At 38.6% G+C, this 243,793-nt stretch overlaps 3 protein-coding genes, 1 long non-coding RNA gene and 1 other non-coding gene across 6 annotated transcripts, besides 9 other annotated features; 3 read left to right on the top strand and 2 right to left on the bottom strand.

Moving 5' to 3' along the window:
• Positions 1-2,200: 2,200 nt before the first annotated feature.
• On the top strand, positions 2,201-7,540 carry LOC124905050 (uncharacterized). The gene is made up of 3 exons (XM_047441063.1): positions 2,201-2,276; positions 6,226-6,752; positions 7,112-7,540. The coding sequence occupies exons 1-3, from the start codon at positions 2,201-2,203 to the stop codon at positions 7,538-7,540; spliced, it is 1,032 nt and encodes a 343-aa protein (XP_047297019.1).
• Positions 7,108-56,274, top strand: ADAMTS5 (ADAM metallopeptidase with thrombospondin type 1 motif 5). Of its 2 annotated transcripts, NM_007038.5 has the most exons (8): positions 7,108-8,908; positions 19,325-19,457; positions 30,649-30,816; positions 39,447-39,730; positions 41,152-41,335; positions 42,017-42,192; positions 44,135-44,310; positions 49,576-56,274. In NM_007038.5, the coding sequence occupies exons 1-8, from the start codon at positions 7,805-7,807 to the stop codon at positions 50,141-50,143; spliced, it is 2,793 nt and encodes a 930-aa protein (NP_008969.2). In that variant the 5' UTR covers positions 7,108-7,804; the 3' UTR covers positions 50,144-56,274. The 2 variants fall into 2 exon arrangements, with proteins under 2 accessions (NP_008969.2, XP_047296636.1); XM_047440680.1 differs by lacking the exon at positions 30,649-30,816.
• Positions 18,762-20,188: an enhancer, noted in NCBI's record as "VISTA enhancer hs1684". NCBI's record gives its function as "enhancer in: somite[5/6] | midbrain (mesencephalon)[3/6] | dorsal root ganglion[5/6] | trigeminal V (ganglion, cranial)[3/6]" and the evidence as "EXISTENCE:transgenic organism evidence [ECO:0001131][PMID:17130149]".
• Positions 20,153-20,235, bottom strand: MIR4759 (microRNA 4759). Its single transcript, NR_039916.1, has one exon. It is a non-coding gene; the product is annotated as a microRNA 4759 (primary transcript).
• Positions 31,543-31,712: an enhancer, noted in NCBI's record as "experimental_61884 CRE fragment used in MPRA reporter constructs". NCBI's record gives its function as "activates a minimal promoter by MPRAs in K562 erythroleukemia cells, with activity observed for the introgressed 21:28314888 or rs186196009 variant allele {active_cell/tissue: K562}" and the evidence as "EXISTENCE:reporter gene assay evidence [ECO:0000049][PMID:34662402]".
• Position 31,627: a transcriptional cis regulatory region, noted in NCBI's record as "Neanderthal adaptively introgressed variant 21:28314888 (GRCh37/hg19 assembly coordinates) or rs186196009 in the experimental_61884 CRE". NCBI's record gives its function as "modulates activity of the experimental_61884 enhancer by MPRAs in K562 erythroleukemia cells {active_cell/tissue: K562}" and the evidence as "EXISTENCE:reporter gene assay evidence [ECO:0000049][PMID:34662402]".
• Positions 63,735-64,283: an enhancer, noted in NCBI's record as "NANOG hESC enhancer chr21:28282232-28282780 (GRCh37/hg19 assembly coordinates)". NCBI's record gives its function as "activates a minimal SCP1, AML or CMV promoter by ChIP-STARR-seq in naive H9 embryonic stem cells {active_cell/tissue: H9 hESC(naive)}" and the evidence as "EXISTENCE:reporter gene assay evidence [ECO:0000049][PMID:30033119]".
• LOC105372760 (uncharacterized) lies at positions 63,796-119,302 on the bottom strand. Its single transcript, XR_937632.3, has 3 exons — positions 118,980-119,302; positions 84,752-84,929; positions 63,796-64,330 (listed from the first exon to the last, which is right to left on the bottom strand). It is a non-coding gene; the product is annotated as an uncharacterized LOC105372760 (long non-coding RNA).
• Positions 121,288-121,855: an enhancer, noted in NCBI's record as "NANOG hESC enhancer chr21:28224660-28225227 (GRCh37/hg19 assembly coordinates)". NCBI's record gives its function as "activates a minimal SCP1, AML or CMV promoter by ChIP-STARR-seq in naive H9 embryonic stem cells {active_cell/tissue: H9 hESC(naive)}" and the evidence as "EXISTENCE:reporter gene assay evidence [ECO:0000049][PMID:30033119]".
• Positions 127,403-128,002: an enhancer, noted in NCBI's record as "H3K27ac hESC enhancer chr21:28218513-28219112 (GRCh37/hg19 assembly coordinates)". NCBI's record gives its function as "activates a minimal SCP1, AML or CMV promoter by ChIP-STARR-seq in naive and primed H9 embryonic stem cells {active_cell/tissue: H9 hESC(naive and primed)}" and the evidence as "EXISTENCE:reporter gene assay evidence [ECO:0000049][PMID:30033119]".
• Positions 128,003-128,603: an enhancer, noted in NCBI's record as "H3K27ac hESC enhancer chr21:28217912-28218512 (GRCh37/hg19 assembly coordinates)". NCBI's record gives its function as "activates a minimal SCP1, AML or CMV promoter by ChIP-STARR-seq in primed H9 embryonic stem cells {active_cell/tissue: H9 hESC(primed)}" and the evidence as "EXISTENCE:reporter gene assay evidence [ECO:0000049][PMID:30033119]".
• On the top strand, positions 128,787-138,441 carry ADAMTS1 (ADAM metallopeptidase with thrombospondin type 1 motif 1). The gene is made up of 9 exons (NM_006988.5): positions 128,787-129,971; positions 131,511-131,857; positions 132,206-132,338; positions 133,031-133,198; positions 133,634-133,920; positions 134,135-134,321; positions 134,434-134,609; positions 135,582-135,757; positions 135,918-138,441. The coding sequence occupies exons 1-9, from the start codon at positions 129,242-129,244 to the stop codon at positions 136,615-136,617; spliced, it is 2,904 nt and encodes a 967-aa protein (NP_008919.3). The 5' UTR covers positions 128,787-129,241; the 3' UTR covers positions 136,618-138,441.
• Positions 131,041-132,240: an enhancer, noted in NCBI's record as "MED14-independent group 3 enhancer chr21:28214275-28215474 (GRCh37/hg19 assembly coordinates)". NCBI's record gives its function as "activates an origin of replication core promoter dependent on BRD2, BRD4, P300/CBP and CDK7 cofactors, and independent of MED14, by STARR-seq in HCT116 cells {active_cell/tissue: HCT116}" and the evidence as "EXISTENCE:reporter gene assay evidence [ECO:0000049][PMID:35650434]".
• Positions 154,809-155,430: an enhancer, noted in NCBI's record as "NANOG hESC enhancer chr21:28191085-28191706 (GRCh37/hg19 assembly coordinates)". NCBI's record gives its function as "activates a minimal SCP1, AML or CMV promoter by ChIP-STARR-seq in primed H9 embryonic stem cells {active_cell/tissue: H9 hESC(primed)}" and the evidence as "EXISTENCE:reporter gene assay evidence [ECO:0000049][PMID:30033119]".

Here is a 243,793-nt window from a genome sequence, read left to right as displayed (position 1 = left end):
TCTCTTTCTGCATCAGCCTTGGAGGCAGTTGAGGGGAAAGACTACAGGATAGAGCAAGCTTGAGCTCCTACTGCATGGATCACTACTGTGCTGGCCATCAACCCACAGGGGACAGTGACAGGAGCAAAGAATACACTTTATGTGAAACCACTGAGAATTTAAAGGTATTTGTTACAGCAGTTCAACTTTCCTTCTTAATACATGATCCTTAGATTGTCTGATCCCAGAGGAAAAGTGCTTTCAGCTAATGGTTTGAGCAAATGTCCAGTGGGCAGAGTTCTTCCCAGAACCATCAGCTCTGGCCAGATGTATGGGGCACTCTGACTTGTCAGGCTCGGTATCCAGTATCCAGATCTGAAGGAAAGCCATCAGCTTTATTCAAACATGTGGATTGACTTTCCTTGGAAAGGTGTGTTTTTATTACCAGAGACAAGGATGGTAAAGAAGAGCAACAGGAAAATATCAGTAACCACCCACATACATAATTTTAAAAATAGTTAACATATGTGTTTTGCATATTTTACATGTGTCCATGTATGCCTCCAATTTGCTAGTTACTGAATTAGAAACTGGAGATACCGTGGTGAGGAAGACAAGCATGGTCCCTGGTTTCATAGAACATACATTCTATGGTGAAGACAGAAAGAAAAAGAGAAAGAAAAGAAAAGAATGTGGAAAGAAGAAAGAGACGTTAGCCAAAAATAATTCTGAGACATTATTATCCTTAGCATGCAAAAAGTTTACTCATGTAGGAGGGACCCAACCATCAGACTACTGCCAACAATCAAAAGCAAAAATGAAACTTATGATAGAAAAGAGGGGAAAAAAATCTCATAATCTCAAGACACTGTTTTGCATTTTCTGGAAGGTAAACTGGTTGGCTGGAAGCTAGCAGAGACTCTAATCAGGTTACTTTGCTCTTTAATGCTCTGAAAACCAGCAATTTGTTAAAGTTATTTATGGATTCTCCGGAACGTCTCTGGAATTTAGCTATACAACATATGTAAGAGGCTTTCTCTGTGTCATACTGGCTAGTTTCCCTATGTTAATACCTCTACCTTTCTTAGATTCAATCTGCACCATTTTCCTCATCTGAATTTCCTAAAGAAAGGAAGACACCTACTAAGCTAATAGATGAATGAAATAATTGCCTATTTGATTAAGGCTTATCAGAAATAAGTGTGAGTTTGAGGTGCAAAAAAACAAGCCAGGGATTATATAGTTAATTATAAATTTAGTAATTTATAGCCAGCTGTCGATAATGAACTCTATAATGTCAAAAATCAGAATAACTTTTTCAGTTGCAATTCAAAAGTCACCTGAAACATTTGGAACCAAAATGACATGGGCCATGGAGGGTCTGATAAACTTTCTGGGCAGATCTGGTGGGGATTTATCTGAGAAGATGATTTTGAACAAGGGCTCGAGTCTCACAAATGAGGGCACCACAACTGAATCCTTTCCTCTCCACCCCTATTCTGAAAAGATTCTGATGCTCCACCTCCTTGAAGGATGGGGGAGTCTTGTTTTGTCACTAACATAAACCGGACAGGGTATAGATGGATTGGAAGAGGGTCCTGAAATGAGAAAAAGAGAGGAGCAAAAGTGGTAGTCTGGCTCTTGGAAAGAACCACACTAGAAGCTATGGGCAAGAGTTAGTTCCCTGAATTGTAAATCAGTCAAAGCCCACTTCCTCTTCTCCTGCTGCCTCAAGCTCACATGCTCATATTTTCAAAGGTCAGAGGTGGCAATCTTTTTGGGATCCTGGGGCATTTGGGACCCTGGGGCATAGTGGTGAAGGAGAAGTTTCCGACAGGTCCAGGTTGGGCCAGCTGGAAGGAGAAAAGGGGGAGAGTTGATGGTGAGTTCCTGGAAGAGGGTTCCTTCCTGGGACTTAGAATCAAATCATCATTCAGCCAGTAAGTGACAGTGCATTGTCACTTCCTCTTTCCAGCTTGATTTAAAAGAGTAAGAAGCAGAGACGTAGGAAGAGCAACACCTCCTAAGTCAAATAAAGTGAGAAAAACCTGTAATGTATTTACTTGAACCCAGGTCTAGGAGTGTAACACAGATAACTGCTCTTCCACCTGTTAGTCCCTGACTAGGAAAGGTGTGTATGAGAGAGGTATGTAATAGTGTATGGAGAGTCTGAAAAAAGAAACTGTATGTTTTCTTCCACTGACCACATAAGCAACTTGCAATGACCCCAACATCATGGGTAGGAGATAATTACATTGATCAAGAAGCTACAGTTTCCATTTCCCTACTTGCCAGGGGTGAGACTGTAACCAACTGATATTTATCAGCTTTATGTGAACTTACTTCCAGTTCTTACCTTATTTACCAGAAGAATGTATTTAACATGGAGAGACCAAATAGTTTTGAGGAAGACTATAATATTTTAGAGCTTGAGAAAGGTGATGTTAAGATACAATCTTAACTGTAAAAATATATATACATAATTATAGAACCGAGAAACAACTCCTACTACAATTACAGCTACTACTCATTAAGTAATTTGAAAACTTTGCTTGAAATTTGCCATTATGAAGGAAGGGAAAGAAAACCTCAAATGTTTCAAATTACTTTCTGCTGGAAATTCCTGATTTTCCATGTGTTTCTAGTAAGGTTTGATTTTTGATGATTTTTGGAAAATAAGGAAAAATAGAACTCAAGTAACTCATAAAAGCAAGTAATATGTGCATAATTGTGTGAGAAAAGCTAAAACAACATTTCACAGCTGGTCAGCATAAAAAATGACTTGTCGGTTTTACTTTACAGATAACACCTGTATGTCTTAAATAATACATATGTACATTATTCATTTGAAGACTTCTATATAGTATAAAATTACTGTGTATAAAAAATGAAAATCTGGCTTTCTAGAAATATATTTTCTATAATATTAAGTAAAACAGATTCTAAAGCATATGTTATCCATCACAATAGATAGATTGTTTTGTAATATGTCCTAATCAGATAGCAGAGAAGATGGTTTCGAGTTTTATCAGGCATTCAGTAAGGTTTCCCGAGGGGCAAAATAAAAGAATCTCTACAATGCAGGTCTCTAGAAAGTTTTCTTCGTAAAGGCAGAGGATGGTTGGTTTAATCCCCTCTTCTATTATCTGAGCTCTAATTAGGATTTCTATCAAGCCATCAGTGCAGCCTAGAGGGAAACATGAGTTCAAGTGAGTACGTGTGTGGCACATGCATGCTGACATGTGCTGTGTGTACTAATGCATATGAGATTGGGTACACATGCATTAGTGCATCAGGGTCCATGTTCTGCCATTGTAAATATCAGAGGGGATGGACGGGGGGAAAAAGAGCTGGGGAAGGAGGGAAGAAGGACTATTTAAGTGTAGTTTCACCCTCTAAAAATGAAGAGTTCATATCAAAGCTAGAATCACTCCCAAAGTGTGACCTTTGGTTTTGAAGCAAAGCCCTCTAAAAACGAGAATTTGCAAAGCGAGTGTCACAAAAGGGAAAAGCTCACCCAGTGTCTTTAAGGCATTCATTCATGGTCCCACGCAGTAGTGGAGCTTAGTAGTGGAGATCTTACCCATAGAATCCACACACCCTGCTACCACCAAGGGTGCCGATACTAAAAGGGTTTCCAATTCAGCAGGCCTAGGGTAGGGATCTTGATGTGGGAAAGAAAAACGCAGAGTTGAAAGACTGTAATTCTTCTACATGGGAGGTAAGGAGCAGGTGTTTGGCCGGAAGGGAATATTTTACTGTCAGATATTTCCTCACTCTTACCATTAAAATCATAGTTTGGGGTGGGGGGTAGGAAATGACACTTTAGCAAATGGAAATTTGAGAAAATGCTACTTAAAAGAGTATACAAATTATGGAGTGGAGCTATATTGGAAATACAGGGCTCAGAGCACCTGCAGGAGTAATTCTCTTGCTTTCTCCCCCTCTATATTTGTATTTTCCAGTTTGTATTCTGTGCATCTATTATACAAACGGCTCCATCTCTAAACTGTGAGTTTCCTCCAGACATTACTCATGACTTGTTCATCTTCTCATGCCTCCAGAGAGCCTCATAAAGCACTTTGCAGTAGGACCTTGATAGATATTTGTTAAACTGGATACATTGTAAGAAGTGTTGTAGAATGAGCCCAAATTAGGAGCTGGGAGATTTAGGTTTCAGGACATTCGGCCACTAGTGGACTTTTTTATCCACAGGCAAGCCATTTTGGCCTCTGGGTCTCAGCTTTTCACAGTTAGATGGAGAAAGTTGCCCTACCTGATCTCCAAGATAAATTATAACATTCTGGAGTAGTAAGTCCTTCTTCCTTTTAGGAAATGTAAAATCATCTATCATGGTATTTGTGATCATATACTCTATAAATTCAGTGGAAATTTCTCATTAAATGTGCACAAATAAAACTGTTACTTTGAATGAGTAGCAGTTATTCTGCTTAAACATGATTGCTAATATATTTTTCCTTTCTACTGTAAAAATAAAAAGTTCAGCTACTTTTATCCAGTGCAAATTACTTCCTTAGAGTGACAGATAGTAATTTTTTCCACAACGTAGCAGCTCATCCTAATCCACTAGTGTAATGTTTTAAAAATACTACCAAATGAAGTTTCCAAAGTGTCCAAGTTACTTTCTAAAAAAAAAATTATATCGAAGTAGAAATTTTCTGAGATGTAAGAATTTATTCATTGTATTCATAAGATTTAGTATTTATTTCCTTGTGAATATATACCTCTAGTAAATATTCTGTGCTTGATATTCATGTTTGGAACTTTATCTGTGTCTATCCTGTTCTCCCCATGTATTTTTAAATATTTGAATAAACTGAGTACAAATGTCACTATATAATTAAACTTAAAGGCATAATATTCAGATTCAGGATTCAGCACGGTGTTTGTGAAAGAGGAGAAAAGCTTCATTAAGAAGAAAATTCAAGCCGTCACTGTGTCTCATCAGGTGGGAGAATCCCTGGAGGTTATGAGTTCAAGACCATCAAAGAAAAGAGAATCTGTTGGAATTTCCTGAAATCCTAAATAACAAAATCTATCTGTGAATGAAAATAATTGTAATTAACAAATTTTAACCACTGTCACCTAAAATGCCTATTAAAATGATTCTTTGGCATGAACAATGACAAAATTGTTAAATTTATTGAATCAAGGTTGTATTAGAAATGGTGTTTAGTGCCAAATATTGGACTCCTTTTCACTGTAACTGGTTAAAAAGATAAAAGTTTGCTATTTGTAGGTGCAAAGCAAGGACCACAAAAGAGAACGGCTAATGCAAGGCTCAAAGGCCTTGGTGGGATAGAGAAAATGGCTGGAACCTCCTATTCTGACCCATCCAGCTGTTAGCATTGGCCTGGGTCAACTGGCCACTGAGAGGCTGAGGCATTGTGGAATTATAAAGCAATGGCCTTCAGCAATAGTAACTTCCTCCCTGGTCCTGATGTATTTCAGAATCTATCAGGGGCTGTTGGGTGTCCCTAAGGCCCCAGTGATTTCTTTATTTATAAGTTAAAACAAGATGATACATCTGCCCCTCACAAGACTCCAGAGGGTGTTCCCAGGCACACGGCAATGGGTATTGTTGCCGGGCAATTCTGAAATTCCTTCCAGAGGATTATTGCCACTCTAAGAACCTCCATCAAGCTCTGGACCCTCATGGTTCCCTCCCAGAGAAAGCGATCAGCTTGGGGCCCCATTAAGGCACCCGCCCTGCTATCCCCAGCGTAGCCAAAGTTAAACGTAGAAAAAGATGGAAATGTACAAATTACACCACATTCATTTTTCACTGGTGCATTAGTTAATTAGCCTGAAGAATAATTTGGGCATGGAGGGAGCTCTTACCCCTACAGTAGAAGGTAGACCTTCTAACCATAAGTCGTCGGGTTTTCCTTCTCCCTTCTTAGAATGATAATTAGAGGAAACAAAGAGGTCAGAGGAAACGAGTAGCAGTGATAATGTCACCCGCGTACTAATAAGCACCAATCTTCCTTCCGCCAAAAGTATTCTTTTTCTTCTAAAAGGAATTTCTGAGAATGAAGGTAGGTCAAGGCCTATGGCGATAAGTGGTTGCTTTAGAAGAGACAAAAACAGATATAGGAATTTATTATTAAAGTATCATTTAAGCAAAAAATAAAAGTATGAGCGCAAAATTTTAAAATCTTTCAGGGAAAAAAAATGAGCGGAATTCCCTCTAAGAGTTAACTCTTTCTCGCTCTGCCTTTTTAGAGCAAAGGAAGTTCCAGTGGGCTGGGAGTAAGGGACAGATTGTGGACCCTGACGAAAGGCGTGCTGGAGAAAGCTGGGAGCCCGCCGTTCGCACACAAAGCTGCGGAGTTCCCAAGCGGCGGGCGTTCTCGCCCCGGGGTACCGCAGCGCGCCAGGAAGCGCCCTGGGCTCTCTGGCTGTCCAGCCGCTCTGCTGGTGGCCGGGAGAAGTTAGTCACCCGGAGCCCGAATCCGGCGAGCGTCAAAGCATCAAGAGGCTGGAGAATGGGGAGGGAGGAAACCGGGTGCCGGGACGGAGGGGAGGAAGCGAAGGGAACGCGGTGGTTAGGGGACGCACGGGAAGCTGAAAAGCTCTGGCTGGTGGATGGAGTTGCACGGTCTGCGAGGCCAGAGCGCACGGGTGTGCAAAGGGGAAAAACTTGCGGCAGGAACTTCCCACCGAGGGCGAGAAAAGCAGGCAAGAAGGAGGCAGGGAGAGACTTGAAACGTCTCAATAACTTTAACCAAAACACCCGTTCAGGAGATGAGGTAAGCCAAGGTTAGCCAACCCCAATTGGTTGTGAAATATCAGACAGACCCGGAGCCGCTGTGGCTTTAAAAGTGGCCAAGGAAATCTGTTTTTCTTGCCCCATTACTTTTTATTTTCCCCTCTCCCCTCCTACCACCTCGCCGGGTCCCAGTCCCTTCCTCCTACTTCGTCTCCCTTTCCTCGATCACCCTCCTCTTTTGCCCTCCCCCATCTGATTAGGCGCGGACTGGGAAGGGTGGGAGTGGTGGGGGAAGCTCTCCCTTTAAGAGGCAGCGTGCAGTGACGAACTGTTGAAATTGCCATTGCAGGATGGCATGCCGCTATAAATTCATTGTTCCACCTCCTCGCATCTTCACAGCGCTCGCGCTGCTCTCGGCGCTCGCAGCTGCCGACTGGGGATGACGGCGGGCAGGAGGAGACCGCAGCCGAAGGGACACAGACACGCCGCTTCACCAGCTCGCCTCAGGCTGCCCCCCTGCATTTTTGTTTTAATTTTTACGGCTTTTTCCCCTCTCTTTCTTCCCTTCCTCCTGGTCCCAGCAGAGCCAAGGAAACCCACAAAATAAGAAAGGAAGTGGGCCCCGGAGCTTGGAACCTCCACAGCCGGCTTGTCCAGCGCAGCGCGGGGGCGGGAGGCTGCGCGCACCAGTTGCCAGCCCGGTGCGCGGTACCTTTCCTTACTTTTCTTGAAACAGCGATCGTGCCTGCATTTGGTGGTTTTTTGGTTTTTGTTTTTTTCCTTTTCCCGTATTTGCTGAATCTCCACTATCCGACTTTTTTTTTTTAATCTTTTCTTTCCCCCCCCCCCCACCCCACCTCTTTCTGGAGCACGAATCCAAACATTTTCCCAAGCAACAAAGAAAAGTTCGCACGCTGGCACCGCAGCCCGGACAGGCTGGCGCTGCTGCCGGGCCCCCCTCCCTCCGACACTTGACTCAATCCTGCAAGCAAGTGTGTGTGTGTCCCCATCCCCCGCCCCGTTAACTTCATAGCAAATAACAAATACCCATAAAGTCCCAGTCGCGCAGCCCCTCCCCGCGGGCAGCGCACTATGCTGCTCGGGTGGGCGTCCCTGCTGCTGTGCGCGTTCCGCCTGCCCCTGGCCGCGGTCGGCCCCGCCGCGACACCTGCCCAGGATAAAGCCGGGCAGCCTCCGACTGCTGCAGCAGCCGCCCAGCCCCGCCGGCGGCAGGGGGAGGAGGTGCAGGAGCGAGCCGAGCCTCCCGGCCACCCGCACCCCCTGGCGCAGCGGCGCAGGAGCAAGGGGCTGGTGCAGAACATCGACCAACTCTACTCCGGCGGCGGCAAGGTGGGCTACCTCGTCTACGCGGGCGGCCGGAGGTTCCTCTTGGACCTGGAGCGAGATGGTTCGGTGGGCATTGCTGGCTTCGTGCCCGCAGGAGGCGGGACGAGTGCGCCCTGGCGCCACCGGAGCCACTGCTTCTATCGGGGCACAGTGGACGGTAGTCCCCGCTCTCTGGCTGTCTTTGACCTCTGTGGGGGTCTCGACGGCTTCTTCGCGGTCAAGCACGCGCGCTACACCCTAAAGCCACTGCTGCGCGGACCCTGGGCGGAGGAAGAAAAGGGGCGCGTGTACGGGGATGGGTCCGCACGGATCCTGCACGTCTACACCCGCGAGGGCTTCAGCTTCGAGGCCCTGCCGCCGCGCGCCAGCTGCGAAACCCCCGCGTCCACACCGGAGGCCCACGAGCATGCTCCGGCGCACAGCAACCCGAGCGGACGCGCAGCACTGGCCTCGCAGCTCTTGGACCAGTCCGCTCTCTCGCCCGCTGGGGGCTCAGGACCGCAGACGTGGTGGCGGCGGCGGCGCCGCTCCATCTCCCGGGCCCGCCAGGTGGAGCTGCTTCTGGTGGCTGACGCGTCCATGGCGCGGTTGTATGGCCGGGGCCTGCAGCATTACCTGCTGACCCTGGCCTCCATCGCCAATAGGCTGTACAGCCATGCTAGCATCGAGAACCACATCCGCCTGGCCGTGGTGAAGGTGGTGGTGCTAGGCGACAAGGACAAGAGCCTGGAAGTGAGCAAGAACGCTGCCACCACACTCAAGAACTTTTGCAAGTGGCAGCACCAACACAACCAGCTGGGAGATGACCATGAGGAGCACTACGATGCAGCTATCCTGTTTACTCGGGAGGTAGGTCCAGCCGGGATGCGGGGGTCCCAGCGCTGATATCAGGAGGTAGGTAGAAGGGAATCTTGCTGGTGGCTTTGCTTCTCCCTCAAACCTCCTGCAGCTGTGGATGTGTTTAACTGCTTCTTGCAGGAAATCCAACCAGCCTTCAACTCTGCTCCTGTATTCACGTTAGCCCCGCAGAAATTTTTGCCTTAAATGCCAAGACTTGCTTAGGTGATGATGAAGACCCAGTAGTGCTGCATGTCATCTAGTCTGAGGTGTTGTGGCATAGGAACGTAAACATAAGAAGGCACAAGGATGCTTGGGGAAATGATACAGTTAAATGGGGAAAAGGAAGGAAAACAAAGTTGCCTTTGGGATCATGGGTCTTCTTCTTTCCAGTGAAAATAAAATATAACCTTGTCCCACCTAATGGAAAGGGCTGGATGGTTCACTCACGGTACTCACTGTTATCCGATGACCTTCTTTTGTAAGTGTCCACACCTTTTTACTAGAATCCCTTCTGTTACACAGAGGATGAGAAAACTTTCTCAAGGACTCTTTTTCCAGGTTGGATTCCTAATGGAGTTCTTACATGTCCACCTTGGAATCTCAGTTCCTGGGAAGGAAGGAATGTGGGCGGGCCAGCAGGGTACAGAGACCCAATCAGATGAGAGGACAAACTTGTGAGGTTCCTTAACAACTCCTTTGCTTAGTCGACCAGTGCGTCGCAAGCACTGCCCAGGCCAACTCCGCCGCCTAGGGAGGGTCACATCCCGTTTGCGTGTTTGGGTTTTGGATGAATATGTTTCCGAAGCCCCAGTGCAGAAGATCTGGGCGAAGAGTCAAGACAGAAGGAAGAAATGTTTTCCCAGCATTTCCCCCTTTTAAGAAAGATGGTTATGGGGAAGCAAAGAAATGGATCTTTAAGGCTCAGAGGCTCAGGGAGGAACGCAGTATCTATTTACACAGTATTTGACCACTACGTTAGTGTGACATTTACACAAAAAGTCTGGGTTGGTTTGGGGCCTGGCTTGCGCATAGTTCTAAGCCTCAGTTGTCACAACTCGACTCTGATTGGCAGTTTTAAGTTGTGCCTCTTAAATGCCTGGTAAGAATTGACTTCTAAAGCTCATTCTTTAAGTATTTGAGACCCATCCAGAATAGATTAAGGATTACAAACTTTGAAGTATTATGTAAAATCATGGTATGAAATGAAGCAAACAGAACAAGGATAGGAAATTAAATGATGGATTGCAGACTTTAGAATCACACAGCTTCGCTACCTAATTCTTCTATTTTTACTAAGGCACCCCTGGTATGAAGGAAAAGTGTTGATAAATTTGGAGTAGAGAAACACTTGTGGTTCATAGGGTGGACATTAATGTAAACCACATGTAAACAAAGATGCTGGAGGGCGGCAGTTTAGGGAGAGCCAAGCAGCGCGCAGTGCTGTGCACAATGGAAAACATTTTTTTCCTCATTAAGTGATTTTCTGGAAGCCATCCTTTAATTCCTCTGCACAACATTAGTCTTTGAAGCGGTAGAACATTCATTTGTAGCCTTCTCTGCAAAATGAAGTTCTGTAAAACTATCCATTTCTTGTTAGGTTTCCAAGCTCTTTTTTTTTTTTTTTTTTTTTTTTTTTTTTTTTTTTTTTTTTTTTTGGTAAGCAACTTTCCGTGTCTGGGGTTCCTTGCTCTGCTACATCACAAGAGGATGCCAAGAAGGAGGCTTTGGAGAGTTTATGGAAGGAGGTTCTCTAAAGGAAGAGGAAGAAATACTTTTGTAAGCATACTGCGCCAAGGAGTGGGTCATTTTAGTAGTTCACTTTCATTTTTAAACACAAATCCACATTTCATAATTTTAAAATAAATAAAAATTAATAGAAGGTCTGTTACTTCCTACCTCCTGCCCCATAACATTCCTAATTGTTTCCCAGAAAACAGGAAACTACTCAGTGATTCTCAATGATTTGTCGATTACTTTTTCCGAATTTGTTTTTTGTTTGGATAGTTAACTGTCCCTATTTTTCCAAAGTCTGAAACTTAACAGCATATTTTAAATAGATACAAAGCAAGGGACAAATAAATTAATGGTCCATCTTAATTTTTGTCAGTATTATAAGGACATGCATTTTTCAAACTAGTCTACACATGGAAAATATTTCACATGGGCCCTCTCTGGTCTCCTTGCCAAGCAGAAGCATACTTTTAGGAAAACAAATTTCATTTGTGGTTGGCCCTGTAGTATACACATCTAACTTCACAAGAAGCAAATATTTGAAATGCATGTGTATTTTCAATAGATGCGCCCAATTTAAAAGAGTGTTACTAATTAGGGGGTTGAAAAAAATTTCAAGGCATTTATGCAGCATTCATTTGAGAGTATTTCACAATGCAAAGTGAACTTTGCCTAATACTTCAGAGCATGAAAAAAAAAAAGAAGTCTGGAGGAGAGATGATCTGAGGTCTTCCATCTCATGAAAATCAGATTATCTTAAGGCCCAAAGAAAAGCTTTCAGAGCTATTTCCTTTTCAATGAGAAATACCCAGAGTTGGCACCAAGATTCTACTTTTACAACTCTGTTTTGAATGTAAGAAGTGCGTTGCTTAGCAGCCAGACGCCAAGCTATGAAATCCATGTTTTGATGGGCTCTGAGTCCTGCTCAAATTTAGGTCCAGATGTCTTCTCCTAAATTGCTTGTTTTTTAGGCATGAAGCGAATGTACGAGGATATGTTTTCTACCTCTGTTTACTAGCTGAGGCCACCTTGAAAGTTGCATCTGGAAGTCAGCAGAATAGAGCTAGTAACTCATTTATCAAACGATCACACTTCACTGTCAGGACTGTACCCAGCACTCCAGTACTATTCTAATTAGAGAGAGTTAGCACCAGTCAATTTCCTGGCATAAAAGCTGTTTTCATTCTGAAATGGCACTAATGCTGGAATTCACACCACTTCTGCCATCAAACAGTAGAAATCCAATCTCCCCAGGATTTAGCTTTGCTTTCCAGAATCCTTTCCTTGTTCTGGACGTCCTCTTTTATTTCAAGATAATTTCTTCAAAGACAAACTCTTACAGTCGTTTTTTTTTAGACCATTTGCTCTTTAGAAACAAAAGCCTACCTGCTTGATAACAAAATAGGAAATTGTTTAATATCCCTCCACCCCTTCATGAAAGCAGCAAAAACCTTACTCTTTCATAGATTGAAACACTGAATTAAAATCGAACCAACTAAGAGATTGTGCAATATAAAAAGATAATTCCCTTTCATTAACTATCAATATGCCAGTTGATAGATCACTGTCTCAGCTAAAACTCTGTACATTCTGCCTTAGATTGCTGGGACCGGGTCTCCCCACACGGCATTTCTCCTTTACCACGTGGCTCCTGGCTTGATTCTGACAACAGGGGGCAGTAGAGGAAGACCAGAAGTTTGGAAGAGGGAGAGGGATGGGCTTTTTCTTATTGGCTTGCTGCCTGGACTAATTCAGTCACATATTTGAGCTGAAATCTCATTTAAAGTCAAAAGTGAACCCTTGTCAAGGAATCAGAGCCTATAGGTCAATCCTAATCAATAAAAGGATAAATAACTCAGAAGTGGGGAGACTGGTAGCAGACTAAGCAGCTCTAATTAACATTTTTACAATAAACTGTGAGGGATATTATGAAAAATCTAAAATCTGTGCAGTATCTGCCTACATGCACCTCCTATGTGTGAGACTCATGTAGGCAGTTTAAGGCAGCGAGGTAGAAATACCTGCTCCCTGCCCACTAGGCGTATCCCCAGCAGAGTGGAAACAGATACACGTGGAAATCACACTACTGTTAGGAAAACTCTGATAAATCCCATACTGAGATATAAACAAAGTCTGTGAAAGGAAAAGGAAGGTAACAGTTAATTCTGCCTATGGACCTTTCTGTAGGTCTCATTGCAAATGTAGAATTGAATTGGTCCTCAAAGGATGGATAGATTGGATTTAGATTCAGCCAGCTGCTATTGAGCATTTCTTATGTACTATCCATGGCCACAAACTATTTTACAATTAATCATTTCAACAATCTGTAACCATTGTGTAATTATCTTGACAGAATTCATGTGAAGAGAAACAAAGATAAACTTCTTAGACTAACAGCTAACAAATGGCAGACAGAGAAGACAGTCCTGTCTAGTGCTCTCTAAACTAAAAGCATTATCACTAATTTATTCAAACCTTTAATATGCTCCTCGTAGGCAAGGAGGGATTCAGAGATTTAAAAAGTAGCCCCTTTCTTAAGAATCTATTCCTGGAAACAGACAGGGAAATGGTCATTGCTGCACAGCATGATGGCTCTTACAGTAGATGTATTTGTAAGGTATTATGGAAGTGCATTAGAAGATTGCTCACTCCATCTGAGTTCAATTTTGAAGAAAGAGTGGGAGTTAGCCAGATACGTAAGGAGGAGATAGGCATTGCAGACATCAGCAAACCATCATGTTCAATGGGAAATGGTAATAGATTAGTTTGGAGAAGATAATAACAACCCAACTATGGAAAAACAAAACTATACACTATGTCTGCTAGTCTGCTCAGGCCACCGTAACAGAATATTGTACAATGGGTGGATTTAACCACCGAAGTATGTCTTCTCACAGTTCTGGAGTCCAGAAAGTCCAAGACCAAGGCTCCAGCCAATTTGATTTCTAGTGAGGGCTCTCTTCCTGTCCTATAAATGGCCACCCTCTCACTGTGTACTCACAAAGCCTTCCCACTGCCTGCAAGTAGAAACAGAGTGAACACTCTTGGGTATCACTTCTTCTAAGGACACTAACCCTATCTGATTAGAGTCCTGTCCTCATGACCTCATTTAACCTCATTTACCTCCTTGTAGGCCCTATCTCCAAATAGATGAGTTTGGAGAGGACACAATTCAGTCTACTCCACCATGCTGACAAGTTTTAATTGTAAATTAAGTGCAATGGCAATCATTGAAAAGAACATTAGTAGGAAGACAGCAATGATCAGAGGTGTGTTCTGAAATGAACCTTCTGGTCTAAGTAGTGGACTGGATCCTGGGTGAGCAGGCTGTTTCAGAAATCTTCAAGAGGAGGCTCAAGGTGGTCTAAACTAAAGCAGTGGCATTAGGAATTGAGAGGCATAGATTGGGTCAAGAAATGTTAGGAAGAGGTGGATGTGAGTAAAAATTCTTTGTAGCAGAAGGAATGTCTTGGGCTGAGCTTCAGAGGCCAAAATATTCATGAGATATGCACAAAATAGTGGACAGAATGGAGCAGGAAGGTACAGTGGAGGCAGACAGAAAGACTGAGGCTGTAGTGTGCCAGGTTTTGAATGCCAGGCTAAGGCTGACATGAAGGACTGGAGGAATCTAATAAGATCTGTGCTCTAAGAAGGTGACTGACTTGAGCATATAGATAAGGAAGTTACAGGAGGAAAAGGGACCAGTTAGAAGTCTCGGGTTATAATTCAGGCAGGAAATAATAGTAGAAAAAAATGAGAAATAGAGGACAACTACAGTGACTTACAGTGGCTAATTAGATGTGACAGGTGAGAGAAGGAGGCGAGTTAATGATGTCACCAGTTTTCTTATCCAGTGCTTCCATTTTCTTGTTTTCTGGAATATCTTTCACAGTGTATTTCATATATTTAGTATACCTCTAAATTATCTAGTTTTTCCAACACAGCATAGAGAGAAAACCAGGATATTCTTTATTTGCTGCAAGAAAGAAATTTGCTTAATCAAGTGTAGATTATGAATACAAAAGATAAGATTAATGTCAAGAATAACGTATGTGATGACTTAACAAAACCATGGTGAAGTAAGTTCAGGATTCTGAGTGTTTAGATACAGGTTTGAATTTCAGCTTCAGTATGGACAAACTTGAGATTTGGAGCATTTAATGCCCCTGAGCTTTAATTTCTTTATAAATTGGAATGCTTTTAGTTAATATCAGGACATGTGTAGCTGGAACAAACCCTAGAGATGACCTGGACCAAACTCCTGATGTTAATGATGAGGGAACTTTGTCTCAAAGCATGTAAATGATTTACACAGTGCTTCTCACTAACAGCATTGAATTAAAAAGCAATCTACCTTCCATTCACTCTCTAACCAGCTTCCATTTCTCTTTACCAGAATGACTCCGTCAAGCATCTACTCCCCTGCTCCCTGTCTCCAACTTGCTCCATCTCTTCTTCCCCTTCTTACCTCACATTTGTCAGAGAAAGCTTCCTGACTTGGAACTCTGGGCCCAGACTCTCTTTCCAGCTTCCCTGCTAGCCCTCTGCTCAACAGATCCTGTGTTCCAGCCAAAACAAACTTCTTGTCATTCCCAAAAGACTCTGCCTTTTCCCATTCCATTATGTTTCCACTAGTCCTTCCTTGCCAGAGTATCCTTCCTCCCAGGCTATCAGATCCACTCACTTCCGTGGAGACACCTTTATGGATTCCCTCAAGGAGAATTCATCAATGCCTCTTCTGTTCTCCCTGAACAATCTGTTCATAATGGAAGTCACAGTTTGCTTTGTTCTTGACATATCTGTTTTGCTCCTTAGAGCCTGATGTTCCCTAAAGCTCAGGATCAGATCTTATTTCATCTATTTACCACAGTGTCAGCACTTCCACAGTGTCTGGCAGATTGTAGGCACACAATAATTGTTTTAGGAATAAACACGTCTGGATCTCTGGGACCCTAATCCATCTGGGCTCTGTGTGTTTGGTATCCCTTAGGTGTATCAAGAGACAAGGATAGAGATTGTATAAAATGGGTCATCGTAAAGGTTGGCATAACAGTTCCAATTAATGTAGTCTCTGCTGAAATCTAAAATTAAAACCCCTATTATTGGGGACTGCTGGATAGGTAGCCAGAAAGGCAAAGGACTCCTCAAGAATCAAGAATCAGATCCACAGAACAAATATGCATGCGTTTGTGTGTGTGTGTGTATGTGCTCTTCCCTTGAGCTCCATGCTTGCCCTTACCAAGGGGTAAGATCTATAGAAACAGAAGTTGCTATTATTTAACTCTGATATAAGGTGTTCTTCCTTAATTTCAGCTGCTGTGGCTGCAGCTGTGATGGTATCTACCTGTGTCAGCATTTGTGTTGCCTCTGGCTCCCTCCCTCAGCGTATTTGCACTGCATGTGAAAACAATCTCTCAGTCAAGACAAGAAATCCTATGATTCCTGTGATTTGTCCACCTTAGGACATTTGGGTCTGACTGGTTCATTTTCACCACCCAGTACTGCCCACTGGGATTTTCAAAGTTCACACTATCTTCTGAGCATCTGCTTCTCAAGGCAGCATCCTTTACTGGCTCCCTGTCCCCCATCCCATCCCCAAGAAGTGCCCAGTAGATCTTGGGTATTATTACGGCTTCAAAATTCTGTGATAAATCACAAGCTTGGCCATATTTATAGTCTCCTAAAAGGTCATACCTGGTGAATGGTCACAGTGTCAATGACCTTCCTATCGAATCTCTGCTGGTGGTGCAGACCACCATGAATACACTTCTGAGTTAGATACAATGTCTCAGTCTTGTATCCTGGCCAACACCATACCACAAAACCACTAGATAAATCTCTGCAACCTTTGCAACCTTCATATTTTACTAAATCTTCCACTGCATTACTGTCCACACAGTAGTGATAAGATATTGATCTTGCATAAAACAAGCCTTATTTGATATGACAAAGATAATCACTTACCTTCAGATCTACACTGAACAAGCAGATAAGCTTTTGTCAGAACTTTTAATTCGTTTACCTCTTACATGGTATTGTATGTGATTCACATCTCTCCAGTATCTCCTGCTTCCAGGTCTAGATTATATCTATCTATCTATCTATCTATCTATCTATCATCTATCCATCTATCTATAGACACACACACATATCCGTGTATCACATATATGTGTGTGTATACATACACATATATAATAGCAAATGTGTATATATGTATACACATATACACATATACTATTGCCCCAATAATATCTTTACTCCTGCTCAGAATTTAAGAATTTAAGAAAGTATTCTATAAACTTCAAATAAGGTTTACACCTATAAATGTTGTTAGAAATCATCAACAGAAAGTAGACATGAATGCGAGATGCTGTATTCTTAACAATTTGACGCACATTAGTTTTAATTCATTGAAATGAACATTGTTCACAAAGAAATTCAGATGTTCATTATAAGCCTTGAGGCTGAAACTGTAACTGTTTGCCAAGATTTGAAATTGTGTGAGTGAAATGGAAAGGTTGCCAGTTTACATAATTATAGCTACAGAAATATATAGTGTGGCTGAGTAGTCAAGGAGTTTAATCAGTGTGGTTAAAAAAATAACAAGTGCTTCTGTTCATAATTTTGTCACATTTCCGTGGCAAAAGGCCAAATGCATTTAATCCAATTCAAGGATGACAAGGAGGGTTGATGGCCTCTAATGAGCAATTGATTAGCAGTAAACAGAGAGATATTAAGAATCTAGTTTAATCTCTATCGAGAAGAGGAGGGTCATTTCCCTTTGCTGTGGCTCTTCATCTTAGCTTATTTATAGAGTAAGAAGGGAAAATGTAATTCTTGGATTTTATTATTTAAAGATAAATACCCCAAATTGTGATATAAACATAAATCTTGTTTTAAAAAAAATGTGTGCAGATATAACCTAGAGTGTCTAGCAGCTCCCTTAAGGCATGACCTAGGTTTTTGGTCCTAGAGATAGTGAAATGATTGTGGGGGAGGGGCTTAAAAATGTATTGTGCTACATTATTATCTCAAAGACTGATTATTATGCAAAAGTGTGTTCCAATTTCAATTTGAAAAACTACTGATTTGTACTCAACAGCTGTAATTTGGCATCCCATGGGATGACATGGGAGGATATACAGGAAACTTTGGAAGGCTGTTGGTTTTGTGACATGATTAACCAAGGCTACTTGGCTGAGATTTCCAGTGTCTAAAGCTACAGTAACTTGGTGGCCACACTGTAACTTATCTCAGCTGGGAACTCATAATAAACAGAACACAATAAGGACCTGAGAATGAAGTTAAGAGAAGAGAATACAGCTGAGTTTCTAAATACTCTTCACCTTGGTAGGATTTTTATGCAGCAAAATAGCAAAGGGTTAGAAGAGTATGTTGCCATTGAGTATGTAGCACTGGTTATGTAGTCACACTGCCTTGTACTGGTTGTCTGGAGCCTGCTGAGGTCCTGCTGGCATACAGCATATTAAAGATGTGGGAGCACTATAATGTATCTGACTGTAGGTCACAACTCAATGAAACAAATGTTTGCTGAGTTCCTACTATATAAGCTGGAGAATATGGAAGTTGGGCATACAAAAATGATTGTTGTATAATAGAAACATTTATTATTTTAACCAATAAACAGTTGTCTTTACAATAATTAGTATATTTTTAAAACTTTTCCTTTTAGAGTTCCTAACTTATGGCTTACTAGAAACACGATCTTGCTCTTTGGGAATATAAATGAGCACATTGTTAGTAAATTTTCATGGAAAATTGTGGTCAAGCACAAGAAATGCTAATGTCCATTAATACTCAAATAGCATTTAAAGGGAAAGTTTATCATTATGAATCTGTCATGTCAAAAAGTTGCGGCTTATATTTTCTCTTTATGTTTCATATCTCAAGAGGCTTGTTGAGGTCCCTTTCATCTAAATTGATCATTTTTCACCATTATTGGGGTGGAATCATGTTCCTATTTGAGAATCTCTTAAAAGATTACATGACATCTATGAAAAACTATGACTTTTTACCAGAAAAATGCATATATTCATGTATACACAATTAATATATGACATATATTTTCTGCAGATTGGTCAGGTTGAGAAATGCTACATTAAATGTTATGAGTAAGAAGGTACAGATTTCAGAAGACACAACCTATGAAATTACAGCTCATTTGGGGAGTAAAAGATGACCTTTCCTCAAATTATGAATTAAAATTTAGTTTTCTATCCAAATTTCTAATAAATTTATACTCTGCTGCAGACGTCTGGCTGCAGTTTGCCCCTGTAATAGAAAACAAATTATAAGGCCAGATTTTGATAAATTTAGCATGAATTTCCATCAGAATTTTAGGACTTTCCTAAGCATGACCATATGGGAAGGTGATCAGAGACGTATCTGCATTACGGCTTTGTTAAAGCTGCGGGTGCTATTGTAATAGACAAGTTACAATCCTAAGACATCTTTTTAAATGTAATTGAGTTCCATTATCCTTCTGTGTTTCTGGGCCCCAGAGCAGTTCAGAAGAGTCTCTGCCTTGAGTTTGCCTTTGGAACGTTTCCAGAGAGGAACAGGTGATACCATAAACATATCCCTGTTGCCATTTGGGGTAAGCAAGTGGCTCTATGTGGCGGCTCCTTCTGGATGTAAATTGATTTTAATGATTTCTTTCTTTCTCCTGGGCAGGATTTATGTGGGCATCATTCATGTGACACCCTGGGAATGGCAGACGTTGGGACCATATGTTCTCCAGAGCGCAGCTGTGCTGTGATTGAAGACGATGGCCTCCACGCAGCCTTCACTGTGGCTCACGAAATCGGTATGCAGCGCCTTTTCTTTTCCCTCACCAAATCAAACACTTGTAACAGCTGCAACAGGAACCAAAATACTTAGCAATTAATTCCAGATTTCTCCTGGTTCAGATGTACCACTGGGAATTAAATTTGTTTATATCTGCACTTTTAAGGTTAACTAATACGAGCGACAGGGAAGGCAAAGTCAGCAACACGGTGGATGTTTTCTTCTGACAGTGTCATTTAAAAGTTCAAGAGAAATTTGCTACTGCTACTGCCTTCTTACTATCTTTTTAAGCATCCGTAAATGACCCCTGGATGAAATTTGTCACAGGCAACTTTGGTATGCAGAGATGTCCTTCTTAGAAGTTACTGGAGACAGTACTGGCTCATCCAGGGCTAATCAGTTTGCACAGAAATTTAACATGTTTTATTTCATTGTCAGTGATAATTGTAGGCTCCTGTCAAAGGTCATCAATGGCTTATGGTAAATATTTCTGTCTTGTTCTTAATAGCAAGGAAAGGAAGCCAAGCCTGACACTCAACAGGGTTTGCTTTAAAATGTCACTTACCTAATTTGTTTGTTGTAAGAAACACATCTAAATCCTACATCTATAAATAGAGGACTGAGTTGATTGCTAAAAAATATTTCCAAAATAAAGAATATGTGCTTCCTAATTATTGACCTAGATTACTAGGTGTATGAGAAATTGGCTTAGTACATTTAGGACTAGATGTTGGAATTAGACACAATTTTTTGTGTCTAACTTTTTTCTGTCTAATTCCAACATCTAGTCCTAAATGAGCCCAATTTTTGCTAAATTACTTTATACCTATGTCACACTGGTCTAATTATTTAAACTCTCTGAGCTCCAGTTTTCATATCTGAAACATAGGGATAATAGTGCCTATTTCAGGGAATTATTTTGGGGAATATATTGGGTAGAGTTTAGATAGTAGATGTTATTTATATCCACATGTACTTATGTTTTGCTTTTTAGCTAAATAGTTCATTTGCTTTTGAAATGTATGTATCAACTCAGCATCACATTTTTGGGAGCAAAGCATGGTTTGATAATTATGGTACCTTTTGCCATCTATAGCAAAAAAGATTTTGATTTAAACAGATTTTGATTTTTAAGGTTAAAATTATAACTTTTAAATGGGAATTAAAACTACTTTTTTACATTCCTAATAGGCAGAGAATATTTTCACAAAGCATCCATTTCTAACTGCTATGTTTTCTTTGGGGAGTTAAATAACTTCTAATCCAAGGTACAGTGTAATTGCATAATTCACAATATTGCCGCAGTAAAACAGAATTCAGTAGTTAAATGTCAGTTCTTAAGTATGGCATTAATGTTCCTGACACGTTTCTTACCTCCTAAGCAGAAAAACACAAATATAAAACCTAAACGTAAATAATTATCCAATAGCATCACTGAGAATAATTCAGTGTTTTATTGATTAGGCGTCTTTGGCTTCAGTAGTCAAAGATCTGAGTGGAGTCCCAGCTCTGTCTCTGGGTTCTCTGTTTTATCTCAGACAAGTGATTTAGATACTTTGAGTCTCCATTTCTTCCCTATAAAGTGGGCTAATGAGGAGGCATGGCTGTCTTCTCAGCTGCACTAGAAGAACTGGTCAGCCTGAAAGCGTCTTTATAACACATGCCATTTAGGCTCCAGGGTAGGGATCATGTCTCTCATTTATGCCTATTAATCCTTACTGATAAAAACACAGCCTAATACAGAACCTTAATCAATATTTATTACGTATCTATGTATGTGCTTGACTGCGTAAGCGGGAGAAAGAAACATGAGACTTGCTCAAGGCAACATTCCGATCTGCACCGGAAACTAAGAGGAATTAGTCCAAATACTCAGGAGGATGTAATTAAATAGAGGAGACTTTTAAAGTACACTGGTAATTAATCACCATCATTCAGAGTGAGAGGAGTCCCATAAGAAAGGTTCTAAGTCCCTGGAAAGGCAGAAGCTGATTCGTCACAGGTCAAGCGGAGAAATTATGGGGAATAAGCAGCAGAGCTGAATGTTGGCGTCATCCATCCACAGGATTATGGGCTCCAAATCTTGATCTTCAAAAGGAAAGATTCCACATTCCTTAAAGGAAGGGCAGTTTCTTTCCTTTCTAGTGATTGGTTTTCACACATTGACTGCATCTGGGAGATTTCCCTGTAAGACAAACACTGTGGCAATAAGTGCAGCTTCTTCAGGGATGCTTTGACCTCAAGTTAACTAGGGAGGATTGAAGAGCCCTGCAGGGTCACCTTTCCCAGCTCTCCTGAATTCCTAAGGCAATCTTGGGTTACAAGGCTGATGCAGCAGTCTGAGAGGCAGGAAGCCAGATGCTGATAAGCACAAACGTTATATTAAAACTAAATATATACATGTGTGTGTACACACACAGTAAGAACTTTTCTCAATAGTACAAGAATATTAGACATAGTTATACAAGGAAACAACGTAGGAGAAAGGTGGGCTTCTGTATGAAAACTAAAACCTAAATCTTTGATATATGATTATGCCCTTCTGTGCACTTAAATTTTTGGTTGGATCATCTTTGTTTATTTCTTTAGAAGTCCCTGTAATTCATTGCCCAATCAAACACTCTCTATTTAACTTCCCTTTTGTATTACATATGAACTAATCTGAGCTATTTAAGGTCTGGAAGTGGGGGAATATGGATTCAATTCTGCTTTCATAAAAGAATCTGGTTCTCATTCAGTTTATTTTCTAATCTCTTTATTATTCTTTAATTTCACTTTTTGCCTAAATATTATGAACATGTGTTATAAAAAATAAGCCTTCAACGTTTAGGAAAGATAGCCTGACAAAAGATTTCCTGATCATCTGTGTATTATTACAGAGTCTTGCCCCTCCAGCCAGTGTGATCTTGGATAATGCAGCTTGCTGGTTTGTTTCCCGTGCTGTATTTTTTGGATTGCTGTGTGAAGCTCTCAGTCTGAGCTAACCATGCTCTCGATTCTAATTCTCAATTCCTGCAATCTTCTCTCTTCCTAATTTTTTTTTTTTTTTTTTTTTTTTTTTTTTTTTTTTTTTTTTTTGAGATGGAGGGTCACTCTTGTTGCCCAGGCTGGAGTGCAATGGCGCAGGCTCAGCTCACTGCAACCTCTGCCTCCCAGGTTCAAGAGATTCTCCTGCCTCAGCCCCCCAAGCAGCTGGGATTACAGGCACCAACCACCACACCTGGCTGATTTTTGTATTTTTAGTAGAGATGGGGTTTCACCATCCCCCTTCCTTTTTACTAGACATTTGTGACTTTCTAGATTTGGAAGATGTGTATATGGTCAAAGTATGGCGATGAAAATGACGTTTTGAATGCTCAGTTTTCCAGTGTTTTAAATTTACTCTAGCCTCATTCCAAAATGTGTAATTTCCTTTATGCAAACAGTGTGAATGTGTTACTGTGCTCAAAACACAAGCTAGGAGAGATTCCCAGGCTGTTCCCATAATTTTTCTACTTTATTTCTTCTATAAGCAGTAAAAGGATATATTTGAGCAAGAATAACTCTTCCATTAACCTACTTACAGGTTCTCGTGGAAACGCACAACTGTTTCCTCTTTCTCTTCACAGTGGTTTAAAATAGAAAGTCATATCTATTTTGTGCATGAATAAACTGAATCAAAATTTTCTTTTTAGTTCATTAACAGCCTGGGCAACATAGGGAGACCCTGTCTCTACAAAAAATTAAAAAGAAAAAATAGCTGGGCATGGTGGTGCATGCCTGTAGTCCCAGCTACTCAGAAGGCTGAGGTGGGAGGACTGCTTGAGCCCAGGAGACAGAGGATAAAATGAGCTATGATTACACCACTGCACTCCAGCCTGGGTGACAGAGTGAGCCCCCCACCTAAAAAAAAATCTTACCTTGATAATTAACTCATAAGGTAAATAGAGGCAGAGCTGTAGTCTCTATCTGACACCATTTCTACCCACGGCATTAAATTATTTGAAGTCAAAATGACACAGGTTAAAAATGAACAATTATGAAAACTTACTCTTTTCATATACCATTTGAAACTAGAACACTTCTTTTTTTCTGCTAATTCTTTCAAAAAAGCTGCTAGATTTTGAAGGTAACTAATCAACTGATGCCAATACAGACTTCTGGAAGATGGATATTGATTGACATTGATTCTGGATAGGCAGTCAAAAAGTGCTTTCCTTCTTGTGTTATATGCATGTAAATGTTGGCTAAATTGTTAAGACATTTCAGAAAGTCACTTCAAACTATCAAAAACACAGTCCCCATCCATGTTCCTCGAGTGGAGGCAGGAATGTGTTTACAGCCACTTTACAATCCAAATGTGAACTGCAGAAAGTTTTCAAGTTAGTGTAAGTTTACATTTTGAGTTTATATTTTAACTTGTCAAACTTTTATTATTGACTTGTAATAATAAAGATTTCACCTGCTGCACATATGGTCCTTAAAAACAATAATTTTATTGATGTTGGGCCAGCTTCTAATACACTAGGAGGAACAATCTGATTTTATTTAGACAAATGAAATCCATAATTTGCAAACATGCCGAAGCTTTGCTTTATAGTGGTTAATTATAAAATGCACTAAGTGAATCTCTCTACTGTGAAAGACTCCAGTGTGCTTCCTAAGCTAAACTCAGGCAACTTAACAAGTCAAGACCAAATATTCAGCTGAGACTTAGGAAGTGGTTGAGACACAACAGCAAAGCCGCCTGTGTTTTGGTGTGGTTAAAAGGTGTTCCCTGGTTGTGCTGATCTGTGTGTGACTCTGCTTCTGTAGATGATTAGATTAAACACGGCCATATTTTGAAAAGCTGCAGAGGTTCTTGAAACACCACAGACCAAATCCAAATACACAGAATCAGATGTCCAGGCTTGTTGTAAGATGTAAAGTTCGAAGGAAACTAGGATTAAACTTGATATTTTCCCGCAAACCCATTGCTTTAATCAACAAGCAGTTTGGAGGAAAGCCACACTATGTCTTTCTTGGCCCCCAAATAAAATGTGGGAATAAGTTTTTGCTATATGTTGAGGAATATTGAGAGATTTTGTGTCTATTGTCAGTTTTTAAAAACTTAATCCCAATTCATGTTTCTCTAGGGAGAAACCTATAGATTATCTAGCACATGTGTGGAAACCAGCAAATTGAAGGTGGCATAAAAAGTAACTCTAACACACACTTGCTGAGTGATTTTTTTTCTTTTATGTTTAGGAAGTTTCCTCTTCCCTCCCACATAAAGAGTGTCTAGTAATATCAAAGCTTGTTGGCTGGTGTGGTGGCTCATGCTTGTAATCCCAACAGTTTGAGACAAGCCCTGGCATCATAGTGAGACCCTGTCTCTACAAAAAGTAAAAAAATAAATAAATAAGTAATAAATAAATAAATTAGCCAAGGGTGGTGGTGTGCACCTGTAGTCCCAGCTAGTCAGAAGGTATGAGGATCATTTGAACCCAAGAGATGGAGGCTTCAGTGGGCTTTGATAGCATGACTGCACACCAGCCTGGGTGATACAGCAAGACTCTCTCTCTCTCTCTCTCTCTCTCCATATATATATATATGTGTGATATATATATATGGATATATGTGTGATATATATATATATATATCACTGATTACTAGAATACTCATAAGTAAAAGTATATAACAATCCCAGAATATCAATGAGGACAATAAAGTTAGCTAACAATCACTGGTCCTTTGATATATGTCAAGCACATATTCTAATCACTTTGCATGTTTTATATCATTTAATTCTTACAAAATGCCATGAGGTAAGTACCATTAGTGGGTCACCCAAGAGAGAGAATGAAGCTAACACACAGGGTACTTTCTAAACCCGTCTAAGGTCAACAACTAATATACTGCTAAAGTGAGATTAAAACCCAATCCATCTGGCTCCAGAGCTCAAGATGTTTATATGCTTCTAGAATGTTTTTTTAGACAGTTTTTACTTTAAAGGCTATAATTCTGAAATGGATTCAAAAGGATATTGACACAGCTAGTTATAAGGTGAAAAAGTTAGAGTTTCTTCCTTCCAAATTACATAATTGATACCACATTTACCATTCATGTTTAATGCTTTCAAATGGGAGTTATAAGAGTTTTATCACATCTATGTAAAGATTCGTGTTTGAATAAGCATGCATGATCCAATGACTGGAGCTCATGGTTCCCTTCTTCAAGGATTCTAGATTCTGATTCCATGTGAGCAGTTGACTCACTTTTCAACCCCTGGCAAGACCGTGCACCTCCATAATCCCAGCTGGAAAATTAGGTAAAATAAAAACATGACCTCATTAAGAAACAGATGCTTCATCTGAGCAGTGCTTTCCCGAGTAAACACATTACAGAGCTTCTTGTGACATTTTTTTAGGATGTGGTACTGTGTCCCCTTGACCATTGGTCAGTTTGGGATCAGGAGACAAGAGCTTGAAATTCTGTTTAATTTGCAGACCAAAGTTTAGAAAAACAACCAATTTCCTTCCTGAGGTTAATGTTATAAGTCAGCCCTGGTTGTACAGTAATGCCTGGGTTGAATAAGAAGCTGAACCAACAGTTTCCTTTAAAGTGATGTGTCTTCATCTGGCTACACATTATCACAGATTTTCTAACACCAGATTCTCTTGTGAATTTAATGAAGCAAGGTGTTCTTAAAATCTGTATTGGGAATATCAAAGATAACATTTATTTTATAAAATGTCACCCCTTTGCCAATTGAAAAAGAGAATTTTCATACCAGAAAAGTTATCAGGTGACGATTTGTTTGCTATTTCTGAGCTAACAATGTAACTCAAACTCTCAGTCCTATAGACTTTACTCTGACATAATTTATCATTACATTTAATTTCTTAGATTAATTCAAATAAACTCCTTTCTGATGTTACTTGCTGACAGACACTCAGCATGACTGTTGTATGATTTAACATCAATTAAGAATAGGTCAACATCATCTAACACAATTTACACCTTAGCTTTTACTAATTATTTCAAACAGCGAAATACAGTTCTGATCGGGCGCAGTGGTTCACACCTGTAATCCCAGCACTTTGGGAGGCCAAGACAGGTGGATCAACTGAGGTCAGGAGTTCGAGACCACCCCGGCCAACATGGTGAAACCCTGTCTCTACTGAAAATACAAAAAACTAGCCAGGAATGGTGGTGTGCGCCTGTACTGCCAGTTACTCAGAAGGCTGAGGCAGGAGAATCACTTGAACCCGGGAGGTGGAGATTGCAGTGAGCAGAGATCTTGCCTTTGCACTCCAGCCTGGACGACAAGAGAGAAACTCCATCTCAAAAAAAAAAAGAAAAAGAAAAAGAAAAAAAGAAAATAAATATAGTTCTGAGGTAGGCACCGCTTGGAAAATACTCGTGGATTAGACAGTTGCATTATTCTCTGAATTTCACTCTGGCTTCTATCTCCCCTCCCCAGTTAAAACCCTATTTAGCATATAAATACAGAGGTCATTAACAAGTGCATCTATTACACAAGTGTGTTTGGTCCTTAGTTGCCTCAGGGTTTTAGGTGAAAAGCTTCCAATTACATCATCAAGAATTAAAGATAGCTGAGAAAGAGTATTGTAAACAAAATTGCTCAAGCAAACTGCTTTTCGATCTTTTGCATGTCTGCTGATTATAAATGGTCCTAAACACAAACACTAATTCTTCCCTAAAGCAAGACTTCACTACCTCTGCTTTAAATCCTGACAGCAGATAGTTACCTCGAAACCCACCTCTGCCTTTTCTCTCACTAGGAGTTTCACGTCCTATTTTAGTGAGGGAGCTTCCTCAGATCTCTGTCAAAATGGCTTTCAGTCCTCCCCACCCTTCTCTTGCAACACTCTGACTCTCCAAAAAAGAACTCTTTCTCTTTTTCCAAGGGTAAGGATTGCCATTCTATGTGGATTTCTCGATTCCATCCCCCTGCCTCCTCTAAAACCTCACCCTCAACTAACTCTGTTGCTCTGTATTGCTCTAAAAACTCATCATGTAATACAATTTGATGTAAACAACAAATTACTTTTGGCATTGTACACATTTTCTCCACACTCTTTTATATTCTTCATGTGCTGTTTTACTCTCTGAGACAGGGATATCTAATCCTATCTGCTGCTAATGCTCCTGGGGTCTGCTTGTCCAAGAAATGCTTAATCTCCAAACCACACCATTCATTTTAAACATCTCTGTGAATGATTTATGAACAAACTCTCCCTGAAAAGGCAGATGTCTTCAAAGCTATTAGCTTTTCCAATTCCCCTTCACAATCCCTACTTAAAAGACAGTTGTCAGCTGTGACACTGTATTTTAAATTCCCCGGATTCTGGATTTTCTCTGGTAGTTAGCTTTTGGTATCATAGCGTGCCGTCTTTACCGTGAGCACTCCTTTAAAATTGCTTATACTTTTGTATACTTTTGCTATTTCAAGGCCGATTTCAACTAAGAGTAAATGTCTTAGCATAATTGACTGGGGGCTCGAATTACAAAATACCACTCCTTTTGCTGTTTGCAGCCTTTAGAATGTGTGTCACGTCTTTCCTGAAGAGCATCCAAACATCCCTCACATTGATCTTCCCTTTCATATCCTGTCCAGCTCCTGAAGGGAAGTCACGCGGTTCTCTCGCCATGCCCTGGTTCCAGCTACTCTGGAACTGGCTGCCTGTTACTTTGGGTGCTTAAGTGTTCTTCACATTGCCCAGGACTCTCGCTGCCCTTGAGAGAGCATGCCTCTCCCAGAGAGCTGACAGGCTTTCTTCATGGAGCACAGAGTGTTCATTCGCCCTCAAAAGAGTCGATCTCTTTCAGTTGACTCTAAGCAGTCTGTTTCTGCCTGACTTTTGGAGATCTTACAAAAGTCACATCCCCTTGCTGAGGTGAAGCAAAGATTTGTTCATGCTTGAAAGGCAGTCTTTCGCAGTGCAATTTCCTCTATGCATCTTCAGTGGCAATTAAGTTTCAGTGGAAAATGAGCAAATTTGGGGAGCATAGAAGTCATAATGTTATATTAACTAGTATTCCAAAAGATTCATAAATGATGCTGAAATATTTCAAAATTAAATTGACTTGCTTACATAATTGAAACCTTTAAAATTACATGCTTCACCTCTCTGAAAGAGAGAATGAAGGTACTTTCTCAGGTCCCTCAAAGTGAATTTCGTGTCTGCCATGTGTCCTATATTTTAAATCAGAATTCTAAAATCTACCCTCCAAATGAAGTGAAAATCTCTTGATACAATAATAAAAAGGCATATGGAAAGTGCTATGTATTTATATAGATTTGGAGGAAAAGGCCATTACTTCATTAAATAAATATAAATATCCTATGAAGTAGAATGTATACATCACATTTTTTAAGTAAAAACCTGGATTCAAATAAATATTATGTTGCAGAGGTCACTTGGGGACACTTTTCTTCTATGCCAGAGGAAAAAACTCAAGAGTGAAATTTCCACCATATCCCTCAGTGTTAACTGATAAATCTTCTATCTTGGAAAATTTCGGGAAGTGTAGAGTGCGATATCAGCAAGTATTTCATGTACTAAGTAACTTTAAGTCATTTCTAATAGTACATGAATGAAAGATTGTTTTTTTTTTTTTTCTGTGAGCTGTGAGTTTCTTGAAAAACTCAACAAACCACTCAAAAATTAGATGAGCCCCTGCTAATTTCCTTTGCAAGTTATTTGGGACATACTTTATATATAGACTATAATGCACACTTATGCTACTGACCAAACAAAATGTTAAGTGGTGGTGGGAGAACTTCCCAGAGAAAACTTGTAAGCCTAGTAAATGCTGTCGAAGTAAATATCTGTATAAATAACATAAAAATGTGGAGGCTTGGAAGGTCACCGAGCCCTAGCCACTTATTTTCAGCCATAACAGCAGTCAGTTGCTCAGTGGACAATTTTGTTATGAGGTGTTGGTGATTTAACAAGTTGGCCCAAAGTAGTCGGAATATAAAGTGAAAGATTTCATCTCTGTTGGGTTTTATTGGTGCACACTGGACTCTTTTGCTAGAATGGCCAAAGTTTTCTGCGTTTGGCATTCAAGATCCCAAGGAGAATGTAGTCATCAGTTTGCTACAGTGTTTCCTAAATTTGTTTTAGTGGTTTGTGTATGATTCTAGAAAGCTTTGTTAAAAACACCACTAGGATGATTTGCTGTCTACTTTTTAGAGTTTGTAATTGCTCAAACTACTGTCCTAGATGTTTTAAATAGCATTGTAAATTTGTTGTGGAATATCATTTTATCTTTAGACTGCATGAAAATTGATCTTATGTAATAAAAAGCAATTTACTTGGATTATAAGAATGCAATTATGGGCTCTGTGAAATAATATCTAGCTTGACTGGAACTTCAGAGAACATTGTTGGTTGAGAGGCTTAAGCACAAATATCACCTGGCTGAGTGGTTTTGAACACTCACAACTATCACTTGGGAAACCAAGCTGTCCTTTCTTCAAGCTCTCAAACTCCATATTATTGGTATTTTGACATTTTAAAATGTAAATGGGTATGTTTTCAAAATGAGCTATATGTTTGTGACAATAGTAAACATTCATAACTCACTAAATCACCAAAAGAAATGAACGGATGAAGCAAGCTTAGTTTTGCAAGAAACCGGAAACTTCCTCATTTCACTTCTCTTTCTTTGTCTCCCCTAGTCCTCCCTTTTATTAGCCACCTATTTACTTGACTAAGAAAATAAGTCACTGACATTCAAAAACCATCTACTAAGTGTTTGCAACTTGCACAGCACTAAGTTCAATACAGAGGTTTCAACAGTATATGGGAGCAAATGCACTTTGATCTCATGGGGCTTGATCAGAGAAGGCAGAAAATTAGACAATCAAAATGATACGTGGTGAGGGCTATGACATAATCCCACAATTGTCTCGCAAACTCTAGATTCTAAATAAGGCTTTGTTTCCACATGACATTAAGCATATGTGATCCAGATGAATTATGGGAACATCTACTCTTTAGTTTTTCAGTTTCCATCGAAATGTTCACCAAAAGCAACTGCTACACTAACTCCATGCAACTTTTATTTCCCTGGAGGTCCAGTCTCTGGGTGAGAAAGCAGTTAAAGTGAACTCATCTACAATTAGGGGAAAAAAATCAAGCCCTAGCATAATTGTCATGGAAAGATAGAAATACACAATCACGGATTATTTGTACTTCCTCTGTTGTCTCCCTTAGGACATTTACTTGGCCTCTCCCATGACGATTCCAAATTCTGTGAAGAGACCTTTGGTTCCACAGAAGATAAGCGCTTAATGTCTTCCATCCTTACCAGCATTGATGCATCTAAGCCCTGGTCCAAATGCACTTCAGCCACCATCACAGAATTCCTGGATGATGGCCATGGTATGTATCATTTAGGAGAACACAGACTGAGAAACAAAATTTGGGATTCTTAGGAGTTTGACTTCATTATATCCTCATAATATTCATCTTGCCCTCTAAGACAATAGTTGTGTGGATAGTGTCAGAAGAAAGACCAAGAAAATTGATCATATGTGGGTATGTACTGCCAACGTCCTTGGTGGCATTTTAGCTATGGTATTTTGGCTTTTGAATTGAAAAATTTCAAAGGAGAAGCAGTGTGGAAGACCACACAGAATGCCTAGCTAGTGCCCTGAAAGTCTGGCTTTTATTCCTTCTTTTACCACTAGCTTCCTGTGAGAACTTTGGCAGACATCTTGGTTTCCCTGCTATTAATATGACTCTCAGAATTATTTGTTACATGCCTATTATAGGGGTGCAGTTAAGGTGTAGGTGACAATTCTACTGGATTCTCTTTATGGCAACATAAGCCCAGAAGAGGAAGCTTTCTAGATTTGCACTGACTAGAAGAATTTGGTTTTATTCTGATAGGAGATTCTCCTGAAAGTAGAGTAAAAACTGCATAACAGAAATAGAAAAGCAATCTGAATGATGGGAAAACACTTTAAGAACTTCAAAAGAAAATCTTTGGCTTTATCCTTCAAATATAGTTCAAGAGCACAACATACTTTATTAAATTCTGTAAGACTAGGATCAGTGCTGTAAATTACATTGAAATACTGAGGAAGTTACAATTTTTAGAAATAATAAATTCTGACCCCTAAGTAATCTTTGAAACAAGCTGTTGCAAATTTCCAAGCATTCTTCAGTACTTTAAAGTAATAAAAACACAGGAGGATAGATGCATTAGCACTCTAAAGAATCATCAGACATTATGTAGCTGAAATTTCCTATGTTACAGAAATGGACATATTCTCATTTATTTTATGTTCTCTTAAAATTTATGTTTCTAAAACTAGTAGTTAAATTGAATGTGACAGAAATTATTGATCATAATAATTTTCTATAAAATTACCTCATGATATACGGTTCAAAGTTGAATAATCTATGGCAACCGTCTTTTTCCCAGTTCCACAAAGTTTATGACTCAATGTCCCATAATTTTTTAGTATGTTGACTGTTTGGAACTGTGGCTACATAATACCAGAACAATGGACAAATTCAAATTATTTCAGACTTAAAGAAATTCAGCTGCACAGTTCTCTGATACCATGGAGTCAAAATATGTTCATTAACCCATTCTTGCTCCATTCGTGGTGAACAGGTAAGGCTTTAGCTGCCTGTTACTATATATTTGCTTGTCTCATTTTGAAAAGCAATCTGAGTCCAGCTTGGTTTAAAATATATCTCAATACAAAAAAAAAGTTCCTTTTTAGTTGAAAAAATATGTCAATAATTTAAAGACTTGGAAACAACAATAAGAATTAACGTATGAAGCTTTTTCCTTAGACCAGTAATACAATGGTAATTTTATGTTTAGCTCAGTTTACATTGTGGATTAAATGCAGATAAAGTCCTAAAATGAATGTTACCTTACTATCATCCTATCTACATTGATCAGGTCAGTATCTCATAAAGTCCTTCTTGGGTGGAATCTTAAGTCTCCACGCATAATATTGCTTTTCTGTTTTACTTCTTTTCAGGTTTTCTGAAAATAAAATAACATTAATATTTTATTTCAAAATCACATGTTACACATTCCAAGAAGTTGAGCTAAACCTTGAATCACTAAATGAATGGATTTAGTTGCTAAGGCAGCAAATACTTATGGCTAAAATGAGACCAAATTTTTTTCCCTGTGCAAATATTAGGTCAGCTAATTACAATGCTGTGGAGAATTTTGTTCCTAATTTTGGAATGATTCATTTATTTCATGTTTATGGAATTTGTGATCTTAATTTCTATGCAGTAAATATGCTTTCAGCATTGTCTTCATTTTTAACATTAATTCTATATTTAAAAGAGTCTATGCTCTGATTTTTTAAAGATTTTATAACAAATTTACATATTTTTATATCTGTTTCTGTTCCAAAGGGCTCATGATAGAGAACAACTAAGAACATAATTTTAATAGAAATAGATCTTGTTCATTTGCACTAATAAAAAAGTATCTAAATTTCTCATGTATATATATTAAATAAATTCAATTATCAAAATTCCTTGAGCAGAAAATGCTTATAGTTTACTTATTTGATTTTTTTCATCCAATCTAGACTTTCTCACTTTTGAATATCTTGGTTTGGTTAGGCAGCCTTTTGTTTCAATAAAAATAATCCTATTTTATCAGTAGCTTATAACATGAATAAAGTGATTTCAGAATAACAAAAACCAAAGAAAAGCAGTGTGGCACAATGACAAAGCTCAGTTATGTCTGTCTTACTTTGTTTCAAAAGAGCATACTCAGATTCAGAATTGAAACAGTGGTACTCCCTGTAGTGCTATTATTTAAAGATGAATTGAAATAACTTAATAACTTTTAAATTGTAACCAAAAAGCTCACTTAAGTCAATGTAAGTGAAAGTGTGGCCATAGAAACTACCAAACCCACTTTAGAGATGATTGAGGTGCTAACATTTCAACTACAGAGCATGGGAGAGAACTAAGAAGACAGTCACAGTCCAAGATGATAGAATAACAAAGATGCATCTTTGTTAGAAGACTAAACGATGTCACAAAACTATATTATAAAACCTTTTAACTTTACTCATAGAAAGCTACACAGGCTTCCACTCAGAGCCCATTTATTAGTATTTTACAGTTCTACCATTTTTCTGTTCTAATTTTCTAGGCCACTCAATTTTTTTAAGCAATAAAATAGTCATGATGGATGAGGGTGGGGAGACTTTAGACAGGTAATCTGAGAACAAGAAATGATATTATTTAACAATAAGAGAAAGGCTATAAATAGCCTGAAAACATGAAAGGCACAGTGGTCTGGTACCATTTTCTAAAGGTCAAAAGCCCTATCTCACCAACATGGTCCCTCAAGTTAGTGCTATATTTCAGCATGATACAATAATTGACACACAGAAAAAAATGACTTTCAGTTATCTAGGAAAGTTAAACTGTGACCAGTATAAAGGCAGAAAAGCAATTTGCTATTTTTAAGCAGGTAATCTGACAACACATATACAATTTTTCAATGGTACCTAAAGAGTACATTATAAATGGGAATTCCATTTATGTCTAATATCTTACCCCACCCCCTCTCACCTTCAGCAATACTGGAGAAATGAGGTCGGAGAGTAAAGTTAAATTCAAAGCATTTGATTTATTTTTAAAATTATTAGCCATAAGTAGCTGGACATTTGTAGCACTCGTCCACTGCCAAATGTAAATTCATTAGTACTGAGTGTTTCCTGATTTAGTTCCAACAAGAAATATGCAGCAATTAGGTTATGGTTGAAAAACCAGCGTGCTCACTCTAAAGTCACTGTGTCTGCAGATTTGTGATTCAGAAAAGGAGAAGCCATGTCTCATGGGACCCCCCTCCTCCCAACCTTGGCCAAGATACTTGTAGACATTCTGCAGTGTTTATACAAGCTAGCTCTAGGCAAGCTGGCTAGGAGTATGATCCTCAAAAATAAAGGTAAGCACTGGCAAAGAAATTGTGCAGTGAAAGCAGGTTATTGAATTTCCTTTCTCAAATGTTTACTAACCTTGAGTCCAGAAAAGATAGCTGTGTCTGCTGTATCCCTGAGTCCACAGTGCCAGATGATGAGAAAGGCCATGACTTATGTAGATACAGCTCAAGAACACTCACAACACAGGTTGCTAAGGAAAATCTATGGATGGTTTTGAAAATTCGTCATGTAGTGTAAAGAGCTAAGTTTACAGCCACTTACTGAACACAGAACTTTGCACATAAAATGATATTGGAAAACCAGTTCTCTGAATCTTTTGTTAAGTATATAGACTAAAGCTAGCCAGGAGAGCTTAACATCAGTTTTTAAGGTGGCATTAATAAAATTCAAAGCCAACACTATGGTTGTATCTTGATTTTCATACTAAATATGCTCTTTAATAGAGTGTGAAAATAAGACATATAGTTTAAGGCCACGGTGACTTATATTTTTAAAAACTTTCCTTTATCCTCTATCACAGGGAATCTTTAATTTAATTTCCTTGCCATTACATCTGCTCAACAATATACCTAATGCATCTAACAGCTTCATACCCAGACCCCTTGAATTGCTTTTTGACAACAATTGTCTGGTTTTTTGAAGTGCTCTTGTTCATTCTTATATCACTGGGCCCAGAATGAGTGATCAAAGAGCAGGCAAATGCACCCATTTTTCTTTTAACATTAGACATTCAAGTAAAGACCTAAAAGCTGAGGGGCAAGGGCAGTGAGATGAAGAGTGGAAGCAAAGGGAGATTGTAAGCAGTGGTGTTAGGCTTCTTCGGATGAGTTTGATTAGGAACATTAATTGATTTCTCCTGCATCATGAATATTTGGGTCATGCTTAATTTCATACCTGCATATTGAAAAGGAAGAGAAGATGGAAATAATGTTAGTGCTAGAAATAGGGAAGAAAAATTTGAAAACAATAAAGAACAACAACTTTGAGACCGGGCATGGTGGCTCACTCCCTGTAATCCCAGCACTTTGGGAGGCCAAGGTGGGCGGATCACCTGAGGTCAGGAGTTTGAAACCAGCCTGGCCAACACGGCGAAACATAGTCTCTACTAAAAATACAAAAATCAGTTGGGCATGTTGGCGCATGCCTGTAATCCCAGCTACTCAGGAGGCTGAGGCAGGAAAATCACTTGAATCTGGGAGATGGAGGTTGCAGTGAGCCGAGATTGCACCACTGCACTCCAGCCTGGACAACAGAGCTAGACTCCATCTGAAAACAAAACAAAACAAAAAAACAACTTTGGTTAATCATTAATATGAGAGACAAATAGTGCTATAAGTCAGACATATGAAACTAGAGATTTTTCTGTTCCATTTCCTGGAGGCGTGGCATTCCTTCCAACACCTTTAGTGGAATTCTGCCAACACATTTTCTTACTGGTTCGCCTCAAATCACAACATTTTACTTTTTATTTTTTTGCCTTATTTTAAGCATTTAGTTTAACATGAATGGTAAAAACATGTATGCAATATGCACACATTCCTATTGACTTTCTTTCTTTTCTTTTTTTTTTTGAGACGGAGTTTCGCTCTTTGTTGCCCAGGCTGGAGTGCAATGGTGCGATCTTGGCTCACTGCAAACTCCACCTCCCAGGTTCAAGCGATTCTCCTGCCTCAGCCTCCCTCCCGAGTAGCTGGGACTACAGGCGCCCGCCACCACACCCAGCTAATTTTTGTATTTTTAGTACAGACAGGGTTTCACCATGTTGGCCAGGCTGGTCGCGAACTCTTGACCTCAGGTGATCCACCCGCCTCAGCCTCCCAAAGTGCTGGGATTACAGGCATGAGCCACCGCACCTGGCCTGACTTTATTTTATAGTCTATCCATTTATAAATATACAATGTTAAAACAAAAGGAAGAAGGAGGGAAGGGTCAAAGTGTTCCCAGGAAGATCCAGATCAAATTTCAGACTACGATGAATTAGAAAATATGTGAAGTAGATGTGAAGAAGTGGTTGAGAATAAAATTAAAACAGATTAAGAAAAAAATCAGCACTAGGTTGGATGCCTCTAGAGCTCACTAGAAATGATACTGAAAGGTTGATCAGTTTCCCCTTTTACTCCTTCCCCAAACTGTATACATTTCTTAAACATATAAAATGTATATCCAATCTGTTATTACTTAGATTTTAAACATTTTATACTGTGAGTTTCAGACTTAGGCTCTGTATTGATTTTTGTTACTGTTTCTTGGCACCATTCTGCCATTTGGTAGAGATGCTTGTACCTATTTTGTTGCAAAAGGACATAATTCAATGTAAAAATTAAATTATATATGCTTTGGCATAAACAGAAATTGATGCAGCTACAAATCCTAGTACTGAGAACATTGGCATAACACATTAATTGCAATTCTGAAATAAATTATTTTATTTTAAGCAAGAGAAGATCATCTCCACATGTATGACCTCTAAGGGAAAATTATAGAGCTGATATATCTTATTTTGAATAGAAAGCTAATGTGTTATTTATTTTTAAAACTTACAGTTCTAAGTTAAGCTTTTTAAAGAGATGCCACATCTTGAAGTCTCCTTGTTGGAAGCCGATTTCAAATTGCATTACACGTTTCTTTTTCACTTGTCATCTACTAGTGAGGTAGAACAGGTGTCAGTGACTGTGTATGCATAGTCAGGTGGTGAGTTATTTTGACTCCAGAAAAATGAGATAGATCCATGCCATGTGCATGCACACATGGTAAAGACTTCCTAGCTAATATTTAGTTACCCAGTCTTATGGTCTGTGCTTTTTAGTAAAATTTTTTTTAAAAACTTTCTTAAAACAGCACTTTTGAAGAACTGGAAAACATTATTGCAGACTCAGAGATTTGTTGACAGTCTTCTAACATCAGCAATCTGCCAAGCATCCCCTAGTTTACACAGTACTTCTTTTTTGATTCTGCAATGAAGATAATGTTTTTCGTGGAGTTCTGAAGCCCTAATCGCACTCTGTCTTATAAACAAAGCTTAGTGAGCTTTTACTATCATTCTTTCCTATCGGCTTGATGTTCGTGTTTTTCTTTTAACTTGGTGTTTTTCTCCCAAAGTTCTCTTTGGCTGGATTCTTATTTTTAATGCTTTTTCTGGCTTGCCTTAAGAAGCTTTACCTCTTCAAACGTTCTGGCTCAGAAGTTAAATAGGAACTTTGCTCTTTATTCATTTTTATATAATGCCCCCAACACAGATTGACAAATTCTAAGGTATTCACTTTGAAGAAATTTGAATGTAGTCCTTAAAAATTTACAGTATACTTAAAATATGCTGAATATTCTATTTCTCAGTGGCACATAAGGATTTGAATATGACTTTTTTGTTGAATAAAAAGAATAACTGTAGTACATCTAAAAGGCTGTTAAATATACTGGGATACAACTACCATTGCTTTGTATTTTTCTGGTCACCCTTAAGATCTTTGTTAGCTAATTTCACATTTACAGTATCACAGTGAGAAGAGAAGCATTATGCAGATCTTGAAAATAAATTAGGGAGAGGTTAGCTAACTTAGCCAGGAGCACTCAACCATTTAGTATTTCACCAGAGTAAGACTTCAGACTGGGTGTTTCTTCCATTAAGCTCAATATCTACCACTTAAAGGATCCTTACACATGGCTGCCCTTCAGCAATACAATCAGGCAGCTACTCACATGCTAACAGAAGCCATATGGCATCAGAAGAAAAGGGCAGGCTCTGAGCATGAAACCATAACAGCTGTGTGACCTTGGGTAACTGGTCTGCCTCCTATGGGCCTCAGTTTCCTTATCTGTAGGATAAATAAAATATGCACTAGAATCTGCCTGATGGGGTTGTGGTGAGGATTAAATGAGCTCATATATGTAAAGAATGGAGAATAGTGTGTGTAACAAATATTTGTTATTTTATTGCTATTATAATAATTGTGTAAATCCTAAAATAAAGTAAACAGAAAAATACAGAAACAGATGGGCAATATGCATGCATATGTGGGTGACAAAAGAAAATTAATGATGTTAACTCACCGGACAGGGATTCTTAGGGAAGCTTTTGCGGGGAGGGGAAGGAGAGGAAGAGGAAGCAAATTTAAGGTTTTGGATTCTCATCGTCCATGTTCCAGCTTTTGTGGATTCCCCATCTCACCCCTCTGCCTGTACACCCTCATATATGATGCAATGAGATGCCTACCTTGTTTCGGCAGATAGATCCAAATACTCAACAAACACCAATTCCATTAAATAGACATAAAGCAAAGAGTATAAAGACTAACTTAATCCTAAATTATCAAAGACTATTTTTTCTTTTTTCACTGCTCCTTTGTTCTGTGAATCTTGAAAACTTTTTATTAAAATTATATCAGTCTGAGAGAAATACTTTATCTCTGTGACTTTATTGGAAGGCCTTCAAAGGTAGATCTGGGTCATTTTTCTGTATTTCAGATACCTAGTGTGTTTTCTAGAACATTGTAGGTGCTGAACAAATGCTTGTCGAGTGACTGTAAGAATGAATGAGGAGCCAGCTTGGCTATTATTTATGGAATTAGTGGAAAGGAGACATGTGATAGGCACATGGGGAAGGGGTGAGTTAGAAATGGGTAATGGGTTATACAGATAGAGTGCCAAGGACAAACTCTGTTTCTCAAAGTGGTAGAGTAAATGCTTCATTATCATTATTATTATTATTATTAAAATTCACCATCTGATTTTCTCTAGGTCCATCCCAATTTTGTTTAGTGCCTTAGCACAAGGGCTATTTTCACAACTAATCATTACAGAATCATTTTATTCCATCACACCCCTGCCAACCTCACCTCTGTTGTTACAGACACTCCGGAGCGCATCACTCCTGAGAACCCTGGAGGGTCTGGTGCGTCCAAGGGGGCTCCCAGCCTTGTCCCCATGGAGTCCCTCTCCAGAGCATTACACTACAGATTCATGGGTGCCTCGTGCTCCAACACCAGCCGGGGCATTTCATTTTTAGATCCATGATTTTAGCGGTTTGAAACCTAAACACAGAGCCGTGGTCAATCTCAGTTATTCTTGTAGGTAACTGTTTGCTGGACCTACCACGAAAGCAGATCCTGGGCCCCGAAGAACTCCCAGGACAGACCTACGATGCCACCCAGCAGTGCAACCTGACATTCGGGCCTGAGTACTCCGTGTGTCCCGGCATGGATGTCTGTGCTCGCCTGTGGTGTGCTGTGGTACGCCAGGGCCAGATGGTCTGTCTGACCAAGAAGCTGCCTGCGGTGGAAGGGACGCCTTGTGGAAAGGGGAGAATCTGCCTGCAGGGCAAATGTGTGGACAAAACCAAGAAAAAATATTATTCAGTAAGTGATTTTCTCATCAGTCAATGCCTGGAGGCCCAAGAAGTGAAGTGCATTCTTGTGATGGGTATGGGCACTGTTCTCAGAAGGCTTTATTTTCTAATTTAAAAACTTTTCATTTTGAGGTTTATTTAGAGCTTCTTCTTTTACCCGCAGTAGCCATTCTCAGTGATCCGAGATTTACTGGGGAAAATGCAGATACTGGGAATTTATTTGCAGTTTACATCTTTTAACAAATACTTATGTAACTCAGATTCTGTCTAATTGAGACCTCAGGTAGGACCCTATTAATTGCTTTTGGGAAGTTTACTTTCAAGCTTCTCTTGCTAAAGTTATCAGAATATAAGTATTTAAATTCAGTAAGGAGGTAATAGCAGAGCCGATACATGTGGTGCTTGTACATATTTGGTGAGCTCCAAATGGTCACTTTTTTCCCCTTGACAATAAGTTAATCTAAATTTAGGAGCTAAAGTAACTTACGACTGCTCCGGGGAAACACGTCTGCCACTATATACACAGTCCAGCTTCAGGTCAGCAACTGCCCTATTAATTTTCGAGGCCTAAGTAAAATAAGTGCTCGCTCTCAACCCACAAGATTTGCAAAGTCCCTAGAAGAGAATTATCCTGTGCCCATTGCCTGTATCTTTCCAGGGCATCACCCAACCATTCATCATCAGATAACCTGACACAGTCAGCCAGAGGCAATTCACAGATTCCCTCAGCAAAGCAGCTGATCATATTCTTCCTTTCAGAATCTCTAAGCTCCCTCCAGGAATGTTTCCAGAGAAACAGACTTAGGTTGCCATAAAAGGGCTCTTCCTTCCCTAAGGGGTGTGTCTGCATGTATGGCGTGAGTGCATTTCAGTATCTGTCACATCTAATTAGGAATTAAGCCAAGTTGGGTCCGGTACATTTATGAACGTCATGGAGTCGGTCACAGACAGGATGTGGGATGTCAACAAAGGGACTGCAGAGTTTTACTGCTGAAGAGATGCAAACACAATTAAATAATGCCCAGTGCCATGCAGATCCTTCAGCATTATACGTTTCAATAAAGATCCAACATCAGAGTGGACAAAAAGTTACCATGGTTCAGTGATATTAACAGAGATGGACCATATTAGAAGACATAATTTACAATGGTCCGTAGAAACCAAAAGGTGATAATCTTTGTGGTGTGCTCAGTACTTAGGATGATGCTTTCAGATCTTCTAGTGCTGGAGTTGGGAGGGTGGAAAAGATGAATTGCTTAGCACTGGAAATGTGTTGCATTTCCAAAGCATGATCATGTTAAATTCAGTGAAAATATAACTGTATCTGTGACAAAGTTTCCACTTTGTCATTAAATGCAGGTGATTTCCAAATGCACACTTTCAATGTTTTTCTCTCATTGGAGTTAAAATATATTCTATTCTCTATTTCAGACGTCAAGCCATGGCAACTGGGGATCTTGGGGATCCTGGGGCCAGTGTTCTCGCTCATGTGGAGGAGGAGTGCAGTTTGCCTATCGTCACTGTAATAACCCTGCTCCCAGAAACAACGGACGCTACTGCACAGGGAAGAGGGCCATCTACCGCTCCTGCAGTCTCATGCCCTGCCCACCCAATGGTACGCTGCTCCCAAGTGTCAGCAACCATCATATGCTACATGTCATTTGTATTCTAGCAATAATGAATAAGGGAAGCTGGGGAAATAATATTAATCTTATACTGCACAGTTCCACCAATATGCAGATCAATAACAAACACCTATGTGTTTGTTTTTTTTTGAGATGGAGTCTCACACTGTTGTCCAGGCTGGAGTGCAATGGCACAATCTTGGCTCACTGCAATCTCCACCTCCTGGGTTCACATGATTCTCCTGCCTCAGCTTCCTGAGTAGCCGGGATTACAGGTGCACACCACCACACTTGGCTATTTTTTCTTTATTTTTTATTTTTAGTAGAGACGGGGTTTCACTATGTTGGCCAGACTGGTCTCACACTCCTGACCTTGTGATCCACCCTCCTCGGCCCCCTAAAGTGCTGGGATTACAGGCATGAGGCACCACGCCCAGCCACATATGTGATTTTTAAGTTTTATTATAAGCAATATTCAGAGAATTGGAATAAATAATCACCATTTTGAACTCTATGTATAGATAAAATCCATCAGCATTGGTGAGTAAAGAGACTGTGGGATAAAAAAAACACGTTTGCATCTTCCCCTTAAAATTAACTATTTAAACCCACAAGAATATATCTAAGTTTCAGAACTGATAAGGTAATACTGAAACATGTTTGTTTTCTAGGTAAATCATTTCGTCATGAACAGTGTGAGGCCAAAAATGGCTATCAGTCTGATGCAAAAGGAGTCAAAACTTTTGTGGAATGGGTTCCCAAATATGCAGGTGTCCTGCCAGCGGATGTGTGCAAGCTGACCTGCAGAGCCAAGGGCACTGGCTACTATGTGGTATTTTCTCCAAAGGTAACTACACACCAACTGTCCAGAAGCAGTAGGCGTACTGGTGGAAATTATTTGGTAGAATGAAGCCTGCGGACGCCAGACGTAAACAGTTATTAGTTTGGGGTCAGTTAGATTTTGGAAGGTTTTTATTTTCATCTCTATAACTTCTATATTTTCAAACTTTACACAATGAATAAAAATTATTTTATAAACAGAACAAGTAAATGTTTTAAAAGCTATATTTAAAAGGTGTAACTCACTGTAAAAGGTGTAACTCACTGTCAAGGAAGGCAAAGTGTGACCTTAACTTTAAAGTAACCATGAAAACAACTAGTATTTCCTAAGCAGCATTGTAAAGGAGACCATAAAGCAAGAAAACTTTTTCTATTTTTCTATGATTTACTTAAGAATTCCTTTGATGAGCCGTGGAGATGGGTTTCAAGATCATATACCTCTGACTCAGGCTTTTGAATAAGTCAAGAACCCTTAATATGAATCAATGTCCCTCTAGTTATATATGTTATAATCCTTGTGTATGTGTATAATATTTGTGTATGGAACATGCCTTATTTTTCACAAGTGAGCATTTTCTAAATCTATAGCAGAGTTTTATTCTTATGGTCAGTGTTATACAGCAATTTACAAATTTGTAAACAGTTGCTACATTTAAAATCACCTATGGCTGGGCGCAGTGGCTCACACCCGTAATCCCAGCACTTTGGGAAGCTGAGGCGGGCAGATCACAAGGTCAGGAGATCAAGACCATCCTGACCAACATGGTGAAACCCTGTCTCTACTAAAAATACAAAAATTAGCTGGGCGTGGTGGCACACACCTGTAATCCCAGCTACTCGGGAGGCTGAGGCAGGAGAATCATTTGAACTCGGGAGGCAGAGATTGCAGTGAGCCGAGATCACGCCACTGCACTCCAGTCTGGTGACAGAGCGAGACTCTGTCTCAAAAAAAAAATTACCTCTGAAACTTGGCCTTCAGATATTTATAATATGTTATTGAAAAACAAGCTAATGTCAATTTATGAAATTTTTTAAAGCTCATGTTTTTATTAGAAAATAATGCATTTTCATTCAAAAATATTACACAGAAGTAAAAACATAAAAATCACCTGAAAATACCACCATCTACAGAGCTATTAACCTGATAAAGTATATTCTACTTCAACTCACACACACACGCATTCACAACATACTCATACACATGCATAAAAAGAGTTTTCTATATACATAAATATAAAATTTACAGGCTTATTTATATATATGAGTGTATATATATTACATATACTCACATGCACAAGCCACAATCTATATACACACTGTTTTATAACTAGCTTTTAAACTATACACTAATCCGTTTATTCAAAATATATTCAGTCTCTTCCAGTAAGTCCGTTCATCTAACTTCCCCAGACTCCTTTTTCTGCACTAATTTGGTTGTGTCGATTTCAGTGTCTGACAGTTCAACACACAATAGGGAATGCTCTCCAACCATGACACAGTTTTGAATGTCAAGTTTAGATTTTCAAATTTGTCATTATAATAACAACTATGCAACAAAGAAGGATCTTTGCATTCTCAAGCCTGCTCATATTCAGTTCTGCACACAAATGATAGTCTGAAACACTAAGTGAAAAGATTACTTCTAGTGAGAATGTATTATGCATACAAAAACGAAGATGAGTACCTTGTGTCTCTTAACACATTCAGAGGTAAGGTTAAGAGAGAAAATGTGTAACCTAGGCTTATCCAAAATCTGCTTTCTGGCAATATGACAAGGATTTTTCAGTTAGCTACTTCTGGAAACTATGTTTTTTTGGCTTTTTTTTTTTTCAATGGACTGTCCATACCAATCAAACTCAAAAAATCACAAATGAGAACTTACTAGTTGACCAAAGGAGCAAATACTGATGCAAACATTTCCCACTCCTAATGCATTTGCCATGATTCAGGTGACCGATGGCACTGAATGTAGGCTGTACAGTAATTCCGTCTGCGTCCGGGGGAAGTGTGTGAGAACTGGCTGTGACGGCATCATTGGCTCAAAGCTGCAGTATGACAAGTGCGGAGTATGTGGAGGAGACAACTCCAGCTGTACAAAGATTGTTGGAACCTTTAATAAGAAAAGGTAATATGATAGAACCTTTGTCTTTATGTGAATTGAACAAAGCTTTAGACTCTTGCAGAATTGATAAAGGAGGATTCATATTACATCATAAGCTATCTGTATGAGGAGGTCTAACGTGGCTCTAGAAACACATTTTAAATATGAGAAGGAAGAGACAGGAGATGAATAAAACTCTGGTTGCTCAGGGAAAACTCATGCTGCCTCTGGAAGCAGATAAACTGCAGTAGCCATGGGAATCAATAGCTTGTAGAGTCAGAAAACTGAAAAGAAAAAGTGGGGGACATTCCACTTTAGTGATATCTTGCAGATCTAGTGTTATTCCTAAAACATAATTTAGGGAAGGTTGGTTGGTTTTGATCTTAACTATATTTTTAAAAACAAATTATCCTTACACTGTGTTTTCCTTAAGAAAATATTTCCCCTTGCAAAATGTAAGTTCATTGCAATGGTGTGGGCAACAGTGAAGTATCCTGGTTTATATCTACTCTCTAAAGAAATATATACAGCAGTGTCTCTCTCCTGCTTCCTCTTATGGTCCTAGATTTTTGCTTTAAATATTCAAGTTTATGAAGTACCAATTTCCGGCATAAAATATGCTATCAGGTAGGATGACTGAGTTGACTAGAGTCTGGTAAAATACAGGCTTGCTTTTCTTCCCAAACCACTCTTAGGCTGAGTGTTATTAGTCAAATGTATCTGTATTCTTGATGTACGTGCTGTGTTGTCTGTAACTTGAGAGTAATATGCAAACGAAATTAACAATAGGATTTATTAAAATAATTAAACATGTTAATGTAAAAAACTATAAATTTTCTCTGATGTGATTTGAAAATATATGGCTGAAAAATTTATTCTGAGTTAAAATATGCGTTACTAATTCTATTTGCTAATGAAATAATTATTCACCTAATTGTGTTAGACCATCTATGTCAAAAACCCTGCATGCCCAATTATATCCTGCATTTTTATATGTTTCAAAGGTATAAAACACCTTGGAGATGATCAGTCCAACCTTCTGTTTTAAAAATGAGTTGGACTCTGAAAATATAGGAGTTAGCCAATTATCCATGGCTGATGAATGCCAGAGAAGAGCAGACACCATAACTGAAATCCTAGAATACACAGGTCACTTTGAAAAAAAAAAGAAGAAAGAGAGATAGAAGAAAGAGAGAAAGAAAGAAAGAGAGAGAGAGAAAGAAAGAAAAAGAAAGAAAGAAAGAGAAAGAAAGACAAAGGAAAGAGAAAGAAAGAGGAAGGAAGGAAGGAAGGAAAGAAAAAGGAAAGGAGGGAGAGAGGGAATTCAGGAATCAAATTAGAAACAAAACTACTTTTAAAAAGTAATACCTTATACACTTTATGGTACATATTCTCTTCTATATAAAGTTATAAACCAGTTTTAAAATTGCTAAATTTAGCATTTTAAGTATTTTTGTGCTGACAACTAATATCTGCACATTTTTTCACATGAAAAAGAAGAAATTCATTATAGCAACAAGTGGTATGCAATGTAACCACCTGAAAATTGGTTTGACCAAGATTCTACTATGGTACAAATGACATGTTTGAGTAGTTCAAATTAATTACCTAGGGAGGCCATAGTAATTTATATGATTTATGAAAAAGAACATTGATCTCATACTGCAATATTTGTAATCAAGCTTTGGCTCAATGATTCCTTAGACATGTGATCTTTGAATTGTCACCTAATTTCTTTACCAGGAGATTTCTCAAAAGTAAAGTGGAAATACTGGTAATTATTATCATATGGTTAATAAAACTGTTGTGAAGGTGAAATGAGGTAATACATATTAAAATATTTCATCAATTTTAAGCCCATTCACAATATGACCCTAATCTTAACTCGCTCCTCCCTCAGTTTTCCTCATCTCAGTAAATGGCAACTCAGTCTTTCTACTATTGAGGCCAAAACTTTGGAGGCATGGTTCACGTCTCATTTTCTCTCACACCCCACATCCATCCATCAGCAGATCCTGTCAGTTCTATTTCCACCACATCTCCAGAATCTGGGTGCCCCTCACCACCGTGACCGCTCCCACCGCAATCCAAGTGTTCATCAGATCTTGCCTGGACTAACACTGCAGTCTTCTCGCTGACCTCTGGATCCTTTGCTCCTCAATCTCATCTTACCAAGCAAGGGAAGCCATGGCTATTACCTAAACCAGATCATTGCATTCCTTTGATCAGTAGCCTCCAATGGCTTCCATCTTACTTAGACTCAATACCCAAGACTGTTTTGTAATCTCTAAGGTGCTAAAAGATCTGGCCCCTTCCCTCCTCTATGTCTTTTCTACACTGTCCCTTTCTCATGCTCTGCTCTGACCAGAATGCACTTTCTCGCACTTCAAAAACATGACACCAGGTATGAGAATGCTGTTTCCTCTGCCTGGAACACTTTCTGCTATTAATGAGCAGTACACTTTCCAGAATCTCTTTAGGTCTCTGTCAAATATCACCTCCCCAGATGGTGGCTACCGTAAATGTACAAGAGGACATCTCCTCCACTCCCACCACTACTGTGCAACTTCTTACCTTACTCCGTTTCTTCACAGCTCTTATCAATTGATATCACCACATATTTTGTTTGCTGGGAGCGGACTAAAACATCCCTTCCCTGAGAGCATGCTTGAATATAAATGAATATATTTTTTCATGACAGACATTGTCCTTGGCACTGTGCAGATAGCCCTGAACAAAACAAGATTCCTTTGCCCTGCCAGCCATACTTTGTAAGAGTTGTATGAAAATTGCATTCACTTATGGTAGTCGGGAAAGCTGGTTAGTGTCTGGAGTTTAAATGATACCAAGCAGGATGTAAAGAAAAGGAATCAGGAATATCAAGAGAATCATCTCTTACTAAGGCACTAAAAAATCAGGGCACTAATACTCAGGTTTACTAGTGCTTGTGAAACTCAGTTTGAAGACCTGCAGCAATACTGACCATCATACTAATTCTCATCAAGATGAGATAAGCTCTAAGGAACAAGGGTAAACACCCAAAAAAGCTTCCCTTACCCTTTATTCTTTATTTTACTTACTCCTTACTGGGCATCATTTAAACTCTGCACATAACCAGAATTTAATTTCATTTAACTGCTATAACATATGGCTGGCAGGGGTCAGGATTTTATGCCTGGGGATATAGTGAAAAAGAGCGCTAATTGGGAGTCAAGAGCCTGGCTTTTTTTTTTTTTTTTTTTAAGACAGGGTCTCACTCTGTTGCCCAGGCTGGAATAACACCATCTTGGCTCACTGCAACCTCTGCCTCCCAGGTTCAAGCGATTCTCCTGCCTCAGCCTCCAGCATAGCTGGGATTAGAGGCACGGGCCAGCATGCCCAGCTACTTTTTGTATTTTTAGTACAGACAGGGTTTCCCTATGTTTGCCAGGCTGGTCAGGAACTCCTGTCCTCAGGTGATCCCCTTGCCTCAGTCTCCCAAAGTGCTGGGATTACAGGTGTGAGCCACGGCATCCAGCCAAGCCTGGCTTTTAAGCCTAACACTGCCACTAATCAGCTCTAAAGTGAACTTGTTCAAATACTGTCATATATCCCCATTTCATACTCTTTTTGTGTAAGATGTTATATTTATCTCCAACTACCTTCTGTTTAGACAGGATCTCATTCTGTTACTCGGGCTGGAGTGCAGTGGTGCACTCACTGCAGCCAAGACCTGGGCTAAAGCGATCCTCCCACTTCAGCCTTGCCAGTAGCTAGGACCATAGGCATGCGCCACCATCCCTGGCTAACTCTTTTACTTTTTGTAGAGACAAGGCCTCCCCTGTATTTCCCAGGCTGCTCTTAAACTCCTGACCTCGAGGAATTCTCCAACATCCCTTTTGACTTTCTTTGAAGCCACTATAGTTTCATGGATTATTTATTAATATTAGGTACTACAAAACACATCTGTAACAAAATCTGATCTGTAATGTATTACAAAAATAAAAATAATGAATCGAGTTAGACAGAATAAGGAACGCCCTGAGCATTGCATCATCTCTCTTCAACACTGTAGGAAGCTTTACCACCTGTGTGGCTGTCACTGTAGAACAGATTGCCCTGCAGACAGGGGACTTCCTTGGCGATAAGCTTCCTTTCCAATTCAGAGGAAACTCTGGAGTAAGGGAAACACACTTGGATTTTTAGCATGTGAATGAGAACTGGAAATGAGACAGTTCAGCTCCACACGTCAGTCAAACTGCTCAAGCCAATAGTATTCCTGTTTAAATAACTAGGAAAGTGAAGGGACCCTATTATGAAATTACTTAAAAAGGCAAAAATGTGGACAAAAGTTGACTCGTCATTTCACCCTTGGTGCTTAATTAGCATTTCCATCCTAGCATTCCTCACAGGTTTATGGGTATTAAAGATATTTGTGTCTTTCCCCATTTTTTTGTCCAGATGATGGCTCTTTGAAGACTTATATGTCACTCACCATAAAGCCTTTCTCAATCTATCGTATCTTATGGGCACTAAGAATTCAGAAAAATTCTCTAAGTCATTTAAAAAAATTCCCCTTTTATGATGGTATTAGTAATATCATTACCCAATTTCAGAATTGCATGCTTCATTTATGGCCTGTCCCACCAAATCCAGAATTCTAGTAGAAAGGAATGCAGAGACTCTACTCACCTCTAGTCCAAAAACTAATTAATTCTGTGTTCCCAAGTTAGTCTGCACATTGGAACAATGTGAGAAGTTTCAAAAGTGCTCTTGACTGTGCCCGACCCTGGAAGATGGGGATTTAATTGGTCTGAGGTGTGGGTAGGCTCTGAAAGATTTAAAAGATCCCCACGTGATTCTAATGTGGAAGCAATCTGAGAAATATTAAAGAATTATGTGAGATTAAGTGAAGGCATATTTTTGTCAGTTTGTGTTTAAACAGATCCCATTTTGTGCCAGAAAGAATGGAAAGTAGATTTGTAAAGATGATAGGATCTGATAAGGATGAAAATGGTTGTATAAATCTTGAAAGTTAGTATAAATGTTTTAAATGAAGGCAGGTTGCTAGCATCATCCTAATTTTGAACACCTCAATTAAAGTGTATACAATACTGTAGTATAATTGCAATTTTCTCATAAAAAATAATTTTTAAACCCAATTTTAAACTAATCCATTAAAACTGTGTGTTAAGAGAAGACTTTTTAGAGAACTTCTGTTTGTGTATTTATTTGTTAAGTGTTTACTCATTTTTTTCTCCCTTTTTTTAACCACCTTCCCCCACTTCCTGTGAACATTCCTACTTCCAGTAAGGGTTACACTGACGTGGTGAGGATTCCTGAAGGGGCAACCCACATAAAAGTTCGACAGTTCAAAGCCAAAGACCAGACTAGATTCACTGCCTATTTAGCCCTGAAAAAGAAAAACGGTGAGTACCTTATCAATGGAAAGTACATGATCTCCACTTCAGAGACTATCATTGACATCAATGGAACAGTCATGAACTATAGCGGTTGGAGCCACAGGGATGACTTCCTGCATGGCATGGGCTACTCTGCCACGAAGGAAATTCTAATAGTGCAGATTCTTGCAACAGACCCCACTAAACCATTAGATGTCCGTTATAGCTTTTTTGTTCCCAAGAAGTCCACTCCAAAAGTAAACTCTGTCACTAGTCATGGCAGCAATAAAGTGGGATCACACACTTCGCAGCCGCAGTGGGTCACGGGCCCATGGCTCGCCTGCTCTAGGACCTGTGACACAGGTTGGCACACCAGAACGGTGCAGTGCCAGGATGGAAACCGGAAGTTAGCAAAAGGATGTCCTCTCTCCCAAAGGCCTTCTGCGTTTAAGCAATGCTTGTTGAAGAAATGTTAGCCTGTGGTTATGATCTTATGCACAAAGATAACTGGAGGATTCAGCACTGATGCAGTCGTGGTGAACAGGAGGTCTACCTAACGCACAGAAAGTCATGCTTCAGTGACATTGTCAACAGGAGTCCAATTATGGGCAGAATCTGCTCTCTGTGACCAAAAGAGGATGTGCACTGCTTCACGTGACAGTGGTGACCTTGCAATATAGAAAAACTTGGGAGTTATTGAACATCCCCTGGGCTTACAAGAAACACTGATGAATGTAAAATCAGGGGACATTTGAAGATGGCAGAACTGTCTCCCCCTTGTCACCTACCTCTGATAGAATGTCTTTAATGGTATCATAATCATTTTCACCCATAATACACAGTAGCTTCTTCTTACTGTTTGTAAATACATTCTCCCTTGGTATGTCACTTTATATCCCCTGGTTCTATTAAAATATCCATATATATTTCTATAAAAAAAGTGTTTGACCAAAGTAGGTCTGCAGCTATTTCAACTTCCTTCCGTTTCCAGAAAGAGCTGTGGATATTTTACTGGAAATTAAGAACTTGCTGCTGTTTTAATAAGATGTAGTATATTTTCTGACTACAGGAGATAAAATTTCAGTCAAAAAACCATTTTGACAGCAAGTATCTTCTGAGAAATTTTGAAAAGTAAATAGATCTCAGTGTATCTAGTCACTTAAATACATACACGGGTTCATTTACTTAAACCTTTGACTGCCTGTATTTTTTTCAGGTAGCTAGCCAAATTAATGCATAATTTCAGATGTAGAAGTAGGGTTTGCGTGTGTGTGTGTGATCATACTCAAGAGTCTAAAAACTAGTTTCCTTGTGTTGGAAATTTAAAAGGAAAAAAATCGTATTTCACTGTGTTTTCAATTTATATTTTCACAACTACTTTCTCTCTCCAGAGCTTTCATCTGATATCTCACAATGTATGATATACGTACAAAACACACAGCAAGTTTTCTATCATGTCCAACACATTCAACACTGGTATACCTCCTACCAGCAAGCCTTTAAAATGCATTTGTGTTTGCTTATTTGTTTTGTTCAAGGGTTCAGTAAGACCTACAATGTTTTGTATTTCTTGACTTATTTTATTAGAAACATTAAAGATCACTTGGTAGTTAGCCACATTGAGAAGTGGTTATCATTGTTAATGTGGTTAATGCCAAAAAGTGGTTAATATTAATAAGACTGTTTCCACACCATAGGCAATAATTTCTTAATTTAAAAAATCTAAGTATATTCCTATTGTACTAAATATTTTTCCCAACTGGAAAGCACTTGATTGTACCCGTAAGTGTTTGAGTGATGACATGTGATGATTTTCAGAAAGTTGTTGTTTTTGTTTCCATAGCCTGTTTAAGTAGGTTGTAAGTTTGAATAGTTAGACATGGAAATTATTTTATAAGCACACACCTAAAGATATCTTTTTAGATGATAAAATGTACACCCCCCCATCACCAACCTCACAACTTAGAAAATCTAAGTTGTTTGATTTCTTTGGGATTTCTTTTGTTGTGAAACACTGCAAAGCCAATTTTTCTTTATAAAAATTCATAGTAATCCTGCCAAATGTGCCTATTGTTAAAGATTTGCATGTGAAGATCTTAGGGAACCACTGTTTGAGTTCTACAAGCTCATGAGAGTTTATTTTTATTATAAGATGTTTTTAATATAAAAGAATTATGTAACTGATCACTATATTACATCATTTCAGTGGGCCAGGAAAATAGATGTCTTGCTGTTTTCAGTATTTTCTTAAGAAATTGCTTTTAAAACAAATAATTGTTTTACAAAACCAATAATTATCCTTTGAATTTTCATAGACTGACTTTGCTTTTGACGTAGAAATTTTTTTTCTCAATAAATTATCACTTTGAGAAATGAGGCCTGTACAAGGCTGATAACCTATATGTGATGGAGATCACCCAATGCCAAGGGCAGAAAGCAAACCTAGTTAAATAGGTGAGAAAAAAAATAATAATCCCAGTGCCATTTGTCTGTGCAAAGAGAATTAGGAGAGAGGTTAATGTTACTTTTTTCCATTTTGGAAATAATTTTAATCAAGTAACTCAAATGTGACAAAATTTATTTTTATTTTTTGTGGTTATATTCCCAACAACATTAAAAAATACTCGAGGCATAAATGTAGTTGTCTCCTACTCTGCTTCTCTTACTATACTCATACATTTTTAATATGGTTTATCAATGATTCATGTTTCCCTCAAATAGTGATGGTTTACACCTGTCATGGAAACAATCCTAGAGAGCTCAGAGCAATTAAACCACTATTCCATGCTTTTAAGTAGTTTTCTCCACCTTTTTCTTATGAGTCTCACTAGATTGACTGAGGAATGTATGTCTAAATTCCTGGAGAAGATGATATGGATTGGAAACTGAAATTCAGAGAAATGGAGTGTTCAATAGATACCACGAATTGTGAACAAAGGGAAAATTCTATACAACTCAATCTAAGTCAGTCCACTTTGACTTCGTACTGTCTTTCACCTTTCCATTGTTGCATCTTGAATTTTTTAAAATGTCTAGAATTCAGGATGCTAGGGGCTACTTCTTTAAAAAAAAAAAAAAAAAAGAATTCGTCTGAAAATGCTCAGGTTTGTAAGAATCTAATCTCACTTACATAACTAAGCACTCCATAATAAGTTTTATTAAGTACAAAGGGAGCCAGAAAAAATGACATTTATTTCTTCTAGATCAGAAAAATTTAAATTAAGCCCTGCCTTGCTGTTTAGAAATATGTGGGCATTGTTATAATTTATTCAATAAATTTATGTTCCTTTGCCTTCCTGTGGAAACAGTTTTATCCCACTAAACTAGGAATTAGGGGATAAATCACAAACAAAAAAAAAGTTGCAGCACTGAAAAAAAGTAATTTATTGTTTTTGCAACTGGTATGTGAATTTGTGTGATAAAATTATTTATTCTTATTTAACAAAAATATGTTCAAATTTTTCTATATTTAAAATGTTTTGCTGTTGTCCTACTTTTTAATTTATGCTTCATGTTTGTGTATAAAGTACACTTTTACACTTTGTGAGTTTACATAATATACAGCACTGGTTGCTTTTGTATTTTTTTACAGAAAGCTTTCTGTGTGAAGCAGGTGTATATGTATATATTCCTCATGTATTCTTATTCTGATACTATCATTTTTCTTTCCAAGGAAATTTTAATCTGTCATGACCAATAGTGTTCATTACTTGTGCCTATGATAATAGGTTTTTTACATCACATTAACACTATTTTTTCCAAGTCACAAATAAGAAAAACACTTATTCAATGAAACAAGGTGCAAGTTTTAAATTTGGGTACACAAATAGCCTAGAAGCTTCCTACAGACGCTAAGACACAGCCAATAATCAGATCCTTTCACTTCATCGAGAAACTTGGACAAGTCGATATTGATGTATTAGATGAAAGTTGTCTACACACAACTTCTGAGGGATACAAACGATAATAAAACCAAATGTTGTCTGTTTCTCCTTTAGAAACACCTCCTAAAATTAATATCATTTAGTCTCTAGTGTCTGTAGGATTCTACAGATGAGCACAAATAGATTGGGTTTGTATAACAAATGCTAATAGTCATAACTGTTTCTACAAATATGGGGTGTCCATTAAGAGAATGTGATGTTTTCCTACTGCTGTTGAATCCCATGGGGTGATTATAGGACTTGAAATAGGCAGAGTCACCTCTGATGACATCAGCTTGCCTCTGTGATTTCACAGTCTGATCCTGGCAACAAGACAAAGCACCCTTGGACACACAGCCAATCTCTGGTTGTGATATTTCCCCATTGATTCCTTCCTTGTTAACAAGGTCATTTTAATGGTTCAGGTGAGGACAGCAGCCAGATTCAAAGTCCAGAATTTGTGCTGTTACATAGAGTTCACACTGTCAAATAACATTGAATTTAATAATGATCAAATTTTTCTAGTAGTCTTTGGCAGAGTGTATAATCTCATTGGCATGATTGGTGAATATTACTAATCTCTTTATAATGAAAGATGCTTTACAAATACCTTATATTTGCTAACATTTCAAAACTACTAAATAAATGAAATAGCCATGTGTACAGAAATGGTCATTTAAAGCTTTAATAGAACCAAATTCAAGACAATGTATCATTTAGACACACAGAAAAGGAACTTGTATGTTTTCCCTATTATTTTTCTCATTTGCCAACAATCTATAGTTTTAGGTTATCAAACAGATAGATCAACTTAACTGGCTAGTACATTGAAAAATCTTCCTAAGAATCCTTTGTTAGCATAATCTATAGAGATAATTTCTCAAATTATATCATCATGATGCATATAAACTCTATAATGTATAATTGTGTTTCATTTATTTAATGTATGAGAACATATTGAAATACAAAACCATGCATTAGCCAAAAAATTGGAATACAGGTAGTGTTCAGATCAGCAAAACATTCAGTCTGGTAAATGCCTGCCTGGGGCTATGATATCATTCTCAATGCAGGTTTTATGGAAAAACTAAAAGAATATGTTGTTAGATGATGTTGGTTTTGAAAAAAAAAAGACATTAACATACACATTAGTTAGCCCAGTTAATTGCATTCTACTAATATAGTTGCACATTAGCAATAATTTTGCTGTCTCTGGTCTTTATTTTGTGGCTTCAACTAACTGGACCATGTGGACTGTAAAGGTCAAATGGAAAAAACGAGCAGTGGCCCCTCATCCTGTAAGGTACTGCTACATCAGAGTGACCTAAAAGTCTAACACTGTGAGGAAAACTGTGATTTGTAGGAAAAAAAAAAAAAACAAATAAAAAACAGGGCATGCTTTTTAATTTTTTTCCACTTTCCTTTGGCACACCCAATGAACAATTCTAATTTTTATTGAGGTGCTAACATCTTTCGTGACCGACTGTCAAATGTGGTATTTTTGAGTTACTATTTTTCTACATGATTTTACAGTTTGCAAGAAAGACCTCTAAGCTTTGTGTCACGGTAGGGCACAACTTGATACTCAAAATTTGAAAAATAAGCACATCCAATGATTGTTTTGACCAACAGTGGTCAGTGACGTAAACTGCATGTGCATCTGAGGACATTTAAGGGGTCATTAAAATTTGAGGAGCATCAGGCCGGAGTAGCAGACTTTTAGATGAGTCATATTTCAGCATTCACTAAGTCCTCAGCATTCCATTCAAACTGTCGTGTATATTTGGCCTGATTTTTTTTCAAGCTTTGCAATAATTTATGTTATTGGTAAACACTTGGTGACTATATCTCAGCCTTTTCTTTAACAACTCACAATATATTAGAAACACGTCTACCTATACTGAGAGTATATTTACAATAGAAGAACATACTGTATGTGACTTTGTAAAGCTAGACTTTTGATTAAGAAATATATAATCTCTGGATGCTATTTTTGCATTATACACTCAGGCACAACGTAAACCTTGATGGCTCATCTTGCTACAATTACGAGTTGAAAAACACTACTTACGTATTTGTATGACCTATTAGTCAGAGGAAATCATACATATGCTTTGTAAATAGACTTTGCAGATAACTAAATAGACTGAAGAAATATGTTGCATTTGATAGAAGCAATTGCATAAATATTTGGTTTCTATATTAGAGTCTGTGAGTAAAGTCAAGTAATAAACCTAAGTAGGTATAACAGATTTTTAAACCTTGAAACTTGCTTTGATGGTAGAGAAAATCATTGAAGATTTACATACTGTATATAAGATGTAAAATGTACGCTGCTTATTACCCTCAATTTTCCAGAAGCAATGGTATATAATGCAGTTGAAAAACCAAAAATCTTGGAAAACTAAGACGGGTCTTGTTTAAAATGTCTCTCAGCTTTGGCAACCTTCAAATCTTAATCAACTATTTAAAGCATTACTGTGTCTTGTAGCCTGCATTCCACAACAGCTCTGTTATTCAGGTAAAAGACTTGAACTGAGCCGTTTGGGACCTATACTGTAATATTTTCATTGAGGAACAATATCCTATTTTGTAAAGCATTTCCCTATGTGTGACTTTAAACTGTAAAATTAAACACTGCTTTTGTGGGTTCAGTGGGCATAATAAATATAAATTGTAAACTAGGTTAAAGTATGTACTGCATATAATATGTTTTAGAGTTGGAAACTATTGTTCATTTATTTTTAATTTTCTCTTAACAGTGGTAGCACCAAGGTGGGTCTCAGGGAAGCCCTAGGCTCTTTATAATCTCTATCATTGCTCACCCTCTTTGGCATAGACAATTAATACTTTATCTTAGTTAAAGTTCTATGAAACTATTGCTTCAAGTTTTTACCAGACTACCAACCCTTGAAGATTGCATACTATTAAAATTCTGGTGTTAAATTAGAAACAGCAAGCAACATAATCTACTGCTTCATTTTTAATTTTTATGTCTAAACTTAGTCCAGATACAAAGTTAAAGAGTTGAGATAATAATGCAAGCATAGAAATTAAAAAAAAAAAAACAACCTGAAATTGACTAGCAAAAGTCTATTTTATAACATTTATAACATTAAGCTTCCTAGGAGCATTAATTCTTTTTAAACCTGGAATCATTACTTTTTAGCGTACATTTCAAATGCTGAATTTCCCTATCAAACAGTATTGTAGAATGGCGGTACTTTAAATTTTCTCCTTAGGAGGATGTATGCTTTTAAAGAAATGATTTAAAACATCTATATTTTTAAAAAGATGGTATAATATATACATACACACTAGCTATCAAAATATAGCTAAGATTTGTTCAACATCTCATTGAGTTAGGCCCTGTGGTAATCACCCCACAAACTTTCTACCACAAATTTCTCTCCATGCCCTTTGGCTCTTGTGATACTGGTATTAAGATTCCATGTTACAGATAACAGTCACAATATGATAGCCATTAATTATTAGCTATTAGGTTGGTGCAAAAGTGAATCTGAGCGAGAGATTGCAGGGTGGTTGAAGGATTGACTGGGAGATTAGAGAAATGGAGGGAAGTGTTTACGCCTAATGTGTAGGCCCCCTGAGTAAAAGCAAGAACATTCCTAAAATTCCAATGAAAATGTTAAGGAAACTATGAAGAATTAGGCAAGCAGTAAGGATAGAGCCAGGAGCTGAAGGTAGCACAGAAGATTGTTGTTTAAGGAAAGAGGAGAGATAATTTGATGTAGAAAACTAAGAAATTGCTGGTAAGAGTTTTTCAAAAAAGAGTTTGGTATTTTACCTTACAAACTCCTTCACAGCTGGAAATGAGTTGGGTCAGACAAGGTCAAAGGCATAAAAGTGGTAATGGGGATAGCTTTTGGATTAGGAGTAGAATGAACAAAGGGGATGCTTAGAAATGGAACTCTAGATGTTTGTGAAGTCCAAATCATCTCTATTTCTCAGATTCTGTTGGGTCTTTTCTGATATATTATTGAGTGTTTTATCTGTTCAATTAAATTCTGTTAAATTAAATTCCCACAAAATAAATGATTATATGTCATTATGTAGATACAGGTGAGGGAGTATAGTAGAATAGCCCTGCTTTTTCTAGTTCCTATCCATGTCTGTCACATAAGGAGACACGATGCCAGAATGATTAACCATCTGGGGCAGTACCTAGCCCAAGACCTCACTCCAATGTACATTCATAAGATTTTCTGTAATATAGATTTCTCCTTCTACTTCTAGCTACCTCCAATGCTTTGTCTCCCTACTAAGCCTCCTTTGGGATTTGCTTTCAATTGGAATTATGGGCTTTTTATTGTTGTTATTTACTATAAGAAGCATCTAAATCTTGGAAAGCATGGGAAAATATTTCTTAATCACTTATAAGTAGACTGCTTCCAAAAATAGTGGCTGAGCCAGTTTTAGATTTTAAAAAGAGTATTTTATCTACAAAACTTTGAGAAGCATTAACCTCTTCATCTTCCAAATATGTCTGCTACCTACTAGACATTGTAAAGATTCCACCTAGATTGTTTCTTTACTGTCAAGCTCCTTTACCATCCCTCTGTTCAAAGATGTTGCTTTGAACACTCAAAGGAAGTGCCTGACTATGACCAGCTATAAGAGTGTCAGACAGAATATTAGTATATGAGAACAAGCAATAGATGTCTCTTTTTTTAAGATTATGTTAAGACCAGCCAGTTCATAGCTCCTACACTGCTACCACTTGAGTAGAATCCTTTAATCTTTTCTATCCTGAACAACAGCAAATGCCTCTTTATGGGACTTCTTGCTGCCTTCAGCAGCTAGACTAATAATGAAAAGCTTTAAGTGAGATCATTTAAATCCTCTGCCAAATATTCTCCAACACCTTACTAACTCACTGAAAGTAGGAAACAATCTTCTTTCCACAGGCTTCAAGGCCGCACAGGATCTGATACCACCGACCTGTCTGATTTTCCCTCCTTTTCTTACCCCTTGGTTCACTCCCCAGCTACTTTGCCTCTCTGCTACTCTTTACGGCATCAAGTTTAAACCTTTTCCAGAATCTTTTGCCTAAAACGCTCTTCTCCAGATATACACTGGCTTCCTGGCTTCCTTCAAGTCTGTACTTAAATGTTATCCCTCAGAGAGTCCATTCCTGACCACCCTAAATTAAATAGACACATTTCTCCTTCATTTTTGTTCATGTCACTTGTAAATTCCTGAAATTTCACCATATCCTCGTTTGTATAAGTCTGTTATCCCTATCATATAACCAGATGTAGAAATGTACATACTTTGAGACCATACTCTTTATTTTGTATCATTGCTGTATTACCAGCTCCTAAGAAGGTACCTGGCATTCAATAAGTACTTGTTGAATAAATGACTGAATCAATAAATTGATGGCAACCCAGTCAAATAATAATTATTAAAGGGTTCAGGAAATGGTTGATGATGTCTCTGCAAAATGGCAAAATGTGGGTATATAAATATTTTTAACAAGTAATGCTGTTTAAAAAAAAAATTTTAGAAAAAAATCAAGCCAAGTTTAGGCCCAAGAAGTAGAGGAGCCATGGTAGATGGGTAGTAGCAAGAACCTGGTTACTTGATTCAAAGACAGATCTTCAGTTCCTGGTATGACACCAAAGTGGAAGACAGGATTCTAAAGATGTGCCCCCATAGTTCCTGTCTCTTGGTCATTCAATCAAACACAAATTGAGGTACTGCTGTGAAAATACTGTGGATATGGAATTAATGTTTATAACCAACAAACCTTAAAATAGGAAGATTAGTCTGGATTAATTTGAGAGCCCAGTTTAATCACATGAACTCTTAAAAGCAGAAGAGAAAGGCAGAAGGGGAAGTTAGAGGAACTCCAAGCATGAGAAGGAGTCCATGCTCCACTGCTGGCTAGGAAGATGAAGAAAGGGATCAAAAGGATTCAGGCAGTGTCTAGAAAGCTGAGAATGACACCTGGCCAATGGGACAGCCAGCAGGGAAATGAGAACCTCAGTTCTACAACTTCAAAACAAATGAATTCTAGCTAAAACATGAAGGAGTTTGTTGGAATCGGATTCATCCTTAGATCTTCTAGAAAGGAATGCAGCACTGCTGATACCTTGGTTCCAGCCTTGTAAACCCAGAGCAGAGGCCCAGCTGAGCTCTGCTGAGCTTAGATATCTATGAACTGTGATATTATAAATAGGTTTGGTAAAGATGCTGAATGATTGGCATTTGTTATGGTAGTAATAGAAAATGAATGTACACACGAAAACAAGGAATAATCTCAATCTAGAGTGGATTATTAGAAAGGCTACCATGTTAGGCCTATAAGCAGAATGAACAAGATTACAATCCAGTTATTGGGGTTGATGCAGGATTTTTTTCTGCTCCTTAGCTCAGCTAGGTACGGGTTCTTGTCTCATGACCAGGAAGAATTAGGCACACAGACACCAGAGAGTGAGTGGAGTAGAATGTATTAAATGAAAGGAAAGCTCTCAGCAAAGAGAAAGAAGGGCGGGGGGTGCTTCCCCTACCTAAAAGCAGGAAAGTCCCCCAATATGAGTGAGCCTGGAGCTTTTATGGACTCAAAATGGGGAGTGCATGCTGATTGGTTTGTGAGTATGCAAAAAAGTTTGAAGCAAAAACACCACTCAAAGGTGGGCACGACAGTGTAGAAAAACAATTAGGAAAGGGTAGGTATATGTAAAATAGGCTAAGGGTGGTGATCAGTCAGAGGAAAGCATGCCAAGCGGGAAGACAAGTTCTTAATCCGGTGTGAAAATTTAAATTGTAGCTTGGCTTTCAGGCTTTAAACTGTCTTTGGATGGGACCTGCCCCATCAGCCTAGGCATTTGGTAGCCTCCTGTCACTATCACGGTTACAGGACAAGGTGGAAACAAGAAAAACTCAAACTCAGAGTTACCAGATCAGGCACAAAATCTTGGAACAAGACCATCGCTAATCTAATTTTGCTATCAAGTCACTTGAGCTGTTAACAAGGGCTGCATATATACACACTGACTCCAGGACAGGATTGGTTAAAAATGTGATGTAGAGTAGCAATCTGTAGTCACAGTGATAAAAACAAGCAAACACAAGGCAGAAAACAGGGGCAGGAAATTGATGGATATGGAGATTTATTGCCTGGAAAAATGTTTTCCAAATGCAGCTAAAAATTCTTTGTTGGCAATCAATACATGTGTAACGGTTTTAATCAAATGGGTCAAAGATTTGACAAACGTGTTTTGGTTATATATTGCTGTTATTACTTAATTTCCCAAAATGGAGTGGTTTAAAGCAACACTTTATTGAATATTATGATTTTGTGAGTCAGGGCTCTCAGCTGGGTGATACTTCTGCTCCACACACCAACTGGACTTAACTGGAAGGTCCAAGACAGGTTTAATCACATGCCTCATGTCTTGGATGGGACAGCTAGATAATCAGTCTCAGCTGGGTTCCCCTCCCTCTCCAGGTATTCGCAAGGCCTTTCTGTGTGGCCTCTTCAACAGGGTATTCACTCTTCTTACAAAGTGGCTAAGGGTTCTAAGAATAGGTTTTTCCAGAAAACCAAGTAGAATCTCTAAGATGTTTTATGCTCAAGCCTTGGAAGTGCCAGAATATTCCTTTGTAACACAACTAATTAAAAATTTCACAACGCGTGAATCAACAACACTCAAAGATACTACCTTGATTCTTCGAGAAATGGAAAAATTATAAAATATGCCACTTTATACTTTGGTTACCAACCTTTTAAAGTAAATTTTTCATTGTTAACATGTCTTTCCTACATGCAGAAAAAATGAGGCTCTTATTTCAGAAACAATATTTAGAATTACAAAGGCATAATAGTTATCAGTGAGGAGGAGATTACTACCCTTTGTATCCATTCAAGTATAAAATACTACACTTGCTCTTAGCCAAAAGGCTGAGAAGCGATCAAGTATAAGATAAGCAAACTGCAGATAAGAAGTCTCAGTATTGTAATTAACTTAGTGCTCTGACTGGGGAAGCTTCCTTGGTGAGGGTGGGGAGGATGAATTGATTCTTTTGCTTGTTTGTTTGTTTGTCTCCCAATCTAAATGCCTTACCCTGAAAAAAAAATTTCAACATTTCTGAAAGGTGTTGTTACTCTGTGAACCAGAGGTATTCAGATATAAGGTAGACAGGAAGTAAGGGGACCATTCTGTGAATCAGGATGTAAGCAGGCCCCAAATATATTTTCCAGTAGGAAAGAAAGTTTTTATCTGTTCTACATGTAAAGTTGGACAAGACATCTTCATTTTACAAAATTGATTAAGCCAGATGTGTACAAGAGTATAATGAATTGTTCAGGCATCTGCTGAGTCTTTTGTGAGCAACTGAAACCCCTCTAATGAGGAAAATGAAGACTTGGGAAATGTGATACTTAGAAAATGTAGCTAGCCTTAGTTTGGATCTATTTAATGAAGCTACAATTAAGTTCCAGCTCCATTCAAGTGATACAGCTCACTCCTAAGTCCTGCGTGTTCCTCTGCCATTGCTCCTATGGGGCTGATCAGAGATTATGGATCAATTATATAAATTCATCAACACAGACTTTAAAAGGCACCTACCGCTAAAAATGGGTCAGGAAACTACAGAAAGGACAGATTGTATGTTGCACCCTCCTCATACTGAAAGAATGAAACTATTTTAATATTGATTGAGTGTTTCTGGAGCACATTATTGTTATTTTTCCAATCCATTAGAATCAGACTCCTAAGCCATTTCCAAAATTTTTGCATTGACTGCTCCCCATTATGTGAGCTCAGTGACAGAATTAGACATAAAATCCGGAATTGTCGTTGTAGATTTTTTTTTTTTTTTTTTTACTTTGGGGTCATAGGAGGACACAGAAATCTCTCTAAAATAGGCCCCAGCTGGCTGTCACATTTTCTTGAAAATAAATGTTCTCTCGAAGTCCTTTAACTTTGATCTTTCATTTATCCTCTTCCAAAAAATCTGTATTGTATAGGAACTTAACATCTGATGCAGGGAACCAAATGCTTCTTTAAGAAACTTATTAAAGCTGTAGTTTACTTAATAAATGAGCATGCACACAAAATATTATGTACAAATTTGAGATAATTTATATACCTCCAGAAGCTAAATAAGAAAATCCAATGTAACATAAACAAAAACAAATGTGCTGTAAATGGAAATTTTCTAAGAAGTAATTTCTCACAAGTGAAAATTTTGCTCCTAAAATTAGAACATATTTAGTATTCATTGATCCTTTAAACAATTCTTGAGCACATATGTAATATGACCCAGAATAATACAGGGATGTGATCACAAATAAGACTCGGTTTCAATATTCAACAAGCAAAAGCCAACGGGGTGCATATATAGGAAATTACATTGCAGTGGAATTGCTTCTATGATACAGGTAGATACAGTATCAATCATGTAATACAATACCCAGAGAAGCAACAAGCTCTTAAAGTGCATTAATACAGTTATAAATGGTGATGCTCTTCCTAGTCTGCATTGATAAGGTATGTTGCAGATTCTGACACTGCTAACTTCCATTCCACCTGCTTTTTTTGCTCCATAATAACATCTGCTCAGCTAGAGACTAGGTCTTTGAGCAGTTGAACAAATATCAACAATTAACCATCCCTGGAATTTTTGTTATGTAAGAACTTTTTTTGTTAAAGGATTAAATCACTGCAGGATATTCTGAATTTTGGAGACAAAAGCATTTCTAACTGATTCAGTTTCTCATGGGAATTAGGATTCTCAACCTTGGGAATCTTAATAATAATATAAACAGATTGAAGCTCTGCTTAGAGAAAGGTTAGAAAGATGGAGGATCTAAAACTATGTCCTATTTTGTATAACAAAATAAAGTTTGGAAAATGGACTTCAGAACAAAACAGCATGTGCTTTCAAATAGTTGAAAGGCTATCATGGAAAAGAAAAGTTATAATTATTTTACATAAGCCGAAGGGTACAATGAAAACCAATGAGTTGGTCAAAGTAAGAACCAGTGTAGAAAAAAGTTTCTACCATTCTCACATTTCATTTTTTCTTCCAAACACAGTTGCTTCAGAAGGGTCATAACTGTAGAGGTTTACTTTTACCACTCCCTTTCACCCATGAAAAGTTTTCCAAAAGGTCAATGTATGCTTTGTGTTTATACACATCACTTTAAGTTAGTTTTACGAATATTTGTCCTATTATTTTTTCACTATGTAGACTACTTATACTTCATGCATTCAGTATATAATGCTGACCAATTACAAATTTCTAGTTTTAATTTTCCCTTAGTACAGTGGTTCTAAATCCGGAAAAATTTTCTCCCTGTGGGATATTAGTGATGTTTGGAGATGTTGTGGATTGCCACAGTGGTGGGAGGGATGCTATTGACATCTAGTGGAAAGAATCCAAAGAAGCTTTTGAAATGCACAGAACAGCCCCCATCCCCCGACACAAAGAATGTTTCTCTCCAGAATGTCAGTAGTCCTGAGATTGAGGAACCCGCTTGAATAGACTACTCCTGTCCTATTGTGCCTGTGTCATAAACATGCTCAAGGGAATACTTCTTACCTTCTAATTAGATGTGATCAGTATGTCTGTTACTCTTTTCTCCTTGCTGCTATAGAAGTTGGAGCAGCAGAAGCTGGGAACCAGAGCTTCATTCTTGGAACATTGGCACATGCTGTGTGTTTCCTGAGACCCAAATAACCTCAGGTAGGTTATGAGCTGTGGGCACTGTTGGGACAATTGATGGATTATGCAGGTGAACATGGCATAGACTGATGACAGGCAATTACTGTAAATCACCGTTAGTTCTACTTCCAGCCATATGCAACTGATTGCAAGAAATCTATGGAAAACGGCCCTGGCCCATGCATTTTAGAAAATTAGTGTTGTACCTAAAGCCAGTTTTGCACATTTTCTGAATGAGTTAAATGGAATGTTTTCCATATAGCCAAATGAAAAGAGTTGAGAAGAATGAAAGTTTTGTTTCCTCAATGGCATTTTTAAATAATATCTTATTTTAGGTGCAAATAGCGTGTATTTTTAAATAATAAACTCTGTAAATGACCATGTTCTAGTTTTTAGGGAATTCTAGGAAGTACAAAAACATGATACTACAACAGACAATCCTAATTCAGTTTCCAATGTGCATTTCTTAGCATAGATATTGGTTTTTTGTTTAATAATCTTTTTGTTTAAAAATTCTTAAACTTTTGCTTGAGAGTAAGAGTTATTTAAAAGCTTGTACATGAAGATTTATGCCAAAATATACATTCTTAAACTTGGCTATTTAACATTAGGGCCATTAAACTTGGCCCTAATGTTATTCTAATTGACGAAAGAAACAAAAATTTGGGGAGCAAGGGGAGTATTTTTCTTTCTGTTTTTCCAAACACAATTTCCTAATTTAGAAAAGAAGTCACCAGTAACACAATAGCCAGAAATTTGGTCAATACCAAAAAGGAACCACAATAAACAATATCTTAGAGGTCAAGAAATGAGAGACAAATAGAGAGAAAGGAGGAGGAGGAGGAAGAATAAGAAGAGGAAGAGGAGAAGGGAGGGAGGAAGAGGAAGAGTGGAAGAGAAGGGGGAAGGAGAGAAAGAAAGAGAAGGCTACAAGCACTATGGCTAAGATCAGGTAAGATCAGGGTAGAAAGCACTATGAAGTTCTACTTACATTTTCATGAGGTTGTTATTCATTTTTAGATATATACAGTGTACTTGCCACTGGATTCCATCATGTCAAACCAGGATTCCTGAAGTTCTTGTTTATTTCTGCTGTCTAAACCCATTACCTTCCACCTCCTAAAGGACTCAACACCACAGCTTTCAAGTCAAGGCCAAAGACACTAACTACATCTCCAGAATCAAGTGTACGATTTGAAAAATGATTGCACTTTGATGTGCTTGCTTTTCTCTCATGGAAATGATTCTCAATCATAATTGTCAATCTTGACTCAATTCAAAGCCTGATATACACAGAGACTAGTATGTTAAAGTACTCAAGCCACCAAAATGAAAGGTAGTCACTAAAAACAAATTATATTGGTTTTGATTCACTGTGCATATGATATAGATGAAGCAGTGAATAATTCCTTTTCTCAGTTCAAAGCTAAACTTTGGAGGCAGCGTGTTTTCCTGGATGTTTAACTAAATCTTCTCAGCTAACATTACTAGGTCAAAGCAACAAAATTCCAAAACACTATTGTATTTAGAAATACAGTGGATTCTCACTTGTGAGGATTCCACACTTTAAAGAATATTTGCAGCTCAGTGTTTGACCCCATAGTGCATGCCTTCCTCTGGAATCTAGCAGATGACAGGTACTTATCTAAATTCCAACCAACTTTTCTAGCCACATGTGCAACTGCTATACCTGATCAAACACACTGATGATTCTGACACAAAGGCCAGATTTCCTCTAAATGCTCATGTCTCTGGGTCTTTGCCATATAATTCTTCAGCCAGGTTGTCTTTCAATCATCTTTCCTAACAAAGCTCTATGCAGTTAAAAGGTCTAATTTGTCAAGCAGATGGCCCAATTCTGCTGCTACTATTCTACTACACACATACACACACACATACGCACAAACACACTCATTTCCAGTAAAAACCAATTACTATGGCTTCTAAATGTCGATATTATGGGTATCTATATTATTATACTTTTCTATTTTTGCCTTGACTTTAAATAAATTGCAGAAGTCTGTTTCTTCCTTACCCTGACAACGTCACTACCCCACATAACATTATAAGTCTTGAGAGGGCAAAGTCATGTTTTAAACATCCTTATATTTGTAATCACTACAAGTTTGTTGTATGAATGATTACATGAATATGGATTTTAATATTAGCTAGAACAAACATTGTAGATATTAATTTATAATACAAAACATTTAATTTAAAAATGCAATCTGTCTCTATTTAGAACTGTTGATGATTTATCCATCGTGGATTGTTGTGCAGTAATTTAAATTTTTAAAACTGTAACACTAAAGTATAATTTTTCTTGATAACAAAGTCTACCAAACCTCCGCCCTGCTCAAATTTGGTGCTGGAAGCAAGTCTTTCACTTATCTTATCATAGACCCAGTATAAGAATATTTATTACACCTAACGTAGCTGATGAAAAGTTAGTAGAACATGCTTTTTAACTTGTCGTCAATGCTAATGAAATTCTGTTACTGAAGAAAAATAATGTAATGCATAGATTAGAGAATTAAGGAAGCTTAAAAATCGTATCATCCACTCCCTTCCTTTTAAAGATAAAGCAAGCACCTAAGGGCCAGGAGTTTAGGAGAAAGTAGTCTAGGAACATACCTTTTCTTCTTTTTTTGTCGGTAATGTGAGGCCTTCATCAGGTTAGAGGTCTGTGGCCATGAACAGAGCCCAATAAGCTTTCCTATGCATTGGCACCAGTTCAAGATCTTGGCTTTGTTGGTACTGTTCTCTATCATTCTGTAGTCAATGTATCTTAGATGACAATATATTTTAAAATTTAAAAAGCACAAAGAAGTAATCTTAGATCCTTGGTAATTCTGGCTTATTCCATTTGCCAATTGGGTCTCATATTTTGGCATGGACATGTATTTCCTTGAAGGATTTTATAATAAAAACATTAAAGTAACAGCATGTTCAAGAAAGTCAGAAAGAAGCAATGATCTATTGTCTTATGGAAGGCTTCTCTTCTACCAGATAAGGAAACTAATACTAAGTGAGAGAAGATGTTTGCTGACAGATGTTCTTGCCCTAAGTCAGTGGCTTCTGAAACTTGGCTGCATTAAAGTCACCTGTGGCACTTTTTAAAAATACCTGTGGAGCAACAGGAACGCTCATTCATTGCTGGTAAGAATGAAAAATAATACAGGCACTTTGGAAGACATTTTGACAGATTCCTACAAAACTAAATATACTATTACCATTTAATCCAGCAATTGTACTTTTTGATATTTACCCAGAAAGACTGAAACTTCTGTCCACACAAAGATGTTTATAGCAGCTTTATTCATAATTGCTAAAACCTGGAAACAACGAAGATGTCCTTCAGCAGGTGAATGAATAAATAAGCTGTGGTACATCCAGACATTGGGATATTATCAAGTGCTAAAATAAATGAGCTATGAGCTATAAAACCATGAAAAGGCATAGCAAAAACTGAAATGCATGATACTAAGTGAAAGAAGCCAATATGGAAAGCCTGCATACTTTGTGATTCCAAATGTTTGACATTCTGTAAAGGGCAAAACTATGGAGACAGTAAAAAGATTACTAGTTGCCAGGGTTTGGGCATAGGGAGGGATAAATATGCAGAGCAAAGGAGATTTTCAGGGCAGTGTATTAGTCTGTTGTCATGCTGCTCATAAAAACATACCTGAGACTCGGCAATTTACAAAAAAAAAACAGGTTTAATTGGACTCACAGTTCCACATGGCTGGGGAGACCTCACAATCATGGTGGTAGGCAAGGAGGGGCAAGTCACATCTTACGTGGATGGCGGGAGGCAAAGAGAGCATGTGCAGGGCAACTCCCATTTTTAAAACCATCAAATCTTGTGAGACCCATTCACCATCACAAGAACAGCAATGGTAAGACCCACCCTCAGAATTCCATCATCTCCTACCGGGTCCCTCGCACAACACATGGGAATTATGGGAGCTACAAGATGAAATTTGGGTGGGGACAGAGAACCAAACCATATTAGGCAGTGAAACTGCTCTGTATGATACTATAATGGTGGATACATGTCATTATACATTTGTCCAAACTCATAGAATGTACAACACCAAGAGTGAGCCCTAACGCATGGACTTAGGGTGATAATAATGTGTCAATGTAGGTTCATCAATTGTAACAAATGTACCATTCTGGTGGGAGATGCTGGGAACAAGGGAGGCTGTGCATATGTGGGAGAAGGGTGTATATGGGAAGTCTCTCTACCTTCCTTTCAATTTTGCTATGAAGCTGTAAATGCTCTAAAAAACAAATCTATTAAAAACAAACAAACAAACAAAAAACAACATCCAGGCCTCACTCCAGACCAACTAAATCAGAAGCTCTGGGTTGAGGCACAGGCATTTTGTTTTGTTTTTTTTTCTTTTTCTCCTCAGGAGATTTCCAAAGTGAAGCAGTGAAACAAATTATTTCTGTACATCTTTATGACAATGTTCTCATTCCTTGTTCTAGAATTTTTTTCATAGACTATATGCTTTGGTTTGGTGTTTAGTTGCTCATCTTTGAGAGGAAAAAAATTGTCAATCCAGACGATGATTTTTGCAATAAAGAGAGGAGCTAGCCTCCATCAAGTTTCACTTCATTTAGGGGAGTTTTCTAGTCTTGATCTAAAAGCCAAAAGGAGGTGCATCACCTTGCCTGGCTAATTTTTTGTGTTTTTGGTGGAGAGAGGATTTCAACATATTGCCCAGGCTGGTCTCAAACCGCTGAGCTCAGGCCATCCATCAACCTCGGCCTCCCAAAGAGCTGGGATTACAGGCGTGAGCCACCTCGCTCCACCCCCAGGCCCCAGCTTGGTGGCTTCTTTCTTGTCCAAGCTCAGAGATTGGAACCTAGAATGTGGAACCCAAGAATATGCTTTTCAAATCTGTCACACCAGAGATGAAATTAGAGAAAATTCTGCCCTTGTTCGCCTCTTGTATTTAATTTATAGTGCTGCTGCCACTATCTGTGTATTATTATGGGAATTTTAAAAGGAAGTTCAGACGAGGTATACTATTAAGCATGCCTAGTATTCTAACTCAGAAATCATATATATATACTTTTTTTTTTTTTTTTTTGAGACAGAGTCTCATTCTGTCACCCAGGCTGGAGTGCAGTGGTGCAACCTCGGCTCACTGCAACCTCTGCCTCCCAGGTTCAAACGATTCTCCTGCCTCAGCCTCCTGAGTAGCTGGGATTACATCTGCCTGCCACCATGCCTGACTAATTTTTGTATTTTTAGTAGAGACGGGGTTTAACCATGTTGGTCAGGTTGGTCTCAAACTCCTGACCTCAGGTAATCCACCTGCCTCAGCCTCCCAAAGTGCTGGGATTGCAGGCATGAGCCACCATGCTCGGCCTCCTATATACTTTTATAACCAGAAAAAAAAAATAATAAAACTAAAAATTCTGGTGTTTGCCCTATGTTCTGGAACATTAGATACAGTTTATGAGTTTCATCTGGATGCAGGCTAGTGGCTCACATCTATCTAGTATCCCCACTCCCAGTCTCTTATGCCTAAGGCCAGATCTCCCATCTTGAAGCCTCTGTTGAATCCTCTCTTGAATCCTGAATCCTCTTGAAGCTTAAGTTTTGTTCAATCAATAAATGTGAATCAAAATTATCAATCTATAAATCTTAGCAAGTTTTTAAACACATCTGAGCTTTAGTTTCCCCATCTGCATGATAGGGGATATAGCATAACTATATAATATGTAGCACAGAGGAATAGCTCCATAAATATTTGGTCTCTTTTTTTCAGTGATTCTTTCTTTCTTATCCACTCTTTTTCATGGAACTCTACTTAAAGCTGTTAAAGGCTACCAGGTGCCAATTATTAAAATAAACCTCTGAATCCTGACATGATAGGGTGTGGGCAAGCCTAACTTTCCTGCTTTACCTTCCACTTTGCCTATGTCCTGCACCCTGAGGTTACTCTCAACCACCTGACATGACTTGGCTGTCCCCCACATCCTTGCATTCTAGGGGCCCATCCCCTCTGTATGAGTACTCTACCCCATCCTTTTGTTACTGAAATTGTGTCCTTTCCCTAAGGGCAAATTTAATTGTCGCTTCCTCCAGGAAGCTAAGAGGGCCTCACTTCAAAGAACTTCTTCCAAATTTAGAGACTCAAATTCATACCTTGCCTTGTTAAGTCAAAAGTCAAATAAACCAAGAACATGCCAAGAACTTATTTAAGTTCACGGTGAAGTCAACAAATGAAAGAAGAAAATAAATATACCTGAAAAAGAAACATTCTAAAATATGTTTTTAATAAAAAACCTAATGCTTCATTTATATTTTTTCTTCTAATTTTAAAAAGATAAGCTAAATGCAATTTGTTTCATTTTAGCTTAACCTTTTTTCACTATAAAAGGGCAAGTGTTTATACTAATCCTCTGTGTAGATGAAATACTTAGATTGTTAAGGGGTCTGGTATACATCCTGTTTGCAAACTAAAATTTCTTTTTGAATGAAGAATAAATTGTGCATGTGCAGACCCAAAACAAAAACCTCATTTTGGGGCTTTGCTATTAGTTCCAATCTTTATAATCTGCATCTCTAAAATGTTCCACTTCACAAAGTACAAAGCTGTTTTCATAGTTCTCTCGTAACTTGTTTTCCTAAAGCACTCCAATCAGTTTTATGCCAGTGAATGTCTGTTGTGTTTATTATATTTTGCATTTTCTCCACCCGGGCCCCCACCCTCAAATCCCACATTGTGAGCAAGTCTTTTGAGTATCCAAGTTTGTTAGCAAATTTTCCAGCAAATAGAATTTTTTTGGAATTTTTTCCACCTTTGGTTGATGGGCTTACCCTGAAATAAACCAGTCATGTTTGTGCTAAACTTCTAATGGAACTTCACTTCCACTCACATTTAATGAATGAATGACGAACTGAATATACCAACAAAATCAAGTCATGAATAAAAATAGAGGGAGACAGAGAGTCACTGAGTAAAACAGAAAGAATGTGAGAAGAAAACTTTGGGAGAGAGAATAAATGTTTATTCCTGTGGCTCCTATAACAAAAACTTAGCAAATATATTTTCCCTAGGCTAAATATGAACATCTGAGAGAATCAACTAAATAAGTTAAACCTTTATTTTATTTCCGTTAGATCTCAATAATTATTGGTCCCCTCTACTGGCATCAAAATGTTGATAAGCCTATTACTAATGTAAGCGTTAAAAGTCACAAAGTGAATGTGAGATCACTTTGTGATTTGGAAGTTGGAATTTAAATACTAACTAGACCTATCTAGCTGAGTCAAGAAGCAAACAATGACAAAGCCTTACCCAAAACATCAAAGCAAATGGGATCTAGACTTTCTTGCTTCTGAGAAGCCCTTCGGCCTCACTTATAGTCACTGCTTTAGTTTTTGGCCCCACAGTATATCCTTTCATTTTAATTTTCTGAATTTCTGTGTATTTTTTTAATTGTTTGTATTTTTAAAAAAATTCTTGTGGGCACACAGTAGGTGTATATATTTATGGGGTACATGAGATGTCTTGATACAAGCATGCAATGTGAAATAAGCACATCATGGAGAATGGGGTATCCATCCCCTCAAGCGTTTATCCTTTGAGTTCCAAACAATCCAATTACATTATTTATTTAAAAATATACAATTAAATTATTATTGGCTATAGTCACCCTATTATGCTATCAAAGAGTAGGTCTTATTCATCTTTTCTCCCTTTTTTTTTGTACGCATGATCCATCCCCACCTCCCCCTCAACCCCCTAGTACCCTTCCCAGCCTCTGGTAACCATTCCTTTATTCTCTATGTCCTTTTCCAAAAGTACTAAAGTGCTAGCTTTGAACTAAGATGAATAACTGACTAGCAATAGGAAAATGAGGGGGAAAACATCAACCAAACAGAAAAAATGTGTTTAAAGCATAAACACCTTGAAAACTGGTCATATCTTCATCCACTAAATCAGTTTCACATCATAGCTTAGCCTATAACCATTTATTGTTCACTTCACTAAATTTAGTCTCAAGAATCTTAGGAGACTTGAGAAGATGATCACAGTGTATGCCCCGACCTCAGATAATGCTAACAAAATGTTATCAGTCACTCAAGATACACACTTTTAAAACCTCAAATCCCCAGAAAAATGATAATCCTTTCTTATACCTAAGATAGTAGTGTTATTTTTATAAATGCATTCAAATACGGCATCATACTTTGTCTGACTAACTCAACATAGATGCTGATTCAATGTTTGCTCTATCGGATAAAACTATATTAAAATCACGTGAGAAATTTTCATGTATACCATGGACCTAGGAAATAGAAGCCAAAATAAGTGTTGGTTGGAGACAGTGCTTGGTTTGTATGCAGCCAAATCATAGCTAAGTGTCAGGCTTGTTGGAAGAGTTGACACGCAAGACAGCTGGAGTCAGTTTATTTACCTGTAGGATAAAACGCTTACACAAAGAGATGGCCAGAAGCTGATGATGCCAAATCTAATTTAAAAATGAAAACACTTACATAAAGAGATGACCAGAAGCTGATGATGCCAAAAGTAATTTAAAAATGTGTGGTCACCTGCCCCATTGCATTTTTATGGGACGAGATCAATAATTCATAACCAGAAGTCAAATTACTTGCCAACGCTGTCAACAGCACCTGTTCATCTATTGGTTCAAAAAGACCAAGTTCACATTGATGTCCTCACAACACTTCACATTTCCATGTGACACTTCTCTATGCCTTACCATAGCGAGCATGGTACCATGCCCAACCTCTCCTGTCCCTGCCCTTCCCACCGCAAACACTAAAACTAATACCTCTCTGAGCTTCAGAGACTCAGTGAGCACACAGTACTGCTAGTCTTCAGTAGGAAACTTGGGATTGTTCCACCCACAAATCCCTGTGCTGCCTTTGTGATATGTGGTCTGATTTAGAGCAGGAGCAGACACAACTTAAGGAATGAGAGATCAGACAAAGGGACCAAAATGAGATTGTGACCAAAGTTAAAGCATTGACTCTATCTATGTGACTGTGAATGAAAATGGATCCCTTTAAAGTCCTGTTTCAGGACTGAACATTACTTAAAGCTTCCAAAGAGAAGTGTTGAAATTCATCTTTATACATTATCAGCCAGGGAATACTTGATTGTCTCTTTTGTGTTCATTTACTTGTATGGCAAAATAATTCAAGAAAAAAGAGCAAAGGAGTTTAGATTAAATACTGGGTTTTTTTTTGGCTGATGGTCGATTTTTATCCTGTCTTTTTGTATATTTGCTTTTGAATTTGATCCAAGAGTATGATTCTAGTATGTAAAATAAGAAAAAGAAATGAGAACACCAACTACTACAAATATATTCTAAAGAATATAAATTTTTCTCTGAAACTATAAATGAAAAATTAAAACAAAACACCTTTGACTGATTTGAGGAATACAAAAGACTTTGCTATTCTGATTTGGGGGATTTATTTGGTAAAAGGTTTTATTTTTTGATGTCACTATCAAAAATTGAAGCCATATTATTATTTTGACAGTCAGAGGTATCTAGGCATTCCCAAAATAAAATGCTAGATTGCTAATTTCACTTAAGACCAGCATATTTGATGACCATTTGGATTTTGAAAGTATATTACCAATTATTATTTTGACACAGTTTTAAATTTCAAGATAGAGGTTTAAAAGTTAAGAAAGAACAGCTATTTCAGCTTATGACACAATCACAGAAATTGAACTTGCTTTCCCACTAAAAACAACTAGAAAACTGACAAAATATGTAAAACAGCTATTTTCAGGCATTGGACAGCTGGAAGTACAGGACTGCATTGCTTTAAAAAAGGGAAACAAAAGAGGTGAACTATATAATCACTGCACTTTCTTCCTGGAAACACCTTTCTTAATTTCAGAGCAGATAAGGGGAGCCCAAACCAAGCATGACAGTCTCACCTAGTTGATGGAACAGCAATTAGAGTTCAGAAAGGCTGAAGCAGCTGAACTTGCAAGAAAGAGTAAATAGCTCTAGAAATCTGCATGGATCCCCTTGATAGCTTGGTTGAACACTAAGCAATATATGCATGAGGTAAAACTAAGTAATGAATAGGGTAAAACTCCATGAGCCTGTACAAAAATGAAAAGCTACTGCGCAGCTGTAAGCTGAATGATTCCCGAAGATCATACAGGAATGGGAGACAACTTCACACTGATCAAGCCAAAAGGGGATACTTTGTTGAATGTCTGAGGCATTTAAAAGAAAATGCAGAGGGTACTTCATAGTAGGGCTACTATATGCCACCCTTAAAAAGATGAGAGATAAAGTTCAAAATAATGCACAAATGATTAAATTTTCTGCCAAAATATACTTCAACACTCTTTACATGAAGACAGCAAGATCCACACACTTATCACCATAATTTCACAATGTCCAATATCATATAAAAACTACTGAACATGAAGCAGGAATTTATGACTCATAATCATGAGAAACGTGATAGAACCAAACAAATTAGAGATGATGGAAGTAGCAGACAAGTACATTAAAACATTATACATAGTCTTAAGGATTTAAAAGAAAACAAGGTACTAGAGCAGTGGAAGACTTGGGAAAACAAATGTACTTCATAGAGTTGACAAGCATAATATCTGGGAGAAAAAATTAAATGGATGGACTTTGTAGTAGATAACAGACCATATAATAAAAGACCAATGAACTTGAAGACATAGCAACGAAAGTATGCAAACAAAAATACTGAAAGGAAAAAATCTTGAAAAATAAATACAGTCTCACTTACCTGTGGGACAACTGGACTTCCAGAAAAAGAGGAGGAAAGGTCAGATTAAAGCAATAATAGTCAAATTTTCTCCAACTTTGATGAAAACTATTGATATGGTTAGACTTTCTGTCCCCACCCAAATTTCATCTTGAATTGTAATCCCCATAATCCCCATGTGTCAAGTGAGAGACCACATGGAGGTAATTGAATCATGGGGGTAGTTTCCCCCATGCTGTTCTTGTGACAGTGAGTTCTCACGAGGTCTGATGGTTTTATAAGGGATTCTTCCCCCTTCAATTCAGCGCTTCTTTCTCCAGCCATCTTGTGAAGAAAGTGCCTGCCTCCCCTTAGCCTTCCACCATGATTGTAAGTTTCCTTGGGCCTGCTCAGGCCCGACTGTGAGTCAATTAAACCTCTTTCCTTTGTAAATTACCCGGTCTCATGTATTTCCTTTTAGCAATGTGAAAATGGACTAATACAACTATAAATCTGCAGTTCTGAGAAACTCAACAAAGAGGATAAAGACAAAGAAAACCACAGAAGCCATATTTTAATCATATTATTGAATACTAGTAAAAAAAAGAAGCATTGGGTAGGCAGAATGTCTTTCACTGCTGAATTCTATTAAACATTGAAGAAAGAAAACAATAGTTTTACATGAACTCGTTAATTAGAATTAGAGGGGGGAATAATTTCCAATTCATTTTATGAGACTGGCTTTGCTGAAATACCAAAAGCAGAAAGACAGATTACAAGAAAACTACCATCTGGTCCTGGACTCTTTTTGGTTAGTAAGCTATTGATTATTGCCACAATTTCAGATCCTGTTATTGGTCTATTCAGAGATTCAACTTCTTCCTGGTTTAGTCTTGGGAGAGTGTATGTGTCGAGGAATTCATCCATTTCTTCTAGATTTTCTAGTTTATTTGCATAGCGGTGTTTGTAGTAATCTCTGATGGTAGTTTGTATTTCTGTGGGATCGGTGGTGATATCCCCTTTATCATTTTTTATTGCGTCTAGTTGATTCTTCTCTCTTTTTTTCTTTATTAGTCTTGCTAGCGGTCTATCAATTTTGTTGATCCTTTCAAAAAACCAGCTCCTGGATTCATTAATTTTTTGAAGGGTTTTTTGTGTCTCTATTTCCTTCAGTTCTGCTCTGATTTTAGTTATTTCTTGCCTTCTGCTAGTTTTTGAATGAGTTTGCTCTTGCTTTTCTAGTTCTTTTAATTGTGATGTTAGGGTGTCAATTTTGGATCTTTCCTGCTTTCTCTTGTGGGCATTTAGTGCTATAAATTTCCCTCTACACACTACTTTGAATGTGTCCCAGAGATTCTGGTATGTTGTGTCTTTGTTCTCGTTGGTTCCAAAGAATATCTTTATTTCTGCCTTCATTTCATTATGTACCCAGCAGTCATTCAGGAGCAGGTTGTTCAGTTTCCATGTAGTAGAGTGGTTTTGAGTGAGTTTCTTAATCCTGAGTTCTAGTTTGATTGCACTGTGGTCTGAGAGATAGTTTGTTATAATTTCTGTTCTTTTACATTTGCTGAGGAGAGCTTTACTTCCAACTATGTGGTCAATTTTGGAATAGGAGTCGTGTGGTGCGGAAAAAAATGTATATTCTGTTGATTTGGGGTGGAGAGATCTGCAGATGTCTATTAGGTCCGCTTCGTGCAGAGATGAGTTCAATTCCTGGGTATCCTTGTTAACTTTCTGTCTCATTGATCTGTATAATGTTGGCAGTGGGGTGTTAAAGTCTCCCTAGGCATTACCATTCAGGACATAGGCATGGGCAAAGACTTCATGTCTAAAACACCAAAAGCAATGGCAACAAAAGCCAAAATGGACAAATGGGATCTAATTAAACTAAAGAGCTTCTGCACAGCAAAAGAAACTACCATCAGAGTGAACAGGCAACCCATAAAATGGGAGAAAATTTTCACAACCTACTCATCTGACAAAGGGCTAATATCCAGAATCTACAATGAACTCAAACAAATTTACAAGAAAAAAACAACCCCATCAAAAAGTGGGCGAAGGACATGAACAGACACTTCTCAAAAGAAGACATTTATGCAACCAAAAAACACATGAAAAAATGCTCACCATCACTGGCCATCAGAGAAATGCAAATCAAAGCCACAATGAGATACCATCTCACACCAGTTAGAATGGCAATCATTAAAAAGTCAGGAAACAACAGGTGCTGGAGAGTATGTGGACAAATAGGAACACTTTTACACTGTTGGTGGGGCTGTAAACTAGTTCAACCATTGTGGAAGTCAGTGTGGCGATTCCTCAGGGATCTAGAACCAGAAATACCATTTGACCCAGCCATCCCATTACTGGGTATATACCCAAAGGACTATAAATCATGCTGCTATAAAGACACATGCACACGTATGTTTATTGCGGCATTATTCACAATAGCAAAGACTTGGAACCAACCCAAATGTCCAACAATGATAGACTGGATTAAGAAAATGTGGCACATATACACCATGGAATACTATGCAGCCATAAAAAATGATGAGTTCACGTCCTTTGTAGGGACATGGATGAAATTGGAAATCATCATTCTCAGTAAACTATTGCAGGAACAAAAAACCAAACACCGCATGTTCTCACTCGTAGGTGGGAATTGAACAATGAGAATACATGGACACAGGAAGGGGAATATCACACTCTGGGGACTGTGGTGGGGTGGGGGGAATGGGGAGGGATAGCATTGGGAGATATACCTAATGCTAGATGATGAGTTAGTGGGTGCAGTGCACCAGCATGGCACATGTAACTAACCTGCACATTGTGCACATGTACCCTAAAACTTAAAGTATAAATAATAATAAAAAAAAAAGAAAACTACCAATATACCTTATAAACATAAACACAAAAGTCTTTACCAAAGATTAGCAAGTAAAATCCAGCAAAACAAAAATTTAGTGCCACATGACCAATTTGGGCTTATCACAATATTTCAAGTTTGGTTAATAGTTGAATAGCAAATCAAGGTAATTTGTGATATTAACAGAGGAGAGAAAGAAATAATATGCTATCTCACTAAATGGAGAAAAAACTATTTGACAACATTCAATAACTAATCATGATAAATGCTCCTAGCAAATTGGGAATAAAACAAAACTTTCTTTACTGGAAGACAGTATGATAATAAGCATAAAAAAAATTAAAGAAGCTACAAAATATCTACTCAGAATATGCTATAAATTTAAAATAATGTAAGAATATAGGATAGAAGATCAATATTTTAAAAATTAATTATAATTCTATATATTAGCAACTAATAATGGCATATTGAAATGTTTAAAAATAATTTCAATAGCATAAAATATTTAGCTATGGATATAAATAATGCATGACTTCTATTGTAAAAATTACAAAACATTGCTGAGAGGAATTATGAAAAATTAAATGAAGAGATATATTATGTTCATTAGAACACAATATTAAAAAGTCAATTTTCCCAAGTTGATGTATTGATCATTCTAATCATAATTTCAGCAGAGCTTTTTCCTTCTAACTAATAAGCTGATTCAAATATTTATTTTGAAATTCAAATGATTAGAATAGGCAAGAAAAATTTTTTTAAAGAAAAAAGTTGGAGGTAGTGTACTAATGCAATTTAAGACTCACCACAAAGCTGTAGTGATCACAAAGGTGATAATGTCAATTGTATCAACATATCACTCAATGGAACAGAATAGAAACTTTAGAAGTATATACACATATATATGGTCGTTTTCTTTTATTTTTGTATTTTAATTTTATTCTTAACTGACATATAATAATTGTATGTATTTGCGGGGCACAGTGTTATGTTTCAATAAATGTGCTACAGAAATACAATGGGAAAAGGATCGTTTTTTCAAAAATAGTAGTGAAGCAAATGGATATCTATGTGGAAAAAAACTTCAATATTTCATACTATTAAATATACAGAAAATTTTCTCAGACTGGATCATAAACCTAAATGTTAAAGCTAAAGCTATTCAGCTTCTAAAAGAGAACTATAAAAAAAAAAAACTTTGAGAACTCAATGAAGGCAAGGATATACTAGGATATAAACAAACTGTTGTGTCCCTACACAATGGAATACTACTCAGAAATAGAAAATAATGAATTTGCATGATACATGCAACAGTTTGGCTGAATCTCAAAAACGTTATCCTGAGTTTCAAAGAGGACACGCTGCACTGGTGTCTTATGTGGGACACAAGGCAGCATGGCCTTGGCTTGTCTAATCACAAAAATCCACCAATCTTCAAATTTGGAGCTTGTGAGATAGAACAAACACAGTCCATAGGGAATTCTTTCTAATGTCAGCTGCAGCTACACTCATTATCCAGGGCACCAGTAGCTGAGATGCCTATCTATGGTGGCATCCAGGAATCAGAGCTAGAAGTAGAGATTGTATAAGCTGAGATACTCAGTTGCATCATGGCAGTAGCAGTGTCCTCTTTGGAGAGAATCTGTGCCATTATCGTGGTCTTGCAATTCTGGCTCTTGCCAGCCCTCTTTGTTCCTGACAATTCCCTGAGATATCCTGGCAATTCTTTGAATGACCCAACATCCATTCAATATTCTTTTCTTCTTGAGATGATCCCTTTTAGTGTTGTTTGCTAGTATTAACTCTTATTAATACAAATTGTCTTAAATACCATGTAAAGAGGGATGATTTGAAAATTTATTTTTCTGCTTTTGACCCAATCTGCAGATATATGAACTCTCCTTAAAATCGCCCTCAGATACAAACTAAATATCTGTGAAACAGAATTCTTGATCTCCTTCTTCCCCATGAACTGGCAATTGACTAACCAAAGCACAGTGTTTTCTTTCTGCAGTACATCAATTAGCAGCCACTAAACAACCCCATCCTTCTTATAATTACTATCAAATTACAAAAGTATTAAATTTCATAGCTGCTGTGTGGTCCAGTGCATCCCTTTTCACTTGTATTCCATCCCAACTCACCACAGGTAAAAATATCAACAATTTAATGCTACAGCAGGCCAGAGGATATCATCCCTTCACTCACCACAAACAACAGCTTCTCTGTTGCCATCTGGGCATTGAGTGATTTAATTCTAAGTCTCATCCTAAAAGTTGGCTTCCTAGAACCAATTTCAGTACCTAAAATTACTGATATAGGGTTGGATTCCCCAGAAGCATCATACTGAAATGAGGATTTAGGGGTAAAGTGGCTTATTTGAAGTATTCCCAGGACAGAAGTAAAGGAGGAAGGAGTTGGGACCAGAAGAGGAAGGAGACCAAGGAAGGCTGTGATAGCAAGCATAGCCCAGCAGAATGTATCTTAGGCTCAATAATCCAGAGGCAGTTTGCATTCCATGTTGTTCTCAGCTTAGAGGTGTCCTGATTAGGGGATGGAGTATTTCTATTCCTTAATGTATCAGTTATTAGCCAAGGGCTGTTCCCAGGGAGAAATAAATGCCCAGCTACTTCTCCTCTCTGAGCTTACAGGAAAGGCAGGTTCTAGCATCCTGGAAAAGAAACACACATGTTTACTTTGTGTTTCCCCCACTAGACTGTGGGTCACATAAGGTCAGAAGCCATGTCTTCCTATGGAGCTGTATCCAGCACCTACAATAGCCTTTGCATCCAGCTTTGCACCATTCTGGGTTCCAACAATCAAGGTGTGGAATTGAGAGGATATTACTTAGAAAGCAGAATTCTGAGAAAAGACATGGGAAGTAATTTAGATCAAGATCAACAAGAGCATGTGAGATGAGACAAGAAGTTTAAGGTCAAGAATATCAGAAATCCGGAGGAAGCAATGTACTAGCTGGACTAAAGCAGATATAATTAAGACATCCTGGAGGTATTATTGAATCAAAACTATGAACAAAAATATTTTTTAATGACATGCTATGACTGTTGCATGGGTTAGCCTTGAGAATTAAAGGGGGCTAAGGGAAAAAGAAATAACAGAGCATTATAATAGTGACCTCGACTATCTGATAATAGTGAATTTGTTCTCAGAAAAAGCAAGATATTCTCAGAGTAATTAGATGATTGGATGGAAGAATCAGAGTCATTTCTTCTGAAACCAGCTATTAAATCAATTAATGAAAACAATTATATACCATCACTCTAGAGGTGAAAAAAGGAAGACAGATTATGTATCTAAGTAAATTAGACACCTTTGAGTCTCCAACAAGTAAAAGGCAGAACTGGCCTAATAGAAATATAATACAAGCCACATATGTAATTTTAAATTTTGTGGTGGTCACATTAACAAAAATGTGTAAAGAACAGGTAAAATTATTAATAGTAATGCACATTATTTAACTCAATATATTCAAAATACAACTATTTTAACATATGATCAATATAAAAATATGAATGATATATGTTATATTCAATTTTTTAATTGAATAAAGTAAAATTTTTTAAAAATTAAAAATTCAGTTCCTCAGTCTCACTAGTTACATTCATTTCAAGTGCTCAATAGTCACATGTGGCTAATGGCTACTATATTGGACAAAGTCATGCTAAAACCAAAGAATAATGATGATGTGAGACTTTCTGAGAAACATTCTGAATTTAAAGCATAATGTGCTCATGGTCTAATGCTTACAGTTAATGAAATTCTTACCCTCCTTTCAGAAGGTCAAGTTTTTGAAAAATTTGCTTGTTGAAAGCTTCTTAATGGCAGATCATCAATGAGGCTACTGCAGAAGCCAAAACAATCATCACTTACTGAAGAACATTCTGAGTTAAGCTGCTTCTATTTAGAATGTTTGACCTCCCTGGAATGTTCCATGACTTCAATCTGACCTTGCCACCCAGTTTCCAGATGTGCTGCCATATATGAATGAAGTTCTCACTGTGGCATGAATTGATGATGAATCCATGAGAAGAATTTAGAGAGTCCTGAATAGTTTTGAGATATATATGTATATATAGATAGATAGATATAGATATCCGAGTGAAAAATCCACTGTAAACCTCTCAGACCCCAAGTAGTATCACTGGTATTTTCCTCCCCAAATCAGGACATGGCAACACAGGAACTGTAAATGCTAAAAAGAAGGTATGATTTTAAAACTTTCTCATGGTTACTTATTACAATTCCTTTTTCTGCTCCCTCTCCTTTCCCTAGAATAAAAATCATACAAGGTCATTGTATTAGTCAGGGTTCTCTAGAGGGACAGAACTAATAGAATATATGTATACATGAAAGGGTGTTTATTAAAGAGAAATGACTCACACGATCACAAGGTAAAGTCCCATGATAGGCTGTCTGCAAGTTGGGGACCAAGGAAGCCAGTGGTGAATCAGTCCGAGTCCCAAAAACTCAAAAGTAGGGAAACCAACAGTGCAGCCTTCAGTCTATGGTCAAAGGCTGGAGAGCCCCTAGCAAACCACTGGTATAACTCCAAGAGTCCAAAAGCTGAAGAACTTGGAGTCCCTGGTTCGAATGCAGGAAGCATCCAGCTTGAGAGAAAGATGAAGGCTGAAGACTCAGCAAGTCTTGTCTTCCATCTTCTCTTGCCTGCTTTATTCAGCCACACTGGCAGCTGATTAGATGGTGCCCACCCAAATTGAGGGTGGATCTGCCTCACCAAGTCCACTGACTCAAATGTTTATCTCCTTTGGCAACACCCTCACAGACACACCCAGGAATAATACTTTGCACTTCAATCCAATCAAGTTGACAGTCAATATTAACCATCACAGTCATCGTATTGGAAACTGGAATAAAGCTGGAAATGACGTTTTGTAGTTGGGAATTTATTCATCTGTTATAAAATCCAAGGACACCTACTTTCCATGAAAATTTATCAGAAAATATAACTAGGAATGCAGTGCAATTTTATGTCCATTTCTCAGGGAATACCATTTCTTAATTTGGTAGGTAACTCAAAATGGCTTCAGGGCCAGTAAGTTTCATTTCAAACATCTCCTGAAATAATCTAAAAAACACTCAAAGAGCCACACAATATTATTGCCAATAGTAGTCTGATTAATTCAGTTCAAACAATTTCTCCAAGTTATCACATACCCTCCATCACCTTGAACAAATGACAGGCTAGAAGGAAGGTAGAGATGACTAAGGAAATGCTAAAACAAATCTTTCTAAAAATTGAATTACTAAGCATTCATCACTAACATGCCATTCCATATTCCATATCAGCAGTTAGTCTTGATGGCAGTTATGGGGCAGCATCTCAACACTCACCTCCATTGTAAACAAGGATCAGTCTTGGGTTCTGTTGGGTTCTACCTACCTAATCATCTCAACTCTACTACAAAAAGTGACAATGCTTGGCAAAGGAGTTAAAACAAAAGTGGTTTAAGCCTGCTATAACTGTATTCCATGTGAAATGGGTTGGGGTAGCAACATTATGATACTCACCTGAGATTTTCCTCTCAGGATAGCTTGATAATATTATGACTATTCACTCAATTTATTACAACTGTCATCTTTATTTTTAAAAAATACAAAAATTAGCCAGGTCTGGTGGCACACACCTGCAGTCTCAGCTACTTGGGAGGCAGAGGCTACTTGGGAGGATGACCTGAGCCTGGGGCCCTCAGGGCTGCTGTGACACACGATCGCACCACTGCACTGTAGCCTGAGCAGCAGAGTGAGAGTCTGTCACACACATACACACACACAAGATACATACATAAAATACAGTAAATAAATATTTCCACTTACACATATATACATGCACTTATATGTATACATAGATATGTAAGCACACACACACGCACTCACACTCTTATAACTCTCTTCAGAACCATCAAATGAAAGAGTAACTAATAAAATAAAATTTCCAGGTTTTTCTTTATCAACTAGTATATATAGATATAGCTCTGCAAAGACCACTGTTTTTTTTGCATTTTTTGCAATTTATGAATGGCAACTGATTCCATAGGTGAGAGCTAGGATGCAAGCCCAGGCAGTTTGGCTCACATCTTTGGCTACATCCCTGGCCACAATAATAACATAGAAACTCATTTTTGGAAAGAATTAAAGAAGTGGTCTTGCCTAACTCAAAAGCCAATATTTAATGTGTTCAATATTCCTGACAGCGTATCAATTCTTCTAGCAGTAAGGACAGAAAAACATTTTTGAAGCAAAAGGAATGTGTCAGATCTTTTTTCTGTGTGACAAATTCAAATAGTTTAGTTACTCCTTAAGCAGCTATGCTATCTGATTTCCAATTTTAGTTCCAATTTGAGGAATTACCCCTTCCCATAATAAATGTAAGTAAAAGCACTATAATCATTATTTTATTTTCTAGGGTATCTGTCTAGCTTGGGAAAAGAAAAACTGAGAAGTTCTAAGGTAAGCTGTAAACATCAATCGTATAGGTTTATAAAGTCATCCTATAACATGTCTAATACTTGTAATAACAGAATCAGATTGTGCACAGAAAATACTCATTCGGTTTTCAAAAAGTACTTTTCACCCGTTTTGTCTAATGTCTCATCTCTATCTTATCCTACACAGAAATGTGGACTTTCTCAAGGTTGAGCTCTTCTTCGAAAACACACACACAGAGAGAGAGAGAGATTGTTATCTAGGAAAAAAATAGAAATGAAAGAAAATAGAAATATCACCAAAATTGTGGTTTCAAATAGAGACCAACTTAAACCCTTCCATAGTTTTTACAATCAATCATAAAAGCAGTTCTTTTACTTACTTTCTCAAAAAGGGTTGGAATAGGGAGACTTCCCAGGAATCTAAGCAAACTTCAAGCAGGATTATAGTCCTGTTTCCCACATTTGCACAAACTTCCTTCACGATGATTTGACTTTGCAGCATCAGGATTGTCTGGCAGAGCAAACAAAGCCAGAGTTGGCACAGGTATCTCCCTAGCTCTGGAATGAGATTAGAGATGAAAGAAATATCAACATCCACCAAAGCCAGTGAAAGCAAATCTAAACTTTCTCCTACCACCAAACAAACAACCACAGCCACATCTTAAAAACTACAATCGGATGGCTGATTTGGCCCCACGGTCCTGAAGTGGCTTCTTGTATATCTTAGTCCTGTAATTAGTGGCGAGTGTTCCCTCCGGATGTTCAAGAGTTAGATTTGGTTTGAATTTTGCTCAGAAGCTTATCCAAATAATGCTGGATTTTTCTTCCGTGTGTGTTCCTCCTTTTACTCATATATTTTCTTCCCCTCATCCCACCTATTCAATTTTTTCCTTCAGAACTAAATAATATTTATTTCCAAGTATAAAGTTTTTGATTGTATCTCATTAGTTCAGAGCCTATGTCCTACTCTTTAAAAACATATTCATTTTACTTCCTAGAAGCTACAGAATAGAATTTTTTGTCGAAAATGTAGCTTAGTTGAAAGAGTTCCAAGTTTTTTAGCCAGAAAATAAATCGCATGCCCATACTTCATAAGGCTTCAATTTTGTTTTTAAGAATCTTTCTAAACAGAAAATAATAAAAGCTAAAATCAGCTGGAAGTAGACATTTGTAATTATTTGGCTGGCTAGCATCCTTTTTCTCTTCCTAAGTACACCATGATTTCTAAATATTTGAGGAATTACCTCCTTCCCTTCTGTCAGGACTATAATTATGGGCCCAAACCTCTTGTAGGCTAGGCAGTGAAAATGTTCCTCAAGATAGGCAATAATTCAGAGCTCTCTGGAATTTGATTCTTGAGCAGAGGGACAAAGAGATTGAAAGTTGTGGTTTCTCCTTTTCCACAGTGGCTTCCTGACTGGATCCTTCATGTTACAGGAGACTTTCTGTGGTTCTTGATCAGTTTGCTGCATGTACTTTTCTGCTTGCCTATTTCCAAGCCTACTTCTCCAGACTATATATCAAGTCTGAGAATCCTCAATAACTCACCACAGTTTTCTTTGGTTCATGTTAGTCAGGGTCAGTTTCTTTTGCACACAACCAAAGAATACTAGTGAATTAAGAGTTAAGACCTGTCACTCATTCTTAAATAGATAACGACCTGGGCCAGGTTCATTGAATTATAGTTAGTTCAATGAACGTAACTCTAAAGTTCTCAGTGCTAGAAAAATAATACGAGAAAAGGAAGACAGTACTTATGCTTAGGGCATTTACCACACAGTTAAGATTAATCCACACACAACAATTACAGTTCCCAGGTGTAAAAAGAACTCAGAAGGAATGCATTCAGTATCCAAGCAATGAGTTCTCTTGTCACCCACCTGGTTTCCCAAGTCTAAACCTGAAATTCATTTTTTAATTACCTCTTGTTCTCACCCCATACATCTAATTAGTCACAACTCATTCACTGAGAAAATATTTATTAGCAAGCCATGTTCATTGTGCTTATTCTATATCTCTTGTTTCTCTCCATCCCCAAAGCTACTACTTTAATTTAGCCCCTCGTGGTGCATTTCTCATCTGAAGGACTGCAGCAATTTCCTAAATGGCCTCTCTGCTTCTGTCTTTGTTCCTTACAATTCATTCTCCTCTAAGAAGATAGAATTATCCTTCTAAAATGCAAATCTGATCATGTTGCTTTCTTCCTGAGGCTTGCCAACAGTTTAGGAAGGGCTCCAAATGTCTTAGTGTGGTATTCACGGCCCTTCAATGCACGTAAAAACTCTTCTGGAACAAAGTGAGCTGTAACTAAACAAACAATTGAAGAAGCAAGGTCTATCATGATTTGGCACTTGCTTATCTCTCCGGCTTCATCTCTCACCACTCTGTGCTACAAGCATATTGAGCTACTTACAGCTCTCTCATCTGGCCTGAGCACTGGCTGCTTCTCTGGCTGGAATGCCCTTCCTGCTCACTGCCCTCATTTCACCTGACAAGCTCTGAATTTCCCACCTCCAGGCCTAAGAAATCTGCTTCCTCTTTGTATTGCTGTGCTAGTCCCTCTGTGCCTACCTCTAACACAATATTTATCACTCTATACTCTAATTTTCTCTTCCTTTGTTTGCCTTTCTTTCTAGAAGGCAGGTGCTGTTCTTTGATTTTGGAAACTGTGCTTGCTTCATCTTTGTATTCTCCACACTTAGTAGGACACCTAGCACATGAAATCATCCAATACATGTTTATTGACTAACTGAACACATATAAAATATGTTCAGAAGCAACGTATACAGTATCTTTTCTATAGACCCAAATAATAGAAAAGATCAGAGAACACATTTTAAGGCATTCTCCTTGTAAGCACGAGAAACATCTTAATACCTAGAGAGTTTCAGGACTCTCTAAAAATGCCAACTCTAGATCATAAAAAATGTATTACAATAGAGGAAACAAACTTTACAGATTCATGTAAAGCTTCTGTTGACTCGAGTGAGCGGTAAACTCTCATGGACATTTCAAAAAAAACTATAGATGTTCATAAAGCTCTTCATGTTGTGGGATAACACTGACTATATTGATGCATGATCCAGCCTGAGATAATTGGTTTTATAACATGTAAGAATGAGCTAAGATTGTCCATTGCAGCCCAAGAAGAAATATGCAACCTTTTTTTGACGATCTTCCCTGAATAAATAAATTCAGACAAAAATAATAGAAAGTTGTACAAGAAACCAGAGAATGAGTGGACTATTGCTGCAGATATTCTCCTAGGATGGAGTCAAATGGAATAAAAGCTGTAAAAACATAAACATGGTTTCATAGGCACTTTGTATTAGTCCGTTTTCACACTGCTATAAAGATACTACTCCAGACTGGGTAATTTATAAATAAAGGAGATTTAATTGACTCAGAGTTCTGCATGGCTAGGGAGGTCTCAGGAAACTTCCAATCATGGTGGAGGGTGAAGGGGAAGCAAGCACCTTCTTCACGTGGCAGCAGGAGACAGAAGAGCAAGCAGGGGAAATGCCAGAAGCTTATAAAACCATCATATCTCACGAGAACTCTGTCACTATCATGAGAACAACATGGGGGAAAGTGCCCCCATGATCCAATCGCCTCTCCCAGATTCCTACCTTAATACCTGGGGATTACAGTTCAAGATGAGATTTGGGTGGGGACACAAAGCTTAACCATATCACATTAGTAACAACAAAAAAGGCACCATGTATATGGTAATGAGCTCAACATGCTGTTTACAAAAGATACTTGATGCAGTTCTTCAAGAACTTGTCTTCCTTTTTCTACCATGAACAAGTCACACTCATCAGCACTTTGCACATCTTTGTACAGATAGATAATTCTCTCTATATATATGATTATAATCTAAAGGCAAATTATCATCACCTAGCATTAATCCCAAATATGTAACTCCTGTTCTTACTTCTAATTGTTTTATTTCCTTACATACAACTGTCCAGAGAGCTTGCCTTTATTGTAAACAAAATGTATTCAATCGTAAATCAGTTATCTTCACTCTAATTAGTTCTCTTTCACCTTCTATTTCTGTAGAGGCATGGCCATTCTTCATTAACTCCTTTTTTTTTTTAGTGTTTTTTGTTTCCTATCTCTTCCTCTCACTCATGATTTATAACTGAATGCTCCAATAAATCTATTATTATAGTTACAAATTATCCAGCACATGCCAACCTTTCTCTGATACTAACTAATTAGGTGAAATATCATCTTGTCTAGGTATTGTGAGCAACACCGCCAACATCATCTTCCTGAGCTTTTGCCTACTGCTTCCATCTGGCCCCTTTTGCTCCTCATCTTCCTTAAAAACATCATGTGAACTCTCAAGCTGTTTCCTCACTCTGGATTCTCCACATCCATGAAAGTTCATCCTATATAACTCTATGACTTAAACACCTTGTCCTCTTCAAGCCAGCTTTACTGTACCATACGCATTTCTCTTCCCACTCCTTTGCTAGAGTTCCCAGCTCAATATGTCTTCATGGCTTTCTCAACTTATCCTATAATCTTAACTGTCTTCTAAAAGCTTGTTCCAGTCTCATGTTTGTGAGGATTTGCACAATTTCTCCTAATAGTGCCTCCAGTGAAACACACACTTGTTGCATACAAAAGCTCTGTGTAACTACACTAGTCAAGATAGGTTAATTTGTGCTGTACTAACAAAAAATCCAGGAATTTCAATGACCTCACAGAAGTTTTTTTCTTACACTAAATGTCCCATATGAGCCATCAGGTAGCTCTACTGTGCCGTCACTCAGGTATTCAGTAAACAAAGGCTCTCATATTTGGTGCTACATTATGCTCAGTTGCAATGGCAAGGGAAGAGAAAAACTAGAGAAATGTGCAAGGAATTTTTATTGCCTCTAATCAGAAGACAAAATTCCTTTCAGCTCACATAGTCTCACCTTGCAAGTGGGCCATAAAATGTATAGGAGTGAACAGAATACTTAACACTACTATTGCCATCACTGTAAATTTGTATTAATTATCTCAGCTAAGCTTATGTAGAAAGTGAAGTTCTTAAGTCTAGAACTGCCGTTTTACACATTGGAGCATTACTACCTGTAGAGAAAAATTGAGGACAGTACCTGCCTGTCCTAGCAGACCCACTTATGTCACCTGCTGTCAGACCAGATGGAAAGCAGCATGAATAGGAGCATGATCTTAGAATGTGAAGGCCAAGAGCCCAGGCATACTAGGAGATTCCCTCCTTAGCACAGATAAAAGCCTGCCGCTCATGGATGTGAGCTAAGCTGACCAATAAAGATGGTCTAGAATGCACCTGATGTGATAAAGCCAAATAGTCTTGAATGTCCAGAAGAGCTTTGAAAGGTGGAAGCTAGCAACTGTCTTATTCTCTTCGTCTCTTTAGGCTACTATAACAAAAATACCTAAGTCTGAGTAGCATATAAACAACATAAATTTATTTCTCACAGTTATGGAGCTGGGAAGTCCAAGATCGAGGCACCGGGAGATTCAGTATCTGGTGAGGACTCTGTTCTGCATAGACAGACATCTTTTCATTGTAACCTCACATGGTGAAAGGGGCTAGCTAGCTCTCTGGGGTCTCTTTTATAAGGGTGCTAATCCCATTCGTGAAGGTGGAGCCCTCATGACCTAATCACATCCCCAAGGCCTCACCATCTAATGCTTTCATGTTGGAAATCAGATTTCAATGTATGAATTTAGGGGAGTAGGAAAACAAACAAACCGTTCAGACCATAGCACTGGTTTTGCTGTTTCACTGCTTCAAGTGCCTTTTCATTCTCCTAGAGAGAATTCTAAAATAACAGGCATTGTGCAAGATAAACTTCCCTTGTGCTCCAGCACTGTGTCATCAGGGAATACTCAAGGCTGTTTCATAATGGACAAGAACCCCTTCATTAGAAAGACCATGCGTGCATGGGTAGGAAGTACTTCTTTATTCCTTGTGTTTTCCTCTCTGTGGAAAATATTCCTTCATACTCCCAGCTTCCCTTGCTTTCTCACTCATTTCCAAATAGTTTATATAACTGGGAGGGGCTTATCTCACAGGTGATGTTAGAAGGAAGACCTGGGCAAGTGGAACCCACATCTTCCTTCGCTGTTTCTCTTAAGAAACAGCTGCTCCCATGTTCTACTTTACTTCTCTGTGGGTGACTTCTGTTTTCATAGGTAGAGCCTGCCCAGTCAAGCACTGCTGTGACAAGGTGAATAAGGCTATATAAATCAGGCCTTCGGTGCAGAAGTCCACATGCTCCCAGATACAAAACACATTCTCTAATTTCAATTTTGACTGTAATAAGGGTGATTATATTTTATTCTCTGTACGTGAACTAATTTATTACGTTTCTTAATTGAAGCTGAATGGGTAAATGGAGCACAATTTGTTGCATCTCCCAAATAACCTCAGAAAGGTAGCATATTGTTTTATTTACTGAAATATATTCACTGTTAACCTTTATAGTAGCATTCTTTTTTTACTGTTACTATAAAACAACTACTACTTTAGACCTGATATTCAGTGATATTAATACATTATTAGAATGTGTAGCTACTGATAAACTTTTCATAGAAAATTCTGTAAAATTCTATCAGTTTGAAGTAAAATATGTCAATATGAATGCATTATATTCTTTTTTTTTTTTTTGACAGATTCTCACTCTGTCACCCAGGCTGGAGTGGCATGATCCCAGCTCACTGCAACCTCTGCCTCCCAAGGGCTCAAGCCATCCTCTGGCCTCAGCTGCTGGAGTAGCTGGGAACATGGGAACATAGGCACAAGCCACCGGACCCAGATAGTTTTTGTTTTTGTTTTTGTTTTGAGATGGAGTCTTGCTCTGTTGCCCAGCCTGGAGTGCAGTGGAGCAATCTTGGCTCACTGCAACCTCCACCTCCCAGGTTCAAGTGATTCTCCTGCCTCAGTCTCCCAAGTAGCTGGGATTACAGGCATGTGCCACCACACGCAGCAGTTTTTGTATTTTTTTGTAGATACAGGTTTCGTCATGTTGCCCAGGCTGATCTCCAGCTCTTGAGCTCAAATGATCCACCCACGTCAGCCTCCCAAAGTGCTGGGATTGCAGGCAAAAAAAAAAAAAAAAAATTGGTTTGAACATAACATTCTCTACTAGCATTAGAAAATGCTAAGGCATTAGAAAAGTAGTTTAATTTTTTCTGGTTGTGTCAATCAATGATATAGGTCCTCTAAGCAGCCATAGGAGCCTACTGATTTTTAAGTGTTTTAAAAGGGAAAGAGTAGGTATAATTCAAAGTCAATATGAATGTAAGTGCTGGGATTTATAGTGGGGGAGGGGATATAATGGATATGGTTGGCAGGAGTTGAATCCCATGATTCAAAAAACTCTAATAAGGAAACTTCACAGCTTCTATTCAAATCAAACTTAGGTCTCATAATTCTAATTCCATCAAATTACATTTACCCATTCTGAAAAAAAAATAGCTCTAATAAATGTCCTCTGCTTTGCTTACTTACCATCTTGATAAAGCGGCTTGAATTCTAGGTGAGGTACAGAATGTGCTCTCAAAATCCCACAACAAAATAGCAAAATTACCCACTTACACTAACGTCTCGTGTTTTCAAAACCACAGTTTTGAATTTGACCAACAATAAGGATCTCTCTGCTTTAGGTTAGAAATGGAAAATATTATTGACTGTCACCCAGGATCTGCCATTGACAGGTCATTCATTAAACAGTCTATTTTCTGTAACCCTGAGGCACACAGTAGTGTGAAGTTGGATTCAGATAAGGGCATCTGTTCATTCAAAACTTATGGTACAAGCATGACTCCAAAGAAAATCAGATTAGCCCGCATATGCCAATGTCTCTGATGATTACACACAAAAAAAGATCACTAGTTTGGTAGGCTGAAAGATATTAAATTAAATATACATAGCTGCAAGACAAATGAATTTCAAATGCTTTAAGTTGGATTGAAAATAGCAGCTTTTCTTCAAAATATCGACAGCTTAATATTTACAAGTTACTAAGAAGCAATTTAAGTATTTAAACCTAAAAGAAGACTAAAGCTTCTCTACCATTTCTTTTATCTCACCAAATTCTACTTACTTGGAGGTCACATATCTGCTTTTTAGTGCCACCTTTTGGGTGGTCTTGTTATTACATAACATTAAAATTGAAACGCTGGAAATTCAGTGTGTGTTTTAATTGAACTTTAGCATATTAAGTTTATGCTCTTAGTTGTCCACATTAACTGCACAGTTTATTTAGATAGAGACACTTTTCACTTGTCTTCTGTAATAAAGCAGAAGCTGTGAAGTTTCCTTGAGTTTTTTGAATCGTGGGATTCAACCCCCACCAATCTCATCCATTATATTCTCCAACCTCAATATAAACCCCAGCACTTACATTCATGTAAAGTTTGACTTTGAATTATACCTACTGTTTCCCTTTTAAAAAACTTAATGCTCCCACGGTTGCTTAGAGGATCTATGTCATTGATTGACACAACCAGAAAAGATTGAATTGCTTTTCTAATGCCGCATGATTTGCAAGCAGTGGAGCTCAAGCCAAACCTAGGTCTCATCAATCTAACTCCATCAATTACATTTACACATTCTGAAAAAATATATATATTAGCTCTAACAAATGTCCTCTGCTTTGCTTACTCGTATCTCGAAAAAGTGGCTTGAAATTCAGGTGAAGTATAAAATCTGCTCTCAAAATTCTACAGCAAAATAATAAAATTACTTACACTAACATCTGGGGTTTTTAAAACTATAGTTCTGAATTTGACCAACAACAAGGATCTTTGTGCTTTAGGTTAGAAATGGAAAATATTATTGACTGTCACCCAGGATCTACCATTGACAGGTCATTCATTGAAGAGCCTATTTGGCATATTATCCACCCATTCACCTAGATTCTCAAAGTCCCATTCCCATAATTAAGTAGATCATTGAACAATAGGAAATCTAAAAAATATTAATACAGTATCCATAAGAAATATTTTATAAATTTATAATATAATATTCAGCTCTTGGGTCAGTAAAAACATCATCTCTTTAAACACAATTTTAGAGCTATTTTTGGTAAAACCATAGTAGTTTTTCATTGATTTTTAATGTACCTTATGAGAGCACCTCTTTTACATGCAAAAAAAAAAAAGTTAAGTGAATTGGTATCATTTAAATTTTGTAACTAAAAAATGTCTTTGCTTCCAGGCAAATCAAACTTCATGCCCAATTATGATAATTAAATAATCTCAGGTATTTGGTCATGTTTACTCTTTTTACTCTTTGCTGGTGACCTCTGTTCTGTTTTTGTTTTCATTCCAAATTGCTCTGCCTTTTGTTATGTTTGCTTTTCCAAATTATCTTAAATCTTGTTGGATGTGGCACAAGTGTCAAAATGAAAGGGGTTAATTCAAGGATTCCAGGAAAGAGGTGGTTGCTGCAGCTAGCATCAGACAAGAGTGGGGTGGAAGAGCCTTCCAAGATTTCACGGGTCATAGCTAAGGCCAATGGAGAGGTAAAGCAAAAGACAATGAGAGCGAATGCAAGATAAACAGAGAAAATAATGTATTGAACATGTTGAGATAGCCGGCAAGAAGACTTGTAATCAGACAGAGCCATGGCTAAAGATTCTCAAGAGAAAGCTTATGAAGCCCACTGGGTCTGATTGAAGAGCTGGGTTAGCAGGAGTTTACCATGTAGAAGTCAGGTTGTCTTACTGAAGCAAAACCACTCTGGTCATGTACTTAAGAATTTATGACAGTGAATTACAGATAGTAATCCACCAAAGGCAAGGATACTTTTTGAGAAATGGTACCTATGCTTCCTTCTGAACCCACGCACTGACTTCACCCCATGGTTCACCAGTGGTTCAGTGCTTCCCTCCTGAACCCACCCATTTTGAGAAATTCTGCTTCAGTGTGAGAAAGGAGTAACTGGAGAAAAGAAGCTGTACAAATCTAGAATTCATCAATGATATAAATGAATACATTCCACACAATACTACAACATGTTCACTGAGTTTATTTAAGCTTTAAGATTATTTACTGGCTGGGCGTGGTGGCTGACACCTGTAATCCCAGCCCTTTGGGAGGCCGAGGCGGGCAGATAGCCTGAGGTCGGAAGTTTGAGACCAGCCTGGCCAACACGGTGAAACCCCATCTCTACTAAAGATACAAAAAAAAAATTAGCTGGGTGTGGTGGCACATGCCTGTAATCCCAGCTACTCGGGAGGCTGAGACAGGAGATTCGCTTTAACCTGGGAGGCAAAAGTTGCTGTGAGCCAAGATCTCACCATTGTACTCCAGCCTGGGTGACAGGGCAAGACTCCGTCTCAAAAAAAAAAAAAAAAAAAAAAAGATTATTTACTGTCTGCCACATGGTATGATGAAACACAAATTTGTTTTAAAGGTTGTATCCTCTGAAAGTATACTGTGCCCACTTTAGTGTGTGTACATTGACAATAATTTAAAGCCAATCAATGTTGTGCGATTGCTCTCCATATAGTGGAAGCCAGTTCTGTTTGGGAATCAACATAAATGTCCACAAACAGGAAAAACTGTACTTCTCAGAGTCATTATTAGCTTTAAACATCAGCTATTAATTGAAAAATAAACGCATATGTAAAGCGTGCAAATCTTATTGCCTTCTCTATTTTGTTAGTATATCGAGAAACCATCACTTCCAATAATGGGGAAAACATGCAGCATCCATAATAAAGTACTATTTGTTTGTTGTCCACAAAATGCAGCAAATTAGTTAATTTGTTGTTTATACCTAAATAGAATCCTCCAGAATCACTTAAATACCCACATGGATTTGTCTTCATAGCATATTTAAGAAGTACAATATATTTGGTTTTTCTTCTTTCACAAACTGGGAAATGCAGCCTCAGAAATGAGTTGAGGCTTTCCCCCAAGTTCATTGGTCTGACTTCCACATTAGACTTCACACTAAAATTGTGTACTACTTTTGTCTTGTACATATTTATATTTTAAACTCCTGAAGAATGTCAATAGTTATCTGTACTGCTCATTTGGCTCCTAACAGAAAATGTATGCAATAGAAGGTCTATTTGGTACTTAAGGACTTTTATACCAAATATATAACTGAATTCATCCAAAAGAAATATTGTTCATAAAAGATAGAATTATATTTTCTACAAGCAATTATATATTCTATACTGCACAAACAAAAGACATTTAAGTTATATAACTTCTAATTACAAAATGACAATTAATGTCACCCAATTTCCAGGAAATACAGTTTCAAAGCATTAGTTCAAAACAAAAATGTGTGTTATTACCTTATATAAGTTTACGTGATAGAAAAATTCTAAATAAAGGCCACCATTAATTTTAATCTATAATTTTAAATAATTGGCCTAGAAACTACATTTTTAGATTCTTATGCAAGTTATTCTCTTAAGTAAAAAATGTCAAAAGATTTAAGAAACACATTAATTAAATGAAATAAAATGTTTACTTAAAAATAACATACAGTATTTTTAAATAAACTTTTTATTTTGAATCGCTTTAGTTGCAAAGAACATAGAGGCTCCATGTACTCTTCAGTCTGATTTCCCTAATGTAACCCTCTTACACAACCATGGCTTAATTGTCAAAACTAAAAGATTAACATCAATACATTGATAAATTAAACTGCAGACTTTACTCTGGTTTCACCAGTTTTTCCTCTAATTCTTTTTCTGTTTCAGAAGTTAATACAGGATACCACATTGCATTTAGTTAGATCAATTTTTTCTGAAAACATGTTTACATTTATTTTGGATAAATAAGTATAATTAATATAATAAATATTACTTATTATTAAAATATGTGACGTAAGAATAAATCTAATACATTTATTTGCCAAGAGGTTGTATGAAACTTAGAGAAAACTTTGAATTGTATCAATGGTTTTGTAACTTCTAGTATAATTATTCTTTTCATCTTGCTCTCATGGTGCATTTGTTTACATTTAGTGTATTGTGTAAGCATTAAATTATATGAAAATATTGAAATAATAAATTCCACACATAATCGGAGAAAGTAAAATTTATATTTTCATATATTCATTATAGTATTATTTATACTGTTTATAGAAGTATTTCTATGACTAAAAACTATCTGGGTTAGATAAATGGACTATTTGCATAGATAGAGATGCTACTCTCAAATACCTAAAAACTAAAGACAGGGGACAGATAATTTTAACCACTCAAGGCTTGGGTATTTTTCTGAGGAATTGTGGAATAGAAATCTATCTTATTAAAGCCTTTTTGGAAATTGCATTTAGAGCCAATATATTTTGGATTTGCTCACTGATATCATAGAGTGCACAGCATGAAGGAATTAAGAGGCCATCCACTCATTATGTTTAGGAGTAGTCAATTCCACAGCATTACATCAAGGTTTGCCAGCCAAAACGTGAAGAAAACTCAGAGCAGACCAAAGAAATAATGCAAATAGGGTTAAATGATTAGAGAACACGAGCATTAAGATATAAAATCATTTACCCTAGCGAAAGAAAGCTAAAATCAATCTTCAATTTTAAGCTTGGCTACTATCCAGAGGATGCAATCACTAGATCTACTGAACCCCAAACAGATGGAAGCAATTGTAACAATACAAAGATATATGTGAGATAAAGGAAGTGAAAGTCTTTCTGACTGGGGAAGCCATTAAGCCGTTGAAAGTTCCACAGTGTTTTTGTTTTTAGCAAAGAAGAAAAATAGCATTCTGAATTGCATGTCGTCGATTTTCTTTAGATTATCACCATGTATGTTTGCATCCTTTAACAATATGTCTACTTTGGGGTATTTGTAGACGTCACACAAATAGAATGATACTGCAAGTATTCTGCAGTATACTTTTGCTTGCCAAAAATTATGTTTAACACAAGTAATTTATAGTTATAACTACTTTACTTTCTGGTACCACAAGATATTTCAAGCACGTCCTATATTTTCCTTGTCCAAGCAACCTCTTTACCAAGGAGCGTGGTTTCTTTCTTTGGAGAATGTTACTTGAAAATCAAAATCTGGGCTTCAAGTGTTCTTATTGCTACTGGGTTGTCATTGCTTTTAAACCCTTTCAGCAGACAGAGTGTGAAGAAATGTGTATGTATACTACCTCATACATATGTACATACACATTATATATTTATTTCTGTGCGCGCGCGCGCGCACGCGCGCACACACACACACACACACACACACACACACACACACCTTTATACAGATATTTCCAACTCCAGTCTAGCAGCACGGAGTTCATTCTAACCTTCCTCCTTTACTTATTTGAAACTTTTATTCTCAAACAATAAGAAAGAAACCTGGCTTTTATTTTCTACATATATCTACTTGTGTTTTCAACCATGGTGTCCACATAAATTAGTTTCAGAATAACTAACCCATATCTCTATAAGAAACAAAGCTACTAACTGCAATGCAGTATTTATGTGATGCTCTTTTTGAATTTAGCTTTAACTTACCCATTCTTTGTGGTATACAGTTTTATTGGTTTTGAAAAATGAATGGAGTCATGGGCCTACCACTATAGTTGTGATTTGAAAAGTTTCATCAGCCCCCAAATTCCTTTATGATGACATTTTGCTGTCAACATCTCCCCTCACCCCAACACCTAGCAACTAGACTTCTTTTTCATCCCGCACTGGTTAATTTTATGTGTGAACGTGACTGGGTTGAGGGATGCCCAGACATTTCCGTGATGAAACATTATTTCTGGGTGTGTTAGTGAGGGTGTTTGTAGAGGAGATTGTCATTTGAATCAGTGGACCCAGTAAAGAAGATCCACCCTTACCCATGTGGGCCGGCATCCATCCAATCAGCTGAGGGCTTAGATAGAACAAAAATGGAGAAGAAAAGCGAATTTTCTCTCTCTCTCTTTTAGAGGTGGAACATTCAGTTCTCACCAGTGGAACCCCCCTCCCTGTTCTCAACTCCCCTGGTTCTTGGGTCTTTGGATTCTGGCTGAATTACACCACTGGCTTTCTAGTCTCCAGCTCACAGATAGAATACTAAGGTAGTTTTCAGCCTCCAAACTCGCATGAGCCAGTTCCTGTAAGAAATCTCTTATATATCTCTATACGTATGTTATTGCTTCTGTTTCTTGGTAGAACCCTGACAAATACACATCCTATAATTTTGCTTTTTATATAATACTTTATGAATGGAATCAAGCAATATATGACATTTTGAATTTGGTTTCCTCTGCTTAGCAAAATGTATTTAAGATTCATCTATGTTGTTGTGTAAATTAATAGTTATTTCCTTTATTTGCTAAATAAGTTTCACTGTATCACTACACTACAGTTTCTTTATCCATTCACTGATGAAAGAACATTAGAATCATTTCCAGTTTTGGATAATTATGCATAAAGCTGCTGTAAATATTCATGGGGTGGGTTTCTATGTTAATATAGCTTTTCATTTATATTGTGTAAATACTGAGGTGTAGGATTACTAGGTCCTATGGTAAGTACATGTTTAATTTTATGAAACAGTTTAGAAATAGATTCATAGGCCAATATTTCTTTAAATTATGATAACTATGATGCAGTTTAATGGGGGAAAGAATGGTCCTCTCTATATGATGCTGTGGCCAATTAAAGAACACATGTTCTCACTCATAAGTGGGAGGTGAACAATGAGAACACATGGACACAGGGAGGGAAGCATCATACACCGGGGCCTGTTGTGGGGTGGGGGGCTAGGGGAGGGATAGCATTACGAGAAATACCTAATGTGGACGACAGGTTGATGGGTGCAGCAAACCACCATGGCACATGTATACCTATGTAACAAACCTGCACGTTCTGCACATGTACCCCAGTACTTAAAGCATAATAATAAAAAAAAGATGGCCATAAATTTGTTCACATTTTTTTCCATTGAGATGTGGTCAGTTTCCCTTCCCTTGAATCTGAGCTGTTTTGTAACTGTTTTCACCAACATAGCATGGTAGAATTGGTTATAATGCTATTTCTGGACCTTGTCATAAGTGGGCTGGTAGCTTCCACCTTGGTCTCTTGAAACCATGAGCTGCTATGTAAAAAGTTCAACTACTCTGGGTCACTGTTCTGTGAAAATCCCAAGCCACATTGAGAAGCCCTAGTGGATGAGACACCATGTGGAGATTAAGAAATAGAGAGGGGCCAAGAAGCCCGGGCACCAGACATAACAGGGAAGAAGCCATTGTGGAAGTAGATCCTTCAAAGCCAGGCATCCTAGCAGATAATATAGAGCAGAGATGAACCACCTTGCTGAGCCTTTCCATAATTCCTGACCCAAAGAATCATGGAAAAAAATAAAATGAGTGTTTTACCCATTTTATTTTATTTACTCACTTTATTTATTTTAAACTTCTAAGTTTTGGGATAGTTTTGTTTGTTTTTGCTTGGTTGGTTTTTGGCAGAAATTGATCACTAGAACAGTACTGAAACAATTATGTATCTATATAAAAATAAAATAAAATTTGATCTCTACTTCACTTCCCATGCCCAAATATTAATTTGAAATGGATTATTGCTCTACATGTAAGAAGTAAAATTATAAACATCTAAATAAAAAAGGGAAAGAATCTTTGTAACTTGGAATTAGGCAAAAATCCTAAAACAAAGTTCAGAAAATACTAAGCCTGAAAGGAAAAGTTGATAAATTATACTGCACTAGAACTTAAAACTTCTGTTTTTTTGGAAGATATCATGTAGCATTTCAAAAAGTTTGCATAGATTAGGACAAGACATTCACAATACACATATTTGCTTAAGGTTTTAGTATATGTTGATATAGTTTAGATATTTGTCCCCTCCCAAATCTCAAGTTGAACTGTAATCTCCAGTGTTGGAGGTGGGGCCTGATGGGAGGTGTTTGGGTCATAGGGGTGGAGATCCCTCATGAATGGCTTGGGCCATACCTTTGATAATGAGTGAGCTCTCACTCTGAGTTCACACAAGATCTGGTCATTTAAGAGCGTGTAGCACCTCCTCCCACTCTCCCTAATTTTTTCTCACTCCTGCTTTTGCCATGGGACATGCAAGCTCCTGCTTCACCTTCTGCCCTGAGTAAAAGCTTCCTGAGGTCTCCCCAGAAGCAAATGCCGGTGGCATACTTCCTGTAGAACTGTGAGCCCAATCGAGGCAGAGCTTGCAGTGAGCCGAGATTGCACCACTGCACTCCAGACTGGGCGACAGAGCGAGACTCCATCTCAAAAAAAAAAAAAATAAAAGGACTGTGAGCCCAATCAAGCCACTTTTCTTATAAATTACCCAGTCTCAGGTATTTCTTTATAGCAACTCAAGAATAGCCTAATACGTATACCCTTTCCAGTGTCTATTTTCAACCTATCTATATTTTATCCTTCTTAAAAAGTTATGTCCCATGTAGGAGTATACACAAGTGGTTCTTTATTATTATTATTGTTATTTTGATCTAACAATCTTTAATCTTTGTCTTCGGAATATTTAGTACAGTTGCCTTTGATGTATCTACTCATAGTGATTAGCTTTGTTTTCTATTTGTGCCATCTTTTTATTTCTTTTTCTTAACTTACTATTTTTAGGTATCTTTTCCTACAATTGCCAAGTTTTTCTCCTCAAATTATTAATGCATTTATTTGCATTTATTGATTTTTCTTTTTTCTTTTTAAATAAAGACTGAGTCTTGCTATCTTGCCCCAGGCTGGTCTCATACTTCTGGCCTCAAGCGATCTTCCCACCTTGGCCTCCCCAAATGCTGGGATCAAAGGCATGAGCCACTGCACCTGGCCTGATTTTATGTTGAATCTCTGTTGCACTTCTGAGTTAAACCACCTGGTCAAAAAGTATTTATATTCTTTATTGTACATGGCTCAGTTATGTTTGCTCTAATATTTGACTAAACATTTTTCCATCAATGCCACAAATGAAATGACCTGATATCTCTTCTCCTTCTTCATTCATTTTTTGGGGGACTTTTGCTAACAAACTTACGCTATTTTCATATAAAGAGCTAATTTTTTCTTTCTTTTTATACACTCTGGAATCATTATATAGACAATGAAGTTGTTGCTTGACCCCCTGACAAAAACTTCTGTCTAAGATAATATTCTTTCTTCCTGAAATATGGGCGGCAAGCCACCCAGATGCCGAGGCAAGAGACCGAAGGCACAAGCTGTTCCAGTATAATAAAGAAAATACATACAATAAGAATAGTTATACTAGAAATAGATTATAGATATGATTATATATGAATATTATTAATCATTAGTTAGTAGCATTACTCTTTATTCCAATTTTATAATAATCTTTGTTCTACAATTATAACCTAGGAAAAACCAGACCATACAGAGATAGGAGCTGAAGGGACACGGTGAGAAGTGACCAGAAGACAGGAGTGTGAGCCCTCTGTCTCGCCCGGACAGGGCCACTAGAGGACTTCCCACCAGTGTCTGGGAAGTCACCCGTAAGTATATTTAGCAGACCTTGGTCTAGTGGTAGCACCAGTGCCTGGGAAGGCACCTGTTACTTAGCAGATCGGGAAAGGGAGTCTCCCTTTCCCCAGGGGAGTCAGAGAAGGCTCTGCTCCACCACCTCTTGTGGAAGGCCTGACATCAGTCAGGCCCGCCCGCCCACAGCCATCCAGAGGCCTAAACGTTTCCCTGTGATGCTGTGCTTCAGCGGTCATGCTCCTGGTCCACTTTCATGCTCCGACATGTACACCTGGCTCCAACTTCTAGATAGCAGTAGCAGAATTAGTCAAAGTATTAAAGTCTTTGATCTCTCCAAGAAATACATAGAAGAAATAATGACATAAGCTGTCCCCTGTCTCTCTCTGCCTCGGCTACCAAATAGGGAAGTGTCCCCTGTCCAATGGACACGTGACTCGTGCGATCTCACCTCTCATTGGAGATGACTCACACTCCTTACCCTGCCTTCTTGCCTTGTATGCAATAAATAACAGCGCAGCCAGGCATTCGGAGCCACTACCGGTCTCCACGCCTTGGTGGTAGTGGTCCCCTGGTCCCAACTGTCTTTTCTTCTATCTCTTTGTCTTGTGTGTTTATTTCTATGATCTCTCCTCTCCGCACATGAAGAGAAAAACCCACAGGCCCTGTAGGGCTGGACCCTACACTGAAATACATATTTTAGGTTTTCCTTAGTCTATTGTGGACAAACTCTGTTAGGTTTTATCTGAAAATGTCATTATTTTGCCCTAATTCTTGTGATTTTTCTAGTATACAATTCTGCACTGACAGTTACTTTCTCTCAGGATATTAAATATATCATTCCACTTTCCTCAAGCTTTCACTGATGCTGTGGAGAAATCATTTCTCAGAATAATTATCATCTGACTGAACATAGCTGTCTATACTTCTGGCTGAGGTTGTAACCCTTTTCCCATTTGCCCTGAGAATACTCACTGATGTAGCATTTCAAAAAGTTTGCATAGATAAAAGCTGCAGTGCTTGCAGCTGCAGCATTTACCCTGAGATAAATTTGCCACAAAATATTTTGCTTTTATTATTGTTTTCGCATTGCTCTTGTATATCAACTTCAGAAACAGAAAACGTCATTCTATTTACAGCATTCTGTTTTTAGTAGTGGCATTTCCATTTGCAAAATATGGCAATTCTCCATTGCTAAATATATCAAATCCTAGAAAATCTAGCATTCCTACATGTGATGTTAACGTTGTTCTTGAACAGTTGCTGATCAAAGATTCATTTGATGAATCTGATTTTTCCGAAATAGATAATTCTCATGATTCAGACAATTCTGATGTTAGTTCTGGTTAGAAATAACTCTGAGAACAGCTTATATATTTTATTTTCATGTTGAAAATCAATCAGATTTGCTTCAGCCTCAAAGAGCATATTTATGTGAAATTGTTTTGGCAGTGAGCTGCACTTTTTTTTCTAAACCGGAAAAGGGTTAAGTCTTCGTTTTATCTTTGTTCACCTAAATTTTTACCGTTATGATAAATTTACTGTTTACATATTAATTCCTCGTTTTTAACCTGACTCTATCTTTCATTTTACTTAACATGTCTTCTCTATCTTTCATCCCATGGACTTTCTTACATTCTTTGAAATTTCTCCATATCTCTTTCCAGTTCACTAATTTGCTCTTCATCTTTGTCTAATCTGCTAATAAACCCATCATATTCGGATTTTGTATTCAGTCAATTTTTACAGACTCTCTCGTAACTTATTTTCAAATCATTGTTTTATATGTTGTGTCTGATAATTCCAACATTTAACATCTTTTTTCAGATTTGATTCTATGATTTGTTTTTTTTTCTGGTGGCTCTCACTCATCAAGGCTTGCTTATTTTGCTTTGCTTTGTTTCACTTTTGTTTTTACTGTGAGCTCATATTTCTATGGATATTATTTGAGCCTCAAGCTGTGGTAGTTTTCATGGGAGAGGGCTTTTGTCTGGACCTGCAAGGTCCCAGGAACACTAGTAACCAGGACCACATTACACTGAGCGTATGCTGAGAACTGAGACCACCCAGGAAGTATGAATTCTGTCTATAAAACTGAAATCAGATGGCTTATGGTTACAGAGTCTCAAAGAAAATTTTTCTTTTTCCTCTATACAGCATCAGAGTCTAAGATGGACTATTTTTCTTGTCCTCTCCTGAGAGTTAAATATATGGGATGTAGAGAAGTGATTGCCTGTGAATATCCATCTTGTATGGAGTTGATCCCGTGTTCCCCACTTATGGACAGTCCTTAAAAACAAACTTTCTCCCTACAGAAAATTTCCTCAAGGAGAATTTACATCTAAGTTTTGTTTTCCTCTGTTGATTCTTTGCCCTCTAAAAATTCCTTACTTTCTTGTGTGTTTACAAGATGCACTCATAAAGAGTTTGTTGTTATATTTTCTCTGTCTCTTTTAGCTCTTTTCCATAGGAGGAATCTTAAGGCAATCTAGTCCAAAATACCGCCTGAAATGGAAAGAAAAGTCTACTAATTTTTGAATCCTGTATTGTACATTTAAATAAAGACCTCCAGTTAGCCAAGTCTTGTATTAAAGTTTCTTACCTAAAACAATTATATGGCTTAACAATTGTTACTTAAAACTAAGAAACGCAAAGGACAACATTAAGAAATCTGCTTCCTAATAATTCCTTCACCGTAAAATTTACTTAAGGAAGTATGCTTTCCTCAGAATTCCATCATAGACAAACATTATTTCCATATTGATCTTAATAGTTTTCACTTCAATTAATTTGAAATAAATATTTGTTGGTTGAGTGCCTGAGAATTTTTTTTTTAGTTACAGGTGGTGATAAGATACAACTACTGTCCTTGAGAAGTTTACACTCCTGTGTGAAAACTGTATCAGTAACCAAACAATTACAGAAATTTTATACGTATAAAAGGTAATAAAATAACTATATATATAGCAATAAAAATAGAAGAAAGGAAGATGTTCCTACCTCAGCCTGTTTGTTTCTCAGGAGAAAACTGACACCATGTGGGATTTCGTCAACATGATGTCACCAGAAGAGCAGAGTACTAAAAATAATAAATGTTTTTCAGGTTCACAAGAGTGTAAAGGATGTTTCAAGATCGATCTAGGAAGGGAATATAGACTAGGTAAAAGTACAGAGATATAAAGCAGCATTGTGTGTGCAGAAAACAACAGAGTTAGGTACCATGAGAATTCACAGGGCAAGAAGGGCTTCTGAGAGTTGACCCTAGACAGGTTGTCCCAGGGCACAACAGGAGTTTGAATTTTATCTTCTAAATGACTAGGAAGCTTTGTTTGAAGCGCCAAAGGGGCAAACAAACTCATACAACAAAAATGTCATTTTTGAAATTTGTGGAAGATGGACTACATGAAACATGCCGTATGTTTCTTTATTCTTTATTGTATCCCTTTCTTTTGACTTAGCATTTTCTGTAGTATTTTCTATGTATTTCTATAAAATATAATTATCATTTTAATAGAAATACACCATTTTACCAGTATAACAAGAAAATTGGTTTGTTTGACATATATATACACACAATATATATATTATGCAGACATTCATTCACATATACATATCTGCATGTCTTTCATGCATTTTTACATAGTTTAAAAAGGCATATAAAACATAATGCTCTGTAAACATTTTAATAAGTTAAAAGTATATCATAAAAATTTACCAGGACTTTAAAGTTTCTTCTCAGGGCATTTTTATGCAACATAGCACTAAATCATATACCTGTATTCTAATGTATCTGAAATTGCTTATATTTTAACATTCTTTGATTCTTTGATATTATAAAAAGCTGGTGGGGTATGAAGTCTGACACCTGTGGTCCCAGCAACTCAGGAGGCTAAGGTAGAAGTATTGTTTGAGCCCAGAAGGTTGAGGCTGCAGTGAGCCATGTTCACACCACTGCACTCCAGTCTGGGTGACAGAGCAAGACCCTGTCACTCACACACACACACACACACACACGCACACACACACGCAAAAGCACATAGTGATGGTTAATTTTATCTATGAACTTGATTGGGTCACAGGGTGCCCAGATCTGGGCTCAAACATTATTCTGAGTGTTTCTGGGAGGATATTTTACATGAGATTAACATTTAAATCAATGGAGTGAGTAAAGCAGATTGAACTCCATTATGTGAGTGAGCCTTGTCCAATCAATCAGAGGCTTAAATAGAACAAAAGGTGGGCCCTCTCCCTAGTAAGAAAGAATTCTTCCTACCTGACTACCTTTGAACTAACACATTGGCTTTTCCCTGTCTTTGGAATCAAACAGAAATCTCACCTCTTCCTGGGTCTCTTCCCCTTTCCTCCGGGAGTGGAATGTTTTCTTTCACTTTGTTTTCCCTTCCTATGCTCAAGGAAGATAGTTTTGTTTTAGTTTACACCCACAGTTAGTGGATTCTTCCCCTTTAACTTTGGCTTCAAATAAGAGATAATTCTAGAAAGTAGGTAGAGCTTTGTACCTAGCATCACCAAGGGGAGGAAAACGTCCAGCTTGTGAGTGAGTGCAGAGCTTTCTCATGTTTGGACTCTCTGACATGCTGGCTAATACTTCGCTTTTTTTTTTTTCTTACTCACCTTTGCAGTAGGTAACTCTTCTTAGTGCCCTACTAATGGTGAAAAAAAAATTGTGAGTTCTCGCCTCGGAAGGGTTTGTTATACTTTGGAATTTAGTGTAGTTAGTTCCTTATGACTGCAGCTTTATGAACAGTTCAAGAAAAGTTATGATTTTGTTGATCATCCAGATTCTTCTAACAGTGTTCTCTGACAGTTTTATACATCCTAAGCAAAAGCTAAACTCCTTTGAATTAGTTCTTCCACATAAATTTTAAACTTGCTATTCTGAGTTCCCTCTAAAAAATATTCTGTTAATATTTTTATTGTGATCATGTTAAGTGTATAAGTTATGGAGAACTAATATTTTTATAATGTTGAGTTTTCCATGGACTCAGCCTTCCACAGTAAGGTATGACATCATTTGATCAAATCATTCTGCATCCCACACGAGTTGTTTATTTTAACTTTATTATTTTTCAGCAAATCTTTAATATATTTTTTCATGCTCCTTTTTAAGATTTTAATAATTTTTTATAGTTGTGAAGGGAGCTTTTCTTACATTATGTATTTAAACTACTTGCTTTTTATATATGTGAAAGTTATGACAATGCTATTATATTGTATACAGTTTTTACTTGATTTTCTTAGTTTTCAGTAAAATAGTGCTATGTTCTTAATGTTTGTGTCCCTTCCAAAATTTATATGTTAAAATCCTAACCCCTAATGTTACAGGCGGAGGGTTTTGACTACCAATTGTGCAGGTTCTGGGCATTCTGAACAAAAAATTGGACAAAATATGCAGACAAAGTAATGAAAGAATAAAGCAATGAAAGCAGAGATTTACTGAAAAGAAAGTACACTCCACAGAGTGGGAGCAGACTCAAGCAAGCGGCTCCAGAGTGCTGGTCACAGAATTTTCTGGGATTTTAATACCCTCTAGAGGTTTCCCATTGGTTACGTGGTGAGTGGCCCCCGACCAGTCTGATTGGTTATGGAAGGCAACCAATCAGAGGCTGAAGTGAAGTTACAAAGTTATATCCCTATGCAAATTTAGACTAGGCCCACCACCAGACTGACTGGTTACAGGAGGGGACCTATCAGAGGTACTTTCCACTTTTTATCTGCAAAGCACAAAAGGGGAGGGCTGCCAAAGGAGTAGCCGTTGATCCTTTTGTTATTTGGGCATGGAAAGTTGGGGTTTCCTTTAGATTTAATTCTAGGAAGTCAGCATAAATTGGTCTCAGGTTTCCTGCCTCCAGACTCTATTCTCCTGCCTCACCAAGATGATGGCATTAGGAGGAGCCACCTTTGTAAAGTGATTAGGTCATTGAGGGAAGAGCCCTAATTAGTGGGATTAGTACTCTTATAAAAGAGGCCCAAGAGAGACCCCCAGCCCCTTCAAACAGGTGAGGACACAGCTAGAAGACAGTTATCTATGAACTGAAAATCAATCTTCCCCAGACACTGAACCTGCCAGCATCTTGAATCTGCTTGTCCATTATGGTTGTAAGCTCTGCTGTCACTGTCATTCTTCCAAGACTCAGGCTTATAGAGCAGCCAGTGATTTTGACATAAGCATTGTCATTACAGAGGAAAAGAAAGGGAGCGTGGCAAAGCACTCAGTGGCTTCAGAGTTTCCAACTGGAAGTCATACTCTGCTTTCATTTTATTGGCCAATTTAAGTCACTTGGCTCACAGTTTACTAAAGCAAGTCACACAGACACACCTAACTTCAAGTGGGTAGGGAAGTACAATACTAACATGTGCTTGGAAAGAGAACCAGAAATATTTGGTAGACAGTTTATAATGACTACATAAACTGCTTCTTAGCTATGGGACCTTAGGCAGGTCAATTAACATTTCTAAGCTTCCAACGATTAATAGAAAATATTACAGAGGGCGCTTTTGAAGAAATAAACTAATACATGGGAAGTATTTAATGTAGTGCCTGAAAACCCCAGTAGTGAGTAAATGTGAGTTATTATACCACCACCACTATCATCATCATTATTGTGAGTTATAGCTAAATCAATTTTACTCAAGTATTGTTAAAAATATTTTATATATGTTTGCCTTGGATTGTCTAATTTTTTTGAATGATTTATGTCTTTGACTCATTTATTAATCAGAAAAATTCATTTTTCATTGTGATTATTTTCTTAATTATTTTAGATTTCTTGGGGAACCATTGAGCCTATATATTAACACTTACATTAATATCTACCAGAGAATGAATGAGGAAAAAAGACCTTTTGGGTTTAATACATATTGCATTCAAATGGCACTTTTCTACTCCTCAAATGATTCACATTAAAAATGATATATTATTCAAAGTGCCAATTGAGATAATAATTCAAGACTGTAAGACTATCACAATTTGTAAAAATATAAGTAAAGGCATATATTGATTGCTCTAATGTATGAATGTTTGTGTGTATACATATAAATATAGCTATATAATGTAGTCTACAAAAAATAAGTATAGGACAAAAACTAAATTATTTTTCATTTGTAATTTTTACTTCTCAATATATGCATTTCCCTCTTCTCTAAGAAAAGGAAGTGGAAACAAGTTTTTTCTTAGGAAGATAAGATTCTGCTCATCAACCATTTCACTATTATGTACCATCCTTAACAAAAATAATTAGAAAAGTAGGGAAAAAATACAAGAAGTCAAAAAGCCTTTTCCTATTACTTACACACAATCATTTTAAAGAGAATAAGTAGGCTGGGTGTAGTGGCTCACGCCTGTAATCCCAGCACTTTGGGAGGCTGAGGTGGGTGGATCACGAGGTCAGGAGATCAAGACCATCCTGGCTAACACGGTGAAACCCCATGTCTACTAAAAATACAAAAAAATAGCCAGGCTTGGTGGTGGGCGCCTGTAGTCCCAGCTACTTGGGAGGCTGAGGTAGGAGAATGGCGTGAACCTGGGAGGCAGAGCTTGCAGTAAGCCAAGATCACACCACTGCACTCCAGCCTGGGCGACAGAGCGAGACTCCGTCTCAAAAAAAAAAAAAAAAGAGAATAAAGAGAATAAGTAAACCATATGTAAAGGAGAAAATATTAATGCAAAATATTTAAAATATTTTAATATTAAATTGAAGACTCCAAGTTTAAAGTTTTTCGTTACAATGAAAAAATGCCCCAGATTCATTCTTTAAACTAAGTAGTGAATGACACTTTAGGGTTTGAGTTTTATAAGCTCTCATAATTTTTCCTTTTTTCAAAGAACAAAGAGGCATTGATAAAATTCTCAAATGATGCTAAAGAAAAGTTTTACAGATAAGCAGGAAGAGTTAAACAATAGCTACTCATTATGCTTTTAAAATTAGATTTTAGCATAATTTAGATTTAGATTTTAAAATTAGGTTTAGCATAATTTTCTTTGTTATTTCCTGAAACTGCTAAACTATATTTCTTAGTAATAAACTCTTTTCATATGTGAATATCTGTGTGTGGTCATATAGATTTTATATTGCTTCAAAACAGAAGAACGATTAATAAGGACAATTTAGAATGCAGAAACTAAGCTACACAGACTAAAATGTGCTAATGTAAATGAGTAGAACCTCAACTGAAAAATCTTTTCTAGAACACGTGACCTTTCCAAAAGAAGTGAAGTGTTCCATATACTTAACTTTTTACAGAAGAAACAGAAACGGAAATATTATTCACATACAAGATACATCTATCAAGTCTCAAAATAATATAATGAAGAAAATCAGATCAATAACTCTCCCTTTGTAAAACGTCTCTGCTCCCTCCTCCCCGCACCCTTGAACAGAGTTAATGGTCCCAACCCCTCTATTCTGTCTGTTTTCCCTGTAGATCACTAACTACACTAAAACAGAAGTATTCTAGCAATTCTTGATAAGACTGTGAAGTCTTTGGGTGCAAAGTATATACCATTAGTGTCCAGTACAGCACCTGACACAAAGTAGGAATTTAATAAACATTAAAAAATCTGTGTTAAGCACAGTATATAGAAAAATAAATAAATAAAAATATAAAAAGAGAGGAAGGAAAGAAGCGAGGAGGGAAAAAAAGAGAGAAAATAAAATTGACGAAGTCACAGAAAAATGATACAATCTTTTAAAAGTCATTTGAATTGATAAGAAAACTTCTTTTCCTCCAGTTTCTTAACATGGAAATTATGCACCCAGGTGCAGTGGTTCACGCCTGTAATCCCAGCACTTTGGGAGGCCAAGGCAGGCGGGTCATGAGGTCAAGAGATCGAGACCATCCAGGCTAACATGGTGAAACCCTGTCTCTATCAAAAAGAAAAAAAAAATTAGCTGAGTATGGTGGCCCGCACCTGTAGTCCCAGCTACTTAGGAGGCTGAGGCAGGAGAATCGCTTGAACCCCGGAAGACGGAGGTTGTGATGAGCCAAGATCCCACCACTGCACTCCAGCCTGGTGACAGAGTGAGACTCCATCAAAAAAAAAAAAAAAAAAACCATGAAATGTATGCATACACTGAAGTACTTGAAGCTGTCAACAACCATTTGCAATATTCTTATAAAATAATAAGATTTGTGTACTTGTTTTAACTAGAGTGTACAAAATATAAAGTGGGGAAGAAGAGCATAATAAAATTATAAAAAATAGTAAAGAAATGGCTAAAAAGGCATAGCATTTTAAGAGAAGTTCTTCTCATTATGCACTCTTTTCTATATGCAAATAAAGTGAACAGACAGACATCTGTGATTTGACATATAGTTGATGGGAAAAATCTAATTTCTTTTGTTTTAGTGGTATTAAAAACTTCAAATCTGGTTTTAATGGTACTAAAACCTCTAAAACCTTCAAGTCTGTGTTTAAACCTCAGGCAAGTATTGGCACCTAGGCTTAACACAGGGAAGAGGTGACTGACAGACTCAATTTTCCCTCAAAAGGCATGTCCTACAGACACTCAGAAATGGCATTTGGGTATAAGCTTAATTCATTAAAGTTATTTTCTATTCTCTTAAAAACTTATAGGCTTTTTTCCTTTATGCTTTTGATTTTTTCTATGTGCTGTCTCAAATTTTCTTTTTTTTAATTCTTAATTTTGCAAAAATAGACCCAAAAAGGGATTTACTTGAGCCTTCTTATTGCAGTATTTCTCATACCACGTGAGTTCTTGCTCTTCCCTTATCGCACAGGAGTTGTTCAGAACAGAGCTGTTGTGTTTAATGGGTGTCTGAAAATCTCTTGTAATGTTCTTTTGGTTCACCTGCTTCTGTTTATTTGGTCTCTAATTTCTAATGTAAAGTATATATAGCTTGTGCAGTTGCCTTGAATTTGGATGTGCACCAGCTGCTTAAATTTGGGTTAGTGTCACATTCTTCTTCCAGGTAGAAATGTTTATAGGGTTTTTGTAAAGATGTAAAAGATTGTCATATATTTATCTTTTCCTTGTTGAAACATTCTCTTAAAAATACAGGGATAAATTTTGGCCAAGCTAAATAAATGTGAATAGATAGGTCAGTGTCTGCATATAGTAAGTGCTTGATAAATATCAGGAATCATGAGAATGATGTTGATGAGTTCCAAAAAATCATCATATTTATCTACTCAAGAGTCCATTTTGTTTCCTTAAGTGAAAAGTCATATGACTGACGTCTTTATATTTCTTGCCTCAGTGATACAATATGGAAATTTGAAATCTATTTCTTCTTTTGGCGATAAATACTTATACACACACAGTCATGCATCAATTAACAATGGGGATACATTCTGAGAAAAGCATTGGTAAGTGATTTTGTCATCGTATTGTTACTGGGGGGTCCTTGCTCATAGAGCTTCCAAGATGGCGGCAGCCTCGTGTTCTCTGACCTGGGGTTCTTGGCCTCACGGATTCCAAGGAATGGAATCTTGGGCCATGCGGTGAGTGTTATAGCTCTATTAGAAGCCATGGGTCATGGAAGAGAACCATGGAACCCAGTGACTAGTGTTCAGCTTGATTAGGACGAACCCAGGCACTTAGCTGTGCAGGAACAATGGCAAGCCTTTAGCCTGATCGGGAGTGGCAATGGGTGCCTCGCTGGATCAGGAGCACAGTGGACACCCTGCCAGATCTGGAGGGATGGAAGTCAGCGACGGGTCTGCAACGGCGGCAAACAGCAGTGGTGGATGGTGAGCAAAAGCTCAGCTTGAGCCGTAACAAACACGGACCAGAAGAGTGCAGTTGCAAGATTGAATAGAGTGAAAACAGAGCTCCCATACAAAGAGAGGGGACCCAAAGGGGGTTGCCGTTGCAGGCTGGAATGCCTGGGTTTATATCCTGGTCATTGTCCCTCCCGCTGTGCTCTCAGGCAATGGATGATTGGCTATTTCTTTACCTCCTGTTTTTGCCTAATTAGCATTTTAGTGACCTCTCTTTACTATCCAATTGGTAGGGTGTGAGCTAAGTTGCAAGCCCTGTGTTTAAAGGTGGAAGTGGTCACCTTCCCAGCTAGGCTTAGGGATTCTCAGTCAGCCTAGGAAATCCAGCTAGTCCTGTCTCTCAGTGCCCCCTCCCAACAGGAAAATACAAATGCTGTTGGGGAGGTTGGCCGAGGACCACTGTAACTGCTTCCTGCTGAATTGGAGCATAGTAGGGGTTGTGCAGTTGAGATTTCCTTGGGAGGGGTGCCTTCAATGTCATTAACATTGGAGCATGGGCTAGCAGGCTGGTCCAGGGGTCCTCAGTAGATCTTAGTCATGGACTGCATCTGGGGGTCCATTTGAAGAACGATTTGTAGTTTTACATCTTCGATTCTGGAAGAGACAAACTTAACACGGAGGTTAAAGATACAGGGTCCAAAGAGGAGTAGAAATATAGCTGCTAGAGGTCCTAAGAAGGGGAGAATCCAGGGCATCCATTGGCTGAGGAGGCCCCAGGGTCCAGTGTTTTTTAAGCTCCTCTGTTCTACGTTGTATTCGATCTTGAATTTCTTTAACTTTCTTGGTGATGATTCCGAATTGATTAACATAATAACAGCATTCTTCCCCTAAAAATAAAAACGTTCCCCCTCTCTCAGTGATTAGCAATTCTAAAGCTCTTCGATTTTGAAGGACTACTGCATACACCGCCTTTTGAAGTCCTTTTTCTGCAAAGGAACTTCCATCAGTATACAAGTTGAGATCGGGATCAGTCAAGGGAACTTCTAAAAGGTCCCCTCGAGCAGTGTAGGTTTGAGCAATTATTTGTTGACAGTTATGTTCTATCTTTTCTTCATTGTCTGGAAGCAATGTGGCTGGGTTAAGAGTTGCACAAGTGCACAGTCGCAACACTGGCCCTTCAAGTAATAGAGCCTGATATTTAAGTAAACAGTTGTCTGACAGTCACAAGTCTCCTTTAGCAGTGAGTATGCCATTCACATCATGAGATGTCCACACAGTAAGATCTCTTCCTTGTATCATTTTAACTGCTTCAGTTACTAAGACTGTGACTGCTGCCACTACCCATAAACAATGAGGCCAACCCTTTGCCACTAATTTCCTTACTCAGGTATGCCATGGGTTGCAGGCTCGTCCCTTGGATCTGCGTAAGGACTCCTGGAGCTATTCCTGTTTTTTCTGTGACATATAAAGAAAAGTCTTGCCCCATTGGCAAGCTTAACACTGGGGCTTGGGTCAGGGCCTTCTTTAGGGCCTGGAAATCTGCTTCTGCTTCAGGTGTCCATCTTACCAAATGGGTATTGGCTTTCTGAGTTTCCTTAATTAGTGTATATAATGGTCTGGCTATTTCGCTGTACCTGGGAATCCATATTCGGCAGAAACCCGTTATGCCAAGGAACACTCTTAGTTGCTTTAGGGTTTTGGGATGAGGATAAGCCAGTATAGGCCGGATACTTTCCTCACTGAGGGCCCTGGTGCCTTTGGATAATTTTAGCCCTAAGCATTTAAATTGCTGTGAGCAGAGCTGAGCCTTTGGTTTGGAAACCTGTAGCCACAGGTGGCGAGGAAATTAAAGAGTGCTTGGGTGGCTTGATGGCACAAGGTTTCTGAACAGGTGGCTAAAAGTAAATCATCCACGTACCAAAGGACAAGAGTGTCCAGGTATAAGAACTGGCTCAAGTCTTGGGCTAATGGGGGCTATCCCTGAACCCTTGGGGTAAAACATTCCAGGTGAGTTGAGACGTTGAGTTTGAAGGATCTTCAAAGGCAAACAAGAATTGAGAGTCAGGATATACAGGGATGCAGAAAAAGGTGTCCTTAAGGCCCCGGACTGTAAACCCCTCTGCTTCCTGTGGTATTTGGGAAAGCAGAGTATAAGGGTTAGGTACAGCTGGCTATACAGGAACAACAGCCTCAATGATAATCCTGAGATCTTGCACTAACCTCCACTGTCTGTTGGGTTTCTGTACTCCTAAAATTGGAGTATTGCAGGGGCTATTGCATGGTTTTACTAGGCCATGGGCTTTTAGGTCCTTAACAATCTTTTGGAGTCCTTGTTGGGCCTCAGGTCTAAGGGGGTACTGCCTTTGGTAGGGAAAGGAGGCGGAATCCTTTAGTTTAACTTGAACAGCACAGGCATTCTTTGCTCGTCCGTATTGTCCTTCTGTTGCCCAGACTTCGGGATTAATTCCTTCCTCAAGCAGGGGACAACAAACAGGTGTTCCTTCTCCTATGTTCAGGTGTATAATGGCCCCTGCTTTTGCTAGAATGTCTCGCCCTAACAAGGGAGTGGTGCTTTCAGGGATAATTAGAAAAGCATGTGAAAAGAGTAAAGTTCACCAGTCACAACTTAGTGACTGGGATAAGTATCTAGTGACTGACTGTCCTAGGAACCCTCGGATAGTGACAGATCTGGAGGACAGTTGTCCGGGAAAGGAGAGTAAGACTGAGAAGGCCGTGCTAGTGTCCAGGAGACAGTTAACCTCCTGGCCCTCAATGGTCAAGCATACCTGGGGCTCTGTGAGGGTGACGGCATGGGCTAGTGCTTGCCCTGGGCACCCTCAGTCCTGCTGCTGGATCATCTGGTTAGTGGCTTCTGACTCAGAGGACATTTGTCCCCTGGGATAGTGGGCCTTCCAGTGATTCCCTTGATATAAGGGGCATGGACGAAGGGGCGACTTATTTCTACTTGGACAATCTTTTTCAAAGTGTCCTTGTAGACCACTCTGGAAGCAAGCCCTAGTAGGCATTCGATTTGCCCAGCTTTTCCCTTTTCCAGAGCCTCCAAAGTCCACTTGCCTGAGGGCCATAACTAAAGCGGTGGCCTTTTTTTTACCCCGTTTGTCCTGTTCCGCCTGCTCCTCCTGATCTCTATTATAAAAAACCGAGGTTGCCAAGTTCAATGGGGTTTCTAAGTTTTGCTCTGGGCCTAAGGCAGACTTTTGAAGTTTTTTCCTAATGTCTTCAGCTGACTGAGTGATAAACTTATCCTTTAAGATTAGTTGGCCTTCAATAGAGTCAGGTGACAGGGAAGTATGCTTCCTCAATGCCTCCCTTAGTCGCTCCAGAAAGGCAGTAGGATTTTCTTCCTTTCCCTGTGTTATAGTGGACATCATTGAATAATTCGTAGGCTTCTTCCTAGTTTTCCTTAGTCCTTCTAGCATGTAAGTTAGCAAATGTCTGCAGCACCAATGTCCATGTTCTGATTCTGTGTCCCAGTGAGGGTCTACACTGGGAACTGCCTGCTGGTCTGTGGGGAATCATTCTCTTTCCTCTGTTGTCCTCCTATCATTGACCCGAGTGAGATACCAGAGATCGCCAAACTCTCAGGCTGCAGTTATGGCGGCACTTGTCTCATTTGGGGTTAGTGTCTGATCTAGCAGTAACATTATATCTCTCCATGTCAGATCAAAGGATTATCCTAACCCTTATAAAACATCAATATAGCCATCAGGGTTATCTGAGAATTTACCTAGGTCTATTTTAATTTGCTTTAAGTCTGAGAGAGAAAAAGGCACATGCACACTGGCTGGGCCAAATTCTCCTCCTCCCACTGCTTAGAGGGGGCATAATCAGGGAACATTGGCACGCTTTGGTTCATTGTTTACCCCTTTGTCTATCTCCTTTTGGACCGTTTGGGTTGAAGGGGGTTCCTTATTAGTTGGAGAAGGAGTCAGGGGGATGCTGGGGTAGGGAGGTAGACTCTGAGGGCTTCCTGTAGGGCATAAATCACACTTCTTACATAATTGCAAGTTGTCTCTTAATGAAAAGAAAGTTTGCACATATGGCACTTCACTCCATTTGCCCTCCTTTCTACAGAAGAGGTCTAGCTGTAAGATGGTGTTATAATTTATACTTCCCTCAGGAGGCCAGGTTTCTCCCCCTTGAAGAGGATATCGTGGCCAGGTGGTACTGCAGAAGAACATAAGTCATCTCTTTCTTAGCGTCTGGGGGTCAAATTGGTCCCAATTCTCCAGAATACATCTTAGGGGTGTTTTTGCCTTGGGGAGGGTGGAGAACATTTCCCGTCTGAGAAAAGAACATAGGGATGCCAGCACCCCTAGTCATTTTCCAATGAGCATTAGTCCTAGAGCATCCTTTAAGGGCCTAATGCTTATTCTTTTCAGGGTGCGTAATCACCCATGGACCTCTGCTTATCGGATTAGTTACGCTCACCGAGGTAACAGTCCTGCACCCCTTTTCCCGCCTTTCTTGACCATAAAGAAAGGGGCCTGGGCTGCTGGATTCTAGTGGTCCTTTACCAATGTGCCCAACATTGCCTTTGCGCTCAGAGTTGAATTCCTTTCCAGGGTGTGTAACCACCCAAGGCCCTCTGCTTATCAGATTAGTTATGCTCACTGATGTAGCAGTCCTGCACCTGTTTTCCTGCCTTTCTTGACCACAAAGAAAGGAGTCCAGGCTGCTGGATTCTAGTGGTCCTTTACCAGCGTGCCCAACATTGCCTTTGTGCTCAGGGATGTGTCCTAGAGCTGGGCTGGTTTCCTGAGTATTTCATAACCACCCAGCTGCCCCATCAAGATGCATTCCCAAAAAAGCAGTTCTTATGTAAATTCATTTCAGAGAGGGTGTAAGTAAACTTTTGAGTCAGGATTGAGATAGTTTTTACGATTCTGTAAGTACTTTAAGGCTTGGCTGAGTGCAAACAGCTCACACTTTTGAGGACACCATTTATTAGGCAATTTTTCTAACTCTGCTTCCACAAGAGTCTCCCTATCAATTACTGAATACCCACTGTGGTTTTTTCCTCAATCACCTGGGAGGAACCCTCTATAGTCCTGTCCTGAAGGGAGTTCCTCCTAGGTGTGGTCAGACCTTTGTATGGTAATTAAGATTTAAATCCCCTGTTAGGAAACCTGCTGGGTTAAGAGAATTATCAGTGGTTGGTGTTAAATTACCTTTTTTTTTTTTTAAACACAATAGCCCCATACTTTAAGATTTTTGAGTTAGTAAGCTACCTTTTTGCTTTTTTGACTTAGAATAATTCTGAACTGGTAAGGTGTGCTCACAATGAGGTTTCCTCTAAAAGTTACTTTTCTACTTTCTTCTGTTAGCAAAACAGTTGCTGCTACAGATTGAATGCATCTGCCGGTTACTGGGTTAAGGATTTTTTGATAGGAAAGCTGCAGGTTGTCAGTGGTCTCAGTGTTTTCAGGCTACGCCCTTGTTTACACTGACAACAAGGTAGTATTGGAGTATTATAGGGTCATGGAGAAGACCTTCAATTATCAATTATAGGTTTTAAATTTACCCCGGCTTTTAAAGGAATAGGGCACGCTGTTTTTTGTTTGTTTTACCATTTCTGTCTTTCTCTTTCTTTTTCTCTTTGACTCCCTTTGTCTTTCTCTCCTCCATCTCTCTCTCTCTCCCCTCCGTCTCTCTCTCTCTCCCCTCCGTCTCTCTCTCTCTCTCTCTCTCCCCTCCGTCTCTCTCTCTCTCTCTCCCCTCCATCTCTCTCTCTCTCTCTCCCCTCCGTCTCTCTCTCTTTCTCTCTCTCTCCTCTTAGCCATTACAAACTTGGGGCCTTGACAAGGGTGATGGGGAACGGGTCCCACATAACTGCCCATGTCGAGAGCTGTATGCCTAAATCGGGAGGGACACCAGGGACAAGACTTCCTGGGTTTATAGCCTAGATGCCTAAGGACGCAGCGTAGAGCTTCCTTAGATCCCTTTGGAGATACAACTTGCTAGAGGAAATGAAACTGAACCATTAGTACCTAGGAGCCAGGGATCAGGGGAAGTAGATTCAGAGGTAAGCAGAATTTTGGGGCTACACTTTCAAGAAAGTCATCGTCGGGACCCAGGAGGTATGGGTCAGGAGGAAAGGTAGGAGCGCACGCATGGGCGACTGTTGAGTAGAGACTTCTGGCTGCGCCATGATCTCAACCGGCTACTGCCAGGAGTTCCGGACGACAGCTTTCTGCCTCTAGTCGACCCTTGGCTTCCCCAAGAAAATTGAAAGTGGAAGGGGCAGACCAACGTCCCCAACCCAGAAGGGTTGGGGGTTGTTAGAAAGCCCTTCCCCAGATAGCCTCACACCTGAGTCTTAAGTCGGGCAGCCACGCTAATTGTTTTTAACTGGCCGACAGGTGCCCAGTATTTTCCTCCAATTCTAAAGAAGGATAGGACAGAATAGCAAGCGAAAGTGATCCAATATTACTCACCGCTTTGGAGGTCCCTTCGTGGTCGCCAAAATGTTACCGGGGGGTGGGGGTCTCCGCTCACAGAGCTCCTAAGATGGTGGCGAGCCACTTCCAAGATGGTGGCAAGCCTCCTGTTCTCTGACCTGGGGTTCTTGGCCTCACAGATTCCAAGGAATGGAATCTTGGGCCATGCACAGAGTTTTATAGCTCTGTTAGAAGCTGCGGGTCATGAAGAGAACCGTGGAACCCAGCTTGATGAGGATGAACCCAGGCACTTAGCGTGCAGGAACAATTGCAAGCCTTTAGCCCAATCGGGAGCGGCAATGGGCGCCTCGCTGGATCAAGAGCACAGCGGACACCCTGCCAGATCTAGAGGGATGGAAGTCAGCACGGCAGGTCTGCGATGGCGGCAAACAGCAGTGGTGGAAGGCGAGCGAAAGCTCAGCTCAAGCTGTAACAAACACGGACCAGAAGAGTGCAGTTGCAAGATTGAATAGAGTGAAAACAGAGCTCCCATACAAAGGGAGGGGACCCAAAGAGGGTAGCCATTCCGGCTTGAATGCCTGGGTTTCTATCCCGATCATTGTCCCTCCCGCTTTGCTCTCAGGCAATAGATGATTGGCTATTTCTTTACCTCCTGTTTTTGCCTAATTAGCATTTTAGTGTGCTCTCTTTACTATCTGATTGGTCGGGTGTGAGCTAAGTTGCAAGCCCCGTGTTTAAAGGTGGAAGCGGTCACCTTCCCAGCTAGGCTTAGGGATTCTTAGTCGGCCTAGGAAATCCAGCTAGTCCTGTCTCTCAGTATGAACACCATAGAGTGTATTTACACAAATCTAGATGGTAAAGCCTACTCCATACTTTGGCTGTATGATATACCCTATTGCTTCTAGGCTACAAACCTGTACAATGTGTTACTGTACCGAATGCTGTACACAAATGTACACAATGGTATTTGTATATCTAAACATAGAAAAGGTACAGTAAAAAGGCAGTGCTATATTTTTATAAGACCACTGTCATATATGCAGTCCAACACTTACTGAAACATTGTTTTGTGGCACATGACTGTGTATGATTTTTAAAGTTACAGAATCTGCAAAATGTGTCACTAAATCCTCACTAAACCCTGTTGTATACCATCATATTTCTCAGTTTATTTATGGGCAAAATTACCTAAAACAGAATAGCCTTATTTAGAATTTTAATTCATTGTTTCCAGACACTGGTGACAATAATGCCATTATCTACAGTGGGTTTCTGGAAATAGAAACAAGTGTGTCTTATATTCCAATATGAACAATGTTCTAATTGAGGCAAAGTTTAATTGAGGAATAATTTCCTCACCATGGTTGATGATATAATAAATCACTTATGAAACAAAGATATGCCATTAAAACAAAGGTACATCAATCTGTACATCTATCATCACTCAAAGTACCGAATTGACACTGAGACTTATGGAATATTCAAGTTGGAGCTGTTCAATCCATTCTAGATTTAGAAACTGAGACCCAGAGAGTTGGTAACTGAGGCCATTGAGCTAATGGCTGCAACCTGGAATTGGATACTTTGATTCTCAACCTAGTCCTCTTTCTTCTCTACACCACATCACCCTTACAATGTTTTAAATACAGGTGTATATACAGTACATTGTGTTAAAGTTTAAAAGAACAGATTACCTGACTCCATCAATTATTATCTGTGTGAGCTAGCCAAACTTCTGCCTCAGTAACTTCATCAATGATATAGGGATATTAATAGCAATAAATCTACATGTGAGCATTAATTAGCTTATGTATATAAAGTAGGCATGGTATATAGTAGGCACTCAACAAATATCAGGCATTATTATTATTGTCACAGCAAAACTGTAGAAAAATATACATTCAATTATAAAGTCATTGGCAATTAGTTCCCTTCCCCTGCCAGCTGGCTCTCTTGAGTGGACTGGAGTTCTTAAGTTAGGAGCGACATAAAGGGTAGAATCAGTCTGGCAGGAAACAGCAGGCAGCCGCTGCTCTGGAAGCCAGGACATGGGACCTGAAGTGTGAGATCTCCACCTACTACACACACAATGAGCATTCCTCAAACCAAATCTCTCTAGATCAGACAGACAATTGAAAGATTCCTGGAATCATTGTTGCTATCCTGGAAATCTCAGCCAGATACCTGACTAGAATCAATATCAGATTGATATTAAACCTGAATGGACAACCACCACCAAGCTTCATAGTGAAGTTGGGCCTGGTTTTGGTTTGGCTATCACCCCTCCAGATTCCCAGAATTTTTACTATGGAGAGAGAGAGAGGTCTTCCAATATGCTATATGTTATATTTACAACATATATTGCTTTCAATATTAGATACATACACTATTGCTTCCATTTTATAAATTTGGAAAATATTTATGAAATATAATTCAGATGGTGTGATGGTTAATTTTATGTGTCAACTTAACCAGGCCAAGGGGTGCCTAGATTAAACACTATTTCTGGGTGTGTCTGTAAGCATGTCGCCAGATGCGATTAACATTTGAATCAGTGGACTCCAGTAGAGTAGACTGCTCTCCCCAATGTGGGTGGGCATGATCCAATCCACTGAAGCTCTGAATGGAACAAAAGGGACAGAGGAAGGAGGAATTTCAGAATTTCCCCTCCTTTGTCTTCCTGCCTGCTTGAGCTGGGACATCAGTCTTCTTCTGTCCTTGGACTGGGATTTATATCATCGACTCCCCTGGCTCTCAGACCTGCAGACTTGAACTAAAATCAAACCACTGACTTTCCTGAGTCTCCAGCATGGTGACAGGAGGTCTTGGGACTTCTCAGCCTTATAATCGTCTGAGCCAATTCCTCATAATCTCATTAAATACATATGTTCTATCTCTCTGAAGAATCTTGACTAATACATATGGTCAGTGTTTCTTAACAAAAGTTCCCGAAGAAATTTTAGACTTTAAGAGGCTAGGAATGAGGGGGAAATGGGGCAGAAGATGAGCAGGACAAGTATCCTTCTGAGGCACCTGCCTCTGCTGAGAACTTTACAGTCTGTAGGCCAAAAAAGGGTGTTCTCTTCTAGCAAGGGGGTGACATCTGCCTCTGCAGGGTCTAGGAGAATCTGGGGCTCATCCATCCAAATGTCTGCATTTTATGTATCAGAATCCCATAGTTTTTCTATTAGGACCCTAACTTTAATATAAAACAACTATAAGATTATACATTTTTAGATTTTCAGCATCGTCTGCTCTCTGATTGCAGGAGATAAAAGTGACTTTTATGGCATGTCTTCAAATTAAGTTAGAAAACGATGTAATCTCTGTATATAATCTCTGTATTTCCAAAATAACCTTCAAAACAGGCACTGGTAAACTTTTTTGAAGGGGCCAGATAACAAATATTTTGGACTGGTGGACATTGCTCTCTTTTGCAATTATTCAACTCTGCTTTGTATTGTGAAAGCAACCATGAAAAATACATAAGCAAATGATTGTGACTTTGTTCCAGTAAAACTTTATTTACAAGAACAGATGGTCAGCCTGAAGGTCATAGCTTGCCAGCCCCTGCTCTGAAGCAACTATCAAAAACCCATCCAATGACATGTTCCTTTCAATTGTTATTTTCCTCATACTGTCTAAGTGCCGCTGCTGCTGCATAAACCTGCTTCTCACCCCATACTACCACCTCATCCCACACAGAGACTCTTTGTCATTGCACTGACACTGCATGCCGGGGGCGGTCCCATTCCATTCACCACCAGCAAACGGGTTCTACTGCCCTCTGATCAGTGAGCAGTCCCATCTAGAAGATCTCCTGATGCTCTTTGTTTTCAACTCAGTTTAGCCCAGAAAGCACAACCTGAGAAAAGGGCTTGTGTGCATGCAGTCCCTGTAGAGGTGGGGAGGCAAGGGCAAGTAAGTTTAGGAAACAGGAGGGGGTAACTAGGAAGGAAGAGACAGAGGAGGAAGCAAATACAATGGTGCATTATCCTTCAAGTCAGGATTGTTGTCATCTCCATTTTACATATGAGGAGGCTGAGGCTCAGGGATGATCCATGGCTTCCCTGAAGCCACAAAGTAAGGATGCAGCAGTCAGAATGCCAGAATTCAAATGTGGATTACGTGGCTCTCCACCACTAGCTCCCAGGGTATTAAGTGCAGGGAACAGGAAGACCCCCAGCCTCTATGCTTAGACATTGTGCCACTTTAGAATAGTGTCCAACTCTAATCCTTTCAACAATCTTGTCCAATTATGTATTTAGAGAGATTGTCTAGGCCTTTCCAATCAACATTTCATGAATATACAAGCCTACCATCAACCAATTACGAGTGTGTCCAGTTCTCAGGGTGACCTGAGAGCCACATGGAACAAGAAAGCTTTCCAGCCAGTGTTTCCAGCAGCAAGCATCCTAACCCAGGCCTCGGAATCTGAAGATACAGTGCTCAAATATCAGTGCTTCTGAGCTACTAACCATTGTAATTGCCCAAGTAGATGGCCAATGAATTGCAATAATTCATAATTCAGTTTTTGGTTATTAATAAGATTTATTGTATCTTACACAAAAGAGCATTATAAAATGATAAATATTGTAGGATAGAGGCTGAGATATAACCAAATATTGCTCTTGATCTTTAGCAAAAATCACTTTCAAAGGACAATTGATTTTCAGCCTCTGATTAAATCCCTGCTAGTGGAAGTGTAGGGAGGTGACCAGCTCCTATCTCAATCAGCCAATCAATAATTATAAGCCGGGTGGGGAAAAAAAGCAGTAGTGAAATAGTTTAAAATATCTTATTCCATGGTCTCAAGTGCCGCCTGCTGACTAAAACTGTCCACTTCCAATTCCAGCACTTATTAAACTAGAGATAATATGTTAATATTAATTTGCTTTAATTAATAAAATATTCCTAGAATATGATTTTAAATTCACATGACATTCGGAAGTCACTTATATTTGCAGTATTCAAGAATTACATGAAGTATGTGCTCATTAAGAGCGATTTTAAATTTTATCTTTTGTCACCACCTGGTGGTAGAACATTTTCTCACTTTTCTTTTTTCATTTTAAGCCTTACGTTGTTGCTAAGGAAAATTTCTAAACCAGGGAAACCAGTTAACCAGTATTGATTGTCAAGTATTAATGTATACTAAACATACTGTATGTACTTAATATCTATTGAATAAATGAATGAGTTTTTAATCTGTTTTAGTGGATTGCAAATGTACTTAATCTTTTCATTTGAATGACAAGAAGTTCTCAAATGTAATGAATAAAAGCGGTCCACAGTATTATTTTGTCAGAGGCAGTTTTCTTTCTTTAAAGTTTAATTGGATTTTTGTTTATGGTAATACAAACACATAATTAAAAAGTAGTTGATTTAAAAACGCATTTTATTATGCCCTCAAGAATAAATTCATTTAACATTGTAATATTTTTAAAATATTTTCCATAATACTAGGAGGTAGGAGAATATTTAATTAGAATTTATTAAACATGATTGAGAAGATGTGAAACTTTTGCAAATTCTTAACTTGAACTATTAAGAATAAAAAAGGAAAGGAAAGAAAAAAAAAAAAAAAACACCAAGTCGCACATCATTTGTTGTAGACCATCGCCACCTTGTGTTTGGAGAAAGATGTACTAAAGTCTGAGAATCTTTTAAGGTGGAAATTTTTTATTGCTGGAAAATTCCTATTTATAATTAAAACAAAACTTTACTGGAAACAACATCATTCCAAAGTCTGACAATATAATTACCTCCTACACAATTAGATAGGTTAAAATGTCAAAACAGTTGATTAAAAGTTATGAGTCAGAGTCATTTCTAAGCCCCCAGTTTGACTCTCGCTATGACATCTTGGGAAAACTACTTAACCCTTTTGAGTCTCATTTCTGCATCAGTTACACAAAGGGAGTCGATCTGGCAGATCATACTCCTCTGAGTTCTGTGAGGGCATGATGTGGAGGGAATATCAATTTTGAGTCTAAATGCAAGCTACAATAATTTTTCTGTCTCCAATATTTGCAATACTTCTGGGTATATAACCTGTTTAAACTAGAAGTTTTCTAACTACTTTCTCATTTGTGATCAATTAAAATATCCATTTGTCCAATATTACTTTAGACCATATGTTCCCAAAAGTAGGACTAATACCAAACAGCTTCCCTATTTCTAATTAGTCAATCTTATGGTACTAAAATGTGAATAAAAAGCATTTCCCGGTTATGAAATATGCACATTAGTTGTTTCTCTAGACAATGTTTACATTAAAACAATTCTAATAGCTCATGTATATTACCAGATTTCCTCATTTCATGGCTACTTGTTGAATACTTACTTTGGTATAGACGTCGTGAAAATTGTGAATAGAATATTGTGTCTATAACATATGAATCTGTGAAACAAATAAGAACACATAAGGTGTAAATAGAAATTGACACCTTGATGCTTATCTCTCACTTTAAAATGCAGACAACTTGTTCTTTTTTTCAGACAGTCCCTCTGTTCATAGAGGACAATAATGTGTTTAATAGGTCAAACTGTTAATTGTTCCAATAATTTTATGTCAAATGTTTTGAGTTTTGTTCTGTTATCTCTAGAAATAAAAATTAGCTTACATATGTAAATTAGAACATGTTGAGATTAATGTTTATATAAGCCCATATGTATTCTATAAAAATAAAACCCAAAATATGGGGAGTAGGGATTAGGATAGCATGTGTTATTTTGGGTGCCCATTCAAATCAAGGAGCAAAAATTGGATTATGAAACTCACTACAAGAACCCCATATTACATGTCACTTTTACTAGTGCCTTGTACAAATTTACTCCTGTGGTCTTGTTTCTACATTCAAATGTTTTTCCAATTCACATTTTGCTTATAAATATACATATATGTCCTATGTATATATTTGCATATTACCACAAATGCCTGATGAGTGCTAATCTTTAAATAAAAGAGAAAAAGTAAGTGGATTAAATGTTCTTCTGAGCATAGATGGAGTTTTTCAGCTTAGTAGTTGGCAACTCCAACATCCATGTCTCTGTTGAAGCGATTAAAAAAGAATCATTTCCCAGAACTACAGGTGCACAACAGATTGGAGTCATTATGCAAAAGAACAGAAATCTGGATAGAAACCCAGAGAATAAAAAAGCCATGTTCCCGGCCATCCTTTTGCCTTTAACTCACTGTTTTTTCAACCCTACTTGTATCTGCAACATGAAATATGAAACAATTATAATGGATTTGTAGTAACCCATTCAAGATCAGAAATGTATGCTTTTAAACAAACCTCCAATAAGAATACCCTGCAGGTAGAAACACACTAAAGGTCAAACTTACGTTAACATATTTTTAAAAGCTAAAGTTTATGTAGAGAAGTTGATAGACTGAAATACATTACATATGTCTTTAAAGATACAGATTTTCTGCTGTTTTTGTCCCTTTTTGCCCCAATTTAAGGGAATCACATCTACCTTCACTCATCTTCATTCAGCCTCTGGGCCACCTCTCCTTGAGATGGAGATTATGAGTGTCCAAAATCTCCATCTCAAATCTCCATCTCAAAGCCACTCTGAGGCTGTAACTGTTGTCACCATATATTATCTTCTGAGCCCTTTTCTAAGCAAGAGGTTGAAAATGTACGGATGGCTTTGCCTTCAAGCTTTTGTGATCCCGCGGTCAATATCTTGAAAGTCTAACATGACTTTCCTCATATGTTCTCTCAAGTATCTTGCCTTTTTTCTAGCTAGAAAGAACCAGTAAAATGAAATGAAATCATAGAAAATGGACCGTCAAAAAATTACTGTAATAGAAGATAACAATGTTAAAAAAAAAAGTCTGAAAACCAAACTGGGAAGTAGGAATGATCAGATGTTTGGGAAAAGACGCTTGGGAAACAGAGAAACAGGAAGGAATAATCCTCGTAGTTCGAAGTCGAAGAGAAGGAGGTAGGCTGGACAATGCTTGACAATGCAGAAAGGAATCACACACTCAGGTGTGCGGATGTCAATGTTGAGTTTGAAGGAGAAATGCAACGGCGGGAGGGGGGGAGAGACAGCGAGGGCTGCAAAGGAGAGACTCAGTGAAAAGAGGTAGGCAGAAACACTATCAGAATGTTAATCGAGCGCTGTCAAAATATATCTAAGGCCTTGGTTGATTATTCAACGTTCAACGATGAGGGTGATTTTAGGAAACCAAAATTAAATCTACGAAACCACCCACTCCTAAATGTGTAGGGACTAGAGGTCGTTACTAAGCCCTTCAGAAGTAAGCTGAGTTGCTTCTCTCTGCCATTCTTGCTCATTTGATTTTTCCTGATGAGTGGAAAGCAATGTTTTTGTTTTTGTTTTTCAAGTAAGCAATCTCGCTAGGAAAAAAGAAGTTGGAAAGCATCCGGAAAAGAAAGCTTGTAAGAGGGACGTGTGGGAGAACTAGAAGGGACGCTTCTGGCTGGGGCCAACTGAAGTGGGGAAGATCTGGGGAGGAGCGAGGAAAGGACCCAGATCTACTTGGAGCCAACCAAGAGACCGGACGGGAGTGGGGCGGAAAGGCGGAGACCAGTTCGAGCACTAACGCGGGGGCGCGCGAGTGTGAGGGTTGCGGGTCCGCCCGGGGCTAGGGCGGTCGCTCTCGCCATTGTCCCCGCGGCTTTCCGCCTGTGAAACACGTCCTTCCTCTGGGTCCTTGAGCCCCTCCCACTTTTTGGAGAGAAGAGCCACTCAGTTTTTTTTCCTAAGGACCTGTTGGTGGACCTCTCCTCGCTTTCGTAACGCGGATATAGCCTTTTCCCTTCCTGGTAGGAAGAGGAAGGAGGGGTCCGGGAAGGAAGCCGATTTCCTTCTTTCCCCCTCTGCACGCTTGCTAGCCCCAGCGATCGCTGCTGGCCCCCGGGTAGGAAAGTGGGGTTCCTGGCCGTTTCTGCGACGCTGGCCTAGGGCTTGCAGCTGCTGTTGAGTGAAAGCACGCAGACTGGCGGGAGCCGATCATTTCTCGAATGAAGAAGAAAAAGCGCAATTCCCTCCTTATGCTCTAGGGAATTGAGCCGCGTCCCAGATCACCCATTCCAGAAATGTGAAACCGGGCCCTCACAAAGTCGTCTCTGGTGAAGAGGTGGCGTGCGGGGTGGGGGTTGGTGGAGGGTGAAGGCATAAGCAAACATATTTTAAAATCCAGATCGTAGGAAGTGTCACCTGGCCCCTCACCCAGGCATGCTTTCTGGGGGAAGCGCAGGGCCAAGCTTTCCCTAGAAAAGCTGGGGCGAAGAGAGAGCAGGCGGCGGCTAAGGAGCTCCTGGCAGGCTGGGAAGGTGGAGAAGTGGGGTGAGGTATTTTTCTAGAAAGTGTAGCCCTAGCTCATCTCCTAGATTGGGGAAGAGGGAACTGAGGGAGGAGGGAAGGAGACCCAGGGCAGCTCCAGGATAGGGAAATGTTGAAGAAGGGACTGCGTTCTCCAACCGAACCCTCCCTCCTGGGAACCGCAGCCCAGCGCGGTAACTGAGTTACCGCAACCGGGCGGTGGGGAGGAAGGGTGGTCCAGGAAACCGGCGAGGGAGAAAAGCGGTGGAAGGGAGAGTCTTCTCCCTGGAGCGGCCCCAGCAGTACAAAGTGCTGGTCACAGCGCCCCTTCCGCCCCTAGATTGACGAGCAGTGGCGTGGAGCCAGCGCGGAGGCTGCCCCCTCCCCCTCCCGAGCCCGCAGCGCGGAGCGCGGTTTAGCACCAACGGAGCCGGGGGCGGCGTCTTTGGGATGGAAAAGGGCCAAAGGGGAGGAGTGGGGTGGGGGTGGGGGTTTCACTGGTCCACTATAAAAGGACCGCTCGGCTGCCCGGTTCTTGCACTCGCTGGAAAGCGGCTCCGAGCCAGGGGCTATTGCAAAGCCAGGGTGCGCTACCGGACGGAGAGGGGAGAGCCCTGAGCAGAGTGAGCAACATCGCAGCCAAGGCGGAGGCCGAAGAGGGGCGCCAGGCACCAATCTCCGCGTTGCCTCAGCCCCGGAGGCGCCCCAGAGCGCTTCTTGTCCCAGCAGAGCCACTCTGCCTGCGCCTGCCTCTCAGTGTCTCCAACTTTGCGCTGGAAGAAAAACTTCCCGCGCGCCGGCAGAACTGCAGCGCCTCCTTTTAGTGACTCCGGGAGCTTCGGCTGTAGCCGGCTCTGCGCGCCCTTCCAACGAATAATAGAAATTGTTAATTTTAACAATCCAGAGCAGGCCAACGAGGCTTTGCTCTCCCGACCCGAACTAAAGGTCCCTCGCTCCGTGCGCTGCTACGAGCGGTGTCTCCTGGGGCTCCAATGCAGCGAGCTGTGCCCGAGGGGTTCGGAAGGCGCAAGCTGGGCAGCGACATGGGGAACGCGGAGCGGGCTCCGGGGTCTCGGAGCTTTGGGCCAGTACCCACGCTGCTGCTGCTCGCCGCGGCGCTACTGGCCGTGTCGGACGCACTCGGGCGCCCCTCCGAGGAGGACGAGGAGCTAGTGGTGCCGGAGCTGGAGCGCGCCCCGGGACACGGGACCACGCGCCTCCGCCTGCACGCCTTTGACCAGCAGCTGGATCTGGAGCTGCGGCCCGACAGCAGCTTTTTGGCGCCCGGCTTCACGCTCCAGAACGTGGGGCGCAAATCCGGGTCCGAGACGCCGCTTCCGGAAACCGACCTGGCGCACTGCTTCTACTCCGGCACCGTGAATGGCGATCCCAGCTCGGCTGCCGCCCTCAGCCTCTGCGAGGGCGTGCGCGGCGCCTTCTACCTGCTGGGGGAGGCGTATTTCATCCAGCCGCTGCCCGCCGCCAGCGAGCGCCTCGCCACCGCCGCCCCAGGGGAGAAGCCGCCGGCACCACTACAGTTCCACCTCCTGCGGCGGAATCGGCAGGGCGACGTCGGCGGCACGTGCGGGGTCGTGGACGACGAGCCCCGGCCGACTGGGAAAGCGGAGACCGAAGACGAGGACGAAGGGACTGAGGGCGAGGACGAAGGGGCTCAGTGGTCGCCGCAGGACCCGGCACTGCAAGGCGTAGGACAGCCCACAGGTAGAAGAATTGCTCTCGTTTGTCTGTCCATTCATCCTCCTCTCCTCACTTTATCTATCCCACGCGACTTCAGGGTAGACTCCTGCTGGCAGGCAGGATCATAAGTCCGCGGACAGAACGGAGGCCTGGAGTGGAGGAATGTGGTTTGAGGTTTGGATTGGTGAACTCAGCTAGAAAACATACTTGCATTTGCCCGAATAATGAATAACCAAGAAAAAAACTGACAAACGATTTTCTGCAAACTAAAGCAAAGCATTTAGGCCGGGGAGGGAGAGTTTGTAACCTGACTCCTTCCACCTTTAGCGAGTTGGAGCTTGTGCGAGTTCTTTCCACTCTGTGTATTTCTTTTTAATGATTTTGTGTGCGCCTTTTGTGCGGGTTGCAACGTTGCGCTGAGTTTTGTAACCGCTGCCTGTGCGTGCATCCTGCGCTCACGGGAGGGCGGATGTGGAGAGGGCAGAGGAGCAATGGTGACCTGGGAAGGTACCCTGAGCGGCTACGCTAGGATCTCTGTTCTGCAGACTTCTGTCCCCTTTCCCCCTTATAAGGCTGACCCAGGCGGGCTGAAGGCGGTGGGGCCCCTTCGCAGAACCTGCTTGGGAGGTCTTTCCCGGGTTTGCCCCGCCTCCCAGTTTGCACTCCCTCTCGCGGCCATAATTCTGCTCTCAAGCACTGTTGAAAGTCACTGCCGGTCCTTCCTGCTACGGCCTTCTCTCTGTGCAGTGCTTATTCTCCAGTTCTTTTTGTTTCATCACTTTGGTGCCTTTTTCCTTCTTTAACTCTCTCGCGTGTCATTTTTTAAAGAATTCTCCCCTTTTCCCCTGCTCCTCTGCTCCTGGGAGCAAAGTGGTCGCAGCCCAGTTTAGGACTTTCTGCAGGGGTTGGGTCTCAGTCCGGAGTGGAAGGCTCTGTTCCAAATAATCAATCATGCCTGGAAGCTGGAACTTATTTCGCTGGGGCAGTGGGAGTGGGGCCAGAGGCTGCTGGGCAGAGTGGGTGGTCCTTGTGCCCGGAATTGGCAAGAGCGGAGCACCCCAGGGACCCCTGGAATGAGACAGCAGAGCTGTGCAGTCTGAGATTCCTTAAGGCCCGGCCCCTTGGCAGCAGCCCAGGCCCTACCCGAGGCCTTCCACGTGGAGCCTGATGATCTCATTCAGGATTTGAGCCCTCGCCTGTGAAAGAGTGACTCAGGGCCTCTGCCTGCCGCTCTTGCTCCAAGATTTTACTACAATTGGGTAGGATTATGTGCGAAATTGCCTTGTTCAGACTGTGGGATTTCAAAGAGAACAGAAGAAATCCTGCTCACACACAGAAAGATCCTGACCATGCAAAGGAGCGCGTGGTCTTTTTATTTAAAGGAGAGGAGAGAACTTTAAAAATAACACTTGGAGTGAAGATATGCAAATATTTTTGTTATTGTTGTTCTGGGTATATTTTTGCTTTGTTTGCTTTGACTGGTTAGGCTTTCCTAATATATGCTAGGAAGGTAACTATTCTTGGACAGCCTGACCATAAGCAAACTTTTTTTTTTCTTTACAGGAACTGGAAGCATAAGAAAGAAGCGATTTGTGTCCAGTCACCGCTATGTGGAAACCATGCTTGTGGCAGACCAGTCGATGGCAGAATTCCACGGCAGTGGTCTAAAGCATTACCTTCTCACGTTGTTTTCGGTGGCAGCCAGATTGTACAAACACCCCAGCATTCGTAATTCAGTTAGCCTGGTGGTGGTGAAGATCTTGGTCATCCACGATGAACAGAAGGGGCCGGAAGTGACCTCCAATGCTGCCCTCACTCTGCGGAACTTTTGCAACTGGCAGAAGCAGCACAACCCACCCAGTGACCGGGATGCAGAGCACTATGACACAGCAATTCTTTTCACCAGACAGGTAAGAGGAAGATGGTACCAGCTGTGAGACTGTCCTCTTAGGAGTCTACGTTGTACCAAAAAGATATATACAAGGCATTTCACCAGTGTTTTTGCAGTTAACCTTTTTTAATTGGCTAGCATGGTTTATCTTACTCATTTCTACTGTAATTTAAATATCTCAAGTTTCACAGTTCTATTTTAAAAGCATTAGAAAAAAGCTTGATTAAAGTCACATGAAGTCTTCTTATGTCAACAATAATGAATGTAGATGCTCCAAAGCATATGTGAAGGCACACCCTGCCAAAAAAGTTAGATCCCAAGGGTCATGCTCCCCTTATTAATAAGTATTTACCTTTGCTTTTTGTAGGACTTGTGTGGGTCCCAGACATGTGATACTCTTGGGATGGCTGATGTTGGAACTGTGTGTGATCCGAGCAGAAGCTGCTCCGTCATAGAAGATGATGGTTTACAAGCTGCCTTCACCACAGCCCATGAATTAGGTAAGTCTGCTTCAAAGTAGAAGTTAAGCTCAATTCAGAAATGTAAACTGGTAAAACAATATAAGAAGGAGAGTCTGTAGGTTATATTGCTATTTTAGGTCCTAGTGCATCTTAGAAACTATAGAAAATATTTTGTCACTATTTCAAACATGGTCATTTTTATTAAAGTAAAAAATAAGATAGTAGTAGCTCTGGACATTTGGAAATGTGTATGTTTGTTTACACCCTGTGAAAAGTAGACATGGTCTGCAAAAGAGCCAATCTCCTAAATATATTTCTTTCTCTAGAAATGTTATTTTGGGACAAATGAATGAATCCCTGTTGGGAAAAAAGAACCTGCTGCATATCATCCATATTTTATTTTATTATTATTTTTTTTGAGATGGAGTCTCACTCTGTCTCCCAGGCTGGAGTGGAGTGGCACAATCTCGGCTCACTGCAACTTCTGCCTCCTGGGTTCAAGCGATTCTGCTGCCTCAGCATGCCCAGTAGCTGGGATTACAGGTGCATGCCACCACACCCGGCTAATTTTTGTATTTTTAGTAGAGACGGGGTTTCACTATGTTGGCCATGCTGGTCTTGAACTCCTGACCTCAAGTGATCCACCCGCCTCGGCTTCTGGAATTACAGGTGTGAGCCACCGCACCCAGCCATGATCCATACTTTAATGTGGGTTCTGGATTGCTTCCTAGGCCACGTGTTTAACATGCCACATGATGATGCAAAGCAGTGTGCCAGCCTTAATGGTGTGAACCAGGATTCCCACATGATGGCGTCAATGCTTTCCAACCTGGACCACAGCCAGCCTTGGTCTCCTTGCAGTGCCTACATGATTACATCATTTCTGGATAATGGTCATGGTGAGATATTCCAGCTACTCTCTCTAGATGGCATCCAACCTTTCACGCATAAAGTTTAGTTAAATGAACTCTTTCCTTTTTGTTCTTTTTATTTTCCCCACTTCAAAATTACTTTTCCTCTGTCAAGATCCTAACTGTTGAGATCTTAATTCCAAATAAAAAATAGTGCTTCCGGTTGAGTAGCTCCCAAAGCCCATTCATTCACATTGTTCGCAGATCAATAACTTCCTGTCATTGTTAATATAGAAATACCCCATTGAGGATAAGATCTTAATAGTAATCTAAATCTCTTCAGCATTTCCCTCCCCCAGCTTTACAGTTTTCAGATCACTTTGCTGTCTATTTTCTCATATGATAAATATTTTCTGAAATGGGATCTACCCCTTCATGCCCTCACTAACTCTGTATTGATATTGGTTGGCATTTCCTTTGCAGGGGAATGTTTGATGGACAAGCCTCAGAATCCCATACAGCTCCCAGGCGATCTCCCTGGCACCTCGTACGATGCCAACCGGCAGTGCCAGTTTACATTTGGGGAGGACTCCAAACACTGCCCCGATGCAGCCAGCACATGTAGCACCTTGTGGTGTACCGGCACCTCTGGTGGGGTGCTGGTGTGTCAAACCAAACACTTCCCGTGGGCGGATGGCACCAGCTGTGGAGAAGGGAAATGGTGTATCAACGGCAAGTGTGTGAACAAAACCGACAGAAAGCATTTTGATGTGAGTTTTTCTACTGAAACACATTCAGAATTGAAAAGAACAAAGTGATGGTAAAAGATATGATACCAAGTTAAACATCCCCATCCGTGTCCTCTAGCAGGAATGCGAGATAGCTTATTTTTAGAACTGATTCTTTGTCCCATGTGGCTTTCTTTGATACCCTAAAAGTTCTCTTTAGATAATTCTAATGCTGATGATTTATGTCTCCATTTAGACGCCTTTTCATGGAAGCTGGGGAATGTGGGGGCCTTGGGGAGACTGTTCGAGAACGTGCGGTGGAGGAGTCCAGTACACGATGAGGGAATGTGACAACCCAGTCCCAAAGAATGGAGGGAAGTACTGTGAAGGCAAACGAGTGCGCTACAGATCCTGTAACCTTGAGGACTGTCCAGACAATAATGGTGAGGAGCAACGGACTCTGGTTTTAAGAAACTGGATTAAAAAAAGATGTACCCACAAACAGGTGGCTCAAGATTGGAAACTGATAATGTTATCATATTATTCTCTTTCCAGGAAAAACCTTTAGAGAGGAACAATGTGAAGCACACAACGAGTTTTCAAAAGCTTCCTTTGGGAGTGGGCCTGCGGTGGAATGGATTCCCAAGTACGCTGGCGTCTCACCAAAGGACAGGTGCAAGCTCATCTGCCAAGCCAAAGGCATTGGCTACTTCTTCGTTTTGCAGCCCAAGGTAGTTCGTTTTTACCTTATTTTTACCTAAAAATCAAGGCCTGGGCTTGCTACCTTTTCAAACAATTTTTGTTATACTTTCTTTGCTTTCCATATTAACATATCTTCAATTTCAAATTTGAACTCCTTTTCTTTTACATTAATTGGCAACTGCCTGCTTTGAGTTTAGTGTTTTCAGTTATGAATGAAGCTTAAATCTAACACTTCACATGCTTGCAATTGCTCGCTATTACTCTTTTATATGCAAAGAAAAGCTTTTTGGACAGTCAAGCGCTCCTCTGTGCGACTAGGCTTCACATACAGCTCATAGTTAGATACATTTTATATTCACACAGTAACCAGTAGTTTTGGAAAATAGTCTATGCATGGTCCAAAATACTTGTTACTGGGTAACTAGCAGTAGCAGGTGCAAACAGAATAATAGAAGTGGTAGTCTGAGTATTGATTATTTTTATGTTTGAAAACACATATTGAACTAGGAAAAGCATCATTTCTTTTGCTGTTTTGCTAAGGGAATACATCTGGATCTGAGACAGAAAATGGAATTTAATGTGATTGAGATGATCGTGTGTCATTAGCACCATAGGCTATGAAAATATTCCCAAGTTGCAGATTCAATATTCAGCAAGTGATTTCTGAAGCACTTACTCTTGCCAGATACTAATTATTCTAGGCTCTGAAGATACAGCAGTAAACAAAGTGACAAACAGCTCTACTTTCATTGACCTTAGCTGGAGGAGACATAGGTCAATAGATAAATAATTTTTAAAAATATCTAATTTCTTCAGATGTCTATACGTAGTACTGAAAAATATGCCAAAGTGAAGGGTAAATGCATGAAATGCATAATGTGTAGAGGGTACTGTGTTTAATTAGCATGGTCAGGAAAGTAGAGAGAAAATGTTTACACTTATCATTGCAGCATCTCCTTCCTTTGCTTGTATGTAACACTAGACATGTGTCCTTTTTTCAGGTTGTAGATGGTACTCCATGTAGCCCAGATTCCACCTCTGTCTGTGTGCAAGGACAGTGTGTAAAAGCTGGTTGTGATCGCATCATAGACTCCAAAAAGAAGTTTGATAAATGTGGTGTTTGCGGGGGAAATGGATCTACTTGTAAAAAAATATCAGGATCAGTTACTAGTGCAAAGTAAGTTTTAAAACACCTATTTGCAGACCTTATAATTTAAATGGGCCTTTCAACAGGTCTGGGAAAAAAATATGTCTCATAAAAGATTAATGTGTTTTTAAGCTAAATAATCTAATTAGCCAATGAATCAGAGATTTATGCCTGTTTTTGTCACCTGCAGACCTGGATATCATGATATCATCACAATTCCAACTGGAGCCACCAACATCGAAGTGAAACAGCGGAACCAGAGGGGATCCAGGAACAATGGCAGCTTTCTTGCCATCAAAGCTGCTGATGGCACATATATTCTTAATGGTGACTACACTTTGTCCACCTTAGAGCAAGACATTATGTACAAAGGTGTTGTCTTGAGGTACAGCGGCTCCTCTGCGGCATTGGAAAGAATTCGCAGCTTTAGCCCTCTCAAAGAGCCCTTGACCATCCAGGTTCTTACTGTGGGCAATGCCCTTCGACCTAAAATTAAATACACCTACTTCGTAAAGAAGAAGAAGGAATCTTTCAATGCTATCCCCACTTTTTCAGCATGGGTCATTGAAGAGTGGGGCGAATGTTCTAAGTCATGTGAATTGGGTTGGCAGAGAAGACTGGTAGAATGCCGAGACATTAATGGACAGCCTGCTTCCGAGTGTGCAAAGGAAGTGAAGCCAGCCAGCACCAGACCTTGTGCAGACCATCCCTGCCCCCAGTGGCAGCTGGGGGAGTGGTCATCATGTTCTAAGACCTGTGGGAAGGGTTACAAAAAAAGAAGCTTGAAGTGTCTGTCCCATGATGGAGGGGTGTTATCTCATGAGAGCTGTGATCCTTTAAAGAAACCTAAACATTTCATAGACTTTTGCACAATGGCAGAATGCAGTTAAGTGGTTTAAGTGGTGTTAGCTTTGAGGGCAAGGCAAAGTGAGGAAGGGCTGGTGCAGGGAAAGCAAGAAGGCTGGAGGGATCCAGCGTATCTTGCCAGTAACCAGTGAGGTGTATCAGTAAGGTGGGATTATGGGGGTAGATAGAAAAGGAGTTGAATCATCAGAGTAAACTGCCAGTTGCAAATTTGATAGGATAGTTAGTGAGGATTATTAACCTCTGAGCAGTGATATAGCATAATAAAGCCCCGGGCATTATTATTATTATTTCTTTTGTTACATCTATTACAAGTTTAGAAAAAACAAAGCAATTGTCAAAAAAAGTTAGAACTATTACAACCCCTGTTTCCTGGTACTTATCAAATACTTAGTATCATGGGGGTTGGGAAATGAAAAGTAGGAGAAAAGTGAGATTTTACTAAGACCTGTTTTACTTTACCTCACTAACAATGGGGGGAGAAAGGAGTACAAATAGGATCTTTGACCAGCACTGTTTATGGCTGCTATGGTTTCAGAGAATGTTTATACATTATTTCTACCGAGAATTAAAACTTCAGATTGTTCAACATGAGAGAAAGGCTCAGCAACGTGAAATAACGCAAATGGCTTCCTCTTTCCTTTTTTGGACCATCTCAGTCTTTATTTGTGTAATTCATTTTGAGGAAAAAACAACTCCATGTATTTATTCAAGTGCATTAAAGTCTACAATGGAAAAAAAGCAGTGAAGCATTAGATGCTGGTAAAAGCTAGAGGAGACACAATGAGCTTAGTACCTCCAACTTCCTTTCTTTCCTACCATGTAACCCTGCTTTGGGAATATGGATGTAAAGAAGTAACTTGTGTCTCATGAAAATCAGTACAATCACACAAGGAGGATGAAACGCCGGAACAAAAATGAGGTGTGTAGAACAGGGTCCCACAGGTTTGGGGACATTGAGATCACTTGTCTTGTGGTGGGGAGGCTGCTGAGGGGTAGCAGGTCCATCTCCAGCAGCTGGTCCAACAGTCGTATCCTGGTGAATGTCTGTTCAGCTCTTCTGTGAGAATATGATTTTTTCCATATGTATATAGTAAAATATGTTACTATAAATTACATGTACTTTATAAGTATTGGTTTGGGTGTTCCTTCCAAGAAGGACTATAGTTAGTAATAAATGCCTATAATAACATATTTATTTTTATACATTTATTTCTAATGAAAAAAACTTTTAAATTATATCGCTTTTGTGGAAGTGCATATAAAATAGAGTATTTATACAATATATGTTACTAGAAATAAAAGAACACTTTTGGAATGTGTGTGTCTGTTTTTTGAAGTGGGAATTCATTCCTAGGAAGGAAACCTGAGGCACAAATATTGAATCTGAAGACCGAATTATTTTCTTAAATTATTTGGCAATAAGATTTTGTTCTAGAGGAAGGTGAAGCAAGACGGCTGAATAGAAGATTTTTTTCTAATGAGATGTATTTCTTATATCCTTGGTATACATGATTGCTAAAAAGAAAGAAATTTATGATGTCATTTGTTACTAATGTATCTAATAATATACATCAGTGGTTGGCAAACTTCTTTTGTAAAAAGCCAAATGGTAAATATTTGCAACTTTGTCAATCCTGTCAATAACTATCCTGTCAATACCATCTATGTCACAACTGCTCAACTGTGCTGTTGTAGCACAAAACTAGCCATAAAGAATGAGTAAGTGAATGGACATGGCTGTGTTCTAAAAAAACTACTTGCAAAAACAAATAATGGGTCAGATTTGTTCTGCAGATTCAGTTTGCCAACCCTGGTATATACCATAAATTAAATGGAAAGAGCTTTCAGTTCTGGATGCTTTTTGAATTTGTATCTCTTCCTCAATTATATCCCATAAGTAAAAATACGTGAAAGTATTTAGCTATTGAGTAGAAAACAATGACTCATAAATTACATGTAGTAACGTTAGACATACATGGTGAGTTAAACCCTCTAAATGCTTCACTTGCTCATCAGGAATACCTGAGGGGTTTTGGAGAAAACTTGGAAAGCCCAGGCCTTTCTGCATAGTCTTTTTGTAAATCACTGTCTTTTAAATACTAAGTGGCATATCAATAACTAAAAGTTCAGATTCCTTCCAAAGTAACTACACTTCTCCCAGGAAATAGTATTTACTAGAAGACTCAGATTATGTGGTTAACCACAGACATTTTGAACTCTACGTTTTTCTTCTTTTCCTTGAAAGGAGGAGTTTGTGCCCTCTTCTGTTGCAGTTTGATAAAGACACACCCAAGACTGGGAAAAAAAAGAGGTTTAGTGGACTCACAGTTCCACATGGCTAGGGAGGCCTCACAGTCATGGCGGAAGGCAAGATGGAGCAAGTCATGTCTTGCGTGGATGCGGCTGGCAAAGAGAGAGAGCCTGTGCAGGGGAACTCCTCTTTATAAAGCCATCAGATCTGATGAGACTTATCCACTATCACAACAACAGCACAGAAAAGACCCGCCCCCATGATGCATTTACCTCCCACTGCATCCCACAACACACAGGAATTATGGGAACTACAATTCAAGATGAGATTTGGTGGGGACACAGCCAAACCATATCACAGGTATTACAATATAGCATGCTAGTTTTTATGTATAGGTGATAATTTCTAACTTACTCTCAGTTATTCAAAGTGTTCTTCCCCTGAGCAATTGAACATATCATTCTCAGCAGTCAGGTGTACAGGTGCAGAGAATCAAATTAATTTCTGGTTATTTTTTTTTCCTACCTACTAGACTAAAGGACTGAAAGTTAAAGTCATCTTCTCACATTGTGGGAACTAGTCTTGCTCCTCCAGAACTCATTTAAACGCAGAATTTAATCATTCAATTCAGTGGCCTAACTTGCCACTTGCAACAACAACCTCTCACAATAAATTATTTGTCTACATTAGTGCAGTACAAATCCCCACAGTAAGTGACATGGAGGATATACATGAGAAATGCCCTGACCCTCATTAACTATACATGCCATTTGAGAAAATGAGATATATAAATCTAAAATGATAGCTCATAAGATTAAAAAGTCACTTTTAGATCTTGCCTCATTCACCAGAATTCTTTTCTTTTTAATAGCTTAGATTGATTTGATGTAAGTAATGACACTAAACTTCAGGACACTAAGAGATCAAATCAGCCAAAAAATTTCCTATCATCCTCTCAGATCAAGGCAATGTCAGACAACTTTCTGGTGTTGCCACATTGTTTTTCAGCCCTCTGCTGGTGAAATTTTTTTTTCATCAGTAGGCTGAGTAGTTTAAGATACTCTGCTGGCAGAGATTAGCTCAAAACACACATCCTGGTTTTAGAAGATTGATTAACCGCTTGCTTGAAAGAAGGAGAGATTTTGTGCTCTCTCCTGTTACAGGTATAAATGATGAGCTGTGCCTCTGCTGAAAGAAACTTTCCACAGTGGAAAGATCAGGGACTCAAGGCCTGCAGTCTGGTTTCCTTTGTCCCATACGATGCTCCTTTAATGTGATGCACTCCCACACCCCTAAGAGTAGCGGTCCCTGAGGGCCAGACTACCGTGAATACTGCTGCTCCTCTGGGTCTCATCCCCAGTGAGGTTTCCATACTCCATGCTGGTGCTGGTGAATGTTTGCAAGGGATCCAGTGATGTGATCTGTCTGGTCCCCCAGCAGTGGATATCAGTACCAGCTCAGTTGTGGGTGGGAAGGGAGTGACGTAGACCCTGTGAGATTTCCGTGGTTATAAATAGCCTTAGTGTGTTGGCCTTCTCAAATACGGCTGTGGTGGTCATGTACTGGGCACATGGACAGACTCAAGATCTACTGGCTAGCCAGGGTGATGTAGGCAATGGTGATAGTTGAGGTTGTGCAAGTTTTCTCCTTCCTGGGCACTGTGTTATTGTACCTGCAGATGTTGTAATGGGCTGTGCCACTTGGCCTCCAGCCAGGAGGTGGCACTTGCAAAAGAATGCCAACTGTGTTGGTAGTTTTGGGATTCGTGCTTGCCTTATGTTACCATGGGTAGGGGAGTCGGGGGGAAGGGAGTGGCGTACTCTGGTATTTCAGGCAATGTGCAGGGCCATGGAGCTCCCAGGAGTCTCTGTCCATTGTATCACACTACCAGGGCAGATGAAGGGGCAAAGCCAGGTGGGGACTGGGTCAGGCAAGTTTGCTGTTTGGCTCCCCACTTGTGAGTACAAGCAGCAGCCCCAGTGGTGATCAGAGGGCAACTCCCTGCCTGCTGGGGTAATGTTACAGGGAGGAGTATAGCTGCCTCTGCTGTACAAATGAATCCACATGGGGAGTCGGGGGTAGCAGGTGGCAGTAAGCCCCACTCAGCCCCCACACACTTGGCAAGGCAGGTCTCGCATCCACAGTGTTCTACTAGCAGCAGCTAGCTGGGTTCCAGACAGCCTGCACTCAGAATTCCAAACTGCCCCAGGCCAGAAGCATTCTGGGCTGAGAGAGAAACTGCGGCTTTCAGGCCACACCTCTTCTGGTCCTCCAGCAAAGCGTGGGCATCCAGCTTCTGTGCCTGTGGCTATAGCACAGTTCCCACTTGACTCTCAATTCTGGCCAATGGGGTTCATTCCCACTCAAAATTATACCGCACATCTGTTGGGAGCATCTCTCATCCCATGACCATTAACTCAATTAGCTGGCAGACTTCTGCGAGGTCCTCCGTGAGGTAGGATCAGGCATGATTTCCTTCCATCACCACTGGATTCTGCGAGTGAACACAAAGCAGATCCGCACGCCATTCCTCATATGCTCCCCACAGCAGTAAGTCAGCTCCAGCGCTGGATAGAGTGAAGGCCTCCCAGCGTGGCCTGGATTGCCTGGCTCCTCAGTGAGAGTGTGTGTCATAAATGCAGTCTCTCCCTCTCACGCTCTGGACACTCACAGGTTTTTGTGTGGTTCACGGCGTAAGCTGCTGCTCACCACTTCTTTGAAATAGGTCTGTGGTTTCTTTCAGTTTTTTGATTAATTTCCTATGCTGTTTCTTGGAAAAACGTTCACAGCATGAATTTCTACACAGTATTTTGTCTTTTCAAGTGGGAGAGGCATGCTAACAATGCATCCAGTTCACCATCTTAGAAAAAAAGAAAAAAAAATCCAAGCACAATTTTCGGATCAGAGATTTCATCTACGATTGGCAAAAATAGTTCCCAGCTCTTTGTTTCATTTGTCTTCTAGAAGAGTCCACTACAGATATTAACGAAAGAGGAACAATATACAGCAGCCATAATTTTCTAACCTCATTGATTTCCCAAAAGAAAAAAATACTTATTAATATTAAGATTGCGTGTGCTGGGACTATCAAGGAAATTAAGCAAAGATATCATAGTAGGGAAATGTAGTCTGTTCTGCCATGCACATATTTCTGTGACATGGGTGAACTCATATGACATTGGCAGAAAGTGAGTGATGTCATTAAAGATGGAAGATGTTTTGGTTCATCTACGTGTTTTCTCAACAAAGTAAATTATGCTTTCTCATAGGAACAGCAGAACATAAAATATAGTAACTCATGAACACAGCAAGTCACAGAGGAATTCAGAACCATACGCAATGCCCACTCACCCCACTTGTCTCCATCTGGTCACAAACAGTCTTGGAAATTCTTTATATGGCCTTTGTTCAATGTGTTCTTGTCTCCATAATTCAGAAACCTGAATTTTTCTTTACAGCCCCTTCTAGCAGCCATATTGCCTTTATGTAAGGGTAGGTTTCTAAAAGTACAGTTTTTTTTTTTTGAAATTTAGCATGTTTTGTTAGCTAGGGTAGTTTCTTTTTATTTAGGATTACTATTGTCTTATGTTCTGCTGCTCTTAAGAGAAGTACAAAACAATTACTTATTGGGGTGTGAAGGAGGTGAGGAGTGAAACTTTATGAAGAATAATACAGAAAGTTTTCTTAAATAAGGAGATATGTGGGTGGAAACCAGAGAGATGGAAGGGGATAGCTCTCAGAGGGATATTATAATAGAGGGGTGGCCACTACAGGTGGAAGTATGCTTCACTTCTTGGAGAGGACAGCAAGAAGCCAATGTGGCTGGAGCAATGGAGAGGACAGCAAGAGGCCAATGTGGCTGGAGCAATGAGGATAGGAGGTTGGTGGAGGGCAGAGAGCATGTTCCACTAAAGTAGGCAGTATGTTTGCATTTTGCTCAGAGTAAGATGGGGAGCGAAAGGAACTGAGCACAGGAGAGACATGCTTACCTAACATTTTAATTGGAAGCCATTGTAGAAGAGGACCCAATAGAAGACCATTGCCATAATTGCAATAAACAGCAATGGTGGGCTGAGCTAGGGTGATAGCTATAGAAGAAATAAAAGAGGTCAACTTCTACAGCTCAAGACAATGAGATGTGCAGATTTGTAGATGTGAAGGGAAAAGAAAAAACCATCATGGATGACTCCAGAGATCTGTATTGTTCTTCTGTTTTTTTGTTTTTGTTTTTGTTTTGGGTGGGGAGATATTTTGTGCAACTTATATGTGTGCTGTGTTCTACCTAGAGATCAACAGAAATTAAAATACAAGATTTCTAGTATTATTGAAACCAGTTACACCTATAGCAAAATATAAACTGCAGAGAATATGGTTTCAAAATGATCTGGAAATGTAAAGATAGTTGTTAAAAAAGAGGATATATAATGTGAGATATTTTAATAAAAATAATTCCAGTACAAAACCATATGTCATATTTACAAAATTATAAAAGAATTTGCTCAAATTATATTGGGAGTTAACAAAGAATATAATTTTATTCTTGAGTTTGGTAATTAGATAACTATAGATGAATGATATTTCTTGAAAACAAACACACACAAAAGTCTTTTCATGGAAAGAGAACTCACATGAAACCCATAAAGTAAAGAATGGAAAGCAAAGTAAAAACACAAAATAAGATGACGGAGTTCCAATTACATTATTATGGAAACACATTGTTTAAACTCTTCTATTAAAAGACAAATATCTTCAGGATGTGCTTAAAAATAAAATCCAAGGACATGATAAGTAAAAGGAAACTATCTAAATCAAAATGACATTTTTGTCAAAGAAGTGCAAAGATTTATTAGGCAAACACAGAGAAAATAGGAACAGAATTGATTTCAGCCAAATTATTTTTAAGATGGAAACACAAAAAATAAAATAAAGAATAATAGTTTTGTGAATTAAAAGTACAAGTCACAATAAAATATGTGTCCTGGATAATAAAACAACTATCTATAAATTTAAAACTTTTAAAAAAAATTACAAAGGATAATCAATAGGAAAGCACTGTTCTATTTATTTTTAACATCTCTCTCTAGCTAAGGACAGATCAAATATGTAAGAAAAAAAAAGCCAATCTTTACAAAAACATAAAACGAAGACTCAAATAAAGCAAAAGACGTACAAATTTCTTTGAGATTGACTCCAAATCATAACCTGTTTATTTTGTCCTAAAATAATGAGTAGATTTAATGAAATTTCAAGTGTTGGCTAATGACTCAAATTTTTGGAACTTGATAACATGATTCTGAAGTTCATCTGAAGAAATAAATTTGATAATGAAAAACAGAGAGAAACATAACTGAAAAACATGGTATAATACAAGAGACTTGTTTGACTTGATTTGTAAATTCACCCTAAACTTGCAATTAGAAAACAAAATGGTAGTTGTAGAATTATTGATAAACATAACGTTGGATGAAAAAAATAGCCCAGAAACAAATCTTAGTAACTTTAACCACAAATTATTACTAGATAATAGTTAGAAACATAAATCTGTGAGCAGAAAAGGACCATTCAAAACATAGCCCTGAAAAATATTTGGGAAAAATAAGTAAATTCTGAGGCTTCTTTTGGACTATTCATCAGCTTAAATTCTAGATACATAGTTAAAGCATTTAAATGAAAACTGTAGTAGTCAAGGTTCTCCAAAGAAACAGAACCAATACGATATCTATCTCTATAACTATCAATTTATATAGATATCTATCTATCTACCTAACTATATAGATTTATCTATGTCTCTCTATCTATATAGCTGTAGAAGTTATAAAAGAGGTCAAATTCTACAGCTCAAGACAATGAGACTTGCAGATGAATGTGATATGAAAGGAAAAGAAAAAAACTATGCTAGATGACTCCAAAGATTTGTATAGTTCTTCTGGGTTTTTTGTTTGTTTGTTTCTGTTTGGGTGGGAATATATCTGTCTTACAATAAATAAATCTTGTAGTAAATCTCTATCTATCTATCTATCTATCTATCTAGATCTATCTAGATCTCTCTATCTATCCATCCTTAATCACACGATTAAGGAGGCTGAGAAATTACAAGAACTGTAGTCAGTGAGCTGGAGTCCCAGAAGACTAGGCTAATCAAACATCTATATCTGATGGTTGGCATCTGTGAATGGTATTCACAAGAAGCAATCTCTTAAAAAACAAAAAGAAGAAGAGCTGATGGTATGGTTCTGTCTAGGTCTGATACTGGAAGAAGATCCATGTCCCAGCTCAAAGGCAATTGGGCAGAGAGAGAAAATTCTCCCTTACTCAGTTTTTGTGTTCTATTCAGATCCTCAACAAATCAGATGAGACCCATCCATACTGGGGAAGCCAACCCGCTTTACTCAGTCTACCAATTCAAAAGTTATTCTCATGCAAATGCACCCTGACAGAAACAGCCAGAAAAATGTTTAACCAAATATCCAGATACTCCAGGGCCCAGTCAAGTTGACACAGAAAGTCCACCATCACAAAAACCTTAAGAAGTATTAGTAAATATAAGGATATATTTGTCTGCTCCCTGGATGGGAGAGTATATGTGAACACAGAAACAATGAATGTGATTACACAACCAAGACACAAACACACACATATATACACAATACACACACACACAGATACATGGAATGATTTGATTGGCTTAAAAGCTCTATACCTCCATGTTTCAAGAGAATTCTTTAAAAAATAAGAAAAAAGTATTTCATTAAATACAAAAGGTATGGGGTTGTGATCTGTTATGTAGAAAAAATTCATACAAATAGATAAAAATAAGTACTCAAGACATTGTCAAAGGACCTGAACAGACAATTGAAAAAAATCTACATGTACCTAAAGTTCAGAAAAAAATGCTCAGACTACTAGAAATCAGAGTGCATGTTTTTAAACAAGATTAAAATTCAGGTTCCAAATAGGCAAAGTTTAAAAATAATGTTAGTAAAAATTACAATAATATCAAAAATTGGTATGATTGTGTGAAAGCCCCCTCAAATCCTGCTGGTGCAGATGTAAATCACAACACTCTTTCTTGAAGTTGCAATCATAATTTTCAACCTCAAAGTTCATACATTTAAAGTTAAATTCAACCTGTAGTTCCAGCTTAACAGATCTGCTTCCTCTACACTTCTCTTCTCAGTATGCTGCAGAAGCAGAGAGCTAGAAGTTACTTCTCCCCACTCCTATTCTACATGTGGCCCATAGGCAGGTTCTGCTACTGCATCAAAGTCTTTTCACCATCTCCATGCCTCTGCCTCCTCATCACCATCACCCTAGTCCCAGCTGCCATCTCTCCCACCACTAGGCCTCTTAAGGGGAAGGCCACATTCCTTTACAGTGCTCCTTCCAATACATACAACCAGAGTGTTCTTTGTTTCATTTTTGGTAATACAAACGAATGTCATTTTTTTAAAAAATATAAATATAAGGGGTACTAGTGCAGTTTTGCTTCATGGATATATTGCATAGTGGTGAAGTCTGGGCTTTTAGTGTAAGCATCACCCTAAGAATGGATGTCATTCTTTTGTTCAAACCCTTCTCTGACTATGTAGAGGATAAAGCCAAAATCTGCAGACAGATTACCAGACTTGTAGGATCTTGCCCAACTGTTCCTCTTCATCCAGAAGCTCTCTTCCTCCCTTCTGGCTTCCTTTGAGGTTTCTCCCAAACTTGTTTCAAGACTTTCTTGCTGGCCATTGATTTCACCTCCTGCTTCCAAATGGCCATTTAATTAATCCCTAATCATTCTTTAGATCTTAAAGTCAATGTCACTTTATCTTAAATCCCCCCCAGGCTAGATTGCACTCTCAAAGTACTCTGTACATTCTCCATTGTCACTTTTCATAGAAACCATATCCTCTTCTAGCTCTGGGTCTGTTTTGCTCACCATTCCCCAAACTCCTAAAACTATGCCTGTGAGATATGACTTTTATTTAATAAGTAACCCTCAAAAAACTCAAATTATTGGATATAGATATTTCTACTCCTAGGAATCTATGCTAAATAATCTGAAGGTTTCACAAAGATTTATATATGAATGTTACATAACTCTGAATGTAGCCAGCAAAGAGGTATACTGTATTTATTGACATAAGAAAAGTTGAATCTCAGATAGTAATGATGGTAATCAACATTCTTTTTTTTTTTTTTAATTGAGATGGAGTCTCACTGTGTCACCCAGGCTGGAGTGCAGTGATACGATCTCGGCTCACTGCAACCTCTGCCTCCAGGGTTCCAGTGACTCTCCTGGGAGTAGCTGGGCTTACAAGCATGCACCACCATGCCCAGCTCATTTTTCTATTTTTAGTAGAGATGGGGTTTCACCATGTTGGCCAGTCTGGTCTTGAATCCTGACCTCAAGTGATCTACCAGCCTCGGCCTCCCAGAGTGCTGGGATTACACGTGTGAGTCACCATGCCCAGCTGATAATCAACATTCTTTGAAATTTACAATGTGTTTTATATAAATCAACTCACTTAATCCTAAAAAAGCTTCATTATTATAATTTCTATCTTATAGATAAGGAAAGAGGCAAAGGGAGGTTGAACTGCTTGGTTTAGGTAGGGCAGTTAGCAAGAGGTAGAGCATGGGTCATTTGCCGCTGAGGTTTGGATATGGTTTGTTTGTCCACACCAAATCTCATGTTAAAATTTAATCCCCCAGCATGGCTGTGGTGGGAGGTAGGGCCCAGTGGGGGGTGTTTGGATCAGGGAGCCAGAACCCTCTGAATGTCTGGATGCCATCTAACCATACTGAATGAGTTCTCACTCTGTAGCAATGGCATTTGTTCTCTTGGGAATGGATTAGTTCCCTCCAGAGTGGGTTGCTGTAAAGCTCGGACAGACATCCCTCATCCCCTGGCTTTGGTTTCCTTTCACACTTGCCCACTTCCGCTTAGACCTTCTCTTCCATATTTTGACGCAGCATGAAAGCCCTCACCAGAAGCCAAGCGAACGCCAGTGCCCTGCTTCTTGTACAGCCTGCAGAACCGCAAGCCAAATAAACTTTTCTTTATAAGCTGCCCAGGCTCACATATTCTGTTATAGCAACAGTAAATGGACCAAGACAAGAACCCAACCTCAAGAGCATACGCCTTCTATACTCTTAGGTATTAAGCCGTGTTGTGCTGCCAAGTTGTGTGCACACACACGCACAACAAAACATATATACAAAAGTAACCTAACTAGCTATTTTTGTTTTCTTCTTTGTACCTTCATGAATTTTCCATGTTTTCTTCAAAAAAACCACGCTATATCATTTTTCTAATCATCAAAAAATGTGGTTTTTTAAAAGGTGGGAAAACCCTAATTAGTGTGGTTTTCCTTAAGTGTGAAGACTTTCTCACCAGTGGTTTAAAGACACTGTAAATAGTTTCTGTTGTTATTTAAATTGTTCCCAAAACAGGTAGCTTTCAAAAACTGAAGCATTTTTGTAGTACGATATAATAAAAGAAAGTTAGTTATATTGGTATTTAGATGACGATGGCTTTTCCAAGCTTGAAGGTAGATTTCAAGACAGATGAATTGGTCAGTTGATTACTAAGAGATTTCATATCTTGACTTCAGTATATAAATTATTTTACAAAGAGATGCATACTATATATAACTAAAAGTACAAAAATTTAATTTCAAATTCAAACCTGTTTGGGTTTCCCACAATTTTACATTTTTCCATCTCTCTGCCCCTGTTCACTAGTGAAGAAGATGAATGAATGGGAAAACTCTAAGAATTTAGTGTTAGTAACAGTTTAATTTTTTTTAAAGTATACCCTACAACTAGGGGAGATCTGGGAGAATCAAACTCATAGATCCCTAGTAGGCATCAAATCCACATAAACTGAGTATCCCTTTGTGTGTCACATTATGATATTAAGTCCTTTCACATTAACTCCTTTCGTTCTGAAGCAATGTAGGGTGCAACAGTAGCCAAACGTGAGAATTGAGGAAAAGGCTGGGCTCAAGCCCCACAACAATAGTCCTATGTATTCAAGATTATCTGTGGAACAAAAGAATCCACCAAAAGCTAAGGGTGAAAGAATAAACTACGATTTTAATTGTAGGCATACATATAAAGAGTAGAGCCAAGATGAGATGATGATAGTCCTCTTTATGACAGAAGTTCTGTAGAAATAACTTTCAAAATCTCTTCAATTATCCTTTTCAACTCTCTTCATTTTTCTTATGGAAACTGGTATGGTTTGGCTCTGTGTTCCCACCCAACTATCTTGTTGAATTGTAATCCTCCAGTGTTGGAGGTGGGGCCTGGTGGGAGGTGATTGGATAATGGGGGTCGTTTCTTTTTCTTTTCTTTTTTTTTTTTTTTTTTTTTCAGACGGAGTCTCACTCTGTCTCCCAGGCTGGAGTGCAGTGGCGCGATCTCAGCTCACTGCAAGCTCCGCCTCCCGGGTTCACGCCATTCTCCTGCCTCAGCCTCCCGAGTAGCTGGGTAGCTGGGACTATAGGTGCTCGTCACCATATCGGGCTAATTTTTTTGTATTCTTAGTAGAGACGGGGTTTCACTGTGTTAGCCAGGATGGTCTTGGTCTCCTGACCTCGTGATCCGCCCGCCTCGGCCTCCCAAAGTGCTGGGATTACAGGCGTGAGCCACCACGCCCGGCCGATGGGGGTGGTTTCTAATGGTTTAACACCACTGCTCTAGTGCTGTCTCATGATAAGAGTTCTGCGATATCAGGTTGTTTAAAAGTGTGTAGCACCTCTCCTTTCGCTCTCTCTTCCGCCTGCTCCAGCCATATAGGACAGGCCAACTTTCCCTCCACGTTCCACCAGGATTCTTGAGACTTCCCTAACGGTGCTTCCTATACAGCCTGTGGAATTGTGAGTCGATTAAACCGCTTTTCTTCATAAATTACCCAGTCTCAGGTAGTTCTTGATAGCAATGTGAAGATGGACTAATACAGAAACTGTCAGTGGGGCAGAGAAAGTTTTTCCCTTAGCAGTAGAAGAAAAGAATATCCAATAAGTACTGACATCATATAACATATTAAAATGGTACACTGGCCTATTGATGCAGTGGTGTTTATTACCTTGAACAAAAACACATCCATGGAAAGATCCTATCCTCTCATAACTAGGGTAGATATTTCTAAATTGTATCTTGTTTCAAAAACTAAAGCTAGATACTGAAGTAACATAATACAAAGTCTAGAATTTTCTTTAAAAATTTCAAGCAAAAATAGAAAATGTGAAGATAGATGAAACTAGATGAACAAAATGATAATAATTGTTAAAGCTGAGTGATAGAGATGCATACTTCGTTCTCTACTTTTGTATAATTAGACTTTTTTCTACAATAAAAGGTTAAAAATAAACTGAGAAGTTATGTTTCTTTTGTCTAATTTACAAATCAATATCGGTATTTGAAGCAATTTAAAATATGACATATATTAGTGTTCTTTTCTACTCTTGCTTTTTTGAGGAGTATAAATGTATTTAAAGTACTCACACTTAAAAATACAGAAACACTCTCTAAACAGGGTTCAGTACAGAGTGCAGGAGGAAATCATTATGTGGTAATTAAAGTAAGAATCAGGAAGGAAAGAAGGAAGGAAGGAAGAAATATTTATGCTCCGCAGCAATGTAAAATATAGGGCAATTAAGTGGATTCTCTATTGTAATAGGTTGTGAATTTATCACTTTTCCTACAGAGGCAAGATTTAAACATTATCATAGGATACAAAAAAATTCAATATTTTATATTAAAGTCTCCTAGAACTCCAATTTTCTACCAACAGGAAGAAAATTACGTAGAGAATGAAAACGAAAAACCACTTTTTGCTTGCAGGTACTCAGGATTTAATCTTAAGGACAAAAGATAAATGTATTATGACTACCTGAAGCACATATCAAGGGAATTTTTTTTGAGGAAAGAAATGCTGAGTGAAGAGAAGGGAATTAATATGAAGACCATCAGAGAGATTCTTGGCTCTCAAACTTGAAGGAAGTAGAGTCCATTGATAAAGCAGGAAGAGGTCATATTTGGTATATTAGTTCATTCTCATGCTGCTATGAAAAAAATACCCAAGACTGGGTAATTTATAAAGAAGAGAGGTTTAATTGACTCACAGTTCTGCATGGCTGGGGAGGCCTCAAGAAACTTATAATCATGGTGGAAGGCACCTCTTCACAGAGCGGCAGGAGAAAGAATGAGTGCCAGCAGGGAAATGCCAGACACTTATAAAACCATCAGATCTCATGAGAACTCACTCACTATCATGAGAACAGCATGGAGGAAACCTCCTCTATGATCCAATCACTTCCCACTAGGGCCCTCCCACAACACATGGCGATTATCTTGAATTGTAGTAATTCAAGATGAGATTTGGGTGGGGACACAGGCAGACCATATCATTTGGCAACCTTGAATTTGTAGATGAGGGAGCTCAGCTGAAAGATTAAGTAAATAGTTAAATCTCCAAGATATTTGGTTTCCATCTGAAGCTCTTCACCATATGTATCAGATCAGTTATGTGCACAGTTTCATTTTTTTCTTTAAAGTGGGCTAAGAATTTATCAGACCCCTGCTGTATCTTTCATAAAAGCAGAGAAATGCACCAAATAAAGAACACAAATACTGACCGACTTCTGGCGGTGCTGGCATTACAATATTGCTCTGGCTTTTCATTAATTTCAAGTTGGTTTATTCAGTTCTGCATGTTCCAGAGCCTTTCACCTTCAGTGTTTTCACCAAACTTATTAACAGGAGTAGAATCAACAGGTTTGGCTATATCTCTTCTCTTCCCAGAGTATGCCAGAGGTAATAATAAAAACTAACTTCATTTCAAAGGATACTTCAGGGGAAAGAAAAGAAAAGCAGGGGTGTACATCATCTTTTGGTTTGATAAACTAATTCCAAATAAATGGAAGTTGGCTGGAGACCTTCATTTGAAACAATAAGGATACATATTCTCAAAGGCTAGCCCAAGCCTATGGACAGGATCCTTTGCTATTAAAGACCCACAGAGATGATGATATCTAGTTATCAAACTGCAGCATACTCTGGAATATGCTCTATAATACAAGGTCAATTTCTTTTAGAAGTTAGATATTAGTTAAACCTTGTGGTTTTCTAATTAAAATGTCCTGATGACTTCCTTTGACAGTAGTGATAACAGAATATTCTCATATAGACCTTCAGCATAACTTTTAAATTTGGCCTTCAAATGTAATATACAACAGTACAAGATTGCTAAAAAAAATGCAGAATATCCTGTTTATCTTTGCTCTCTAGTCTCCTTTTTCTTTTCTTAAAACAAAGGACTTGGGTTATCTACCTAAGGTCATCATAGCACTGTATTTTTTTTTCTTTAACATCCATATGCATGTGAGCCATTTAAAAGATTAAAATGTAAACAAAACTAAATACTTAGAAAAGCTTTTGATCCTCTGCATTTGTAAACATTTCTAAGAAACCTCACTTGGGACTCTCCTAGATATTGCAGGCATGGTTGAAGCAGTAAAATTCAGTTCTTAGCATGACTGGGAGAAAGGAAAGAGCATCATTTTACAAGTGAAAAAGAAGGCATTATTAACAGTCCAAAATTAGAGAACTGAACACTTTTCTGAGCAATTTTCCTATCCACAAACTGTGGGACCATATAATTAGTTATTTTATCAGACTTGACTTTATCAATAGCCACACACAAAAAGGTACAATTTAAAATGTGAATAAATGTGAATGTTTGTTGATTATAGAGCATCAATAAAAGTAAAGTTGCTTTAGATTGCTGGATATTATACTTATTTATATTTTGAACCCCCAAAATATAAGAATGAATACTGGTAAAACAAATGCTTACTTTTAAGCAATATTTTGACAAAGACTTCTGAAGAATCAAATTGTAGACCCCAAAGGTTTTATGTAGCAAGAGGAGTCAATTATACTTTAATAGCATATCTTTAAGAAAAACATCCCTTGCAAAGAAGATAGAATCAGTTTTAGTAGTATACTTGCCCTTTATCACTTTGAACAAATAAAAAAAGATGTTTAACTAAGGCTGCCTTTTTTTGAAATATAACCCTTCAAGTAGTATATGTCAAGAAAAAAAGAAAGGAAGAAACAAAGGAAGGAAAACAACTTAACATTTTCTCAAGAAAATTATAATAAGAAAGATAAATATGCAGAGTGGGCAATTAGATTATTCATTCCATTGATATAACAAGAATGAGTAAGAATCAGTAAATATCGCTGGGCTACTAGTTTGTATAGGGAACTGTCCTAGGGCCTGAATAAGAGCCCACAAGAAAAAAAAAGGAGAGAAAATAAAGGAGAGAAAGGAAGGATGCAGAAAGGAAGGAAGAGAGAAAGGAAAGAGGATGGAAAGAAAGGAAGATAAAATGGGTAGAAAAAAAAATCATTCTTGCCTTTAGTCTTATAGTATAGCTGGAGAAATAAAATGTATACAAAAGAAAAAATAACAATACAAGAAAGTGAGTCCAGTGAATTGCATCAATAACATGAGCTCAGGAATACAGAAGCAAGGGATCACTTCAGGTCAAGGGGTCAAGGAAGGAGTAGAGACATAACATGATACTTTGAGTTGAAAGGAATGAAAACAGGCGGGAGATGTGTTCCAGATATTGGAGAAGAAATAACAGAGACAAAAATGTCTGATCCATGTGATCCGTTCTTGCTCAGCCACTCATACAGATGAGTGGCGTGTGTAGGTAATACCACCAGGTATGCTGGGTGGACAGGAAACCCTTCCGGCATGGAGCAAAAAATAAAGACACAGATGGATGCCTTCTGTTTTGCTAGCTTCATCCCTGTTCACTCAATGAGATAGGTCAACTTAATTTTCCAAAAGATTGTCTACAGAAATTATTGACTATTTGGATTTATGAATTTTTAAAAATTAAATCCAAGTTACAGAGGCAAGTGATGATAAACTTGTCCAGATTTGAATATCTAAATTGACCACACCCTCACCCCAAGTCAAATCACTTTGGACTACAAGTCATGAACCCAGAGCAGGCAATTGCTCCAGAGGCTCTGAAGCTCCTCCTTGGAACTGTCCTCAGAGCCAATTTAGAGAAACAATCTGCCCCATTGCCGCCCAGGCATGTTTCACTTTTTTGACCAAAAATGGCATCACCCAGATTAGAGACCCACCTTAGTCATGGTATTTGGCTGCAAGGGACTTTGGTTGCATCCAAAACAAAATCCTCCTTCAAAAAGAGATTTGCCACCACAGGAGATAGTCAAAGAATGAGCTGCAGGCTCTGACGTTAATTCCAAGGTATCCATTTCAGAAATATTTAAGGTATGACAGCATTCTTAGGAAAGTTGTATGTACTTCCCAAATGACAACCTTAAAAGGGACAGAGTGCTTTTGCATTTGGGTTTTGGTTTCTCTCTTGAAAAAGATTCAGTCATATTGAGATGTTGTTGACATAGCAACTGAACATGCAAAATTTGAATCAGGCTGCTTGGATTCGAATCCTAGCTCCTCCATTTACTTGCCTTACTCTTAATTTGCCTTACCTTGATTTTCCATCTATAAAATGGGAATGATGAAAATAGTAATGTACTTCATTCAGTTGGTATAATTATCCCACTCATAATACCTGCAAAGTGTTTAAACTAGTACCTGACACATAGTAAGCACTCCTAATCCTAATATGGTAGTAGATATTAATGTAACAGTTTAGATTGGGGCAGTTTTTCTAAGGACAAATTCATATGAAGACAGCAAAGTACTTAATGGTGTACATACTGTATTCTGTTGGCAAATAACTTTGACATCAGCCCTGTTATTTGTTATGTAAGACTGTCTCTGCCATGTTTGATTGTACTTTTCTTCAAAGAACCATCTGCATTTCTGGACAACACTCTCCATACGGACTGGTGTATTTCAACTTGAAATCAAAATTTGCCATAAGATGCATTTTTGGTTCTACCAAATGAATATAACTATACAGGCAGAGAGAGTGCAGAGAAAATGCATAATATACATGCATATCACTATATCTGTGCTAGGAGGACACGGGTGTAACTTATAATAATTATAGTTTATGATAACTATCGTATGTCTGATTAAAACCACAAAGAGCCCAGAGTCCCTTAAATCTATGCATAAAGTCATACTTCTCCCCTCCCCAACTAGTGCTCCTTAAGCTCTTCATAGTAAACCCACAATCTCCTCAAAATCTTAGTTCATAATGAGACAATGGGTCTTTGTTTAGTTTGCTTTGTCTGCCATTTCAGTTTCCCAGCATGAAGCCCTTGCTATGCTTTCATGGCTACACTTTAGCACATTAAAAATGAATGGGCAAACATTTCTTCAATCCTTTCTGCTTACAGTCTTTTAAGTTTGAAGTCCGGGATCTTTTATAAACTAAGTATATGACCTTGAGCAAGTCATTTAATATTTCTAGGTCTGTTATTTCTTCAACAAGGTAAGATAATTGAGTTATTTTAATTTTACGGTCGAAGATCCTTTTCCTTTTCTCATATCTCTTCTCACTGGATAATACCTTGGAAAGCCAAAAGCCATGTGTAATTCATTATATCCTGGTATTGGACTTTAAGTCACAGAGATGTGCACGAAGGCAGATATCACACCGTGATAGCCAAGGCAATTTCCTTTAAAACATTATTTTTTTTTCAATTTAAACCCATTATACTGTCATTTTAATTGTTTACTAAAAAAAGAAATATATTTGGTTTAAATTGCCTTTATTTAGCACAGAATCACTTGAAGGCTTTCACTTTGAACTCTATCATTTTCATGTGCTAAGGCCTCCAGGAGACACACATTCCCTGTAAAAGTGTTCACCCGGATTTTATACTCTTGTGCTGTGTCTCTGTAAGTGGGTTTTATGTTTCTTAATAATAACGCCACATCTTTTTCTTTTATAGCTCTCCCTCCTGTCGAGTTCCTAGAATTGTAGTCTAGACATAGTAGAAACTCAATAAAAGTTTTACTCATTGACAAACATCTGGGCTTTCTGCAAAGAACAACCATGGCTTAAACATTTACTAGTTACCATGGCTCAAGTAGCTGTAGAGGGGAATTTATGCCCTTGCTGCTACTGAGGTTGACATGTCTGTACTTACAAATTTCTCTGGGAACTGGTAAATTACCTTTTTGCATTTCTGATTCATCTTTTATAAAAATGAGGAGCTACCTTAAAAGATTACTCTAAACTGAGTGAGATATTATATATAAAACTTCCGGCACACGGGGTAAATAAACATATTACTGAGATATTAATACCTGGAGCACATGGCTGACTATAGTCATTTTCTAGCTGATTCAATGCTCTCAACCCTGCCCTGATTTAGGGACACACAACTCAGTTACCTTAGAAGGTATTTTGGTAAAAAGAATGGATCTGAGTTCAACTGGCCTTCAGAAGCTTCTAGAAGCTGACAAGTTTATCAGCCCCAACAAAAGCTTAGGCAAGCTAGGGTGAATTATGGCCTGGACAGTATTCCAAAAGTAACAAGCAACAAGTAATGTGAGTGGTGCATTCCATCATAAAGTAAAAAAACCTGTTTTCCTAAAGTACTGAATTAAGAGGAAAAAATAGATAAATATATATTTTACATGTAAAATAGTATATATAATAGACATAAATATCTATTTTATATAAATATATAACTATTTACAATGTATATATTTTCTCTATTTTATATACAATACATATAATATGTATTACATAATATATACAATAATATACAGTATTTTATATATAATTATATATACTTATACACACTTATATATAAGTATATGATATATCATTTATAATATATAACAATATATTTATATATACATATATGTTATTTATAATATACTATATAAAAATATATTTATATATATTACTATATATTAAAAATATTTATATATTATAGCGAGTATATATAGTAATACACAATAGAATAAATTTTTATATAATTTAATTTTAACATAATTATATAATATAGAATATATTACATAATTATATATTATAAAACAAAATTACATAATTTTGTATTACTATATTATTATAACATAATTATATTAATTATATAACGTATTAAATTTTATAATTATTTAGTATATAATTATATTTTTATTATAACATTAAATAATAAAATTATTAAAATATAATTTTATTATATATTTTCTATTTTATGTTAAAAATAGAAACTATATAAAAATATATATATTCATATATATATTTCTATTAAATGTAACTAATTCCTAACTTCATGAAAATGTTTTTGGATGAATTTTATTTTTATTATAATTAATGAGAGTTTTTTGATGGGGTGATGGCTCTCCTAGATGACCAAGGTTCTAAACACTACTTATACTGTCTAAGTTCTTGAAGCAAAAATTTCATGTTCTCCATTTCCTTGGTTCACATTTCAGAATAAATTAGAAAATAAGTAGCATACACTTTTGATTAATAAGTTTAATGATGGAAAGTCAGAGCTTCTAAAAATAACAATTATGACCATATAATTTTTATTATGTTATTTTATTACACATATATAAAATTATGGTCATAATAAAGAGCAAGCTTATAGGTGGTTTAAAAAAAGTTCACAAGAAATGACCCCAAATAAATTTCCCATTTTTTTTAATATAAAGAAACATGGTTATTTATATTTGCTTGTGTGTATAAAAAGTATTGGGAGTTTTTAAAAGATGTTTTTAAATGATGGTCCTTGTTTTAAAGGGAAATGTACAATAAAGTTTTAAACCTTGGAAAAAGAAAGGTACTAGAGTTTGTTTTTATTTATAATGAATTTTAAAAGGTATTGTTATTCCTATGGTGGTTGTTCCTTTTGGCAATACTGCTATAAGATCATCCACAATAGCAGTGCAGCATTTTAGCTTTGTCTGAAAAAATACATTTGTGTGTGTGTGTGTGTGTGTGTGTGTGTGTGTATATATATATATATATATGCTTGTGTGTGTATGTATGTATATACACACATATATACATATGTATATATGTACGTACACATTTATGGGTGTACATATATACATATGCATGTATATATACACAGAAACATATACACAGACACACACATACACACACACACACAAATATATACACACACACACACACACACACACACACACACAAAATATCAATTGAGACCTCTAGTGGAGCTAAGTGGGAACTGTCCCACTAACTGCTTGCATGTTTTAACTTCATCAAACAATAATAAATTCCTTCCTAGAAAATGTAGGGGTTTTGGTAATTTTAAAAGCCTGCCTATTTACCTTTCATACATGTATTAACTTTTCCTTATATTTTATATCAAATACTTAATAATTAAAATGATTATATACAAAATTTAAAAAACAGTTGCTATGACTACAAATGCTTTAAGACTCATACCGTTCGAAGTGTGAAAATTGTAACAGCGTTTGGGTAGAAAGCTCTTTTATTCCCTGGTGAAATGACTTGCTGTGATTTTGTACGCTGGAGATGGAATGCACATTGGGAGTCTGGTATCCTGTTAACGATGATGATGCAGAGACTAAAAATACTTGACATTTGTATGTTGTTTGACATACTGGGAAATGAAAGCAATGTTGAAGTACTGTATTACTGTCCCAATCCCAAATAAAATGGCAAATGCTGCAATGTACTCCCAGTAATAGGAGACCAGCTTGAAAATGAGAAATGGCTAAAGGAAGGCTCTACAAAATATTAATAATGGGACTGTGAACAGAAAATGGTCTATACAGATTTTAACAGCTGCATGTGAGCTAGCTGAAGAAATAACTAGCTCAAATGTTTTTTCATGTACTTTAATTTTTGGTTTTACTTATTTGCACTGTACAAAGAAAACCAAATTCAGTTTGTAAAGAAAGTCCCTGAAGTATCATTTATAGATAACTCTGACTGGAGATTATCCAAGAGAACATGAGACTTTTCAGCTTGGTAAACACAGTGTTCAAATGAAACAGCTCTGAATTTAAGTAGAAAAAATGCTCAAAAGATAAGGTTTTGACATCATTAATATGCCAGTAATTCAAATGAGGTAATATTGTTTCCAAGTCACACATAAACATAAAGTCAAAAACACTTACCTAACACATATACATTGACTACAAACCCAAGGTAAAGTTCAGAAACACATGGGACTAACCTTACACTGAACAAGATCCCAGTATGTTTGTATTAATTCATTTTTTAAAAAATGTTTACTCATTATCTCTCTATATAGTTTTTTGTTTTGTTTGTTTGTTTGTTTTGACAGGGTCTCGCTGTGCTGCCAAGACTGGCATGCTTTGGCATGATCTCGGCTCACTGCATCCTCAAGCTTTCAGGCTCAAACTATCCTCCTGCCTCAGCCTCCCAAGTAGCTGGGACTACAGGTGCACATACACCTGACTTTTTTTTTTTTTTTTGGAGAGACGGAGTTTCACCATTTTGTCCAGGTTGGTCTTGAACTCTGGACTCATGCTATCCCCCAACTTCAGCCTCCCAAAGTGCTGGGATTACAGTTGTGAGCCACTGTACTCGGCCTAGATAGAGTTTTTGATTTACTTTTGAGGGAAGGGTGAGACAAATCAAAGAGTGTATGTCTGTACGTTTACATTTACCTTTGGGAAGTCAAATTCCCATATTAAATTACTGAACAACAAGAGGTGGTATTATATGCTTTCCTAACAACATGAAGAGTTGCAGATAAAACAGGCAATAGAGTAAACATAGAGTACTGTAGACCAGGATGCTTGAGAAATCTGTGCAGGAAAAGGAATTTAAACTATGATCTAAACAATGGGTGGGATTGGGATAGGCTGAGAATGGCATTCCTCCAAGTATGGCAGAAATTGGAGCAAAATCTTAGAGGTAGAAAGAAGCTTAGGACAGAGCTTTAGTTCAGGGAAATTATGAAAAAAAAAATGGTAAAGCAATGGCCCATTAAATCATTTTGGACTTCAGACAAAATGGACATAACTGTAAGTAATAAAGATTCCATAAAAAACCGATGGCTACAACGGACAGTGCTGGTGATGGCAGGAAGGAAATTAACTCTAAATTGAAGTTTCAGATACTGCCAAAGTATTTACTTGGTGATTGGTGAACACTGACTTGCCTCGAGTGCTATAATAGATGGCATTGATAATAGGTAGGATATTACCAAATAAATCTTGACCCAAGCTTTAAGGAAAATGTAATCCAACTGTCAAGGCAAAACTTGTGCTAAAAAATATTTGGAAACACACAAAAATAATTTATGAGTAAACTGAAATCTGCTTAATGACTAAGATAAATGAGAATTTAGCCAATAATAACCCAAATCAAATGAGGTTACAAAATTTAAGCTTTGTATAACACTCCTCCACTTTTTTTTTTTTTTAAAGAAGTGCATTATCATGATGGTTAATTTTATGCGAAACTTGGCTACACCATAGTACCAATATACTTGGTCAAACACTTGTGGATGTTGCTGTGAAGGTAATTTTAGATGCGATTAACATTTAAATCAGACTTTAAGTAAAGCAGATTATCCTCCATTACATGGGTGGGCCTCATCCGATTAGTTGAGGGTCTTAAGAAAAAGACTTAACCTCCCTGAGGAAGAGGGATTTCTGCCTGTAGACTGCCTCTGGACTCAACTGCAACATCGGCTTTCCCTTGAGTCTCCAACCTGATGTCCTATCGTGCAAATATGGGACTTGCCAGGCCCCACAAATATGTGAACTAATCCTTAAGATAAATTTATCTCAGGCTTTCTCTCTCTCTCTGCCTCCACACACACATACACACCCTATTGATTCTGTTTCTGTGGAGAACCCTGAGTAGTCCACAATTGTGAACGAGATTGTTAGAGAGAATGTTGCGATAGATAAAAGCAGCAAACAAATCCTCACATGTGGGAAACTTCGTGGGTTTTGTTGGATTTTTTTGTTTTGGCTTCTTTCCCTCAGAATGGAAAATTTATTTCAAAGCACTTTCAGAAATGAAGTTAATTAGAGGTGAAAACCAGTGAGACAAAGGTTTTTGACTCTAATGCTTTAATGAAGGTAGTGGTGGATTGGCCTAGAGTCAAACAACGCATACTAAGCACTGACATAATATGGATGAAGTGCAACCATTAGGAAAACAGTACATTTACATAATTTTTAATGTCACTAAATAATACATTCCCCAGTAGGCTGCTCCTCCTCCAAATTGTTTTCAATCAAGGTGTTTCCTTAAAGAATTCCTTAAAAATTTATTTTCAAATTTCAACATCAACATATCATATGATCCAGAAATTCACTTCTGGATATATTCCAGAAAGAATTGAAAGCAAAGACTCGAACAGATATTTGTACACCCATGTTCACAGCAGCATTATTCATAACAGCCAAAAGGTGGAAACAACCCAAATATTCATCAATGGATGAATAAACAAAAAGTCGTATATAGGATATTATTCAGCCACAAAAAGAAATAAAATTCTGACATATGCTACAACATCCTCAAGACATTAGGCTAAGTGAAATGAGGCAGACAGACAAAGGTCAAATATTGTCTGATTTTACATTTGAGGTATCAAGAAGAGTCAAATTCATAGAGATAAAAAGTGGAATTCGGGTTACCAAAGTCAGGGAGAAGGAGGGAATATGGAGTTATTATTTAATGGATACAGAGTCTCTATTCGGTGTGATGACAAAGACTTGGAGATGAATGATGGTGATGGTTCCACTTCAAGGTGAATGTAGTTAATGTCACTTAAAAATAATTAAAATGGTAAATTTTATATTATGTATATTTTACCACATTAAAGAAAATCCCTCTTTTCTGGACAGGCAAGTCAGCCTGAAAAGAGGGCACCGAGGAAAATTTATAAAGAGAAAGATCATTAGATTGAGGCTGATATTGGAAGGAGATAAAGAAATCTGGCTGAATGTAAACTTAAGGGTCTCAAGACAATGATAGCATCTATATTCCTGTGCCAGGAACAATCAGATGAGCCAAAGTATACATTGTAGTGAGTAGCATAAACTCTTCAGAGGATACACCCCCACACAAAATACACAAAATTTTCCATCTAAACTTTTACTTATGAATAACAGTGGTGATTGCAAACAATCCTTCTAGATTTGCTTTTGAAATGACCATATGATTATAATTGAAAAACATTTACTGATCTCTATCTGAACCCAGAAAAGGCATGAGCTATATGGGTTTCTCATTTGTCTACTTTTCTCAGAGCGTATGAATACATTTACTATATTGTAGTCATTTTCTAAAACTTCCTTGCTAGAGTTTTAATTTATTAGATATATTCAAAATGCAAATTTTCAGAGCCACCAGTTATAACAAGACATGTTGGCTATCTAATGCAATATCAGTCAGTTGCTTTCAACACAAATTTCAGGTTCTTATGATGATATCTTTTGTTTTGGTTTGGTTTTTTGGTTGTGAAGCTTGGGAGATTTAGTGGAGGTAAATCATCGATTATAATCCAAGGGACATACTTTGCATTTTTAGCAACAAAAACTATTTCCATTCCTATCAAATTTCTATGAGTTCACTTCTACCTCTACAGAGTTGTAAAAAAGCCTAGTCAAAAATGAAGGCACACATCCCCATAGCACCACATAATCTCCAAAGGCTCTTGCATTTCATTGAAAGGATATTTAATAATCTCCTTTATCCATTGCAAAATCTTCCACAATCTTGCTCAAGTCTCAAAGCACAGTTACTATTGATTTAGCCAAAAGTGCCCATCTTGGTTTTCTACTATTTTAGTGGTTAAAATGGTAAGATTATAAAATCATATTGAAGGAATAGAAGAAAGGCGACAAGGTGTAAATCGGCTGATAGCTTATCTCTGTATCCTCTTAATCTCAACTTCCTTGTTTGTATATAGGCTGACATTGACTTTCCTGACATATTCTTTATTTCAGGCCAAGACAGCATTTTAGAAAATGTATGCCCACTACAGCACAGTCCAATATATGCAGTGATAAGATGAGAATTCCAACAGATTAACTCACAGATGGTTGTTAGGCTATATAGATGATCTTATCTCCAACCCTGCCCAGAAACAAACAGGAGACCATTGTGGAGCTCCCAACTCAGCTGTTCGGGACTTAAGATGAACTCTGCAGCAGCCAAGTCCTACATAAACAGGCCTTTCTGGGTGGTCATCCTGGCAGTGTGAAGTATGATTCATTGAAGTGGAGAGTATTCGAGATGACAGAGGCACAGATGACCCCTACAAGGTTCAAATTAGAGAGAGTCCAGGAGCAATAATGAATCCAAAGAGAAACTGAAGCTATTATTTTGTCCAAAGTCAAACTACTCTCTCAGCAGGGAGCACAGCACTTTCTCAACCCATCTCTTCCTTTTGCCCATCAACAAACTCTTCTTTATTTTATTATGCTTGACACCAAACCAGATTTTCTCATTCAAATCTCTGTTATATTCAGTCTCCATGGCCAGAATTAGCATGCAGTGTTTGTCTTATTTATTCTTGACTCTTTCACTGGGAACTAAAATATTTGGATTACATTACCCATGACAATGAGAGTTCTGATGGCAAAAACATGATCACATTCAGTTGCCAAGCAAATCAGATATGATTTTGCATGCCAAGCATAAAAATTTGCTAAAGTGTTGGTATTTTTAAGTTTTCCTCATACATTTACTTTTTAAAAAATTTCATCTTATCCTCATAAGAAGCCCTAAGATAATTAAAGCAGGTATTATCATCATATTTAATTTAAAAGATGAAGCTGACTCACAGCAAATTCAAATTTATTTTTCTTATACAGGATTGTGGTGATGACTACTTGGGCAAAAATCACATACGCACATCATAGGGGCTAGAGGTACGTTCAGACACCAAACCTTTCTCACAATTTATATGAATAATGAGTGCCGAGCATAGCCTGGGAGAATAGTCAGCCAGATGTTTTCAACACAAATTTCACATTCTTGCAATGCTTTATTTCGTTTGATTTGTTTTTTTGGTGTGTAGTTTGGGAGTTTTCATGGGGGTGGCTTTGACCTTGAACACAAAGGTAAGTGAAAATTAAGGGTAATTTCTACAGCATAAAACAGCAATGACGAATTGGTTGATTTCCACCATATTTTATCTTTATTCAGAGCCTATAAAAGGAAGACTAGTCTGTGAACATCTGTAGAACACATGTGAAGAGTGAAGAAAATCCTTTTATTCCTAATATTTCTCACAGAAAATTCCTTATGACCTATGCAAAACATCATTATTAGAAACTATCAATTTAAATGTAGTAACAACTACTAGATCTAGTAAATATTTCTTGTTGACCTGTCTCAAATTTTGTCATCATGAGACACATGAGCAAAAATAAAATCAGGTGTCTTTATTACTCATCAACTTTATATCATTGTATGAGCAAGCGACTTTCAGTACCTTGAACGCTGAAACATCAGGTGAAGGAATGCTTCCGCTTCTATGTGTGTTTTAAACTTGTTAGGACATGAAAGTGCTTAAAAGTAAGTTTGTTTTCCAAATTTAAAAAAATAAATTTAACCATGTAATACATCCAGTGGAAAAAAAAATGTATACAAAGTTTTTTTTTTTTTTTTACTTTTGACTTTTGCACGAAGTGGGCCTTTTCAACAGGGTTGTAGGTAGCAATGATCAGTTCCTAAATGGCCATGGCTGAAACAACACCGTCCTTAGAGCAAGGCTGATGACAAATTAATTCCAAGAACTTTTTACATCACTTGAAAAATGTACTGTTGGAACATTCCTCTATGTTTTAAAATCTGGAGATTAGTGAATCTTTTAAAGATAGATTTGGAAAGGCAAAGCAAGCTCATGAAGACATCATCATATAGGTGAATTCAAGCAAGCTTTGTTTCAGTGTAGACAACGTATTTGTCCACCTATTTTGACTGCATCAAAGGGAATACTGAAAAAAAATGTGAAAAAAGTTTCTAGTCAAAAGAAGAAATTTCAACCAAGCCATATTAGAATTCTGCAGGACCTGCGTGAAGTAAGAGTATTGTCTACCACCAAGTCAGGAATTGATGATCCTTCCAAACACATAAAATCCCTTTGGTGATGAAAGCAAAATCCCCAGACAATTTGATTCTTTTTTCCCAAAGTGAGCCTCCACCCTAAATTTCCAACTATAATACTTAATTTGGCAAGGGAACAGTAGCATAAAATGCATTTTGCTCATGAATTATATTTTTTCCCTGTTCTTCATGACATTTATGCATGCCAAATATAAATGGCCGCACATGGATTAAGTAACAAAGGTGTCTTTCCTTTCCAGTAGCACACATTTTATTAATAAGGATTTGACCCAATCATCAGAGTGAAGGAAAAAAAAAATTAAACTGGCTTCTGGAAATAAAGTGTGTGACCCATCTGAGGCAAATTATCTATTTTAAAGTACCAGTTTCTCTCAGCATTTCAGAAAGTTACTTGCTCAAAAAGGAAAGTAATTTCTTGGAGGAAATAATTTACCTCAGGTGGAAAAGGGGCAAAGGTGTAGCTCTTGACCTAGCAAAGTTTTTAACCCAGGCTTGGAACCTCAGTATTAAATGGATCCCAACAATCCAATACTAAACTCAAATTGTAAGGGCTAGAGCAGAGTCTTTTACTATTTCAAGGCTCTGTTGATTTTGAAAGGGCTCTTTAAGAGGTTGTCTCAAAACCCATGTGCTCACAAAACTCAATATTGGCATCGTATACCAGTTCCCATAGGTTCTCTGATGTTTCTGGAGGTAACTGCATACAGAAATTAGACAGATTGTTCAGCAGTATTTACTGGTAGGGTAAGTTTGAAAAAGTATTATCTCATTTGTTCTTATTCTAGACATAAATTCTTCTCAAGTAGCTTCCCTTGTTCCAGGAAAGCTGAAAATCCCATTCACACATAGAGATGGGGCACTTTTGAATGTTGTGTTCATAACTGCCATTTTTCTACTTCCATTCAGTTTGCTCATCGTATATATTTTTAACTTCAATTGAGATTCTCATGCATCCATTTAACACTAACTCCAAGGCACTCATTTCCAGCATTGATCGTCACAGGTTGCTTTATTGGTGTCCTGTGGGTGGCGTGAGGTACGATGGTGCTCTGGCGTCCGCTTTCTTTCTTCTTCCATATGAACTCCTAGTCTGGGTTCCACAACACTACCAGATTTTTTCCCATCCCAATCCAGATTCCTTCTGGGACTTCAAATCCGGGCTTGGGCATAGGAGGAGTAACAAAGAAATATTTTCCCATTGAAATATCCCCTAGTGAGACCTTGCTAGACTGGCTTGAAGAGGGTTTTCTATCTAAGTAGCCCATCAATTTTCTTCTCCATGTAGAGTGGCATAAACAGGTCTAAAAAAGTAAACTATGATTTTCTCTGTAAGTGAACATCCTGTATGTCAGGCTCATAATCTCAAGAGGATAAGTAGATTGATTTAACATAAGAAGTGGAGAGCTGGTATGTAAGTGCAAGTGTGCGTAAAACCTGGAATTTGAATAGTAAAACCAGTTTGAATTTTGACAACCTAACATATGGATAGTAAGACCAGTTTGAATTCCGACAACCTGAAATATGAATAGGAGGGGATGGCTGTGGATAGGGTTAAGATGAAGGCAGATATACTGAACTTAGCATGAATTACCTTTGGTCTAGTAATATTACCTTTGGTCTAGTAATGCCAGCTTGGCAGCCTAAACTGAATTTATCCATTGATTTAAATAAACCAGTGGGTGTCAAGTATCTATGCAAAGCTTGTGTAAGAGCTCCATAAGATTTTTAAAAAGTCATCCACAAATAAAATGCAAAGCCTATGAGATTGGCCTGATGAAAATATCCCAATAACTGAAGGGAGGGTAAATTTGAATATGGCACGTCTCGTATGGGGTCCTTTTTCCAGCATTAAGCCATTTTGCTTGAGCTCTATGGAGTAGAACAAAATAGAAATGAAAAGGACTTTTCCAACCAAATTCTCCCAGGAACAGAGAGCACCAAATGTGGAAGATATGACCCATGGAATTCAAAGCTGAGAGGCAATACTGACCACGTCTACAGTATGGCTTCACCACATGGACTTCAGTAACTCTAGCTTCCATTAGATAGGTTATGGGTTTGAGTGCAGCAAGACAGCTTTTGCAGAGAGTGGCTTTTTTTTTTTTTTTTTTTTTTTTTTAACAGGATGATCTCACCTACAACAGCAGCAACAGGAAACAATATAGTAGTGTTAACTGTGGCTTTCAGACATATCGATGCCTCCACTCTGATTACTGTATGAAGCCAGTTCAGGCAGAAAGAAAATATGGGCACATATAGTATCTATCAGAGCTGAGTTTATGAGTACGCAAAAGACATCCTCTGGGGACTTCCAGAAATATTTAAGAGGGACGATGAAGGTTTCTGTAGGTCTGGAAGACCATGAGGAAGGGGAAGAGTCAAAGAAACAAACACTCACGGTGACTTATTGTGACTCATATTCTTGCTTCAAAACCTTTGTGGTCTGAGGAAACACATATTATATCCATAAAGAGCTGTCTATTTGTTGGTCAGAAGCATACGTGACAAATATTGTGAGTTAGTTTATTTTCAACCACTGTTCCAAATTCATTTACTCCTCTTTACCAAAATTTAAAATAAAATTTTCATTCTCCCTTGCTGATAGGGGTTGACCATATAAAATGGTTTTGGCCAATGAGACATGCAGAATTCTTCTCAAATAAGAATGGTAAAATATAGTGAGAAGAAAACTTTGGCATTTTACACTTGCCAAAACTATTCTTTCTGCCTAGAATGAGAATGTGATGGCTGGAGTTGCTGTAGCTATTTTGTGGCCATGAGATCAAAAGCAGTAGAAGATAATTGAGGGAGCCTGGTTCCATGATGGCTCCCTTGACACCTGCAAGAACCCTTGATTGTCAGCTTCTGGATTTTTTGATATATCAGAAAATCTTTTACTTGTTTAAGCCACTGCTTTGGTTTTCTCTTAATTTGTAGCCTATTGGATTCTAAATTGATATTTTGGAAAATATTCTATTATTCTAAATAAACTATCTACCTGTTCCTCAACTGACAGAAATATAGATTTCCTGTTTTGCAATTTGTTGATTCATTAGTTGATTCATCATACTGGTACAGAGCAAAGATCAAACACTCAATAATTACTTTGGATGCTAGTTTGAAATACGGAACACTATATCTGCATTTATTGCCTTTTAATTATTTCATTTTTATGGAAGGACAATAGAAGTGTGGATAAAAATAATATGTTAACTGACTTGGCCATTTGATAAATGCTAGTTTTCATCCTTTATCTAGGTTATAAATTAAAAAAATCAAAATTCAATGGCTTTAGAGATTTTGTTAGAAATGTTTTAATACCCCAGTGGTCAGTCCATGTTTGCCCGTAACTTTGTGCTTTCATTTTCACTGTACTATATTGATAATGAAAGCTTTTCATTTATATGGTCATGGGAAAGTATATAGATCTGTGCATACAAATGCCTGGAAATAAAGCATAGAGAAAAGCTATAAACTAAATTTGGGGCCACCGGTTTGCAATATGGAAAATCCAAGAATGAGCTGAAGCTTTTGCCCATTAAACAATTATCTGCAAGTGGGAAGGTTTTTGTTTTTAGTTTAGGCCACCCCTCACCTCCACTCCAGGCCTAATGTGTAGAAATGGGGGTGGCAGTTTTCAGAAGTGCGCATTACTCAGAGAAAATAAAATTTATTATAGTCTTATTTTTTAATGTCAGTAAATCATCCAATACCTCTCCAGTGGAGATAAAAGAAAGAAAGAGGGAAGTGAAAGGAAAGGGGGAAGCACATCCAAGAATGAGTGAGCCTGACTCTTCAGTGGAAAGAGTGTCTGCACCTTGTATGCTCTCTACACTCTGATTAGGATAACACGATCCAGATGGCCACTCCAAGAAGATTCCTTTCATGAGGAAAGTTCTGGGTGGGGTGGATTATTGTGATCAATGGAATAAGCTGCAGCTGGATGAACTCTGGGTTACCTTTGAGAATTGCTAAATTAATGATGATTACACAGATTCTGACAAATTTCCCAGGAATTTTTCTAAAATGGATGGTTAAAAAAATGTGTATAGGGGCTAGATCTTTTCATAGCAATGAGAGGAGCTTCTTAGAAACCCATGGGCCTCTAGGAAGATTTGAGATTGCAGGGCTTACAAGCAGTGCTGATTTTCAGCAGGTAAGCCCCAGTACAGCTGTGCAGGTTTACAGCCAGTGCCGATTCTGACTGGTTGAGGCGCACCCTGTACTAATTGATAAATATTTTGAAGTTCACTGCTGCCTTTTGGCAGAAGTTGTTGGCATTGATTCAATTCCCTTGGCCGACTAAAAATGATAGGCCAAGTCAACAGAGCAAAGGCATCTTAGGTGGAGGGGGAATGGGACATGAGTTTTGTCCATCAGGTGCTCAGGAGCCTTCGTTCTCTGCACAGCTCCACAGTAGGTGGTTAGGTATTCAGTCTGTCATACCTCATTTTATCCCATTCATGAACTTAGGCTTTCTAACACATAGAACTACACCAAAGTTGCTTCCTTGAGTGAATCTGAGTCGTTTCATTCATTCAGAATTAATTGAGCCTTTCCTACATGTCTAATATTCAACCAGGGACTAGAGGTGAATAACTTAGGTGGGTCAAGACTGAGTACATTAATTCTTTTAGGCATTACATTTTATAACACTTAGCAGTAATTTATTTCATTAAATACATGCCTAAGTGTGTTTCCCAGGAGTTTATCTTCCTACCAAGAAAAGGGAAGCCAAGGGATTATAAGCACAATTTCCTAACCAAGAGTCTCTAAAGAGATTTTTGGATAGCATCAAAGGTCTACAGAGTTACTCTTAATTTGGTCATTTTGGAGGAAAAAAAAAACAAGCCATTAATTGTGTAATAGATAATGCTAAAAGCCTCAAATTCACAAACTTTAAAGGGAACTGTTCTCACATTGCTATAAAGAACTGGGTAGTTTATAAAGAAAAGAGGTTTAACTGGCTCACAGTTCCACAGGCTGTACCGGAAGCATGGCTGGGAAGGCCTCAGGAAATTTACAATCATGGCAGAAGGCGAAGACTAAGGAGGCATGTCCACATGGCTGGAGCAGGAGGAAGCGAGCAAAGGGGGTGGTGCTACACACGTTTAAACAAACAGATATCATGAGAACTCACTCACTACCACGAGAACAGCAAGGGAGAAATCCGTCCCCATAATCCAATCACCTCCTACCAGCTCCCTGCCCCAACACTGGGAATTACAATTCAACATGAGATTTTGGTGGAGGCACAGAGCCAAACCATATCAGGAACTAATCCAATAAGAGAAGCCATAGACTCCTGATACAATGTCTAATCTATTGATTGCTGCATTATCTTGGGCAAGTCATTATCAAGGAGGAGCAGTTAATAGCAGAGACTCAGCTGTTTCAGCAACTTAGTACGATTCTGAGCTCCATCTCTTATTAACGGACTGACCTTGAGTAAGAATTAACATACGCAAGCCCCAGTTTCCTCATCTGTAAAGTGAAGGCAGTAACCGTAAAGCTGTTGTGAGGATTGAATGTTATTATTAGATCTGTGCCCGACACACTGAAATACCACATAATTGTCTGTAATTATTTAAAAATTGTGCAATCAATGCTATATGTGATACAAAAGAAAAGAATGGATTCTAAAAATTGGGAGCAGGAGGAATCTCAGAAACTACAGTTAGAGATGAAAAAAAATTGGCTAAAATACGTCACTCCAAAAATTATTCTTCTCTTTTGCCTTCATGTTTATTTCTGTCTTATGAGATATTCTTTTCTAAGTTAGGAGAAGACATTCATGGCAAAGGGTGGAACTGTGAGATAAGGCAAGCCAAGAAAGGAAATGAAAGGGAACCCACATGATATTACCCAAGCAACTTCTAAAATGTGTACCCAGATTAATAAAGGCAGGTACACAATACTGTCTGCTGCTTCCAGGCTCAACAATACCCTGTCAAATTAAGAAGGATTTGTTGCTTCCAGAAAACAGCAAAAGGTTTCCCCCAATACAGAAAGCAACTAAGAAGCAGGTTTATGCTCAAGTTGGGAAGGAAGGAGCAAAAGAAGGATAAGAAAACAAGGCACGAATGAAGGGAGATGGGGATCAGGGGAGGCAGGGCAGGGCCAAGGAGAGATTTCTTACTTGTATTATTGTTAACGTAACTGCTGATTTTTACAAATGTTCTAAGATATTTCTTGAATTTCAGAATTAAAGTGATGCCACATCAAATAGAGAACTGTACAAATTATTCTTCAATTAGGCATATTTGTTAGATTCAAAGATGTATAATCATGTTAAAAATATTAAATATAACAACCAAAACTGTAATATTAGAACTCAGATTATATTGCCAATTTTATATTACATGATATTTCATTTCTACAAAGAAATTACATTCCCTTAAGAAGAGTCTTCAGGGGCCGGGTGCGGTGGCTCATGCCTGTAATTCCAACACTTTGGGAGGCCAAGGCGAGCATATCACTTGAGGTCAAGAGTTCAAGACCAGCCTAGCCAACATGGTGAAACTCCGTCTCTATTAAACTATATATATGTGTGTGTTGACATGCGCCAGTAGTCCCAGCTACTCAGGAGACTGAGACAGGAGAATTGCTTGAACCCAGGAGGCAGAGGTTGTAGTGAGCTGAGATTGCATCACTGCACTCCAGCCTGGGCAACAGAGTGAGATTCCATCTCAAAAAGAAGAAGAACCTCCCTCATAATTAATAGCTGCATCCCCACAACCATCTCACCCCTTCCTATACAGGCCTTCAATCCACAGGGATTTGTGTTTGGGTTATCATGGTTCCCAAGATTTGGTATTTGTTCATTGATTCAAGTTTTCACTTTTCATTCTAGTGGTCAGCATGTTAAGAATGGTCTAATTGGGAAAAAAAATTACCTGAGAAAATAAAGTCTGTGGAATATTCACCAAAGATAAATTGTATGTACATGGTTCTCTCAATCTGTCATGTATCCTGTGTTAACAGATAAATTCCTGTTGGAAATATGGATATCTTAGTTTAGAAAATTTAGTGATTAGCAAATATTGATGCACAGATAAAATCAAAGAGCAAAGTTCGTGATGTGGATTATCTGAAAGAAGTGATTTTTAAAAACATGTTTGAGATCCTGCTGAAATCATCATAAAACCAAAGTTTCTATGATTCCACGATACTAAATGCCTGAGTATGGAAGAAGCCAAAATAAAAAATCCATGCACATTTTAATGGTATATATCCTTATCTATATAAAAATGTAAACGTGTAAAGATGTCTAGAAACGTCCTTGAAAGATAATCCTTTGTTTCACCCACATAAATGGGGAAAAGTCTCTACTTCAATCCTGTGAATTTGCTTATATTGACTTTCTTACCTTTTGCTATTGGGAAAAATAGACCATATAGTCCAAGGCAAGCCTTGTTTTCATGTAATTTTTAAAAATAAGGACACATGCATTTGCTTGATTTAATGCTAGTTGTCTTCTACTTCTTAGACTGAGCTAACCAGCATGAAATCTGCAGCATACACTCAGCAAATGAAGACAGATGTGAGTGAAGGAAAATCCCTTTCCTGGTTCTCATAAAAGCTCTCAAGTTGCAGGCTGATGGTATTTTCTCCTTAAAAGGTAGCAGAATTTACAATTACAAAAGTTTGCGTAGTGGGAAGTTGCATAATTCTCTCCACCAGTGCCTGTAAAAAATTCTCTTCATTCTCCCTCTTTTGATAATCTCTAGCTTGCCAATGCATTCAGTTTCAGCTGAAATGTTTTTCCCCCTTCTACTATTTCAAATCAGGAATTGAACAATGTAGGAAAAAGTATTTTAGAATTTGGAACCTTAACATTTTCTTCCTAAACGTTTTGCCATTTGGACAAAACATGTGAATGGTAATGAATGGCTGAAGCTTTCCAGTGTGTCCTGAGGCTGTGGTAAGCGGGCCACTGCCTTAATCATGTAACTGTTTTTAATTTGAGATCATTGCATCCTTGTTTCACAGTCGTTTTCTCCTCAAGTCTCTCTCTGGCTCTTAGCAGATGCTGCGATAGTTGAAAGTTGCTCAAGTGCTGTCCTTCTCCAGGGCTCTGTCATGTGAAGTCTGCTAACGAGAAAACAGAATTTGAACAGAGCGTGGGACCCTGACCTGGTTGTGTACTTTGCGGGCCACTTCCACCAGTCTATTTTCTATGGATAACAAAACTAGGCAATGTTGAGTAAACTCCCCGATGAGCATTTTCTCTTTCTCAGTCTCCTGGAAACTTTCCGAATGGATTAAAATAAAAGTAACATCATGTGTGATCATGTGATCCTGCAGACAGACGAGGCAGTAAGCAGAGATCATCTAATGGATCTAAAGTCCTGTATAAAAATGAATCCATTCAATGTGGACACTCAATTCCTAATTAAAAATGCAGTGTATAGTTTACTCTTTTATTTATACAACCCCAAAGTGCTATAAAATCACAGATATTTTACATATTTATTATGTTCATCCTCTTCAATGAGGTCACTTAGAAACCCAGCTCTAGCTAACTTCTAACTCATTCTGTCTCCCTCATTCTATCTGCTCCTGGTACCACCAGCCCAGCAAAATTAAATGGATTTTAAGACATAAAATCAACAGATGAAGACATAGTTTCTGCTCACGTCATGCCCAGGAAATGCAGGTAGATGGGGTTAGGTATATGGGAAGGGATTTAATGAGCAATGGGACCATTGAGACTGGGAAGGAGAGACAAGGGACACTCTTTTAAGTGATGAAACAAAGAACACATACCAAAACCATAAATGGGCTCAGCTCACAACCATGTACACTGTGTATGAGTGCATAGACTTACATACACATCTCCGTAAGGCATATCACCCACTTGCCACCCACTTTGAGACTTCCGCAGGGTGAGCTATCCAAGGGCCTGGGAGTGACTCTTCAAGGTCAGTCAGGGCTGCTCTGCAATCTGATGGGAGAAGGGTGGCCTGGAAAGGGTGGCAGCACCTTCCACACAGAACAACTGAAATATTCAGAAATGGGACTCAATGTTTTGTCCTCGTGCTTTTCTTGGAATCAGGGGGGAGGAAAGAGCAGTAAAGAGTTAAGGCAGTAGGTCTGCAGAGCCTGAACTGGAGGCATTCCTAAATGTGAGCACAGCCCAAACCACCCACGGTTGCCCTTGACCTAGAGGAATCAAGTGTTGTACTCTGAAAGAAGTAATGCTTTTTCAAACACACTGCTTTGGAAAGAGGGCAGCAGAAAGGCGTGGTTCTTTATTCAATCTATGTAGAAGCATATCACTTTGTTTACTTCCTTTTTCAGTTGATTTTATTTATTTATTTTTTTGATGTGGGAAGGACAGGTCCTAGGTTTAAATACAATCCTCTTCCCAGAAGGTTTTCATACCTTCTCTTCACACATGATTTATAGTATATAACTGGATGTAGATAATAGAGGGAATGGGACTATCAAAATAGGAATTGTTCAGGGTAGGAAAAGGAAAGGAGATTTTAGAACTTGAAGAACTGATATTCAAGTTCTGCCATTGTCTAACTCTTAATCTTCCTTTGTCACACAGAACATAGTTAAGCAGAGGTATCTGCGCTCATTAGTAGGGTAATAAGTGAGCAGAGAGAAGCAGAAAAGCAAGGGATGTGATGGTGTGTCAGTAACTCAAGGGGTGAGCCCAAGTACTTAATACCATTTGCTTAGTTTCACGGAAATTTTCTGGAGCGAAATGGAGAAACTGGGCAGTAAGGTCTTTAGCATCCTAAACAGTGATACCCTGGAGCTGCCACGCTTAACCTTCGGTGGATTATAGACCCCTTTTTGAACTAGATGAAAACAATGGACCTTCTCCCCTGCCCCCCAAACACACAGACATGCACAATTTGTCATGCAGTTAACAGGAAATCCCAGACTACTGGAGCCTCTGCACATGCCCTAGGTTAAGAGCCCTTCTCCAGAGAAGGCTTCATAAAGCCTATTCTGGGATGTTTATAATGGTTGGTTTGTTTGAGAAAGGATGATGTCATAGTTTATAGCTTTGAAAGCTTGACAGAAATTGAGATTTCCTTTTGTGGAGTGGCTTTTTCATGTTAAGCACTTGATAAATATTTGTTGAGTGATTGAAAAAGCAAATAAGTGAATGTTCAATATCTAGATCTTATCATTGTATGTATCTGTTCCGTATCAAAGGCTAGTTTAAAATAATTTGCTGTGCTTTTTGCGCCATGATGGTGGGACAACTCCATGAGGTTTCCAGTTTCATGCATGCATGGACTTGATCACCATAGAGCCTGCCCTATCAGAACATGATGTTAATGGAGGAGTTAATGGATAGAAACACATGGGACAGCCAATCCAATGAAGATGCATTCACATTTTTCATACAGATTTATAATCAGTAACACTCCCTGTGTGGTAAGCAGAATAATATCCTTCCGGACAAAGATGTCCACCATGTCCCAAACCTGGAGGCTCTGAATATGTTATCTTCAAGAGAAAAGGGACTTTGCAGATGTGATTAAGGTTATGGACCTTGAGGTTAACCTAGATAATTCTAGAAGGTTCAATGTAGTTACACAAGTCCCAGAAAACCTCTACGAACTGTGATTAGAAAGATGATGGAAGATGGATCAGAGAGATGCAGTGTTGCTGCTTTGAAAATGGAGGAAGGGGGCCGTGAGTCAAGGAATGTGGGTGGTCTCTAGAATCTGAAAAAGGCAAGGAAATGGATTCTCCCTTGGAGCTTCCAGAAGTAAATGTACTCCTGCTAACATCTTGATTTTAGCCCAGTGAGACCCACATCAGACTTCTGACCTACAGAACTGTAAGATAATAAATTTGTGTTGTTGTAAGCGGTTAAGTTTGTGACACTTTGTTTCAGCATCAGTAGGAAACCAATACACATTCCAATAATGAGAGGTGATATTTCTTAAGCATCACCTATGTTAAACACTTTACATGAATTAGCTTCGTCTTCACAAATCTTTTCAGGCAGGCGCTAAAACTAACAACGTTGAGCAGAGGAGCAAGGGGAAGCAACCCGCCCAAGCAACCCTTGGCGGGTTGGTTTAACTGTCATTCAAACCACATCAGTCTGACTGTGGGAACCACACACTTCACCAGGCAGTACTGCAGGATGATGATGGTTCGGGCCAGAGAAACAGTGGACATGGGAAATGTGGATTGATTGGAGTCTGTGACACTTTCCTGTGGACGGTGTGTATGTGCGAGTGGGTGTGTGTTTACGTATATTGCTGTGTAGGCATCTGTGGGTGAGTCTATGTCAGGTTAGGGCTCATGCTCGGCACAAAAAAGTGACAAATAATAAAAGCTCAAAGGAATAGTTTATAGATTTCCAGTCCACTGTTTCTTAAGATAGAATAGTATATCCCTGCTACTACCTTGTCAAGCAGTAGAGATAGCACAACTTGGCAGTAACTGGCCTACAAGAATAAAAGAAAATCAAGAAACAAGAAAATCATCAGATTGGGCATAGTGACTCACGCCTTTAATCTCAGAACTTTGGGAGTCTGGGGTGAGAGGATCACTTGAGGCCAGGTGTTTGAGACCACCTGGAAAACATAGGAAAACCCCATCTCTAAAGAGAAAAAAAAAGGGCGGGGGGTGTGGTAGCACACACCTCTAGTCCCAGCTACTGGGGAGAGTTAGATGGGAGGATCCTTTCAGTCTGGGAGTTAGAACCTGCTGTGAGCTGTTAATGCCACTGCATTTTAGCCTGGGCAACAGAACAAGACCCTGTCTCTAGAAAAAGAAAAAAGAAAATCACTAAGCTTTTCAGGGTTTAAAACTATTACTCCCTTGATGCTGTGTAATTTTTAGGACTTTTGTTGAGTTTTGCTTTAAAAAAACTTTAAAGTGCAGGGGTACATGTGCAGGGTTGTTACACAGGTAAACTTGCGTCATGGGGGTTTGCTGTACAAATCATTTCATCATCCAGGTATTAAGCCTAGTACTCATTAGTTATTTTTCCTGATCTTCTTTCTACTCCCACCCTCCACCCTCCAAAAGGCCCCAGTGTGTGTTGTTCCCCTCTACCCCTCTATGTCTCCATGTGTTCTCATCAAGACTCTTTGCATTGTTAACATGATTTCTATGTCAAATTTTAAACATCAGTTCATAGTTGGAGTGGGTAGAGCACACAGAAGCCACACTGTGTGACTTGATTCATGCTCCAAATCTGGGCAAAGCCAGGTTGACACACTTTGCCAGTACTGTCCTGCTTCTTTCCTGGAAAAGGAATTTCGCCTCTAACCATTGTGGTCCTTTCTTGAATTGCTGTGTAATTTCAGTTTTCTAGAAAAGAAATGCCACTATCAGCCCTAAACCAGTAAACCAGTGAGTAGACATCAGGACGTATTTGTGAATTTTTTCTTCTTAAATCTTGTACCATTGTAAGAAAGAATTTAGGCCAAAGAAGGAAAATCTCTTGATAAGTCTGGAAGAAAAAGAGCTGTCATTTTTTAAATGTTGACATATGAAAACACCAAATAAATATCAGCAGAAAAGAGCATATGTAATTATGATTTGATTTCTTATTTGTGCAAACTGGAGAATCTATTTCTGAGGTAGTTTCATGGAGAAACTCTGAAACAAGCAGAAATATAGGCTGCATTTATTTGTATAGGGAAATGTCAAAATGTTCTCCAATCTTTTACATATATGATAAATGAATGGAGAGATAAATAGACAGTTACAGAAATAGACAGGAAATATGTTGTGGATGATTGTATTAAGAGCACAGTGTCGGTTAGTGTCTAATTTGCTTATGATTTATTTGACTGAATAAAAGAGACAGTTGACTTTGTTCAGAAATCTTCAACTAGAAATCCCATGTGTTTCAAAGATTTAGAAATAGGTTTGATAAGCAGTTCCTTGAAAAGTTAAATATGAATTTCTGGATATTGTCATCATCTCACATTAGTCTCTATTTGTCCTACGTGCATTTTGCTTTCTTCCTAAAATTTCCCAAAGAAAGTAAAACTGGCAGTCTTAGGGACTGGTAACCTGAGTCAAATTAGGGCTCAATCCAATAGTTCTTCCGTATTCTCCCAAACAACTGGAGTCATCAGAGTCCTCTCTCCTACGTAAATAAGGTCTGCTGGACAAGGTTTATAGCATCACACAGAATGAGTCACTGTTTATTTATGTTCTCTTTCTAGCTATCTCTAGAGAAAGAACTCTTTTGGCAGCCTGCCTTCCCCCTCCTTTTTCATAAAGCCTCTCCACGGCCCCCTCCAACCACGCACAGCAGCACCCACACTTTCCAGCCGCTTTATGCTTTATGTGCATGGCCCTCCTTGTTCCCCGTGAATCTTGCAGCTGTTGCTTTGTCATTACACAGTGTCCATTGTCTTTATGGCTGCTGCTTTATAAAGAGGTGGCTTTCAGTCTGTAATTGCTTTGTAGCTGCTTATTAAATGCTTACATTTTTTTTTTAATGACAGCTTGAAAAAACACAAGTGCATAACCCTTTTTTTGAGGGGGGGACGTTTCTCATCTCCCCTAAAGACCCGACAGAGGCCCATTGTGGTGGTTGAGAAGTTACATAGAGGTCTTGGAAGAAATCCTGCTCCCCTGTCATGAATCTTTAGGGTTTGTTTGGAGACACTGATGGAGAAACATGTATCTTCGAACAAAGGAAAGTTCTTTTCAGGAGAAAGCCATCCTTCTGAACTAAACTTTGGGCGGGTCCCTCCTGGAACTGTGAGGAAGGAAGAAAATCCCAGCGTGGCTTCACACACCCTTATGAGGCGAAGCCACTCTGGGACACAACAGATAAATGTACCGGCAAATTATTCGCACTTCTTAAATCCGTTTCTCTACTGGCCCTTTCTTAAGCAGTTTTAGGAACGTGACCCGAGAGACAAACTGACAGTCAGTCACCCATTGCCCTCATTTTACTTGCCTACCTGTAGAATTTGACATGGGATCACGCCTTTCTCCTTGAAAGTATGTCTTTTCTTGGCTTCCAGGAACCATATTTCTCATTTTCTCCTACCTACTGGCTATCCTTTCACAGTCTCCTATCCCTAATCTCTAAAAATTATGTCTTAGTGGCCAAAACTAACATATGAAAAAATGCCCAATGTCACTAATCATGAGAGAAATGCAAATCAAAACCACAGTGAGATAACATCTCACACCAGTCAGAATGGTTATTATTTTTCAAAAAGTCAAAAAATAACAGATGTTGGCAAGGCTGTGGAGAAAAAAGAATGCCTATACACTGCTGGTGGAAATGTAAATTAGCTCAGCCACTGTGGAGAGCAATTGGGAGATTTCTCAAAGAACCAAAAATAAAACTGCTGTTTGACCAGCAATCCCATCACTGGGTCTATTCCCAAAGGAAGATAAACTATTCTACCAAAAAGACACGTGAACGCCTATGTTCACTGCAGCACTATTCACAACAGCAAAGACATGGAATCAACCCTAGGTGCCTGTCAACAGTGGATTTAATAAGGAAAATGTGGTACATAGACAACATGGAATACTATGCAGCCATAAAAAAATGAAGTCGTGTATTTTGCAGCACCATGGATGCAGCTGGAGGCCATTATCCTAAGCTAATTAAAGCAGAAATGGAAAACCAAATGCGACATGTTCTCACTTAAAAATGGGAGCTAGACCCTGGGTACACATGGACATAAAGATGGAAAAAATAGACACTGGAAACTCCAAAAGGAGGGAGGGAGGGAAAGGAGCAAAGGCTAAAAAACTCCCTGTTAGGTACTAAGTTCACTATGTGGGTGATGGGATCAATAGAAGCCCAAACCTCAGCATCATGCAATGTACTCTTGTAACAAACCTGCACAGTGTATCCCCTGAATCTGAAACATACATTTTTTAAAAGAAAAAATAAATAAAATTAAAATTGTGTTTTTCTGGCCAGGCACGTTGCTCACGCCTGTAATCCCAGCACTTTGGGAGGCTGAGGCGGGCAGATCACTTGAGGTCAGGAGTTCGAGACCTGGCCAACATGGTGAAACCCCATCTCTACTAAAAATACAAGAATTAGTTGGGCATGGTGGCATGTGCCTGTAATCTCTGCTACTCGGGAAGCTGAGGCAGGAGAATGACTTGGACCTGGGAGACGGAGGTTGTAGTGAGCCAAGATCATGCCACTGCAGCCTGGGTGACAGAGCAAGACTCAGTCTTAAAAAAAAAAAGTGTATTTCTTTTTCTGCATCTTCACTAACTGTCTTCATGATTCCTTCCGTCTTCTCACTGTAAATATCATTATTATATCAAGAACTTTTAAGTTTGTATCTCTAGCTGAAAACTCTTCCCTGAAATTTAGGCTCCTCTATTCAATTACCAATTAGATATCTCTACTTGAATGTCTAAGAGCATTTCAAAATAAGCATGTCTTAAACTGAACTCCTTATCTCCCTTCCCTGCCACCACTACCCTTACTTAAAAACAAAACAAAACAAAAAAACAAAAATCTGTGTCTTCTGAAGCTTCCCCTTCTAAGGAAATGGCAGTTTCTTTTTCCAAGTCCTCAGTCCAAAATTTATAAAGTTATTTTGTACTCCTCTCTGTTTCTCACATTTCATTCATATCTTCATACTTCAGATCATCAGTAAATCTTACGGTATCTACTTTCAAAGAATTCCCTATCCTAATCACTGTTACAACTTCTATTGCCACCATCTTGGTCCAAGCCACCAACATCTGTCACCTGGAGTATTGCAGTACCCTCCAAATAGGCATCCCTACCTCCATTTCCGCATTCTCATTCGGCTCCAGTCTATTAAGAATTTTCACCAGTGTGATCCTGTTAAAATACAGGGAAATTCTTTTCGTTCTTTGTTCAGAATTATCCTTTCCAATTTCTCAAAAGAGAAGCCAAAGTTCTTTACAATGTCCAACAAGGCTTTACCTGATTTGACCACCCCCCACCATTACTCTTATCCTATATCCTTTTCTATTAACTCAGCTTTAGCCATAGTTGCTGTTCCTTAAACTTGCCAAGCACACTTCCTCCTCAGTCTTTGCCCTTGCTCTTTATTCTGTCTAGAATCTGCTTCTCCCAGATATTTGCATGTTTAACTCTACACTTTAGTTCTTTTCTCATATATCATCTTCTCAGCTATCTTAACTAACATTGCAAACTCCTCACTCCATATCTCCCTTACTTTATTATTCTCTTGAGCACCTATAGCCATCTAATATGGCTGAGTTGTCTTAAAATGTGAGCCTCATTAAGAAATATATTCTTGACTCTTGTATTCACTCCTGTACTATAAAACCTACTCCTGTGCCAGTGCCTAGTATATTATTTGGCTCATGGTAGGAACTAAAAAAAAATATTTATTGAATGTTGAAAAAAATAAATGAATCAAGAAACAAGGTTAGCAAATACATGTATTTCTGGTTAAATGTATGATTTACTAGTTCAACCACTGTGGAAGTCAGTGTGGCGATTCCTCAGGGATCTAGAACTAGAAATACCATTTGACCCAGCCATCCCATTATTGGGTATATACCCAAAGAATTATAAATCATGCTGCTATAAACACACATGCACATGTATGTTTATAGCGGCACTATTCACAATAGCAAAGACTTGGAACCAACACAAATGTCCAACAACAATAGACTGGATTAAGAAAATGTGGCACATATACACCATGGAATACTATGCAGCCATAAAAAATGATGAGTTCATGTCCTTTGTAGGGACATAGATGAAACTGGAAACCATCATTCTCAGCAAACTATCACAAGGACAAAAAACCAAACACCGCATGTTCTCACTCATAGGTGGGAACTGAACAATGAGAACACATGGACACAGGAAGGGGAACATCACACTCCAGGGACTGTTGTGGCGTGGGGGGAGGGGGGAGGGATAGCATTAGGAGATATACCTAATGTTAAATGACAAGTTAATGGGTACAGCACACCAACATGACACATGCATACATATGCAACAAACCTGCACATTGTGCACTTGTACCACAAAACTTAAAGTATAATAATAATAAAATTTAAAAATAAATAAATAAATAAAAAAGAAATACTCTCAGAAGAAAAAATGTATGATTTACTCCCTGTCATGTTTGCTTCTCTACCTAGTGAACAGGCTAGAAAGAACAATGCTTCATTATAAGGATATTCTTCTTTAAAGGTGAGATGGTATTCAGACCTGAATAGCAGATACCTCTTGTAGCTATCTCACCATTCCCTAAAGAGTTATTTTAAGATAACAATTCATTTAACATATTCCTTCTCTATAAGAACTAAATAGGCTGGGCACGGTGGCTCACGCCTGTAATCCCAGCACTTTGGGCGGCCGAGACGGGCGGATCACGAGGTCAGGAGATCGAGGCCATCCTGGCTAACATGGTGAAACTCCATCTGTACTAAAAATACAAAAAATTAGCCGGGCTTGTTGGCAGATGCCCGTAGTCCCAGCTACTCAGGAGGCTGAGGCAGGAGAATGCGTGAACCTGGGAGGCGGAGCTTTCTGTGAGCCAAGATTGCACCACCGCACTCCAGCCTGGGTGACAGAGTGAGACTCCGTGTCAAAAAATAAAAAAATAAAATAAATAAAAAAACTGTATAAATGAAATTGTATATTAACTAACTTATCTCAAGCAAATAAAACATTGATATCCTTCAATAAAGTAAAAAAGTAAGACTGGTTTTGGAGCTAACTACATGTCCCCGTCTTTTTTTGTTCTTTGAGATGGAGTTTCGCTCTGTCGCCAGGCTGGAGTGCGGTGGCGCAATTGATCTCGGCTCACTTCAACCTCCGCCTTCCATGTTCAAGCAATTCTCCTGCCTCAGCTTCCCCAGTAGCTGGAATTACAGGTGCCCACCATCACGCCTGGCTAATTTTTTGTATTTTTAGTAGAGATGGAGTTTCGCCATGTTGGGCAGGCTGGTTTCGAACTCCTGACCTCAGGTGATCCACCCGCCTCGGCCTACCAAAGTACTGGGATTACAGGCATGAGCCACCATGCCTGGCCAACTACATGCACATTTTTTATACCCTACATACAGGTCTAGGTGTGAGGTGACAGGTCTAGCTGTGAGGTGATATGGACATGTAGGAAGGTAAGGTGGAGCGGTAGAGACAAAGGACAAATACAAGAACTGTTAGAAATAGAGAAGTCCAGGGCTGGAGATGTGTTGTTCTGGAGGGATCTCTGTAGGGATGAAAATTGGACTGTGAGGGTGAATGAGATTGTTAAGGTAATGAAAAAGAAAAGCAAGAATTCTGAGGATTGAGCCTTGAATTACACGTTTCTTGAGAAGGTGGGAGAAAGAGAAAATGGCAATAAAAAAAATAAGAGGCATGAGACAGGGGTGTGAGGGAATCATGAGAACCTGGTTTCCTAAAAACGTTTCAACCAAGAGGAGCCAGTCTAAATCATTGAATAATATGGCAAGTTCAAGGGTAATCAGGACCTTGGTGGGGAAGAGAGAACATTTATGTTTTCTCAGTAGCCCTGAGCCCTATTATGATTCCCCAACACATTTTTACACCATTGTTTCAAATTTTTTATGCTTTGCTTCTTTCTCCTTTTATCTGTACCTTCAATTTTAGCAAGAACCATGAATCTATCTAGTGAGAGTTTTCCTAACTATGTATAATCACAAAATCTGCTCTGAATTAGGAAGTCTCTTAACCATATAGAATTAAATGTCCAAATATTTATATTTCAAAACAGATTCAGCAGAAATAGACCTCAAAGAAATAGACTTAGCAGGCTTGCAGGAAGGAACAAGCAAAACTGTAACTAAAAAGGGCACATTTTTATTTTATTTTAGTTGGAGCAGTTGGGATCAGTGCCAAACCAGGCCATAGTGAAGCCTGAGGAACAGGAAAAACCAGTAATACATTTTGATATTTTGTTCACCATGTATTTTTTTGTATAAATTTTGATTTTAAATGTTGCACTTAAAATGTTATTTACCTTGATTAGTGAATGTTTTGATGCTTCTTAAATTTTGATCTCAAGATGGGTGGAGCACTGGCTGGGAATGTGCAAATTTGATGGCAGAGGAGAAAATGACAAACTTACACTCAAAACCTGGCTGGAAACACCCCCCGACCTGACTAAATGAAGCTATTTTATCATCTTCATGGCTGTAGATATCAATGTTTATTATCATATAATCCTGTTCATTCAGCCCAGAAGTGACTGGACCAAGACTGGTTATCAAAGACAAACATTTAACAGGGTAACTCCAGTCTATCAGGTAATCCAGGGCAAAATCTTCGTCCAGTGAATTTCATCAGAGAGATCTCACTCTCCAATATCTGAATTAAGAATGCACAGTGGGCTGGGCACGGTGGCTCACGCTTGTAATCCCAGCACTTTGGGAGGCCGAGGTGGGCGGATCACGAGGTCAGCAGATCGAGACCATCCTGGCCAACATGGTGAAACCCCGTCTCTACTAAAAATACAAAAATTAGCCAGGCATGGTGGTGCGTGCCTGTAGTCCCAGCTACTCGGAAGGCTGAGGCAGGAGAATCGCTTGAACCCCCAGGAGGCGGAGGTTGCAGTGAGCCGAGATCGTGCCACTGCACTCCAGCCTGGCAACAGAGCAAGACTCTGTCTCAAAAAAAGAAAAGAAAAAAAAAGAATGCACAGGGGCCAGGCGCGGTGGCTCATGCCTGTAAATCCAGCATTTTAAGAAGCTGAGGTGTGTGGATCACCTCAGGTCAGAAGTTCAAGACCAGCCTGGCCAACATGGTGAAACCCGTCTCTACTAAAAATACAAAAATTAAGATCAAGAGAGTCAGTGAGTGGAGAGTTTAAGAAGAAAGACACCTTCACATCTGTGACAGAAAGTATGAAGCCAGGCATTTGAGAGCAAGAGACAAGGGTATGAAAGAATTTACATTGGATAAAATCAGAATCCTTTGCTGACAGTCGACTTGAAAGGGAAAACTGGGAAGCCCTTGAGCACATTTCAGGATATGCTGGAAAAAGATAAGAAATGAATAACATGATTGATTTGTTGACTTACTTATTTTCTATGGGTGGTTTTTCATTGTAAGGAATTAAATTTATCATGTAGGCTTTCTGATTTTTAATGTCATATCACAAAATCTTCTGTAATTCATTTGTTTCATATTCCAAGCTTCAAGCATTTTGTCCTGCTAGACAACTCCAAAATAGGCAGAAGTTTCCTTTATTTTCTTTTTCCTCTTTCCTGTAGTCCAACATGAGCTACTCCATTTAAACAAATCCTGAGCCAAGTTCTGCTGTCAGTGACTTCCACGCCAAGTCCTAGCTGGACACTCACGCTCAGTTCCAGTTGCACTGATGCTGATATCCACGGCAGTTGTGCGTAAGAATAAGAGGTCAGGAAGTGACCCCAAAATTGCGTGTAACAGTAACTGACGGCTAATATTTGGCCCGAACTGAGTACAGCTACTTTAAGCAGAGTAATTTGTTGGTAATATCCTTCACCAACTTGACTGCTAACATCAAGACAACTCAAGTCAAGAACAATTACGTTAATCATGGGACAAATACAAATGTGAAAACAAAATATAAATAAACTTAACTGTTCAGATCTCAAGGGTTAGCAGTCAGCGTTATGAAACACATGAAAATAAAGTTAATCCTGTAATCGCAGGACTTTGGGAGGCCGAGGCGGGTGGATCACGAGGTCAGGAGATAGAGACCATCCTGGCTAACACGGTGAAACCCCGTCTCTACTAAAAATACAAAAAATTAGTCGGGCGTGGTGGTGGGAGCCTGTAGTCCCAGCTGCTCAGGAGGCTGAGGCAGGAGAATGGCATGAACCCGGGAGGCGGAGCTTGCAGTGAGCCGAGATAGGGCCACTGCAGTCCAGCCTGGGCGACAGAACGAGACTCCGTCTCAAAAAAAAAAACAAGAAAATAAAGCTAATAAGATACAAACGTGAATATGTGTTAAGACAGAAAAGGATTTTCAAGGAAAATAGAAAGCATGGGAGAGGCTTTGGAGATGATGGTTCAAAGCTGTAGATAAATTCAGATGCCCCGTATATTATCAAGGTTGCTAACAATGTAAATAATGCATTAATAACTTACATTCGCATCAATAGGAGACCAGTAACATTGAAGGCCAGGAAAGAACATTTATTTTTTTCATGATGTTACTTCATCTATGGAAATGATCTAAGGGGCCCACCCTTTAAAAATAAAAGGTACAAATATTACATTTCTAAAATACTACCTGTCAAGGAAATCTTTTATGTCATATTACCTGTCAAATAGAATAATTCATAAGAAAGCAGTGCAAAATCTCAACAAATTAGATATGAGAGTCTGCCGAGAAGAGAGACTAAAGTCTAAATTCATTACCATCTGGAGAACCATACTTATGTCTTAAGGACACCATCTCATTAACTTTATGTTTTGTTCAATAATGACAAGTACATCCGAAGTGATACACTGTTCCATTTGTTATAGCAAAGCCAACAGAATAGTCTATTATATTTTTTAACATTAGCTTTGTTATTTTTAGACTAAACAAGCACTCATATCACAAAAAGAAATCACTTTTGTAAAACAGTGGGTCAGTTGTCCATGTCTTGTGTTTCATCAATAAAGATAAAAATGATATGGTAGATGTTTTATACTGAATTAAGCCTATTACTAGATCTTTTGAAAATAGAAACTATTAAAACCATTTAGATTATATTAATAGTATAATGCAGACTTTTGAATGATACAATAGTACACTTAGATATCTGATATGCTCACAATATTTAATTGAGAAATTTAACTTTAAAAACAAATATGTATTTTGTTTTCTACTAATGTTTTTCTAGTCCTGACTTTTACTTTTATTTTTCTTTTCAATATGTAAAATATAACAACATGGGTCTAATATAATTACATGAACTTGAAGAAATCACGTCTTTAGTTTTTTTAGTTTTATTTATTATGACTTATACAAACATTCTGTAAAGATAAATTTTATAGAGAATGGAATAGCTATTATCAAATATGTGAGGAATTATCTTGGGTAAAAATTACCAGGCTTATTCAAATTTGGCTCAGAGGAAAAAAATCAAACCAAAAAGAGAAATTTAGTCCTGAGTGCAAAAAAAAAAAAGCTTTTCCAACCAGAAGTTTCCTCAGGTACTGACATTCTAGGACTATGACAAGGCCATGTGGTAATTAGTCAAAATGTTGAAGAGAATTCCAGAATATTTGGATTTTTTTTTTTTTTTTTTTTTTTTTTGAGACAGAGTCTCACTCCACTGCAGTACAGTGGCATGATCTTGGCTCACTGCAACCTCTGCTTCCCAGGTTCAAGTAATTCTCCTGCCTCTGCCTCCTGAGTAGCTGGGATTACAGGCACCCAACACCATACCCAGCTAATTTTTGTATTTTTAGTGGAGATGGGGTTTTACCATGTTGTTCAGGCTGGTCTTGAACTCCTGACCTCAAGTGATCCAACCACCTTGGTCTCCCACAGTGCTGGGATTACAGGTGTGAGCCACTGCATCTGGCCTGATTTTCTAATTTTTTTTTTTTCAAACACTAGAAATCCTTGATTTTTAAAACTCTGAATTCATTAAATTAAAATATCCCATACTTAGCAAATATTGATGTGCTTTTTAACAAGAGACAGGTCAATGTGTTCAGAGAGGTAAATCACCACTCAAACCTTGATTATCATTATTTGATTCTGAATTTGATATCTATAAAATCTGCATAAATTGTTTACACAGAGGGGAAATTACATAAAATTATATTTGAAAATATAAAAAATTCTTCAGCAATTTCAATAAATGAATGATAGAAAACATTTTTAGATATGAAGTAAAAATTACATAATATGTTGGTAAATAAGAAGAAATTGAAGTGTGAAATGGTTGGAGCCTAACTTCTTGTTGATGTTTAATTTTATGGTCCTAAAACATATATTTAGAGAAATTGAACTCCATCCACATTTAAGCTTTCTACTGGTATATACGTATTTGTTTGCATATAAGGCAGAATTCTTTAACTATGTCTTCATAAAAAATTTTTCATAGTGTCAAAAAATGACAGTTCGGTGTTGTGCTGCCTGAATGGTCGTATCTGCACACCTGACTCATCTAAGTGGATGAATTCTTTTTTTCTATACATATTTTTTTTCTAAAATATAGCTCAATGTTATCATTCTAACACAGCCCAAGCTCTGCATATGGACTATGGTGCTAAACTGGAATGGCTTGGTATAAGCTGCTCACTTTGCAAGGTAGAAAATGAAAATCATGAAGGCTGGGGAAATTTTCCAAACACAGTTTTAAAACATGTGGCCCTTCAGAATTATAAATCAAATGTTCTTATAGTTGGAGAAAAACTGTCTCTGTGTAAACAAGGACACAATGCATGGGAAGGAAATCTGAATTAATACCTTGCAGCTTAGAGAGGTATCCTAACAAAGAATACAGCCCATGGTTCTCCAAGGAGACCTTCCAAAGACTTCTCCTACTGGTGGTTGTCATCTGAGAGAATTATTCTTGGAAAGGTCATCTTAAATGTTTCTCCAAATGGCTGGGAATGATGAGGGGAACCAAGCACATCACATAACTGAACCCTCTGTGCTCCACATTGGATTTTCCTAATGTAAGGTTGTATCTAGAAATTTGAATTTATTTATGTTTGCTTTCTGGTTATTGAACTTGTTGCTTGAATGTTGGCAAATAAGTTGTTTTGCAGAAACTGTCTTTCAAGCAAAAATCCCAGATCTTAAGTTCTGAAAGTGGGATATGGGTAGAAATGAGAGAACTGGCACAGAAAGCAGTCACTGGGAGTGTAAGTTTGAAAATAGTCATCATAAATGCAAAGGAAAATATCAGAAGGAAAAGAGACAGGATAAGGACTCCTTCTTCTGGTTGTATCCCTCACCATTCCAGTGTGGAAAAGCACATTTAATAATGCCTTTTGGCAGTAAGTTCAAGGAGAGAAAGACTTTGGAAAGAGAATTGGCAGGACATAAGCCATCCCAGGAAAAGGAAAAAAAAAAAAGGAGAAAAATAGAATAGAATGTTAAGAGATATGTGTAGTAAGAAGATGGCTGTGGTGCACAGAGTCCTGACCTTGGAGTTCCTTTCTGGCTTCTTTTTGATGACGTGGAGTAGTTTGGCCAAGATTTGGAAAAGGTTTTGGGTGCAGTAGGTCATTTCTCAAGGGGCTACTCTTTCTGCACTACTTAGGTTTATATTGCCTGGAATATCACTGCAGTGACACAAATTTGGGCTTGGTGGGAACATTCAGTTCTTCTTAGTTTCTTCCTCTCTTCCTAGTTGTAGGATGTGTCTAGGATCATAGGTGGCTGTAGTGTGACGGAGAGTGCATTGGGCCTCTAATAACGAAAGGTGATTTCAAAGCTAAGTGCTCAAACCCATCAGCTCTGATGTTATTTCAGACGCAGCATAGTGAGTGAATAGGATGAAAAGATTCAAAAGAACAATGCCAGTGTTCAAGTGGCTATATTACATTGACTCTGTGTTAGCAGAGACAGGTTACCTAATCTATTGCCTCAGGCTCTGAATCTATAAAAGGGAGAGAAAAAAGTACTTTAGAAATGTATTAAGTTAATACATTCAATATACCTAATACAGTTCTTGGATTTTAACACGCTTCAAATGAGTGCTAGCTAGTATTTTTATTGTGCCAAGGTAGAATGATAGTCTTACTTCCTCTCTCTGAACTATTGCATACACCTGGTTCCATGACTTTCACTAACGTTCCATCATGCACCCTGGACACTAGAGGGTCTTCCTTTAACAGCACTCTGAGTTCTAGATGATCTGGAGTGTGGGAAATTGATGCATCTCAAAATCAAAGTGCCTTCTTGGGGGTTACCACTTCTGTTTCTTCCAAAGATCTCAACGGGAAAACATTTTTACTTTCCCAAATATCTTTTTAAAGTCAATGTTTGATGTTCATGCAGTCATCAAGTTAATACATCCATAATTATTTTATCTAAATAACAATATATTTCCCCCTATTCGGGGCTTCCCATTACCCAAGTTCATGGATAAGACCTACCAGAAATAGTTAAGTAAACAAAGAAAGGAACCATAATAGCATATCTCTATTATGCTTTTGATAAAATTCCATTGAGTAAAGTTAAATTCATCACTCTGTGAGGGTGTATGTTTGTAATATTTATTATAGTCTTTTTAAGAAAGTCTCTGTGATTCATTTTGGAATCTTTTCTTAGGCATTTTTTTCTGACAGGGCCAGTCTTCTTACAGCCTGCCTTGGAAAGGAAGTTTTCTATGCAGCATTTTCTATAAATTCTCTTCAAAATTTTCCTACCAAGAAATTTCCCTAAGACAATGTTCCTGTGAATAAAACCATACTCTGCCTGCCAAGAATCATCATTTTGGAAAAAGAAACAACATCTTAGCAACAATCTTCTAAGTCTTAGAATCTGAGGGAACATTCCAGGATATAGTCAGTATAACATATTTAAGTGGCTTCTTTAGAGTTATGGCACATGATTAACATATTAAATAATCTTGTTTTCAGAATCACAAAGTCATTTTGGGGATAACGTTTTTAAAGTGTTCAAATACTGTCTAAATCTGTGTGTGTGTGCACATGCATGCCTGTATTGATATTTGGAATACATCCAAGTATATTGACTATTTTAAGTCAGGCTTGGTCTCTTGAGTCAGACAGACCTGAATTCCAGTGCTAACCTGGCTCTCCTCAACTTCAGTCTGTTCTTGATTAAGCTACTAAACCTCTGTAAGTCTGAGGCTTTCATCTGCAAAATAGTACCCCTGAACAGGTTACTTAATATATGGCTGATATATATGATAAGATATGTAAAGTCCTCTATGTAATGCCTTTTCCCCATAATAAGTACTCAAATGTAAGCTAGATATTTATTTTAAAATAATTTACTTGAAGCACAATCAGACAAGTACTGTCTTCTGGGCAATTTTAGCAAAGCATGTCATTCAGATGAGAAAAAAAACTATTTTGCCCTTTAAACTTATTGAGGTCTTAACTGAGAATAGACTAGTTTTTATAAAATATAAGCATCTTTTCAATTGTGTAGCTTTACTTTGAATATTAAATTATACACTTAACAGTGTTTGTTGAGAACCAAAAAGTTTTTTTTTTATAAAAAATTCACTTCAAAATTTCCACCTTTAAAATATTATACACAGTTCTTCATTGAAAGGAATGGTGCTTTATTCAAGAGTCATTATATCAGGGATGACATTGTTGAATTAGCTTTAAAAGTAAGGCCAAATGAATGTGGGAAGAAGGTAATGAGAGAGAGAAGATCATTAGCTCAGGAGAAAGAGCAGTTAGTGTTGTCATGTCTGGGCTGAGACAAAGTTAGTCAGATTGTCCTGCCAAGGAAATGTCGTGGGGAGGAATTATATTGTCCGGGAAAGAGTCCTAAGAGGAATGTTCCTCTAAAGTCCATGCTAATATCTGCTATTTTGGGTATTAAGACTGTACTCCACTAAAAAGAAACTGCTACATATGTGCCATTTTACCAATAAAAGCCATCAAGTTCTCCTACTAGTGACATGCTCTGGTTTGAACATAACTAGACTAAAAATGTCAAGGGAAATGAGTGTTGGGCCTCAATTATTTCTAATTTCCATGCAATTAGTCTCTCCCCAAACCAGAATTTGGGATCTGTACTGGACTGTCCTGGAATTTTTCCTAAAGTATTCTCTACCAGCCGCCCAAGAAGCTCTGGATAAGCTCTTGGAAAGTTACAGACTTAGACTCCTAGAGATGGGATTGGTCCTGGATTTGGCTGCTATTTAGAGAACTCAGTCCAGTTGAGTTTCAAATCTCTTGGGTGTGACAGTGACTGCAGTTCATCAGTAGAATGTAGACATTTGAGTCTCTGGAGCTGAAGTTGATGGAGATTCATTCTGGATTGCCTAAAGAGTGATTTCCCAAATCCCCGAGAGGTTGCGGCTGTTTTACTGCAAACCCACACTTTACAAGTGAAGAAAGAAATTACAGAATCCAAACAGCTGACCCAAGGCATTCAGATTTGCAACAGACACCATAGTGAACCGAGGTTAAGAATTACCTTTTGGAAAATGCTAAGAATCTTATCCAGAGGTAGTTGGAAAGAAATTGTGATCAAAGCTCATTATGAAATGGAACTGCATGGATAGGACAGGGCAAGTCATAAGTTTCTCAAAACTGTAAGGCAAAGGATTAAAGTTTGGGAAGCATGATAGATTAATTGCATTTATGGTCCCAAATGATGAGTATCCATACCCTTCATGATGTGGTCTTGCGAACCACTCCAATAAAGAGATTGAGTCTGTTTCCTCTCCTCTTGAACCTTGAAAGTCATTTTAGTCAATAGGTTATGTCAGAAGTCAATGTATGCCAATTCCTAGCCTAGGCTTCAAGAGACCTTTTGAGCTTCCACTTGCCTGTTGGAACTTTGCCTTAATCAGAATACAAGCCTGGGATAATATCCAGAAAAGCATTAACATAGCAAGCCTGAGACTGCTATCCTTGGAAACACCTACGTGCAAGATGGGCCCTCAGCTGGCATCTGGAAACTTGGATTTTGGGAATGTTCCCACCACTCTAATTGGTAAGAGTGTCTCACTAGACCTAAACTGTGCAAACCGCATGGTTTATGCTGAATACTTGCTGCCATTCTGAGATTCTGGAGTTTTGGTATGAGCCAGGCAGAGGGTGCTTATGTAACCAGCCCCTAATACAAACTCTGGACACAGAATCTCCAATGAACTTCCCTGGTAGACAACATTTCAAATGTGTGGTTACAATTCATTGCCAGGAGAATTAAACATATCCTGTGTAACTCCACTGAGAGAGATCTCTTGGGAGCTTATTCCTGGTTTTCTCAGGACTTTGCCCCACATGCCTTTTGATTTTGCCAATTTTGTTTTGTATCCTTTTCCTATAATAAATCATAGCCATGAGTATGAGTATATGAGAAGTCCTATGATTCCTGCTAGAATCAATGACTCTGAGGAAGAGTCTTGGGGACTCCTGACACAGATGATCTATTGAGGAATGAGAGACATATGAAACAGAAAATTTTCTTGCCTGAGACCATCCTGGATCAGCTAACAGCCACCTGACTGCCAGATATGCATGTGAATGGGTCTCAGATGAACTTCCAGAGATGAGAACAAATCTGTATTTGTTTGTTACTTAGTGGTAATGAGTGTAGTGTTGGCCAGCCAAGCCCAGCCAAGATCAGCAGACCCAGCCAAGTGTGGTGGCTCACACCTGTAATCCCAGCACTTTGGGAGGCTGAGGCTGGTGGACTGCCTGAGGTCAGGAGTTTGAGGCCAACCTGGCCAATATGGTGTAACCCCGTCTCTACTAAAAATGCAAAAATTAGCTGGGTGTGGTGGTGGGCAACTGTAATCCCAGCTACTCAGGAGGCTTTGGCAAGAGAATCGCTTGAACCCAGGAAGTGGAAGTTGCAGTGAGCTGAGATTGCACCATTGCACTCCAGCTGGGTGACAGAGAGAGACTCCACCTTAAAAAAAAAAAAAAAAAAAAAAAAAATCAGCACACCCTGTAAACTTGCAAGCTCAGCCAGCCTGTAAACTCATGAGAAATAATACATGATTGTTGCTTTAAGACAGTACCTTTTAGAGTAATTTGTTACTCAGCAATAGCTAACTGATGTAAGAAGTAAAAGATAACTGAGTCTTCAGAACAGAAATGAAAACTTGATTGGTAGAGGAAATACTTGAAGAGTTCTTGATTTTATAAAAATCCAAATCCTTTGCACAGTATTCAGCAGGTTTACTGAACAAGATGTTTAAAGACAAAGAAATAGAATTAGTTTTCAATATTATAAATATATGCCCATAATTTGGTGTGGCATATATGAATTCGCTTTCTGTTAGGGCAAAGGTATGAATAAGACCTTCCTCTGGCCCAACTTTAAAATTTTAAATTGCTTCCGGCTTTAATCAAGAAATCTGAATCTAACAGCAGTTAACTCTAAAGACTGGGCAGTGTTTCTTGGATGACTTTAATAAACACTAATATTTAAACATTATCTTTGGCGCTGTTTTGTTGAGGCATTCTCAGATTTTAAAATCCCAGACAATAGTGACAACCAACTGTTAACCCTTCAGTGATTTCTAACATCACTGTGAAGATGGAATGTTTGTGTCCTTATAAAGTCAACCTGTATACATTTAGACTAACTAAAAAGAATAGTACTACCCTCTCATTCATTATTTTGAATTGAAGTAAAAATGCGTATTATATATCATTTATAATTACTTTAAAATTGAAAGAAATTGCTAATAACTATCAATAATGAGCACTCATGAAATAAAATATACTATAGAACTATAAAACAGAGCCTGATAAATACCACTGTTGCAAATCAAAATGAGGAAAACAATTTCAATTTTTTATGGAAGATACATTCGCCGTATGGTATTAAAATCTGGGAAAAGCAATTAAGTTCACAGAGTCTCATAAATTTTGTAAGAAGCCCTCTTGACATTAAATTAATTAAGGAAAATAAATAGTAAACTTCCTGGATTCATCCAAATGCACTTTCTCATAATTGAATTATTTCATGTAGATTCATTATACATGACTTCATTAATCTCAATGTTGATTTTGACCAAGCACATTAAACATATATGTATTTCTCCCAACAGATATATAAGAGAGGAATTGTAAAACATTTCAAAAAACAGATCAGTTTTTTAGGGAGAATATTTCAAATTAATAGAGCAGGAATTTAAATTATGGTGGCCTCCAAATATAAGCAATTTTCTATATTTTAGTAAATGATTTTTTTCCTCGATCTATATCACATGAAATATGGCTTTTTGGATAGTCTGCTTTCTTGTTTTCTAATAAATTATTTTATTTATCAGACAACTCCCATATGCACACCTAGCAATCAAACTGGATACTTACTTTGGCATCAAATATGTGGCTGGTTAGCTCAGCTAGTTAGTGATACATGCTATTATCAGTGACAATGATTAGAACTTCTTCCTTCAAAATTAAGTAACCATAAAGACTCTCTTTGCAAAGGCAGCTGAGGAACCAACACAGCAAAAGTAGAGACACGCATAGTCTGTCCTCTTTTTGTCAAGTCACAATCACAATCAGTTAGGTACCATTACATTGGTGATGATGGGTAGTATTGGGTAAAACGAAGAAAGACTTCAAACTGAGGCCAGGCACAGTGGCTCACACCTGTAATTACAGGACTTTGGGATGCCAAGGAGGGTGGATTTCTTGAGCCTAGGAGTTCAAGACCAGCCTGGGCAACATGGTGAAACCCCATCTCTACAAAAAATACAAAAATTAGCTGAGTGTGATGATGTGTGCCTGTAGTCCCAGGTACTCAGGAGGCTGAGGTGAGAGGATTGCTTGAGTCCAGGAGGGCTGGACTGCAATGAGCCATGACTGCACCACTGCACTCCAGCTGGGCAATAGAGAGACCCTGTCTCAATTAAAAAACAAACAACAAAAAACTGAACTTCAAGCTACTGTTACCACAAGTTCTCTGTTCCGTCAATTCATGCAGATTAAGCACCCATATATGCAAGAAATGAATGTAAATTACTGGGATAAGAATGATTAGAATTTAATAAATGTTTACATTGGTACACAGCGTTGCTTGTTATTTAAATCAGTCCTTCCTTCTTGATCTCAGACTGATACTTCTTTCCATTACAGGCCAATAATATATAAGGATTACAGGAAAAAAACCACATAATTTATGTTGTTTTGGAGAATCTTAAAAAGAAGAGATTTAATTTTTTACAGAAATAATGTGCATATACAAAATAAGAAAATTATGCAAATTTAGGGAAAGAAGGGGAGCTCTTTTATAAAACATGGAAAATGAGATCTGGAATGTATTTAAGATATAATAACACCATTGCATATTAATTTGAGTTCATTCTCCAGGAAATAAAAATCTGTAACTACCATCAAGTGAACCTGTAACCACAATATGTTGTATCACATACATGTCTGTGTGTTAGCCCCAAATAAATACATAATTACAATGGGTTAAAGAGAAAATACAGGAATGGTAGCAATTTGAGAACCACTCTTGGCTTATTCTTTCCTGAATCCCCACAGAAGTGACTCAATTATAAATGGAAGACAAATCACTGTTTCCCTGAGAATTATGAAGTTTTTGTTTCATTAATTAAGTCTCAAGTTAGGTGCTAAGAAGGATGTCTAGTCTAAAAGTTTGAACCAACCTATGACGAATGTATGGTTAATTTTATATGTCAACTTGGAGGGTGGTTTGGATGAGACTAACATTAAAATTGGTGAATGGTGAATTTTGAGGAAGTGGATTCCTCTCCATAATGCTGGTGGGTCTTGTCCAATCAGTTGAACAAAAAGATTGGCTACCCTGAGCAAGAGGGAAATTCTCCAGTAGATTACATTCAGATTTCATCCACATCATGGTCTCACCTAGGTCTTTGCCTGCTGAGTTTTTGGATTAGAACGCACTATTGGCTCACCTGGGTCTCCGTCGGACAATCTTTCAATTGGAAATGCACCACTGGCTCTCTTGCGTCTCCAGACTGCTTGCCCACACCACAGGTTTGGATTTGCCAACCTCCACAATCACATGAGCCAGTGCCTTATAATTAATTTTCTTCTATAAAGAAATAGAACCCATAGGATGTGTGTATGCATTTTAAGGTGTGTGTATATGTGTACAGATAGATAGAGATAGATCTACAGTAGACCCCACTTATTTTCAGTTTTACTTTCCATGGTTTCAGGTACCTGCAATCAACTGTAGTCCGAAAATATTACGTAGAAAATTTCACAAATAATCTATAAGTTTTCAATTGCACCTCATTCCAAGTACCATAATGAAATCTTGTGTTGTCTCACTCCGTCCCACTTGGAATGTGTGAATTATCTCTATGTCCAGCAGATCCACGCTGTGTATTCTACCCACTGGTGAGTCACATAGTAGCCATCTCCATTATCAGATTGAATGCTGTGGTATCCCAATGCTTGTGTTTGAGAAACTGTTATTTTACTTCATAATGGTCCCAAGGTGCAACAGTTGTGATGTTGGCAATTCGAATAAGCCAAAGAGAAGCCATAAAAAGTGTTAATTTAAGTGAAAATGTAAAAGTTCTCAACTTTATAAGTAAAGGAAAAAAATCACATGCTGGGGTTGCTGAGATCTACAGTCAGAATCAACCTTCTATCTGTGGAGATGTAAAGAAAGACAAAGAAATTCATCCACGTGAGATATAGGGTTTGGTACTATTTGCTTTTTCAGGCATCTACTGGGGGTCTTGGAATGTTTCCCCTGCAGATAAGGAAGGACTACTGTGTGTGTGTGTGTGTGTGTGTGTGTGTGTGTATACACACACATACATACACAGCATAAACACACATATTCTATTGGCTCTGTCTTTCCTGGAGAACCCTGACTAATACAGAATTTGGTACTGAGAGTGGTTCTAGAGGAAGAAAATCTCAAGAATGTGTTAGAATGCTGACTAATACAGTACATATACATGGAATTTTGAAAGCTCTGGTCAGAGCTTTGCGCAACTTTGTCCAAAAGATGGTCCTCTAGATATGAAAGTTCTGTAATGAGTTCCATGTATGTTGCAGAGTCCCAGGTTTAAGGCAAAAACATTACTAGGAATAGTTAAGCTGATACTGCTCTGTGTAACAGTAAACTTCATATTAGAAGTCTTGGAGAGTTGGGTTGAGTTATTATAAGCCTTCAGTCAACAAGGGGTGGCTTTCTTCCTAGGGAAGCACGAGGCCACTCTACCATCTTTATTGCAAAGTAACAAGATAGGGAGGGCATGGCATGACAGTTCAGCTGTTACTCTCAAATGCTTCTGAAATGGGTTTGGAAAACAATCCGAGCCAAGGATATATGATCTCTACTTTGTTTCTCATCTTAAATTAGCCTAGCTCTTCTGTCCATTCTTGCTTACAAAGAATAGGTCAAATGGTCCACATAGTAAAAGTTCAGCAATATTAAAATGCTCACAATTTGAAGTTGAACCATTTTCCACTATTACATTCATGGAAAAAAAGTATTAATGAAGTCTTCTTTTCTCTTGAAAAACTTAAAGACATGATTCTGGGCAGATAATAGCATTGACAGAGGAACTATTCATCCATAGTTCCTGGATCTCCATGCATTTCCATCTAAAATCAGATAGAACAACTAGATTCCAAATTTAAAATCCTATGCACAAATTTTTCAATAAAAATTTCAAGACAACCCTAAAACACAAGCAAGTAAAAACAAACCTTTAATGGGAACAAGACTTCATGGCTTCAGCATTTGTGTAGGAAGAAGTAGAGGGTGGGGGAAAACAGTATCTTCCTTACCTGGGAAGAGAAACATTTGAAAACAGCCTGCAGATATTTATAGGCAGGGAGGGAGGGCCAATTTTCTAACAGTGGCTGAAACTGGGAAGGGTTTTTGTCAAGTGTAATAGCCATGAGTGCAAGGGACACACCATAAAAAGATGAAGGAGCTGAAGCCATCTGGCCTCTAAGAATTGCAGAAATGCACCAACCCAGGGTTCCCTTCCAGACAGAGCCCTCTTTGAAGAGAAACTAGTGGAAGTGGAATAAAAATTGAGCAGCATACTGATAACATGGAAGGCGTTAAAAGGTCCAGATAAAATTGAAAAGGGGACAGAAACAAAGTTCACAAAAAACAAGCTGCTGTTTTATTTTTGAGCATTATAAGAAAACACCAAATGAGAGACCTCGTGAAATTAGAAAAATTATCTTAAACACTACCTCCTTTTAAAAGTTCAGAAAAATCAATTTCACAATGACAAACAGAAAGCTCTCAAAATCAAATCCCATATGAAGATATTTTGAGGAAAAAGAAAGCACAGTAACATCTTTATGTGCAATAAAAGCATACTTGACAGACACACCCAAAAATGGATCAAAACCATAACTTACTTATTCAAAATGGGCTAGGAAACTGTAAGAAAATGGGCAACATAAATTAGTCACAAAACTTCAGAAATTAGCTGACAAAGCTCAGGCAAATACCAGAAATAAAAAGTTATTTCAGAATTGAGGACAAAGTTTGAAGAGACACAAAAACCAAAAAAGTAACTTAATGACTTAAGAGAGAGATAAGGAAAAAAAAAAAAAATAGTAGTCAAAAATAAATGGAGAAATAGTGAAAAGGATTTGAAAGAAAGTGACAAATATGAACACAGACAAAGGAGATTAAAATGTAAAAATGTTGGTCTCTAAGGAGCTGAATAAGGAAACAAAGCAAACACTAATAGATCTAAATTTAGATAGAGATAGATGATAGATAGATATAGATAGATATTATATTTACAGATATAGATATAAGGGAAATAGTAGCTTTTATTTTTTGTATTTTCATTTCCTACCTGTTAGTTAGCAACATTAATTTTGTATTGGTGTCATCTCCCGCATATTCGTTAAGTTCTCTTTTTGGTGATCTGTTTGTGCATATAGCTATCAACAACCATAAAAAGCACAGATACTGGCAACTTTATGCTTTCCTTACCAATCCTTATGACTTATAAGTTTTCCAGGTATATTCACTGGCTAAGTCATTTATTACAGTACTAGGTAGATAAAATGGTAGTGAATTTCCTTGTGTTGGTCCAAATTTAAAGGGAACACTTTTAATGTTTCACGATTAATGTTTGTAACATTTTATAGATAATCTTTAAACGGTGAAAGAGATTTTCTTCTACTCCCAGCTTATGATGTACTTATGTAATTTTATCATAAATGGATGTCAAATTTATTAAATACTATTTTCTATGTCTATGGAGACAATAACATACCTTTCCCTACCTGTTAATATGGTTTTATATATATGCTTTCATTCTCTAATCGTAAACCAATCTTGCACGGCTAGGTTAAACTCAACACTGTGATATATTTGCTTATTTACTTTGTCAGCCTGGTTTGCCAATATTCTATTCAGGATTTTTGCCGTAACAGTCACGGGTAAATTGGCCTATAATTTAATTTCTCACATTTATGCTTTTCTGGTTTTGTTACTGAGATCATGCCAGCTCCATAAAGTGAGTTGGAGAGATGTTCTTATTGTTCAGACCTCTTGGAAATTGCATATAAAGTATATATGTGACTGGGCACGGTGGCTCACACCTGTAAGCCCAGCACTTTGGGAGGCCAAGGCGGGCAGATCATGAGGTCAGGAGATCAAGACCTTCCTGGTTAACACGGTGAAACTCTGCCTCTACTACAAATACAAAAAAATTAGCCAGGCATGGTGTTACGTGCCTGTAGTCCCAGCTACTCGAGAGGCTGAGGCAGAAGAATCACTTAAACCCGGGAGGCGGAGGTTGCAGTGAGCCGAGATTGCGCCACTGCACTCCAGCCTGGGCGACAGAGCAAGATTCCATCTCCAAAAACAACAACAAAAAATGTATATATGTTTTGGAGAATTAGCCTAAAAATAGTCTGGGCAAATTATTTATTGGTAAGAAAGTTTAAAAATACAAATTCAACTTTTCAAATTGGTTTAGGAACATTTGTATCTTCTATTTCCTCCTGACTATAAAGACACATACACACATATTTTATATATATGAGATACATATGTATGTACATATGTATATTTATATATATATTTTATTTTATCTTTTCAAATTTAGTGGCATTACACTATTCATAGTATCATTTTATTATTTTTTGAATCTCTACTGAGTCTACAGTTATGTAGACTGCTTTGCTTTTTATATTGATTTCTTTTTAAAAAATCTCTTTTGATCAAATTTTCATACTAATTTTACTAGTAGTACTTTTCCAGAAACAACTTTTGGTTTTTGGACCCCTGTAATTTATCATTTTTGTGCATTAATTTTCACTCTTTTTTATTTTTGCTCTTATCTCACATGTCTGTCTCTGGGTTTAGTCTTTTGTTCTTTGTCTAATTCAGTGGTTCTCAACTGGAGGTAGCATCACCTACTTGGTAGAATTTAAAAATGTGTGCAGGTATTTTATCTTTTCACAATAACCCTGGAGTGCAATATGCATTAGGCGGGTGAAGCCTAGGGTGGTATTTATCCTGTAATGCGTAGGACATTCCTGCTCAACAAAGAATTGTTTTTCCCCAAAGACCAATAACACACCTGTTGAGAAACTCAGAGTAATTTTGTAACTGAATGTTTGGTTTACTCATTTATTTTTCTAAGCATCTAAGGCTACACATTACCTTGTATGAACAGTTCTCACTTTGTTTCACTTGTTTCATTTGTTTCACTTGTTTCATTCGTTTCACTATTTAGCACATGTGTAACGTTTTTATTATTATTGAGTTTTAAGCATTTTCTATTTTATCCTATAATTTTTTTCTTGACACAAGAGTTGGTTTTTAAACTTTAACCATACAAGCTAATTATTAATATTTTTCTTATCAATATCTAACTTAACAGCATTATAGTTAAAAAATGTGGGTGTGTAAAAAATCAAATCCTTAAAATTTGTTGAAAACGTCTTCATGTTCTCATATAAGGTCAATTTTTACAAATGTATTTTAGAAAATAAACATATATGATTTAACCATTGGGTACGGTGTTCAATGTATATGTTGACTAGCTCAAGGTTCTTAACTGTTCAAATCTTCCACATCCCTATTGACTTTTTTGTTAAAAAAAAAAGAACTCTCAAAATAAGAGTGGATTTGTCAAATTATTTTTGCAGTGTTATATTATTAGTTACATGCAGAGGCAGAAGAATCACTTGAACCCGGGAGGCGGAGGTTGCAGTGAGCTGAGATTATGCCTCTGCACTCCAGTCTGGGCGACAGAGCAAGAATCCATCTCAAAAAAAAAAAAAAAAAGAAAGAAAGAAAAACCACCAAGTAAATGCTTCCAAGACAGCTATTGTCTTCAGCACTTACCTCTGATTCAATTTTTTAAAAAATTGTTGGCTCTCAAGAAAACTCTTACTTTCTTGTCAGTCCACCATAAAATTTTTAAAATGTTTGTCATATCTCATATTTTATCAATGTTTTAGGTCATTTGAAGACTTTTTCAGGATATTTGGTCTACTATGTTTCTGTTAAAAGAACTCTTGCACTCCTGTGAACCCACTATAATTGACTTTTCTCACATTACAACTCCAGAACTGTTCTGGAAGAGTTCATCACTGATCCCCAAGTTTTAAGTCTTCATCCTACTTGACTAATCCGACACATTTTCTTTCACTTATTATTATGTTCTCCTTGAACTACGTTTGTCACTTTGTCTCTGGGATACTTTTTAAAATATTCTTCTCTTATCTCAATGATCCATTATTTTTAGTGTTCTTTGCAGGACTCTTAATCTTTCAAGCACTAAGACCTTTTTGTTGTTGTTCCTGTCCTGATATCCTGGAGGACTTTATCCAGCCTAATGACTGTAAATTCATTCTTTACATAATTGAGTCCTTTTTTAAATCTCTAGGCTTGGCCTCATCCTCAAACTCCCAACTCATATGTTTATTTGTCTATTTAATATCTCTGCTTGAATGCCTACTAGCCATTTCATAAAAACCAAAGTCCTTATCTTCCCTTTCAAATCTGTTTCTCCCACAGTCTTCCACATTTGTGTGAATGGCAGTTACATTTTCCAGTTGCTTGGGACTAATACATTGGAGTCATTCTTGACTCCTCTACTTTTCTCACTTTCTACATCTAATCTATCAACAAGCCCTTTTGACTCTATCCAGAATTCAAATTCCTTCTCATCACCTCCACTGCTACTAATCTGGTCTAAGTCACCATCATTCCTTACCTGCAACTTTGGAATAGTGTTTTAATGGGTTTCATCTTCGTGGAATCAATTCACTGCACTTGATCTGAAATAATACTGTCTTCCCTCAGCATTCAGAACTCTCCTCCCATACCAAAATCCAAAGATGCTGAAGTCCCTTATACAAAATCGTAGTATTTGTTATGAGACATCCCCTCATACTTTAAATCATCTTTAGATTACTTATAATATTTAATACAATGTAAATGCTATTCAAATAGTTGTTAAGTTTTATTGGTTTTATTTCTATAATTTTGTACTAGTATGTTGTTATTTTTATTGGATTTTTTCATATATTTTTATCTGCAGTTAGCTAAATCCATGGATACGAACCTAGTAGATGCAAAGGACCAACAGTACCTTAAAAAGCAAATGTCAGATCAAGTCAATAATCTCCTCAAAACCATTCATTAGGTTCTGTTTTTCCTTTTTATTTTATGCAGAGTGAAGGCCAAGTCCTTACAAAAAACCACAAGCCCCTACCTAATCAGCTCCCTGATCATTTTCTGATTTGATATGCTACTATGGTCCTCCTCACTCACTCTTCTCTACCTACATTGGCATCTTCGGGTTCTTTAAAGATATCAAACATGCTCCAGTTTCATATTGCTGCTATCTGGGGTTAAAGAGTTTTTTGCAATATCACTTTATCAGAAAGGACTTTTTTTTTTTTTCCTTTTATTTTTGTGAGACGGAGTCTCGCTCTGTCGCACAGGCTGGAGTGCAGTGGTGCGATCTCGGCTCACTAAAAGCTCCGCCTCCCGGGTTCACGCCATTCTCCTGCCTCAGCCTCCCGAGTAGCTGGGACTACAGGCGCCCACCACCATGCCCGGCTAATTTTTTGTATTTTTAGTAGAGACGGGGTTTCACCGTGTTAGCCAGGATGGTCTCGATCTCTTGACCTCGTGATCCGCCCTCCTCGGCCTCCCAAAGTGCTGGGATTACAGGCGTGAGCGACCGCGCCCGGCCAGAAAGGCCTTTCTTAACTTCCTTAACAAAGGCCTTAATTCACAAGCCCTGTCTCATTGACCTTCATTTCATAGCACTTACCACCGACACTACTCTCGCATGTGGGTTCACGCACACATACACACGCACACACATACACAGACACACACACTTTATCTTTCTCTGATTAAATGTTTACTTCTATCCATCCCAAAGTTCCAGATGAAAGGCAGAAGATAAGCCTATGTTTTTTTTTTTTAATACAACTCAACCTTTGTGTGTTTTCTAAAAACTTGCTCCTTACATACCCCATACCTAAGAGGATTGTGATTGTATATTTCCCCTTCCAAGGCCTTGGTCATTTCTTAAGTCAAACTGTGTGTCCTCTGAACCTGTCAAGACAACTAGGGTTTGCACAATAGCTGGGCAAAATAGGGAAAAGGGATAGATGAGAGAGAGACATTTTAAAGTTTTGGGTAGATTTATTTTTTTAAAGCCTTAAAATTCAGAGTATTTACGTACTGTCTAGTAAATGTTATTCTTTTTGTTAGAATTTTCTAAGTTTAAGTCACAAAATATGATTATTTTTAAGCCAAAACGGAGTTATAAACTCACTCTGGAGAGTATTTTATGCATCAAATGTGAAAATTGTCATGTGTAGAGAATGTAATATTTGGAACTAATAAATTTTAGTAAGTATGCTCTGTCACATGCAATTCGAATGAAAACCATTTTGTATGTGGACTGCATCAGGAAATCTTTTAAAACAAATGTAGAAGACGCCCCCTTGTGTTTGATCTGTCACGGTGAAACACATTTTTTAAAACTGTCTTTATTAACCTAAATTTTAGATATGCGATTATTCTATAAAAATTTAAAAATTGGCTAACATTTACTAGGCATCTGCAATGCATTATTAAATGTTTAAAATAGAATCTTTGTCTTTTCAGAAATTATTTTGAACCTGTGATTAGAATGACCCTTCTTTACTTTTCGCTCTGCATCACATTAACATTATGAAAAACAAATGAAAAACACATGAAAAACAAATACTCCACCGAACAATTATTTGAATTCAACCACTCTCCCCCTCTAAATGATAGATACAAATGTGGACAAAGAAACAAACACTTGTGAAATGATCACGGATTCCAAAGTGCTTTCACTTAGAGTTTTTCCATTGTTTCTCAGAATAATCCTGTGAAGTGCATAAGCTAAGTGTACATCTTTTTTTTTATTTTTATTTTTTTAGAGAGAGACAGGGTCTTGTTCTGTTACCTAGGCTGAAATGTAGTGGCTCGATCATGGCTCACTGTAACCTCAAACTTCTGGGCTCAGGTGATGTTCTTGCCTCAGCCTCCTACGTAGCTAAGACTAGAGGAGCATGCACCACACCCGGGAAATTTTTAATAGTTTTTATTTTTAAATAGAAATGGGGTCTAGCTATGTTGCCCAGGCTGGTCTTGAACTCCCAGCCTCAAGCAATATTCCAGTTTTGGCTTCCCAAAGCCTTGGGATTACAGGTGTGAGCCACTGCACCTAGCCCGTCCTTATCTTTGAAATGTTAGAATAAAACTGAAGCCCTGAACTTAAGTAACTGCTAGGAACTATACAGCAAGTCCATTAGAGAAGTTAGACCAGGGCCTGATCCCAGACCTTCACACCCTAAAGGCTGAGCTTGACCTAGGAGGCTTGAAAGAATATGTTTTCTGAATAAATTTTTGTGACCCATGATCTGACACATGATCTTTGTCTGTAGAACAGAATACTAAAAAATGGAACCAACCTAGAAAACTATAGATGTTGCATTATATATATATATGAAAAACATATATTTTATATGTAAAATGCAACATATATAATATACATAATGTAATATCTATAGTTTGCATAATATATACATATATGTACTATATATACATTATATAATAATTATATATTGCATATATAATGCATATATAAATTATATATTTATATAATTTATTTATATATAAAATACATTGCACATATATATAAAATGTATATCTATAGTTTTCTAGGTTGGTTCCAATTTCTAGTATTCTGTTCTACAGACAGAGATCACGTGTCAGATCATGGGTCACAAAAAATACATTTTATATATATAATATATTGCTATATATCATACACATACTATAATATACGTGTGTGTTTTTGTACCCTTTAACCAAAACTGTAGTTAGAAGGAATATGTTCTAGTATTCAATAGTGCAGTAGGGAAATTATAGTTAACAATAATTTATTGTATATTTCAAAATAATTGCAAGAGAAGAACTGCAATGTTCCCAACACAAAGAAAAGATAAATGTTTGAGGTGAATATCCCAAATACCCTGATTTGATCATTACACATTGTATACATGTATCAAAATATCACATCTACTTCCAGAATATGTACAACTATTACGTATCAAGAAAAAATTTAAAATAGCCAGGTGTGGTGGCTCTCGTCTGTAATCTCAGCACTTTGGGAGGCCGAGGCAGGCAGATCAAGAGGTCAGGAGATCGAGTCCATCCTGGCTAACATGGTGAAACCCCATTTCTACTAAAAATACAAAAAATTAGACGGATATGGTGGCACGCGCCTATAGTCCCAGCTACTCGGAAGGCCAAGGCAGGAGAATCTCTTGAATCTGGGAGCTGGAGGTTGCAATGAGTGGAGATCGCGCCACTGCACTCCAGCCTGGGTGACAGAGAGAGACTCTGTCTCAAAAAATTAAAAATATATATACATGTGTGCATGAGTGTGTGTGTGTGTGTGTGTGTGTGTGTGTGTGTGTGTGTGTTTTATCCTTCTTATCTACCATCTATTCACGGTCAGGTTTTTAGAATGGTAGTTCTGATATGATAAGGAGAAAATTTTAAACTGTTTAATGTTTAATATGACCAAATATTGGAAACATCTAAAATCTAAATATCAACAACTTCGGATATCTAAATATCATAATAGGTGCCAGGAAGATTTATTCAAAATTTGGATAGCCATGAAGACATATGGCTGCTTGCTACATTACTAAAATCTTCAATCTGGTTGCGTTCTAAGAATAAAATAAAGTTTGTAATTCACCAGAATGTTTCCAAAATTATCCTGAGTGCCAAAATGAATGCCCTTTCCATTTTATTACTCTGATGTCTTTTGTGATTCTTGATAATTTGTTATTACATTATTGCAATGATGGACTTCCTGTTATGGGTCTAGTCAGCTGATCATTCAGTCTCTGAGTTTAAAATCAAACCGGTTGGAGATGAGAAGAGAGTGGGTAAAAGAGTACATAAACGGAGAGGGAAGAATGAAGACGCTGCTGGTTTTGACGAGATAATATTGGCTACCTCATGAAATGTTACTTCACGGTCATTTGGAGAGATATATCTATGCTCTTTGTGATGACTGAGCACTGATTTCACCTCAACAGACTCTTTAGGGCAAGAAATATATTAACAATCTTATCTTAGACAACTTTAGCTTTGTAGGTTGTCTGTTGCTATGATGAGTCAGAAACACCTGCACTATGAGGGTTGCTCCCAACCTCCTTACTGTCTACAGAGAGCTCATTCCCCTAAGGGTGGGGAGCCATGGAGATCATCCATAGATTCTCTAAAGAATTCAGGCACCACTTTTGAATCTTACTGACTAAAATAACTACTGTGTGTTTCATTGTGAATCTGGTTGGGGCATGTTGCTTTTGTTTTGTGTTGGTGGTTTTGATAGGCTTAAAAAAAATCTAATCCGAGTGAATCTTTTGTCTCTCTTCTACTAAATAGCATAATAGGCAAAATATTTATTTGTTGACTTTTTTTTTAAATAATTAGGTGAGGTAAGGAGTCCCAGTAAGTTTGTAGTTATGAAGGCACGAAATCTGACCACATAGATAATCCACCCTTGCTTGGTCCCAGGAGGCCGATTCAGGTCACCTCACTGGCTGGGATGATTAGAAGGAAAGGGTGTATACAATGGCGTGGTGCATTGCAAACTACCCACTTCCACGGCTCCAGGATGGCGAGCAAGCACCACCGAGAGGATCTGATATTAACAGCACAGGATGTAAGTCTCCTGCTACTTCCTGGCCCAAAATGGAAAACATAGGCTGGTCTTCATGGGTTCTTGCTGAAGGGCCACTCGTTCCTATTATTTTTCCATTGCTGGCTTAGCCTGGTAAAGAGAACATGGTAGAGAGAAGAGAAGGTGAACTATAAATGTATGCATGTGAGGCTACGAGAATGTGTGTGTGTATGTGTGTGGGTATGTGTGTGTGTGTGTGTGTGTGTGTGTGTGTGTGTGTCAGAGAAAGAGAGAGAGATAGCGACCAGAAAAAGACCTTTGACAAAACGGTAATGTAAACATTATTTAAAACTTTTTTTTTTTCCCTGAGACGGAGTCTCGCTCTGCCACCCAGGCTGGAGTGCAGTGGTGCAATCTCGGCTCACTGCAACCTCCGCCTCCTTGGTTCAAGCAATTCTCCTGCCTCAGCCTCCTGAGTAGCTGAGATTTTTTAGTAGAGACTGGGTTTCACCATGTTAGCCAGCCTGGTTTTGAAATCCTGACCTCAAGTGATCCACCCGCCTCGGCCTCCCAAAGTGCTGGGATTACAGGCATGAGGCACCACACCCGGCCACCACTATTTACAAATTTCAAAATAAACTGTGTACAGTATCCTTAATCCAAAAATTTGAAATGTTCCAAAATTCAAACCTGTTAGGCACCGATATAAGATAGTGACACATTTGCTTTCTGATGGTTCAATTACACGAACTTTGTTTCACACATACAATTATTTAAAATATGGTATAAAATTGCCTTCAGGCTATGTGTTGAGAGTGTCTATGAAACATAAATGAATTTTGTGTTTAGACTTGAGTCCCGTCCCTAAGATACCTCATTATGTATACACAAATATTCAAAAATCTGAAAAAATCCAAAATCTAAAACACTTCTTGTCCTATGCATTCTGGAAAAGGGATACTCAACCTGTACGACTGAAGTGCCATCTGAAGCTGTCTATATAGTAAAGGAATAAATAGGTACGCCTGTGTATTTCATTTGTTTTTATTCTTGATACTGGATATTGTTTTTCACTCTTTGGCAGCTAATGTCAACACCTCTGGAAACCATGTTTAAAAAATGTACCTAAGAAGCAAGTTTTAGGCCGGGTGTGGTGGCTCATGCCTGTAATTCCAGCACTTTGGGAGGCTGAAGTGGGTGGATCATGAGGTCAGGAGTTTGAGACCAGCCTGGCCAACATGGTGAAACCCTGTCTCTACTAACGATACAAAAAATTAGCCAGGCATGGTGGCGCAGGCCTGTAATCCCAGCTACACGGGAGGCTGAGGCAGGAGAATCGCTTGAACCTGGGAGACAGAGGTTGCAGTGAGCCGAGATCAAGCCACAGCACTCTAGCCTGGGTGACAGGGTGAGACTCTGTCTCACACACACACACACACACACACACACGCACACAAAAAGCAAGTTTTAGTTTTACAAGACATTGGACACATCTACACACAGAGTGATGCGTCACGTATTAATGAGACTTCACTCTGTATATCACACCAAAAGCAATAGAATCTGTTTCTAGGATATTAACACAAACTGTGTGTGTGTTTGTGTTTGTGTGTATTTAAACAGATTTCCCCTTTAAAATGCCCACCGCTCTTCCCTTTAACTTAATTAATCTGGCAACGTGATAAGAAGACTAATAATAAGCAGAATCACAAATGATTTCTGGGAGGCTGGAAAAAGAATGATGGTAAAAACTTTTCAAGGAACTATTCAACTTAATGGTACCAGCAGTTAAAAAAAAAAAAAGTACAGGTATAATTATTAGACCGAAAATTTTCCAGTTGGTAAACATGGACCCTGAAGACTTAGTAGCAGGTTACTCAAGGTTAACTGGCCCATTTACCTGTAACCAGTGCCCCACAGGGCTCTGTCCTTTACCCTAGAGCCCCTGAAGCCATCCTGCTAGAAGACTCCTTTTCTAATCCCTCACCTTTACAAAATACCCTAAAGCAGGGCCCCTAAAGCAGGACTGGCTACAAAATTTGTGGGACCCGGTGCAAAATGAAAACAAGAAGTCCCTTATTTTAAAAATATTAAAAATTCCAAGATGACAGCAGAAAATTAAACCAAGTATGAGGCCGTGTGTGTGTGTGTGTGTGTGTGTGTGTGTGTGTGTGAGAGAGGCCCTGTACAACACAGAGCCTTGCCCCACAAAGGGTGTACACCCACGAAGCCTGTTTTACCTGGATGGTTTTACTGTTTTTCCATTGGATTATGTTCCATTTAGCTCTCAACTCTTTTTGGCCATTGGTCACAACCCATACCTCATTTTTGTTAGTATGCCTTGACTATTCTGCCTTATCTCTTTTAATAAGATTCAATTCAGTCTTTGAATTATACTTGCTAATGGGTAGCTCTAGATCAATGTCTACAGCAAATCTGTTTGGCCTCCCAAGATCCAAATTTAATTCTAATGGACCAACCCACCAACACATCTCTCTCTTACCCACTCAATAGAAAAAAGACCCCCCAAAATTTTCACTTATATGTGCTTTGTCATATCTCTCAATCAATTTCCAGTCACATGCAAATCATGAAGGAAGCAGAGAACTTAGAGTTTAAAAAAAAAAAACTGTGCAGATTGCTTTGGCTGTCTGAATTTGTCTGAATCTTATTTTAAGTGAAAAGATTTTCGTCAGTTCAATGATCTCAACTTCAAAAATATTTTGGGTTTATCAAGTAGATACCAGTCTGGAAGTTTCTTTTCATCAATTTGAACTAAAAATGGTATTTAATGAGCTCTAAATATATGCTGGAAATTTTTACATCATATCTTGTTTTCTCACAACAATACTGTGAGTTAAGATTTCAAATTGTCCATCAGCCTGGAAAAGTATAATACAGAGCTTGCAGACAGTTCCACTGTTGGCAACAAAACCAAGTTTGTTAGGGAGCTCCTACTGGAAAGTGTCAGGTGAATGACTGGCTCTCCTTCTAAGCCTCTCTCTTCCAGGCCATGGGAATGTGGCCACCACTGCCCTCATTGCTGCTACATTTGGTACTGCTTACATCGTTGTCAACACTTTCTGTTCCTGCTATCTTGACCTTGAAACTGCCTTTGCAAAATTATGACAGTAAGAGAAATCTGACATAGTTGACTCCTTCTGGCTTCTGACCTCCAAGCTGCTTTTGGTCATTCCTGGGCATGGGCCAAACTAACTGTGGGAGGAATTTATAGTTTAACCTTTGTGAACCCCAAATATCAGAGACAGTTCTCAGTCAATTTAGGAAGTTTATTTTGCCGAAGTTAAGGACACATGCCCGTGACATAGCCTCAGGATGTCCTGACGACATGTGCCCAAGGTGGTCTGGGCATAGCTTGGTTTTATACATTTTAGGGAGGCATGAGGCATCAATCAATATATGTAAGATGAACATTGATTCAGTCCAGAAAGTCAGGACAACTGGAAGCGAGGAGGGGGCTTCCAGGTCATAGGTAGATGAGAGACAAATGGTTGCTTTCTTTTGACTTTCTGATTAGCCTTTCCAAAGATGGCAATCAGATATGCATTTATCTCAGTGAGCAGAGGGATGACTCTGGATAGAATGGGGAGCCGGTTTGCCCTTGGCAGTTCCCAGCTTGACCTTTCCCTTTAGCTTAGTGATTCGAGGGTCCAAAGATTTACTCCCCTTTCACACCTTAAAGCAAGGATGATCCAGGTAAAACAGGCTACACTGCCGTTATAAAACTAATGAAAGGCAACAAGGTTAGGATTATGGGAGGGGGCTGAAATCTGTTAAAATGAAGGTCTGGTTTCTATAATCTCTTACTACTCAGGAGTCACGTAGCCAGAGGTCACAAGATCTGTGACTTCCCCAATTACTTCTATAGAAAATATCACTATTGTCAAACCTAAGATTTTTTTTTTTTTTTTTTTTGAGATGGAGTCTCACTCTATTGCCAGGCTGGAGTGCAGTGGCATGATCTCGGCTCACTGAAAGCTCCACTTCCCAGGCTCAAGCCATCCTCTCACCTCAGCCTCCTAAGTAGCTGGGACAACAGGCTCATGCCACTATGCCCAGCTAATTTTTGTATTTTCAGTAGAGACAGGGTTTCACCATGTTGGCAAGGATGGCCTTGATCTCTTGACCTCGTGATCCACCCGCCTCAGCCTCCCAAAGTGCTGGGATTACAGGCATGAGCCACCGTGACCAGCCAGTTGTTCTTTCCTTTGGGATGTTTTTCAGGCTGACTTCACTCTGACCCATAACTCATGACTCACCTGTCATATGGCCCCACCCAGAGGCCCACTTTGTGCACAAGGATCATTTTCCACATCCCCAACCAGTCAGCAGCATCCATTTCCTAGCCCCCTGCCCACCAAATTGTCCATAAAAACATTAAATTTCCAGCCTTCTTCAGGGAGACTGATTTGAGTGATAACTCCAGTTCTCCTGCCTTGGCCAGCCTTGTCTGTGCAGAGGACAAGAAGAACACCTTGGGTGATTACAACCTCCACCTCCCAGCTGAGGTGTCCTGAGATGGGCAACTTCACGTTCTGGCCTGAGTCTGCTCTGGAACTACAGTGCAAGTATAGATTCCTTTTTTACCCTAGGCTGGGTAAGAAGCAAGGGAACAAATTTCCATGATCCTTAAAAGCTGAGAACGTGTTATAATTTACCCTCTTCCCTTTCCTGCAACTCAAACTCCTTTGGCTTCTTAGCATCCATCTCTGTATTCTGAGGCCTCAGGGTACCAATGGCACTTTCATTTTCGGTAGAAAGGGTGAGTCCCTCTTCCTGCCTTGTCGCTCCGATCTCTACAGCTTCCCAGGGGAATGATTCACTCCATCTTCCTGCTATATCACCCTTATCTTCATCTATAAATTCCTGCATTCACACAGATAATCACCAGATCACCCCCATAGGGGCTCCAGATTTGGCTCCTCTCCTTTGGAGATCCCCTTGCCATACTGAAAAATGCCTATGGTTATATAGATATAAGCTGAAGGCCCAGAATATAACTTCATGGTTGTGTTGAAGGCCAAGGCCTTGTCCATCACTCTACAGTTTCTCACTTAACGGGCTAGAGGATGTAGCAGACAGACTTGAAGGTGAGTCTCAAGATTCCTGGTGCCCTGATGTTCACACCCTTGTATAATCTTTAACCAAAGAATGTGGGTGAGGTCTGGGACCTGCATCTAGTTAATAGAATATGGCCAAGGAGATCTGACGTCACTCTCTTATACACTTCTGTATGTAAGATGACTCCGTCTTGGTCGCTGTCTGGCTCTAGAGTCCCTCTGTTTAGTCAGGGTCTTCCAGAGAAACAGAACCAGTAGGATTTGTATACATACAGAAATAAATTTATTGTAAGAAATTGGCTCATGTGGTTATGGAGGTTGGTGAGTCAAAATCTACAGTGTGGACTAGGAGACTGGAGACACAGGAGAGCTGGTGGTGTGGTTGAGGTCTGAAAGCCATCTGCTGGAGAATCCTTTCTTACTTGGGAAGGTGGGGTTTTTGTTCTCATCTGATGGGATGAGGCACACCCACATTAAGGAAGGCAATGTACTTTACTCAAAGTCCACCAATTTAAATGTCAATCTCATCCCAAAACACCCTCCAAATTGACACGTAAAATCAACCACTACACTTTCCTATGTCACTTTGAAGAAGCAAGCTGCTGAGTCCTACAGCCACAAGGAAATTAAGTCTGCCAATCACCAAGTGAGTTTTGGGTGGGTCCTTCCCTAGCTGGGCCTTTGGACCAGAACCTAACCCCTGGCCAACACCTTGATTGCAGCAACGAGAAGGACGTGGCTAAACCATGCCTGGACTCCCTGTCCACAGAAATGATGAGATAAGTGGGTGTTGTTTAAAGCAGCTAAATTTGTGGTCAATTTTTATACAGCACAGAAAATAATACAGCATATAATTTATTAATTAGAAACTAATTGTCTTTAAAGAATCTCCCATCTCCATTCTAGAAATAATCTTGATATTCTGCTTATCAAAATTGTATGCCCATTGGTCTCAAATAACCTATGGTATGTCATAACTATTAGTATAACCAGTGCATTTCTTTTGTCAATTTTGCTGATCCTAAAGTATAATCATAGTGTTACAGTTCTCAATGTAACATTAATAAAACACATACACCAGTGTTTGATTGTGTGTTTTCTGACTTTTCTCATCTATATCATGAGACAACGATGAGGAAAAGACACCCAAGATGGCACAGAATTCAACCCGGTGATTGTGAAATGCCTTCTCATCCTTGTGTCTATCATCAGAGGGCTGGACCAGAGGAGCCCTGCGTATTCATTCTCTTTGACTTTGACTCCTGGGATAAGCACTTCGTTTCTACCTCATCCTGCACCCCAACAAATAAATTAATTCTGAAAATCAATCCCAGGCAAGTACAATAATACAATACTAGATAGTCTCTCCATGTCAAAAGGGTGGGGTTAGACCGAGTGGTGCTGTAGAAACTTGTAACACTATTTTACAAAAGCACACCACCACTCTTGGGAAATACTCTTCTATGAGCCACAGCTCAACAGAATTCCTTGAGATATTTTGAAGCCTTATGTCATTGTACTCTAAGCCAAACTTTCCAACTGATAAAATCAGATTATCCCACTGATAAGTATTGTGAATCTTCTTTAGTTGTTAATGATTCTAAAGCTCTGGGCATATAATTTACTGTCTTTCATAATCTTAGACAAATATGCAATCTAGGAGCTTGCTTATCCATTCATTCAACCCACGGGTTGGCTCTGTTGATTTTGAAATAGAATTTGCCTGTGAGTCTGCCTTTTTTCCTTACATTATGCACAAATTCAGGTGACAGGAGTAGATTTATCTCATACTGTCTATGCTTTTAACCATGCTGGTTAATTCATGTACCAAGTAACAAATAAAAATGGACTATGGGATTTTCAACTCTTTGAAAGCCATCACCGGGTAACCATCTCACTTTATCTTAACATTGTACACCTTTGTCCTTCAAGGTTAGGAATCAGCAAGCATGTGCCTGGAGCACTAGCAGCATCTGCTTTAGGGGATATTGTCATTGAATTAGACTCCATGTTTCCAATGAAGACGGGGCTAGAAGTGAGAGATGCCATGTGACAACACATAACCATCAGAGAAGGTAGATGTAGTTTCTGTGTTTGACACCGAGACCAAAGTGATCACCACATTTTAACCTTCAGAATTTGTGGCAATGATTACACGAATTATAAATTCTTAAAACTGAATTAGATAATAAGTAGCCTTAGGTCTCAATTTAGCTCAGTAACTGCGACTATAAAACCTCTAAATCTACTTAATGAAGGTAATATTTGAATCATAATGACAGAGAGGCCTAACCCCATACCTAATTTCCAGATTTATACTTCAGAACTCATCCGGAGACTAGTTATGGATTACAGTCTCCATACTTCATGAATAAAGAGAAGCTTGATACCCTCAAGGACCCTGTGACACAGCCACAAGTATGCACTATTGATCTTTCTTCTGGTCTTTCCCAAAGATACCTAGAACTATGTATCAGGGTGAATATACAGCAGTAAAGATAAATACCCATAACTTTGGTGATTCCTAGTATGTGGTTCTGAACTAAGGCCAATCTCCATAAATCCTCACCCTGCCATAGTCCAGTAGAGTTGCAGTTTATGAGCATTCTGACCAAGTCCATCTTACAGTGGGGCCAGGAGTTCACTGAATTTGCTCATTTCATTCCATAGGAAGAAGTACTTAGCTCCTGAATGCACAGAGGAAAATAAAATTCCTAGTCTCCAGTGGCTCCCTGAAACATGGAGTGGCAGTCATTATGGTGGGAGGGCTCACAGAATTCTATTCCACTCCACAAGATAAATAACGTAGAAGCAATACTACATTCTTAAAAGTCTTGAGAGATGAAGCTATACTAATTCCTCTACACTCTCACTTAACTTGCTTGGAAGGCATACACAGTTGAGAGTTGTGACTTGAAAGATGAAAGCAGATTTACTTTAAATGAAATTAAATAGTGACTTCAGCTGCAATATCCAGATTTTGTCCTTTTACTGTAATAAATCAACAGTATATAACTCTTCCTATGCAATTATTGTTTCTCTGTATCTGTCAGATATAACATCTAAGTCATCAGAGTGATTTCTTTTCATTTGTCCACAATGGCAATGCATCTTCCCTATTCTGGACAAGGTTACATCAGTTTTTGACTCTTACTATTTATTTCACAAGAATCTTATTGTCTCATATCCACAGGACATAGGCCAATAAGCTGTTTCACTCTATTGGATGAAAATGGGCCAAAAGTGCCTGATGATCAAGAAGTAACGAGTTTCATGGCTCTGGTAAGACAAATATACATGGAGAATAATCTCACACATAAAAAAAATTAGATGTGTGCTACTTTAGGAAAGTGTTAAAAAGTCCGAGGGTCTGGGGAATAGAAAAATATCCCAATACAATGGGAAATCAAATTTATTCTATCTTGTACTCCTTTCCACTAAGAAAGAGGAATAATGTTCTTTTTTGTATTTTGCAGGCAAATAATTTTGGGTAAGCCCTTTTGACCCATTTACCAAGCATCCTGTAAGAATGGCAGCTTTCACTGTGGGCCATACCAAGAAAAGACTTCTAGCTGGTTCAGGCTAAAGTGCAAACTGTTCTGCCATTTGGGCTTCATAACCTAGCAGATAAAACAGTGTTCAAGGTGTCTATGGCAGCTTAAGATTCTGTGTGGAGCTTGGGGCAAGCCGGGATGAGAGTCACAGTGTAAAACCCTAGGGATTTTGAAGAATCCATGCTCTTTTCTGCAAATACTCACACACAGCTCCTGGCTTACTACTGAGTCCTTGAAGAGCCTGAATGCCTCACCGTAGGATTTACATGACCATGTGACCTGTTCTCCCCATCATGACCTGGCTCTTATCTGGTCCTCTAAGTCACAAAATTGAGTGTGATATAGCAGCATTCCATCATGAAGGAGCAAAGTTATAAACAAGATCAGGACAAAACCAGCTCCAAACGCACAAGTAATTTTTATGAGCAGATTGTTCATACTTCTACAACTCCCACATCCACTACTAGAACATCTCTCCCTAATTCCTAACTTACAGCTGCATGGTGCATTCTCCGTGACCAGTTAACTGTTCTCCATGACCAGTTAACATTTCAGGAAGAAAAAAAATGGAATCTAGTTCATAAATAGTCCAACACTGAGAAAGATAGGGACTTCTGTGGAATCATAGCTATCATTGAGGAGAGAGGGCAGACAGAATAGGATTCCCAAGGGTTCCTATAGTTGTATACATTGAAGAAAAGATGGTCGAAATTATACATCTATACTGATTCAGGGACAGTAAGTAATGGTTTGACCGAATAGTTAGAAACTTGGAAGAAAATCAAGATTATATTTGTTGCAAAAATGTCTGAGATGTAAGGGGGTATGGACTTTTAAGAATCTGCCCAAGGGAGAGTAATGGTGTCTCATGTAAATGCTCCCCACAGCACACTGACTACAAAAGAACTCAGTGCAGTGTTGCACAAGATGACCTGTTCAGTGGATATAAATTAATCCCTTTCCCAAGCTGGCCAGTGCTTGTTTAATAAGTTATGAACAAAGTGTCAATGATGCCGAGCCAGAGGTTACACATGGACACAACGATACGTATTTCCTCTTTAAAAAGCAGATATGACTACCACCAGTTCTCATTGTCCAAGTGACCAGTAAGAGAGACCAAAGTTAATTTTTAAAACTGGCACCATAAGGAAAAGGCAGCAACCAGTTAACTAGTGGAAGCTTGATGACATTGGATCTCTTCCATCATGGAGGAGGCTTCAGTTTGTTCCCATATTAACAGACTCATTCTGGATGTGGATTTTCCTCCCCACCCTCTGTGCTACTTTCATCAAGACCATCTGTGAACTTAGTGAATGCCTCATTCATTATCACATAGCTGAGCTCACCTCACAATGCTTCTGGTCAACATTCTTTTTACAGCAAAAAGGACCCAGTCAATGAACTTATGTCTATGGAATTTTTGTACCCAGAAGCAACTGTCTGAAATGAGATTGAATGACATTGCAGTATTCAATACTAGCATGCATAAAGTTACTATAATAACAAAAATAATAAAGAATAAAATAACAAAAATAATTAAAAAGCGCTATAGAGATGCTGGACAAAAGTTCTCCCATCATCAAGCTCCAAAATAGAAAATTCAAAGTTTAAATTCCCTTGCAAATTAAAGCACAAAGATGTTAAGATCTAAAGAAGCTAAAATCCAAAATCGAAAAATCTTAGTCACACAAGTTAAATTTCAGTGTTCAAAATTTCAATTTAAAAATCAATAATTAGCTTCTCAAATTTCTTATCTTTCTCAGTTTCAGGCACAGCAGTTTTGTTGTTGTTGTTGTTGTTTTTTGTATCCTGTGAGGTGGTGAAATACCTTTCTCAGTGGAATGTGTGCAAACTTTTTAAGAGCTTCACAGTCTGGGTTAGTTCAATGCCAGACATATCCCATGAGCCTCATTTATTAAGGATTTAAAGATTTAATAAGAGACACAAGATTATCCCAGCATTAACCCCACACAAGCAACATTTAGAAAAGAAGCTATCCCTAGTTCCTCAGTTACTATCCTAGCCAAAATTATCTTCCTATTATCGAGTACTTAACGTTGCCAACAATAACAAATGCACAGAATGTCAGTGGAAAAGAGAAAAAGATATTGGCTTCAGGCTCAACGAGATGCCAGTTGGTCAATGCCAGTGGTCAAGAATCCAGAAGCTGAGAATTTACATTCAAGAAGAAAATAATTTTTCCAGCTTGAGATTAATTCATAGAACATTTACAAATTTGGTTTGATTTTTTTGTATATTGGCCATGTCTGGGGGGAGAAAAGCTCCTTGTGCATGCAATACTTCTCTAAGTCATATTTGATTCATTGCTTCTTTTGGTCCAAGATGAGAAATTTGCTATGGTGACCACCTGTGTTACCAGTTCCACACTTTCCCTTCAGCATATGTTTTCAGTTCTGGGCCTTGTGTCTGATTTTACCATCTCTTTATAAGAAATTGCTTAGGTCTAAGAAACTTGATTTCCAAGGAAGATTTTTTCCTCTTGTGCATACATTTGTTCAACCTCAAGTCCATATGATGTATCGCTAGAGCTCGTGGGCAAGCCATGTAACTCCAAGGCCAGCCCTTCCAGTGTCCACCTTGGACCTTAACACAAATCCAGAATTTGTATTTGTGGCAGGCAATGAACATACCACTGCCCCACCCCAGGCCAGGGCCCGACAATATAAAGCTAGTATATTGCTGTAACACCATAGCACAATTAAAATCATGTAACTTGCAATTGCAACTCAGAAATGCCAAATATTATTCTTTCTAATAATATCTAAAAAATTGTAGAGCCTTTCTAATCTACAAGTGCATGCCACAGCTGTGCCTGTGGAATGAGTTAAGCAGCCAGCAGCTGCATTTTGAAGCAAATCATACTTTCTAATAGCCCGTTTTCTTTTTTCCAGACCCTCAGAGGTGAAGTCCCCTGCAGCATGTTGCAAGCCCATGTTTGTTTGCCAGACCACTTGTCTCTTTGCTGAGTCCTAATCTTTGCATAACTCTCAGCCTCTACAGAAATAGCCATTTCATAATTTCATCTTTACACACACATACATATATGCATACATATAGACACACACAGCTTTGAAAAATGATAATAAACAACTTCTTCAATTCAAAGCATGGTGTCTACCTTCTAAACAGCTAAAGATAACAATGAGCAAAAGCATTTACATAGTAAAAGCAGAAAAATCACAAACATTAAAACCCAGGAAGTATAAAGCAAAATGGCAGAAGTAAAATCTACCATATAGTTGTAATAGCACATTTGGGTTGCAGAACATGTTGCCACTTAAAGGAGTAAAACTTGAGAATGAGATTTTTTAAATCTAATTAAATGTTTCTTAAAATCATATGCATTAAAAATTATACACACATAATTCAGAAATAAAGTAAGAAGCAAAATCTCTACAAGGAAACCACTAACAAAGGAATGCAATGCTAAAATTAATAACAGAAATAACATTTTAAGTAAGAAATCATTAAAGGGAGTAAGGTGAGTCATTTTTATATTGTTAAAAGGTTGAATCCATAATAAAACCATTATTGTAAAAAATCTTTTACGTACCAAGTAGTGAAATTTGACAATATGCCATGCAAACAGCAGTAATAGACAAAAAATTCTTTGCGTGCCTAGAATATTTGTGGGAAACCATTCTTCACTTATTCTAATTTGTATAATTCACAACAAATGGGAAAAAAACATATAGAAAATAATAGTTAAATTTTAAACTAAACTAATAATACAAAATCTTTATATCTTCTACTCAGACCAAGAAACTGAATATTGCCATAGCTTAGTGACTCTCTATTTGTCCCTCCAATAGGTTTTAACTGGCTGGGCCTGGAGGTGACATACATCACTTTTCTTCATGGCCCATTGGTCAGAATTAGTCACGTGGTTCCAGCCTAAGTGAAGGGATCTGTTGTGTGGCAGCACATGGATACGCGGTGCATATTAACATCCCTACCACACAAGCAACATTGCTACGTCTAGATCTATGCATAGAGTGTTTCTGAGTTCATTATTTGTTCTGTTGATCTATGTGCCTATCCTTGTTCTGACTGTACTGTATTTATTACTATAGCTTTAAAATAAGTCTACATATTTGGCAGAACACACGTCTTTCCAATTTGTTATTCTTCAGGATTATCTTACCTATTGGTAGATCTTGGAACTTACATTAAAATTTTTAAATCAGCTGGACAAGTTCCACTAAAAATCTTAAAATTTGGAATAAGCATGAATTGACTCCATAAATCATTTTGAGGAGAACCGACTTTTACAGTTCATGAATATAATATATCTCATTTATTTCTTTTAAAAGTTGTATAACTTTCTCCATAAAGGTTTCACACATATTTTTTCGAATTTTATTGACTATTTTTATTTTGTATATATTTGATATTAATAAATGAATAGAATATAAACTCATGTGGTACAAAAATCAAAATAATATACAAAAACATGCATTGAGAAGTCTCTCACCTATCCGGTCTACTTCTAAGCTCTTCCCTTTTTTTCCACCTTTAGAAACTACTTTTCTTATTTTCTTATTTTTTTCAATGTTTCTTTATGAAATTACAAGAAAATACAATATATTTATTTTTAATTTTTCCCTTTTGCACAAAAAATGGCTTGTTATATTCGCTATTCTGCATTTTGGTTTATTCACTTAACAATATACCTTGGATTTGATGTTATCAGGAAGCATTGCCATGTTTTTCTTTAGCTACATATTATTCAACAGTAATAAAAATTTCATTACTAATGCACACTTCCAGTATTTCACGTTATAAACAATTTCATAATGTTATATGTAGAGTATAGATATCTATAGGATAGATTTCCAGAAGCAGAAATGCTGAGTCAATCATAATTAATGATTTTTTGCATTGAAGATTTTTATATTAAGGTAGTTAAAGTTAATTTATTTGCTGCCTTGGATTTTAAAACAGTTTAAAAAGCCTTGTTCACTCTGAGGTTATAAACGAATTGCCTCATGAATTTTCAGAATTTTTATTTTTGTTTAAATATTTAAGTATTTGTTCAATTTGCAATTTATTTAGATATAAGTAATAGAGTGGGTAACTGTTAAATTTTGGAAAAAAAGGAATGTAAGCTGAAAGAAAGATAAAAGAAAGAAGCAGAAGCATAGTCACCAACTATACAACAGAAAAAATCAACAATGACAAAAGTATGTTCTTTTTACTATCCTACATATATTAAGAAGTTTGCACAAAAAGCAGCTGTAAAAGACAAATGATAATATAAAATAGAAATTTATGGATAAGGAAAATTGAAGCAGCATAATTTTAATATATGGAATAATGAACAAAAAAGCAATACTTAAGAAAAGATTCCTGGAAATTCAAAAAATATGATGGCAAGAATAAAAAAAGTCAATGAAAGGAATGAATAATAAAATCAGATAAATTTTCCTTAAGATAAAACATAAATAAAAAAAGATGCAAAATTGTAAAGAAAAGTTAACAATAATTAGATGACCAGTCCAGGGAGTCAAATGTCCAGTTCAAGATAGGGAGAAGACAGAAAAAAAATACACTAGAAAACAATATAAGTAAAAGCTTTGGAACTAAAAAAACATGAAACTTCAGACTTAAAGAGTCCATCAAAAAGCAAAGTACAATATAGAAAAGAGTAATCTCACTAAGGCATATTGTGAAATATCAGAACCCTGGAATAAGGTCATATAAAAAGGATGAAAAATTATGACATAGAACTTTCAACAGCAACGCTGAAATCAAGAAGTGAAGAGCATGATATCTTCACAACTCAGAGAAAAAATATTTCAAACTAAATTTGATATCCGATCAAACCATTAAGTATAAGTATGAATTAAAGCCATTTTTAGACAAAAATATTCTAAAACATTACTGTGTTTGCATCCTTTCTCTGTAATCTTTCTCGATGAGCCCCCAGAAGATCTGATCCAGCAAAACAAACAAGTAAAACCAAAAAAGAGAGCAACGTGGGGTCCAGGAAATAAATAATCCTACATAGAAAAGTAGGGAAGGGAATTTCCCAAATGATACATGTACTTATTCCATATCACTGGACATCGAAGTTATTCCCAGTTTTTGTCAAATACTAAGAATTCTAGGCTGGGGACCGTGGTTCACGCCTATAATCCCAGCACTTTGGGAGGCAAAGGGGGGAGGATTGCTTGAGCCCAGAAATTTGAGACCAGCCTGGGCAACATAGTGAGCCTTCGTCGCTAAAATAAATAAAAATAAAAAAAAGAATTCTACTATAACACATTTTGCATATAATTTTATATAGATTCCTAGAAGCAGAATTATTTAGACAAAACAGAAATAGTATTAACAGTCTTTGTATTGTTTAATGGCTTCTCATAGTTTCCACTTCTGAGTGGCTAAGGGTTTGTCCACTTCCTCTTAATATTCTGCATGTTCCTGAAATTGATTGCTTAGTAGAAGATAAGCTTTCTAGACAGTGTGGTATAATTTTTCTCTCAGGAAGGTCACAAGACTGTCTTTTTTTAAAATTTTTTATTTTAGGTACAGGGGTACATGTGCAGGTTCGTTATCTCGGTAAACTTGTGTCATGGGGTTTATTGTACAGATTATTTCATCACCCAAGTATTAAGCCTATTACCCAATAGTAATTTTTTTCTGATTCCCTCCCTCCTCCCACCTTCTACCCTCAAGTAGACTCCAGTGTCTGTTATTTCCTTCTCTGTGCCTATGTGTTCTCATTAATTAGCTCCCACTTATAAGTGAGAACATGTGGCATTTGATTTTCCGTTCTTGTGTCACTTTGCTACAAATAACGGCCTCCAGCTCCATCCATGTTCCCGCAAAATACATGATTTTATTTTTTTTATGGCTGCATAGCATTCCATGGTGTATATGTACCACATTTTCTTTCCCCAATCTGCCGTTGATGGGCATTTAGGTTGATTCCATGTCCCTGCTGTCGTGAATAGCGTTAAAATGAACTACACGTGAGTGTGTCTTTATGGTAGAATGATTTATGTTCCTTTGGGTATATACCCAGTAATTGGATTAAAGAAGCTTTATTTCTAAGCAAGAACCTTGTGCAAGCCCTTCGGGCTTTGTGCAAGCTCAAGAGCAAGGAGAACTCTCAGTTCCTCCACCATATTTCAGTTCATTCGCTCCTTTCATATGTTTGCAGTATCATTGGGAATGCACCCAAATTGTCACCAAAAAACATGAAATGAATTAAGTTCAGATGTGGCTCCAGATTTAGTGGCACATATTTAAATTTAATAATTCGGGGCTAAAATGGTACATTAATTCTTCTAAATAAAATTAAATATGACCCAAAACCCCACTGACTACAATTTATAAGAGATCTAAGCATCTAGCATCAAAGCCTGTGACAATTATCAGGACAATTTTCTCTTATGCCTATTTTATTGTCATGTATAGTAGGGCTTGATTGATTGGTTCTGAAAATAAACTCTCTCTCTAGCTTTCTATTTTAAAAAATCGCACCACCTGGCAACTAGCTACTCTGTTGAGAAGGGCTCAAAACACATCTGTGAGTCAGGAATTGTCACAGCGAATAAGCCTTCAAAGATGGTATAAAGAGAAGGCAGAATACAGATGTCAAGCTGAGAACAGCACCGGCCTCAATTTTTGGTTGCATCCACCTGAGGTCTTCTCCATCATCTCAGGTCTTTTGCTTTATATTGGGTTTTCTACAAGTGTTAATCCTAATGGCAATGTCAACGCAGGGAAGCTCCACATTGAAATGCCCTGAATCCTACAAAGACAGTTCTGACCAATTATTCATGTATTCTTCCTTTCACATTTTGGATACTTCAGGAAAATGTCAAATGAATTGATATAGATGACAAATTATAAAAGAATGCCTGTATTAGACCAACCCTAACAAATGAAGCAAATCATTGTGAAGTGGTTAAAAGGGGGAAAAAAACCGACTATATTTATAAATTCATCCTAGCCTAATCCTTTTTTGTTTTGTATGAAGCTAATTTTTTTTGTCAGAAATGAAGTATACAAAATATACTGAAATATTAAAAATATGGAGAAGAACATCTAAAGCTAGCTATGTTTAATCTATCTTAGAGACAAAGTTCAGTTAAATTACCAAACTGAAATTTTCTATGCCCTACTCATAAGTCCACAGAAATAATAGCAAGGTGTATGTCAAAGTTTTGTGTAGAGTTGAGCATAACATCACAAGCCTTTTGACCGTTGTAACTGCCTTTAGATTTCACGAAATTTCACGTATTATTGAAAGGAGGAAAGAGACCATCATCATGTTTTTATATCTCTTACAAACAAGACTTCTTAGCATCTGGAAATGTCTGTGAGGGGGATTGGAGTGGCCTGCTCTCTATTGCCCAGGTTAGATGGCTGCTGATTTCTCTCTTTGATGAGAGGGACCTATGGAGTTGAACTTTTAGAAGACAGAAAAATTTTTTAGGTTTATACAGTTCTCATTTTTAATGTTCATTTAAAAGAAAACAAATTGGCTGGGAGCAGTGGCTCACGCCTGTAATCCCAACATTTTGGGAGGCCAAGGCGGGTTGATCACTTGAGGTCGCAAGTTCAAGACTAGCCTGGCCAACATGGCAAAACCCCGTTTCTACTAAAAATACAAAAAATTAGCTGGGCATGGTGGCGGGTGCCTGTAATCCCAGCTACTTGGGAGGTTGAGACAGGAGAATTGCTTGAACTGGGGAGGCGGAAGTTGCAGTGAGCCAAACTCGAGCCAACACACTCCAGCCTGGGTGACAAGAGTGAGGCTCTGTCTCGAAAAAAAATATATGTATATATATCATAAGTTTGTTCTTTTCCACGGTAAAACACAAGGATTTAAAGGGAATTACTGGAAAAAAGAAGCACAATAAAAACAACAACATAGAAAAGGAGGAAAACAAAATAAAAAGGAGAAAAGCAAATATACTACACCTTAAGTTAGCATCGATACAGGCCATAACTATACATCCTAGAATCCAAAGTGAAGGGGAAAATGTGACACCTCATTCTCGCTTTACCTGAGAGAAGAAATACATCAGTTCCTCAAACCATACAAAGGCTCTGGTGTTCCAAATGTTTAGATACATTTTCTTCTGGGACATGAGGTTGGAACTATAGAGTGATGCAATGCAAGATGTTCATAAAAGTGGTGTTAATAACAAATCCAGTTCCTCAATTTGCTTGGCTTTGATAAAAACCCCAAGCTGCACATTAGAATACAGTCCAGTGAAGGTAAATTTATTGCATGCTGAGGTGCTGCGATTGACTTTTGCAGCCATCATATGATATTTTAATCCAAAGATTACATTTAAATTACATAGAAGAGTGGCCATAGAGCGTGTCTCCTAAACTACCCTCTGGAAATGTCTTTTCTTTTTAACCAGAACTTTGACAGAAGCTTTATGCCAGACTAAGCAGCAGGATGATTTTATCCAAGGCTGGAAAAAATAAGTATATTCTACTGCTAATTAGAGATAGCAGCACAAATTCCTTACCTTTGGAGACCAAGCGTGCACTGTCTGAAATGCCAAAACAGGTGAACTGCAGGAGTGCCTGGGGGCACAACCAGCCTCTGAGAAAGTAAGTCATGTCTCTTCCAGCTCCTGTACTTAACACTTGTATGAAGACTCAAAGTTCCTCACCATGGACAGTGATAAACACGGCTTTATTCTGAAAAAGGTTCGTTGCAGCTGTTGCCAGATGCACACCAGGACAGTGGAAACACCTGTCATGCAACAAACAAGAGCCGAGTTCTAAGAACATCATCCTCCTCGTGTGCCTTCCAGGTGGATTTACTATGAAAGAAATTTTTATGAAACTGACCAAATAAATTTGCTAGAAAGAGTGATTTGATATCGGCTACTTAAATGAGTACCGTTCAGTATGCATATAAAAGGTCTTTCCAAGACAAATTTTCAAAAATGTTTGGAAATGAAAAGATAGCAAAATCATTGTTTCTTCCGGCTGTTCCTTTTTTATAATGGACACAGCAAACAGGAAAATTCTTTTCCTTATCTCTGTTTTAAGAGAATCAAACATCAAATTAATCTACAACTCGTGTCAAGAAATTAAGATATATAAGGTAAAATAAAAAAGGAGAGACAAAGTCCATCCTTGCTTTCGACTGCGGAATTTTACAAAATGTACAGATACACTAATTACACTTTTTACCTCTTTTTTATTTATTTATTTATTTTTTTTACCAGAGCTCCAATACTTAAAATGTCTTAAAAAGTAAAGTCTTTAAGGAGTCAGAAGAAAGTGTGCTGTATTAGCGCAGGCTGCCATAACACAATACCAATAGACTGGGTGGCTTGAACAACAGAAATTTATTTCTCATTGGTTCAGGAAGCTGGAAGTCTGAAATCAAGGTCCAGAAGGGTGGTTTCTAATAAGGGTTTTGCTTGCAGATGGCCACATTCTTGCTGGGTCCTGACAGGAGTTGTGGGGAACTCTCTGGTATCTTTTTTTACGAGGGCACTAATCCCATCATGAGGGCTCTGTTCTCCTGACCTCATCAAACTCTTCTGACCTTCCCAAAGCCCCATCTCCAAATACCGTAACAACAGGGATTAGGGCTCCTAAGATAAATTCTGGAGGACACAAACATCTAGTGCATACCAAACTGAGATTCTGGAAAGAAGTAACACTGGAGTAAAAACCAAGTAATGGCAAGCAGAGAAATGGAAGCAGAGGTGACTAGATAGGGAGGAGTATTTAAGAATGCTTCTGGCCGGGTGCAGTAGCTCATGTCTGTAATCCCAGCACTTTGGGAGGCCAAGGTGGGAGGGTCCCTTGAGTCCAGGAGTTCAAGACCAGCCTGGGAAACACAACAAGACCCTATCTCTATAAAAAATAAAAAATTAGCTGGGTGTGGTGGCACATGCTTGTAGTCCCAGCTACTCTGGAGGCTGAGGTGGGAGGATCACTTGAATCTGGGAGTTCCAGGTTGTAGTGAGCTGTGATGGGTGCCACTCCAGATCCCATCTTGAAAAAAAAAAAAAATTAACAGGAGGATCAATGAATTGGGGGGTAGCTGGGTCCATTAAGACCATTCTCAGAGGAGAATAAAATGTACTTCTGGGTCCTAAAGAGCCTTTACGCCTGTGCCCCAGGATGTCCTCCTATTCTACCTACCTGGTTTGCACGACGTGAATTGCAGGGCTGGTTCTATCTTTTGCTGCATATTCTCAGTGCTTGTTCATATTTGTAATGTGAATTTGCTGTTAGTCACACATTGTTCCAGAAACATCCTTAAGTATTTTTGAACCTGTCTTTGTTTAGTGTCCCCAGGTAGCATGAAGCCTCTTGAGGACAGGAACTGTGTTGCTTATTTTTTATGTACACATGTTAAGGACCGCATTAGCAGCCTACTGAATCTTATAATGCAGAGTTTTTCAATTATTTACCAAAATTGTTGCTCTTCCCTCGTATTCTTTCTCATAGGAAACAACATTTTTCCAGCTTCATCCTCTAAAAATTAATCTTTCTTTCCTTCTCTACAAGTTCTTTTGTAGTTTTCAACATTTTCTTTGCAAAAGTTATAAGTATTTTGCATTTAGAGTTTTTACATAGCACTTGAGATATTCTTAAATTATGTTTTAAAGAAGATTTTCAGATTTTTTAACCTAAAGTTTTTTTTTTTTTTAATTCTGGGAAGTCATAAATGCAGTGGCAAGCATTTTATCCTGTCTTCTTTAAAGATATATCAGTGTTGAGTTATGAAAAATTAAGATTTTGTCTTTGATTCTGCTGGTAATTTTACTCCAGTGCTATAACCAAATGCCATCAGAAAGTGTCAGTCTTATCTAGAACTAGAAATAACATTTGACCCAGCCATCCCATTACTGGGTATACACCCAAAGGATTATAAATCATGCTGCTTTAAAGACACATGCACATATATGTTTATTACGGCACTATTCACAATAGCAAAGACTTGGAACCAACCCAAATGTCCATCAGTGAGGGACTGGATTAATAAAATGTGGCACATATACACCATGGAATACTATGCAACCATAAAAAAAGGATGAGTTCATGTCCTTTGTAGGGACATGGTTGAAGCTGGAAACCATCATTCTGAGCAAATTATCGCAAGGACAGAAAACCAAACACCACATGTTCTCACTTATAGGTGGCAATTGGACAATGAGAACACTTGGACACAGGATGGGGAATATCACACACTGGGACCTGTCATGGGGTGAGGGATGGGGGGAGGGATAGCATTAGGAGATAACCTAGTGTAAATGACGAGTTAACAGGGGCAGCACACCAACATGGCACATGTATACAAATGTAACAAACCTGCAAGTTGTGCACATGTACCCTAGAACTTAAAGTATAATAATAAAAAAAAAGAAGGTGTCAATCTCTGACATACTATTCTCTTGTGAAGGTGATCATTATGTGTCAAAAAAGATACCCTTTTCATAATCATTAATGTGTATATGTATAATATATATTTCCTGTGTCCTCTGTAAAGTATGATTGCTTTGAAAGAACCCAAAAGTTTTTTTCTATTTAACAATAAAACTATGTCACAAAAAATTATAATACTTAGAATATTTTTGTAACGTATTTCTGACTATAAGTAATATCTTCTCATCATGGAATACTTGGAAAATAGGAAAACTGTGTAATTAAAAATAAAAATCACTTGAAATGCAGCTAAAATAGCATTAACATTTTAAGGCATTTTATTTTAGACCTCTCTGTCTGTCTATAAATATACTTCACATCACATTGTGTAGTCATTTCTGTGTCTTCATATTTTGCACAACTTTATATTAATAATGTGCTTTCATGTCACTAAAAATATCAAAAGTACATCTCTAGTAGATACAAAATGCTGTATTGATGGTTATTTTGGGGTAATAGTCTTATTGAATTACATGTATATAAGGATACAAATTATACATATAATTATATGTACATAAGGATATAAATTATACATATAAATTCATACAAATAATTATATGAATTATATACATATAATTCACCCATTTAAATTGTATGATTTATGGGTTTTAGCATGTTCACAAAGTTGTACAACCATCACCACAAAAAATTCTAGAATATTTTCATTACCCCACAAAAAATTCATGCCCTTTAGCTTTCACATCCAATCCTTCTATCCCCCAGCCCTAGGCAGCCACTAAACAACTTTCTGTACAGATTTGCCTTTTCTGGACATTTCACATAAATAGAATCATATATCAAATGGTCTCTTGTGACTAGCTTTTTTCACTTAGTGTAATGTTTTCAAGATTCATCTCTGTTGTATCAGGTATCAGTACATACTTCATTCCTTTTTATGGTCAAATAATATTCCATTGTAGTGGTTATGCTTTTAAGGTAAGTCTTTATAAAGTAAGGATGTTGATTCTAGGCTTGTCAAACTTTGGCATAACTGGTTTATACTGTATTACATAGAAAAGAAGATAATTTTTAAAAATTTTCAAGTCAAATATATTGTGTTTTTCCTATTCTCAGATTTCCTTTAATCCCCATTCATTCTACAAGTATTTGTTAACAGATTTCAATATACCAGGCTTTGCAAATGCAAAGTGAATGAAATCAACACAATTCTTGCTGTTATCATCTGTAAGTAACCCAATGTTAACAAATAACTAAAAAAAAGAAAGATATAATTAAAATTAAGAATTGAGATAAGAACTATCAATGTCCTCTAGTCAGAGTCTACTAGAAACAAACTGGTAGTCAAACAAAGGTGAGTTTAATTGCTTCTTGCTGTGAGGAAGAACACATGGTGAGCCATGGGGCATCTCTGTGTTGAGGGTGGTAGTGGGAGGTTAGAGAACTGGAGCTTATGTTAGATGATTTTGTAGAAGATTTGAGAACACGTGGCTGTGCTCTGAATTAAGTGCTGTCAAAGTAAGGGCTGTTCTATGTTTGAAGTGTATTAATTATTTTTATATAAAGGCAGGAGAAATAAAGTAGAGCCACACTAGAATTGGTAAGGAAGTACCAGTTACTCGTATTAGCTAACGGAGAGGGATGTCTGGTTATTTCTTAGTTTGCACTGTGTTCTGGATTTTGGCTGTGCTCAGTCAGATATAAATATGGAGTGGTTTGTTTTTGTCTTGTGCTATCATAGGCAGAGTGGCCTTGTCTGATGCAGTGTTATGTGACATTCTTTATGTTCAGCAGAACACCATGGCCTAATTGTTAGAGCCAGGCCAGCTCAGCTGATAGCCATCAAGAGTACTTTTGTCTCTCTCAACACTCTCTTTTGGCCAAGGGTAGAGACAATCACTGTGAAGAATATGAATGTACAATATCCAGGTCATTAGCATCCCCATAATTTTGCCAATCAAGAGTTTGTCTAGAGAAAATTGCAATTGGATTTGGGTTAGTCCTTTTTGCTCCTTTTGTTAGAGAAGAAATTGTTGAATCGTCTGATGTGACAGTGGTGGTGCAATAGCACTTAAGACCCTGGAAATCATCCCCTGGCCAAATGTAACTCAGGCAATCACCAGGTAAAAAAAAGTAGTTATTAGTTCTTGAAAGAGTACCTCAAGACAAGAGTCTAAATTACCAAAGCGAAGCAATGAAAATATATCTCAACATTGAACATCTTGGTTCTTTCCAGAGATCTGGTTGGCTTTTCCCCTCCGTCATGAATTTTTTACTTGAACTATCATATGCAATATTTATTTAGGCACAGTCAGATGTGTTCATTATAAACTGCCCTGTAGCTAAAGGAAATAAAACACTATGCAATTGACCATGACAACCCCGGCTAATGAATTTAAACTGTTTTGTTGCAGAAGTTGTGTTCTTATAAACAAGCAGTGATTTAAAGGGGTATAGAAGTCACTGGGAATATAAGCATTGAACATCTCGATAGAAATGAGCTGATAATTTGTTTCTTAAAATGAGGAATATTTTAGAGTGGACTTAAATAGCAGTTGCAAAGCTGGCTGGAAAATCTCTAAAGAGAACAAACTGAATTATTTCAGCAGTGATAATCCTAATATTTGTCCTCATTCTTGATGGGTTAGGTTTTGCTGGTAGGATTGACAGGTCTGACTATAGAATTTGTGGGGCCCAGGAAAAAATAAAATAGTGGGGCCATTCATTAAAAAAATTATTCAGGGCCGGGCATGGTGGCTCACACCTGTAATCCCAGCACTTTGGGAGGCCAAGGCGGGTGGATCACGAGGTCAGGAGATGGAGACCATCCTGGCTAACACGGTGAAACCCCGTCTCTACTAAAAATACAAAAAATTAGCCGGGCGTGGTGGCAGGCACCTGTAGTCCCAGCTACTCGTGAGGCTGAGGCAGGAGAATGGTGTGAACCCAGGAGGTGGAGCTTGCAGTGAGCCGACACCGTGCTACTGCACTCCAGCCTGGGTGACAGAGCGAGACTCCGTCTCTAAAAAAAAAAAAAAAAATTATTCAGAATTTTAAGATGGCAACAGCACAGTATTAAACCCAAAGCATTTAACCCAAAGCATTAAACCTCAAGTACGGAGCCCTTGTAAGAGCAGGGCTATGTGAGACTGCACAAGTCACATGCCAATGAAATGGTTGAATAACTTGGGTAGAAGTGTTTATCGATACTGCATCCAGGCTCTTTTTTTTTTTTTTTTTTTGACAGAGTCTTGTTCTGTCACCCAGGCTGGAGTGCATTGGCACGATCTCAGCTCACTGCAACCTCCACCTCCCAGGTTCAAACAATTCTCCTGCCTCAGCCTCCCAAGTAGCTGGGATTACAGGCACATGCCACCACTCCCAGCTAATTTTTGTATTTTCATTAGAGAAATTTTGGTTGGCCAGGATGGTCTCAATCTCCTGACCTCATGATCCACCTGCCTTGGCCTCCCAAAGTGTTGGGATTACAGGCGGGAGCCACCGCACCTGGCCCAGGCTCATTTTTATAAGACTGAAATCTGGGTTAATTATATGAGGCAATCATCAGGAGGAGCCTATATAAGGATATTTTGGTGACCATGAGAATCCACCTTGCAGAACTCTAACTAGAGGCAGTGGAACTGACTGAGGTCCCTGGCTGTTCTTTGAAATCCATCACCATGTTTGAGCCAACACCATGCTTCCCATAGACTCAGTGATGCTAAGGCAGTTTTGACCCTAGGATACAGGGAACTCCTTCTGGCAACTCTGCCTCATGGGCTCCCCAGTGGTCTCTTGCTGGACTTCCATTAGACTGCACACTGGTCTGTGATGCTTCCATCCAACCTTCCTTTTCTCTTTCCTTCCTTCAGGCTCAGACTTGCATGGGGTATGATGACTCTCCCAGCCTCCCTGCTCTTCTTCCGTATGTTTTATCATAGGCATTTCCCCTAGTAAAATCTTCGAGGGGGCTTGTTGGAGGGCCTGAACTATCACAAGTGGTACCAGCTGTGATCTGAGTAAACAGGTGGTAAGAGGGACACTTACGACTGGCTTGCAGTCATGGTTCTATGAAGAGTACCATTCCAACAGCTGAAAGATGAGGAAAAAGTGGCTGATGGAGGGGTTGGCTCAGTGCATGGGCCAACATGGATAGTGGCTGCACTACACGCACATAGGATTGGCCACGCAAAAGAGCAAAAGGGGAAATTCTTTCCAATGGGCAGAGCTGTGAGTAGTGCTCTTAGTCATTCACTTTGTATGGAAGGAGAAGTGGCCCAAGATGAGAATATCTATAGATTTCCCTGAAGTGGCCACTGGCCTGGATGTCTGGCCAAGGACTTGGAAGGAAAAGAACTGGAAGAACAAAGACAAGAAATTCTAAGGTAGAGGTCCATGGCTGACACATGAGAGTGACATTGTCATACAACATGTGAATTCAGTGTTAACATCATCTAAAACATTCACCGTGGAAAAGGCACTGAGCAACCAAACACATAGAACAACTTAGCCAGGAGATATCAGCCGGCCTTTGTCATCGGCCGCTCCAGTACAGTATGATGGCCAGAGTGGTCATAGTGACAAACATATAGGCTGCATTTGGGGCCTACGACATGGATTTTCATTGACCAACACGGATGTAGCTACTGCTGCATCTGAGCGTCCAACTGATCCGCAAAGGAAACCAACAAAAAGCCTCGAGATAGCATTGTTCCTCAAAGGAAATCAACAAGTCACTTTCCATTATGGAGGATCAATATTTGTTCTTACCAAGATAGGCACCTGTGGGTTATGGGTTTGCCTTTCCTGAGCAGAAGTTCAGCCAGAGCTCCTATTTGGGGGCTTATAGAATGCCTGACTTACAGCTGTGAAATTCCATACAGCACAGACACCAATCAGGAAACACTTTTCATAGTGAAGGAGTCCAGAAGTGGCCCATGACATTTCTTTGCCCATTCAGAAGCAACTGGCCTTGTGCAATACTGGAATGGCCTTCCAGAAGGGCAACAGAAGCCCCAGCTCAGAAGTCACTCTTTTTGCCATCCTTTAGGACAAAGTGTGCCTATTATATCAGAGACTGCAGGAAAAGCCTCAATCCATCCTGAAAATAAACAATTACCAGAACATTACTCATAGCCCATGTGGTTCCTCTCATTTCTTACTTCTACCATCTTGTAAGAATTGTGTTGTTGGTAGGTAGGTGCAATGGACTGCACATTTGTTGTCCTCCCAAAATTCAGATGTTGAAATCCTAACCTTTGTTTTGATGGTAGCTAGGAGGTAGGGCTTTTTGGAGGTGATTATGTCATGAGGGTGAAGCCCTCTTGAATGGGATTAGTGCTCTTGTATAAAGCACCCCAGAGAGCTCACTCACCCTCTTTTCACCATATGAGGATACAAGAAGACAACAGTGAAGCTCAGAGGAAGGCCCTCACCAGAATCCGACTATGCTGGCAGCCTGATTTCACACTTTCAGACTCTAGGACTGTGAGAAATAAGTTTCTGTTGGTTAGAAGCCACCTAGTCTTTGATGTTTTATTGTAGCAGCCCACATTGACTAAGATAGCAAAACATGCAAACATCCTTGGAAATACTCTTTAAATTACCCACTAATGTTGAATCAATATCACTGCCAATTTATCTCTGCTATTGGGGATAAAATCCTGAAACATTTTTGTTAAACTCCATTACTGTTGTGTCTATCCCCTTAGGTAATAGCGAAGCATATACAAAATTTTTCATTTGTTTTCATAGGATTTTCTGTGGCAGTTAGGAAGTGCTATGGTGTTTGAAGTCATGTACTAGTTCAAAATCATATCTACTTTTAGTACAAACATTTGATCTTTTATCTTTTGCTAGCTGGCAGATATGGGCAAGAACAATTAATTTTGCTACTTGAACTGATTTCATTTCTGGATGTGGCTTACATATTTCAAGAGCCTATTCAGGTTTGTTATAACTTGCTTGGAAAATCTCTTTTTCTTTTGAGGTTAAGCCATCAACAAACAAATTTTGTGAATAGCCAAGGAAATTTCTAATAGCTCCTGGTAGGGCTTAGGGCTTGGATAGTTTCCTAAGAGAGGTAAGCAATTACAGTCTTCTAGAGAGTGGCTGGCTCTAAAGAGTGTTGTGCAATGGATAGTAATGTGTGTGAAGGGGAAGGAATGCGATTAGCTGAGAAATACTGAGTGCTTGTCAGTAGAAGAGTCTGCATGGGAAATCATTAACTTTAAAAGAGACCCTAGAAATAAATGAGTTGCAACTTTCATAAGATATGCTACTGCTTCTATAACTTCTTGATGAGGTGGCTTTGCATTGACTGCTGGATCAAATGAAAGACTGAAATGGGCAATGGGCCTCAGATGATTTCTGTGTATTGAGTCAGTACCCCAGTGACCTGTCTGGGCTTCCCACAAATAAAAGTGAAGGGAGTTTTATAAGTCAAAAATCCTAGAACAAAATCTTCTTATATTCATCTATTATACCACTCTTAAACACAAGCATTAACAGAATATTTAGAAAACACAAGGAACCCCTGCTAACCTGGGTATAAATTAATTTAGTCGTTGTATTGAAAAAAACAAATTTGAATTTTATGCCTTTTGTACATTATTCACTTAACGATTTGTGGTAAAAATTTATTTATATACATTTATATGCTTTAGGCGTATGCAAACATAGAAATATAGAAATAGGTGGTGCATTGAAAGCATTTACCTTTAAAATGTAGCCAACATATCAGGATGTTAAAGTATATATTGTATATAATTTGCCATCTTACTATTAGGTTGCTGCAAAAGTAATTGCAGGTTTTGCCATTAAAAGCTTTTGCGGTCTTTGCAATTACTTTTAATGGCAAAAACTGCAATTGCTGTTGTGCCAACCTAACACATGGTAATAAATGAGTGGTTTGCCTTTCCTGAGCAGCAGTTCAGCCAGCACTCCTATCTGGGGGCTTATAGGATACCTGATTTACAGCCATGAAAGTCCACACTCCATAGACATTAATCAGAAAAACATTTTCACAGTGAAGAAGTACAGGAGTGACCCACGACATTCCTTTGCCCATTCAGAAGCAACTGGCCTCATGTACTGCTGATGACTCCCTAAAACCTGCCCAAATGTAGTATTTTATACATATGTACATTTATATAATGATTAACCATTATTATCCATAATGTTCAAGTTCATATATACCAATTTCATTCCTTCATTTACTCACATACTCAATAAATATTAATCATCTAATATATGCCAGTTCTGGATGCTCAGGATAGAATGATGACTGAAAACAGATGCTGTACCTGCCCCAAGGAGCTTATGGTCACATACAGAAGACAGCTATAGGCCGGGTGCCATGGCTCACACCTGTAATCCCAGAACTTTGGGAGGCCGAGGCAGAAAGACCATTTGAGGTCAGGAGCTCGAGACCAGCCTGGCCAACACGGTGAAATTCTGTCCCTACTGAAAACACAAAAATTAGCTGGGCATGGTGGCATGTGCCTGTAATCCCAGATACTCGAGAGGCTGAAGCAGGAGAATTGTTTGAGCCTGGGAGGCGGAGGTTGCAGTGAGCTGAGATCTCACCATTGCACTCCAGCCTGGGCGACAGAGTGAGACTCCATCTTGAAACAAAACAAACAAACAAAAAGAAAACAGATAAAATCAAGTCATCACATGAGCAAATGTGGACATACCACTGAGAAAGGGCTACAAAGGAGAGAGCATGGTGCTCCTGGTAGCAGTGAAGATGCATTCAATTGAGTCATCAAAATCAAGGAAGTGATGCATGAATTGGGATCTGTCAGAGGAAGTGGGTGTAGCTAAGCAATGAGGGGAAAGAAGCATATCTCAGGCCTCCACAAAAGCAAGCGTAAATCCCTGCTCTGGGAAGGGAATGGGAAATGTAAGTGGAAGCCACAGTTTGCTGAAGCAGTTGTTAAGGTTGGCATAAAGCCATGCAGCAGAAAGGATAAAATGTGGGTGGGGGTACCAAGGGACTGGTAGACCGTACTAGTGAACTTCATTTTTTTAATCGTAAAAGCAATTTAAAACAAATCCTACAGGAGAAAGGGAGGGAGTTGGAGAGAGCAATAGTAACAGGATCACATTTACATTTTGAAAACCCCATGCTGGCTGCATCGAGAGGGGCACAGAGTGGATTATAGCAATTTAGTTTAGGAGCTATAGCAGTAGCCTAAGCAAGACACAGTGGCTGCTTATATGTTGATTGGAGGTGGCTGAACAGAACGTGTCCAGTACCCAGATCAATTTAATCAAATCTATACCCAGTAGAACAGGAAGTTGCCTTTTCTACTAACCCAAGAAAGAACACATTCACTTGGGGTCAAATAAAAATAAGAAGGAGCTCAAAACTTCTTAACTGAAAGCTCTGGAGAACAATCTGTCAACCGAAGAATCACAAGATCCATAAATTTGGAGAAGAGAGATTTATTCCTCATAAAGGGTTGAAGCCTGCAGGATGGTCATCCTACAGGCTGGGAAGTGTAGCCTCCATTAGAGACCAAAAACAGGTACTTTGAAGGAAGAAGGATGAGACAGAAATTTATGCTGAATGAATTGGCTAAGTATACATATTTAACAGGTTGTAGAAGGAGCTATGAATATTCTCACAGGTGGACATTAAACAAGCATGCATGTTCCATATTTCCCATGTTCACTTTGGGGCAGAGACTTAATGTGTAGATGCATTAAAATTGGGCTGTATGTGTAAAAATATGAAATAGAGGACAAAGAGGAAACCTGTGCTCTGTCAACTGACCAGAACCAGTCTGTGGTCAGTAGTCAAAAGTCAGGAAGGGATGTGTTGTTAAACTGATCAGCTGCTTGTGGAAACCACAAGGAGGAAGGCAGGTCTGGCTGCAGTACCAGTCAGTTGATTGAAATCAGTGGCGTAGCAAGGCTGTCAACTGGGTTTGCTTCTGTTTAGCCCTTAAGGAAGAAAGTCCAATGGTAGTTATTGAGAGAAGGGTTGTAATGAGATGTGTCATACCTCTTATCCTGTTTTGGTAGGAGATGTAGCTTTTAAGGTTTCTCAGCAGTCCCCTTGGCAAACAGGGGTTTCATTCAGTTATTTGGGGGGTTTAGGGTCTCATTTTCATCACACATATCAAATGAATATTGACAAAGAAAAAATCAAGCTTTTAAAAATTAAAGAAAAATGCTCAACATCATTAATCATTAGATAGATGAGTGAAATAAAGAAAATGAGAAAAAGAATGAGATCATGTCCTTTGCAGCAACATGGATGGAGCTGGAGGCCATTATCCTGCGTGAACTAGTGCAGGAACAGAAAACTAAATAACACATGTTCTTATTTATAAGTGGGAGCTAAACACTGAATACACATGGAAACAAAGAAGGGAACCACAGACACCAGGGACTACTAGAGGGTGTAGGCGGGGAGGAAGCTGAGGATTGAAAAACTACCCGTTGGGTACTATGCTTATTATCTCGGTGATGAAATAATATGTACATCAAACCCCCACGACATGCAATTTTTCTATAGAACAAACCTGCGCATGTAACCCTGAAACTAAAATAAAAGTTGAGAAAAACCTACAGTCTTACTGAGGACTATAGAGTACATCTCCTTATAGACTCTAGAGGTCAGTGGCATGATCTCGGCTCACTGCAACCTCCACCTCCTGGGTTCAAGTGTTTCTCCTGCCTCAGCCTCCCAAGTAGCTGGGATTACAGGCACCCGTCACTGCACCAGGCTAATCTTTCTATTTTTAGTAGAGATGGGGTTTCACCATCTTGGCCAGGCTGAACTTGAACTCCTGACCTCGTGATCCACCCGACTTGGCCTCCCAAAGTGCTGGGATTACAGGCGTGAGCCGCCGTGCGTGGCTCATTTATTTTTAAGGAATATAGTGACTCAGGCAAGAGACATGAAAGTCTTTGCACTCTATCCTATTTTATCTACAAAGAATCCCTCCAAAAAACTACATATCAACACATAGGGGCTTATGAAATCATGCTGCCAAACAGAAATGAGGAAGCATGGCTTATGTTGTTAGTTTGTCTCACACAGGTAAACACACCAAACAACAACAACAACAACAAAACATTTTTTAGACTTGGGGTGTCTTGTAGGTTCTATAACGGGCTAAGAATTACTCATTCAAGAAATGGCCTTAGTCACTAATTGTTATCAGAGTCAGTAGATAAACTTCCTCTCTTCCTCAAAGGAAGGACTTTGGGATTGTATTTGGATTCAGATTTCATTCTTACTATTTACTGTGTGAGAAGATGGGCAATTACTCTTCCTTTTCAGCCTCTCTTTTCTCATTGTAAAATGGTGACAATAGCACCTATCCTCCAGGACTGGTATAATGATGAAAATTAACATGCGTTAAACATCAAGCATATTCTACGCTGTCAGTTGATGGCAACTATTAATATTATATTCCATTGTCTTCATCAATAGTCTTCTAAATTTCTTATATCCTGGTTCTGGACTTTTCATGATTTGCAAAGTATCTGGAAAATACTTTTGTATAAGCCACTAAGAATGTAAGCCTGCATTAGCGTGAAATAAGGTCTAGTAAAAATGCAGATTCCGAGTCCCACCCTAAGCCCATACAGAACTGGAATCCTTAGAGCTGAGGCCCAGATACGTGCATTCCTAATAAACCACCCCAGTGATTCCTATGTACATTAAAATTTGTGATGTCATCTCCATATGGGATGAAGGGATGGGGAGGATGATGGGGCAGGAAGGAAGGATAGAGAAGGAAGAATTTGAATAGAAACTAACATGACTGTGACCAAAAAAAAAAAAAGATTCTTATTGGGAAATTTCAAGTGCCTGTTGTCAGGCCTCTGAGCCCAAGCTAAGCCATCATATCCCCTGTGACCTGCACGTACACATCCAGATGGCCGGTTCCTGCCTTAACGGATGACATTCCACCACAAAAGAAGTGAAAATGGCCTGTTCCTGCCTTAACTGATGACATTACCTTGTGAAATTCCTTCTCCTGGCTCATCCTGGCTCAAAAAGCTCCCCCACTGAGCACCTTGTGACCCCCACCCCTGTCTGCCAAAGAACAACCCCCTTTGACTGTAATTTTCCTTTACCTACCCAAATCCTATAAAACGGCCCCACCCCTATCTCCCTTCACTGACTCTCTTTTTGGACTCAGCCTGCCTGCACCCAGGTGAAATAAACAGCCTTGTTGCTCACACAAAACCTGTTTGGTGGTCTCTTCACACAGACACGCGTGAAACCTGTGATTCAGATATTATTGAGAAAGAGGGGCTTCACACCTTCCCTCAAACCCTACCACAGAGTTACCAGCTCTGGTTGGCATCCCTAATAAGTGCTCTACTGTCAAGACTTTAATAAAGATTAAATTCAACTTACATTTTTTTAAAAAGAAGTAACACTCAAAGGAAGAATATATTCTGTTGTCCTATTTCACAGTAGGTTGACTATGGTTCTCAATAAGGCATTGTATATATCAATAGCCAGAAGAAAGGGTTTTGTATGTTTACACCAAAAAGAAGTGATAAATATCGGAAGTGATGAACAGTCAAATACCCTGGTTTGATAACTACACAATGTATACATGTGTTGAAATATAACATTGCTCCCCATAAATATGTACAATTATGTGTTCATTAAAAATTTTAAAAATAGTTTTCTCCCCCCCATAGCAAATTGGAGGCATTGTTAGCCTGCCTCCATGCTTCATCCCATATGGAGATGACATCACAAATTTTAAGACAGCCCATGTGGACAGACAAAATACAGAGATTCACGCTGTGAACTTTTCTCCAAGAAGCAACACGGGAACTTAGAAAAGCTGAATAAAATCACAGACCGTTTGAAAGAAGTGCTGGGCAGCAGCCTATACCATGGTCCAGGTGGAAAACTGTGAGCCTCCAGAGTGTGAAGGGGGAGAGAATGCCACCATGACAAACACTGCCATGGAAGATCCCAGCAATCCAGGCCACGGGGGGAGGCCTTAACTCTATCTAGAATTGGAACTGATTTAGTGGGTGGTGGGGAACATATGAGAAGGAGCAGCATTTGGACAGCTTTGCATGTTCTCCCAGGCCCCAGCAGGGACAGAGGGAAGCCATTCCTCACCCTATCTCACAGGGAAGATCGCAGAAGTCTGCCAGCTAACTCAGGTGGCAGTCACATTTTGAGAGAAGCTCCCAACTGAGATTTGCGATATAATCTTCAGCGGAGATGAACCCCATCGGCCAGAACTGAGGGGTAACTGGGAAGTGTGCTGTAGCCACAGGCACAGAAGCTGAGGGCCTCTGCTTCATGAATGTGGCCTGAAAGCCCAGTTTCTGTCTTGGTCAGGAAAGCTTATGGCCTGGGGCAATCTGAAGTTCTGACTGCAGGCTGCCTGGAACCCAGCAAGCTGCTGCTAGCAGAACACTGCTGATGTGAGACCTGCCTTGCCAAGTGTGTGGGAGCAGAGTGGGGCTTACCGCCACCTGCTACACTTCACTCCCCATGTGGATTCTTCTGTGCAACAGAAGCAGCTGTGCTGCTCTGTGGAACATTACCCCAGGGGCCGGGGAACTGACCTCTGATTTCCACTGGGGCAGCTGCTTGTGACTCCACATGGGAAGCCAGAGCACAGACGGCCTGACCCACCCCCGCCGGGCTTTGCTTCTCCACCTGTCCTTGTAGGGTAACACAATGGATAGAGACATTTGAAAGTTCCGTGGCCCCACACATCACTTCAAACACCAGAGCACCTCCTTGGGTAACAAAAGGCAAGCAAAAGCAAAAATTCCACTGCTGCTATCACAGCTTGTGGTCTTTCGCAGGCGCCACCTCCTGGCTAGAGGTTAAATGACACAACCCAATACAATATCAGCCGGTTCCGTTAACATCATGCTCACAAAGGAGAAAACTTCTGTGCAACCCCAGTTTGAATAGAGACTAACATGACTGTGGTCACACTGGCTAACCAGGAGGTGTTGAATCTGTCTACATGACCAGTACAGCTGGCATTTGTGAAGGCCACAACACTAAGGCTATTTATAACCAAGGAATCTCACAGAATCTACATGACTCCTCTCTCACCCCTATCAGATCTGGTGCTGGGAGACTTGAAGGACAGGTCACATCACTCGATCCCTTGTAGACATTCCCAGCATCAAAGTATGGCAGCCCCACTGGGTGGTTAGACCCAGAGGAGCAGCAGGAGTCACAGTAGGCTGGTGCTCAGGGACTGCTACTCCTAGAAAAAGAGGGAATGTACCACATTAAGGGAGCATTCCATGGGACAAAAGAAACCACACTTCAGGCCTTGGGTCCCTACCTTTTCACTGTGGAAAGTTTCTTTCAGCAGTCACAGCAGCAGTGCTGGACTCAGTGTGGAAAGTTTGTGGGGTCTACCTCAACGGTTAGGCAGCCCTGGTGCTCATGAACAGTCTTGGAGAAGGGGACTTTGTGATGGTTAATACTGTGTGTCAACATGATTGGACTGAAGGAAGCAAATTATTGCTCCTGGGTGTGTCTGTGAGGGTGTTGCCATAAGAGATTAACCTTTGAGTTAGTGGACTGGGAGAGGCAGACCCACCCTCAATCTAGGTGGGCTCCATCTAATCAGCCGCCAATGCAGCTAGAATAAAGCAGGCAGGAGAAGGTGGAAGGAGCTGACTTGCTGAGTCTTCCGGTCTTCATCTTTCTCCTGTGCTGGATGCTTCCTTCCCTCAAACATTAGACTGCAAGTTCTGCTTTTGGACTCTTAGACTTACACTAGTGGTTTGCCAGGGCCCTCAGGCCTTCAACAACAGACTGAAGGCCACACTGTCGGCTTCCCTACTTTTGAGGTTTTGGGACTTGGACTGATCCACCACTGGCTTCCTTGCTCCTCAACTTGCAGATGACCTATCATGGGACTTTACCTTGTGATCATGTGGGTCAATTCTCCCTAATAAACTCCCTTTCTTATATACATATATCCTATTAGTTCTGCTTCTTTAGAGAACCCTAATACTGATTTCTTCTCCCCCGCGTCTGCCACTCCAGACATAGCTGAATGTCTCCCATGGGAGCTTAGCATGGGTGCATCCGTAGACAGCCTTTCTGGAACACTGCAGGATGCATCCCCACAGTAGGAGCGCCCTTGATTCAGGCTTGGCTTGCACAAGACGTAGAGTCACCATCCCTGTCTACATGAAGCAGATAAAGAGGTGTTTGTCTAATCTGAGTAGCTGGAACATGGGGTCAAGAGTGTAACTGGGATGAATTTCCTGAAGGGGAGGTATGGTGGCTTTCTCCCTTCCTTCTGAAAAGACCTCAGTGCATTTCACTGAGAGATTCCCCAGCTGGGACCTCTGGTCACCACTGGGGTATTGAACTTACCCATCTGCTTTATCCTTGGCCAGTTTTTCCTCATGGGCACCTCCTAATGGCCCAAAGCCTGAACTGTTCAACCCAGTGAGTAAAACAGTGGGGAAAACATTTATAAAAGTGCACACCACTGGGAAATGAGATAAGCTTCCTGAGACCTCTGCCACTTCAGCCCCACAGGAGACAGTGAATCTGCTCACACATCCAGCATATCATTACTAAATCCTCATCAGAGCAATTCATCACACAAAGATTTTCTACAACTGAAAACTCACACAAAGTCTTCACCACTGAAAACACCTACAGCCAAAGGTAGATGACAACAGCTTATAAATGTTAAAGTCTCATCCTCAAGGGGGAACAAAAATTTAAAACCCAGTCAAATAAAAAGTAAATTCAAAAATAATTAGAAAAAAAGTAAGTAAATGAGAAGGAACAAGAAAAATGATTCTGGCAATATGAAAAAATCGGGTTCTATATCAGCCCCAAATATCACATTTACTCCCAACAGTGGAGCCAAACCAAGATGATATCTTTGAAATCTGCGACACAGAATTCAAAAGGTTGATTATTAAGTTATTCAAGGGAATACAAGAGAATGGTGAAAACCAACATAAATAAATTTAAAAATACAATTCAGGATATGAATGAAAAATGTTCTAAAGAGATATTTTAAGAAAAACCAATTATAATTTCTGGAAATGAAAGATACATTTAGGGAACTATGAAATGCAGTGGAAAATTTTAGCTATAGACTACACCAAGT

Source organism: Homo sapiens, chromosome 21, assembly GCF_000001405.40.
Source record: "Homo sapiens chromosome 21, GRCh38.p14 Primary Assembly".
Taxonomy (NCBI): Eukaryota; Metazoa; Chordata; class Mammalia; order Primates; family Hominidae; genus Homo; species Homo sapiens.
The sequence above is the reverse complement of the archived record's forward strand: the minus strand, read 5'-3'. Positions and strand labels throughout refer to the sequence as shown.

Excerpts from the sequence above, each read along its gene's own strand:
- LOC124905050 (XM_047441063.1), top strand. The coding sequence starts at position 2,201 with ATGACCCCAACATCATGGGTAGGAGATAATTACATTGATCAAGAAGCT. Across the intron at positions 2,277-6,225 it reads CATTTCCCTACTTGCCAGGG|AGCAAAGGAAGTTCCAGTGG; the intron begins GTGAGACTGTAA and ends CTGCCTTTTTAG. Across the intron at positions 6,753-7,111 it reads ACACCCGTTCAGGAGATGAG|CGCTCGCGCTGCTCTCGGCG; the intron begins GTAAGCCAAGGT and ends GCATCTTCACAG.
- ADAMTS5 (NM_007038.5), top strand. The coding sequence starts at position 7,805 with ATGCTGCTCGGGTGGGCGTCCCTGCTGCTGTGCGCGTTCCGCCTGCCC. Across the intron at positions 8,909-19,324 it reads CTATCCTGTTTACTCGGGAG|GATTTATGTGGGCATCATTC; the intron begins GTAGGTCCAGCC and ends TCTCCTGGGCAG. Across the intron at positions 19,458-30,648 it reads CACTGTGGCTCACGAAATCG|GACATTTACTTGGCCTCTCC; the intron begins GTATGCAGCGCC and ends TGTCTCCCTTAG.
- ADAMTS1 (NM_006988.5), top strand. The coding sequence starts at position 129,242 with ATGCAGCGAGCTGTGCCCGAGGGGTTCGGAAGGCGCAAGCTGGGCAGC. Across the intron at positions 132,339-133,030 it reads CACCACAGCCCATGAATTAG|GCCACGTGTTTAACATGCCA; the intron begins GTAAGTCTGCTT and ends ATTGCTTCCTAG. Across the intron at positions 133,921-134,134 it reads CCGACAGAAAGCATTTTGAT|ACGCCTTTTCATGGAAGCTG; the intron begins GTGAGTTTTTCT and ends GTCTCCATTTAG.